Genomic DNA, 288,358 nt, shown 5'->3' on the forward strand with positions numbered 1-288,358 from the left:
CTCCCATTCTCTTATCACATGAGCTTGGCACCTGTTTTCTGTATCTTTAACTTGTCTGTACTTTCTCCAAAACTCTTTGCTTCATGATGGACGTTAAGTAATAATTGTAGGCATTTTGGCACCTTAGGCAAAACATTAAAATGTGATATGCTTTTCTCAATTTTCCGAAGCAGACAGGCCAGCAACTAAAAAAAACCCCTACTCAGCTTGCCATCCTGTTTCCTACAGTCTACCTTCTTGCCTTTGACTTCCCATCATCTCACTATAATGTTTCTTTTTTTATCCAACTAACAGATGTTTAACTTATCTGGAATTCAGTTGATCTGAGGATCTTGCTATATTACATGATGTTGTGCAGTGGGATAGTTAAGAATGGGTTTTTGGAATAAGCTGTGTCACATGCGTATTGATAATCAGCCCCACAAACTTTTATAACTTGCAGTCATGTATGCTATTGTAAAGGCTTGCTTGCTTGCTTGCTTGCTTGCTTATTTATTTATTTATTTATTTGACTTCTGTGACTGCCCATCTCATGTATCATAATCCTGGGCAGCTCACAAAACAATAATAGAAACATCAAAAAATCATTAAAAGCTGTAAAAACCCTTGCAAAAAGAGAATAATGCAGATGACATAAATACACCTACTTGGATATGAGTTTAATAGGAATTACTTGGTGGAGTATGGAGAAACGCATAAAATATGATTGCTATAATTAGACCTGCCTTTCATTTTCTGAGATTTACAAACTTAAGATTTATTTTAAAATCAGTTTCAAATGTAGGTGCTGGGAAAACCAGGGTATAACATTAGTCGGTTCATATGAAATATAACCTGAAAATATGTAAAGTTTGGTGCAAGTTTTCTGAGTAACTGCTATCACCGTCATGCAAGGGCTTGTACTAGCTTGGATTCAGCTCCATATCTCTGCAATCACATAATGTTGTCTGGTTTTGAGAGTTATTTTTAAAACTCTATTTTAGCTTATTTGAAACAGGAGCAAAGTTGGTCTTTTTTCATGATATTGCTTGTGGGGCTGTTCCTGGAGCTTTTTATAAACATTGTTTAGAATGTCTGTTCTGCTCTAGACATTGCAGAAGGAGCTAAAACAGAAGGAAAGACAACTTTGCAGCCAGAAACTTCCACTCATAGCAACTGCCCAGATTTTCTTTTCGGAAACAACTTCAAAATGCTTACAAAACAAACTAAAAATTGGGAGGGTGCAGTTTATTTTGTTACTCTTGTGACAAGTGAGGTAAGAGAATTATTTGTTGTTATGACCAAAGCTATAGATGCTGGCATAACAGAAAATCCCTCCCGCTGCATGCTAAAGAAATAAACTTCTTGCACCAACACATACATCCCATCCACATCGGTCATGTTATATGCATTTATGTGTTTGTATAGAAAAAAAAATTAAATTCAAAAATTCCAGCTGTTCTTAACAGAATATGTTGAAAAAGCATCAAGCCACCTTTTTCCTTTGAAAGGCCTAAAGCCCAGAAGTATGATGAGATGGTCTTTCTGCAAATGGAGGAATGGCCCCCTTCACAAACTTGACAGAGTCCCAGCTTTTCAAAGGAAAGACTAATTTTACTGTGTTTCAAATACAGCACACCTAAGTCGAAAATAAATTGATTCACCTCTCTCACCTCTGCAGTAGGGTCACAGAAATTGAATTGCTTTTGCACCGGTGCAGTCCTTCTGTGGAGGTACCTGTTTTGATCTCAGCAAATGCTTAGTATTTTGGGATCTGCAGAAGTGATGAACACAGGCTTTGAACAGTTTTGGAGGGACTGGGGAATGAAAATGCTAGTGCCAATATTCCTTATGTGCTGACAAATATTTTACTTCCTTTTACTTTTAGGTAGTATATTGCCTACATGTTTTGATTCAGAGGATTGATTTGGACCTTCAAAATATTGTCCACTTGATTAAAACTGAATCAGGGACTGCTCATTTTAGCTTGGAGCCTAATCTGAAGTAAGATTTGTGCTTCCCATTCACTAGCATGGAAAAACCACAAATGACTATAACTTTTTAATGCTTCAACCACATGAAATAACATTTACAGGAAAAGTAGATATTTATTTATTTACTTACAATCAACCAAGAAGCATACAACTCCCCAAGTCTATAATCTGGGTTTTAAAAATCATAATACAATTAAAACCAAAATCATAAATTAAAAAATACAAATATACACTGAAATCAAATACTTCAAAAATGCAATTTAAAATAATTGCTTAACTAGAGAGATAGTTATAGCAACTCTGCCCCTATTGGTGAAATAGCCAAGTCTTCACAGGCTTTCTGATTAGGAGGGAGGGGCTATTTGAATGTCTGAGGAGATACTATTCCAGAGGAGGAGGGGCAGGGATTTAAAAGACATGTTTTCATGGCCCCTATCGGTGGCAGTCTCTGATTGAGGGAATGTGCACTCTACTAGATAATACAGTTGGACAGATGTTATCAGGAGAAAGTAGTCTCTAGGCCCTGAACCATAAAGGTCTTTAAAATTGACAACCAGCATCTTGAATTGCACTTAAAAGCCAACTGGCAATTAATGCACCTTTCAGTAGTTATATGGGCTCCGTGAAATGCAGCCATAACTATTTCAGCCACTGCAGTCTGGATCAGCTGTAGCTTCCAAATATGCTTCAAGTACCCTGTAGAGTACTTTGCGGTGTTCCATTTCAGAGGAGATTAAAGCCCATTCCAGGATATGGTATAATTGGAGCTTTGCAAAGGTCCTCTTGGCTAGAACTGCTACCTGCTCCTTGAGCAGGAGCTTGAGGAGGAGCTGTGAGTCCAAGTGGACCCTCAAATTGCAATCATTTCTGTTTGGGAAAGTACAACCCCGCTCGGTACTAAAAATGGTATAACTTGAAGTGGCAGGCCTTCGAATCCAGAGCCACTCTGTCTTGCTGGCACTGAATCTCAGCCTGTTCCTCCCTATCCAAACACCTTCAGGCCCCTGGACAACACTTTGACAATGTCACTTTTTAAGCTGATTACCCTTGCTAATGGATAATCTCACCCAGTGGCTTCATGTAGATGTTGAATACGAATGGGAGAACATCGAGCCATGTGAGGCCTTGGGCTTAAACTTTCCCACCACATTTCAAGGAGGGGAACCACCACAAAATGGTGCCCCCCACTACCAACTCTTGGAGATGATGCAGAAGAAACCCAAGATTGATGATATCAAAAGCCACCAAGAGATAAATCAGGACCAGATGGATCACACTACCCATCCTAGTACTCCCAGAGATCATTCTCAAGCATAACCAATGCCATCTCCATGCTCTGCCCATGTCTGAAACTTGCCTAAAATAGGTCCAGATAATCTCATTTTCTCCAGAGTTTGCTGTAGCCCTGTCACTTCTTCAACAATCTTTTCCCAAAAAGGGAAGTTGAAGACAGATCAGTGGTTGTCCAAAATATCTATCTCAGACAATAGATTCTTGAAGAGTGGCATACCTTTGCCTCCTTCAGAGTGGATGGGAGGATCACCATTTTCAAGATGCATTCACCATTGTCCTGACCCAGATTCCCATTACTACCCTGGAGGCTTTCGCCAACCAGGAAGGGCAGAGGTCCAATCTACAAGTGACTGAACTGATGCTGCAAAAATCCTCATCCACTCCTCAGGAGTCACAGGATGAAACCCTCCCCAGATAACCTTGCAAGACAAAGCCTCAGCCATCTCCTCTTGGCAATCCCAGCTAGCATCTAACGTCAAACAGATCTGAGTAGTTTTATGCTTAAGATGCTTAGAAAATTCCATACAGTGACTCCTTAAATGTTCATCCTGCCTATCCTTTCTTAATAGGGTCACATCATTTTGAAAGGGGCTGGCAGGTGACAATCTGCACAAAAGCAGTAAGAGTCTGGAAATATTGGCATTTCTCTGCTCATTTCACCATGGTTTAGACCCAAATATATATGCTTTTACTCATGATCATTTGGATTTGCTTTTCATTTTATGCTAACAGCACTCTGGGTGTCTCTTGGTTTCCTTCATTCCCTGAAGTTGCTCAGTAAACCAAGGAGCTCTCTTGAACTGACCAACCAGGAGAGGCCATTCATGTGCAATTTTATTTAAGGTCCTGTTACCTCCCTATTCCAGCTGGTAACCAAGGTCTTAACTGTCCATCATCAACTTGGGAAATTCCCCAAGTGCCAAGTGTCCTCTGAAAACCAAGCAGTTTCATTGGACTCTGGGGTGGACCAATTGTAAAAGTCCATCCTTCCTATAAATGTATGTGGTACCAGTCTATTCAGTATAATGCAAGGGAAAATTGGACCATGGCAAGGGACAGATGTGAATGCCCCAAGTTTTAGATCACATCACAACTTCCTCAAGACAAAGATCAAATCTAACATGTGGCCCCCAACATGAGTTGGGAACCTCTATAATCTGGGGTAGGTCCATGGCTGTCAAAGTTGCCCTGAATGCTTGAAGTACCTCTGATCCCTCTTTCCAGCAAAGGCAGGTTGAGGTCCCCAAGAAAATCAGCCTAGGGAACTCCACCCCACTCTCATAGTGAGGTCCAGAAACCTCACTGATAGGATAAAGACTTGCCAGTTTCAGAGAAATACATGCTGGGTTTGGGGAGCTAGATTCCTTTAAATTCTTGGTTTGAAAAAAGACACTTGCAGATATTGTTGCCCTCCTGTGTTGTTAAACTCTGCCGAATTTCAGATTATAAATTTCAGGCAGGATGTTTATGAAATGAAAGACTTTAAAAAATTTGGTGAATTGGAAATTCATTGACAGTTTCCTTTATAGTAGTAAATGCTGTTGAACATTATGGAATGCCTTGCTGCATTTCCCAGTTACAAAACAGTAGATGAAAAGATTCTAAAAGAGCACTTCTTAAACAGGTACTGTGATTTGGGAATGGTTTTGAAAAAAATAATTCAAGTATTGGAGATGAGTCCTAAAAATGATTTCCAATGGCCATTTGGAAGGAACCAGTACATTCCATTTTACTGTGTCCCCCTAAAGCACTATAACTAAAAAGCTCCTGATGAACATTCCCTATGACTGAGAAGGTAGGAGGTAGTTATTTGACTCCATCTTTCTTCAGACTTTTTCCATCCTAGCATTTTAAACAAAATTGGAAAGTGTACAGTTTCTGCAGGGCTCCAAGCTACCAAGTACAGTATTTCATCCAGTCTCCCAGTTAAATTTGAGTCACACAGACAAGCCACTTCATTTTGTATAGTGAGGTTCTGTCTGCCCTTTTCTATTTAATGTTTGGCTGAATCCAATATATACTGTAGCCCTGTTTTTTGGAACAGAAGGCTTTCAAAGCAATATGTAAATTTTTATGAGAGACACTAAAACATACTATCTATATTATACATTTCTTTTTCTCATATGCCATTTTCCCAAGCTGGACAAATCTTGGATCCAACATATTGTATATTAGGAATTACTAATCCTAACCTTGAAATTCAGAAGCTTTTAGCTGGCATTTGGCAACTGCTTGTTTTTTGTTTGTGCCTTTGAGTCAGTGTTGACTCCTGGCGACTGCCTGGACAAGTCCCTGCAGTTTTCTTGACAAGATTTCAGAAGTTTGCCATTGCCTGCTTCTTAGGGCTGAGAGAGAGGGAGTGGCCCTAAGACAGAGAGAGTGACTGTGCCTAAGGCAGGACTAGAACTCTAGGTCTCCCAGTTTCTAACCTGGTGCTTAAGCACTACACTAAACTGGCTCTCAATTGGTTGTAATTTAATTTTACTGTAAATAAATGCTTATTTTGTTTTCCTACTTAGAATATTTGAAAATTAAGTTGCAGAGTCATTTAAAGTTAAGATATTAAAATAAGTCAATGCAAATTTGTATGGTTAAAGTATTAATGCCATATTTTAAAATCAAACTAACAAAAAAAAATCCAAATAAATTGGAGGTTCTTCAACAAAATTGCAGTGGGGAGAAAAAGCTTCTGTTCAGAATTCTAGCCACTCTTTCTTCTCCTGTTCGGTCTCTATCTCCATTTTAATAACTCTGCAAATCTTGGAATTACCAGAGCATGCCAGTACCTCTCTTTTGTGCATCAATGGTGTGATTTCAGTTAAAGTTGCATGGGCATGGAAAAGCTTGAATGGATATTGGCAGAAATATGGAATTATAGGACTGAGCTTTCATTTCACAAAATCAGAATTCTAGTAGAGTATAAGATTTAAGAGAAATCCCAAGGCCTCTTTTTGGAGTGGGGGATGGAGAGGGTCCAGAAGTAACTATGGTATATGATCTTCTGATGCCTGAAAAGTGCCTAAATATTTAATATGCCATAGATATTATAAGCCCAGCATCTTTAGGCCTCCATTGGGAGGATATTAATTTTGCATTTTTCTTTGAATAGTCATCAAGTCTGTAGTTGAAATATGATTAATTATTTCTCTTCTCTCATCATTGACATTTTTGCTTAAAGTTGTTTTCACCTTCTCATCTGACCTGTCTCTTTTCTTCCTTTTTCTCTGATCCTCAGCACTCTTCAGCCCAGATTATGATCTCACCATCATGCTGGCACTTAGATAAGAAGCTGGCTAGGTGTTGCCACTTTTCTTCCTTGCTTGATGATCTGTGTCACCTTTTAAACCGGTTTTCATTGTAACTTCCATAGTGGGGGTTTTACTTTCAGGTATCCTTGACTGTAGTCCAAACATGCATCCCCAATTGCTGGCTAGTTGGATCAAATCCTATGGTAATACCATATTAAAAATTAAGGGGGTGACCAACAATTAACATAGATAGTGAAATACTATTTTATCTAGTTGTCTGGAGATTATATTATACTAGGACTTGCTCTGATCAGTTGAAGACAATGGAAACATGGACAGCAATCAAAAAGAAAGGATGACTAATACAGTGAAAAAGAGATACCAAATTTATATTTTCAGCAACGCAGCTTCTGTGCCAAATGGGCTTGAGCTGCTACTGCAGTCACAGCTTGCTTGGAGGAGAGCCCACTAGAACTTTTTAATGCAAAAATAAGCACAGCAGGAGTGGTTTGCAGCAGAAATTGGTCTAGCAGTTGGCTTGTCTTTACATTTGCTATTGTCCTTTACATATAAGCAATTTGTTTTTAACCTAGTCTCATATCCAAATTTTGTGTTAAAAGAATGCTATTAATATATATAATCATTGAAATTGGGGGTTAGCAAATGCATTTTCAAAAATTAATGGCCTTTTCATTTGAAGACATTTGACAAGAGCTAATTTACACGTGGCATGAGCTTCCTTGGAAATGTTGCCCTTCAGAATACAGTTAGAGTATATTTTTGAATGTATATATCACTTTACAATGTATACATCACTACATAACCTTCATGCAGAAAATTAACAAGACAGAGAGAAGACTAGGCTATACCTCCTCCCATCCCTACCCCACACATACTAGCTTTACATCGTTTTTTTAAAATTTGGGCTATTATTCCATTATGAAACCCCCATGTACATTCCCAAGTAGAATAATTTCAGGAAAGCTATGCCAGCTGCTTTTCAGAACACAAATTTGTATGTATGTATGTATGTATGTATGTATGTATGTATGTATGAAATTTATATGCTGCCCATCTCCCCCAGAGCTCACAATTACAGAAAGCAATAGAATAAAGACTGGTGGCTGAGGTAAAGCACTAGAAGAACAAGGAACTTAGTACAAATTCTGATAAAGATTGGGAAAGTAAGATAAAATTACTACCAGTGAGCAAGATTTTTATAATATATCTCCAATGTTATAATGTGTGTATGTGCATGTGTGTGTGCGCGCACACGTCTTCAAGTCAATGTTAACTCCTGGGGACTGCCTGGACAAGTCCCTGCAGTTTTCTTGGCAAAATTTCAGAAGTGGTTTGCCATTGTCTCCTTCCTAGAGCTAAGAGAGAGTGACTGGCCCAAGATCACCCAACTGGCTTCATGCCTAAGGCAGGACTAGGTCTCCTGGTTTCTAGCCTGTTGTCTTTAACCATTAAACCAAACTGGCTCTTGTTATAATTATTAGCATCTTGAATCTAAATGTCAAAGTAAAAATAAAGTCATATTCAAGGCAAGCTTGACTCCTAGGGATTTCCATGGACATATCCATGAAGTTTTCTGGGCAGAGTATGGAAGTGGTTTGCTATTGCCTTCTTCCAGGATGACTTTCCAGTCCCAAATGGTTCTCCATCCAACTACTAACCCTGACCCTGTTTAGCTTTCTAGATAAGCCAAGGCAAAAGCATTGTACATATATTTAGAGATACAAGATCTAAAAGAGTTATTGTCAGAATTGGTTATTGTTCTCACAATATTGAAAGAAATCTATGGCCTTGGAGAAATGTAATTGTTCAAAAACCACTTCACTATCTTGAGACACACTTACCTGCTAGAATAAGAAACAAATGAATCTTGTAGTGACAAATTATAATAATGCCTTGGAAAATCAAAATGGTTTCTTCTTCTAATAAGTCTCTGAAATTACTTATGTTTAAAAACAGATCTGAAACTGGCTGATGTTGAAGTTAGTCAATACCATTCAATGAATTTAAATTTTCAGCTCAAGACATTCAAAATTCCAGATCATATGTGTTATGTCTTTTCTGGGATTCCATAGCAGCTCTAAGTTGTTAATAAATAACAATGAATACTAATTAATACACAAATAACCTTAATTGTAGTTTACATATTTATGATTCATTACTGACAAAGACTAATTTGAAAAGAGCATGCTATCCCAAATGCAGAACAGCCACATTTGTAGTTATTTGGAAAGAAGCTTGACGATTTATATATCCCTGATAGTATATTCTCTCCCCTGTTTATTGAGGCAATTGCAGCTTACATTAAATCAAATGTATGGACACACTGATAAAAGTGTATCAGTGTGTCCATTATTTTTCAATTACAACCAGCTTTCTATTCAATAAAATTGATTCATTTTCACTTAAATTAATTTGATTAAAATAATTAATAAACACATCAATTCCTTCTTTTCATGCCTTGGCATCAAAAGAATCAGTAATTCCATATATACATACTTACAGAGGAGAGGACTGACTTAAACATGTACCTGTATAGGATTCCACTGTTCATCAGTGAAGAAAACCACTGACCTTCTTCGTAGACTTAATATAACGTTTCAGTGAAAAACAATGTCACTTGATTAAAACAATGCATACAAATTTAAAACTTCATACAACATTACTAGAAAAGATACGTTAAGAATCTATTTTGCAATTAACTTACATTTTTCACTAAGCCAGTTCTTTCTAAACCTTTGAATAATCAGGGCAATAGGGATTGGAGAAACAAGCAGACTTGTTTCCCTACTGGTAGAAGCCTATTTTCAAGAGTCCCCCCTCTGTCACAAATGATTGCCAACAGTCAGTTTATATCTGCTGTCACATCTTTATCTGTCCCGCTGAGGAGTTCTAAGCTTTTCTGTTTAAGAGTCTTCCAATCTACACAACTCTAGGGGAAAAAAATGAAAAGAAAGGTCTTGGATGTTCTTGCCAAAACCCCAGTAACTTAGAAGTTAAGATAAAAAAACAGAACAAAACTCATCACCATTCTAAAAACATGAGGCAAGGTTTAACACAAAAAAATGTGGCAAATTCTCTTGTAAAGCAAAGCAAGCAAATATTCAAATATAAAACATTTATTTAGAAAAAGAAAAAATAGGAAGAAAAGGGCAAGCAACAATTATGCAGGCTAATTGTTACTTGCCTAAATAGGATTTTGGACTTCAGACCATTTGCAAAATACTTTGCACAGAGGATAACCTAAGAGAATATGATGGCCTTGGGTGAGTAGATGTTATAAAGAGGATCTCCAATAGAAAGTACATATCACATTTTTATGGGAATCTAAGATGGGTGAAAGCCATCCTCTTAGTGGAAATTGAGTACAGTATGTTGTATCTAATGAAACAGCCTCTGTTTCTGATGTGTAGGAAATAGAAAAACAGGAAACTCATAACTGATCCCAGTTTCTTAACAATACTATACAGTATGTCATTTATAAAAGGGCTAGCCAGCTCTTAACTGCATAAACTGTTGTGCAAAAGAACTTAAGTACTAAATTGTTAAGGTGAGGCTTAGCCTATTCAATTTTCTCGTCTTGGAGTCAATGTTCTAGGTGCTTTTTGATAGGGTTAGGTCATATAGTATCTACAGGTGCTATGCCTCTCACAACAATGCCAGATGGTGTCCACAGGATTCCATAAATCAAATATGATTTTGTTTGATTCCCACCATCATATAAAATCATATAACAATGTTTGGAAATCTTGCTGAGATCATTTTTAGGGAACACCCATTAAGCTACATCAGAATGTAAGAATTTCTTGCAAAAGGGAGAAGCCAACATTCAAATTTATACTTTAATATGAATTCAGTGTGGGATTATGTGCATAGGTAGGTACTGTTATCCAGTACTGTTTTGATTATTAATATATTGCGATAAGAGCCAACATTTGTGATAAGAACCAAAAGATTTTGCAGTTAACAATACTTTCCATACCTGTAATGACTATTTTGTTTCCCAATTCTGCCATTTTAGGGTTTTTCAAAGATAGGATTTGGGACTAATTTGCTAAGGAATTTAACTTCTTCCATCTCCCCCCCCCCCTAAGATATGCACACAAGAAATTTTGCTATGGGCTTATGTTAATCAAGATTGAGCATCAAACATCTACGCTAAAATTAAAAACTGATTGTGGGAGGATACCACCTATAAAAAAGACTGCTGCTTAAAAATCAAGTATCTCTCTGCAACATAAGGAAAATGGGCCAAATGATTCCTTGTTTAATCTCTTTCTGATACTATCTATGCTGAAAAGCATCAAGAAAGGCAACATGCATATCTTATCATTGGCTTGAAAAATATTTGATAGCCATCTTATTTATCAACTGCAAGAAAAAACACTCTTCATGGTTTCTTTCATTGATTTGCATGAAGGTCTCCCACAATGATAATAAGGGCACACATGTATCTACACTTCTGTTATTTACCCATCTGTCAGATGGATCTAGAATTAGATGACTTTAGGAGCAAAGTAAGTCAGAATCTGAAATACAGTTGTATACTGATGATGAACATGTAATTGCTAAAATGTACAAATTTTTGTTGAAATTTGAAACAGAGGAAGAACAGGTTAAAGAACATATGATAAAGTGGGCTAAGAATTTTGGTTATAATATACAGATGGATCAATGGGAAAATATGTGGTTAAAGGGGTTAAAATATACATTGTGTTATGATCTTAAAGAGAATTTTTATAAAATGATGTATCGTTGGTACATGACACCAGAGAAATTATTTAGAATGTATAAAGGCACTTCAAATGTATGTTGGAAATGTGAACAGCATGAAGGGACATTTTATCATGCTTGGTGGACATGTAAAAAAGCTAAAAAAAAATTGGATTCAAATACATACTTTGATACAGGGGATTTTCAAGTTCAATATTCAATTGAAGCTGGAACTTTTCCTTTTTAGGATAAAATTTTCCTTTTAGGATAAAGTTAGAAAAAAGCCATGGAAGATTATTTCAATTATGATTACTGCGGCAAGATTATATGCACAGAGATGGAAAGATGGAAGAATGGTTAGTGAAGTTGACAGATTTTGCTGAAATGGATAAATTAACTTCTTTAATTAGAGAAAAGGCACTATTTACATTTATTGGTGACTGGAAGCCTCTTACAGACTTTTTGCATAAAAATGAAAAAAATGAACTTGTGATGTATGGTTTTGACAATTAGACAGGATTGATTGTAGAAAGAGGAGTAATATGATGTAATGTTAGAGAGAGAGGTTAAAATATATTTGTACTTATAACTGCTGTGAAGAATATTGGAAGCCACCTCTTTATATCTTTTTTTTCTATTTTTCCTCAACTTTTTTTCTTTTCTTACACTTTTTGCTTTTTCTTTGATTTCTTTCTTTTTCTTTTTTCTTCCTTACTTCATATTAGTTTGGGTTAGTTTTTATCTTCTTGCTTTAATAAAAATTATATATAAATAGAATTAGACGACTTTATAGCAGACTGAAGTGATTTGCTCCTATATGTATCCTAAGCTGGGAATAAGCAAAAATCAAGCAGCTGAGTGGTGTTAAAAATGTTTCTCTTCACAGAAGTGGACATTATCTGGCCCTGGTTCAAGTAGTAAATAATTTAGGATTGGCATTTGCTGCACTTTATTTTCTTTAGAATAATTGTTTCCAATAGTAATGTGAAATCATTACAAAAAGTGCTATTAACAATATTAATACCATTCCCAATTGTATTGTGAAAGTTCCTTGTCCAGGGCTGTTTCAACATTAGCATTATATTTAGCAACTACCAGCATTCCAGTTTTCTCATAACGCAGTGCCACAAATGGCCAGTCAAGGTTTTTGTAGTACATTTCTAAGGCTCGTAATAGCTGCTTGGTGGCTTCATTTGGTTGCCTCTTCAATTTCCCATGGTGTCCTAGCATTAATGGTAAATGCCACTGTCCTAACCTGCAGTCTCTCCCTCACCCAGAGTTATGCTACATGTAGTCATAACTCTGTTAACAGCTAGCCATGTTAACAGTTTGGTATATAATACCCCCCCCCATCCTCATCTGGGGCATATAAAATTACAAATTGTACAATTTTGGATGCCTTTGTACAACCCCCCCAAATCTGCTATGCTATGCAGCAGCTACAATCTGCTTATTATTAAGGTATTTCTGTCCAGTAATTATTGGACTCCTTTTTGGCACAGGATTGTCATTGTTAAAAATCTAAGCACTTCTTTAAAGCATTGTATGACTTACCTCTTTGGGCTGATCTTTACGCTTACAGATATATAATAACATTTGTTGAAATAGTACTCTGCTTTGTTGGAGAACTGGGCATTTTCTTAATGCATCCCAAGCTTTTAGACAGAGTGATCTAAAAAGCTAAATAAATTAGCAAATAATCATTGGCTGTATCCTCCCTATACATCTTGTATACATGCAGTAAGAAATGTCCAAGTAGCATTATACTTCAGGATCTATACATGCATTTCTGTTAATATCTATCCATAAACATAAAGACATTTGACAATGTATGCAAGAGAATACAGGCCAAAACTAGATGATATGCGTAATTTCACTTAACAATCCCCCTGATGGGTTATTGTTGTTTATTAAATGAAAAGCAGCCTTGGGAAGTTATAATCAGAAATCAGTGAGTAGCAATGGGAAAACGTTCTTAATTCTCTTCTTTTCACCTCTAGCCACTCAAATGATCTATCCCAAGCTGATTTTGTTTCTAAGCAGAAAAGTGACAGTATTTTTTCCACTTGGGAAGAAAAGCAGTTGGTGGAAGGCAATTTCAAAGAGAAAAAAAATAAACAGCCAGTAGTGGAAACAGCTCCAGCACTACCTGTGCTCTGTTCCTCTTCCTACTGCAGTCTCTGGAAACTGCTGCTTTTTAATAAAATAAAACATTAGCAGAATGTTACAAATAACCTTCCAGATGATGAAAACACAAATGTTGATTTTCAGACACCAAAACTAGTGGAAACAACATGTAGAATCCTGTCTTCTATTTATTGATCTCAGCATATACTATCACAGCCATCATTTTGTTTTCAGTAGGATCATTTTATATGCAGGTAGAAGCTCAGTAATCTGTGTGACTTCTCTAGCAGTCATCTCCACAATCTCACAGAGAAAATACGTTTGCCAGATGAGTTCCTTCAAACCCATCTGTACAATTTACTTTGAAGATGTAAAAGCCAGGCCTAAACTCTCATAAGACCAGCTAGAATAAGATAAACATATAGTTTACTTAACCATGTAGACTTGCAGAAGACAGTGCCTAAAATACCAGACAACTGTCTGATACACTACATACAATCTGATAACCAGAAGTGTTCCTGATTCCAGTAGGGTAAAGACTCGCCTGATCATAGACCTCTGGATGCAAATATACTAACTAAATTAAGGAGCGTACATGCACATTTCTTTCTCCAAGTCACTCCATACCAGCATTTCCTAATAGCAGAATACAATCTGGAACTATGTCTTACTCCATTCTTTTCAAATATTCTAAATTTTTGTAAGATCATATCTACTAGAAGATTCAGTCATTATAGTTATGCACCTAAACCAATGCCAAATCTGGCAGCAAGAGCAGATTCCAGTGTCAGTGCAGAAGTATGACTTACAGGTTCAGGATCATGGTTTACCAAGGCAGAGGAGTAATGGAGAAATGTAGAATTATTCAGAATTCGGGCACAAAGAATCAAAGAGCACAAATGCAAGTTTGAGACAATGCTTCTAAAATCAAGAGACTAAAACAGATGAAAGCCAAAATCCCAGGGGTTCTGTCCAACCTTAGTTGAGACAATCAAGCCTAAAATACTACTTTGAAGCAGTCTTACTTCTTCTATACTTTTGAGTTTTCACGTGTAGATGCCTATACTCTTTACAGTATTGTGCAATTTCAGTCTTATCATCTGAAACTCTGTTCCATACCAGGAACTGATTGAACCTTAAAATCTCTGGAGTTTTCTACTGCAATGTTTCTCCCACCTGAATTAAGATTTGCCTGGGAGTACCTACTCTTTCAAAGAGCAGTTGTTTGACAAAGGCATGACAAGAGGCAACATACTACATGCTAAAGATAAATAAATGGGAATGACCGTCATGTTCCACTTGTGCCCTTCCAGAGATATCTGACAGATCAAAATGTTGGAATGGACAAATCTTGTTGTTGTTGTTCAGTCGTTAAGTCGTGCCCGACTCTTCGTGACCCCATGAACCATATCGCGCCAGGCCTTCCTGACCTTGGACAAATCTTAATCTGATCCAATAATGCATCCCCTGATTACACTGCAATCAAAACTTGCTGTGTGACCTCAAATGTGATCTATAACCAAGACTTGATAAAGTGCTCCCATTTAGGGTTCCAGCTTGCCAACTGTGCCCTTTTCCAGAATACTGAAACTATACAATTATATTCTTCCCTCTCAATAGACTTTTGGTGTTCTAGGTTCAGTTCTCATTGGGCACTTTTGAGTGTTTTTCTCATTTTTTAAAAATAATTTCATATTTAGTACTCCTGTTCTCGTGATTCCTCAAATACTTCAATTTTGTGCATGGATAGTGCTATTATAGTTACTTCAGATTTGGCACTTGAGAAATGAATTCACGATTGATCTATAGGACAAATCAATTTGATTCTTATAGAGTTAAAATATTGTGTCAATACAATTTGATTGATCTTTCACATTCATAGAACATGTTTTTAATAATCTGAACATCTTGTTCAATTCAATTCTTCACAACATCAGCATTTTTCATGCTGATTTTTGATGGTTACAAACATTTATGAAATAAGCATGAGGCAATCAGGCTAGAAAGGAATTGCACTGAAAAAATCAAGAATTAATATAGATGATAACTTGCATTAATAACACATTTGGTCATGTTCATTATGCTGCTAAAACTCAGAAACCACAAATTTGACTTAAAATTCAAACAATCTTCCCCCCGATATGATGGGTCATAGATTTTGAAAGCCAATGAAATGTATTTAGATCATATATGTGCCTGTACAAGTTTCAGGTCAAATCTTCAACTTGGTTTTAAAAATCCTTGTCTCATGCAAAGGGTTGTAGTTTCCTTCTTTTTATAACCAAGACATACATTTTGACTTTGCATTATTTAAAGAATAGACCGTGTAAGGCCTGCTGGATTCTGTAATTTGCACACAGTACCCAGCTTAGAGTCCATCAAGTTTGGGGCAGTTGAAATAAATACCAATCCTGCCCTCTTTGCATTTCCTTCCAATACTTAGCAGATGCATGGAACAGGATTAGAGCTGTGCTAATATTCTCTCTTTGCTGATATTGAGCTCCACATTTTATTCAACACTAATAACCTCCTCTATGATGCCCAGTATAAAAAGGAAAAAAATAAATAAATCAGCAGATCAGTGAATCTTTAATAACTTTTGGCTCAACTTGTAAAATTTTAGTTCTATGTTGCAGAGGACAATGTGAGTTATTCCTCCTGCTATGTAAATGACCTTACTTTCATCTTTACATACAAGATCAATCACACAGGAATAATTTATTGTGGTTTTGGATTTACATATTAAATTTATTTCTTCAGATAATTTTTATCTGTTTATACTCATTTTGTGAACAGAATACTGATTGTTTTTGTCCCATTCTGGTGCAATATTTTATTCAAATGGAATGTTCCTGTACAGACATGGAACCAATCTCCTAACCAATGAAGAGATTGTACATTGGGATCCACCAGTGAACTAAGGAAGCTACCTATGACTTGAGCACAGTTCCAGATTACACTGGCCTAAACTCTAAAGCAGAATCTGCTGTGCGATTTATAGTGAAGAAAATTTAATTTGTGTATTGACTCTTGCATTGTTTTATTTTGCTAGAGAGATTAATTTCATATATGTTTCATATATATATAATTTCATAATGTTCATATATCATAAGTTCATATGATTGAAAAATGCCATTTGGTTTGATTTCTGGCAAGTTCAAAGCCAGTAAAGACTAGCTCTCTTGCGTGGAAATTTGCTTCTTAGGTATGTTATGCTTATAGCAAAGATAAAAGGGCAAAAGGAGGGTGGGTTCACTTTGATATAAAAATGAGTAATGATATACTGATCTGTCTACTTGTTAAACTCTAGTGGTGCTTGGTTAACAAACAAAACAAAATATTCCCCATCTACTTACACTGTATACAGCTGCCCCTCCCTTCAGATGGTTTGTGTATGGAGGGGTGCTTAATTAATTCAGTATCCTCCACCATCGTTTTTCTCCTAATCATACCCTGCTAACCAAAGAAAATTGCTCACCCTTGTTTTAATTTATAGCAGCAGGTTTGTTACCTCCATTTTGTTTGTAATCCACTGAAGATTAGGAAATTTCCAAAGTAATCTGCCCCCCTAAGTTATATTAACTGTTATCATTACATGAATCCATACTATAAAGAGACAAAGGCTTTTATTGGGTGCCTGTAGGTGACTGAAGTCATGGGGTCAGCAGCGCCTAGCTATGATTGAACTCAAAAATCCAAGCAGGTTTGGGTCTGGTTAGTATAGGAAATTTTACTGTTTACCTTTTAAAATATGTACCCGTGAACCCATACATGTTTTGAAAAGGAAAAACAGATTTTTTAAAAAAATGTTACAATAGTAACCACCTATAGAGTAAGGTAGACTAATTATGAAAAGGTTGAAGAGGATCAGGCGCGCATTGCCAAAAAAATCATTTGGGTTTTGTTTCCAATGCTAACAGTTCTTAGCATCACTGTCAGTTCTGTTGACTGTGTTTCTCTGGAAGTGAATGTGTTGTATTTTGTGTCCCCTTCAGTCTTTTTACCCTCTGCCCCTTGTATCAGTGTTCTGCCATGCCTACGCGCTCCAATGATGGAGACCACAGTGAAGACAATTTGTGCTGCTGGCAAATAACGCATCCAATCCTGGCCGTGTGCCATATTTTCTCTAATGGTGCAGTAAACCTTCAATTACTGAACACCTTCCAACACCCACAACCCTATCACTTTCCCCTCCCAAATTTAAGTGGTTGTTATTTAATCCTTTGCCAGCCTGTAGAACATTGCCACAAAGTCTTTGTGCAACATGAAATGGGAGAATATCTAACTAGTTGGGGTCACTAATATTCTAGCCAGAAGGGAATTACTAGCTTTCTTGACTTGATTAAAAGGATCAGAATTTTATTAGTCCAACAAGCATTTCGGGATTTATTTTGATAGGCCTACTGATGTTAAGGGTCTTCCATTAATGATCCTGAACTGAAGAGAATTCCCTGACAAATATTGTTCTAACTTTCAGAGAATTAGCTAATTTTCATCCTCACCTCAAGGTTTGCATCACTTAATGACACAAGTAGAATCAGACTTGGCTCTCCTATTGTCCAACTGCTTTGCGAAGCCAAGGGGGCACTCAAACATATTGGAAATCATAACAATGAGAACACCACCAGAAGAAATTTACAAAATTGCACCACTTACTCATGCTATCCCTAAGCACTGGATTTTTTTCCCCAGCAACTCTGTTAACAGGTGCTTGGCAAACTTTTTTGCAATAGAAGAGAATATATGTAGCTCAGGGTTGAACTGTGAAGTCCTTGGTGCTCTCTGAGCTTGGTGATTTGCTTACAGATGTTTCATTATCTGACTGGGTAACATCATCAGTGCTAGTGAGTGTGGGGTTTGCTCCATTTTATATACAGTAGCTTGCCCTTCCAGTTTTGGTGGGGGTATAGTTTTCTCCCTAGCGGTTTTGGATTTAGCTTGGTCTAGGATGCTTCATGTTGAAACTGTGGTTGAGTCTGTCCATGTGTTGCAAGATTAATGCGTTTTCATCATGTCTTCTGACTGCTAGTTGGTGTTCATGGATACGCTCTGCTAGTCTTCTGCCTGTCTGTCCTACATGGGAACTGGAAAACTGTGAGCATCCTAGACCAAGCTAAATCCAAAACAGTACGCAATTCCTGAAAGCTAGGCATTCAGACAAATCAGCCATCAATAGACACATAGAGATAAACCACATTTGCACACCATTCAAGAGACAATAATAAAAGGCTAAGAAGGAAACAAAAAGACCAGAACACATCCTCTCCAGCAACTAACACCCAGTTAAGCAGGTATTAACACCAGGCAAACAATAAAACAGAAAACAATACCTTAATCAAGGAACTACCAAGGAGAAAACCACACCCCCAAGACTGACAGGACAAGCTGCTGTATAGAAACAGGGAGCAAACCCCACACTCGCTACTACTGATGATGTTATCTAGTCTGGTAATGAAATGTCTGCAAGCAAGAACAACCAAGCTCAGAAAGCACTGAGGACTCCACAAACTTTTTTGCCTACACCTTGTGTGTCTATGATACCTTTCCAATCTGCCCCTACATCTGCCTTACTGAGAGTGTGTTTTTGAGGGAATGCTTGGTATAAGTCACTGCCTGGTGCAGTGACTGGCTGGCAAACAAATTGGCCTGGAATCTTCTCTGCACTTCCACTCACTCTTGGCATAAGGGGAAATGCCAAGAGTGGATAAAAAAGGGGGCCGCGAAGTTTTAGTATGCGTTACAATTATCTTCCCTGTTAACATGCCCCGCTCCCCCAAGCCACATGTAAACAACTGATACAAAACCAGCATTCGGCTGAAGTCAGATCGCTCCTCCCCGTCGCCTTCGCCTCCCCCTTCCTTCCTCCCCGGCAGGCTTGCACCGGCAGGCACGGTTAAATTCCAGCACCTTCTTCACCTGACCCCTCCCCCAATTCCTGTGATTCTCTCTTCTCTCCATCTCCTCCGAAGGGGCAGAGACGCTCCAAACTCTTCCCTCTGATCCAAACATCCGAACGGCGAAAGAGAGAGAGAGAGAAACCGCTAGCAGCGCACGCACACACGGACGCATACAGCCACCGAGAACACGTCCGCACCGAGGGGGAAAAAACAAGCATACGCGCTCGCGCACTCAGACCACTGTCTCTCCACATTTTTGAGCAGCAGTAGCTCCGCCTTCTCCAGGCTGCAGCGTGAGTGACAGCGCGCTGTAGCGAATCCACCTTTCCGCTTCCTCTTCCGGGCGGGAGCTGAGACTCAGTTCGCCCAGTCAGAAGCTCCCCCTTCCAGTACGGAGCGTCGGAATGGGAGAAGGCGGCAGAGCAAGGGGGACGAGCCAAGAGGCGGGGCGGGAGTTTAGGAAGAGGAGGGAATGGCTGTCATCAATGAAGTCATATTCATAATCTAGTTCCTCTGGCTGGATCTGTACTCTGAGTGACTCATAGAAAGGGAGAGATCTAGCACGCCACTCTTCCCCAGCAAGGTAAAGATTGCTCACAACTCCTTCCTCCCTTTCCTAATCATCCATCGTTTGATTCACCTTCCCTGTAGTTGTTTGGAGGGTTTTGCGGGGCGGCGGGGGGGGGGGGGAGAGAAGGAATAATTTAGTTAGGCTTCGCCTGTGCATCCTCCGCTTTCCCTCCACAAAATACAATACCCAAACAGATACCCCTTCTCCAGTTCCTTCAGCTACAAATAAGTCTCCTTTGGAGCCCTCCCCCAGATATCCTTTCCGCCTTCTTTGCAGACCTAAAAAGCGAAAGAAGAAAGTTTTCGTCGTCATGCTTAATAATAATAATTTAAAAAGCGGCTGGATGAGGAACGTTTCATAAGGGGGGATCTAAGTGCTGACTTTGTGAGTCAGCTGAACCTGGGGAGAAGGTCGGGCGAGGGAGGGCTGGCTTGCACGTTGCAAGCGAGGGCTTTGCAAACGGCAGGCGGTGGAAGAAGCCAGACGACTGCGAGGAATCAGCTGCTCGCGGTGTTTTGCTCCTAAATGGGGAGGGGGGAAGAGAGGGAGAGAGAGAAGAGGCGACTCCGGGTAGCCAGACGAGAGAGAAAGAGCGAGAGCGAGCCAGAAACAGATCCCGTGAAGGCACGAGCAGGTCTGTCGCGATGGGGTCGGTAGGTTAGGTTCGCCTGCTCCTTAACCCGCCTCTTTGATGAACTGAGCTGTATTGGGGGACTAGGAATACGGCTTGCGGTGGGAAGTCTGCCCTTGCTCCCCTCCGTCTCTCCCCCTCCCCCCTCCGGAAATTGCAGGAAGGCTCTGCTTGGGGAAATCGAGGCATGTGGCTGGCTTGGAGTGCTGGAAGTTCGCGCGGCGTCCTGCCACGAGGAAGGGAAGGGCTGAGGCGCCTTGCCGAGGGGGAGGCTGGTTGCCTTGCTGCAGAGGGTTCCGGCCACCTTCCGCTGCCTTCTCCCAGTTCCACCGCAGAGTTTTCCACTGCGGTCGAGAAGGGGAGAAGGGTGGAAATGGGACTGGCTCGTGAAAGGAGCAGTGCAAGCGTCAAAGCCGGGGAGGCCCAGATCCGGACAATCTCCCCGCCTGACGGCCACCGAGAGTGCCCAGGCGAGCGGGGAGGGCGTTGGGAAAGGTGCTGTTGGAAGCCGAGAGAAGAGAAACGAGAGGTTGCCGCGCTTGTCGCCTTCCCGTTCGGGCCTCTTCAAAATATCCGGTGCTCTGTTGGTGTCTTAAAAGTGCACAGCCGCTCTTCCTTTCTTCGGTAGCTGCTGTCGCGGTGCGTGTCCCCCGGAGGTCTGGCTTTTCCTGTGTTTGTCTCCTTATTTCGCTTTCGCCAAAAGCGGTCTCTCCCCTTTGCTGTGCGAATGCACAACGCGGGCTTTTCCTTTCATTATCGTCCGCATCCATTATTTCCGCCAAGGGGAGGGAGAAACCATCGAGCATTTATTTATTTCGAAAGTTGTTGAGTGCAAACCTCAACATTTGGGGCTGGGTGGTGTCGTCCCCCCACCCCACGATCGGCGCGGGAAGTCTAACCACTGAGCATTAATTTGGTTGTGGTTCGGCCGGGGAAGAGGGAAAAAGTTTTTTTGTTTTTTTTTTTGGTTGATGATTAAGTGCTATGAGGAGAGGAGGAGGAGGATTCAGCCGGAATGGTGCCGCTTGCTACTGGTCGTTGAGCATGTGAGCAAGCCTGGAGAAGTAGGAGGACAGCTGGAGCCAGCCTCTCTTGCTGCTGGGAGAGAGGAAGAGGCGAGGTTTCGCGCTGGTTGGGGTGGATTTTTTTTCCTGTCTGTGCTCAGCAATGCAGAGAATCAGGAAGTCACAGCAGCCAAATAGGACTCTCACTCTCACACAGACATGTTTGATCATTGTGACATGATGACGGAGGAAAGATAGGCCCAGATTTGCCATGAAAGCTCTCGATCGGCGCATCTGGCATCTAACCCACGGCGTGCGTGCCTAGATCTTCTTCTGGTGTCACTCCAGAAAGGTAAAGGTCTCTGCAGCCGTTGCTGTGGGAACCGGGTGTGGGAGGGAGGGGGAGAGAAAGAGGCGGCGTGGGGGAGACTGTTTTCAAAATGGGCTCGGAATCACCCAGCGTTGAAGGTCGGAAACTTTCAAATATGGCTTTGCTAGATGGGCGCACTGCCGCTCGTGACTCTCCTTTCGGGCGTGTGCGGGTCGGGGCGGCAGGGCGTGTTGGCAAACGGAAACTTGAGGCCTATCGAGTCTATAAAACTCCGGCAAGAGTCTCTCTTTCGCGCTGGAGAAGCAGACGTCTGCTAGCGCGAGTAAATGTGTGCGTGGCATCACGGTCGAGCTTCGTATGTCAGCGTGGGGAATCGGGGACGAGAAGCTTCCCTGTTTAGATGTTTTAATTCTGAAGTTAGGGAACACATGGTGTGCTTTGCCTGCTCGCTTCCTTCCAGTACGTAGCGTGCCACCTAGAAGGCCCGAATCCTACATTTGTTTCAGGCGCAATTAAGAGCGTTCGGTTCCAGAGTGTTTCATCTACATGAGATTATCGGCAATTTACAGCAGACAAGAGTGGCTGATTAACTCCTCTGGGTAGTGTTTTAAACCAGCGAGAAATACAAGCTGATTTCCGTACTTGCATTTTAATGTGATTGGGACGATTGTATTTTCTTCTTTAAAAAAAAAGAGAGAAACTAATTTGGCGAAAGTTGGGAAGTTTTGCAGATTTTAAATGTGGGACATTTGCATAAATAACTGTAGCCGCCGAACTTTGTGAGCCATTTTCTTTGAGCGGCGCTCTGGATTGGTGTGTGTGTGTGAAGGTGGAGACGGCACGGGAGCTCTGCGGTTAACATGGCATTTGACATTTGCAGTATTGTTCCTGGCCTTCCTCCTTTTGTGTGTGCTTTAGTTCCTTCACTTCAGTCTCCTTTAGTTCCAGCCACTAACTCCTGAGGTCTGCTCAATGAATGGAAAGCCAGTCTTCCATTCCTTTAGTACTATAACAGCTACATGTTTGGAGGTGGGGCAGCTTTTGCTTTATGAGTCCACCTATTGTCATGCTAATTTAGGCACACTTTCTTTTGTGAACCTAATTGCCCTATTATTCCCATTTGCCTATCCCCCTTTTCCCCCTCCTCTAGAACCCCTTTGTTACTGCAGAGGAAAAAAAAATGATGTAACAGAAGGACAGAATTGGACACAGATTTTTATGTCCATCTGCAATTCATCAGAGTCTGAAACCTAATAATAATAATACTAATAACAATCCAGTCCTATCAGTTATGGGCATTTTAAAGCAAATTCAAAGTTAAGTGTATCAGTTAGCAGAGGTAAGCTTAACAAAGATGATGAAGATAATGGTTCATTAAATGTTTCTTCTGAGTTTTGCCCGAGCTTGAGGACAGGTTATTTTGTAGGTTTCATAGAAATCTTGTACCACCAGAGCCTTTTCAAAATGACCTCAGATCTTTTCTCCTGAAGTGGTTGGTGAGCATTCCTTGTCAGTGCTTTGACCAAAACTTGATGCTGGGGACTGAGAAGAAAAAATATCACAGTTAATGTTTTTGTATGGTTGGGCTGCAAATACATGTAATATTTTCTTTCCAAAAATCTAATGAAATTAATATCCCTCTTGACATAAAACAGACTCCTTTGGTTGGTGCTGAACTTTAGATAACACAACAAATAGGTGTGGGTGTAGGTGTTGTCTGCACTTTTAATTTTTCTCTTGAACTAAGTTTCTGAACATCACTGCTGTAATCTCAGTGATCCAGCAAGGACACTTGGAAGGCTGGAATTTTTTGTGTACACTGACATTTGGTAGAGCAGCTTTTCCCAGTTTGATGATGACTCCCAACTGGGTTGCAATTCCTCAAATTCCCAGCCTTCGCAAACACGCATAAGAGGAAGGAATCTAGACAGGAGAAGATTGGACTGGAGTATATTCATTGTATTCCTGTGGGGGTTTTTTATCTTGTGGTAGGCAAATTTCAGGGGTATATTGGAAACAAAAATTAATAGACTATAAATACTGGAAGTTCTTTTAACATCATGGGCCACATCTAATGTAATGTGAGCAGACTTTCTGTTTCCCCACTCCCTCTGTACCCTCCCCCTTACGCCTCCTAGGTGGCTCCTAGGGGGTTTTATGGGCCCTAGGGGAAAAAATGGGCCTGGGGATATAGGCAGCAGAAGAAAGCAGGAGAGCTTATGTGCTAATAACTGGTTAGTCTTTAAGGTGTAACAACGTCGTTGTTTTTGCTGCAGGACACTAACACAGCTCTCCTTCTGGAAACTGTAGATTGTAAATGTTGTCTATGTATTGTCTCATGCCTTTATGAATAAAAGCAGAAGGTAGCAAACCTTTAACTTAATTTCTTAATTTGGTATTGAGTATTATTCAGATGCACTCACCTTTTAAAGTTATTTTGCCTTTCTCCAGTCTTCTTACCAACTAAAAACCTTTATTGACCATATTTACCAGATACCTGTGTTGTTTTGTGCTGCTGCTTCTCCACCTATCCACAGTATACTTTGCACCTCTGGTTGTTTTTCCTTCCTGTTCTTACTGCTTAAGTAATGGGGCTTATAGTAGAGCAGGGAAGTATAACTCACCCTTTTTGGCAATTCCCAAGGTAGATTATAGCCCACATATTTTGGAAATCTGAATCTTGTCTACTGCCAATAACATCTGCAAAATTTTGTTCCTTGGTTGGTGGTGTCTCATGCTCCCTCTAGGGGCCTTGTCTCCAATTTGAAAAAAAATATATGGAATGCTCTCAAAAACAATGATTATTTTATTCCTTTTGTGACTTAACATTGGCAGTAATTAGTGTTCTCTCAGTGGATATTCAACCAGTTTTCTAATAATGTGGAGACAGAGATGCTAGGCTAGGCAAGCCTTTAAAATTAGAATTAAAGAAACATACAAACAGTTAATATGATAGCTCCCCATGTGTTTAATATTTTTATTGGTTTTTCACATAACATTAACGTTTCGGTGGCAAGCTCTGGGGGGCTTTGGGACTGCATGCACAGTTTTGCCTCAAGATGTTCTCCCCTAGTCTAGATACTGCTTTGTTTCCTAGGATTGCTTGTGCAATGGATCTTGCCAACTATTAACTTGGAAGGATTTATTCTTGGCCTCAAATGAATAGTTAACTTCAAAGCTGCCCTAATGTTCTTGTAGCATAAGTCCTCTCCTAGTGGCTGGTTTTTATGCAGCTGAGGAAATGAACAAACCTTGGAATCCAATCAGTGGATTTCTCTGGATTGCTTTGGAAGCACCTTCTCCCATGTTCTTCAGCCATATACTGTAACAACCCGCATATCCAACGTTGGTCTTCAAAGTCCTGTGTCAGACTACACAAAAGTATACGTATTGATTAGACTGTTTGATGTTGGTTCATTGAAAAATAAGAAGGCAAGGACCATAGGAAGCCTGGTATTCAGTTCAGATTGACTGCAAACAATCCAGGTCTTTTGAAGAATAATATTTCAAGTAAGAAAACAAACTCTTTTTGATGTCAAACCCCTGAATTTCAATGCATATTGGTATCAGGATGTAAACAAAGGGACAGTTGAAAGGGAAACACATGGAAAAACTTTGAATTATAGCTTCAAGTGATTCTTTTTAAAGCACAGTTTTTAAAAGTGAATTAAAATCTGAAATATTAGTGAGGAAAATCAAAGATGTAAGTTGCTATCACATCCTGATTGGCTGGAAGTGCTCTTTTACTTTTATTATCTCAAGATTGCAGGTCTCATATTTAAGGCTAATTCTTAACTATTTGGGATTTATTGCAAACCACCAACTTTTAAGGTTTGGCAGAGAAATAATATAATAATTGCAGTTTTAGTGACATAACATGATAATTGCAGTGGCTTTCTACATGGAATGGAATCTATATTATAGATTACCTACCTTGTTATGAACATCTATCTGCTGCAGCAGCATGCCTTAGATTTGTGTGTTGTCTTCTCTCTCAGTCCTTCAAACTAGCAGTAATTACAATGGCAATTCCCCGCCCCTAGTTCTACACTCCATTTTTTAATTACAACACAGTCCTTAATTAAGTTTTAAAGTTCTAAACCAGTGTTCCCAACTGTGACAACTCTCATATTATGTTGGGTTTTAACTCTCAGGCCATGCAGTTCACACATCTGAATGTGATAGAGGTTTCCCAAAGCTGGGAAATGCTGTCCTAGACTGTAATCACCTAGGCAAAGAGCCCGCTTCTCCATATATTGCTGAACTATAATTCAGTAGAATCTGGAGGGTCGTAGTATCCTGTCTCCTGCCTTAGAGCTAATTTATGTTGAATGCCTTGTTCTAGCATTCCTTTACAGTTTTACTTCTTATTTTGCCTTGATAGATGATGCTACCAGGGCTTTATTCTGGGAAATGGCAAAGGGATTTTGTAGGACAAGAAGGAAAAGTGAAATTGCATTTGGACTCTGTGGTTATATCCTAGCACTGAAACAGCTTCTCTTGACCAGATAATGTAACAAAGAGTTCTTTAAAGGAAGTGGGGGAAATCTTTGTGCCTTATTGCCCCACTTTGCCTGGATTGGAGGCTATTTTAGTTGCAGTTGCCACAAAAGTAAATGAATAGGATTGGGGGCAAGGGGAGAGAATGGGATTGAGTTTGCCAGTAAGAAAGGCTGATAAGTCATATAATATCCCTAGTTTACTAGATTAGTTTTTGCAAGAAGTTTTACACACACACATACATACATAATCTAGACACTATCAACTGCTATAGAAATTTTATCTGTATGGCATACTCTTCATTTTAAACAGTTTGTTATTTAAAAAATCATCAGGTTTGAAGTTGGTATTTGATTCTATATAAATAACTTATCTATCTTTGGAGATACTTAAGAATTTTATTTTAAATAAACATAAATGTGTGAAGAAATTTGCTTTTTACATTGATTTAAGAAAGAGTCTCTTCATGGCTTCTTGAGTTTTTAGAATAACACAATTTTAATCTTTTCTTCTGTGTATTTTTAAGTACTTGAAGAAAGTACTGTATTGAATGCTTGCTCACCATTTTTTTTTTTTTTTGAGAAAACATGTACTTTCAAGGAGTTGAAGTGTGAAACAGTCTTAAGGTTAATTTTTCTGTATTCCCTTGCAAATTATTTCTCAAAACTGCTGCTTATTTCTTATAATTTTTTAAAAGAGTCAAAGATACTATAATTGTTCTTTAGAAGAATTTGTCCAGTTAATAAATCTGATTATGTGATGACATCACTGTGACTAAATAAAGCTCATCTGGATTTTATTGTATTGCCCACATTTTCTGAGTTTATTTGGGGGGTTGGGAAACCTGGCTGCTTCCTGATTGAGTATATCAGGATACTATACGGTAATGCAAGCACTCTATATGATTCTAGTAATGTTAGTATTTCTCTGTGTGTTGCACTGTTATATCACCATGTTTTTTATACTGGAAAAATGTTTGCAGGAAGTTACCTTTTCCATACTTCAGCCTTGCATTCAGCAAAATCAAGTTCTTCATACAAAACAGAAAGCATTATTTATTCCAAACTCATATGTGTTTGTATGTGTATGTAGAACTAATACAGAGATAAAGTGTAATGTGATACAGGATTTGCAGTGTGGTGCTTGAGTTATTTCTTTCAAGGGAAGAAAAAGGTCTTTTAATGTTTTGTATATCTTAAATAAACAACAGTAGTTGTTAAGCATATGTTTGATTGCTTGGTCTTGGTCTAACTTGGTCTTAAGTTAAATAACAGAAGAACTGTTTAAAAAAGGCAAAGAAACAACCATTTTGATCACATCGCTATCTCCATTCTCATTACGTCTACATGTTACAGTATCTCTGTTTTTCAGAATCTGATGGATGAGATTTTTGGCACAGGCTTAAATATACAGAATATGAGTAGTAATGGAGAACAGTCATTCCACAGGATATTTTTCTGTTTTAAAAAGGCCAATCTAATACATGTTTTTCCATCCTCTCTTATGTGATACAACTTCTACATGCAATTAAAAAGTCAATCTGAAAGCTGTAAAAATGTGACAATGGTAAATGGCAATTTATGAATTTAGGACTCCATAAGTTACTATATATATCTAGGAACACAAGGTTGGTAGTTCTCAGTTAACAACAGCAATTGGGACTGGAATTTCCATTGCTAAGCGATGTGGTCATAAAATGTGATGTCATGTGACTGGGTTGCTTAGTGACAGCAGTTCCGGCACTTCCCAGTTGCCATTGTTAAGCGAATCCTGCCCTCTCATTAAGTGAGGATGTCATGTGGTTGCCTTTTGCAACCTCCTGGTGGCTTCCCCATTGACTTGGTTTGTAGGAAGCTGGCAAAGAAAGTCACAAATGGTGGCCACATGTCCATGGAGATGCTGCAATGGCCGGAACTTCGAGGACCGGTCATAAGTACCACTCATTCAGCACTGTCGCAAGTTTGAATGGTCACTGAATGATTTGTCATTAAATGAGGACCACCCTGCTATTAATGCTTAATAGCAACACTCTCTGGTTAGTATACTACAATGAGCATATGTCTATTTGTTTTAGGTGGTCCTTTGGTCTTTTATGGTTTGCTGTCAGGTGGTTTGTCTCTATTTATAACATTCTGGCAACATATCAGAAATACAAACTGCACTAAGATTTTGGCATTTATAGGCCTCCTCATGTGTACCAGAGCTTTCCCATGGATTGTTCCTGGCTTGAGACATTGTGTTTTGCAGGATCTGTATCAGTCAAAGGGAGACATGCCACTATGTGCTAAATTTGTGCAAGGAAAAAAAACCATAATTTCAAATGTGTTTAGATGAAAAGATGAAAATCAAAAAGTGATTCTGGCCATTACATTTGTCTCTTCATTTTCTGGCTTCTTTTTTTGTCATCTGCACTTGCAATAATAACTTCTCTGATGAAACTTGGGAGTTTTTCACAGGTGGGAGCAATTGTTACATTTGTATAGGTAGTTTTTACTAGTATGTCTGTATGAGGAGGGATTCTGGAATATAATGAAAGCCATCCACATCTAGCTATCCCTGAGAGATGGGCCAATTTCCCCAGAATAATCCAACAGATGTGGTTATAGCATGTGCTGGGAACACTAGAAAGAGCACATGGTGAGACGTAAATGCTGGGAGTAATGCCGGCTGGCGCTGCATAAAAGTGATGTCACTTATATTGCAGGCTTGGTTTGTGGGAAGAGATTGAAACTCAGAATCCAGTCACTCCATTAAGAGGATTATAACAATTCTGACTGACGTGATTCTGTTTTATCTAGATGCAGGCAGCTTTTGTACTTCATGATTCCAAATCAATATGTTTTTGGTGCCCATGTGTGGGATGGATGCAACTTTTCACAAGAAAATGCCTTTGCATGGGACTTAGACCTGTTCCCTAAGCATGACGCTGGATCAGCTGATCTGGTTTGGGAACAAAAAGAATGAACCTCTGTGTATGAAATACAAAGCAGGATTACGTCTCCAAGGTTTATAGTCCATGGCCACTGATATTTTTTATGGACAATCTTAACCATCTCCAGGATCAAAATGATGGAAGCAACATTGTGCTTTCGTGGTTCAAATGCCTTTCCTGCTGTACGTGTGTGCAATGTACAAATGGTAAGGAACTGGTGTTGTGACAGTATGACACTGTTTTTGTTATTTGCCCTCCCCCCCCATGAGACCCCCTTGCAGACGCCTCTAGAGTATGGAGTAGTTCTTCATATAAAGGAAGAGTACGTTGTGCACAACACAGAAGTAGTGTAATCCGATGAGGTTGAAGAAAAAGAATATTGAAACAATTATACAAGAAACTCTACTCAAGGGACTTATTTGATGGGAGGGATTGAAGAATTGCCCCCAGAAAACAATTATTGCACCGTTCCAGCAGTTGGAAAGATTTTTTTTTAGTAAATGTTATTAAAAGTTTTAAAGAGAACATAGAAACTAACACAAACTAATACAGAATAAAGAAAATAAGAGAGAAAGAAAAGAAAAAACAAAAGTGCAGAAAGAAAGAATAAAAAGAAATCAAAAGAAGAAGCTTCTGATTTCTTTTGAAGCAAATATAAATATGGTTACGAAGTTACCTGTTACTCTATGATTACAAAAAAAGCTCACTTTTTTCTGTTATCCATTTTTTTTCTAAACATCGAAACCACAAGTCATAAATGCATTTTTTTTTCCGTTTCATGCAAAAAGCCTATAAGGGGTTTCCAGTCAGCTATATATGTAGATATTGTCTTTTCTCTGGTCAAGGATGTTAATTTAGCCATCTAGCAGTTGGAAAGATGTTAAAACAATTTTAGCCACCTAATGTGATACATGTTTTTACATGTTATGTTGAAGCAGTTTTAAACTAAATTCTGCTGTGGTTAACGTTTACCAAAACAATAAAGCACATTTGCAGTAACATACTGTTTGTGGAGAATGGTGTTTTGGATCGGCAGCATTAGTTAAAACACAGCACGCTGCTTCTCAAGATAGTAGTGTGAAGATACTGTTTAAATTTAACCATCTACGTGATTGAAGTGCCATATTTTACTTTAATTTTTTTCCCAGGATGTGGACATTTCAGCATACAGAAATGGAGAACTGGTGGCCTTTCCGATGTTGCTGTATGGTAGCTCCCAGCATCCCCCCCCCCCCCCCCGCCTAGGCTGCATGGGATCGCTGGGAGTTGTTCTTCTCTGAGCCACAGTTGTTTTACAGTGCCCCCCCCCCATTTTCTTGTAGGTAGCGTGTAAATGACCTACTAGATACAGTTCTGTACTTATAAAGTAAATCCCTTTGTGGCAATGGTTAGTAATGTGTGAGACAAATTAGCCCCTGTGGTGTTCTGTAGCTTTGTTTAAAGTTTCAGAGGCATTTCCACATCTTGCCCTGCAAGGAATGAGCTCCCAAGGCAGTTGACTTCAAGTGAGTTTCACCGCTCTTTTCTTGGTCATTGCCTGTCTTAATCAGAAAATAGCATGATGTTATAGCCTAAGAATATGAAGTTCAAGAGCGATTTAGTAAAACAGTTGAATATTGTTGCATAGTGTTTCGATATTAATCCTGATTAAAAAGTCAGTTCCCGGAAGGTGAGGACCCCATAGCTTGGCAGGTGTATCTGAGCTAGCTGAGGCAACAGAGTTGAAGCTAGGTCAGAGGCAGCTCTGAAAGTAGCAGTGGGGTTGCTTGGTCTAACAAGGTGCCCGCTAAAAACCAGCCGTGCTATTGCTAGATTGGACTTTATTCACTAGCCTTCGGCCTGAAAGTCTGGGGCAAAAACAACTCTTGTGGGCTTAGCACTTGTAGGAAGTTCCAGCTAGTAATTATTTCCCTTCCCATAACTTGTATGACACCGTATACACTTGCCTGCCCTTCACTTCAGGGTTAGGGCAGAGTGGGCAATCCTTAGGCTGCATACAGCCCTCAGAATCCCATTTTCCATTTCCTCCCATAAAACCCTTGAAGTATCACCACCTTTCAGTTATGCCACCTACAGCTTTCAGGCTGGTCAAGGGAGCAAGTCCCAGCCCTGGGAACATTGTCCACTTCCCTTAGGATATATGGCAGCAAAGATGAGGTGATTTATAGAAATACCTGTGTCCCTCTTGATATGTTGGATTTCAACTCCCATCACCCCTTAACTTGCATGACTGTTGAAAGCCAGCACATCTGGAGGGCTCCAAAGTGGGGAATGCTAATTTAACAAGATTAAATTAGATTCTGCCAAGAAGCAGAATATTTGTAAGATGTAGTTATTCGGAGCATAAAGGTACCCCATTGAGAGAAGATGTGCTTACTTTTTATGAGAGTTTGCTCTCAATTGAAACTTGGTTTGGTAAAAGGTATAGAATTGCAGTCTTTGGAAACGTATAACACAAGTTGCATCAAATATTCATTAAATGAGTAGCATGTGAAGTAGTCTTCATTTTGCCTGACATAAAAAGGCAATGGCACCTGTTTTAACATTAATTATTTTTGTCTAGGCATACACTTTTTCTGACAGACACAAACATAGTCCCTGAATGTCTTTACTCACATGCAAGTAGATAAATTGCTACTTTCCACAGTAGGTTTTCTATTTAATGTTTTGTGGCTTGATTGCTGCCATCCAAATTTACCAATCCTTTTGACATTTTTATTTGTTTATCCTTGTATTTATTATCCTGTATAGTTAATTGTTAATGGGGAGGTGGGGAATTTGAGAATCATCGTATTCATAATAGTTGCCTTAAATAAAAAGGAATTTAGTGACTTTCTTTTGAAAACCTGATATTTCTTATTTTTTGGGGTATATATTTTATATAATCTATTTACAGACTGCCTTTCAGTGCAAGACTCCCAGGGTGATATTCAATTTAAAAAACAAACAAATCATGTATTATAATTTTATTCCAAAAGACTCAGTTTATTTTAGCCATGCTTCATGGTGGACTCCCATTACAAATGAGTAACTTCACTTGACATGTATTTTATTTTGATGTAGAACCACTTGAAGTTCTTATGTTTCGAGATGAATTTTGCATAAATTATTTCTTTTAGATATCATATATCTTTCTTTCCTAATGATGAACAACTTAAATTTAGATGTGTTGTTCTTTTTTTCCCTTCACTACAGCTCTACTATTGATTCTAAGAGAGACAGAGTAAATGTCTACCCCAACTGATCCTACTGCAATGCCTCATCCAGGCCCTTCTCCAGGGCCAGGGCCATCCCCAGGACCAATACTAGGTCCCAGCCCAGGGCCAGGGCCATCACCGAGCTCAGTACATAGCATGATGGGACCAAGTCCTGGACCTCCAAGTGTTCCACATCCAATGCCATCTATGGGACCAGGTGATTATCCACAGGAAGGCATGCACCAAATGCACAAAGTAAGTATTGCTTCCAGATGTTTCACATTTTATGCCCTAAGTACATGACAGTCAAGATGGAAAACTAAAAACTATCATTTTGTGATCCTAAATATTGCTGTCGGTTTTAGATTATCCAAGTAGTTCATTAAGAATGTGATCTTGCGATGTGAATTCCAGAGCATAAATTAAGACTTGCTTGTGGCAGGTGTGGTTAATGTTCCTCAGTGAGATAATTTAACATACTTTGGAGTACATTTGTTTAAATTCAGTAGAGCATTCTTCTGAGTGAATGTGTGTACGATTCACTATAAATTTTCTGTTGAAGAAGGCTAATATTTTAGAAGATAAAAACAGAATATTTCATTTTCAAGGCTTACTACATTCAAATAGGCGCTAACTTCTTAGCACCCTGTGGAATTTTATGGTAACTACATTTAAGATCCAGGAATTAGAACAGTATTCTGCTCATAATACAGGTTTATAAAGGTTGTAGTGCCTTAGGAAAGTAAAACCACATCCAATAATATAAAATGGAATCATAAGTAAATTGGAGATTTTCTTTCTTTTTCTTCTTTATTTCGTTTTCTCTCTTGGCGCAGTACAAACTTCTATTATAGTTATATAACATCAGCTGTTATAGTATAAATTTCAGGGTGCATGTGTTAAATTTTGTTCACTTTATTAATAAAATGAGCCTGTACATTTCTTCACATCCAATCCTATGATATGCAAGGCCAAAAATTTGTGGTGTTCATGAATACCTCCTTTGGCATATCAGGCTGCTAGCTCCTCTTGATTTTAATACTTTTGATTAATTTAATTTAAAAATAAATTGGATATTAGCATTCTTCAAAACAAAGCAGCAGCCTGTAATATCATCTTTATTTGTCAGAATTTCTTTGAGCCCCAAAAGATACCGTAGTACTTTTTTTAAAAATGGTGGGTGGGTGAGTAAGCTACCTACTCAGAAGTGCTATATAATACTATTCCAAATAAGTTTTGAATAAATCTATATATGTTGCCATCAGTTTAGAGGTATATTTAATGTTACTTGTATGTTCAGAAATTATTCATCTGATTTATGTATTTTTCAGTCTTTGAGCTCTGACAAAGTTTTGGGACAAACAGTAATATGTGAGATGTGATTTTTTGAAGGGGCAGCGTAGTACTGCATGGAAGACAGATAGCAATCACTTAATTTTGTACTAAAAATCAAACATGTTTAAATATTAAGCACTTAATGATTTATATCTGTCTCTAAGACTTGAAGTTAATTTTGAAGCTGAAGAAATGGAGATGAGGAATTGTTCTATAATCTATGCTTTTTCTCTAGCTCCAAGATGAGAAGATGGGTGTTGGTTACTTTGTCACATATTGTCTTTCATATTGGATTTCCATCTGTCCAGGTTTGAGGCACTTAGCCATTTGGAGTCAAGGTCTTCAGTTTGTCTCACCTATGAGTGGCCAAACTATCAAACACCAGCCTGGAAATTTGGTGGTGGGACTTTCTTGGTTGCTCACTTCCTTGGATATTTAGAATCGAGATACTTGATGTATTTTAGGGGCAGCCAAACCTCCAAGTATCCACCAATCTTTCTTGAAGGGAAGATCTAGTGAAGAACCTTGTCACCACAGCTTTTGATTTGGTTAGTAAAGCCAGGCAAAAATAATCACAGGTCCTCCTAACCCAATGCGTGTAGGGAAAGACAGGTCTTCAAAGCTTTAAGGAAGGCAGAATTGTGCTGTGCATCCTTTTAATTTATTGAGATAGGGAAATGCAGGGATTTAATTACAGAAAACAGTAGCTAGCTTTTTGTCAGCTAAAATAAAAGTTGATATTATGTATGCTCCGTAAGCAGATTTCCTGTAAACCTGGTGCTTTGTATTCCTTTTTTCTTGAGTGGTGGTGAAATTCATAGGAAACATTGTTCCATCTTAATTACTTCTAAATTGTAGTGCAAGCTGCCCTATACAATTAAAAGTCTGTCTGCAACTAGAACTTAACTGTTTTTATTTATTTTAAATACTTCTACCAGGCCTATCTGCCTTATCTGTAAAGCATCCAAATCAGCATTGGGATCATGACTATGATAATCCTTCTAGGTGTGTTAATACTCCTGGGATAGACTGAGTGATGTCCAGCATTGTACTGGCCAAGCAAGCTTCATGGGAATAGTTGGAAACTTGCATTTATTTAGTGATATTATACATTCCAATGGCTGGTTTCCTCCTGCCTATGGATGCATCCTCTGCGCAAAGTGCCATTCATAGGATGTTCCCACTTATGGTTGGGGTGAAGGTGACTTTCTGTAACATCCTTTTTATTTTGGTCTAAGGAAGTAACTAACAATGGATTAGTTATCCTATTTTTCCAGGAAAAGCAGGATTGTTTTATTTTTCCTCTTCCGATTTCATAAGCAATAATTCTCCTGGGTTGTGATTTGGGTTGATTTTTGTTTTTGTTTTTGTATTATTCCAGAAACTTTATCTTTTATATGTCAAAACAGATTTTTTACTGTTATTTAGCTTTTCTCTGGAGCATTTCCATTCATGTTTTCTCCTACTGCTTGTGATATTGGGCCAATTGACTTAACCCTAACTGATGTTCAGGTGGTCAAGATCAAACAAAACTAACTTTCTGTGATACTAATTGTCACTGTTCCATTTTCTGAGATATTCAGGATCCTTCATATACCAGGCTTAGCTCCCAATAGGTCAATTAAGAGTGTACATAGGATAGTATATCACATTTGAAAACTAGAATTTGCAAAGACCTATAGCCAGCATCAGAATCAAGAGGACAAAGACAATAAATATTGTATGTACAGTACAGTACTGTGCAGAAGTTTTAGGCAGGTGTGAAAAAATGCTGTAAAGTAAGAATGCTTTCAAAAATATATATTGTAATGGTTTATGTTTATCAATTTACAAAATGCAAAGTGAGTGAACAGAAGAAAAACCCAAATCAAATCAATATGTGGTATGATCACCCTTTGCCTTCAAAACAGCATCAATTCTTCTAGGTACACTTGCACACAGTTTTTGAAGGAATTCGGCAGGTAGGTTGTTCCAAACATCTTGGAGAACTAACCACAGATCTCCTGTGGATGTAGGCTGCCTCACATCCTTCTGTCTCTTCATATAATCCCAGACAGACTCGATGCTGTTGAGATCAGGGCTCTGTGGGGGGCAAATCATCACTTCCAGGACTCCTTGTTCTTCTTTATGCTGAAGATAGTTCTTAATGACATTGGCTGTATGTTTGGGGTGGTTGTCCTGCTGCAGAATAAATTTGGGGCCAATCACACGCCTCCCTGATGGTATGGCATGATGGATAAGTATCTGGCTGTATTTTTCAGCATTGAGGACACCATTGATCCTGACCAAATCTCCAACTCCATTTGCAGAAATGCAGCCTCAGACTTGCAAGGAACCTCCACCATGCGTCACTGTTGCCTGCGGACACTCATTCTTGTACCGCTCTCCAGCCCTTTGGCAAACAAACTGCCTCCTCCTACAGCCAAATCTTTCAAATTTTGACTCATCAGTCCATAGCACCTGCTGCCATTTTTCTGCACCCCAGTTCCTAGGTTTTTGTTCATAGTTGAGTCGCTTAGCCTTGTTTCCATGCGGGAGGTATGGCTTTTTGGCCACAATTCTTCCATGAAGACCACTTCTGGCCAGACCTCTCCGGACAGTAGATGGGTATACCTGGGTCCCACTGGTTTCCGCCAGTTCTGTGCTGATGGCACTGCTGGAATCTTCTGATGTCGAAGGGAAGTAAGCATGATGTATCTTCCATCTGCTGCATTAAGTTTCCTTGGCCGACCACTGTGTCTACGGTCCTCAACGTTGCCCGTTTCTTTGTGCTTCTTGAAAAGAGCTTGAACAGCACATCTTGAAACCCCAGCTTTGAAATTTTTGCCTGGGAGAGACCTTGCTGATGCAGTATCACTACTTTGTGTCTTGTTGCTGTGCTTGGTCTTGCCATGGTGTATGACCTGTGACATGAAACTGTCTTCCACAACCTCACCTTAGTAGCAGAGTTTGGTTGTTCCTCACCCAGTTTTAAGCCTCCTACATAGCTGTTTCTGTTTCAGTTAATGACTGTGTTTCAACCTACATATGAAATTGATGCTCATTAGCACCTGCTTGGTATAATTGGTTAATCATACACTGACTCTAATCCTACAAGATCCCTGACTTTGTGCAAATGTACAACGTGTGCAAGTGTAAGAATTGATGCTGGTTTGAAGCCAAAGGGTAGTCACACCAAATATTGATTTGATTTAGATTTCTCTTCTGTTTGCTCACTTTGCATTTTGTAAATTGATAAACATAATTACAATATATATTTTTGAAAGCATTCTTACTTTACAGCATTTTTTCACACCTGCCTAAAACTTTTGCACAGTACTGTACACAGTCTTGAAATCAGCCACCATCAAGGACAGTGAGACCATGATAGATATCATGGATCTTGATGAGGCTGTAAACTTTGACTTGGAGTTGAACTCAGGGAAGCTGTGTCTGGAGCAAAGTCTGGAGCAGAGAAGTGGCCTTGGCGGAGACTCCAATGGTGTTTCTTCCTCTAGTCTGATTTTATTTTCTCCACTACAGATAGGAACCCCTTCATAAATATCCACTTGTGACAAACAGAAGCCATCCTTCTTGAGGCATAATGTAATAAACAATGTAAATAACTTACAATTCTAGCACATGAGTGGGCAATTCTTGATTTTAGGAACTATATTTTTTTCTTTCTTACTTGCTAAGATGGTAAACAAGAGACATAGCTATTGGTGTGATGTCAATTAATGGCTATCTGAAATTTTCAGACCCACTGGTTAAAAGACAAGATGCTACCCTTCCAAAACAGGAGAAAAGTGGTTTGATATGGAGTAGAGTTGGTATTTTAAATGGCATTCATTTTGCTTCTCAAACTCCCCATCCCCAAATTTAAAATAAGGTCTACAAGTTTGGGCTGTCTACTTGGACAGCTCTGTGGACTGCAAAGAGAAAGTATGTGGAGAGCGTATATGCTCTGCATGGACCACCTGTCCCTGCTCAAGTGCATTCTCTTCCTCAAGAACCAGAGAGCATGTTTGCAAACTCATTAACAGGCATCTTTCACTATGGCTTCCTTTTCATCCCTCTTGCCTGAAGAACCAATTTCTGTTAAGAACCAAAAAGACATTAAATAGCAAACTCAGTGGCCCATTATGGCAGCAACAAAAGCAACAGAAAATACTAGACAACCTCATAAAAGGTATATTGGAGTCATGCTTAGATTCCTTCTCTTGTTCTGAGAAAAAAGACAGTAGAAATAAAAACAGTTTAAGCACAAGGTCTTACCAGTCACTTTCAGATCTGTCTTCTCCTATCCACACGCCCATACTTTTCTTGATACTGAGGCACATAACTGTAAGATACTATCCGGATAACAGGGGCATTGAATCAATTATTACTGTCTCAGCAACAGAAATACTCTGATGAAGGGCATAAGGAGTATTCAAGTCACCGGATGTGCTATTAACTTGGTTATGAGCAGGACACTCCTTGTTGTCCAAGCATTTCTTTTGCTGAGACAATAGCAATTGATCTCTTCAATTTTCCCACTTTCCTCATGAAGGCTTTGGCATTCTTAGGTCTGCAGTTCGCCATGCAGATGTCTACTTCATCAACACTCAGCAGCCTCAAGGGAAGTATCTATATTCAAGAACTGAACACATTGATCGATATGGAACCCTTTCCTCTTTCCTTTGATAAGTTTATAAAAATAAACAAGAAGCTCTCCTGAAAGACCAATAAAACATAAGTGTTGCTCAGAAGCTTTGTTTCTTGACACAGCAGGATATGGAAGTTTTAATAGCATACCTGCCTTGTAGATGCCCTACTTTGTAGATTCACTGTCCCAAATGAATGCCAGCACACTGGCATTGAAGTCTTTTATGCCTATTCAATTTTTGCCAACCCATTCCTCCTCTGGTTTGAGGGACTTAAACCTCCTTTGATGGCTCTCAGAGCCTCTTCTGGCCATGATTGCTGAACACTTGACAGCACAATTTCCTGCTGATTTGAGTGGGAAACACATAAAAACTCTAGTGTAAAAGCTAAATTCAACATTATGAAAATAGTAATTTTTAAAAAGGGAATCCCCTCCCCCAATCTCTATTCAAGTTGCAACTCTCTCTTACTTTTCCCAGAAATATTAAATATAGCTTGTAGTCACCAAATGACTTTATATCCCTGGGAAAGACTAAGAACAAAACTAATGTTTCAAAATTCTCATAATCACCAGGATTTGTAATCATCCCCCCCCAAAACGTAATTGTTTCAGGACTTAAGTATCTTAACTATCTTAAGAACACATGGACAGACTCAGTCATAGTTTCAACTGGAAAAGTGAGCATCCTAGACCGAGCTAAATCCCAAAACTCTAGGGAATTCCTGAAAGCTTGGCATTCGGACAAATATCGGCCATTAATAGACACATAGAGATAAGCCATATTTACACACCATTCAAAAGGGACAATAAAAAAAGCTAAGAAGGAAACAAAAAGACCAGAACACATTCTCTCCAGCAGCCTACACCCAGATAAGCAGGGATTAACACCAGACAAACTAGCAGAAAACAATACCTTAATCAAGGAACTACCAAGGAGAAAAGTGCACTCCCACCAACACTGGCAGGGCAAGCTGCTGTATTGAAATGGAGTAACCCCACACTCACTTGTACTGATGTTACTTAGTCTGGTAATGAAATGTCTGCAAGCAAACAGCCAAACTCAGCACAGAGGACTCCACAGTGCAACCCTGAGCTATATATATATTCTCTTCTATTAGAACTTTGGCACTGGCTGCCACCGTTATCATTTGCATTTAGTGGACAGTTTATCATTTCTAGAATTGTATTTGCTGTGTCTTAAACTGCTTTCATAAGCTGTGATTTGGTAATTTTTTCCCTCCATTAGAAGCTTTGTATGGATAAAATATGTCCTTGATTGGGGATAGAATTTTTCTTCCTTAATACTTCTTTTATCAGTGTAGACAATTAATATGTGTTTCGCAGACATTATCCAATCAGAATGAAGTGCTTCAGAAAAAAATCAATGAGATTTTAATTAAAAAACACCTCTTGTTGAAATCAATGGAACTTTAATTTGCTTAATTTTGGATGGATTATACCTAATACAATGTTGATGATCTTGTAAACTTTCGGAAGTACTATTTCTTTGATTTTTCTTTTTTCTTTTTTTTACATTAACTTTTTTGGGATGAAGTTTGAATTAAATTATCTTGGGAGTGACTGAGATTTCTCATGCAGAACAGGCATCCATTATGATTTACAAAACAATAGAGAATATGGATAGAAGGTAACTCCAATTATTGGTGACAGACTTTCTTTCCAGGTGCTGAAGTTGACTAAACCTAAAATCTAAATAAGTAGGAATTAAAGTTTTGTGCCTCTGTGTTGCGAAGTACCACATAACCAAATGTACTGTAGTTTTCATTTATTAATTTAGCACTGGGGTACTGGATTAAGTAACAGCCTGCTTCTCTCTTGCTTCTTTGATATATTAATCCTGTTTTCTAAAAACTGCTGAAGAGTATTAAGAGGGAACATGCATCAGTTTCTCTCCTGTAATTAATCTCTCAGGGCTTCTTCACCCCACCTTCTGCCTCCTTTTCAGTTCTTAACTGATCTACTTAACTGTCACGGAACTTTCTGAACCTTTTAAGAGCCCATGTTAAACCAGGGGATAAAACTTTTTCCTTGCATCAGAAAATAATATACAGTTGAGTGTTTAATGCCCTACAGATAATTCATTTTCTTTGTACCTCAGCTCAACTTTGAAACAGGAAATGGACATTTGGTGCTGTAACTTCAGAATAACTTGTCCCAGATTCACCTTTGATAGTTCTCCATTGTAACCAGCTAAAGGGACTTCCAGAAACGGTTCTTCTGTTATTTTCTTGATAACTCTGTGTGGTTTCTGAATTGCTAGCTCTGTAGCTTTAACTGTGTGTGCAGCTTTTTTTAAAGAGTACTCTGCCATCCTAAGTGGGGAAAAAAGGGTATTGAATAACCAACTGTTAGAAGAACAGATAAATTTAAAAACGCAGTTCTGTATAAAGCATGCCTTGTGGCAGAGCAAAAATGCATTGTTTGTTCTGAGTTGTACCCCTCCCCAGAAATCTGGAATCACTTTTTTGTTGGTTTTTCTCCTTAGTAAACTTCTAATTTTCCTTAGTTTTTCTCCCTTTAATTTCTCTCTTTCTCTTCCCCCCTTTCTTTTTCCACTCCCCAGTTCCTCCCGAGCAGTCAACGTGTATGTGTGTACGTGTGTGTGTGTCTATGTGTGTACACCCACACACATTTTGGGATCTAAAACCTGCTAATGATGTGGGTTTGGCTAAGAGTTCTTGTTATGGGAAACATGAGCCCTTCAGCTGTGCATGTGTGGAAGGGGGCAGTCTTTGGAGGGCTTTGCATATGTTTGTACAGACACTCTCAGAGCAACTAATAAATGTTCCTTCCCCTTAAATAGCGTTTCCCCTGTGCTCTACAATCACAAGTGAAGAAAATCTTTTATTTCACCCTGTGTTGTTGATTCCATTCAGAAATGTTCAGGTTTCATTTCTGCCTCCCTGCTCCTTTTTCTCTCTGAATGCAGTGTGGATTTCACCTTGTCCTCATATGGCAGCCTCTCCTGCATTGTGCTGCTGACCTTTCATTTTTTCGTCTGGTTGCTCAGATACTTCTTCCTCTCTCCCTTCACTGATAGAAAACTGATTCTTGAACACAACCCTTGCTTTCCTAGCAAATAATGGTTTTTGCTGGAGTTAAGTGACAGTTGAAAGTGCTCTGTGAGGTTAACTAACTTCTTTTTAGTCCCCTAACTACATGAGAAAGATTGACTCTTGTAACAAGAGAAAACATGAATGTTCCAGCATGATAGCTACTTTTTACAGATGAAAATTAAGCCTAAGGCAAAGGTGGGGACTTAGTTCCCAGAATTACCCGGACAACATAGCCATTGCTGAGAATTCTGGGAATTGGACCACTCACATGGGGGATAGCGAGATTGGGGAAGGCTGGGTAACAATTTTTTTATTCTGGTTAGTGATGCTTGCCTCTGGATTCTCTGCTTCAAAATATAGGTTATTGTTGATATTGCTGCCAAAATACAGATTACTGAAAGTGCCAACACATAGTAAGTGCTTGGGAGAAGAGGAAAAAAAGAATGTTAGGGCATGTATTTGTGGTATCAATAAGTCAGCCTTCCCAATTTGTTACTTTCAGAAGAGTTGGGACTATAAATCTCATAGATCCCAGCCAGCATAAAAAAGATAAAAATGATGTAATTTCAGAAAATATTGCTGCCATATCATATTACAGTCAGCTCCATTCTCCCTCTGATTTCACATTAATGCCAACTGGGTTTTTTTGTTTTCTTTGGCATTTTCATGCGCATCTTTGCTCTGCTTTTAATACTTCTTTGTGCTTGTTTTTTATTTGTGTCAGTGTGTTTTAAGTAATGTAAATTACTATAAATCTTCATGAGAGAGCAAGCCAAAACTGTGCATTGCTTAAGCATTATTAGAGGCAGGAGTGAGCTTGGAGGTGGGCAGGATATAAATCCAACAGATATAAGAATTGTTTTATTGTTTTGTTCTTATAGCCTCTCGATGGTTTGCATGAAAAAGGGATGGTTGAAGACCTACACAACAGTTCCATGAAGACTGCAAATATGCGACCACCTCATCCTGGCATGGCACCACCTCAGAGTCCAATGGATCAACACAGTCAAGGTTGATATCAGACATAGCTTTGTGCTATTTTAGATTATTCTTAAAACTGTAAAATTATATGCCTCATTTGACATGAGAGCTGATGGCTTTTAAGCACTGTTGAATTTGTGTTACAGATAAACCTTTAAAAATATAAATAAATTAATATCTGCTATAGGATGTTTGTTTGAAATGATAAGTTCAAAAAGAGATGCAGAAAATGGAAAATTAAGAATTTTGTTTTTCTTAGGCATTTAGCAGGATTCATCACCTTTGGGACTGACAATCAGATTTCAGGTCTAGAGAGGGCAATATGTGGTTCGTCATTGCTTTGAATGCAGAAAGCCACATGCTTATGTTGGGCTAGGAAAGAACTCTGAAATATGGAAAGTATTATTGATTAACATAGACTAGCTTTCCCCTGGCACTATTCTGATTGGGAATTATGGGGATTGCAAACCCAACATATCTGAAGGGCACCAGATCCAAGAGAGTAGATGAAAACAGTGTTCCTGAGTACTTTGAGACCATTGGTCAATCTACTGTAGTATATTCTGCTTTGACAATTACTATTCTAGCATTACGGGTGATCTGAGTTTCTTCAGTGATATCAGTGGACAAGAATTAGGTCCATATCTAACTGGCTGACCTTATTTGGGCTTGGATGTTAAGCAGAATCAGGATTGGTAAATATTTGGACAAGTGACCAGGAAACACCAGGGCTGTAGGCTTGACTGGAAAATTGAAACATATCTGAGAAGGCAATGGCTTCTTTTGCTAAAAAACCCACATGGTTGCAGTACTAGTTGAGCTTGACTTGAAGGAGATTTTACCTTTTAACCAAATATTATCTACGAGTACCTGTGTCATAATAAATAACAACAACAACTACAATAGCTGAAAATGTACATTTTCCAACTTATCAGAGGTGAATGTGATACCAAAAATATTAAAAGAAAAATGAATTATATACAATGAATTTTGAGAAAGGGAAATTCAAAAGACAGTTACATGTATAAGCCAAACTCAGTTGTTAAGATGGAAAAATAACAATGTACAGTTTCTTAATGGGAAAAAATATGAAATAAACTATTGGTAAAACAGCTATGAAATGTAAGAATTAGAAATATGATTTCAGTTATTACATGATCTAGGTCCACCAGTCCAACTTATTAAATGCAACTTTGTGCCTGTGCTTGCACAATCTGCTGACACAAAAAGTCTGTTTAGCATACTCTGCAAGCACAACCCATAAGCTTCTAACTACAGAGCAGTGTGTTCTGAAGTTTTAAAAAAGAAAATCTTACAGTTACCTAATCCACTGGCAAAGAACTGAGAGACGGTTCTTGTAGAATTGGATGAAAATTGGAGGAACTGGTAAAAAAAAATGAGTTAAGTAAAAAAAACTGAAAAATAGTGGAGTGGGGTCTGAATTTCATTATGTAAAATAAGAGTGAATATAAAACTGAGAAAAATGGAAGAGAATTCATTTCATTTCTAATTGTTCAGGTATGTAAGTATTTAGTCCCCAAATGCTAATATGGAGAGACAAAAACAAGGCTGATGTGAAAGCTGAAAAATGGTTTGTTCAAAATAAGTAAATTTCTCTTAAGCGAATAAAAGCAAGATATGGTGCATAAGGTAGACAAAGACTCAGATCCCAAAAGCAAGCAGCAGAAAATTTAAAAGAGAAAGAAAAATAGATGAAGTCCCAGTATTGAGGTACAGTTACGTTTTGGTCCTTGGATAAAGTTTTTTGCCTTTTGATTTCCTGATTTTCCTTATTCACTAAACAATTTGGATTTGAACTAATTAATAGCATGTCAAGAGGCAAAACCACACACAGATATTTTTCTATTGTTTTGGTGAACTGAGCTATTTTCAAGGACACAAAATAAAGGTTGCCTGGAATAAAGATGCACTTTATATATTCTTTTCCTCCATCCTCATCCACTGCCCTTCATCATAACTCTTTTTCGGCATCTCTCAGTCCCAACAGCAAAAGCTTTTTGCCTTTGAGATTCATCTTGCTTTTCAAGGAAATTTCACTTCCATTGCACGGTCCCTTTGTAAGCAAGCTGAACACAGACAGGCAGACACACACACGCACGCACAGACCCCTCTCCCCTGGGACTTAAGGAACAGGACAGAAGCCCTTCCCAGTCCTGGGATTCTCTCAAATTAGTTCTGAAAGGGACTGAAGCAAGGCCTGAGCGATAGCTCCCTGTGCTCACCTTCTCAACTTACCAAGGGTGATTTCATAGGCATTTTGGAGTCGTATTTATAGTTAATGATCTGAACTCTGCCAAAAGTGTATTATAAGACTGCCGTGGGCTTTTTCCAGTGTGGATTCAGTATAAATACTACATCATATCATCTGGGTAATCCTTGGAGGTGAAGCTTTGCAGACTGACTTTGCTGTGAGATTCAGCTGGCTGAGGACGCATGCAGAATATTTTTGGTGGAGGGTGGGAGATGAAACTTGACTAATTTAAAAATGTCAAAATGATCAGTAATATTGAAATGCTTTAAAAGCTGAATTCCAGACTAAAGGTTATTCCTCTCCCCCTGCCCCCTACCCAATTCTGGAGATTAAAAAAAGTAAAGAAGTTGCTTTGAAATTTTTCAGATTCTGGTATCAAGGAGAAAAATACAGAGGAGAAAAGTTTCCTTTTTTTCTCCTTGCTGACTTTTTTTAAACATAATAGTATTGCTGTTCTGGACCCTATCTAAAGTTCAGTATGTATTCATTACTCATGTGCCTTAGTTTTTAAGGAAGATAATTTTCTCCATCTATTTCCCACTTCTAGCATTTTCCTTCTATATTTTTTTATTTATTTAAATAAGTTATATGGCTGCCCATCTCACAACAGTGACTCTGGGTGGCGTACAAAGCTTAAAACCCAACAACTGAAACAATAACCTATGGCACTCCGAGTAAATAACACCTTCCGATCATAAAAATTCATCAACAACAGAATTCTAGTGCCTCACTAGGGATCATGTGTTTTAGTGATTCCAGTCATACAGATGGGCTTTGTACAGATCTGGGCCACAAAATGGTTATTTTTGTTAGCGTGGTAGAAGCTGGTTCTGATTTACTTCATAATCTGCATTCCTGTGAGTAGTGGGGGGGCATTTCTCTTATGTCAGTGAATAAATCACAAGCTTTGTGTATTGCTTCTTTGTTCTGTATCAAATGGTAGAATATAATACTAAAAATTCAGGGATTTTTAAACTGTGTTAGTGATTTGGAAATAAAATTAACACCAACATGAATAGATTTTAGCAGCTGACACACACAACTATTCTTAGATCCTTGAGGGATGTAGCTTAACATGACTCTGTGGAACATGACTCTGCAGTGTCGGGCAGAGGGTTGGTGAAGGCAGTAAACATCTCTGCTCAAATGAACAGGGAGAAGAGGTGCAGTTCCTAAGGAGAGCACTGTCTCCACAGCCAAATAATGATAGTGTAATTGAATACCATTGCTGTTATTTGGTCCTCAATGCAAATTGATCATTGTTATTTCTGGCAACATGTCAGTGACAATTATTAAACTTCTATTAAAGGAGATGACTGCAGGTGGTAGCATAACTTTATTGTGGAGTCCTTGGTGCTCTCTGAGCTTGGTTGTTTTCTTGCAGACATTTCATTACCTGACTAGGTAACATCATCAGTGCTAGTGAGTGTGGGGCTTGCTCCCTGTTTCTATACAGTAGCTTGCCCTGCCAGTGTTGGTGGGGGTGTGGTTTTCTCCTTGGTAGTTCCTTGATTAGGGTATTGTTTTCTGCTTGATTGTCTGGAGTTAATCCCTGCTTACTTGGGTGTAGGCTGCTGGAGAGAATGTGTTCTGGTCTTTTTGTTTCCTTCTTAGCTTTTTTATTGTCTCTTTTGAATGGTATGTAAATGTGGTTTATTTCTGTGTGTCTATTGATGGCTGATTTGTCTGAATGCCAAACTTCCAGGAATTCTCTAGTGTTTTTGGATTTATCTTGGTCTAGGAGGCTCACAGTTTCCCAGTCGAAACTATGGTTGAGTCTGTCCATGTGTTGTGAGATGAAGGAGTTTTCATTGTGTCCTCTGACTGCTACTGCTTGTCTGTCCTACATAGTGGCTGTTACACTGTATGTTGTAGATGTTGAGTATGAATATGTAGTAGATGTTGTACATGTCACACTCTACAACACAAATTGTAGTTACACTCACTAGCACTGATGATTTTACCAAGCCAGGTAATGAAATGTCTGCAAGCAGACAACCAAGCTCAGGGAGCACCAAGGACTCCACAGTTCAACCTTGTGCCACATATATTCTCTTCTATTGTAACTTTATTATGTTAGGGATGCTTTATTTTCCCAGCTCTGCTTCAGAAAGAGTTGTTTTTGCAGATTAAATACTTGATTGCAAATATTAACATTAGATATATGATCAATATGTGGCATTATAATTTGTCATTTATTCCAAATTAAGAAAATGTTTAGTAATTTAGTTATTGTTTACTGATGCTGTATTAACTGAAATACTTTTCATACTTGGGGATGTGCAAATTATAGTTCACCAAATCTAACATAATTCATGAGTTATTCAAATGTCCTGTTTTATGTTTGGCTCTTCAAAATCTCAAATGGGGATATATCAAGCATCTGGCAGTTTGAAATGCATGGTTAGTGGCTTTCCTTTCCCCTCCTCAATGCAGTGATACAGTGAAAGACAGGTGTTAGCATTATTTAAAGACTGTGTGGACTTGGTGGACTTAAACATACATTTTAAGGTAGATATGTTACCTTTTCAACAGTTCATTTCTTTGGGCCATATGTTAATATTGCTGCCTGCCTCTTCCAAACCTTAATGTCGCAATCCCCCAGCCAGTGTCTCTGCAGATATTTGTTTTCAGATGCTTATGGAAGACAAGGAAGGCTTCTGAAAGGTCAAATGTTCTTGTAGCGGCATATGCTGCATGGTTAAGCTTTCAGAACAGAAGGTTAGTATAAAATAATCTCTCGCAATTTTTAAAAACAAATGAGCACTTACAGAAGCACATCTTTCATGGCCCTTTCCCCAAGGAATTCATAGTTGAAACCATGCATTTGCAATACAGTTTGGATATTTATATAATATTCACAAATGTTCCATAATTTAAACAGCTGTCTAGCATTCCAGAAGCTCCACAGAACAGAGTGACAGACATTTATTTCAAAATATGACAATGTTGTTGGCCTCCATAAGGTGATTTCTATGACTTACTGTTTCGTATTGTCATCTTTCTTTCATTCTCTCTTTCAGCCAGTGTGATTATTTATCTGGCTTTGTTTTAATGCTCACTAATGCTTCCTTTTTGTTCTCTTCAGATAAAAAACAAATGGGAGTGATTTTCAGATGTGGTAGATTAGTTGCAGTCACATAGACAGTCACAGCAAACAAAAGTATGTTTTATGTAGCTAGAACATAAAACATAAATCCCATAACATTTGACATATAGTTACCCCAGATTGTGTACTGATCCTTTGCAATTGTACAAGCTGGAATAGTATTACGGGTCTAATAATTGTGGAGAGCAATTGGTTTGCACAAGCAGCACAAGAGTTTTTGGTCCAGAAGCAGAAAATCCAAATGACTCATTAATATGGGACACGATTCATCAGGAATTTCTCCTCTACAGAGCTCATTGTACTTAGTGATAAGCTATCTCGTTCTTCCCACACAAGTAAAGCTAACCCCCCATCTGAAAAAAGCTCAGCTTGTTTTCAGAGTGATTCAAATTTATTTTATTTTCACCTCTCTTGAAGGAGCTATTTTTGGTAGCGTGCTGGGTCTGTGAAAGATGGGGAAGAATAGACCAAATATGACCCACTTGCCAGCTGCACCAGCCCAGTAGTTCCAAAAGTGGAAAGGGTTTGGAGAATTAAAGCAGGTGATTGAAGAGGACTTTCTGGCTTGGATGAGTAGTCAGAAATTTAGAATTAAAGTACTTGCCTTATTGTTGAAATAGACATTATGACCCCGCCTCCCACATGTCCAAAAATATGAGCTGAGCAACATCACCAGTAGATATAAATGGGGTTTATGTGAGAGCCAAACTGCTTTTGCATTATTGAGACTCTTTATTTCAAGGGGCTGGGCAGCAGATCTTTCCAATAGATTGCAGAGCTGTCTTTCATTCTGCTGCCTTTAACGGCATCTAGAAGTAGACTCTAAGGCAGACTCTTTTGCCTTTTTAAAACAAAAGATAATTATACTACTTAGACAACTTTGACTCCATCAGTATGTACGAGTGCTTCTCGTAGTTATCGTGAAAACCTAGTCATATAGAAAGCTTTGTTGCCATCCGTTAAGATGTAGTAGAGCATTTTAAGTACAGAGAATATTGTGACGATTCTCTGAAGATGTGACATTATTAGAGTGAGTGTTGCAGGTTAGAGAGAACTCTTCTGAGATTTTTTTTTTTATCTGTTCTTTTTCAACCTCCCCCCCCTTCTCTTCTATCTGAATTAGCTCTATTTCTTCATTAAAAAGATTAAATACATAAAGTACATGTATATGCCTGATTAAACTGATGGTGTTTCTTGAGAAGGCTTGAATAGTTAAAAATATAAAATGAATGCAGTTAGATGTCTATTTTTTTTTACTAATTAACCATTGTTATTTTATATATTTAATTTTACTTTTGTACTGCTTTAGCAACAATGTTTTTCTTGCATTAAAACATTGCCAGTTTAGTATTAATTTCAGCTTGTGCTCAATGTATTGCTGCTTGGAAGCAATTAAGCTGTAGGGAATTTTGGCAACTTACTTTGCTTAGGAAGGAAAGGAGTCACAGAAGGATTTGAGTAACAGTCTTCGTTGGTTCTGAACGGAAATAAATGTGGCAGAGAGTTTATAAAAATGTCAGGTAATGTTGGTTTAATACCAGAACTTAAAATTCCAGAATAAAAATGAACATTTAAGATCAGCATTTCCCAATTTGATGCCCTCAACGTTAGCTAGGTATTTTCAGACCATTGCACATAGAGGGCACCAGTTAAATGAAAGCTAATGAAGATTATTGCAGTCGTAGAAGTAGAACTTGCATCTATTTCTAGGAGAGATATTTGAGTGCATTACTGTACTTTCTGGAACTCTAAAACAGAGCATTTAAAGTGATGGGGTTAAATCTCTGTGGATTAAATGTTAAAATATTGTATTTAGTTTTGATATCTATACTGTTATATAGCCCTTAGTTACTCTGCTGAGTAGAAAGAATTACATTTATACAGTATGTGCCTATTGTAGATAATTGTTTACATGGCTCAAGAACTAAAGACTTTGTCATAGTTGCCACAGTATTTGCAAATTGATAATTACTTTATGGCTCTGCATAACACTAGTGCATGTAGAAGTTCTGTTAATTTCAGTGCAACATATATGCCTAATTGAAGGATTGTGCTATGTATGGTCATAATTTCTGAGGTATAGAATGTCTCTGTCTTCACAAAAGCCAAGGAGAGAAACAAAGCAATTGTCTTTCAGCCTCTCATCTGCAAATCTGAAGTAAAATAGTCTAAGTGTAAACTTTCTTGAGGAGCATTATGGACTGGTTGATGGAGAGTTGCTATAGTATGGACAGGTTGAGGTAGAATGAGAGTTGGTGGAAACTGAGACAGATATGCGTGGAGGAAGTGAGGACCTTTGGCTACATTGTTCTGCTGCTGGAATGACACAGCTGAGTACAACCTGCCATTTCTCACAGTACACATTTTTTGCTCTTGCACCTGTCTGGCAAACATTTTGCATCTCATAGTAGTATTTCAAGCACTGACTGGGAAAAGTGAAACTGGATCCTAGCAGACTAAACAAATAGATTTGTGGATTTGTTCGGGTGAGCATGTATTGGATAATGCATGTTTTAGCTCACTTATAGTCACTCACTCTCCCTTTTGCCACCCATTGGGCAGAGATAATCAGTTCTCCTCACGGGCTGTGTTCCATGGCTTGTGAATGGCCAGGAACGGGTGTCCTGAGGTTGCTAGAGATGTAGCCCAGGTTAACAATCTGGAATTTTATGTGGGGACCACACTCACACACCATTCAATGAGATAATAACCTCTGAGGGATTGAGGTGAGTGAGCAAATGACAAGCCTGCACACACAGAATCCTAGCTGTATTGAGCACAGTGTAGCCAGGTTTTGCTTATGGACGTTCATACAGACACACTTTTCACTCTCATACCCACTGAATCCTCGCCAAACTGATCAAGGAGTCTAGTAGATAGATGTTGGGGTACATGTGTTGTTTCCCCCCAGCCAGTTTCCTGTGTGTCCCTGCTTTTTATAGCAGTGCATTTCCTTTCCAACTCAGCTGTGCCTCATTGGTTGCTGCTGTTGTTACTGGGCTACATAAGTCTTGCTTGATGTGCAGTTTTCACCTAATGGCCGGCTTCCAGACTGGTCTGGTTTCAAATTGGGTCATTCACTGGTCTTCACACGTCCAAGGCTCCATTTTTTAATTGCTTAGTTTTCTTGCTCTGTTGGGTTCCCCCCTTCTTCCCCTCAGGCCTTTGTCAGGTTACTGACTTCAGATAGAGTCCATAATATTTACAACATGCATTTTTCAGTTCCCATACCTAGAGCAGTTCTGACTATCACTCACTTTAAAGAATCCCCTTTTAATTTAAGATTTATGTTCTGGTTATTTCCCTTACTTTTTTTTTTTAGTTTTTGTTTTATTAGAAGTGAAATTCTCTAAATCACCTGCAGCTTCAATTTTTGTGTAATCAATCATTTCAGTACTCCATGCTTTGTGAATTTCCCTTTCTCCATTATGTTTGCACCATGTTTAAGCTCCCAGATCTTATGCTATAGCTATGTTATGGAAGACATTGCTATCTGCTCTTCTGAAATGGTCATAGGTGCACAATCTGTGTTTTGTGTGGCTCCAGCATCTGTTCTTCAGTGGTAAATTCTTAGTTTGTGTGAAAGAAAAGTGTTTTTATGTGTGTGTATATATGTACAGTATTTATTTTCAAATTTCAGATATGGGGATTTATAATTGGCAGGCTTCATAAGATATCACAACCTCTCCCTAACTGATTATGCATTTGATGAATAGCAGAAGAGTGATCGCTAAGTATGTACATATGCATATGTTAGAGAATGTTATGTTCCTTAGATGTGTAATAAGACCTTAACAAGCAATGTTATAAGTGTTTTTATTTGATTTGGTAGGTTTTTATATGGTTTTATTTAGTAATTCATCTTAAAAGGTCACTTATAAAAAGGCAAGATATAAATCCTGAAACAAAATCAAACTCAGTTGTGTCAGTATGGGTGACATTTCCAAGCTGAATCTCAATGGGAAGAAATAACGTGGCATGGATTAACTATTCATTCTCCTTTCTATTGTTTCTATCACTCTTTGGTTTAATAGGTTTTTTTTTTTTGTATAAAGAACCAAATTATTTGAGATAAGAACCCAAATTAACTGTGCCTAAAGGAAAGCCTAATAACTTCTTTTTTCCTTGGGAATTAGGAATGTCTTTTGAAATAATAGTAATGCATACAAAAATATGATTATTGCAGATATTGAAGTATTCAATTGTTAAGGCTTATTAGTTGGAAACCAAACAATCATGAAGTTTATTGTTCTTTTGTTTTTGGCTGCAGGCTATATGTCTCCTCATCCATCTCCCCTGGGAGCACCAGAGCATGTGTCTAGTCCAATGTCTGGAGGAGGTCCAACTCCACCCCAGATGCAACCAAGTCAGCCAGGACCCATGATGCCCGGAGATCCACAGGCGATGAGCCAACCCAATAGAGGCCCTTCTCCTTTCAGTCCTGTTCAGTTGCATCAGCTCCGAGCTCAGATTCTAGCATACAAAATGCTGGCTAGAGGACAACCGTTGCCTGAAAACCTTCAGCTTGCTGTACAAGGGAAAAGGACACTGCCTGGGATTCAGCAGCAACAGACTCTTTACAAATCATCCGGTAAAACGGCTGCCTTCTGTATTGTAATACCTACGCAAGACTGAGGATAAAATTATGGCCTTTTCTTGATTATGTATAAATTGTAATTCAAAAAGTGAATTGTGAGGGAAGAATCTCAGTGGAGTAAAAGGGAGTCTTGTTCTTTTTTCCTCTTGCTTTAATGCATAGATGCATGCAGAAGCAATAGCACAGACATCAGAGGCAGTATGGGATCCTGAGTAATTTGAACACCGTGAAAAGGAAATTCTGTATGGGGCTACGGAATATGCATTTCCTGTAATGTCCTGGTAGGAGATTTTCTATATGTTTACCCCAGAGCAGAGGAAGAAAGAAACAGACCTGTACTGAATTCTGTAGAGATCCCTGCAGTTAAACAAAGAGTCTGCCCTGAAATATAAATTGTGGTCTATTTCCTTGTGTGTTTTTAAATTTAGTATGAAATAGGTAAGTACAGCAAAAAAGCGAACATCACTATATTTCATTTTAAAAATGTCTACTGAAATGTAAAATTAAAATATTTAATTAGCGGCACACACACACACACAAACACACACACATATCACAGTTTAATGTTCGTGTGAAGGAATTCACTGAAAGTCACCACTGAGATTCAGAAGCTGTTTTGCATAAAAATTATTTTGGTACATTCTAATAAGGGATCATGTCCATTCTTCCTTGTAGGAGTTGTTCCCATACCTGGACATGGAGTTGCTGCAGGAATGCCAGGACATACAACTGCCATGGCTCCAAAAACTTGGCCAGAAGGTAAATCTGCAATAACCCCAAACTGTCAGCAGCTCTTGTGCAGTTAACCATGATAGTTGCAATCTGAGAAGAGGGGGAGGAAGAACCAAAGCAAGGCCTTTTCAAATCCTTTTTTTTCTATGTTATCTAAATGGCATATCCTCACAATAGCAGGTAGTGCATTCTGTTTCTCCCCAGATAAAAGAGACCAGAGGTGGCCATGATGTATTTTTAGTACTCTTTCCCACTTTTTCTCCCAAAGCTCCTTTTGTGGATTATCTCCAGCACACAAGAGTTTCTTCTTGTGAACACCTGTGCAACAATGGTTTGCTATGCCCACATTGGAAATGAGGTTGAATGGCAGATCTAGTGGAAGAGAACAAGCTTTCATTTCTAGGAGTCATCACAATATTCTGCTTCTGGAGATACTGATCTAAGATTTTGACAAGACTCTAAGGTGACAATCGTATCTGAAAAATGCTTTCTTTTTACATTTTTTCTTCCTAGCTTGATTTTAATAGCTTCCACATTACCTATTCTACTGTTGCCTTTCTATTTAGAATATGAAAGAGTCTTCACTGGTTTCCTGCTGAATAACATTTAGAAAATCACACTTGCTCAGCTTCTGGTATCCCAGGCAAAAATATTTGCAGTATATATCAGATGTGTAAATAGCAGATACAAAGTTTCAAAGCCTATCCACCTTTTCCTGATACATTTCCAGGATCTTGGCTGAAAAATAATTTAATTGTCAGCATTGAATAGAAGCTGCTCCTCCCACTTTTGTTGTTTTGTATCTGAAATCTCTTCAACATTATTCCTTTGACGCTTTTTTTTCTATAATGCAGTTTTTACAAACATCAATACATGGATAATTAAGAGACCAAAACGATAATTAAAGAATCAGAGGCAGATAGAAAATGATTAATGTGATCATAGAGTAGGGCAAATATGTTACTTTCATTTGGGATGTTTATTTCACACATAAAAACTTGTGTGGCATTGTGTTATGTCTTGGATCAAGCAATTGTTCATGCTTCCATTAGTGTGTACATGTGAATGTAAGTAGAAGTTTCAAAGTCAACATAATTTGATCTAAATGTTGAACAAAATAATTTCATATTAAGATACAGGTAGTCCCCAGTTTAAGAACGAGTTCCATTCCCAAGGTCTGTTCTTAAGTCGAATTTGTATGTAAGCTGGAACAGTATTATTGTATAATACTGTATAGGTACTAGTGTAATGAACTTGAACCATTATGTATTTAACTTGAATCATTGTGTATTTAACTCGAATTTTGCTACAATAGACTCCATTCTTACCGAATGTTCTTAACCCAGGGACTAACTATACTTAGATTACTTATTTTAACCAGTATTTCTACTATCTTACTTTTTACTTTCCAGGGCAAGGGGCAGATATGAATGTCTCAAGTACACCCCAAAAGCTAGCTGTTCCACCTCCAAGTGGAAGACCGTCACCTGCCCCTGCTGCTACCCAACCTACAGCTGTAATGCCAGGTCCTTCTGTACCACAGCCTGCAGCTGGTCAACCTTCGCCTATTGTTCAGCTGCAGCAAAAACAGAACCGTATCAGCCCCATCCAAAAGCCTCAGGGGCTGGATCCTGTTGAAATTCTTCAGGAACGAGAATATAGGTAATAGCCAAACAGGGGTGTTTCATATCTAACAGCTTGCTTTGTGAGTTATAACTATTATTGTCATTTCAAATTTTAAATTAAACTTCACTGCAATTACTATGTTTTCTGGAAGAGGACTGAAAATAAGCTCAGGCTGAAGACAGGGGGATCAAGTTGCATGGGAAGCCTGGATCATATTTCTAGTCCCTAACCTTTGGAATCCTATTGTGCACATTTCAGAACTTGAGAGATTTTTATGGGCATAACCACAAATGATTGCTACAGGAAATTTGCAGCTTCCAAACAATTGCTCAAGGAATTGAATCCAAGGTAGAAGTTGGGCCCCTAATATAAAATCAGACCATTGACTGGTCCTCATAAAACCTTAATTTCACAGAATACTAAACTATATATTTGCCCCATAAAACTCTAGAATCGGTATTTTATAGAATTGGGAGCATTCTTTAAATTGGGAGCATTACCTTTTAATTTTAGGAGTAGCTCCTAAGAACACATTCAGTTCCCACATGAAATATTGCCTTTATTACAGTTGGAAATTTAGTATAAGTTATCTGTAAAACTCTGATATTTTTGAAAAAGAAATGTTTTATTTATTACCTTTGTTTCTTACTCTGACCTTCCTTCAAAGTCTGCAGCAATGTGTATGGTTATCCAGCTCACTGTATCCTCACATCAATCCTGGAACAAAATAGGTATACTCAAAATGATTGGTCAAAAATTACCTATCAATCTGAGGTTGGAGTTTGGATTTAAACACAAATTTTCAAGATTCTGATGGTTTTTTAAAAATGAGCTTTTAAATCAGGTTTCAGTAGAATAAACTACTTTAAAATATTTATGCAGAAATCATAACATTGTGCTATATAGTACCTCTCCCATATTTTCTGTTTCAGTCAGTTGTATCCCCTGAAAAAAATCTATAAATTGGGTCTCTCCAGAATAATAGAATGAAGCATGATGTATTTATCTGTGTATTTGGAAGAATTAATTGGCAGTAAGTGGACCGCCTCTCTCTTACATGAGGATACTCATCTTCTACTTATACAAAGAGTTCTCTGACTCCTATCCATTCTGTACCCTAATATGGGAGATTCTTTATCCATTTTTCAAGACCAAAATTCGTTTGCCATCCAGTTTGTATAATTTATGATTTTCTTAAACGATACAGTCCATTAGTTGGACAGCTCTTTGCCTTTAGTTTTTTCTTCAGTCCGAGCCAGATTTTTTGGCCTAGTGGCTCAGAGGCTGTGCAGATTTGGTTTACATGCATATCATATAAATATTTACACGTTCTTCTGTGTTTTCATTTTATAAAGTTTCCTTAAATCTCTGAGTATGTGCACATTGTGTGTGTGTGTGTGTGTGTGTGATTGAGTAGAGGGCCTTTTTTATTTGTTAAGTTTTAGACAGAACAGTTTTACTCTAAAGCAAAAAACACTTATCAGGAACTTCATATTTAGTTTGCTGGGAGAGGGGGAACCCCATTTAATTGAGATTAAACTTGGAAAAATAAGTCCCAATAAGAAGTGACTGCAGTTAATACGTTTAATTTTGGTTGGGCAAACTTTGACGTTTTCAGAATGTCTTAAAATCATTGAACTATAGAGGTGGAAGGGGTCATTTAGTCTATTGAATCCAACTCCCTATTCAGTGCAGGAATCCAAACCAAAGTATCCCAGGTAGCTTCCACTTACAGATGTAATGAAGGTGAGGCCATTACTTCTCTGGTAATTGGTTCCACTGTCAAAGTACTCCTACTATCAGGAAGTTTTTTCTTCCTAACCGTCCATTAGAATCTGCCTTCCTGTAACTTAAATCCATTATTCGTGTCCTGCACTCTGAACAAGAGAGAACAGGTCCTGACCTCCTTCAGTGTGACATTCTTTCAGGTATTTGAAGTATGCTATCATATCACCCCACCCCCAGGTTTTTCCCAAGGCTAAATATACCCAACTCTTTCAGTCTCTTTTCACAGAACTTAGTTTCTAGTCCTCTGATCATCCTTGTAGCCATTCTCTAAATCTAAAATTATAATTCTATTCTAATTTCTCTTCATCCTTCTTAAATATAAGTCTGATGAAAACAGAATAATGTGAAAAAATAAATTCTCATGATCTAGAAGTTGCCCTGTGGTTGATGTAGCTTAATATTTCATTTGCTGTTTTTGCAGCCATGTCACACAGGTTGATACCAACTGCAGAATGATGTCTCTGTCAGATTCATTGTGCTTAATATATATACGTTTAAAATGAAACTATAGCCTCCTTAAGTGTTACCCCTTTATGGGAATAGCAACAAATATTGTGAAATAAATACCTATAAAACCTTTACATGTTTAATATGTTGACAACAACTCAACTTATTTGCTGTTTAAAGCTGCACCAGTGTGATAGATTTATGCACTAGTTCTTAAAAAGCTCTTTTAACACTTAAAAAAACCAAAGTACTATTCTCTAATCTTAATGAATTCTTCTGAAATGAATAATGTACAGTGTAATTTAATGTCATTCCACTATGAGCAAAGCTTCTTTTCTTCTTACTGCTCATAAAAAAATTGCACATGCTATTGTCCTGAAATTATGAGCAGAGTGGATTATATCAAATGGATCTCTTTTATTGTCTGACAAAAGTATCCCTGGAAGGCAGCTCTTCTCATTCCTTGGGCTATCAATCCTGCAGTGTGGCACCTACTCCAAAATCCAATAACATCTGTAGTTGTGCTCAGTTGGTTCAAGGGGATGATGCCCTTTTGCAAGAAGATCTTTATCTTCCCTTTAAGAATTCTCATTCTGCATGGATGAAGACAAATAACTACACTGTGGAGATTAATTAAACAAATTTTGGACAGAGGTAGTTTAAATCCCCAAAGCACTTTAAATGGCGGCTTCAGAAAACTGCTTTCCTCTTTGTCTCGATTTTAGGACTTAATGGCTTTTAATATTTCCCCCAGAAGATAAACATAGTCTTTCCCCCCATCTGTTTTAAAGATTAGGCAGTGAACATGATTTAAGTATTTGATACACACATTTTAGGAGAAAGTAGATTGCCATAAAGTATTTTAAGATGCCACATTAATTATAATCCCATGTATGATGCACTGCCATAGTAATTAAATAAAAGAAACTCTGAGCTGCCTCCTTTTAAATGTCATGATGAAGACCATTTCACTGCTATTTATTTTTATTTTGGAATTGCTAAATAAGAACTACGGATGTTAAAGTTTCTTTCAAATTAATGGCAATGCTGATAATTTGGTATTGTTGGCAGCCTCTTTAGATGCGCGTGCTTCAGTTCATTTAAAAACATGTTCTTTATATTGATAGCACTTATTAAGACAAATGAGCCATCATAGCTGTAACACCATTTTAGCCGCCTAGAAATTTCCCTGAAAGATGTGTACTTCCTCACTATAGCTATTTGTTAATTTTGCATCTTCTCTAACACAGTTAAAGAATCTTTTAGCACAGATCTTAACCACAGTTGAGGGTTAGTTGCTTCCTATTTAATTAGAATCTCAACCCACCATTTGAAATAGCTTTCAGATTGTGGTTTGAATGTTAAGTTTAGCCCAGTTTGATGGTGCTGAACTGCTTAACTGCTGTCAAGGATAGCTGGAAAAAAGGGCTCTGTGAAGAGGAAGAACTTTTTCTGGAGGTTGTATGCCTGATTGTGAATGCTAGATAACAGACAGCCATTATTTCATCTGCACCAGCTCAGTGTATTAGAAATGTGACCCTATATTCCAACTGTTCTAACATTTCTTAGCATAAGGTCTTTGTGAGATAGCAAAGCCCAGAAGACCCAGTTTTGAGTTTCTTCATGCTTTAGATCAAACTACGAGTTCTTGTATTTTCATCCTCTGTATAGATATTAGATGCTGCATGGTTCAGTAGCCTTACAGTAATCATTATGGTCAGCTCAAAGTTATTTTTCCATTTCGTGCAGACATTAAAAGGAGCTTTTGCAACTGCTCCATTCAACATTGATGTAGATATGATGTCCCTGTTCCCAGGAATTCTGGCCAGTTATAAGGGGCTTGGCTGCATGCCTTGGTACTAAAGGAAGAGAGAGAGGAGCAGGGGCATTAGGGTAGGGGCACAGGAAGGGTGTTTGAAAGAGACTCCACCTTAAGAGGCTTGTTATAAGTCTGCCTGGGAGCTTTTACAGTTTTCAAGGTTATGTTTTTACCCTGTCTAACATTAAAGATGCTTTTCTGAAATCTGAATGGTTTTCAGTTCTTGGGTTCGCCAGTTATGTGGGGCTTGACATAACAGCATTTGAATATTCCAGGTTCCTTTGCATCAAATGTATGTGCAGATGTACGCATGTGTATTCAACAGTAAAAAGAATATGGCCCTGTCCACCTTTTTTTTTCAGACATAGGCTCTGCTGAATTCAAAAGGATTTGCTGCCAATAATCCATGCGTAAGGTGACCTAGAGAGGCCAAGAGATTGTCAAATAGACTTGTAGCTGACAAATTCGTGTAATATCTTTTTAAATTCCCTGTCTTGTGTCCTTTCCTATGTAGGCTTCAGGCTCGAATTGCACACAGAATTCAGGAATTAGAAAATTTGCCTGGTTCTTTACCTCCAGATCTGAGGACTAAAGCCACAGTGGAGCTGAAGGCACTTAGGCTACTGAATTTCCAGCGCCAGGTAATGCATCATATGGGGGAAAAGGTATATTTATTTGTGATTAGATACTTAGGGCCTTTATATGCCATTCTATATTAAAGACTAAAGAGCAACTGGTGAACCAATGAATTTCCCATGTCAGGTCACCTATAGAAGAGAAGCATAGCAGCTGCAGTGCCCCTTTTGCCTAATTCAGTTTCCTGACTATCATGAAGATTGCAAGCCTATGGAAGCAAGTGAGTTTTTGGTCCCATAGAAGAAAAACAGAAATGCCCGGACACTGCTGATGATCTTGGGGTGGATCTTCCTTGTGACTTGTGTGGGACAGAATATGGGATGGCTCCTTTCCCTGTGAAAGAACTGTGAACAGAAAGCAGATGAAAGCTATAAAGAGTAATAAGTTCTTTGGTCAGGATCTGGACTCTTTGTTCCCTGGCCCTAAAGGTCTGAGGAAAGAAGGAGTGGCATCTCTTATGCCTCAGCACACACACCCCTGCCCCAAAGGGAGGAAGAATACACTCACTTTATCCCCCTGGGAATGTCAGTGGATCACTTGTTTCTGCTGTGGGCATCTGGGCTGTGATCCTTCAAAGCAAAAAAAAAAAAAAGCTTGCAAGAGTTTTGGATGACTATGCAAATGCCTGGGCAGCATGCCTGGATTAAGTTGATAGGGTGCTTACTTGTATGTTCCGATGAATTCCTTTCTGGTATGGAAAGTGTTGCTTCCTACATTTGGGAGGTGGGGAGATAGAATTGTTAGGACAGTCATATAAATACAGGTTACAGTATGTATGCATATGTAGGTTTAAGGCAGAGGTAGGAGACAGTTTTTGCAGTCATTCTTTGCATCCAGGGTTCCACCTGACCTTATTGGCTTCTTTGGAGCATTTTTACCTGGCACCTGATATGGTGGATAATAGTTGTTACTTTTAGGGGGTTGCATCCAGTGTTCCAAAGCAATTAGGCATTCTAGGCAGAGGAGTATCAGTAAAGTGGCATTCAGATTCCTATCAGTATTCTGGAGATTTTGTGCAGAGTGTCTCCTGTATCTATGCAGAGGGGCCTTTCTTCCTCCTTAGTTCCTACTACCAAAGTCCCTGCTTGTGGAACAGTGAGTACATGTTACCTGAGGCTGGGGGGCAGAGATGGGGTGATTTTGCAAATTTATAGTCTTCAGAGATGAGGCCACCCAAGCTGATATTTATATAGTGGTTGTACTGTGCTGTGACCCACACCATACTCTGTGCTGTATCTTGAGAATATGTGTGGCACAGTAGCTTTTTCTAGTTTTTTCTCTCCCCATGGGTATCAGTGGAAGGCAGTTATTTTACCAGTGGAAGGCAATTCTTTTATCTGCACTATCAGCAGGAAACTTAGCCATAGGTAAAGCAGGATAATGTAGCAGATTATGGGTACTATGGTATACTTTCCATATCATCACATCAGAATGGCCTCATTGGTACAGTTTCCAACAGCATATCTAAAGTCTTCTACTGGAAAATTTATCATGTTTATAGTAGATATCTAGAGGTTTTGCCAGATCCTAACATTTCACATGGGGTACAATTTCAGAATAGGATTGTCCATTGAGCATGTACTTATCAGGTCTGTGCAGCACTTTGGATTTGAAGGGGAAAAGGTTCTTGGAGCAGAGGGGATATTTGTAAAGCACCTGTTGGCAACTGCATGTTTTCCCAGGGGTGTATGGCTGCCTTTCACAGTTGCAGCATGATCCGGAAAGGATGCATTTGGTTGAAGGAGTTGCTGAGAGGGTCTGTGTGAGTGCCTTGAGTGTTCCAAAGCACCTTTTCCCCTTTGACTCAAAAGCACCGGTTATGTTCTCATTAAAATCACGTGTTTTCCAATGTAGCTTGGTTGCTGCCCATATGTTTTAGTGCAGTGTTGTCCAAACTTGGCCACTTTAAGATGAGTGGACTTCTTGGAGTTGAAGTCCACTCATCTTAAAGTGGCCAAGTTTGGACAACATTGTTTTAGTGACATGTTAGTACAGCTACTTGGGCTTTCCATTTCTTTGTTATCATAAAAAGCCTTGGCATTCATTGTGAAAGCAATATACTTTAGGGAAAAACAACAGATTTTCAGTACAAACTGCAATTAAAGAAGCAGCAGTCTTTATTATATCTTTTTGGGTATATATGTTTAAATAGAAAAATTATAAGAAGAAGACAAACATAAACTTTATCACACAACAGAATGCATAACAAATTACAATGATGTCAACGAGGCATATATGTGATGACATCACACAATATTGTACCGCAGTTATGTACCTGCATCGCAACATCTGATGCAAGTATGTAAGTTGCAGCTTTTCCATGATGATGTCATCCCACATCATCAGTGCTCCCCCTGACTTCCTGTGGAAGCCCATTCTTACATGGATTTCAAAAAATTGGTATTTTGAACACCTTGGGAAGTACATAGTTATGTGGCTTGTATTCCCTTTCCTTTTTGTCAGTCTGTGAAGTTAGCTTTACAGAACTGCTTCTGAAGATGCAGACTGGTATGAAAAAAGGCACATGTTCCCTGGTCCCATATTGCTGCAGCAATCCCTCATGCCCTTGAAACTATTACTAAGTCTCAGACTTAGGAAAGAGGAGAATTTTGTTCAGTTTTCATTTTGCTAAGAATTTACCATATTCTTCACAAATCAACATGTTAATTGGAATGCAGTTATTAATTAGTTTGCATTTCTCTAAACAAGTGATGTATACCAAAACTCACATATAAGGAAAGAGTGCGCATCAAGGTATGTTAGTGTACAGAAAGCATTATATAAAAGAGAATGGCAAAATGAATTTATTAGACAAAAATGCATATAAAATCATATTAAGAAAATGCACATTATAGTGTGTATTAATTTTTGTTAAATGTGTGTGTGTGTGTGTGTGTCTGTCAATGAAAACCTCTTATACTTTCTTAAAAGTTACAAACTGGTAATGAAACAAGAAGGAACAACTTGAGGATTGGAAACATATGAAATTAAAAACCAAAGTGACAGATTTATCATCCTCAGTTACAGGATCTCCCTGTGGCAGAAGCATTATTTTGTGTGTCTGTGCGTCCATGTGCATGCCGGTGTTAACCTCAGCAGCACTTCCTGTACCACTTGGCACAAATCATCTCATTTTACTGTCTAAAATCCTTCATAAAATAGGTTAGGTTTAAGGAGAGTTTTCTTCCCATGTTTATTATTTTTATTTTTTAAATTATTATTAAATATATTACATTTTAAAGACCTAGCATTCCACCTGCTATACAATATGGGCCTCATGCTAAGGATCATTTTATTGACTTTTCTTTTTTGCAAGGAATCTGATCACAACAACAGTGCAGCTAGAACTAAACAAAAAAAAAACACACCAGAAGAATAAATACAGACCTACATAATCTATGAAACTAAACTCAGGCAAGAAATTAATTTGATTCTGCAACTCCACTTTTGGTATAAATGCCAGGACTGAATTAATAACGTCTGCTTTCTTTTAAAACTAAGCACTGCCGGCGAGATTTCTTAAATTCAAATTAACTCAGTTTACTTGATCAACAAGCCTGTTTTAGAATCTGGAAGTCCAATAACATTTATATTAGACATCCAGAACAGAATGAAACAAAATGAAAAAAACACTTTGAAATACTTTTTTTTTCTTTATGTTTTTTATCAGTGCACTTTCTCTGCTGAGACATGATTTTCTTTTAAAATACTGTCTCTTCTGGTTCACAGCTACGACAAGAAGTAGTGGCTTGCATGCGTCGTGACACAACTTTGGAGACTGCTCTGAACTCTAAGGCATATAAACGCAGCAAGCGGCAGACCTTGAGGGAAGCCCGAATGACTGAGAAACTTGAGAAACAACAGAAAATAGAACAGGAGAGAAAACGTAGGCAGAAGCACCAGGTATCGTACTGTTCCGTGACTTCAGTTTTTGTTTTTTTCTCTACAAGTGAATGGAATAATCTGCTAAGGGCCCACTCACTGCTTTTATATCATGCTGGATACACTATCTTGGCTTTCATTTACTCTGCATTCTGTTTCTCAGTGAATAATATAACATTCATGCCCGTGTAGAGCTTGGGGGAAGATCCAGCTGCTTCTTTTGTCTCTAATGTATTAACATCATGAGAAGGAACCACAATGAAATGAGCAGCTCAGTTACATGAGTTGGAAAAACCTAGACGAGTTAGAATTTGCTGATACAGAGGTGTCCACAGGATCCAGTACTTTCATCAAAATGAAAGTGTTGGGCCATTGTGACACAAGCTCCATCCCATTCGTCCATGCATATGAGATCACGATGCACATACAAAAGGGGTGGAGCTTGCATAGCATTGGCACAACACAAATTTGTCATTTTGCCAGAGTCCCCCATAGATTCTGCTGTGCTGATACTGTTGAGAATCTGGCAGCCTTTTTGAGAAAGTTCGCATCAAACACTTCACTGACATAAATCATGTTAAAAAATACTCTTCTTTGGATCCAAATGGCAGAACATACTAAACTGTGTTTTTTAATTATTGATATGTAACAAACTGCTGGAGAAGCTCAGTGTTTCTGAACCTGGCAGGAAGAGAGCCTCCAAGATTTTAGTCTCTCCCAAATCTACCAGGTATTATCAGAGATTGGATTGGAAATTCTTTTCAGGCAAAGCAGGTGCTCTACTGCTGAGCTGAAGCTTTTCCTAAAATACATTTGAGGAAATGAAGCTGTTTTATACTTGTCCTGGTTCTTTTTTGTGGGCTCCAAGATTTGGTAGTCTTTGTAATGAGAAATTATGATGTAGAAACACATCTAATGAAATTAATAAATACTATTTCCATTGACTGGCATGTCATCAGGCATTATTTGCTGCATGATTCCTTAAAAAAATGGAGATACTGTATCAGGAATTGAACTTTGGATTTTCTACACAAGCTGTGTTCCCCTTCTGAAATAATCAACTTATAGTTGGTCTCATGAATGCTAAATAGTTTGTGTCCATTAGAGGAGTTCAACAGGGAGATTTCATTTTCTGTATTTTAGATATGTTATGTTTGAATTGAACTTTGAGACCATCATTAAGAATTAGAATTCCAGAAAGGATGACCAAAAAGTAGCTCTTATGTTTTTAGCTGGTTTAGAAACCACTTCCTTGGATGCAGGTTTAGATCTTTAGAGAATGTAGGTTCAGATACTCACCAGGGTGGATAAGCTCTGAGCCCAAACAGTTGCAGGGAGTGCTGGCTGGTAGGTCTGGGCCACATATGTAGATATATTCGCATCCACCAAAAGCCTCTTCCCTGCCCCACCAAAGAGAAGACCCCTCCTCACCATGGTTACAACCTATTAATTATGTGAAAGAGGTTCTTTCTGCACTCCCCAGGAACTATGGAATCCAACTGCAGAATATCACAGCTTCTAACTTTTGTACTGAAAAGGTTCAAAAGCTACTGGCCCTTAAAGAAAGAGACTAATTTTTTGAAAAGCCCTGTTCCTCCCCAGAAACAGTTACTGTAGAATCTGCTCAGAATAGAAGCCAGAGGGTCAGATACTTTAGCTTCTGCAGTAAGGAAAATCTATAGTGTCTCAGCTTTCAAGAAACTGGCAGCTGCTGGAATAACTATAAGTCAAAAGAAGCAGGAAAATAAGGAAGAAAGGTTGGGGTAAGGCTGACATATCTGGGCTACAAAAATCCCAGTGACCACTAAATGGCAGAAAAGAATTGGACTTTTCTGTATCTTTGCTGGCCTGTAATGGTTACCTGGATTTTTGCAAACTAAATATGGTAATTCTAAAAGACTGCATCAAAAAGCTAAAGATTGCTATGAGCTAGGTTTCGCCTCCCAATATGTATGTACACATATGCATATGTATGCATAGTTCTTCAAGTCAGTCTTGACTTCTGGAAACTGCCTGGATGAGTCCCTGCAGTTTTCATGGCAAGATTTTTGGAAGTGATTTGCCATTGCCTGCATCCTAGGGTTGAGAGAGAGGGACTGGCCCAAAAGTCACCCACCTGGCTTCATGCCTAAGGCAGGACTGTAATTCACAGTCTCTCAGTTTCTAGCCCACTGCCTTTAACCATTGAACCAAACTGGCTCTCTGCAGTGGATTGAATAGCAGGCTGTTGTCTTTGACAGTCCTGTTAAAATACAAACTACAGTGAGCTTTCAATAGGCAATTATAGGCAATTCAACAGTTATTCTAGATTTATTTAAACAGCAGTGCTGTACTCAGGGGACTTTCTTTTGAGTAGACATGTATATTTAGTCTTCATGTGTCTGAGTATCCATCCTAGCTTAATGTCTACCTAAATTTGCCAGTTTTTGGAGCATGCATCCTCAAGATTATATATGCAACCCCAAGCCTTCAAATCTCTTCCAAAATACGTTGCTAAAACTAAAAGGGTATTATTAAATACATGAGTTGTAATCATATTAATTGAGTTTAATACAATTAAGGTAAATTTAGTTTTAGTTCCCCCACCTTTTTGTTAGTCCTGTCTTCACTAATGTTTGGAGTACAATCAGCAGCATATTTCTGAGGGATCATATGTGGCCACTTGCCTTTAAATTTTCAAGATCAGAAACAGTATAGTACTCCAAATCCTATCAGACCTAATCAGTATGGCTGATATTAAGGACTGATGGGAATTTCAGTCCATGTAGAGTGCCACTTAGTACCTGCTACTGTTTTGCATTGAGTAAAAGAACATAGGTTTCAGGTGCTTGAGTTCAGTGATTTTGCTAAGTTTGTTGGTTCCCTACTCTCAGTTAACAGTTCTTACTATTGTTTTAATAGGAGTATCTCAATAGCATTTTACAGCATGCTAAAGATTTTAAAGAATACCATCGATCAGTGGCTGGAAAAATTCAGAAACTTTCCAAAGCTGTGGCTACTTGGCACGCCAACACAGAACGCGAACAGAAGAAAGAAACAGAGAGGATTGAGAAAGAGCGAATGAGAAGGCTGATGGTAAGGTGATGCTTAGTAAAACCAACCATGGAGACTGGCAAAATAGACCTATTTTGGTGATCAGAGGAGAAGCTTCAAGGAAAAGTGGAATTTGGAATTCCTTAAAATATTCAGTCAAATTACAGGAGTCAGGCAGGTGATATACCTGGATTTAGAGGCAGGTTAATTTTTGTGGAAGATAGCATACCTCAAAAGAATAAAATGAATGTAGGAGCAGAAGTTTATGACAATTCCAACATTGCTTGAAAAAGCCTGGCAATAAAAAAGTATTCTGGTGCCTTCAAGCTATCAAAGAAATCTTCAAGGGAATGCACCCCAGGAGCAACTTTGTTAGTGGGATCCTGTGTCCCCTCCCCCCACATTTCCATTTTTATCTTGGATTACATGAAGAAAGAAAACCATGAAATGTTTGTTATACAGTCATTTGAACCTAGTGCCCAAAGATACTGAGGTGGTAATCTGATATTTTATATAATCATTCATTTTTAGAGATTGACAATTGTGCAGTAGAAATCTTTTGCCATACCATAGCCTTTCTTTCAAATTCTTTATATCATTTTCCTTCCTTTCAGATATATTTGAATCATACTAAAGTTTAAATGTTTCCGTTATTTGCTATATAACTGGAATTTGCTATTCCAGGCATGATTTGAAATTGAGTAGAATATCTAAACAAGTCTTTTTATCACAGTAAACATTTAGAATGTCATTGATGTCAATGACATGTGTTTAATGTAATTTTCAGCTGAAATCAAGATTTTCCAAGAGCGTTTACTGTAAAATCCACACACGTGAGGGAAAGAAGTATATTGACAGTTTTACCCAGTATATTTATTCTCTCCAGATATTATTGAACTGCAAATCCCAGTGGGAGTTGAAGTTCATACAACATTTGGATGCCCTCGCATCACCCATTTCTGCTCTAAAGAGCAGTAGAAAATAAATGTCTCACTAGCTTTTCCACTGGTGCTTCCAGAATCATCACCATTTTGTATGCTTTAAATAACAATAAAGTGATTAATTGATATGTCACCCCTAGATTAGGAATTGCAGTCTGATTTGTAGAACTGATTGTAGCTGCATTTTCTACAACCAAAACATTTAAAGTGCTCGCTACCCTTTGAACTCTTCTGTGGAGGCCAGGCAGTGAGCAATGATATTACTTGAATTTTCATTTACTTGTAACACTAGGCTGAAGATGAAGAAGGCTACCGTAAACTTATTGATCAGAAAAAAGACAGACGTTTAGCCTATCTGCTGCAGCAAACTGATGAATATGTGGCCAACCTGACAAATCTGGTATGGGAACACAAGCAAGCACAAGCTGCCAAAGAAAAAAAGAAGAGGAGAAGAAGAAAGAAGGCAAGTAAACAGTTCAGTTGTCACTGAGAGACTTTTAAAGAATCTCCTGTTATGCACTTGCTTTCTTCCCAGGGCAAAGTAAGTAACATTTTTATAGAAGGTTTTCTCAGATCTTTTTTAAAAAGGATATTTGCCAGATAATAATTATAAAAAGCATTTGATTTGTAAAGCCAAATTCTTCTTTTTTAAAGATAACTTTATTAAATTTTAAAAAACAAAGATTAAAAACTTACAAGAACTAATAATCAAGAAAAAGAATAGAAGAAAGAAAAGAAAATACAGAGAAAGGAAGAAAGCAAAAGTGTGGGGAAAAAAGAAACAGAAATACAAAAAAAAGAAAGACTCCCAACTTCTTTTACAGCAGATATAAGTAAAATATGCATTAAACTCTTACTCTAAGATTACAATTTAACATTCATTTTTTCTATAATCTATTAATGTTACTAATCATCAAATCCATAAACCATAATTTCATTTTTTTGTTTCCCGCAAAAAGTTCAAAAGGGGCTTCTAGTTAACATTAAAATTAGACAATGTCTTTTCTCTAATCAAAGCTGTCAATTTTGCCATCTCAGCCAGCTCCATCAACTTTACCATCCATTCTTCCATTGTAGGTAATATCGAGTCTTTCCACCTTTGAGCATATAAAGGTCTCACTGCAATTATATATAAAAACAAGGTCCATGAGATTTTTCCAATTATTTATCCATCAATCCCAAGATTGATCTCTGGTTTCGATTGTATATTAATCTTCGAAATCTTCTGAGTTAATATATGTATTTGTGTCCAATTTTTTTTAGCTTTATTACATGTCTACTAAAGATTATAAAAGATTATACTAAAGTCCCTTCTTGTTGTTTACATTTCCAGCGTATATGTGAAGTCCCTTTGTACATTTTTGACAATCTTTCCGGTGACAAATGCCATCGATACATCATTTTATAAAAATTCGCTTTAAGATTATAACATAATGTAAATTTCAGCCCTTTCATCCACATACTTTCCCATTGTTCCATTTGTATATTATTCCAAAGTTTTTAGCCCATTTTATCATACAGTCTTTAACTTGTTCATCTTCTGTTTCAAGTCTCAACAAAAGTTTATACATTTTAGCAATACAATATTCATGATTAGTACATAACTCAGTTTCAAATACAATTTTATCACATTCAAAACCATACATCCTTTATCAACTTTAAATCTAATTGTATATGTGAAAAAGATTGACACATATATTCTTCTGATATCAAGTCCTCTCTTGATTTTATTTTAAATTCTCCGAGTCAAATTCCTTTTGAATATTTCTTTAACAATTGAAATTATTTGAAAGAAATATCTCCATTATGTATAATATAGCTTTAAGAGTCTCATTGTCACAGAGCTAACTGATCCACCCAACTTTTCTCTTTTCTAATTTTTTTTTTCTCTCCAGTTCGTTCCAATACATATGGGACTGTTACAAACAGTACCTAGGCAAAGAATTAGAAAAGTGGACCTGATTTTTTATCCCCACAAACCTTGCCACCTGGTGGAACAAGGTTGAGGACCGAGAGGATCCAAGTTAACTCTTTACACCCATTTAAATTCTGTTTAAAACCTGAAGAAGTCTGGCCCTGCATCTCTAGATTAGTTTATTTTAACTAATAAACTAACTTTATTTTGTTTATTTCTCAAGCAGGACATAAGAATTATCTTTAACAACTTTAAGTTGTCATCTCAAAAGTTTCTAAATTATAATCAGCACACTGAATTTTGCTCAGGCCAGAACAATATACTTTGCCTCCAATAATTCATGTACATAGCCCAGTGTTTCTCAACCTTAGCAAATTTGAGATGTGTGGACCTAGCATGCTGGCTGGAGAATTCTGGGAATTGAAGTCCATACATCTTAAAGTTGCTGAGAAACACTGACATAGAGAAATAAAAGAACACTCAAGGGAAGTATATACTCTGTACTTTCTAAACAGCCTTCTGAGAATAGTGGTAAATAAATGGCACTGAAATAGTCAAAACCCAAGGCTATAAAAGAATAAATGTTGTTGTTGGATCGAAATCAGAGGCTATTGCTTTTCACTTCCCAGTAGATAGATTTTTGGAATCTCCATGTTCTGAATGGTGTTTCTTGTAGCCTTGAATCTTGGGGAAGCAACCTTAATAAATCAGGTGATTCTAATGCTAGGAAAAAGAAATGGAAATGAAATGACCTACATTTCTGTTTACATTCTCATGTTTCATTGGAACCTGACTATGGCTCATTTCATAAATGCCATAGTTTTGAATGGACTCCTGAAAGAAGTATTTTACTATGTTTTCACTATGTAAAACAGATTAATATGCAAAAATGACTCCTTTTTTTAATAAGAGCCCATATCCTTTCATATCATAAGCATTGATTTTTCTTTAATGAAGAGAGATTTCTGTAAGATGTGCTTAAAGTTGTTTAAGTGCTAAACATTATTTAGGGTGACATGCAGTTGATTGAACTCAGGAAAATTAAACATTAACACTTATTATAATCTAGCTAATGAAATGCTTTTATCAGGACAAGAAGTCACTCTTGCTAATTAGAAATGTATTTATTTAGGAATATCTATGATAGGGAAATTGATAATATGAACTGATGTAATCAAGAGTCATTGATACGGATGTATAAGATGATGCCTAAAACGCAATGTAAGATAATGCCTATTATTATTTCATTTTTGTTGTTGGTTTTTTTTTCTTTAAATTATAGCACCTTTCACAGCTATACAGTGGTACCTCGGTTCACGAACTTAATTCGTTCCACGACTCTGGTCACAACCCGAATTGTTTGCGACCTGAATCAAATTTCCCCATAAGGTTCAATGTAAATACGGTTAATCCGTTCTGACCCCTCCGAATTTGGTCACAACCCGATTTTTGGTCGCATCCCAAATCAAATTTCCCCATAAGGTTCAATGTAATTACGGTTAATCCGTTCTGAACTATATGTTTGTTTTTTTTAAACCGCAAAAATATGAAACAAAATACAGTATGAAAAGAGAGAACGCTAACCTTGCTCGACGCGACTTCTGGCGTGGAGGACAGGAAGGCAGGTGGGGAGGCAGTTATTGCTTGGAGGGAGAGTCCCCCTCCCTACAGGAAGCCGTGACCATGTGTCACGGGAGGGAAAATGGCCGCGGATCCTGTTCGTCACCCGATCCGGCGTTCGCGAACGGAGGCAAAATTTTGCGAACGGAGCTGTTCGTGACCAAAATTGGTCATGAACAGAAGCGTTCGTGAACTGAGGTACCACTGTATTACCCACTAAATATTATTCACAAAGGTAAAAAAAAAAAATCATTCAGCAAATTAAAAGTGACAATAATTTTATAATAAGAACATTCTTAAAATTATTTTGTTAAAATGCAGTAATTAGTTAATTCTGACTTCTTTTATTGGCAGAATGGATCCTAGAGCTTTTCATTCTACTGGTTCCATTTTATTCCACAAGTACTAGTGGTAAACTATTTTTAATAATAAGGAAGTATTGTTCCTGCTTTGTTTACTTTAGGATTTTAATTATTTTTAATTTCCAGCAAATTCTGGTTGCTGATATTTTTAAAAAGATCTTTTTCAGTGGGAGGGGAAATACTCAGTAAGTCTGAGATTGGATCAATGGGCTTGATCCCATGGTATCATGGGAAATGGAGGGCTTGAATTTAATAGATATTTGTTTTTCACCCTTTTTTAAATTGTTTATTTCTGTGACCCACTTTTTGGCCTATAGAGCACTTGTGGTGGCTAATTATTTTAAACAAATAAAAGAATAGGTTCAGAGATTAATGTAAATGTAGATAAAATGTAAATTAAAATAATTACTCTCATGCTTAGTTTAAAATAAAAACATATAGTGGAATTCAGTTACTCTTTTCACCTTCCCTCAAAGTTAAACATTTCACTGGATCCAAAAGATTTTTCATAAGTAGTAGACTGTCTATAAATGAAAATGTTATTTTCATAACAAAGTTCCCAGGATCCCATCAGTTAAAAACTGGTATTTCTTTGATTTATATGTATAATGCAATTTACTGTTTGGAATACCAGACAATTTGAGCACACATCTTTACAGAAATTGTAAATTGTAAATGTATTATCTAGCTTTTCTGTTACATTTTCCAAATATTTCCTCATCTAATTTGCCTTTACTTTTTCTTTGCCATTTCTTCATCAAAGGTTTGGTTTTCAGTTGCGATTTTATATGCTTGGGCACTGTTCAAATGCAGCATAATATGTGATTGCTTTGTGCTTAACATCAGTACTCTTTGCATGTGAAGTCCTGTTTTAACTCTCAGTTCTGAGCAGCTCTTTAACACAGCTAATTAACAACAGGAGGTGTGACATTACCGTCTCTTTTAATGTATAGAAGGCCTTTTCTTAGTTGCTGAGACTGCTTACTGTTAAAATAAGCTTTTAGACAATTCAAGATCTGTCTTTCTGCACCGGCCTGCTGCCAGGGTTTGCCTGGCATTGGCTTTCTGCCAGGAGCTGTGTAAATAGTTTTCCGCATTTTGTACCAACACCAGGAAAAGAAGAAAACAAGGTAAATAAAAACCAGATCAGGGTACCAACAGAGCATTGAACTGGTTAGGTTAGGGATGCACACCTGCATCCTTTCAGGTGCATATAGTCCTCCAGGATCTTTGATGCAGCAAAGGTGCCCACAAATCTCCTTCCAATTTGCTCGTCTCTGCCTCACTCGCTGATACTGCAGCCATTGCTGCCATTACCAATTTCTTGATAGGACCTACTTCAGTGAGGTCCAGCAAGACATAGACTCCTCTCTCTGATAGAGAGTGCTTCTGAGCAGGTTCTCTCGTTACAGACTTTTGCAAGAAACAAAATGCTTGTTCAGGTACTTGTCCGAATGCAGGGAGAGCTCAGTGGAGGAAAACACACACACTTGTGTTTGCATCCTACTGAGTGTGTGCACTCAGTTGGATGCAGACACACTCACAGCTTGTTTCAAACCTCCATACATTTCAGGTATGCCTGAAATGGAGCTTCTACTCAAATTCACTAAGATAGTTCAAGAAATGGGCATCCTTCTGCAAAAAAACCTTGAGAGCCATAGTTTTGATAGGCAGCACTGCATTCCAAAAAGATGGGGGAGCCAGCTAAATATTTAATCTGGTATTGTTAATATGATTATCTGAGCATGCTTACAAACTTAAATTCTTGCCCCAATCCCTTTTGAAAATCAACTGCTTTTCATTCCATAGAAACACGCATAGAAATGATTTCTTCTCCATCCACAGTTAAAAGCAATTCATTTCCAGAGTATACATCAACATGTGCCTGCATCCCAATTCCAAACCCATCTTTCATATCAAATGATATCTTTTTCCAATCCAGCAGAAAAACTTACTGACGCTTATAGTTCTATTTTCTGCACATTTATTGGGATTTAAGTCCTGGGCACTGAAGGGTAGAACCAAGGAGCGTTAGTAACATTCTTCCTCCCATCCCGGCTACTTCCCTTCTCAACATGCTGTAACAGGCACTCATGGAAATGAAATTGAGAAGAAGGAAAGTGCATCCCAAGGTGCTGATGGCAGCAGACATTTCTGGGAAAGCTTTCATTGTTAGAAATTCAGGCTGATAAAGGTTGGATTACAGCAGTGCCCTCTACTTGGGGATGTCTTGGAAGCTTCCATTGGGACAGAATGTGGAAATCTGCTTGAAGATGGGTGAGAGCCACTTCAGTAATATGACATCTAGATTGTGGGTGCTGCATTGGCCAGTTTGTATTCAACTATAATTCAGAGCGCATTTATTACTTAGAAAGCTCTATGGCTTGGGTCCTTGTTGCATATGGAACTGTATTCTTCAAATGCAGTCTGCCTGTTTTGTGTGATTGGCCTGCAAGTGGATGCTGCAGTTTCCTTTCAGAGAGTAGCTTGAAAGCAGACCTTTTTGGTGTTGGCCCTGCCTCTCTGGAATTACCTAGCTCTAAGGTTTAGGTGGACCTGCTGTCATGGCATTCTGAAAGGGAGTGGTGCATCTGGAACTTAAAAGGTTTTTTTTAAGCCCCCCAACTGTTGTTAAATATATTGGTTTTATAATGTATTATGATTGTGTGTGACCTATCCAGGGTCTGTTGAAATAGGAGTGAGATATAAATAATGCAATAAATGATAAGCTGGATTCATCTCTGAACCTAGTTAAATTATGAACAAGTTCCACTTTCCAAGGTAGGATAAATAAGTTCCATGTAATTATAGCATTTTATGTGCTGCTTTAAATAAGGGGGCAGGTCTAGAGATATTATGCAGTTTGAGATGTATTATTTTGTTTATACTTGAATATGAAACCAGTGTGACTTGCCCTCATGCCTCTGAAAGGAATGATCTGAATGCACGAAATGCAGTAAGGCTACCTAAGAAAGTCACACTTTAGACACTTTTGAACAGAACTTCTGCTGAAATATTAACTATCCATGTATTTTTATTTCAGAAGGCAGAAGACAATACGGAAGGAATAGGATCTGGACTTGGTCCTGATGGAGAAGTAAGAACTCTAGTTTCTTTTGAGGAAGCACTTCAATGTATTAGCTTCAGTTAATGATGAACTAATGATGTCACAATTTGTATTTCAATATGTAAAATAGATCTGGGGGCAGTGGGACAACAAGGTTAGCAGAAAAGGGCTGTTTTCCTCAGCATGAATTACTCATAAATATTTTAGAAGGCTATAATCCCATTTGTAAATAATGTTGCAAATAATAAAACCTCTATGTGACATCTTTTGTCAATACCAGTAAAATAAATTATACAAAATAAGATCCTCAATTTTAAAGGCTCTTCGACAAAAGAACTTTAATCCATATGGTTCTCCCTTGGCCTTGTAATCACCTTCTCATCTAACACCTTCTGTATTGGCTTTGCAGAGGGAAGTGAGAATTGAGAGAATTAACTTTCCTTTAATTTCTCATCAGCAGAAGCATCTTGTGTGTGTAGTTCTGCTTACTGTGTCTAGGCTTATATTTTTACACTGTATTTAGTTTAAAATTGTATGTGTTTCTTGATCATGTTATTTTTTTTCCTCATCCTATTAAAGGAGACCTGTAAACCCAACATTAGAACATAGAACAAAGATAGATGTAAATTAACACTAGCTTGATTGCATAGATACTGCCTTCCATTGATTGCAAATGATAGATTGAAGTGTGAGGTTACCATTTCATGTACATGCAACATAAATAAGGAAAACTTAATAAAAGCCTTAGTGATCTTGATTTCTTAAAATATAATTAGGAGGTAGCCATTGTATAAGCTAGGAAATAATATATTTCATATTAACATCCACACAGTTGGCATTGTTTAAAAATTACATTTTGGAATCAGCCACACAATATTTTGGTTTTATAACATAAACAAATATAGTTTAGCTTTTCCCTTCATAAGTAAATTGGATTATTACAGTCTATCTAATCAAGCATATTTACATTAGTAGATTTACAGTTTGCTGTCTTTTGTCATATGCAATAAGATGTCTAGTAAATTGGTCTAATGCAAAACACTTTGTCCAACACATCTAATTGAAGTTTTTAATGAGTGCACTTGTACTTAATGAGCTATCTCACTTAATGAGCATACTAGAATGCACTATAATAACCAGAATGTTTCTATGTTGGTGTCTTATGCTAGAAATATGACACACATCATTATTTGAAATTTTGCTCCAAGAGTATTTAAAATGACTGAGATGTTTTTATAAGCCATTGAGATAATCCTGTGTACATTTATCTGAAAGTAATCCCACTGCAGTCAATTAAGCTTATTCCACAATACAATTCTTTGCATGTTTTCTCAGAAAGAAAGTCTCATTGAAATCAGTGGGACTGAAAGGTCAGTACATAAGCTCATAGCACTGAGTTGATTAAGTGCCATCAAGTTAGGGTTGACTCTTAGCGACCACATAAACTTTCTCCAAGATGATCTGTTCTCAACCTGCCCTTTTAGATCTCTCAATGTTGCATTCATAATGCTGCTGTAATTCAGTCCATCTACCTTGCTGCTGATCATCTTCTTTTTCCTTCCACTTTTCCTAGCATTACAGACTTCTTAAGGAAGCTTAGTCTTTGCATAATATTTCTGAAATATGACAGTTCGAGCCTAGTCATTTTTGCTTCAAGCAAGAACTTTAGATTGATTTGTTCTATGATCCATTTGTTTGTTTTCCTAATATTCTCAAGAGTCTTCTCCAACACCAACATTCAAAAGTGTCAATACTCTTTCTGTCTTACTTTTTCAAAATCCTACTTTCCCATCCACAGATTGTTAACAGGGAAAGCCCTACCAAGTGCTAGTCTGTGGTGTATTTCTTTAGTATTAATTCTGTTACTGTTGATAGTTGATCCTAAAAAGCAGAAGCAGTCCATTTGGTCACTGTCTTGTCAGTTCTCAGGATGGTTGCTGTACGGTTATCATTTTCCTGTGCTCCTTGATTTTCATTACTAGAGCTTGTAGATCATTTGCATTTTCAGGTATCAGAGTAGTGTCATCAGCGTAAGGCAGGTTTTTGATGTTTCTTCCTCCAGTCTTAAAACTATGCTCATTTTCTTCCAATACAATTTCCCTCATTATATATTCAGCATATAGGTTGAATAAGAAAAGGAGCTGTGTACCTTCTCACTGCCTTGCCAACCTGGAGCCAGCCTGTTTCACCATATTCTGTCTGGATTATGCGTCCCTGTCCTCTCTGTAGATTTCACATGAAGACAATAAGATATTCTGGTCAAGCTCATGTCATGGAAACTGGCTGGCTTTGTTCTTCTGCTTTAGCTTGACTTGGAACTTGCACATGAGCAGTTCATGATCTGTTCCACAATCTTGGACTACATCTTTGCTGTTATAACTGAGCTCTTCTACTTCCTTGTACCAATAATATTGTACCAATAATATAGTCAATTTGATTTCTGTGTGCTCCATCTGGTGATATCCATGTATATAATGTTGTTTTGGTTGTTTGAAGAGTTGTTAATAATGTAGAAATCATTAGATTGGCAAAAACTGATAATTCATTCTTCTGCTTCATTTCTATTCGCTAGGCTGAACAGTCTGACTATGTTTTCCTCCTTACTATTTCCAACTTTGGCATTCCGGTCTCCAACCACAAACAGCACATCTTGCTTGCATATTCTATCGATTTCAGATTGAATTTGACAATAAAACACATAATTTTTTTTGTCTGCATCAGTGTTTGTGGCTTAAACCTGAATAACTGTCATATTAAAGGGTTGTCTGTGAAATCCTATTGATGTTACTTGGTCATTGACTGTATTGTACCCAAGCACTATCTTTGTTATGTTCTTCCTGACTATGAAAGCAGCAATGCTCCTTCTTGTTTTCATGTCCTGAGTAGTAAACAGTATGATCTTCTGACTTAAAGTGCCAATTCCAGTCCATTTATTTATTAATCATATTTATATAGCTGCCCATCTCTCACAAATCAGATGCCCAAGATGTCAATGTGTAATTCATTCATTTCATTATTCACTGTGTTGAGCTTTGGCTTTTCTTTTCCTTCATGGTAATAGCAGCAACTAGACTTTGGAAAGGCTTTAATTTAGCCACATCATAAACATCTTTAGTACTCCAAAAGGCCCCGAGTGCCATTCAACCTCATCTGCCACTATATCAAAACCATTGTCTTCCTCCAAGCAGTCATTGATTTCTTGTCATTGTCGCTAAAGTGATCATCTATTTCCAGCATTTTCCTATAACACTGCTGCCTGATATAGATGCCTGCTTGCTTTATCTGGGCAGCTGGGATGACTTCACACTACTGGGAGTATAACTCTTGTTACACACTCCTAGTGTGCTTTGCTCATCCCTCCCAAGAACACTCCCTGCCACAATGAGGCGGCATAACAGGTCTTAGGGTCATAACCTTTAAACCTATCCTATTTAAACCTATCTCCTTTATTATTAAGTATAATTATCAAAGACATTTAAATTATGAAGGGATTTTCACCGAAATAAAACTGTTCATTCTTAAATTATCTGTGTTAGTGTGTGACCTGGCATACTTTCACCCTCATCAAGCTACATATCTTATGAAGATTTAGGGTTGCACATCTGTATCTGCAGCCAGGTTGCATCACATGGTGACATAAATTATATGGGGTTTGATTTGAAAGGAAATAAGTCCCAAGTCTTTTTGAGTAGGCACATCTCTGTCCTCTTAAATCCTTTCTAGTTATTTGGCTCTCAGCATGGGGCTTTGAATAAATAAATGGGATGATATTAAGAACTTTGGAATTACTAGAACCTGTTTTCACTGTTCTTCTCATAGAATCATGTTCTCTATTCAGATTCAAACGTGTGCTTTCCCTTAATATTTAGCCCATAGATGAGAGCAGTCAGATGAGTGATCTCCCAGTCAAGGTAACTCATACAGAAACAGGCAAAGTTCTTCTTGGACCAGAGGCTCCTAAAGCAAGTCAGTTGGATGCTTGGTTAGAAATGAACCCTGGGTGAGTAATCACTTTACCTTATAACCCACAACCTGATACTTTTGTATTGCATTTATACATCCTAAATATTGGCAGATTTTTATTTTAGTCTACAAATGTGTAGATTGTTCTAAACCCCATCCATATTAGTGTTGTAGGTTTTTTATGTATTCTGTTTGGTCAATGTTTGCTCAAAAATTTGGAGCTGTTATTCTCTACAACATATTTTAATATACAGAGTTTTACTACTATATGTTTATTAAAATGTAGTTACTTCTAAATACACAAACTTCTATGGAACTTATTGAGGGGTGCATTTTTCTGAGAAATTCAACTCTGTGCACATTCTTGAGCAGAACATAATGGATATAAGTAAACTCTGCCCATGGTGACTGTTTGCTTGGAGCAATAATTTTAGCACTTTGAGTCGATTTATTTCCTCTGAAATCCCATGGATTATTTCTCCCATACATAATTAATTTCTTTGATATCTTTAATTTTATTTCCATACTTTTTTGAAACACTTTTTTTGCTGGTTTTTATGAAAGTATTTTAAAAGGATTGCTATTTTGGAGGAGTTCCCTTATACTCTTTCACCTGCTTCTTCCCCACCAGCTATGAAGTTGCACCCAGATCAGACAGTGAAGATGAAAGCGGCTCAGAGTATGAAGAAGATGTAAGTGAACACCCTCTCTTGATGCATATCTTTATCTAGAAGAATATTTTTAGAGACCAGAGAGTAAGAATAAGCATACAAAAGGTAACTCTTGACTATTGTAGTTACAGTTACAATTCTGTAGTACTGCAAGATAAATACCTGAATAGACCACCACAGTGTATTCTGTGTGAAGCTACCTTTGCAAACTACTAAAAAACTACAATTGGTACAAAACTCAGCTGCCCAGATGCTGGTGGCTGAGAGCCCCTTCAGCCATGTTTCATCAATAGGGTGAGCTCTATTGGTTGCCAGTGGGTTTCAGGGTACAACTCAGAGCGCTGACCTTTAAAGCCCTACGTTGGCGTGACTCCTAGGTACCTTCGGGACAACCTTTTCTGGGTAGAACCATTCTATTGGGTGTATCCCGGCAGCTATGTTTTGTATCAGTTTTAGTTTCTGAATAATCCTCAAAGGTAGCCTCAGGCAGAGCACATTGTAGTAGTTTATCAGTTATCTATCCCCACATCAGAGAGGTATGGCCAGGGAGGCCCAAGGGTAGTATTCATTAGTTATGAACCGCACCTTATGTAATCTCCCCACCAAGGCTAAACCAGCACAAATGTAATCATTCTGCAGAGCAGTAAAGACTCAGCTGTTCCATAGGGCATTTAGTAGATAAAGTTACCCAAATTGATAGTGTTCATAGCTAGTATATTTAGGCATGATATCGTTTGGTGCTAAATTTTTTGGTTCTATGAATGACCACAGATTTATTTATTTATTATTGTACATGATGTATTATTTTAATTTACTGTTTTAAATTACCATGAAGTTGTATGATTTGGCCACATAGAAATTCCAATAAATAAAGAAACAAGGACCCTAATTAAAATAGAATCCAGCATGTATCATTCCACCCTCCCAGTTTCTTTGTACCATAACAATAACAAGCCATAATAATACTAATTTGTGTGACTTTTCTTGTCTAAATAAAATGTTTCAATTGGGTGGTAAATTACAATAATATAACCTAATTAACTAACTGGAAAAATAACTTAGTTGTTATAAATCTTTAAGCAATGAAGGATTACAGATTTCTTTTTGATTACTGATGGTTGTTAATCACCATAAGTAATGGGGCTTAGTTTTAAAGAAATTACAGTGCATCAAAATTGATATAGATTCTTAATATAATTAGTAGTAAGTCTTCTTGGATATTTTTTTCTTCATACAGCTTCTCTGAAAACTATTATATTTTAATCAGTCTCTCATTATATTACAGAATGGTTTAGAAGGGAAAGGTGGTGGGATTTTTGTTTTTGTTTTGTGGTCAGATTAGCAGCCAAGCATGGATTCAGTAATTTTTAAAACTGTGGTTAAAACTATTACCAGTAATAGCTAGGAAAATAGATACACATTGTTAGAAAGCAGCACTAGGGAACTGAAAGTGCTTTGAGTTTTTATTAAACCTGTAAGATTTATTTGCTGCATCCTTTTTTTTCCTCTTTTGCTTTGGGATCCAGAGGTCATGTAAGATGTCCCAGTCTGATTTTTGCTAATCCTTCCTTTCCATTACAGAGGTTTATGGTTCTGACCCAGCAGAATGATTTTTTAGGGCATGGGAATAAGGAGGTGAGGGCAATGGAAGAGCCTTGCCCCACCCACAAGGCTCTGAATTCTTCCCAATTATAGTTAAAAGTAGAAAATGTTTAAGTCTCCTGAGGTATATATGGTGGAGAAACAATAGTGTCAGAAATACCACACTTGGAATACATATTAAATATTCTTGTGTGGCAAAATATTCCCCAGGTACTCAGGAGTTGAGTAATATGAGAGGGCTTATTAATAAGAGTACTTTATTTCTTTTCATTGAACTATGACCACATAAGTAGTTTGGAATCCTAAAAATTCTGCTGGTGCCTTGCACAGTGACATGGGCCTATATGTTATGTTAATCCCACAAAACAGAGTCTTCACCTCCACTGGTTATTTTAAAAGCATCAGGAATTACATATTGCAAACCTATTTATTCTGTATTATAAAACCACAGTTTCCTATAATCAGGCTAAACTCTTTTTTTTTTTGGTAACAAATGCTAGTTCTGTATAAATCTCAGTTGGGCAGTTTCTTGTTTTACGAGGAGGAGGAGGGGGGAGGGAGGTAATCTAAACATAATGGAAAATTGTAGCCTGCCTTTAGAGTTCTTACTGATAAGTGTTTTTATGTAGGTTTGACTTGAAGGGTTTTTTTCCTGCAGGAAGATGAAGATGAATCAAGTAGACAAGAAATAGATGAAAAGATACATCTGGATCCCAACAGTGAAGACGTTTCAGAAAAAGATGCGAAACAAATAATTGAGTGAGTAATTTGGGAAAGCAGGGAGAGCAAACTATTTTGTACATTCCTCTTTCTGTATCAGATTTCTACATGTTCAAGAAATAAAATGGCAAAGTACTCATCAATGTGAAATTAAAAATGAATCTTTCCTTGCTTTATAGGACAGCCAAACAAGATGTGGATGATGAATACAGCATGCAGTACAGTGCCAGAGGATCTCAATCTTACTATACAGTGGCTCATGCAATTGCGGAGAGAGTGGAAAAGCAGTCCTCTCTTCTTATTAACGGCACACTGAAACATTATCAGGCAAGCATACTAGGTGGAAATTGCTCTTATGGGAATTATTTGCCAGGGATCCTTAAACTATACCATAATTACTCTCCTAAAAGAAAAATGGAATATTTCAGATTTGCCAGATCATTCTGTTTAAATGCATTTTTTAAATTCTTGGATACTATTCTCAAATGTTTTAAAGCATATAATGCATTAAAAAGCATACCTCCCTTTCTCCATTGTCTGGTCCATATTTTGAAGCATACCATATTCTGGTCCTTTCTCCACTGAATTGTGGATAAGTCTCAACTTTGTCTGATAGTAAGGCTTCCTTTATTCATCAAGGTTTTGCTAGGACAGTGTTTGAAAATGCATTGCCTTTGAGAGTTCCCTGGAAAGCAGGTAACAAATTCAGTGCCCATTTTGCTCATAATGATGGCTGTATGAAGTCATATTTCTGGACTGGTTGCATGCCAAAGGTCACTTTATACACTGAGTAGATATATCATGCAAATTTCAGGCCAAGTATTATGCAAAGTAATGTTGTGGACCAAGATCAGCCTTTTCACAGTGCCTCTTTCCTGGATATTCATAATCTTTGATTTGGTGCAAGCATAGAGATGGTTCCCTGTTAGCTCTTCGAGGTAGTCCAGAGAAGAAGCACAACCATAATTACTAACTCTGTCTTTATTGTAAGGTTACATTAACAGAATCTTGTAAGTCTTAAAGTAGTTCTCCCCTTCTTTCCTTTTACTCTCTGGAAAACTAGGGAGGTCCCTTCTGAAATGCTTCCATGCGGAGGCCTCCTCTCCTTCTGTGGGCTGAGAAATCTTTTACATACTTGTCGTCCAGTCTGCGGCTCTTCTTCCTATCTCCCAAGGCCATTCCTGCATACAATTACATTCCTTGAAAAAGGATTTTAATTAGAACTGTGCCTCTGAAAGAAATACCCTTTCCTTGCCTGAATGAATGCTCTTTCCCACCTCTTCTTCGTTTTGACAGCTGGCCCAAATAGTGTTGATGGGACAATCCTGCCATGGTAGAGTAAGACCATTACTGAAGTCACTGCACTGTTTTATCAGTAGGCTTCTGGGCTAATTCAAAAAGGTAGCAAAGATCTATAAAGTCCTATACGGCATGGCACTAAGTTTCATCAGGCACCTCCTTGCCCAGGTTGAATCTGCCCATAAAGAATATTGTGAGAAGGCCTGTTTAGAGTTCCCACTCTATGTAAGGTGTGCAGGACACAGACCAGGTAGCAGGTTTTCTCTGATGCAACCCCTATAGTATTGATTTCTTGCCTTCAGAGATTTGAGCAGCCTCTTCCCTCTTGGCAAAGAGCTGCTAAAACAAACACTCTTCTACAGTGTCTTTCTTTTTTTACTTTTCTTTTACTTAAACGCATGTCACCCAAAGTCTCTGGATTGTGTGGGTTTCAAAAATGAAATGTAAACTGACATTGTACATTGGCACCAGTGGTAGTCATTGTTCAATTAATCACATTCTTTTTACATTTGTTTTTACCTATTACTATTGAAGCGGTTGTTGATAAAGTCAGTGATTAGTATTGATGCAGATTGGCATTTGGGTTGCTTTATCTGCCATAACTGAAATATCAGAACATAGAAAACTGCTTTACCAAGTAAAGTCAGTGCTCCGTTTAGGCTGATATTGTCAAGACTGAGTACAGCTGCTATTGGGATTTCCACGGGCAACATGCTATACAATTGCGTGGTGGTATTCTCTTTATTCCCCACACTGGTGAATGTAATCTACCCCAATTGCTAAGTTGCCCCAACAATATTTTGCTGTGATTTCAGAGATATATGTTAAGGTTAGCACAAACCTTCGGATGCTGGCTTTGTGAACAGCGATCACTGAAAAGGCTGATCAGGAACACATAAGCAATGAGAATATGAAGGAACATGTTTGCATGTTTTCTAGTCCAAAAAAAGATTGTGATGTGCAGTATAATCTGAATTGAATCTAAACAATAGAACAGACTGACAGGATATGTGAAAGGTGTACAACCTGAATCCCCAGGCTCACCTTGACGGAGCCTTCAGAGCCCTTCCAAAAATGGCATTCTTTAATCGGATGGGTCAGAAAAATTATGAAATGGATGAGGTGTGATTACATGTACAGCATTTCAGTCCATTTTCATTAAATTTACAGTAAATGAATCAAATAGACAAGAAATCCTATCTAGTTTTTGCTGTCATCTCATTCTATTATTATTGTTATTTTCTGGGACTTACTTTTTGGAGTGCAGCTTCTAGCACGCTATTCAAATGCCAAGTGCAGCTCTTGGCTTGAGAATTGTTTGGCTCCCCTGGGATACATGAATGGAAAATCAAACTAGTGAAGGGAAGAGGAAGTGAGAGAGAGCATATGTCCCAAAGTCTGACTTTGTATTGGACTAATTGTTATTTTTTTAAACCACTTTATTTAGCTTCAGTGTTTCAGACCTCTTCCACCAGTTAAGAAATGTTAAATTAACTGAGTTTTTATGGTAATATAGCAATATTGAATCAATTCTGTCATTTCTAATTTATTTTCAAATAATATTCAGGACAGTTTCATTGTAATATGTGAGTTGGAGATTAGGAACTGTTCTGTACTGCTCTAAATGCTATCAAGTAGATCTATAGCACCTTGAAAATATAAATTCGAAGCATGTATTGACTATTAAAAGCTTGAACTATGTCACAATATGAGCAGTATTAATCTTTAGCACTCTGCCTAAAACACAAATTGGTTTTCAGAGCAAAGGAATACTAAAGCTTGGGATATATAGCAGCAGTTATTCTTGTATGGGGAATTTTTAATATTTTTTTTTCTCATTGTGCTGCTTGCAGTCAGCACCAAAGCACTCAACACCAAAGCAGAGATATTAAAATGAAAATATGACTGTATGGATAACTGAGACAATTTTACTGTATTTCAGATCCAGGGCCTGGAATGGATGGTTTCCTTGTATAATAACAATTTGAATGGAATTTTAGCTGACGAAATGGGACTAGGAAAGACCATACAGACGATTGCGCTCATCACTTACCTCATGGAGCACAAAAGGCTCAATGGCCCCTATCTCATCATTGTTCCCCTCTCGTAAGTAGATGAATTCTTCCTGATGATATTTTTCTGTACTATGAAGATTGGTTCATTAACAGCATGTACTTTTTTCCTTTACCCTTGATGACTAGATAAAGCACATATTGGGAATATGGTGACTGCATGTTATGGATTTAGTCTTTGATTGCCTTCCCTTCTTGTCATATGGATTTTGTGACACTGGAAACCAGATGGCTTACAGCAGTGTACAACTTACAGTAATTTATCACATGTTCTAGTCACCCTAGCTTGCCCCTATTGTGATTCAAAGACAGAAAATGTATTTCTTACCTGATATTGCCTACATAGTATTTCCTTTCAGATTCCAAAATATTCTTCTTGAGAATTCTCAGATTCTTCTTGAGAGCTGCTAAAATATTTTCGGTCCCACCAGCCACAATTTTTGGATGTGCTGGGACTATAACTCCACAAGTTCCCAGTTAGCTCATGCTCACTGAGAATTCTGGAATTGCAGTGCTACTAATGTGGTGATTGTAGTGATTTTTGTTTTTCTTTGTTAACTAAGCAGTCATCTTTGCAGCTAATCCTATGTTTAGTTAAAATTGGATTTTAAAGAAATAAACTCCATTTTGCCAGTGATTTTAATTAAAGTCAGCTATGCTACTTTAAAGTCAGATATCTGTTTATGCAGATGGGCTACATGTGCTACAATATGTCTGCAGGCTTTATTTTTATAGCCCTTCCCCCATCACAATCAAAAGTATTGGCCCAAATTCTGCATCAGAATAAATAACTGTGAGTGAATCATATTATGGTCTATTGTGGCTGCAGCAGTTATATTACTGAACAGTTAAGCATAAGTTTGGAGTATCCATTGGTGGAGAGAAAGCAGTAGAACAGCAGGATATCTGTCTTTGAAATAAAGAAATAGGAATGTCAGGTGGAAAGAGAACTATAGTTTTTTCTTCCCCAGGCCTGGCTCTATTTTTTTTTTTTTAACCTACACAGTGTGTCCTAATGCATTTCTAAATTTCTGCATTTGTCAGAATCCTCTTAGATCTTTGCACTAAATATGTGCTGATCTTAAGACACATCCATGCACATAGGATACTGCTGCTGGTGTTTGTATATGTGCTCATACCCCCAATTCATCCACTTTGCTTCACTTGTTTATTGGTAAAAGCCTACCTAGGACTAATGTACACATTTTTAGTATTTGCAAGTTGAAGTTTCTGCCTTTTTTTTTTTGCAATAATTTTATTAAATGTTACAATTAAAAAGATAAAAGCTAATACAAACTAAAAAAATGAAAGGAAAAAGAAAAAGTGCAGAAAAGAAAAAAGAAACAATAGAAAGAAAAATGGAAAAGAAAGAAAAAATAAGAATATAATAAAGAAAAAGAAAAATATATAAAGAAGTAACTTCCCCCTTCGTCACAAGTATAAACAATTTTAGTAACTTATCACCTTCTCCTAAAATTCAACAAATGATCTCTTCTTCCCATATCTCATCTCTTATCTATAAACAAAACTTGAAAGCCTCGTCATTCAGTCCTAATCGTCAAAAGTCCATTAAGGGTTACCAGCGATAGCAACATATCTATTTTAAGATATGTTAAACTTTATCTTAACTTTATATTCTTTTCCTTTACTTTTAACTCAACTTTATATTCTTTCCCTTTACTTTTAACTATCTTGGTCTTTAATCCCTTCAAATAATGTCCTAGAACTTGATTTCTTTTTCTTTTTTCTTTGTCTCTTCTCACAAAACCCTTCAAAACTTTAACAGGTCTCTTTTGTAAATCCAGTATAGGAAAGTTATCTGTGATGGAATGTATCTATGAAGAGAAGGGTGATGTGAGAGATCAAGGCTATCAGGAAGGAGGGGATGCATTCCAGGAGGGGAAAGGAGACAAAAGACAACACAGTCCGCAGGGGGAGTGTGGGAAGTGAAAGAGGTTCAGGACAGTCACTCCCTAGAATCTCCCATGGTATATCCACTAGATGCAGTAGTATAGATTACTCTGGCAAGATTCTGTCTATAAGGTATAAGCAAGTAAAGGAACTTTACTCAACTGGACTGTTCCACTGTTGTTCTTGGACTGAGCCTGACATTATCCAAGTCACTCTTCTGGTTTGTTATTTGTATGTCCCTTTTAATTATTAAGACATCAGATGCTTTCATTGGTATATCCAGTATATAATCTTTTTTCCAGATCATCCTTATAGTCTGTCATTTTTAAATCCATGTTCAAAAGAGTTTCAGTCTTATCTGGTAGAACATCGTTTACACATAGTCTATCTATAATGGCAGACATTCTTAAAATTAACTTCTGGGTCCATTGTTCACAAATATCCTTCAATATGTCCAATGTTAAAGTATTTTGCTCCATTCTATTAGCAAGTCAAATTTAAGTATACTTAGCCTTTAATTGTAATCTTCCTTCTGGTTCCCTCTAATGTCCAAACCTCAAAGTCTCATCCTGTCATTTTTTTTTTCAGAATTCAAAACAACAGCCATTTCCCGTGGGAAGGATTCTTATAATTAATTTCAAAATTAAAAAATAGCCACTTTGGGTAGTGGTTAAGGCACCAGGCTAGAAATAGGAGACTGTGAGTTCTAGTCCCACCTTAGGTATGAAAGGTCACCCAAGTACAAGTTTAAGGACTTAGAAAAAAATTCCGGGGGAGGAATAAACAACAAAAGGGTGATTAGAGTGTTGTTTTTAGAAAGTTATAAAGAGACTGAGGGTTCAGATGGATTTGAAATATTTTTTTAGATATTTTTTATGTTACCTTTATTATTTTTTTTATAAATAACTCAAGGAAGCAAACATACCTAAAACTTCTTCCTCCTGTTTTCCCCACAACAACTCTGTAAGGTGAGTTGGGCTGAGAGAGAGTGATTAGCCCCAAGTCACCCAGCCGGCTAATCACTCTCTCTCAGCCCAACTCACCTTACAGAGTTGTTGTGGGGAAAATAGGAGGAAGAAGTTTTAGGTATGTTTGCTTCCTTGAGTTATTTATAAAAAAAATAATAAAGGTAACATAAAAAATATCTAAAAAAATATTTCAAATCCATCTGAACCCTCAGTCTCTTTATAACTTTCTAAAAACAACACTCTAATCACCCTTTTGTTGTTTATTCCTCCCCCGGAATTTTTTTCTAAGTCCTTAAACTTGTACTTAACACTTCCTTTGCTAAGGATTGATGAAAACTCACCCAGTGAATGCCATAAAGCTTGCTGTTCCAAAGGTTCTTAATATTTGAAAAGCTGTAAAAAAAGTAATTCCAAAAGTGATTAAGAAATGAGGCTCAGCTGGTGGATTTCCAGTGAGGACATGGTGAGCTGAACATCCTCGAAGGAGCAAAGTCAGTGTTGCGGCAGAGATCAGCAACCAGAAGGTGAATTCTGGCCGCTTTTAATCTCTCCGGAAAAAGGAGAGATTGTGAGATTGCACTCTGGACAGCTGCTCATTGTAAGTAGACTACAGGAACCAAGGTTTATGCAGTTGGCTTGTGAGTGGAGTGGCTGGGAGTTCCACCAAGCTCGCAGCCATTAACATAGCTTATATGGACAAAAAGCTAATCTCTTAATCGCTTTTGGAATTGCTTTTTAGATGCTTTTCAACTATTAAGAACCTTCGGATTGGCAAGTTTTACAATATTCACTGGGTGAGTCTCCTTCAATCCTGGGAGAAGGAAATTTTAAGTGCAAGATTAAGGACTTAAAAAAAAAATGGGGGAGAGAATAAACAGCAAAAGGGTGATTAGAATCTTGATTTCAGAAAGTTATAAATGGATTAAGGGTCCAGAGGGATTTGAAATAATGTTGAAATTAATTATAAGAAATCTTCCCATGGGAAACTGCTGCTGTTTAGAAGAAAAAACACGATAAGATGGGATTTTGAAGGTTGGACACTAGAGGGAACCAGAAAGAACTAAAGATTGTATTTAAAGGAGAAGAACACTTAATTTCAACTTACTGATATAGAATGGAGCAAAATAACTTTGGATGAATTTAAGGATATTTGGGAATAATGGACTCAGAAGTTAATCTTAAGATTGTCTGCTATCATAGATAAACTGGAATTAAAAGAGGTTATAGAAGAGGAACACGTTTTACTGGACAAGACTGGGACTGAGGCTGACTCAAATGTGGATTTAAACATGATAAGTTATAAGAATGATATGAAAAAAAAGTTACACTGGATAGAGAAATGAAACCAGCTGATGTCTTAATGATTAAAAGGGCTATACAAATAACAAACCAGAAGAGTGACTTGGATAATTTTCTTATTTTGGATTTACAAAAGAGATTTTTTAAACTTTTGAATTATTTTGTGAGAAGAGACAAAGAGAAAATGATAAGAAATCAGCTTCTGGGACATTAATTAAAGGGATTAAAGATCAAGATCATTAAAATTAAAGGGAAGGAATATAAAGTTGGGTTATTTGATCAAGGTTTGTATGTATGTATGTATGTATATGTATATATTTGTTGTTGTTGTTGTTGTTTCTGGTTACCCTTAATGGGTTTTTGCTGACCAGGACCGAATGACAAGGCTTTAAAGATTAGGAAAAATAGTTTTTTGTTGTATTTTTAGAGAAAGTGATAAGTTACTGTGTTAAAGTAAAGGGAAATAATATAATATTTGATACTTAATACTCAATTAAGCTTAAAATATATGTGTTGTTTTCTGGTAACCTTAATGGACTTTTACTGACTAGGATTTATTTATAGATAAAAGATGAGATATGGGAAGAAGAAATCTTTTGTTTTTTGTTGTAGAAGGTGATGAGTTACTGAAATTGTTTGTACTTGTAACGAAGGGGGAAGTCATTTCTTTATATATTTCTTTTCTTTATTATATCCTTATTTTTTCCTTCTTCTATTTTTCTTTATATTTTCTTTTCTGCACTTTCTATCCCCCTTTTTTATTCTTTTATACTTTTTTAGTTTGTATTAGTCTTTCATCTTTGTAACTGTAAACTTTAATAAAATTATTATTAAAACAAAAACAAATGAGGTTTGGCCGAGCTTTATGTCCATATAGGCTGCATTATGACTGTGAAAGTAGTTGGAATCCCTCAACTCCCAGTTGCTCGACTCCCCAGCCAACCACAAAAGCCTCAGTTCCAGCAGTCTACTCCTGAGGAGTATCTATCTGGAGTACTTGTGGGTGGACTCACGATCTCTCCTTTCTCCAGAGAGATTTTGCTGGCTAGGATCCACCCTCCAGGAGCCAATCTTGCCTTCAGGGAAATCTAGCTCACCATGTCCTCACCAGAAGTCTCTGGGGGTTTCTGCTTTTTAAAGAGAGCTGAGAAACAAGGAACTAAGTGTAAAAATACATTACAGGTATATATGTTATGCCACTGTTTCTTTCAGTTTTGTGAACAGGCCCTTAAAAGTGAGGCTGAAATTAATAAAATCTACCTTTCTTTAGCAAAACACTAAAAAATAAGTTTGCTGGATTCAGACTAGACAAGTTTATGTACACATATAATAATTTTTCAGAAAGAAGATCAAGTTCTGATCTGAAACCCAGGCAACAATTTTGACATGATGGGAGAGGAATCACTGTTACAGTGATGAGGTGCAATATGGTTTACTGGTTTCATTTTGCTAAACATCGTGCATCTTGAAGATTAAAAATCAGATGGCAGAATTCTACATTTGATGCAGTTTTAATATACTTTGCATTCTTAATCCTTTATATAGGACTTTATCCAACTGGACATACGAATTTGACAAATGGGCCCCTTCTGTTGTGAAAATTTCTTACAAGGTTTGAATATTTTATATATAAATATAAAGATGGATACATACAACTCCACGTTCACTGAGCAGTTATATTCAGTTGTTAAGTGTTGCTGTGCTGTAGAAGTCTGCTGATTTGTAATATATCACAAGTACTTTCAGGTACTGAAATACATTAAAAAATTGCTAATACTCATATCCCAATATGCCCTGTTCCAAGTAATAGGGATCATAATTACAATACATTAGTATATTCCTGCCTAGTTTTTTTTTTAATGTAAATAATTTAGATACCAGATTATAGCATGGCAATTTACCATAGTGAATTAGTTCACACTGGAATACTGTAATTACAGTTGCTGTTATAAAACAGGCTGAAGAGACAGGCATGAGATTGACTGCTATCTGAGCGGTGCTTTTCCAGTTGCCATTTATCAAGGGGGTATCACTTGCTGATAGAACAACCTTTGATTCATTGGAAGGTTCTATCAGTGAAAGAAAGGAGGAAGTTAGTTTTGATAGTCTTTCTTCCTTGCACCAGACCTGTTGAATACATTTGTAAAGATCCAATCCACTATTGTTTCTTTTGGTCTTTGGCTTCCTCTCTGAATGGATTGGAAATATTAATAATATATTAGGCACATTCTTCTGCACTTTTCTATCCACCTCACAGATATCCTTCTTTTAGTGAATTATACCTAGATATAATTTTTTCTTTTCCTTTTTTAGGGTACACCTGCTATGCGCCGATCACTTGTACCTCAGCTACGTAGTGGGAAATTTAATGTACTTTTGACTACATATGAATACATAATAAAGGACAAACACATTCTTGCTAAGGTATTATTATATTTTGGACTCTTCTTGATGACAAGCTTTCTTTCCTTTGCTTCCTTCACTCCTAATTAGCAAGAATTGCACCAACCATGAAGGGTCCATAATTACTATTGTCTTTAAAAGTTAGTTCTCTGTTTTATTTTGGCTGAATTGTTTAGCCTTTCTTCCAACCCATTCATGGTCTCTGTTCCTGCTGAGTACTTTCAGGATTGCCAGTGAGGGAAAAGATTTTGCTACCCATGGATCTCATAAATTCCACACAGTTGCTCTCTGTCAAGCAGAATAGCCATCTCCACATCCTTCTGCTGAATCACATTTATCTTGGAACCCTGCTATTCCATTTTTCTCTACAGCTCTTCTCCAGTTCTTTGTTTCTGAGCTGAGATGAATACAGTGGGAGAAAAAAAAGAATCAGGTTTTGTTATCATTTTCCAGATGTGGAAAGATAATAGAGACCAGACTGAAATTTGTACTGTTCATTTTCATTTATGCATTAAGACACAGTAACTGAAAATCTCTTGAATAGATTCTAAAACATGAGAATCCTTTGGAAACCATTACTTTGGTAAAGTAAAGGTATTTAAATAACGGATTCCCCTGTGATTTATTATATACCTCTCCAATTCCATTTGCTACTTTTCAGAGCTTGAACATTTTTTAATGAGAGGTGCTTGCTATAGTAAGCTTCAAAAAATTTCAAACTATTTTTTTTTTCTTTCTGGGACCCAGTATTATAGCAAGCTAAGACTGGCACTTTGCAAAGTGGACTATATCAAAGCACCCCACAAAGTACTCTGCTCTTTGCACTTTCCCCTCTTCATTTGTTTGCATGGGAGGAAATTGAGAGGCTCCCCATCCTCTCAAATCTTTTTCAACAAGAAAGGTTTTCCCTCCCAGTTCAAGTCAATTGAATTTACTGTGGAGGAAGAAGTGGATGACAGCACAGTTGAGGGGAGGGAGTCTATTTTGCCCAGCACTATAGTAGATCCTTGTCCTGTCCACAGATTTTGTTAGAGTCAATAATTAAGGCACAAGTAAAAAAGCAGTTGCAAGCTTGAAGGATCACCAACCAATATTTCAGGAGCAGGTAAACAGTACTTGGCAGTGTCTGTCAATAAGATGTTCAGAAGATCAGGCACGCAGAGTTCCCAAACCAGGAGCTAGTCAACCAGAAATTATCAGTCATATGGCAAGATTAATGCACTGACACAAGTTACAGTGACTGTCTCCTTCCTCTGTTCCATTGCTTAAAGCTCCATGATGCAATCTCCCATTCACTCATGGCATCTGGCCCCAACCAAGTTGGTTCATATAACCACCACAATTTGCTTCCAGTTCCACTTTCCAAATATGATTGACAAAATATATGAGTTTTTAAATCTAAAGATACGAGGAAAGGGGTTTGCAATAGGGAAACCAATTCTTGAATGCATTTTAATGAAAAATATCTTCCCATTTTGTAGATGTTGATGCCCATATAGTAACCATTTCATTCCCATGACATCCATTTTTAACTGGCAACCCTGACACTTGAGAGTTCCAAATGTATCTGTGAGGCTTAAAAGGTTGCTTGAAATGAAATATGTATGTTACTGGACATATAAAGCTTCTGATATGATTTTGGAGATCCCTCAATAAAATACCAAGGGGTTTGGTTTCATCCACTCATTGATTCTATTTCTGACTACCTTAGATTATTTCTACTCCCCTGCCAAATGCAAAGTATAAATGGGCCAAGTTTCAGCAGGTGTTCTTTGTGGCTGTACTGGGAACTAAGGTTTACTGGGTTGATACTTATTATAAAGTTGAATCCATTAAATTGTATCAATTTACCAACTGGAATTTTCTTTGGGTCATGAACTTAGTCAGCATTTTGTGTTTATATAAAGATTGTTTCAGAAAGGATGTCAAGCCAGTGTGTTTGTTTACTTTAATTATCAGTTTCGTACACAGTATTGTCTATTGGTATAGTAATAGCTGGACTGGTCAGAATTGTGTTTCTAACCCTAGTTAGGTGTTCTAAACAGAAGACAGAATAATTTTGAGTGCTCTTTTCTCCCCTCTCTGCTCCAGATATTACCAGCTAATTAGACTAACCACCTGTCTCCCGTAGCATCCACTCATATTATGCACTCCAATAGAGTTGGCTTGCTTCAGGTCTCATTGATCAAGCCATGTCATCTAGTGGGATCCAAGATGTACACTTTCCCTGTTACCGCACCTGCCCTTTGGAACAACATCCCCACTGCCCCCTTGAGATTTGTATGGCCCCATATTGCAGTGTTCTTTAAAAAACCTGGTTTTTCCCTCAGGCCTTGAGTTAAGATGGGTGGATAGGCCCCTATGAGCTGTAAGGGATGCAAAAGGATTCTTTTGTTTCCTTGATTTGTCATTTTATGGATGTTGATCATTTTTATGGAATTATTGTTCTTTTAACTTTGTGAAGCCACCCAGAGTTGGAGTTGGACGGCCTAGAAATTTACAAATAAATAAATAAATTAAATTAAATCAGACTAATCAGTCAAATTTTATTGGCTATTAGCCATTATGTAGAATTATATTAATCCAATATGCCTTTTGAGAGTGAACATTATGAGGTATACATGACGCATTCCAATTTTAGTAGCTATTTTCTAATATACAAATGATATGCAAATTATTGCAGTGTTTTGAAATTAAGGATAAATTTGCAGGCTTTAGTTGTATTTAATCTTAATGATTTTCTTTTTTAAAAAACTAATTGTTTAGAACCTCAATATGAATAGTTTCCTACCAATTATTTTTGTATTTCCATAGATTCGGTGGAAATACATGATTGTAGATGAAGGTCACCGAATGAAGAACCATCATTGTAAGCTGACTCAGGTGCTAAATACTCATTATGTAGCACCAAGAAGGATTCTCTTGACTGGAACTCCGTTGCAGAACAAATTACCTGAACTTTGGGCTCTCCTTAATTTCCTCCTCCCAACAATTTTCAAGAGTTGCAGCACTTTTGAACAGTGGTTCAATGCTCCTTTTGCCATGACTGGAGAAAGGGTACTGGGCTATTTACTTAAAAATGCTATAATAACCCCAGTTACGTTAAATGGACAATCTGTTTTATAGCATCAGATATAGTATATTCATACAGTGAGTTTTCTAATTAATACAGTCTTAATCTACTAAATTGTATCAATATATAACAAGACTTAAAGAGTATAAATTTGTTAGCACTGAAAAATAATGTAATATTTAAGTGTTATTTTTAAAGTGTTTTTCTTTTCTTTTTCTCTTTTCATTCTTTTCATCTAGGTGGATTTAAATGAAGAGGAAACTATTCTGATTATTCGGCGTCTCCATAAAGTTCTACGACCTTTCTTGTTAAGAAGGTTGAAGAAAGAGGTTGAATCTCAGCTACCAGAAAAGGTTTGTAAAGAGGAAGTTTTGTTGAATAATTACCTATAGTAATAAAACCAGGTTCCATATGCTGCAAAATGTTTCTGTCAAGATTGATTCAACTTTGTCTGAAAATTTAGAAGGATTGAACTTGGTTCTAAATCTTGCTTTACCTAACCATTTTGTACTGAGAGGATATCAGTAATGTAGAATAAGGAAATAATTTAGATCCATCCATTTAAGAACAATACAGGTAGTCCTTGGTTAACAACCATTTGTTCAGCGATCATTCAAATTTACGACAGTGCTGAACGCAGAGACTTACAGCCAGTCCTTGAAGTTGTGGCCATTGCAGCATCCCCATGGTCACATGATCGCAATTTGGGCACTTGGCAACAGGCTCACAATTACAACAGTCACAGTGTGCCGCGGTCACATAATCACCATTTGCGACCTTCACTCCTGGCTTCTGACAAGTGAAGTCAATATGATGTGCCTAACAACCATGTGAGAATTGCTTTACAACTGTGTCACCTAATGATGGAGTTCCCAGTCCCAATTACCATTGTTAATCAAGGACTACCTGTAAATGTTATTGGGTTCTCTGATGGTTTAATTATCATGTCATAATTTTAAATTCTTTGTATATCTTTCCTTAAGAGTATCATTATACATTTTCCAGCAAGCTTTGTCCGCTATCCTTTTAGCTGAGATCCAGTATAGTGTAGTGTAATATGTGAATATAGCATAGTACTTCTGATTATAATATTCTCAAGGGTTAATAATTTTCCCAAATATTTACATATCATCAATAACCTTTCCATTGAATATACAGAAAGTAATATACCTTTTTAATGAGATATCAGTAATTAACCTTTTGGAATAGGTAAGAGTAAGTAAGACAATTGGGATAGGTCAGGCAATATGTCTGTGACCTAGCAAGAGAATTAACCTCTTCTGTATTATTTTTTCCTGAAGCAGGTGTTTAGAACCAGCATAATCTAGCTTTGCTAGCATTCTTATTTATAACTTTGATTAGGTTGCTTTGTAAATTGTTGCATTATAACACCCCATCACATGCTAGGCATTTCTGTTAGTGCAGACTAGTAAAATCAGTCGTACACTAACAAGGAAGCTAGCATGGAAAGTACCAGCAACAACCTGGGGAAAAGCCTCAAATTTCAGGAGGCAAGCCCCCGCAGCTTGTCACGTGCTCAATCGGAGCACATGATCCCTTGTGTTTCATGTATTATCATATATGGTTATGGGCTTGTATTAGGTAGTGTGACGTATATATGCTTAACCCAGCCCTCTGATGTACTCAATAAAAGAGGTTTCCAGACTCCGGTCTGGGCGCTCTCACCCCCCTCGAAGGAGAATCAGTTTGGTGTCTTCTTTCCCCTCACTCGTGGGAGGCCCGCAGTAACTGCGTGAATGTTACAGTAAATCCTTATAGATAAAGGTGTGATGGAATGGAATTATGAAGGCCAGGCTCAGGGAGATAAGCGTGTTCTTAGTTCACCGGAGGAGCGTGGGAAGTTCAAGAGGAGGAGGCTGGCACCTCCCTGAGGAATTCACCGTGTTGTGGCTGGCTGGCTTGGGAGCTGGGGTTCAGTCTGGGGAGATTTCTGTCTAGAGGTTGTAGCTAATAAACTCAGTAGAACTGAATTTGCATTGTCTCTCGGAGTTCTTTGGGCTAAACCTGACAAAAGATGATTTTTTAAAATATTAGACAACATGGACATCTTAATACGTTTTTCAATTTATTAAAATTTTTGGAAAAGCTGCATTATTTAGTATTTATTGTATGTTTTTGTACAAGGTTGAATATGTGATAAAGTGTGATATGTCAGCACTGCAGAAGATTCTGTATCGCCACATGCAAGCAAAGGGAATCCTTCTTACTGATGGCTCTGAGAAAGACAAGAAGGTGAGAAGATTTCTGACACTGAGAAAGACATCTCTTCTTTTCTAGAATAAAACTTCCCTATGCAAAAAGTAATTCTAACAAATAAATTATTTGAGCCTTCTGAAGTATAACTAGGGAAAAATCAAGGGTTACTAAAAAGGTAGAATTCATTATATTTGAGACCTAGATTGTTGCAAACAGATGGTGGATTAAAAAAGAAAAAGGAGGAAATCTGGAGTGCTTTAGAACCTTAAATGTAGGGCAGCCAGCACTGTAAATTAACACAAATAGAAGACAAATGGTACTTTAGAGTTTGGGGAGAAATATTAAACCTGAGTAAATCCTTTGAAAAATATGTTTTCCAATGTAATTTGTTTCTCATGTAGAAACAGCCAGGAGCTGCATCCAAAACAGCCATGGGACTCTGGAAAAAGACATGGCTGTTTTAAAGATTCACAGAAAGGTCCTTTGTACTGGCTACTGCTGTCACAGATAGGGATATGTAAAATTCATGAAATTGGGAATGTCAGGGAGTTTTGTACTTCTTAGTTACAAAGCACCTCTTTCAAAGGATTGCACAGCTCTAGAAAATATATTAGAGTAAGCATATATTATGCTTGTTCTGTGAATATGGTAATATGTGAAATATGCCATATATTAAGTGAACAGTGTCTTTTCAGATTTTATTAATTCATTACTACTGTTGTGTTACTTTCTCAGGGAAAAGGTGGAGCCAAAACTCTTATGAATACCATCATGCAGCTGAGGAAAATATGCAATCACCCATATATGTTCCAGCATATTGAGGTAAATTAGTCTTATAATTTCATTCTAGGTGGACTTACACAGCTGTTGTTCTCACTTAAAGCAAAATTGCCCTACTCTTTCAGTGAGATCTTCTCAGTGTCAGTGTTGCACAAAGGGATATAAGTGAACTAGAAATTGCAAGTGGGGTTGTGTTGTTTGAATTCAGATTTCTGGTTTCCTTCTTGCTTCCCTGAAAGCTAGGATGTTTAATTCAATATGCTGTGATTTATTCCCAGCTTTGAACCCTGACTTATTTGGGAATAAGAAACTGGAAATCAAGGTTCAAATATGATACAAAACTTGCCATTTAAGGTTTACTTTTCTTGCTAGCCAAAAAGAAGTGAACAAGCTGCATGTCCCCACATGTTCATTCGCAGCAATCAAAAATAGCTCAACAATTTTAGCTTAAAAGTTGTATTAGTGCAATAATTATTTGTGTACAAGGGGGCAGCCATAGGAATAGGAGTTATAAATAAATAATTATAAATAAACACATAAATAATTAGTCAAGAAAATACACTTCCATTTATGAGTCATTATTTTCTATGAAGCATACACTTATGGGTATGTTGTAAAATTGTTCATACATAATTGAGGAAATGATTAGTTACAAAACAAGCTTTTTATTGGCCCATTATTTATTTATTCCAGCACTTTAATAATTGCATGTAGCTTGTCAGTTAATTCATGTACCTTAAGTATGCATTTGTATTTTTAACAGAAGTATAACTTCTGAAATCCATTGTTTTAAATAACACTGGAACTATGAAGCTGAATTTATGCAATTTACATTATTAGTTTTAGTTATTAGGGCTATGCAAAGCATTCAAATGGTACTTCGCAGCGTGAGAAGTAAGCACAAAGTACTCTGTTGCACTCATTTCCAAAGCTGGGTCTTTTTGCAGGCTCATGTGGCTGCTTTGCAAGTTGATCTCCATTCTCCCTGTGTGTATCTGTACTTCGCTTTGGTTCACTGTCCATGTTTTTTCTCAGGAAAGCAAATTGGAGGCCTGGAAAAGGATGTGGCTGTTTCAGTTATTCAAGAGAGATGTTTTGTACATGCTCCTATGCATTGCAGAGCACTTCTGATGGATTTGCAGGCCCTGTTAGGCATCTTCTAATCTTGAACAGCTAAATAATTTACTGTTATCATTTTGCAGGAATCCTTTGCTGAACATTTGGGCTATTCAAATGGTGTCATCAATGGGTAATTTTTGTTTTCTTTGTACTTATTTATTGACAATTCATTAATAGGTGTGATTGTTTCAAATTAAAACAAACCATTCAGAAAATATTCTGGTATAAAAATTAGAATAAGACATGATCAAGGTAGGATAAAGCAGTTCTGGAGCACCAATATAATTAATATTATATTGAAAAAAATCAGTTTATTGTTAAAACTGCAAAGTAAATCCCAGGGTTATTGGCATTATTTATTGATTTTATAATCAGAGACCAAAATACTTGAACCAAAAGAAGCGTACGTATTAGAAACAGTGATATTACAAGACAAATAAATGTAAAATGCAGATCAGCTTAAGGGAAAACAAGTTATTAAAACTCTTAGTCAATTAAACATCTAGGTGCAATAGCAGGAGCAGCAAAGCATCTCTTCTGGAGATACTTGGTGATCTATTAGTTAAGTGGAGGCAAATCTCCAATTTTTCATGGCTTCAGGTTCAGACAGGCATTATAATCCCATAGTTTCCAGCAGAGGCGTATGCTTCAAACTTTTCCTTTAAAATAAGGGAGACTTTAATTTAAAGCATTGATTGACTTATATCCTAAGTTTCTGACTATAAACATTCAAAGCTGCTTACAGCAATTAACAATACAAATTATAAAAACATAAGAATAAAATAATACAATTTAAATCAAGAGAAATTTAAAATCAGTATCATTGTAATCAAAATACTATTCAACCCACATTCAAAGCTGGATGAAAGAGATGGATATTCACCTTTTTCCTAAATAGTAGGGGTGGGGGAGGCAAACGTACATCCTGGGGAATGCATTCCATAGTCTATGGGTCACATAGGAGAAGGCCCTCTCCCACATGCTAGATAGAGCTTCTAACTCTGAAGCATTTTCAGAAGGATTTCTCCTGCTGACCTATACACATTCATAGCAGGAGAGGTGGTCCTTCAGTTAATTATAGATATGTTTACTCAGAAACACATCCACTTCAGTAAATTGAAATGGACTGCAAAGTATAAACTTAAGTAATTTTGACAGGTCACAATCAAATTATACAAAGAAAATGGCCTTTTTTATATCTACAAATTTTAGAAAAATAATAAATAGCATATTGTTTGTAAAGTGTGAAAATAGAGGGTCAAATACGTCCTCAGAAAAGCCCAAACTACCAGAAAGGTAGCTTGTTAAAGAAGTTGGAGAAACAATCTTTTGAACATTTAGTAGGCCTGTGATCAGCATATGAAGTAGAAATTTCCATTCCCTCAATTTGTACTGAATACTGAAGTATTTCAGTACTAAAATACTGAAGTTCTCCTCTGTTAGAAGCCAGGGACTAACTAGGTGAAAAAGACCTTTCCAAACAAACAAACTTGTGATTTATAGATTGGAAGATTAGAAAGGGTAGCTTATGGAAAGAAGGAAATTATGATGTAATCTGAGAGAGAGAAAGTAAAATATAAATGTATTTATAACTGCTGTCAAGAAGATCAGAAGCAGCTTCTTTATTATCTTTCCTTCCTTTCCTTTCCTTTCCTTTCCTTTCCTTTCCTTTCCTTTCCTTTCCTTTCCTTTCCTTTCCTTTCCTTTCCTTTCCTTTCCTTCCCTTTCCTTTCCTTTCCTTCCCTTCCCTTCCCTTCCCTTCCCTTCCCTTCCCTTCCCTTCCCTTCCCTTCCCTTCCCTTCCCTTCCCTTCCCTTCCCTTCCCTTCCCTTCCCTCTTTTCTATTTCTATTTCTATTTCTATTTTCTCACTATTCACTATTTTTCTTCTCTTTATTTTCTCTTATGGCTTTTATTTTTTAAAATTTCTTTAATAAAAACTATATATTAAAAAAAAGATCTTTCCTTTTAGAACCAACCTTCCTTCCTTCCTTCCTTCCTTCCTTCCTTCCTTCCTTCCTTCCTTCCTTCCTTCCTTCCTTCCTTCCTTCCTTCCTTCCTTCCTTCCTTCCTTCCTTCCTTTCTTTCTTGAAAGTTTTAGGTTGCAGTGTTTAGTCTGCTTGGTTTGAGCTCTTTTCTTTTTCTGGATTTTTGATTTAATTTTGGAAAATAGTTTACTGAGTGTTAATAGAGACCTGCACAAATAATAGCTGTTCTTTAGTGCTTTTTTTTTTTTCTTTTTTTTTGCTTTCACAGAGCTGAGCTTTATCGGGCCTCAGGGAAGTTCGAGCTACTTGATCGAATTCTACCAAAGTTGCGAGCCACTAATCATCGTGTGCTTCTTTTCTGTCAAATGACATCACTTATGACCATTATGGAAGATTACTTTGCTTTTCGAAACTTTGCTTACTTGCGACTTGATGGTAATGCCCATGATGAAACCTAGAGTTCATTTAAGGATTACAAGAGGAATAAATCTCATAAATGAATGAATGAATGAATTTGCAGATAATAAACTGGGGTCTACTTTGTATTATTGTAACCAAGGCCCTAAATTTTGGCTGGGAAAGCTATCTCTGAAATACTAGACTCTCGCTACTTATTGCCATTGTCATTCAGTGATTGAGAACATGGGGTGCTGCATTTTTTATGTACTGATACTATTAGGGTAAGACAGACCATACTTTCACCTTCTGAAATACTGTTCCAGCTTGTTAGCTTCCTAGAAATGATACTGAGCTACTTCATAAGGATGCTATAATCAATATTGAGATTGCAAATGCTTCAAACATCATGTTCCTTTCATCCTTTCATTATTTTAAGGCTGTCTTTCAAAATGATAATAATCTGACAAAAATCTAGGACCCTGCTGAAGTTTTTATGTTTATTTATCCAGTTCTCTAAAAGACTGTTGCATTGTCAAGTTAAACTATGCTTGATACTTCTGGTCCAGTTCAGATTCTTCTTAGTCATTAACGTTGATTAACATTTACTTCCGTCCTAGGAGGTGATGTTCTTAACTAAACAAAGGGTTGGGAGGAGAGACTCATTAAAATGTTGGTTTAAAATTAATTGCACAAACTGCAGTATGACTCTAAATATCTTCCATGACAGAAGAGGGTTTTTTGGATTATGAATATGTATAAATATATAATACTGTTCAGTTAAATGCTCTCCCTCTACCTGGTCACTGACTGAAAGTGAAGTGTTTGCTTCATTTTCCTCCAAAGAAAAAATTAGATTTTTGAGAAGCATGTTTAGCAAAACGAAACTGTTAGAAAAATATAAATTAATTCTTCCCTAAAAGGGAGTTAGACAAACTGCCATTGACATCAGTAGTGGTAGCGGGGGCATCTGCATCTGTTGCCAATAGGAGGATTCCATCAGGTCAGCTGTCTGAGGAAAGAAGTGAACTGCAGAAGCAACCTTGTCCTCCTAGCCTGACATTATCTGACCCATCTGAGCCACTCCTGACTGTAGACACTTGTGGGGAAGGGAAACAGCTGCTCCTGCAGTGTGGTTACCCTTCAAGACAATCAGAACCTATGTAGACAATGAGATTTACTTGAAATCACTTGGATTCACTTCAGATAGATCTTCCACTTTCTTATGGGTGGAATATCTATATGAGAATCCTGCTTCTGCTCACTGTGCAAACAACCATGAAAATGTGTGAGCCAATTTTAATGTTGTTTCCCAAGCTGTAAGCATAGGTGACATACAAATGGTTGTAAGTAAATAAATAAATAAATAAATATGTAAGCCACTTTTGAGAACTTGTTCTTGGGAGGTGGTGTTTCAGTAATCAATACATAAATAATCAAAGGATCAACAGTATCAAATGCTTTTAATTTGATTCATATCCCATCTTCCATTCATGAGCTCCAGACAATATCCATAGTGCTCCCTCTTCTTCTAAACAACACTCTGTAAAGTAGGTTATGCTGAGAAAGTGATTGGCCCAGAGTCACCCAATAAGCTTTTAAGGCTGAAGGTAGACTGGAACCTGGCTCTCCTCACTCCTCGACCAACATTTTAACCACTGCCCCAAGTCTCAAATATGGTGGCTTAGAAATGAACTTCATTGATTTTACCTTCAGGTAATTGGTTAACAAAAGCAGTTGGGCCAGCTTTTTGAACCAGAACAATGGACTGTAATTCTTCAGTTAAAATACCAGCAAACTTTAAAAGTTGTTCCTGAAACTTTATCCAAGCAAAGCATAAGAAAATATTGGTTAGTACATTCAAGAAACATATTCTCTCACCTCCAAATTCATTCTGTATTGCAAGAGCAGTATAAATAATTCTGGGATCAATATTGCAGATGTTATTCTAAAGCTTAGAAAGTCTAGATAATGAGCAGACATCTGCAGGCTAGCAACTCCTGAATTCTTTTTTTATTTACACTGATTTTTTAGGAACCACAAAGTCAGAGGATCGAGCCGCTCTGTTGAAGAAATTCAATGAGCCCAATTCCCAATACTTCATTTTTCTGCTGAGCACAAGAGCAGGAGGTCTGGGTTTGAACCTTCAGGCAGCTGATACTGTTATAATTTTTGACAGTGACTGGAATCCTCACCAGGTAATTTACTGTTCATTGTTCTTCTGCGTTGTTTTAAATCTTTAGTAATAAAACAAAACTAGTCCATATATGTACTTTCTATGAATAATGAAATGTTAGAATACATCAAAGATGCTACACCATTTCCCACCAAAGCAAGTTTTTCTGGATTCATCCCCTTTAGTTCTTTTTTTTTTTTTTTCCCAACCACTATCAGTTTGGCTGTGGGTTGGGAAAGAAAGTTTGCTGTGGTTCTCTCCACTTAGGATATGCCATTTGTAGAGGCTCCATAAGTCTTCTCAATGATGGCTTTCATCCTCCAGAACAGCCTATTCCCAGATAGCTGGACCATACCCTCCCTATTACATTTTCAAAGAGCTGTGGAAACAGCTCTTCAGGAGGGGATTTGGGAAAGAATAAGAATATACTATCCCTGAATATTGGTTATTTAGACTACAGGTAGCCCTCAACTTAATGACCATTCGTTCAGCAACCATTCAGAGTTAACAATGGTGCTGAACAAATGGTGGTTACAACTGGTCCTCAGAGTTCCGGCCGTTCTGGCACACCCATGGTCACATGATCATGATATTGGCACTTGTCAGCCTTCCCAGGTAGACCTGACAGGAAATACGACCAGATGAGCTAATTCTACTTTATTGTAAGGCTGCATTAACAGAATCTTGCAAGTCTGAAAGTACAAATCTCCCCCCATCTCTTTTACAGCTTGATAAGTTAGGGAGGTTCCTTTCTGAATTTCTTTCTCTGCCTCTTATGCGGCTCTGGGCTATGCCCCCTCTTATCTGATTGTTCCCTAGGCACCATCTCTTCCCCCCTTCTCCTAAGGTCATTCCCAAATACCATTACAGCATTTGGCAACCGGCTTGCAGTTACAACCGGTTGCACTGCCCTGCAGTCACATGATCACCATTTGCAGCCTTCCCTGCCGGCTTCCCCAGAAAGTCAACTCTTGCCTCACTTCCCTCACACCTCGCCACACCTCTTGCACACCCTCCCCCACCCAGCAGCAGCCTCTTACCTGACTCCTGGGCTGCTCATGAGCTGCCTGGGACTTGTAACTTCCTGCCAGCTTTCCCATTGACTTGCTTGTGAGAAGTTGGCAGGAAGTTGCCTCGCCTGACAACCGTGGAATTCAGTTAATGACTGCAACCAGGACTGCAGGGATTGCCGTCGCTAAGCAATGCAGTCATGCTTTACTACTGCATCACTTAGAGACAGAAATTCAGATCCTGATCGCCATCATAAGTCGAGGACTACCTGTTACTGCAATTTGTGACAGGTGGATTTTATAAATATTAATCCTACTTCTATAAATATTAACTCAGGCTATTGTAAGCTGCTCAGAGACTTTGGAAATAGAATGGTATATAAATGAAAACAAATGCTTAAATATTACTACCAATAGATGTCTTGAGAACTGTGGACTTAATTAAATCATTCCGTATCATATAACAATTAGCCAAGAGCATTATGAAATAAACTTGAACCCAGTTTGCAGATGGAAATGGGTTCCTAAACAATCAATATGCTTTTTGTATAGTTTTAAGAGACATTGTAGCAATTCCCCCAGAACATATTGTGCTTCTACTGACAGATTTTTTCTCTTATATAAGCTTAATCTATATGTAAGAAAGTAGTTAATGGATTCTAGTGGGTGTCCTAGAGGATCCATATCACTAGCAGCCACGGTTTGATACATATAGTTGATATATAGCTAGTATACTGAGTAACCATTGAATGTTGAACATTGACTGGTAAAATACAATTGTACATTGTAATAATTGTGTTACTCTTGTGGCATTTACTAAGGGGAAAAATTATTGAGATTAAGTACCTGGAAAGTAACCAATAGAATGCTTCACTTCTCATATTTGGCTTTTCCTCAAAATCAGAGAAGAAAGTATTTATACAAAGGGAAAGAAACTTGATATTGCTATTGTTCTAAGAAGTCTGCCTATACCATCAAGGGTGTCATAGACTTTTGGTTTTAAAATGTTTATTTTAAAAAATAATATTTTAATTTTGCCTGAAAGTTTATTTATTTTATTTACTTAAAATAGTTATTTATTGAAATACTTTAAAGTGATATGGAAATTAAAACATTAATGTAAACTATGGTGTAATGCTTTACAAACAGTAATATGTAATGGGTCAAAATCAGTCAGAAAAAATGAGCTAAATTTTTACCTTTTTAATAAAGATATACTCATCATCAAAACTTCTCAAACTTTTTTGGGAAGGCAGAACATTCTGGGAAGATAGCAAGGAAATGGGAAATTGTGAAGAAGTTCCCCACGTTCAAGATCTGAGTAACTTGTGTTTAAATTCTTACAATGACCATGAATTTAGGAGGCTCCATAAGCACAGTATCTTGGCACCGGGTAGCATAAATGAATCTTTATTGTAGCAAGCCTAGAGAAAGATAGCTTGGTATATTTTTAAAAATACCATAAACAATGGCTTTTCTGAGGATGTATTTGACCCTCTATTTTCACACTTTACAAACAATATGCTATTTATTATTTTTCTAAAATTTGTAGATATAAATGTATATATATTATTTTGAGATGAATAATATGCATAAATAAACTCTAAAATATATTAGTCATCAATTTATAGTACATTAGTAATGGATTAATTCTAATTAAAATTAGAGGACAATTGGAAATCAGTTATGAGAGAAGAAAATTCAAGTAACTGTGCACCACAGTCTGATTGTGTGATATATGCTGGCAGTTGGGGGATGCTGGTATAATACGTTGCTCATCTTTTAAATTCATATTTTGCTTTAAATCATTTTTATGCAACCAGGAGTTCATTAATTTAAATTTAAAGAACATAATGTATAAGCAGGTCTGGATTTAGAACTATAGATTATAGTCTATAGTATTTTTCTGAATGTAAAATGTTGATGATGATATTTTGCTTTGCCCAACTACTCCAACATCAGAAGTTCAACATACTGTACCAAATGAATTTTTCACAGGACCTGCAGGCCCAAGACAGAGCTCATAGAATTGGGCAGCAGAATGAAGTTCGAGTCTTACGATTATGCACAGTGAACAGTGTAGAGGAGAAAATCTTGGCAGCTGCAAAGTATAAACTGAATGTGGATCAGAAAGTTATTCAGGCTGGCATGTTTGACCAAAAATCTTCAAGCCATGAACGAAGAGCTTTTCTCCAGGCCATATTGGAACATGAAGAAGAAAATGAGGTATTATACAAAGATACTTAACTGTTAAAAATAGGTGTACATTGCATTCTTACTGTTCCCAATTCCAGTATCCCTATGCTTATTGGCTTAGATCCTAATTCATGCTCCAGTTCATAAGAGAACGTTGAATCATGCCGAAGGACATCTCTGACTATTAATCCTAGCTAGAGTGGAAGGGGCACAGTTAGCCCCACCAGAAACAGAAGAAGGCCTTTCCCCCACAGAAGCGGAAAGGGTGGACTCTAAACTGGCAGAAGCCCCAGCCCCCTATAAACCCGGAAGTGGCTGTTGCTCTGGTAGCTACTATCAATGGTATGTGGGAGTCGGGGGAAATCCAAGTGATATAATTACCCTTGAGCAGTGCTACTAATCCAAGTGGCTGAGCCTGCTGTGAATTTTTCAGCCATTGTAAGAGCTAGAAGTTTGACTATAACTTGTGAAAAAGGGAACAGGCCATTCTGCAAGGTTCCTTTCACTCTCCTTAAAAGCTTATAGCAAGGTTTAATGGTCAAGAAATTGAATAATATAAGTCTTCTAATTAAGCAGAAGGCATTATCAAATTGAGTCTTCTAATTTTAAGTGTTTCTAATCAAAGGATTCAGGTGATTGAAATAAAATAAGCAGGGTATTCTGCAATATGTTCTGATACAAATCAGACTTTTTTTTTTTTTTTGTCTGCGCTCAGTCATTGCTGACCCTGCAGTGACTGCTTGGACGAGTCCTTGCAGTTTTCAAGGCAACTGTTTTCGGAAGTGGTTTGCCAGAGCCTCCTTCCTAGGGCAGAGCCCAGCTGGCGAGCGCAGGAGGTGGGGTTTCCGTTGCTTCGCGCCCTTTTTGGGCGCACGCGGTTTTTCGCGCTTACCGACAACTGCTCCCAACTCCTTTTTTGCAAGGTGCCACCAGCATTTTTCCTCCCACCGGAGTGAGAGTCCCCATTTATCTACTCACGTAAGTTTTCGAACTGTTGGGTTGACAGGAACTGGGGAGGAAACAGGAGCTCACCCTGTTTAACGCGAAGGCTGGACTCGAACCGCCGAAGCGTCAGCCATTTCTGGCCGGCAACTTTCAGCGTCATTCTATATCTCATCCTTCTATGTGCTCATGGTGTGGGATCTTGGTTTCCTTCTTGGAGAAGAAGTTGAGCTTCCCTAGGGAATACAAAATGATGATAAAAGAAAATTCAAACAACATCTTGTTGTTATGTTGCTGTTCAGAAAGGCCTATGATTTAAAGGAACAGATCAAGCATCCAAAACAAGTTCATTGATATATATTGTAATATTTTATACTAAACAGTTCAGAAGATGAATGTTTAGTACTTCACTAGAGCTACTATAACCATGCTGCAAGAATCTGCATGACCCCTAGAAGGCAGCAAAATATTAAAATTTTCCATCTTACTTTGCTGCCTTCTAGTGATCACATGGATTTTTGCAACCCAGATGTGATAGCTCTAGCTTTAACCATTCACAGACCCTGGGGAAAGAGATGTGTGAAACCCAATTTCTGAGTTGGGTTGTTTCAGGCAGGTAATTAGGCTGAGAAACATCCTCTCATGCATTGAGTGATGGAAACATATTTATGTTTGAAACCATAGATATCTCATTTCTCTATAGAATCTCTGGTTAAAATAAAATTTAGGTATGGATTGAGTCTTTGTTCTTATTACAACAGATGCTTCATAGCTGTAAAGAAAAATGTACCCAAAAGGCGTGACTAAATTGAATCTGCGTTAAACACTTAAAATATAGGCCATTTGTGATGTAAAACGAACATATAGGTAGTCTTTGCTTACTGATCACGCATTCAGCGACCATTTGAAGTTGTGATGGCATTGAACGAGTAGTATTTACGACTGGTCCTCAAAGTTCTGGCCGTTGCAGCACCCCCATGGTCAGTCACATGATCACAATTTGGGCGCTTGGCAACCAGCTCACACTTAGAACAGTTGCAGCATCCCGTGGTTACATGATTGCCATTTGCAACCTTCCCTTCCAGCTTCCCAAAAACAAAGTCAATGGGGAAGGTGGCAGGAAGTTTGCAAGTCGCTCTGATAAGTACCCCCCCTCACTGGCCTTCCTGCGCACTGCACCATGTCCTCCTTCCCTCAACCTCCCTGTGGTCGCACACACCTGCACCCTCCTTCTCTCGGCCTCCCTGCACTCGCACACACCCATGCCTCTTTTCCTCAGCCTTCCTGCCCTCACATCACACTGCAGAACCCCTCCCCCAACTTGCACGCAGCCTGTACTGGGTCTCCCAGGGCCTCCCACATCCACCCCTCCACTCCTTACCTGGGACTCCCACAGCTTCCCACTTAACAATCCATGTGTCTTGGAATTACGACAGCAATTGGAACTGCCTGAATTGCCATTGCTAAGCAATGCGGTCACGTGACATTGCGCTTTATGACTGTATCGCTTAATGGCGAGAATCCCAATTGCCATCATAACCTGAGGACTCCCTATATATGCACATGCATATATTTTCTAAACATTTTTGTTTCCATCTTTAGGAAGAAGATGAAGTTCCTGATGATGAGACTCTGAATCAGATGATTGCACGAAATGAAGAGGAATTTGATCATTTCATGGTAATGATTCTATGCAATCTTGTATCTAGTTGTTGCCTTTGATAACCTTCATAGCTCACTTTTTAGCCTAGTGATGGATTCACTAAGGCTAGAAAATTGTGAATTCCCTAAAATTGTGAATATATGACACAGAAAGATAGTCAATAACAAATAGCATACCTTGCATCTTTATGTCCTTTCTAAGATATCCACTTCCATAATCAGACTTCATAACTGCTGTTTTCTGTTGACCAGATGATGTGGATGCAATTTCTAGCATTTGAACGGAACACAGAATAGACTGAAACGTCCTTTGAACTAGCAAAATTATTATTCATCCATCTGTGAACTTTGAACCTATATGTTGACCAAATTGAAAAGAGACAAATGAATAGAACATGCTATTTTTCAAAATAGGTCAGCATAAATTAAATGAATTGTTTTTATGTCTTTCTATAAAACCTGAGTGAAATAAAGTACTAATCTGTTTATTGGGTTAAGAAGTCTTGAAATGCATTTCTCTATGTGTGCCACAAGAGGCTGCTATGATACCTGCTGCTAATCCAGCTGGTCCCTCTTCTTCACCTGTTCTGTTTGTTGTCTGCCTCTTGACCTCTCTCATAGTTCTTAGTGACAGATCTTGATCAGAGGAAATGAAAGCAAGAGGCAGCAATGTGGAGAAATAATGCAATTCATTTGAAGAATGTTTGTTATCTATTTACTTTTTTGTTTATAATATATACAGTACTATTAAGAAAAATGTGCAGACTAAAATAACAAACCAACATAATAGTTATGTAGTATGTAGATCATTGACAATAATAACAATACTTTTAAAAAATGAAGGCCCTATATAATTAGAGGCCTAATGTTTATGGATTGTATTATTAGTTATAAATAAAGATGTTAGAGAGAGCCAACGGTGTGGTTTGATGAAGAACAGAAACAAATGGAATATTGGTTAGAGTCATGAGTTAAAGAACTGGAAATATTTTAAGACTAATGGATTAGTCAGAAGACAAAAACACATTCAGTTTCTCTAAAGCCAATAAATTCTTTAGGGTTAATTGAAGATAGACTTGGGATATCTATAGGGGCCTAATAATGTCACAGCCTGTAGCCATACTGGAGTTTTTACATTAAGCAAGATCTTCCTTTTCCCCCAGAATGAATGAAGATACCCTTCTCTTTCATGCATTCCTACTGTGAAATCTTGTAATCATTCGAAAAACAATCACAAGAACCCCCTCTGTTTCCTTTTAAAGGGACAAAATTATAGTAGAAGGGACAAAATGAAGTGGATAAAATTTTAGGATAGTAATATAATCCCAGTGATTTAAGAGAGAGAGAGAGAGAGCAAGCGCATGCATACGCATGCACACATGGATTAAAATCTTAATAGATTCTCAGTATCCACAGGTATTTCACATGCTTTCTTATTCTTAATAGAAACAACGTAATATTTGTAATATGACCATAGAGTGTTTTGGGTAAATATTTTTCATTGAAATGAAAGAGTCTGTCACCTTCATTTTTAATGAAAACTTCAAGCTTTAATTGATCAATCTCTTGGGCTGAGTGATTGATATTACTCTCAAACGTTTCTTCAGGAATGGATGTAATTAAAAACATTTAAAGCTAAGCCCATCATCTGACATGTTGCTATAAAAATGTCAGTAAAAGAATAACATTCTGTAATTTACTCATGTGAACATCTTATAGTAATGACACTCATTAGTACTTTGTGTGCAGTGTGGTTTGTAATCTTTGTGTTAGTTATTTTGCTGTAAATTCTGCTGTAGGAAATATACAAGGACTTGAAAGTATAATTCCATTATCTGGGCTGAAATTCTATAATTTCAAATTATAGAGTGGAATATGTCCAGATGGCTTTTCATATCATGTTTGTGTAGTTAGTATATAACACTAAACCATAGTTTGTGCATAGGCAGAAATGAGTGCACACAAAACCCCTCTGCCTCACCCATAACTGGGAGAAGAACAGAATTTACTGTAGTTAAACTTTAGTTTAATTTGTTGTTACTATATATGGAAACAAAGTGGCAGGAAACAAATCAGATTAAATAATTATTGGTTTGAGATTTTTTGCTTAGTAAGTAGTGTTTTTTTTTAATGTTAATTCAATTTTTATTTATTGCCAAATTGGGCATCAGCTAAATTGATGAATCAGGAGAAGGAATGGGAAAGAGTACTACTGGTGTACTACTAAATTGTAGCTTAATGTTACTTGTACACCAGGTTATAGAACAGATTGCTAAAGAGCTCAGTGTTGTGACACATGTGATAGCAAAAGCTGTAGTTGCTCTTAGTTTTTGATATTACTTTAGAAGATTATTGGGGAAGAACTGATGCTTAAAACTACTAATATACAGGTAGTCCTTGCTTAATGACCATTTGTTTAGCAACTGTTCAAAGTTATGATGGCGCTGAAAAAAGCTACTTATGACCATTGCAGCACCCCCTACAGTCATGTGATCACAATCTGGGCGCTTCGCAACCAGCTCGCACTTACGATAGTTGCAACGTCCCAGGGTCATGTGATCACCATTTTTTACTTTCCCAGCTGGCTTCCAGCAAGCAAAATCAATGGGAACCACATGATTCACTTAACGACCGCTGCAAAAAAAGTCATAAAATTGGGTACAGTCATGTGATGCCTCGCTTAACGACCACCCCATTTAATGATGAATTTTCCAGTCCCTATTGTGGTCATTAAGCAACGACTACCTGTATACAAATAAGAGAAATCTGTTGCTGAAGGACCTTTTGTAGTTCTGCAAACCTTATTCCTCAGTCATCCTGATAACTCCCTCTTGTGTCTTGGTGATCCCATTTTGTCTAAAATAGAATAGCTGATGTATATAGCTTACTATATTTAAGACATGCTTTTCAGAGAGGCTGTTTAATTGCATTTCCTGTTCAGCAGATAATTCTAGTTCATGATGTTGCAGAATCCATGTTTTGTCATTTGCTAAGCTATTCATGGCAGATAATTTTATTGAGAAAATCTAAGCATTCATTTTGCTAGTAGCTTTCTTAACTATCATATTTATTACTTCTACAGCGAATGGACATGGATAGGCGCAGGGAGGATGCTCGAAATCCAAAACGCAAACCACGCTTGATGGAGGAAGATGAGTTGCCATCTTGGATAATCAAAGATGATGCTGAAGTTGAAAGGCTTACATGCGAAGAAGAAGAGGAAAAAATATTTGGGAGAGGGTCCCGTCAGCGTAGGGATGTGGACTACAGTGATGCTTTGACTGAAAAACAGTGGTTAAGGGTATGTAGAGTTTATTCTTTTCTATATTAATTATGAGATACAGGAATACAGATTGGAGAATAAAATGAAATTGTCCCTTGGGATGAACAAGTAATTAGGGAAATCTCCCCCCCCCCCGATAGTACTGAAATTGCTGAGCTCTGAGGTTTTGGATTTAATGAGCAGAAAGTTGCTTGTCTAGCTCTAAATTGAGTGGTGTTGGGAGGTGGGGAGGGCAGCAACCAATGCACAGGATGGTTGAGAAGGGGGCATTTGAGCTAGTGGAGTAGGAGTTTTCCTTTACTTCAAGATACTTATTCTGTTAGGGACTTTGCCCCTTCAGTAATTTAAAGAGTTGATAAAGGAGTGATGAATTAGGATTGGAGGAATATTTTCCCATTTCTTTCTTTCTCCACTAAAATGTTGAGCTTCAAAGGGACCAGAGGACTTAAATGTTCATCACATCTTCTTTAGGCAGGGAGAGTCAAGGATACATGTTTCAGAGTACATATCTTTTCATGTTAATTCCCTGCCTGTATATGAGTTTGTGTGGTGTGTGTATATGTATGTGTGTGTGTGTGTGTATATCTATATCTACCTATATCTGTATCTGGATGCAGATATGAAAAAACCTTACTCTTGCCTTTGGATGGGCTATTTTGTTGTTGTGCTTATGGTAAGAAATTCCTGTTAGATGGAATAATTGGTTATGAGTATGCTGACAAATAATAACTTGGTCTAGCAAGAAGTCTCCCTACTGCAATTAAGTTCAGTAGTTTTCAACTGACTCACATAGTTGTTCAAAGGTGAACAAAGAAGGTATTATATTTGTAATGTCTGTTTGCTTGCTTGTTTATTTATTTATTTAGCAAATTTATATAGCCACCCATCTCACCGAAGCAACTCTGGGCGGCGAACAACAATCGGAAATGTCTCTGCTTGGATCTTGTACTATATCACACATAATAAGTTACATCTCTTAATTGGATGCAATTTCTTGTGATATAAAGAACCATTATTACAATAAGACTTACTGAGGAAATGAGTAAATATATCTTTAGAAGTTTGAAAAGGCATTCTCTCTGTGTTTCCATTATCTTATCCCTGCTAAATAATCCTGAGATCCAAAAATATGCCTGGAAATGAACATTTGCAATGAGCCATGAAGATTTATATCCTTGTCTTACCAGATGTTTTAATTCTTCAGAGAATCTTTGTCATTTGGAATATACCCAAATGCTCTTGCCTGTCAATTGTGTGCATGTGATGGAACATCTGGGGTTTGCTTGCTTGGGGTAGACTGGGTGCTTGATATAGATTGCCTGATTGATATGGGGAGAATTTCAACAAAATTATAACCCTAAGAAAAATTAACTCTTCTCAGAGGTTGAATAAAAGACAAGAAATGCTAGCTATTAAAATATTTAGAAGTTATCAAGGATATATGTGCCAAACTAAAAAGCAGCGTTTTCACTTGGCACATAGATAGAATTGACCTACATGGCAGGATTCCAGAAATGGTGGGCTGGATCCAAAATGATTTGAAAAATAGCTGCTTGCAAGCTCAGCTAATACTTGCTCACCTATACGGTGGTAATTCTTGTCATCCCTTAGGCACATAGGAAGCTGCCTTTTAAAAAATGTAATTGTGGTCTGTCTACTTCAGGGTTATCCCTCCCTTCATTGCTGGACTATATATCACTATCTACTAAGATCTCTTACAGTTTATTCTGAAGAATTTAGTCTTTCTCACCCTTACTCTGGAGAAACCAGAGATTTTACTTGGGAGATTTATATGAAAAATGTGTGCCTAGCCTCAGAACAACAAAGTCTTGCACCTAATCTGTTTTGTTTTGGTTTTTTTTAGTTTCCCAGTGTTAACACCAGTTAGATATTGCCATTCTATATGCATAATATATATATTTATGAAAAACCTGAAAAGAATGGAAATAAAATTTCTCCCTGATCTTAGAAAATGTAGATGGCTGTATAATTAATGGGAATGCATGCTTCCTGCTGAAAACTGCTATATATGATAAAGTTTTCGTAGTGGTGATCTTTATGGGCTAACAACATGGATTGCTGTTTGTCTGATCACTGTGCAGGAAAGCAGGCTTAAACTTAATATTAGTTTCAGCTTCCAAAAGCTGTTGTATTTATTCATTTGTAATTAAGGTTTATCTCAGAAAGAATGTTAATAACAAACAGACTTCTAGAAAAATTGATAGAAAGTAGTTACATTGTTGTGAATTATTTTTAATGTTGTACTCCACCCAGAGTTATTATGGAATTGGGCTGCCTTAGAAATTTGATATACAAATAAATAATAGATGCAAAATTTCTTCATTTCATGATACCCATATATGATTGTAGAATCAAAACAACCTGTGGATGTCTTATGGCACATTAACTATAAATGGCACATTAACTGCTGCTGCTGCTACTAATACTACTACTACTACTACTAATAATAATAATAATAATAATCTCAATCATATATACTTTCAGGAAAATATTTTGCAGATTTACTGGAGTATCTATTGATTAATTTTTATACCCACCTTTCTTTCCAAACAGGAGTACCACAATACAATAAATATTTTTAAAAGATAGCAAAATAATTAAAATGCATACCCTATGTATGTATGTAAAATACGTGTAGGCTAAAATAATACTTAACACTGAAAAACCAGATTAAAATGCATAGATATAAAAACAGACTGGGGACTATATTCAGATTACAAAGGAATATGTTCCATATTTGGGGAGCAGTCGTTTGCATATTTAACATAAATAAGTTGTGGTATGGGAAGTGATTTAATCACTTGAAACCAGGGTTCTGTAGAGGAATACAGAGATAATCTTGAAGAAGCAAAGCAAGAACAGTTACATAAACATCAGCTTAGTCCTGAAAGAGTATAGAAGGTGAGAGAGAAAAACTCAAGATTGCCCTACCCTGATTTTCTTTGCTATGAGAGTGGAGGAGAGAGAAACTTTATCAGACTTCCAAGATTCTCTTATTATACACTGCAGCAATAAAGTAGAATTCCAGTAGTCCTTGTGGAATCTATTTCCTGACCTGGCCTACCTGAAAGGTCTGACAGGTTCCTAGCCACCCATAGATGAGAAGGATTCTGGATGATTCACTTTTGATTACTTTGTTTTAAAAGAATTGAGTTAATCTAATTATACTAAAAACCAGTGTAGCAGAATAGTGGATTTGGGCCAAGGAGACTCAGGTTCAAGTTTCCACTTAACATAGCACTATGTGATTTGGGGTCCCTTACTTTCTCTTAACCAACCTGCTTCATGGGGTTGCTGTTGTGGGAATAAACTTAGGTAAGTGGGAAATGAATTTAGTAATAAACAAACATGTTTGTGCTATAAAGCCCCCAAGGCGTCTTTTTTTCCTACCCCATTTTAACAAAAATGCTGCTAATGTAAAATATGCTTAGGTGATAAGTAAGTAGTTAGCAGTTTCAGTTGATAAGAAATAATTGTTTTCTACACTTGGACACAATTGTTATCTGACTGGTGTGAATTTTAGAAGTAGCTGTCTCTGTGGATAACAGCATTTTAGGTAAGGGTTGGGTTAGTATTTGTAACCAACTGCTTTCTACAACTACAGACAGTTTTTAGCTTAAGTAAAAAAACAACCGCCACCAAATGGCAGCTTCCATCTCTTTCCAATCAAAAATATATAAATAAGTGACAGTTTGCTGCTTTTCACCATTTAATGTGAGATACATCTTCTCAGCCTGGTTTACAACACAGATTTGTTTGTGTTGCTTTGAAACAGTAGAAGTGGGGGGTATGCTGCAACTCTGTTTTATTGATGCCAATTACATGTCATTGTATCAGATATATAAGTAGTTCTAGGACTAGTTTCATTAATATTAGTGAAATCCAGCAATGTCAGTCCCCATGTACCACTCCAGTCTGTTTTGGAGAAAAATATTATATGATCTGGGAAAGATTTTGAGGGTGCAGGGAGAAGAAAAGAAAGTTTTACTGCAGAAATAGACATTTAGTCACAGTATGCTGGATGGAAACCTAGTGTTATTAAAAATTTGTAATCATGCACTATGGCATCTATTTCAGAAAAATAATGTAGATTCTTATGAGGCACATTAATAAAATACAGGGTTTGTAGACTATAGAATACGTGAAATGGTGTCACATTAAGAAGACTACATATGTTCATTTACATTTTGTCAGTTTTAAAAAGTTTAAATTGACTGTCCAAGTAATTAATACAACATCAACAAATCACAAATTAAAATTGGGTGTCACCTCATCTGAATAAAGTTATACACTTGGTACATCAGGACTTTAATTTGATGAAAATAATATAGGAATGTTCATGAATCATTCACAAACTGCAGGGAATCTATTTTTTCACCTAATATTTTTCATTCAAATTATTGCAGTTTTTTAAAAAATCATTTTTCATAAATAATTTAGCAGCATTTATCTGCTATTCACAAAATTATAAAACACACAAAAATCTATAATAGGCATATTTATGAAAATCAGTAATCTCAATTGTAATATTTTTCCTGGATTAAAAAAAAATACTAATAGATTACCAGCAAATTCAAGCAGATATAGCATATGGAAATATTAGACCAGCAGTATGCTTATATCTGTGAGCAGGGAGAATACAAAAAATAGATCATTTCATTTCTTTAATTAGAAAAAATCATTTCCAAAAGCATGTTAATCTAGGAAGGTTAAAAAAAGGAAGGGGGGGAATGGTATTTAAAACAATCCCAGTAAATTAAAATTGCCAGAAAATAATGAACAGCCTTGTGTGCAATACAGCTTTAAAATACACACTTCATTGTTTTGCTTTTTTAAAAAGTATATATTCATATATGTGGGGTTTTAAAATATTGATACTATAATTAAAATGCTTCCAGGAATCAATAATTACTCTGCCAAAAATATTTTTTTATTTGAGTTCCTGGAATAATAATGGGAAAATATGATAACTAGTTGTCAATATTAAAGAGGCTGAAGGAAGAAGGCTTTGGGCCTTGTGGTAGGTTGTAGAATGAAACAGCAGATTTGAGTATCTACATTCCTTTCAGTATTGCATTTTCAGTAAAATAAAATTACTTGTATATGAAAACATAGCCTTTCCCCAGCTCTCTTTTTTTTCCTGATCAGCTGATGAAGAGACTAGCAGCTCGCTGCTTTGCTGGCTTGTTAATTTTATCCCCACTAACTGTGATTTCCGATAGCCGGCCTGCTGATAGTGGTAAGGTAAATATCCTTTTTCATTGCCGTCTTGAAGATTCAGTAGAACTACATCACAGGCATGTGTAGGTGTGTAACACATCAAAAGCTGATGTTCTCTGTGTTTTTCTGTGTACAAATGAGTGCTTAAGGAGAAGCGATAACATTAACTGTTGACAGCCTTGCATGCTGTATTTATTATTAGAATTTCTAGCTTCCAAGATTTGCAGAACAGTTTCTTTTGCATAATCTTCAGTAGCTGCTGTCGTGTGTAGTGGGTGTCCTGCTTTAGCCAAATGAATATTAATGAATTTGTGTGTGTGTGTGTGTGTGTGTGTATATATATATATATATATATATATATATATATTCATTCTTTCTTTCTTTCTTTCTTTCTTTCTTTCTTTCTTTCTTTCTTTCTTTCTTTCTTTCTTTCTTTCTTTCTTTTCTCCCACTTAACTCATCAGATCTTAAGCTGCTTCATAGTGGTTAGGTGAACGCTGTGGAAGCATGATGGAAATTGTCTTTTGATTATTAAGGCCTGGGTTACAGTCTCTCCCTCAGGATTCTATGTTCATGTTTGTTCGTTGGATTTGCACATCGAAGGATGAATAAGAAACAGATAGTGAAATCTCACTGGCATTTTTAACATGCCAGCCTGTTTTGTTTGGTGCACCAGGTTTATGCACAAAACGTTTTGCAAGGAACATACCCAAGTGAAAGAAATTGTGTCTGGGATGTAATCACTCTTTGTATATTGATTGTTACACTCACATGATCATAAATATTAGCCATGTTTGGTGCTGTGGAAAAATGAAGGTAATTGCCTTATGATTAGAGCTCTTTCAGTTCAGAAAAAGGATTTATTAGCATTTTTATGTATCTTTGGTAATACAGGGAAGCAAAAGGACAGTGTCAACATTTATGTTTTGAGAAAGCATCATAAAGGCTGATGTGATTTATTTAAAAAAAAATCAGGGTAGTGTGTTTTTTCTTTTCTCCAACACCTTGTTAATTTTAAGCTGTTTATGAAACAGAACTACCCACATCTCTGGCTTTTTTCCTCTGGTTTTTTTTTTCTTTTAAAAAAGTTCAGATTCCCTGATTGTCATATATATTCCTGAGAGTGTGAACAATTTCTTTTAAATCAGATCTGGTTTTGTAGCAATTTTCACTCTGTCACTGTATAATGTTGTTGGCTGTGATTTAAGGTTCATGTTTGCAGGTAAATTTTAAACTAGTATATGTTGCCTGGATGTGTTTGAATTGTGTTGTTTCTTCCTTACCCCATAATGCTATTATTCTTTATATATCAATGCATTGTCTGCTACTTCTGCATTGTGAGTAGGCATTATATTAGGTAAAAATGTGGTAGTGTTTTAGATGTATAATACTGAGACATTTAGAGGTTCTGTTTGAAAACTCCTTTGCAAAAGGGGGAATGTGTGTGAATGTATTTTGAAGGAATTTTTGTTTTGCTTTGTTGAAATTGCCCTGTGTATAAACATACATTAAAAATGATATATGAATGTAATTGTTTTAAAGAATTAAATGGATCATGACTTTATTGAGTGTGTACTGTTGTAGCAACAAAGACCTTTTGGGGTTGACCTTCCTCTCTGCTGGGTATAATCAGATTACTTGGGGACAGTGGTATTACTGTGTTCTTAAAGACAGTCCTATTGATTGTACCTAAAATTCTTTTGTTTAACTTGCACTTATAAACTGTTCAGCTCATAAACACTGCAAGGTTGGTTGTACCATTTAGACTTCATTTAGTATATATTTATTCTGTGCATCTTTACATGTTTATGTATATTTTTTCTGTTTTCCTAATTAATAGGCAATTGAAGACGGCAACTTGGAAGAAATGGAAGAGGAAGTTCGGCTTAAAAAACGTAAAAGGAGAAGAAATGTGGACAAGGACTCAGGCAAAGAAGATGGTGAGAAGGCAAAAAAGAGGAGAGGAAGACCTCCAGCTGAAAAATTGTCACCCAATCCACCTAAACTGACAAAGCAAATGAATGCCATAATTGATACTGTGATCAATTATAAAGATAGGTAAGATAGTGTTTTTCTTAATCAGCACTTTATTTTCTTTGGAACAAATTGTATTTTCCAAATTTTCATCATCAGTTTGACATTCAGGTGCTCTTGCATAGAATCCTAGAAATTTGCTTCATATAAAACCCTCGTTAAATTGGAAGATTTAATGTAAGATTTGTAATGTAAAAGAATTCATACACACACACACACACGCATACATGCATATATAAACATGCATGTGTACACACACACACACACAAACATATTTGGAAAGACATACATTTGGGTAAATTCTCATACCACTGCTTGTGAATTCAAGATAAGTATTTGTGGCATTGTCCTAAAATGGGAATATAAATGTGTGCACATGTATGCATGTATGTTTGTGGATGGATAGGTAGAGAAGGAAGTAAGTTTGTTTCAGTCAAAATAAGCAGGTTGCCATCCATATAAAGTTATAGAGAAAAGTTGTACTACTTAAATAATAGTTTCATAATTCATCCATATAAAAGTTTTTCTCAAAAGAATAAGGTTTTTTTTCTCTCTCACACAGTAATGGTTCAGAAAGTGAATGTTGAAGCTTCTCCTGGGAACTTCATAAAGAAAGACTTGGAACTTTTGCATAGCTAGCAATAGATTTAGTAGGATCCTTGAAACACCAGTGGCATTATTATTATGTATTGGGAACTCTGCAAGTGTAAGCAGTGTTCAAATAAATAAAATAATGAAATAATGAAAATAAAATGCAACAAAAAACAGGGATAAAAGAATAATTGCCCTTTTGGTTATATTATTGTATTTTGAGCACAATAGTCAGGCATTCTCATTTTATTTATGCCAGCAAGATATCAGGACTTGCAATGGAGGCAGTCAGGGCACCCATTTCACCCTTAATTCCTCCATCATAGACCTTGGCCTAGCCACTTTTTGGGTGTAGCCTTCAATGTATCACACTAAGCTTGAGCCAACAGGATGTGTATTCTTGGTCTAAATAGTGAATTCTAAAAATTATTTATCTCCCTTTAAAGAAAAATAGACTAGTCTGACACATTTTTAAGTAGACTTAGTTCTGGAAGACAGAATTCTTGGGAGCACTCAACAAAGTTTGTTTATTTGTTTTTACTTTTAAAAACAAATTCTCTTGGAATTATTAGGAGACATATTTTTAGTCTTTTAATTGTGAGGTCAGATTAGAAGCTTCTGAAGCATTGTACCTTTGCTGGGAAAACAGTTGGCCCTTCTCCCATTCCCCAAGAGCTGGTAGGGTACATTTTCAGTAATCATTGCATATCTGCAAACAGGTTCTCAGTACTGGAGAATGATATCTTGCATAGCATTGCATTATTTTCCTCTGAGCATTGATTTAGGACTTCTCTCATAACTGTGAAGAAGGTGCTGTGACACTTTAGTCAACTTTGTATCTTGGAGTAGCATGGCTCAGGCACTAAGGAGATGTGAGGGACTGCCCATCTCCCACAGCTGTTTCGCATGCATACAATATGATACAAGGAAAATAGCAGGGCAAAATCAAGGCAGAATGTAAAGGAATCAAAAGCAAGTTTCCACCCCATATATTTGGCTATGTAGCTACAAGAGGATGATTCTTAGGAGGCAAGCCAATAAAGCTGCCCCTTTTAAATTCAGCTCTAGGAGCAGTAATGTTTGGAACAGTAGCTAAATTTTAACTCAGAAGAGGTCCTTTCTGCTCTTTCTTCTTTAGATATTCCTCAAAGTGTACTGTGCAAAAACTAGAGATAGGTCTGATGTAGTTCCTTTCAGCAGATCTCTATGAATTGGGTGTGTGAAGAAGGGGAGCTTTTAGAGGAAACCTCTGTGACCTGAGCAAGGCTCCCTTCTAAATATTTCACATGACTTTCCCAGATCAAGCACAATATTTTGTGCTCTGTGCACCATTCAAGCAGCCTTGTACAGAACATGAAGTGCATGGTTCTTTAAGACTACAATCTCAGTATCTCCCTTTCCAGATTTTGATCAAGTTTACTTAAGTAAGAATTCTTTTTAACTAACACAGAAATAATGGAATGGTTTAGGGTTTTCAGTGACACCTCTGAAACATTGAGATCTGCTTTGCTACTTGACTCTGCCTAGGATAAGTTTCTGCAGTGGATTTTTGAACCTTTCACATTAACTTTTCCAAAAACATTTACATGTCCACTGTGGCACCAAAGCATGTTGCAGAAGTTTCTGGGTCCTATTCAAGGTTGTATAAACTACACGGACCACTGTGCAGATCTGTTGGCCATCACAACCTAATTTAAACCCAAGGAAACTTTTTGCACATACAATACTTTTTTGAGGCTGTGTGTGTGTGTGTATGTACACGTATGCACATATAAATAGATAAATAAACTGGGAAAATTTACTAATAATGGGCTTGCTGCCATTGAGGGAATTTTGTTTTCCATTACTAGCTTCACTGTTAATGCAGTTTTCTGACCATAGATATCACAGAGCATAGAAATCGTAAAAATTATTTTATGCAAAGCACTATCTGCTATGCATTTAGAACATTCTTATTAATAGTGATTTGCCAGAGTGAGCTAGCTGGGTTTATTTAAGTTGGCTTTTATTTGAGATTCTCCAAAATCCATCTTTGGGATAGTGTTACAAAAGTTATTTATATGTATTTAAGGAATTGATATTCTTGTTTTTTGCCTCTTTTCTATAGAAACTTTTTTTAAAAAATGGTACCACAATGAGCTATGTGGGTGAAAATAACCTGTGGGTGAAATAACTCATTCTGTTGTGCTGGTTGATCAGTAACAAGCAAGCTCTTACCAGGGGATTTTTGCTGGTTTTCATGAGAACAGAATTTTACCAATTGGGTTAACTCTTGCAAATCTGTTGTAGAACAGAGTGAAGTCTCCAAATGAGAGCTTTTGGCAAAACTGTTCAATAATTCTGGATGGTAAATGAGTCTAGTGAAATGACTTCAATAAATTTTAAAAAGTGTTTGATATTGTAATCAACATTTTCTATAACATAAAATAATACATCAGTACACTGAACTCTAGTTTTCACAAGTTGCAGGATGACTCAGTGTGAAATCATTAAACTGATTTCAGCTGTAATCCTAAACAGGATCAACAGGGATGGACAAATCAGCATATTTTTGGCATGTGACCATTTCATATTTATTTAGTCATAAGTTTACTTTATCTGATTTCCTTCTGCACCACTCTGTAAGTGGCATTAAAATAACAAAAATATATTTATTTTATACCCATTTTATGTAAAGTTTTCTTAATTTCATAATTTGTATAAATTACCCAAATATATATTTTTGCTGGAACTGTAACACAAGTTGTTTGCCTAAGAACTGCATTGCAGAATTCAGAACATGCAGTCTATGAATGATGTTCCATTCTTCAAATTGTGCAAGTTAGGTTTCTTTGCTTAAAAGCATGCTTGGGTAAAAGTGAGCTTTGGTTGTGCTTGTGACATAGTGATCACGGAAACGCTGCAAATAACCATGGCTTGGCTGGTAACTTAGTCTATATTTTCTTGATATTAATAGCATTATATGAACTTCACTTAACCAAAACCATGATAGGTAGTGATCAGTATCTGTTGCCCCATCTGGTTTTGATTACAACAAAGATTGTGACTTTGAATGTAGGAGGAATATATTGTAATAAGCATAAATAATGAATTGAAAAGAAAGAATATATTGCATGTCTGGGAAACTTAAAGGAAAAGAATATAATAGATATGAATAAAAGTGATCTGATCTCATGGAGAGGAATTAATGAATTCATCCAGGGAAGTGTAGCTGGAGATTTAATTATGAATAGAATGCCTAAAATACAAATCAAAAAGGATGAATTGGTACAATGTAGGTTGTTGTGGGTACAGTATGTACAAAAGTAGGAATTCATAGGTTAGTTGCATGTTATGCTCCAGTGGAAAAATCGAATATGAATTTAGGGGAAATTGCACAATATTCTGAACAAATGTAATCCAAGGGAAAAAAATTCTCTGGATAATTTACATAAATGGATGGGTAGGAACAAGATAAGATATTACAGAAAAAAATTATTGGCCATTCAGAGATCCAAGTATGAATGAGAATAGTTAGTGAATATCTGCTTAGGAAAAGATCTTGTTTAAAATACATGATTTAAGCATAATTTAAAATAATGAAAATAAATATGAAAGCATGATGGATTTGATTATTTATGATGAAAGATTAAGAGAATTAGTGAAGTCTGTAAGTATTATGAGAAGTTTTAAATGTGAGACATACCAGATTTTAGTCTATCAAGAGTCAATATTGTAGAAAAAGACACGGAAGAGAAGGAGAGCTGTCAGAGAAACTAGAGTGAAAGAATAACTGCAGGAAGATAAAATGTGAGTCTTGTATGAAGAAATATTGGAGGATAGATTAAATTCCTAATAGAGTGAATGGAAAGTGGAACTAAGAAAATTGGACTTGAAATTTGCTTGGAACACAGTGAAAAGAATTATATTACAGAAAGTCACAGAATAGTCTACTAATGGAAGATATGAAAGACATGTTTTCTGCTGAAGAGGAATAAAAATAAGCTGTAGATGAGAAAAAAATACACAAAAGAGAGAGATTACTGTAAAAAATGAGGATGTAAGAATATAGTCGAAAGGTTAAATGAAAAAGAGAAGATGCCATGAGATTTTGATGGAGATAAAATATTGTCTGGGAGTGGGTGAAGAGGGTTAAACAAGGAGCTTTCAGAAGAGTGAATGAAATTAAAAATAAAAGTCATGAAACAACAACTGGGGGAATGCTAGATAGAGTATTTTAGAGGTTTATAATGAGAATGATAGTGATGTCAAGAATGGAATTGAAGCAAATATTTTAAATATTAGTGTTCAAGAAAAAATGATGAAAAGGTAATAAATGCTGTGAGATTGTCAAAAATGGTAAGACTGCAGGTGCAGATAGTCTAACTGAAGAAACATTAAATATGGAAATGGTTTGCTTATGGAATGACTTACAACTTGTTAAGGTGTGCACCAAGATCTAATCCATACCTGATGATTGGAATAATGCTGTTGTTCCTCTGTGCAAAGGGAAAGTCAGTAAGAGTAAATGCAAAGACTATAGGGAAGTTAGGAAGGCACTTGGCAGAATTTTAATTAAAAGGGTATAAGAGATGAGAATAAACTGTGGGAAGAGCAGTATAGCAGGGTAAGATTAGATTTTTGCACTTCAATCGTTTATTGAGAAGGTTTATCTCACATAAGTTGATTTAGAAAAATCATACGATAAAAGAATGGTTTTGAATTATGCAAAATTTTGCATAAATATGGAGTTGGTTGGCTGCTGGATGTGATAAGTAATCAATCGTAGAAATAAAGTATGCATTAAAAAATAGATGAAATGCCTAGCAAACGGGATCAGGGAGTAAGACAAGGATCTGTGATGTCCACCTGGTTGTTTAATGTATTTATGGATAAATTTATAAGGAACAGCTGTCTTAAAAGTGTGTTGGTTGGGAATGGAGAAAAACATGTACGTTATATATAGATGATGTTGTATTGTTGGCTGAGAACCCAAATGATCTGCAGCAAATGTTAGGTAGATTGTACGATGCAATGAGAATCATGTATCTTGCATGAAAGACCAAGGTAATACTGTTTGATAAGAGAAAATAAAGTGAACAATTGCAAGTTATACATAAATGGCAAAAAAGAGCAAGTAGATGATTGTGTGTCCCTTCGTTGAACTTTTATTAAAGATGGGAGAATTAATGGATAAATGCTAAGAAGTACAAACACTGATAGAAATATAATGTATGTGTGATCTCCTGTGAGGAATGACTGTTACAAGAAGAGAAAATAGCTGTGCATGACAGCCTGCTTCTGCTCACTTGCACATTATGTGAGCGTGTTTCTAGAAGTGAAAGTTGGGTGTGTGATGAGAAATAGAAATATTAATACAGTTGTAATAGAGTACTTAAAAAGGCTAGGTGGTAAAATGAGAAGAAATAGGATAAAGAATGAATGGGTGCTGAATGAATATGGATTGAATACAAAACTGAATGACCAGTACAAAAGAAGTTTGCTGAAGTGATTTGATAATATACCGAGAGTGAATGACATTGCAAAACAAATATATGAAGAGTGAATGGGTCAAGAGAAAGAAAAAAACTGAGAAGGAGATGGGTGGGTGGAGTTTTATGAGATCCTCAAAAAGAAAGAGTTGAGAAGCTGAAACAGGAAAAGGCAATGTACGAATCACTTTACTGATGTGGTGCAAACAAGAATGGTTGGCAAGAATAGAATGGTATGAAGAGGTATAGTGAATGATGTTACAGGTAGTCCTTGACTTACAACCCCCATCTCTGCCCTTTTGGTCACCCTGTACCCTGCCTTGCAGGGCAGGAAGCAGCCCCAGAACAGGGGCTGCAAGAAGCCCCTGAACTGCAGTGCAGCACAAAGCCGCAGCCACTCCTGGAAGCCTCAGCTGCCCCAGCCCACCCCTGCAAGCTGCAGCACCCAGGAAGCCCCAGCAAACATTTATTTGCCCAGCTGCCTTCTCTCCCAGCTCCCCACAGCGACCTTTCGCCTTTTGTGCCTAGCTGCAGACATTGTAGCCTTTGGAAAGCTGCACTGTCTTTCTGTAGACTCTCTTAAGATAGCACATTTTTCCAAAGACAGTGCAGTCTTCTCAGGGAGCCAAGTGTAGGAAAGGTTTGCTGGAGAAGCTGGGTCCGAAAAGGAGGCAGCAAAGGCAGTGAGGCACTTCTGCTTCGGCCATGGCGGCTGGGTGTAAAAGGCAAAAGGAGAACTCCAGGGAATTGGAGAGAAGGTAGCTGGGTGAACAAATGCTTGCTGGGCTCTGCGGCTTGCAAGGGCAGGCTGGGGCAGCTGAGGCTTCCAGGGGTGACTCTGTTTCCCATCCCAAAAGGCAGAGTGCAGGGCAGCCAAAGGGCAAAGGGGGAGATAGACAGGTGGGGGGAGTTGAAGCACTCCCACAGTTGTAAATGTGGGTGCGCTGCCAAGCCCCCAAATTTTGATCATGTGACTATGGGAGCACTGCAGCAGCCGTAACTTCGGGCACGGGTCGTAAGTCCCTTTGTTCAGTGCCTTCATAACTTCGAATAGTCGCTGAACAAATGGTTGTAAGTCAAGTTAAACTATATTAAACACACAGAGATTTTCAGGCAATACAACCACATAAACCGCTGCAGTGTTTAATGCTTCTAGTTACACTAATTTTCTTCTTAAGCACATACATACATACAGTGCTTTTGTCAATTTCCATCTGAATTTACAATAGGATCTCCATTATCTACCACTTAGCCTTAACCAACTTAATAGGCTTCTTACCTATGTAGAGAGGAATATGTGCTATTAGTCCAATTCTCAAAGGAAATAATCGTACTGTGTTATAGGAAATTTGCAAGATTGCCTACCTGATCAAATCTAGAATGTATTCAAATACATGTTAAGCAGTATTATATTGGGACAGCTCAGTTATCATAGTGCCAAGTAATCTTCAGGTATAATGGACCCAAAATTTAAGCATAAAGGTTGAGGTCCCACAGGAAAATCAATTCAGCCATCCAGAGGACCAAGTCCCATAAATTGTCACTTTCAAGGAATTGCTCAGACATAGTGGATATCCATCTGTTTTGAAGACTATTGCTATTTCCATTTTATTCCCACAGCAGTAACCTATGAGTCAGGCTGAGTGGAAGCAGAGTGACTAGACCGGAATTATCCAGTGAATGTTAATGTCTGAGAGTTGTATGATACTTGTACACACAAATAAATTTTCACACGTGCTTTGAAAGAAATTTTCCCTAATGAAAGAGGAAACATTTCACAATGTTTGAACAAAAATAGTGCCTTCGTAGTTAATGCTCTCTAACCTTTGAACAGTGTAAACTAAACTCCAGGCTAAAACAACTTCTTCAAGATAGGGATCGACCCTTTCCCCATTTCTTTTTCCTCATGCACCTGCCTCTTAGCACAGTGAGTAGGTCACATTTCATACATCAAAGCATTCCTTTTTATTATGGAATGTCCGTTGGCATTAATGGTGCCTTATTGCACCTCACACTTCACTGCATTTAATGCTTTGTTAAGCATGCATTTCCTAGGAATAAGGCTCAGGTATTAAAAGATCCTGTTCTATTACCCATCGACTGTAAAATTCAGGTGCCTATCTGACTTTGCCTTTCAAACTGAGATTAGATGAATATGAATACAGAGTCTGAAACAAAAACTGTCAAATGTATAAAGTTCTAAATATAGAATTTGATTTTTTACGGTTGTTCATTTATGAGTATAGAATGCTAGACCATTCACATGAGGAAAATAACTTTGAAATACCATAATTACATTAATTAAGACAGATCATATAGTAGGTTGTTACTTGGTAAAATAATACTTGGTCTTAATAGCTTAGATCCATGTGGGTTTGTTCATAACAGTAAAAAGTCTTTCAATGTTTTTCTCTCTACTTTTTCTAGAAATTGCAGAATCAGGCAGTTCCTCTAAGTGTGTGTGTGTGTTTATATTTAAGGATTACTCTCTGTGTAGCTGTTCTCTAGGTATCCCATGCTGACAGTTACTCTCCATAATTTTTGACATATGTTGATAGATTTTGATGCTTTTGCTTAGGAATTCACTTAATTCCAGACTGAGGATGTCTTTGTGGACAGTTATTCCACATCTCAGCGTACATTAAGAAAATGGAGAAAGATGCAATTTGCACTTTGGGGAATCCCCAAGTCTCAGGCAGAACTGCTATTTGTTAAAGCCTTTCCTTTGTTGAACTTAGGGAAAAATGAATGTTCATCTTTAGATTCACACTTTGCTTCAAGACTTTGCTTCTACACCTGTTTATTGCCAGTTCAGTATTGTGCAAACATAGAAAGTTAATGATATATTCAATACCAGTGTAGTATAACCTGAAAATCAGTCTTTGTCTAGACAGTGCTGTGGGACTAATCCCTACAAAAAACATAAAAGCTTCATGTTTATTTGTATATGTTTTCTTTTAAATTTTGAATTGATATTGAATTATTAATAATAGAATGCTACCAGATCTTTCAGTAAAAGAAAACTGATAGGACCTTTGGGTGCACAGTGCCCAAAAAACTCAAGTTGTGATAGCCACATACAATTTACTTCAAATGTATTCCTGTTTATCCCATAGGGTGCTTTTGAAATAAGAGTTGCCTTCAGAACAGCAAGACATTTGTATAGTATATAAATACACATAAATATATATGTTACAGTCTGTATTTGTTTGCTTATCTGTGTGGGAAAATAGTGGGACCTACTGCAATTATAACACTGAAATGCCACTCATATTTCTGTACATTCCATTAATTTATGCAGGTCCTATTGCTCTTCAGCATATAATCTGGTAGTTGCTAGGCAACCAAAAGAGAAATAGTGAACATGATTTTTATGTTTGGTAGATCTCTCTCCCTCTTTCATGTATGCATATGTGTGTCTAAAAATGGTATTTAAAACAGGAATAGCCTATATATTAATCATAATTCAGCATATCCTTGATTGCAACCATTAATTTTTTCTTCTTAGAAGGATGCCTTAAAGAATTATTTTTAACCTACCTTTATATTCACTTACACACAAAGAAACAAAATCTTTTTGTGAAGCACAGAAATCAGCGGATGTTTGTTTGTTTGTTTTCCCCTTAGGGGTATTATTCAATATTCTGATAGCATGAGTAAGACTCTACTGTGCAATTTGGATATCTTTGGCAAAGTACCTTCATTCAGGGCTTTTGAAAACATTAAACAAAGCCAGCCTACAGCAAGCCCAGGTTCCTCCTTGTGAAAAAAATTGCATTGATAATATATTTCTTGAACATAAAACACAAGAACCATCTTTTTTTTCCCCCTTGTCTTTTAAAGCAAACTGGTTACTAGGATTCCTTTTTTAGTAAACATAAAGCGCTCGCAAAGTAGCACCACAGTAGAAAGCACCTTTCTGATGCTCTCTGTACAAACACTCAGATGATTCTGTCTCCTCTACATCAGACTCCTGGCTATTGTAGTAGTTCATCCACAATATTCTTATTGAAGCTCAGAACTTGACTGAATGAGGACTGTCCCAAATTGACCTCATTAGGAGTAGTCAGACTATGATTGTCTCATGCACGGATCTGTGTTTCTGGCAAAGTATGTTATGTAAATAAGCAATGGAATTGCAGATAAAATATCCCAGATTGGCACTGTAGTCTGCAGTTGTGTGCTGTTGCCAAAATAGTAAAAATGTACAGTTGTGTTACACTTGGACTGAAGTTCATAAAAACATGCAGCTTCTGGACAGTTTGAATGTGGCTTCAGATATTAAAAATAATTATTTGTTTCCACTGAGGTACAAATCCATGATGTCTGTTGTGAATATTATGGCAGAAAAGCAACCATGCTTTTGAAATACCAAACAGCAGGATCTTTTCTTAATGGTAATAGCACTGGAAATGTTTTAGTAGTTTTCAAAAGAGATATTTTGCATATTAAATGCCAAGCCTGGCAATTTCCCAGGGAAAATTAGTTTTGAATGGGGCCCTAGTAATTGCTAGTTTAAATTCCCAGTATTTGCCTTGGCTCTCATCCCTATCAGGACAAGGTCTAAAAATACCCAGGGAGAATGGAATCAGTGCATCGCTTCTCATCTGTAATAATGCTTTGCTTCCTTCCTTTCTACAGTTCAGGACGACAGTTAAGTGAAGTCTTCATTCAGCTGCCTTCCCGAAAAGAATACCCAGAATATTATGAGTTAATTAGAAAACCAGTAGACTTCAAAAAAATTAAGGTGAGTATAGTTTGGATTGCATTTGAATGTGTTTCCAGCATCAGTTAAAATTATTATTTAAATGTTACATTTTTGCACACATTGAAGATAAAAATATTGCTTGCTGTGAATCTCCATATGTAATATTAAATTGTGACTAGGTTATTTAAAACAAATTCTTGAGAATATAACCTAGTTTAACAAGTTGTTCAGAGCATCTGCACAAACTCTGGAAGTTTGATTTTTAAAACTTCCCAGGTTATTAATAAAAATCCATTTTTTTAATTGAAAACCTTTATTAAGATACATGATGGCGCATAAAAGCAGAGCCAACTTCATCTACCTTAAACATGGTGTCCAATGCATGTCTTCCAGGGAAGCAGGTGGTCCATCACTCTTTCTGAGGCTTCTACTCCATCAGGAGAATTACACTGGCAGAAGAGTGGTGTTGTCTTTATGGGTTTCTCACATTCCCACAATCACTGAGAGCCCCCTGAAATTTATTCTGTAATTGAAGAAACCTTCTAGAATAGAAAGGAAAGTAGTACTTGCACTGCTGAAGTGTGTGAGATGGAACATAATCAACAAAGCTCATATACTGATCTTATTGATGGAATAAAAATTGTATTTAACCAATGGAAATTCATCATAGCTACATTTAGCTTCAATGAATTTGAACTGTTACACATTCTCTCATAGTGGTACATGTGTAAAGAATAACAACAGTAACTATTGCTCTTTATAAGATTATTAAAATCCCTGTAGTTTATAGCAGCTTTAGATACATCAATGGAGTGTGCACCACTAAACCCTCTAGTATTTTTATTTTTCTGGCATGTGTAAATTATTCCTGAATTAGACACATAGCTTCTTGAAGTATCATTTTTCATTCTTCTAGTATACTTGGAATAGAGAAATCGATCTCACATTTCATTCCTCTGATCCAGTCATTCAATATTGTTCTTTATTCTTCATCCAGTATGTGGAGAGTTTTTCATCTTTTGGCTTTTTCTGAATGTTGTTGCTATGTTTCTGCTAATTAATTGACAATGAAAGGGTAATAGTGCTCATGTTATTTATAACATAACTGTATCTGTTGTATTCTGAGTTATATCGTAAACTAATTAATTTTATATGTGAATTCTCCCTTTCAATCTTTCTCCTTTCTTTTAAAAATATACTCTTTTTAGGAAAGAATTCGTAATCATAAATATCGGAGTCTCAGTGACTTGGAGAAGGACGTCATGTTGTTGTGTCACAATGCTCAGACTTTCAACTTAGAAGGATCACAGGTCTTATTCAAACTATTTCTGATTCCAAGGCTATTGATGTATGCGTTTGCATTAAATACTGTGTACAACTTGGGCCCTTCAATTTAGAATTTCAAGTCCAACGCTTAATGGGAATTGAAATGAGTACATTTGGAGGGCACTGGGTTGTCATGTTCTGCTGTTCAGTGGGCATGTGAGTAGGAAATGCTGGCACTGAAAATGTTGTTTTAGGTCTTTATTGTGCATAATAATTTTATATAAAACAACTTTTAAATCTATTTTTTCTGCTTCAGCTTACAGGTAGTCCTCACTTAACGACCATTTGTTCAGCAACGGTTCAAAGTTACAGCTGTGCTTGAATGCATGGTACTTGTGCCCAGTCCCAAAGTTATGGCCATTGTAGTGCCTCATGGTCACGTGATCAAAAGTGCCCACCTGCATTTATCAACTACATCCACCTATCTCCTCCCCATCTCTGCCCTTTTGAGTGCCCTGCACAGTGCCACTCTTCAGCAGTGGCGATTGCTGGGGCTGAAGTAGAGGCCTGGGGCCTTCAGCAGTCTCAGCCAGCCACCACTGCCCCCCCTATGGCCAGCCACCCCAGTGCAAAGCCCCCACCACCCCGCACTCCAGCTGCAACACCCAGCTGACCTTTGCGGCCTTCCTCCCTCTACTGACAAGGCACGACCAGCCTGGCCCTATGCAAGGCAGCTGCTGGCCATGCCAGGCCTTCTTCCCAAGGCCACTTGCACTATTCTCCAAATAGCACATGCCATTCTTGCGATGCTTTGGAAGGCTTCTGAGACCTTCTGAAACCTTGTGAGAAGGCTATAGCCACCTTTCTCCAAATTGCACATGCCACTCTCGTAATGCTTCGGAAGGCCTCAGAAGCTTTCCAAAGCCTTTCTGAAGCATTGCAAGAACAGCATGTGTGATTTGGAGAACAGTGGGTGTGGCCTTCTCACAAGGTTTTAGAAGGCCTCAGAAGTCTTCTGAAGCATAGCAAGAATGGCATGTGCTATTTGGAGAATGGCATGAGCAGCCTTGGGAAGAAGGCCTGGCGCGGCCATCAGCTGCCTTGCATAGGGCCAGGCCAGGTGCACCTCATCAGCAGCGGCACTCCTTGATGACAGCAAAGGTCAGCTTGGATCGAGTAGCTTGGATTGGGATGGGTCCTCCCCTAACAACTGGTAGGATTCTGTTAATGACGGCAACAGGGACTTTTGGGATTGCTGTCACCAAGTGATAGTCACATGATGTCACACTTTACGACCGCATCGTTTAGTGACAAATTCCAGTCCCAATTACCGTTGTAACTGAAGGACTACCTGTACTTTTAAATCTTCAGAATTTTCAGTTCCTCTGTAGCTTCTGTATGCTGGAAAATACCTTAATTGGAGGAATTAACTTTTGCACATTTTTGAGCTAGGTAGTTCTAAGGTATTCTAGAGGTGCTTTTAATATTCTCTTCTGGAGAACTGGATGTTTTCTTGAAAGGCTACGACAGGTAGTCCTTGCTTAATGACCACAATTGGGACCAGAATTTAGGTTGCTAAGCAATGCAGTCATTAAGCAAATCATCATGTGACTGGACCCGATTTAACAACCATTAAGCAAATAACCAAGGTGATTAAGTGAATCATGCGGTTCTCTCTTGATTTTGCTTGCTGGAAGCCAGCTGGGAAGGTCACACATGGCAATCACAGGACTTTGTAACTGTCGTAAGTGCAAGCTGGTTGCCAAGTGCCCAGATCATGATCACAGGACCACAGAGGCACTGTGATAGTCATAACTTCGGGCACAGTTATAAGTCACTTTTTTAGCACCATCGTAACTTCGAACAGTCACTAAAAGAATGGTTGTTAAGCAAGGAATACCTATAATACATTTATATGTTATTAATTAGATAATATTATGTATTAGAATTGATTACGAATGGATAGCTTATACTTAACTACTGCTGATGAAATAGCATCACTATGATTTCAGCCCATTTTTGCAGATGGTGCCTCTCTCTGTTTGAAAAGTTCTTTCCCTCTATAAGATTGCCTACTCAGATTTCATCTATTGAGAAGAGAGATAATCTTTTTCAGACAAAAAGGCCACATTGATGACTGGGGAATCCTTCAGGGATTGCATTAGTGGTGGAGCCATACAGACACCTTTCAGGTGACACAAGAGAGAAATTTCACTCTGTCACACAATTTTAATATATGCAGTATAGGAAATAAAATACACATTAATAAGAATAAATAACAGCACCAGATTAAAACATTATTTTAGCAACAAGGCAGCATGTTGTCTGCAGTCCGCTATCAAAGTACAACTGCTAGAGGATCCTCTAGGAAATGCTTTAGCAGCCCTATTCAGAACAGCCAGCCATAGAGCAAAGCTGGATGGTGTTAAAAATGGAATGATGGATAGAAAGAAACAGAAACAAAAACTAATACCCAAATCATTGACCTTCTACTCTGCTATTAGTTCCAGTGGAAAACGTAATGCTGGGAAATTACTTTTACATTGAGCTTCTTCACAAGATTGGATTATCTATTTAGGGAAACTTACCATTTCCTGTAATAACAAAAAACATATTACCATGTCAAGCGTGGACATCTGCAGGAGGGGAAGTGACAGCAGACTTATCATGAAGCTGTTACAAAACTTAAGCAAATTATTTGCTGCATATCATTTGCATCACAACACCACTGTCAAAAGTTGCATTGCAGATCATCAGTATGGTTCCTGTTGGGCACTTATGATGCCAGGAAATAGGCTTTGGGGGAAAGAGGACACAGCCTAAAGGATAAAGTAGGTTAAGGCAGAATCTAAAATTGGAAAGGCTGAGAACTGCACACATGCATGCTGCTTTCATTTTGCAGTTGAACTCTGGCAGCTTTAGAGAAGAATGTCCAGCACTGTGCAAAAGTTTTAGGCAGGTGTGAAAAAATGCTTTAAGGTAAGAATGCTTTCAAAAATATATATTGTAATTGTTTATGTTTATCAATTTACAAAATGCAAAGTGAGCAAACAGAAGAGAAATCTAAATCAAATCAATATTTGGTGTGGCTACCCTTTGGCTTCAACCAGCATCAATTCTTACACTTGCACACTTTGTACACTTGCACAAAGTTAGGGATCTTGCAGGATTAGAGTCAGGAGTGTGATTAACAAATTATACAAAGCAGGTGCTAATGATCATCAATTTCATATGTAGGCTGAAACACAGTCATTAACTGAAACAGAAACAGCTGTGTAGGAGGCTTAAAACTGGATGAGGAACAGCCAAACTCTGCTACTAAGGTGAGGTTGTGGAAGACAGTTTTATGTCACAGGTCATACACCATGGCAAGACTGAGCACAGCAACAAGACACAAGGTAGTTAGACTGCATTGACAAGGTCTCCCAGGCAAAAATTTCAAAGCAGACTGGGGTTCAAGATGTGCTGTTCAAGAAGCACAAAGAAATGGGCAACATTGAGGACCATAGACACAATGGTTGGCCAAGGAAACTTGGCCAAGGAAGCAGATAGAAGATACATCATGCTTACTTCCCTTTGATGTCGGAAGATGTCCAGCAGTGTCATAAGCACAGAACTGGCAGAAACCAGTGGGACCCAGGTAGACCCATCTACTGTCCAGAGAAGTCTGTCCAGAAGTGGTCTTCATGGAAGAATTGCGGCCAAAAAGCCATACCTCCCACGTGGAAACAAGGCTAAGTGACTCAACTATGCACAAAAACATAGGAACTGGGGTGCAGAAAAATGGCAGCAGGTGCTCTGGACTGGTGAGTCAAAATTTGAAATATTTGGCTGTAGCAGAAGTCAGTTTGTTTGCCAAAGGGCTGGAGAGCGGTACAATAATGAGTGTCTGCAGGCAACAGTGAAGCATGGTGGAGGTTCCTTGCAAGTCTGGGGCTGCATTTCTGCAAATGGAGATTTGGTCAGGATCAATGGTGTCCTCAATGTTGAGAAATACAGGCAGATACTTATCCATCATGCCATACCATCAGGGAGGCATGTGATTGGCCCCAAATTTATTCTGCAGCAGGACAACGACCCCAGACATACAGCCAATGTCATTAAGAACTATCTTCAGTGTAAAGAAGAACAAGGAGTCCTGGAAGTGATGGTTCGGCCCCCACAGAGCCCTGATCTCAACAGCATTGAGTCTGTCTGGGATTACATGAAGAGACAGAAGGATTTGAGGCAGCCTACATCCACAGGAGATCTGTGGTTAGTTCTCCAAGAAGTGGAACAACCTACCTGCCGAGTTCCCTCAAAAACTGTGTGCAAGTGTATCTAGAAGAATTGATGCTGTTTTGAAGCATCACACCAAATATTGATTTGATTTGGGTTTCTCTTCTGTTTGCTCACTTTGCATTTTGTAAATTGATAAACATAAACAGTTACAATATATATTTTTGAAAGCATTCTTACCTTAAAGCATTTTTTCACACCTGCCTAAAATTTTTGCACAGTACTGTAGATGAAAGCCCACAGTTTCCCAAAATTCAAGCATCTATTTCTTGCTTCCATTTAGCTGAAAATCAGTGTGGAAGGAAATTATTTGTTCCCCTAATTCTTTAAACTGCAGTGGTCAGTTTGGTAATCTTTTTTGGCCTAAGGCTGCAACTCAACTTCTTGAGTGATTGGAGCAGTGTTGTCCAAACTTGGCCACTTTAAGATGAGTGGACTTCAACTCCCAGAATTCCCCAGCCAGCAGCGGGGACAACGCTGGATTGGAGAGTTACAAGAGCTCTTCAAACACCTGGAACACAATGAACAGTTCTGGAAGATTTGTTTTCAGAAAACAGTAAATTACCTCAGGAGTGACCAGATTGGGAATCCCTGGAACGCTGTTTTATATGCAACTACCCACCATGCACTGCAAAAGGGAGATTCAGAAATAGTTAGTTCTGAACCCGTCATTGCTTTTCTTTGGGAATAATGCTGAATTCCAAAGAGAAATCTTATAAATCTTACAATTTCCAAAAAGACTATTGCCCAGTGCTGTTGACAGCGGTGACACTATAGCACTCCTACATGAATAGTCTATAGTCTTAGCACTTTACAGCATGAATGTTTGTGGCACTAGGAAGCCTAAAAGTATTAAGAAGCCTAAACTAGTTTTAGGAGCAATAACACATCCTACAAAATGCTAGTTTTCAACTATTATTTGTTATAATCTGAAATGCAAGTTAAATGTCTTCATATCTGTGAAATGGATTTGAGTTATTGTAGTCTTATTAATCATCTGTTGCAATAGTATGAGTTCATTTGAGAAGGAAGATCCTTCAGTTTCAGACCTTTTGTAAATACAATTGTATGGAAAAGTAATCTAATGCACCTACTTATATCAAAACTCAGGGTTTTTTTTCCAAAGTTGCTCAAGTCATATAGTGATATGAGCTGATAAAGTAAAATAAAATAAAAAATTCCTTGGAAAATTTTGAGAGATCAGGAACTGACTGTAAGATTGAGTGCTTGTTCCTTCTAACTCCAAAAGTCTTGTGCATAAATAATTTTTCCCCTTGTGTCATGGTCTTGATTTTCATTAAGGTTATTTTTATTAATACTAATTAATACATTAATACTAAATGGCAGAACATATATCATACTTAAACAAAGTTGTCAAGAAAAGTACTAATTAACATTAACCATGTTGAAATCATTAGAGAGATATAAATCCTAACAGTGGTTCAGGCTCTTGATGGATAAGCAGAAAGAATTTGCAGGTGAGCAGAATTGGGATTAGGATACTACTTTGTAATCTCTTATAGTAACTATGGCTGAACACTTTAGATACTTACAGTTTATATCATAAAGATTCTTTTACTAGCAAATGTGAGCCATTTTATTTTTCTACCATAATTAGCACCCAAGGAGTGCATTTATTTCATTTTGAATATACAGTTAGACTATAATCTAAATCTTAATTAGAGCTTTCCATTGAAGGCTTTAATAGCATTAGTACTGCAAGGTTAAATAATTTAGGCATAAAAATAGGTTTGGAAATGTGAAAAGTAATATAATATGGAAGCTCACTTCATTTAGTGCATAAAAAATTAACATTGCTGTTCCCTGTAAAATTCATGTAACAAGACTTGTGTCTTGTAAAGAGGGAGAAAAAGCCATGCTCTCTGTGGGTTTGAATAGAAAATAACCTTCCATGCTGTGAATTTTTGATGAAGCACGGCTTGCATTTCTGACACAGATTTGCTTTCATGCTCCAGATCTATGAGGATTCCATTGTTCTCCAGTCAGTCTTCAAAAGCGCACGGCAGAAGCTTGCCAAAGAAGATGAAAGCGAGGAAGAGAGCAATGAGGAAGAAGAAGATGAAGACGATGAGTCAGAATCAGAATGTAAGTCTCTCATTCAGAAGCAAGGACAAGCAATACGTCTTTTGGGAACTTGATCACTTTTTGGCAAACTGACAGTCTTTGCCATTCAAGAAGTATATAGAGAAAGTTCCATTTGGGCCAATAAAATAACAGTAAAAAGGGAATTGTTACCATTCAGATTATTTCAAACTAAGTAGTATAGTTTTATGGCTTAGATGTGGTTTTTGTAAACATATGGGTCAGAAAAAGGAATGTAGAGGAAATCCCTTATAGAGTGGGATGTATACGTTTGCTTTGTGGGATATCAACCTTAATTTTGGCATTAGATTTTCATCAATTTTTCTGCTTTCCCAGCAAAATCTGTGAAAGTGAAAATTAAGCTAAACAAAAAGGATGACAAAAACCGGGATAAAGGGAAAGGCAAGAAACGCCAGGCTCGGGTCAAAGCCAAACCAGTTGTGAGTGATGATGATACTGATGAGGATCAAGATGAAAATGTAAGTATTGCCTATTGGATCATTGATTTTTCCATATTTTTTTTCTGCTGTACCATTCACTGCAATCTTTCTTACATTTACCAGACTTTGCATGATAATTTTCTGGGGTTTGGGGAAGACCCAGAAATTTTAAAAGAAATCAGTTGTGAAGTTTACAGCCTGCTTTCCATGCATTTATGGAATATTTGGACAAAATATCTGAGATCAAAAGTGATGTGCAGCTTGTCCTGAACATCAAAATAGATAGTATTTCTCAAGCTGATAACAAATCACCCAGGGGATTATATCTTAAAGTATTTTTTTAAAAATCCTATGGAGTATAACCAAGCCTTGGATGTGCATAAAGTAGATCTCTAATCTGAGTCAGTTCAAAACTAAGTATTAAGAATTCACTGGTGCAAGAAGTAGAGGTGGGTGGGGAGGTTATATTTTTACTACACTTTTCTAGATTACAGTTTACTAGTGTAAGTCACTCAGAATTGTTCTGGAGTCATACAGCTTCTAAATCTAATTAATTAATTCCAAGGTGCACCAACTTGTATATATAATGTTTTAGAATTAAGAAATGAGGTTAACCCCTAAATACACGCTCAAGCCAGGAATTTATGTTCAGTTCTAGAACTGAGCACACATCCAGTCACAGAAGAATCTACTCCTAGCTTTTCCTCCAAAATTGATTCTGTGTTAGCATTCAGTTTTATAAGGGGAAGGGAAGCTGACTTCTTGTTGTTGTTAATGAAGGGAGCCATAAATACCTGGTGATCTACCGAGAGGTCCCATTTTATGTTCAGCCCACTCCTGCATTATGAGACAGGCTGTTTGAAGGATGGAGATGGAATAACAGCACCTGCTCTGAATCAGGCAGTTGTAGTGGTTCTGAATCCTCCCTTCCAAAATCACTAACAGAAACAAGATTCCTTCTTGCAGATCAGCTACATCAATTACCCAAAAGTGAACTATCTTGAGAGAAGAAATCCAGTAACTTTGTAATTCATGACACTGCCAGGTATAATCTTCTTCACATCCCCGTGTGAAAGCCTGAGCATAAGTTTGTGTTTGGTTTAACCAAAGGCATAGTGGCATGTACATAACCTTCAGCTGCTCCTGTAGCTCTCTGGCTTGAGACAGTTCTAAGGACATAACTAAATCCTTGTGAAGTAATCAGGAGTTAAACACATTTAGTTCAGTAGAACCTGCATGTCCAGTTATTTCTAGATTGCACCTTGTTTCTTTATTGCCATTCTTTATTCATTTTTATTTTGAGAATATTCTAACTTTTCCCCCCGTACTCTTACATTTAGGACCAGTCAGAAGCAAGTGGAAGTGATGACGAGTGATCCATAAAGTTAAATATTCTTAAAGACAAAATTTCTTCTCTCAATTTACACCCAGTGAATTCACTTGGTCAGATAGGCATTGGGGTGCTTCTGTATTCATATCATCTATAAATTAACTTTAGGGTAGTACCAGACAAACATATTTCATGGTGTAAAAAAAAATGTAACATACTGTGACCAAAAAGGCCTCAAAGGAAAAACAAAACAAAAAAAACCTTTTGATGGAAAAAACATGGGTGGATAGTATATTTCTATGGGTTGGATTTAGCTAACTAATGATTTGACAATTCCTGGGTTCAATATTTGATTAGATGCTCTCAACTGGCATCAGGAACATTTAAAAGAAGTCTTTTGTAGCATTGCTAACCAGGAGCCATTAAAAGCAACTGGTGATTTTATTTTTCATCAGGCAATTTTCCAAGTTTTATTAGTTCTGTATCTGTTTTACATTGTGCTACATATATACAGTTTTGTTTAATAGCTTCTAAATGTACAGTAGCTAGCCTCTACCCTGCTCTATACCATTTGTTGCTTCAGTTTATGCTCCATGATCTCTTGAAAAAGAAATGCTTTTTGAACTGTATACATGGAATTTATGTCCACTGTAAACTTTACTTTTTCTCCCCTCCCCTCTTTTTTCCCCTTGATTATAAAAAGTTGGATTTAAAATGCTGTTAAATATTGCAATTATATAGTACAATGAATGGCTTTTTTCATCAGATTCTTTTGTGTTATCATTTATGGTTTGCCACTTTTCCTCAAAGTGTACTTAATCTTTGCTTTCTTTGCACAATGTCTTTGGTTGCAAGTCATAAGCCTGAGGCAAATAAAATTCCAGTAATTTTGAAGCAAGTGTCATTACTTTTCTTTGCCAGGGCAGGGGTGGAAGGCAAGATACAGGAGCCCCGGGCTTGATCTCCACCTCCTTCTGCAAGTACTGAGAGATTACCACCGATACACTGAGTTTGGGTTAGCCTCATAGACATTTCATTATTGCTGCTGTTCTGTTCCAGAGGGTAGTTCCCTATAGATTACACTTACAGCACTTTACATACTCTTCAACATTACAAATTAGTTTTGGGATATTCTGAGGGTTTTTCACAAATACCTTGTCAGTGGTAAATGAATTAAAAGAAAAATATATTTTAACAGCAACAAACACATCAAAGGGATGATCGTTCGGGACATATTGTTTCTAATAGTGATAGGTGAGCCTTTAAAAAAAAAAAATCCAGTGTCAAGAGCAACGAACAGCTCAGTGAGAATTCATCATTCCTCCAACTAGGCAATGTTGAGTTCCATCAACAAAAGAAAATGTGAGTGACACCATTATGTTATTTCTGGACTAGTTAAGCACACCATGTTTAAGCAGAACTATCTATATCAGAGTTGGAGAACTTCCTTTTGCTTATGGGACACTGTGCTGTGCTGGGAGGGTGATGGAACTCAGCTGGTGAGGTCAAGATGACATTAAAACTGAAATACGTTGGCCTGCTTTTTTGTATGGGAGAGGTAAAGAAGTAAAATATATGTCTTAAGCCTTGTGAGAGCTCCCCCCCCATGGGAAAAACTGGCTTGATTGTGGAGGGTGTCACAGTTTGTAAGATTTAAGGTATCTATGTTGTTTTCTAACGCTGCCTAAAATGCCAAAAACCCATCATGCTTATCCCGCAACCTAACCTATGCCAAAGAATTTGAATGAGGATTACAAAGGAGTTTTATCTCTATTCATATTAGTTTCTACAATTTTGATTTTAAAAAATTGTTTAAAGCAGGCCCTCTTTTAAATGGAAGTCCCTCTGAGTCTTATTAAATATTCATCTGCTGAAATGTGTGTGTGTATATGTATGTATTATTTTATCTAAATGTGTGTGTGTGTATACACACATATATATATATACACACACACACACACATACATACAGGATAAAAGTATAATAATAACAACTAGCACCTTGAATTGCACCAGAAATCTATTGGCAACTTGCAAGCTGCAACACACTGCAGCTTGTGGAGCAGTGGTAACACACAGATATACCAGGTGTCTATGTCCATAACTCTTCATGCTACTGCATTACTGTGGTTTCCAAATGGTCTTCAAGGGCAGCCCCATGTAGGATGCATTATAGTAGTCCACTTGTAAGGTGACTAGGGCGTGAATGAATGGAGGGCCTCCCAATCAAGGAACAGGTGCGACCAGTGCACCAGAAGGATCTGTGCAAAGGTCTTGGCCAGAGCTGTTATGTGCTCTTTGAACAGGAGCTTTGAATCTAGCCCTTTGTGCACAAATATAAGGAATAAAATAATAACTGGATTTGACTAAAGTAGAATTTGAATCCAGATCTCTCCTCTTGACAAGCCTAGTCTCTAGTCTGCATTGATATAGACATCAATTTTGTCTTCAGATGACAGTGTATCTAGGAATCACAATGAACTGCAGCTCAAATAAATAGGAAGCATAAGATGTGTAAGTCATTCTTCACAACTGTAGGGAATTGGGAATATGATCTCATTAAACACACACACTGCAATCTAACAGTGTAACAGTCCCAGTTTTACATTCCTAGTAAGTTGACCACCTATCAAGCTCTTACCAGAGTTAGTAATATTTATCTTTTAGACCAGGGTTGGCCAGTGGCCACACTTAATTTGGGGAACAGTTCCAGTGGGGATGGAATCTTATATATGACAGGATTTTGTGTTTTGCCTCAGGTTTGAGTGGAGTACAGGGAGATTCTTTGGTGTGTGTGTGTGGATGGATGGACGGACAGACAGACAGCCTATCTAACAAATGGGAAACACTGCCACCAATTTCAGCATCACAGTAGGGGGGAATTACGGAAATGGCAAAAAGGCCAAGGTTTCTGTCCCTAAAACTATACAATACAATAACAAAATTAAAGTAGCCTGGGTTTGGTCTGTGCTTAGGTGGAAGACTGCCTGTGAATCCTATACATGCCACCAGATTGTGTTAGGCTGTATGTATAAAGTTAATGCACTGTGCAATCAGAATGTTAGATAGAAGTTACACACATGAGCACCCTTTGTTCTATCCCAGATCTATTTCCATTCTCATATTGGATTGGTGCACTGGTCCATAGGATTGATCAAGGCTCCAGGAATAATTAACAGCAAACAGAAGAACAGGGGAGAAAGCAGAACCAGGGAATGAAGGAACTGCAGATACCATGATTGCTGCATCTCTTTTCTTATATTAGGAGATTTTAAAGTTTTAGCACATTCTTGGCTTTGAATGTGGTGACTCTGTCCTGCCAACTGGCTTTATTACAGCACAAATCAACTTGTGCAATCTGTAATTCTAAATCCTGAGCCTCATACACCCACAGAAGGAACTCTGAGGAAGAAATCAAACAACAGTCATCAAATCCTAGGAAACAAGTCTTTGATACATACTTAAACAGCATTGCTTATACCACAATTCCTCTTAACCAACTTTTGCTCAGACTGACTTCTCTACAGAACATTTACAGCATTGCCTGGATGATATACTCTACTATTACCTTGTGGTTTAATTTGAAAAGAAGTTCTAGAGAACATTATTTTTAATTGATTTTAAAAAAATACAATTGCCACAGATTTTATACAAAGAAAATCCTTAATTCACCGTAAGGACTTGAAATGTATGAGAGATTCATGTGATTTTCTAATAGTAAACTCTGCAGTACTTTGGATTTGAAGGCAACAAGGTGTTTTGGAGTTCATGGGAGGCGTGCATGCAGCCCCTTTCTGCAGCTCCATAAAGCAAGATTGTAAAGGTGCTGTCCTCAGTTGCTACACAATCCTAAGAAAAGGTTTGGTTTACGAAACTGCAGACAGGCGCTACACTCATGACTTTCAACCTCCAAAGCACTTGTTCATCTTTGAATCTGAAGTGCTGAACACTGTACAGCAAAAATCAAACACTATGTTAATAATTAGTATAATAAAGCAGTTTTGTACTAAGCCACTGCTGCATAATATATGCTCAATCTATATTACAAGGCACAGTGGAACTGTTTGGATTTGATTGATTTCTGAAAGACAGTCTACATTATTAATGAGAATTCACAAACTTCATGACAGCTTTTGCCACCTTCTTTCCATTAGGTGGAGTTATAACACTTTCTGGTCTCATGTTGGGATCATGGAAGATCATATTGATAAAATTCAGTTTCTCTTTCATCTTCCTTTCTCCTGCATTATCTTTTTTCTTTTGTTTAAATATGTTTCCTTTTTTATTACCTAACCTAAGTGAGAAAAACCAGATGGGGGGGGAGAGATTTGGATATCTTTTTTTGAGGAATAAGCTCTGAAATTGACCCTTAGGTATGTGTAAAACTGATAACTGAGATAATATTCTTGGCTCCTGGATAGCTTTTGTTAGGAACCATAGGATTGTAACTTTCATTAATTGCCCAAAATCAAAGAAACAATAGTTTATTGGTATTGACCATTTGCTACATCTAATAAAAGTTTAGAGATAGTTTTAGTGAAATGCTATTTGGGAAATAATTTCTCTTGTCACAATTTCATTCATGCTGGGGAAAAGCAATTGCAGCTTCTCTGTTAAGTATTCAGTGAGATTTCCCTGATCCTTTTATACTAAGAATAAATAACTCCTATATTTAAAACTGCTTTTAATAGCATTTAGTTTTGCATTCAAAGGCGAAAATCCTGTGTACTCCTACACTGTAGCTAGAAGAAGGACTGTTCTTTTTAATGCTACTTCTGTTTTGTTCTGTTTGCAAACAGCATTTTTGTCCTTATGTTATAAAAGTTAATTACCTCAACTCTACACAGAGCTAATCCACCAATCTTTGGGATTATGCTGAATGTGGGTTGTTTTGTTTTTTTAAAAAATAAGAACATAAGGGAGCAATGATTGCTCAGCTAAATCAAAAATCAATAAACCATGAATGAATAGAAGCTATAAAAATGGATGGAATAGTTCATCAGTTTCTGTGACTGATTACGCTTGTTGGAATCTATACTGCAATTTTTCTCCATATCCTCCGTAGATGCCATTTCAAATAAATAAAAAGTAATCATTTTTAATCCATAACAGATTGAAGGGCATTTTTATCACATTTTATACTCTTTTTTCCCCCTTTTTTTGGGTCCATCATTCTAACAAGGAGGAAAAAGTCTATTTCCCACAAGGTTAAATGTGACTTGTAAGAACATACAAGACCAATAGTATATAAGGAGCTCTTGCTAGTTAAAATATACACAGTTGCTAGAAATCAGTGATGCGGTTTCCTGTCATTTTGAGGAAGGAAGCACAAGGCATAGGAGCAAAGTAAAGGCACAGTAAAGAGGCACAGAGCCACAATTTTTGCCTTGCCTATGATAACTTGATCCCATCTCTGTAATCAACATTAATGTGTAGACATCTAAGATATGGAAGCTATGCTGAAGAGAAAACTCCAGACTCCTTATGAGTAAGCCACAGCAGCAGGGAATGAGTGTTTGCAGACTCAGTGCCTGTTGAGCATAAAGGCTACTCAGAGGAAGGAGCTGGAAAAGAAGGTAGAGGAGGATGACCGAGGTTAACAAAGAGGAATCTAGATACAGGGCACCTGTTGGATAACCCTTATCAGGCCTGTATAAGCAAAACTGCCCTACCCTTCTGTGTTGCCTAGCTTTGACACAATCATTGCCCAGGCAGAAGACAGCTGCTTCCTTAAGCTGGAAAGTCTTCCTCAAGTGGGAAGAAAGGAAGCCAAAGACTAGGCAAGTAAGGAACTGCATATAACCTACAGCTGAGGTTGGAAGGCCTTTTGAGACTGCTCATGAGAGAGGTGGAGAACAAGCTTCAAACTGTTCCTATCAGAACAGTTCACCTCCTTGCTTAGGCATTTTATTCTGAAGATTACTTTGAGTTCTTAGTTTGAACTGCTGAGGCTCCAAAGAGTCTGTTTTTGTTTTCAAACCCTGTCCCTGGCTGTTCAAGGAGCTGGGGAAAATAAACTTCATTACTTTCTCCATGCCTTTGAACAGCCAGGGTTTGCTTTTTGTGACATGCTAGTCAGTTCCCCACTTCCCTGTCTACAAGGATCTCTGCTACAGAAGCTTTTGTATGTAAACCTCTGTGTGATATCCTTCCATGATTTCTACAGCCTTGCACTTTCTTGCCAGCATCTTTCCTTCAAAATCAGATCTCGGGTAATTAGTGCTGCCGTATTTGGAATCACAGAGTCAAAAAACTAAAATTGGAAGGAACCACAAGAATAATCTAGTCCAATTCTCTGCAGTGTGAAGGAAAACCATTTAAATCATCCATGAGACATGGCTCTCCAGCCTCTTCTTAAAAGCCTCCAGAAATGAAACCAGGAATAGGAACACTCTTTTTAGTAAGGATGATGTAACATAACATTTTGTAACAGGTCCCACTTATATTGTATAACATCCAAATTCATTCAGTGTGGTGCTACAGAACTGGCTTTACGTGGTTCAGAAGAGGCTGCATTCCACTTCTCATGCTAGTTACAATGGTATGAATTATCGCCCATGCATCTCAAACTTAACGTGACCTGATACAATAAGATTTCTGAATCTGTGATAAAGTTAGGGCTTTGTGGACTTTGACAGTGTGTTCACTTGGGGAAAAAAATCTCAAAACTTAGTTACTTGCTCTCTATAAGTAATTCAACTTGGAATTTCTAATTCAGTTTGAAATATCCATCTCTAATCTTCCTAGGACACAGAATAATTTTTTTCGAATAAATATTTTTTTCAGTGAACTAGAAATGACTTTTTTATGTAGTTGTCCTGTGATTTTCTGAATGTATCTTTGCTGCTATCCCCTTTCTCTGCTAATATTAGAATGTTAGAGAAACTGTTTTTTCATTTCCTGGAAACTTTTTGTTCCGTTGGCTTTTTTATTATTATATTATTTCCATTATTTCCAATTAATACTTATTGATTTGTATCTGGCAGAAAGGGATGTTGCAAAAATGCTGTTGAGTGTTTTATTCTGTTATATTTTTATTACGTGTTATGCTGACTTTGGCATCCTTGTGGCACAAATGCAGTTTATAAATCTTGTTTGGAAGGAAAGATGAAGCAACTTTCCTTCCAGAAGAAAAGTTCCTAAATAAGCATAAGGGATGCCTACATAAGACCTTGAACAATGCTCCAGTTTTAAACCTTTTTTTTTAACCTGGCAATCAGAAAATAATTAGTAGCACTGGAATTCTAGAGAGGAGGATCCAAGCAGATAGAATTGGGAGAAGGGGGGGGGGAGGAGAAGCAAGATATCAACTTCTCAGAGGAATCTGTACTACTAAATCCTGTAATCTTAGTGTCAAAGAATGAATACTGTAACACAATAAACCACAACTTCCTTAGCAAAATGGAGAACCTAAACAAAACCTATTATAGTGTGTACAGAATAATCCCAGAAGAAACTCAACAGATACAGCACTCCACAGAATGTATTAATTCATTAAAAATCAGTAAACTATCTCCAAAAAATAAAGGCAACATTTTACTATAATTTTAAAAGGGTAAGGATTCCCTCAAATAGAGCTGTATTTTGGTAACTACATAGCCATGTGCACGTAGTTTTTTTTGCAACAACACAGGAGGTGTTAACCATTACCTTTTTCTGAGATGTTTTTTCAACTATCCACTATAGAAAATAGTCCTGGATTTTCCTTGTAGGCTCCTATCCAACTCCTGCCATCTGCTGCAAATAAAAATCAAGCATAAACACTGATGTTGAATTATGTCTGCAAGAATCAGCCTGTACCAGTATCCACACATGGACAACTGTAGGTAGAAATGTTCAAAGCCAGAATGCTGAAAAAGTTAGTATACAAATTTACCAAGCAACCATGGAACATTTACAGGAAAAGGAACTATATATATTTCAAAAAGAGTTGTCCAAGATAATGACACATTATTTGGGAAATTTAAGGAATGACTAAGAAAACAAACTCAGAGATGTCTTAAGAAATTAGTTTACTTAATTTATAAATTCAAGAGCACATTAATAAAACCATCCCCAAATATATCCCAGAGTCCTATGGTCAAAATCTTTAACCTCCCAAGCTTTCATTTCATCTTTCTGTTATTCTATGATGCTGTATTCTGTCCAGAAGTGGTACACCATCATTGTTATAGTTCACATTTTTATTAATAGAGCTGGGCCACCTATAAATTAAACAGATAGACAAACTGACCCAGGCAATGACACAAGTAGAAAAACAGGACCTAATTACACTGGGAAAATGTTTTTGTTCATTTTTTTTTTTATCCACAATCGTGACCGATTCTGCGGCAACTGCCTGGACGAGTCCCTGCAGTTTTCAAGGCAAGGTGTTTTGGAAGTGGTTTGCCAGTGCCTCCTTCCTAGAGCAGAGCCCAGCTGGCGAGCGCAGGAGGCAGGGTTTCCGTTGCTTTGTGCCTTTTTCGGGCATGCACGGCTTCCATGTTACCGGCAACTGCTCCCGTCTCCTTTGCAAGGCACCACCAGCATTTTTCCTCCCACCGGGGTGAGAGTCCCCATTTATCTACTCACGTAAGTTTTTGAGCTGCTGGGTTGACAGGAGCTCGGGAGGAAGCAGGAGCTCGCTCTGCTGCGCAGAGCTGGGCTCGAACTGCTGAAGTGTCAACCATTTCTGGCCAGCAACTTTCAGCGTCATTAAGCCGCTGCACCACCGCGTCCCTTTGTTCATGTACATAGGCTTTAATCCACATTTTAGTATTTGTTTAGTGAGAGTTGGTTCTGATGCACAAATAGAGCTCTCCCTTCTGCTTATAGTTTTTGTCCCCCTCTTTCTCTCTCATAGGCATACAGTATACAGACTCTACAACTGTATACTGTCACGACACTAAGCAGAAGAATACTTCGTAATATCTCCCAAATATTTGACATCCCTAAGACCTTCTTGTGGCTGGAGTTAGTGTGTATTTATGATAGATACACTGCTATGCTTTCAGATGGCATGAAGAATGTCGGGTATGGTAGCTATGTGCCAATAAGAATACTGCTAAATACTGCCACACACACACCCCCCTTTGAAATGGCAGGTGATATTCATATGTTAATATAGCAAATGTCTGTATTAACGTGGCCAGTAACAACAGCATGAAGGAATTCTGCACAAACTTCCCATTAGTTTGGATTATTTGGTCATATATTTGGCTTTCTGGTATCATTCAGAGCAAAAGTTTTTACATTAGATTTTTCAGTGAATCCCTAAATAAATGGAAGAATTACCCTAATTATTTTTTTTTCAAATTAAAGACTGCAATTTGGAATCTTTGTCTCAAGAAATAATTGGCTACCTCAGGGTAAAGTCTCTTGAGCTTGATTCCTGGTGACTTCATGGCTATGTCATTTTCCTGGAAACAATACAGAAGTGACTTGCCATTACCTTCTTCTGGTTGTTTGCTTTTTGGACTTCCCAGTCTAGCTGAAAAGATGTCCCCATCCAAGTACTAACAAGGACTGATTTTGTTTAGTCTTCTAATCAGCTGAGCTAGATGCTTGATGCTGCTGTCGATCAAGACATTGTCCATATCACCTTTTGCCAAATTTTTGTTTTCAAGTAGGACAGAGGTATTTTGCTATTACCAGGTCCTGCATATTCTGCAGGTATTATTATGAACAAATTAGATTGCTTCTTGGCTTTCAGCTAAAAAAAAGTGAACAGCCACTTCATTTCCCAAGGACCGTTCATACCTCATACTGACTGGTGTTTTGTGTATTCTAGCACTTCAAGGTAGTGTCCCACAATGAAGCCATCAGAACTGACAATCAGGATCTGCATTGTGTGTGATAAAGACACTGCCCTAGTGTGCTTTCCCATCCATCTTAGTATGTATACTGTACAGGGTACACTTGATTTTACCTACTGCAAAATCAATTTTACCTAACCCTCAGTAGCTCAGAGTAGTAGCAGGATGGTGCTCCAGTACTCATGTCTCACTGACGAGCTTCTCAAAAGCACCTGTTTGGCCACAATGGCAATAAGACTGCTAGACCAGATAGGCCTTTGGTAATGATTTAGCGTAGTCCTTATGCTAAAATTGTGTTGCTTCTCTCACTAAATGATAACAAACTGAATTTGCATCTCAAAATCCCCTTGCATTCACCAAAAAATATACACAGCTATTGCCTCTTAATGGCACAGACACATTTTTATTTTCTTGCGGTACTTAAAGTGATACAGCTGGGTTAATCCTGTTAATGAAGGAAGTTCAAACCTCCTGAATTCTCAGATTGGGCAACAATAGGTGAAATTCAAAATGTGGCTTTGAATCACAAACTACTGTATAAATTTAAAATGGGCTGTTTATCTGAAGAAGACAGGACCCAAAACGCAAGGTGAAGGTAGATCATTGCTGTCTGTTGCTTTCTACCAGGTTCACCAAGCCGCTCACAAGATTACTGAAAACACACTTCTTGCCATTAATTGGTTCCTAATTAAAACAATAACCAGTCATCTGTGTAAGGGGTATTTCACCAACTCCATCCCAAGGGTTTTCCTTTCCCTTTGAGACTGAGTTGGAAGAGGCTGAACTGGGCATACGGCTTCTCCAGTTGAGTTGGAAGCAAGCAACACAAATCATATAAATTCTAACAGAGGGAGGGGGGGAGAATCTACTGCAGAGTTGCAAGAAAATGTCTCAGATGTATAATAGCTAACCCTGAAACCAGAAATTATTTTACAGGCACCAGTGCTGTTGCCATGGTTTCCAAGGCAATAACTCCAAGGTCATTTCCTGAAAATCCTTCACTACTAATATCAGCACAGTGTTATCCTCACTCTTCCCAAACCTCAACGGTGCTGGCCGTATCAAGGTTCAACTGCAGCTGCCTTAATAAAAGGCCCCAGGAGAAATAACTGAAGTATTTTCAGATAGCAATCAGACAAATCACATCATGAGGCAGGAATTTGAAGACATCGGGCTTCTACTGACTTCTAAGCCCCTTTCAGAAAAGCCATACAAAATTGGATTTTCTTGGTGCCCCATCCGTGGCCACAATAAGCAGCAGGCCATTGTACATGACAAACTACAAACGAAATGGGCATTGTCTGGAGTAATTTTGGGAAAGAGCTTCTCTTGACAAGGCTGTTGCACCTGCTGGATTCCTGGGAGCCAGGAATCAAGATCCAGAAAGGAGTAGCCAAGAAGCAGCTGATACGTCACAAACAGGCCACATGTAATCAGGTGGGGAGCTCAGATTACACAAAACAGCCAAGATACCGTAAATCAGTGTTTGTCAACCTTGACCACTTTAAGATGGGTGGACTTCAACTCCCAGAATTCCCCAGCCAGCCTGGCTGGGGAATTCTGGGAGTTGAAGTCCACCCATCTTAAAGTGGCCAAGGTTGAGAAACACTGCTCTAGATAGTAAAATAAAGGGAGCCCCACAAACCTGTCCAGTTGCTACGTTCTGAGGCAAGGGTGTGTCTTTCCTCCTCTCCTTTCTGCAGATTGATAGAGTAACCCAAATGACACCAAAAAAGGTGCAAGCTTTAAAGTTCCCCAGCACACCTTCCTCATGCTTTTTGTGGCATCTTCCCCGGTGAAGAGCTCTGGAGTCCTCAAAAGCTTGCACCCACGTTTAAGCCATTTGGGTAGGCCTTCCTAAAGGCAGCATCTAAGTATGGATTTTGGATTTTTGCTACGAACCACCGCTACTATGATTGCTTTCTATTCAATTTGATAGGGACTCGATCACAAACATCCCCTGAGAAATGTCCCCAGGAGAATAAAACAAAATTTGCAAAGCAGTGCAGCATTAATTCATGCAATTAAAGCATCCATTACTACAACCCACTGGGAAAATAAAAATTTAAAAATCCACTGAAGAAGGTGCAGCTGCAGGGAGCTTGCTTTGTTCCACCCCTAGCAGTGTAGTTTTTGAGGTAATGTTCCCTTAAGATTAGGCCTCAGCCCTGCTGGAGGTGAGGAACTACAACTTGGGGCTTTTTAGGTTGTAATTCAATATTTTTCTTTAGTGATTCATAGGACTCAGACCTGGATGCTTCATATAAAGAGCCAAGAGCTGTTTCAGGTAAGCTGTCAATGCCCTAAAGTTATTTAAACTGTGGGTTCTAAGCTCTGTAATGAGGGGTGTTCAAAGGGGGCAAAAAAGTCACAATGGCGGCCACAACCATGTGATCAAAGCTCTACCCCTTTTGCCCATGCGTTGTGATGCACGTAAAAAGGGTGGGGCTTCATTCGCACAATTGCAGCCACCATCTGAACTTTTTTTGTTGTACTCCCCCCTCATGGACACCTCTGTGTGTAATTAAGCACTCTTGGAGTTCGTAAGTAAACATCCTACTGTAATTTCATTCAGACCTCATCTCATTTTGAATTTGTATCATCTCATCCTCTTTGAGGACTTTGCAATGATGTACAAATATCAAGAACATGAAAAAATGTAAGGATTATTTTGGTAGGAAGCTGTCAGCCCTTTGAGGTAGGCCTGGTCAGGAAAAGGCACAGCAGGAATACCAGGAGTTGTCTTTATTACAGTAAAATAGAAAAGCAGAATTTTGAAAGCCTGTCCAATTTCCTCATCGGCTGAATAAAATAAATTTTGTTTCTATCTCATGCTTCCTTCCATCTCAGAACTGTTTAATCTCTGTTCCAAGGCCCTCTTAATGACTTGCTCCTTCCTGCCTGCCTTAATGGGTCTCTCATATCTTTCCAAATTCAGCTCTGTTTCTGTACAGAAGCAAAATTGTTTTTTTCAAGAACAAGTCAAGAAGTACATTGTCTTATTTAGGAAAACAGATAATTTGTATTGTTGATGCAGATTATAAATCTGGATTCAGATCTGGTCACTTTCGTTTTATCACTGTATCGCTTTATTCATCCGCATCGTACTGATATCTGAAACAAGGACTTCAACAGATCCTTATATTCATTCAATCTTTGGGACCAAGATCTTTTTGTACTCTGTCTTTCCATCTTGGAGGAGGTTGTCCAAATGGGTATCAGACATTACCCAGACATGGTTATGGATGGAAATGGCATTAGTTAATCACTTTCAATATTCTGCAAGGTAAAACAAAACAAGGATACAAGTTAACAGCCTAGAACAATGTATCTAAATATTCAATCATAGTTTATAGGTATTAAACTATACTCTATGTAAATGTACAATTTACACTAAATTGATTAAAAGAGTATTTCTATTGGAGGATCCATTGTCTAGTCAGATCTTCTAATGGGAAGGCAATAATGTGTCCCAAATGTGCTCACTGATAATATTTAAAAAATGAACTCCCCATTCTCCTTGTTTCTGAGGTCTATATAGGATATTTCTATTAATTCTTAGTTTTTTAGTGTTGAAACCACAAAATACAATTTTTCTTTGCCCTAGTGTTAATATTTTATCTGGCACTACTGCTGGAAGAGCTTGAAATAAAAAAATAATTTTGAAAGAGCCATCATTTTAACTGCTGCAATTCAACCCAGAATTTTAAAATATTTCTTACCCCAGATTTTCATTTCTTTTTTATTTTCTTTCATGTTGGGACAAAATCATTATTAAACGGTTTGTTAAAGCTTTTGGTGACATGAATTCCTAGATATTTGAAGAATTTGCCTTCCACCAGTATATTTGAAATTCTAGCTCTCTCTCTTTGTATGTTAGGAGATCTATGGAAGAACATTAGTTGCAACTTTTGAAAATATACTGACAAACCTGATACTTCTGCAAATTCTTCCAATTCTATCCTAGTGTAATTACAGTAGCTATATTACCAGAATTTGGAAAAGTTAATATATCATGCACAAATTAATTTAATAGATAATTTATAACTCCCATTTTTATCCCTGTAATTTCCGTATTGCTAGGAAGAGTTACCACTAATGTTTCTATAATAAGGTTAACTAATAAAGGATATAATGGACAGCCTTTCTTGGCACCTTTTGAGACTGGGAAAAGTTCAGAGTCATAATTATTCATTCTTATCAGGACACTGGCAACAGACAAATTTGATTCATTGTGTTGAAAAAGTTTCTGAGTTCAGCAGTATACAAATACAGAAAATAAAATCAGTATATTGAATCAAATGATTCCTCTCTAGGAAATGAGGAAGTATAGAACTACAAAATCTGGACTGCAGAAATACAGACAACCACTAGATGGCAACAGAGTTTTTTTAAAAAAACATAGCACTTTCCTGTCATCTAGAGCAGTGGTTCTTAAACTGAGGGTAATTTACCCCCAAGGTAATTTGGGCATATTCTGGGGTAATGGAGCAATTTGTAATTGCTTGTTTGTGAGTTGAGGATCCAGTTTGGGACAGCTTCTAACAGAGACTGGGTTTTTTGGGGGGGGGGGTAATGACATTATTTGAGAGTGGGAAAAGGGGAATTTGGTGAAACAGCCTAAGATCTAGAGTGTGGTCTGGATTTTTGCAGCATGAACCTGGTAGCTGTAAGGATACATGAGTTACATCTCTTCCTTTTCTTATATTGTGTGCTCATGCTATGGTGATGGACGGTATTTGGCCCATGTGGCTTCAAATGTCTTTGTCTATAGTATGTTCAGATCAGTCACCGATGGCATAAAATCAATGGTCACCAAAGTCTCGTTAATTTCAGGTGTCACTATGGGAGATTTATGAAAGATTGAACGTGACCTAATAAACGCTGGTGTTAAAGCAACAGAAGAAACTGCAATGGGTCACTGGTTGACATTCAATGCATGTTCCCAAACATACTTTTAAAGTCTAAGAGCATATCATTTAGGGTTTAGTGATTTATGTAGTGTCTTGTACACAGAGAAAGCTTTCTGAGTGTGTGAATGTGTATTTAAATATTGATGGGAACCTTAATCCTTACTAGACAACCCTGTGACCTGTTGGATCATCCTTTGAGAGAAAGGTAATGCAGTCTGATGTGACCAGAATGAACACTGAATTTTAGGCTGACCATATTTTTTTACCCCAGTGCTGGACAACAGGAATAATAAATAGAAAAATAATTGTAGTGGCAAACGAACTTCAATAATAAGCTAAACATATAAACAGAATGACCACAGGCAGGCAAAAAAACAGTGGGAGCAGGGGCAACTTTTGACTTCCTGCTGGCTTCCCTGTTGACTTTGCTTGTGGGAAGCTGGCAAGCAGTGTTGGAAATCACGATCACATGTCTGCAGGGATGCTGCAACAGTGGCAACTTTGCAAATAAACTGGTGTGAACATCATGGAAATTTCAATTCCACAGGAGTAATGGGTCCCATATTTTCTACACATTCTTCAAGTTAGCAGATTTTATTACCTTGATTCAAAAATTGTTGTGCTATAATGCACCATTTGGGCTAACTTCAAACAGACAGACATAAACACACTGAGAGTTTTAGTAGTATATAGATAGATAAAGAACAGCAGTCTCCAGTGTAGCAATGTGAAGAAATAAATATGAATTTAACCTTGTATCCAGCAAGGTTGCTGGATACAATTCTTGTATTTATAATAAATTGTGGTATGTATTTATATACATTATGTGTAATAAATCATTGTGTGTATTTATAATAAATCCTTATATTTATTAAACTGAACTAAAAATGAAACTCAAGGAAGACAAAAATAATGTACAGTACTGTGCAAAAGTTTTAGGCAGGTGTGAAAAAATGCTGTAAAGTAAGAATGCTTTCAAAATATATATTGTAATTGTTTATGTTTATCAATTTACAAAATGCAAAGTAAGAGAACAGAAGAAAAATCTAAATCAAATCAATATTTGGTGTGACTACCCTTTGGCTTCAAACCAGCATCAATTCTTACACTTGCACATTTTGTACACTTGCACAAAGTCAGGGATCTTGTAGGATTAGAGTCAGGTGTATGATTAACCAATTATACCAAGCAGATGCTAATGATCATCAATTTCATATGTAGGTTGAAACACAGTCATTAACTGAAACAAAAACAGCTGTGTAGGAGGCTTAAAACTGGGTGAGGAACAGCCAAACTCTGCTACTAAGGTGAGGTTGTGGAAGACAGTTTCATGTCACAGGTCATACACCATGCAAGACTGAGCACAGCAACAAGACACAAGGTAATTAGATTGCATCAGCAAGGTCTCTCCCAGGCAAAAATTTCAAAGCAGACTGGGGTTTCAAGATGTGGTGTTCAAGCTCTTTTGAAGAAACACAAAGAAACAGGCAACGTTGAGGACCGTAGACACAACGGTCAGCCAAGGAAACTTAATGCAGCAGTTGAAAGACACATCATGCTTACTTCCCCTCGACATGGGAAGATGTCCAGCAGTGCCACCAGCACAGAACTGATAGAAACCAGTGGGACCCAGGTACACCAGTGGGACCCAGGTACACCAGTGGGAGAGGTCTGGCCAGAAGTGGTCTTCATGGAAAAATTGCGGCCAAAAAGCCATACCTCCCACATGGAAACAAGGCTAAGTGACTAAACTATGCACGAAAACATAGGAATTGGGGTGCAGAAAAATGGCAGCAGGTGCTCTGGACTGATGAGTCAAAATTTGAAAGATTTGGCTGTGGCAGGAGGCAGTTTGTTTGCCAAAGGGAGAGCGGTACAATAATGAGTGTCTGCAGGCAACAGTGAAGCATGGTGGAGGTTCCTTGCAAGTCTGGGGCCGTATTTCTGCAAATGGAGTTGGAGATTTGGTCAGGATCAGTGGTGTCCTCAGTGCTGAGAAATACAGGCAGATACTTATCCATCATGCCATACCATCAGGGAGGTGTATGATTGGCGCCAAATTTATTCTGCAGCAGGACAACGACCCCAAACATACAGCCAATGTCATTAAGAACTATCTTCAGCTTAAAGAAGAACAAGGAGTCCTGGAAGAGATGGTTTGGCCCCCACAGAGCCCTGATCTCAACAGCATCGAATCTGTCTGGGATTACGTGAAGAGACAGAAGGATTTGAGGCAGCCTACATCCACAGGAGATCTGTGGTTAGTTCTCCAAGAAGTGGAACAACCTACCTGCCGAGTTCCTTCAAAACCTGTGTGCAAGTGTACCTAGAAGAATTGATGCTGTTTTGAAGGCAAAGGGTGGTCACACCAAATATTGATTTGATTTGGGTTTCTCTTCTGTTCGCTCACTTTGCATGTTGTAAATTGATAAACATAAATAATTACAATATATATTTTTGAAAGCATTCTTACTTTACAGCATTTTTTCACACCTGCCTCAAACTTTTGCACAGTACTGTAGCTGGTCTCAAAATAATAATCCTAGCAGGTTCTTGATTAAATTAAAAGCAGTCAATTTCTTAGAGTCTAGTCCAAATTTTTGAGGGCTTCAGACTACCTTGAAAATATTTATCTCTGATCTTTGGGTAAGTAGATTATCAGATAGATAATTTGAGAGAGCTTCCAAGTGGTTAAATTTACAATAGCAAAAAAAAAAAAAGGCATTTTTTATATCTCCCCTGACAGCAGATGGCATCAGCTGAAATCTAGCCACTGTACACTTTTTATAAACTAAATTATAAAATTTAGATAGTGGTTAGAAATTTATCTATTTAAAGATTTGTATGGCCACCCATATTATATAAAATAATGCTGGGTGGCTAACAACAAATAGACCGATAATAGAACACAAAAAATTAAAAAACCCTGTCATACCACCAAGCGTCATAACAGTCCCATCACAAAACCACAGATGCCAGACTCATCTCCCCTCCTGACCCAGCGCCTGAAGGAAAAGCCAATTCTTCGTGGCCTTGCAGAAGGGAAGGAGGGCAGGGGCTCTCTACATTGCACAGGGGACGCTGTTCCACAAAGTAGGCAGAGCTATGGAAAAGGGTCCTAGGTCCCACTACATGACTTTCTAGGTCCCACTACATGACAACATTTAAGAGAGGGGACCTGTAGTGGGATAAGTAGATGTCTTCAGGGAGAAATGGTCCTGCAGATAATCTGGCCTTGTACCATATAGGGCATTAAAGGTGATAACCACACCTTGAATTACACCCAGGATTAAACTTGGAGCCAGTGCAGATCGTGCAGCAGTGGTGCAACATGGGGAAACCTTGGGGCACCAAGAACTGCATGAACCACTATGTTCTGTTGAAGTTTCCAGGTGGTCTACAAGGGCAGCCTCATGCAGAGCATGTCGCAGTAGTCCAAATGGGTAGTGACCATGGAATGAGTGACCATGAGCAGGACCTCCTGGTCCAGAAATGGTATAGTTTATGTGCAAGATGAACCTGAGCAAAGGTCTCCTTGACCATGGCTGCCATCTGCTGCTTGAGCAGGAGCTGCAAGTCCAGGAGAAACTCCAAACTAGACACCAATTCTAACTGGGGGAGTGCTACCCTGTCAAGAGTTAAGCATGATATCTCCAGATCCAGGGGACCCAAAAACCCAGAGCCACTCCATCTTGTAGGAGTTGAATCATAGCCAGTTCTTCCCCACCCAAATCTTCACAGGCACTAGGTAAGCACCTGAATGGCATCACTTGTCTGGCTTGGGACAGAGATGTACAACTGAATGCCACCAAATGACCTCACCCAGGGGCTTCATGTAGATGTTAAATAGAAGGGGAGAAAGAACTGAACCCTGAGGCACCCTATATAAGAGCTTGAGCTCTACTCCTACAAACACCAACTGGATCCAGCGATGGAGGAAGGAGGAGAACCACCATAAAACAGTGGCTTCCATTCCCAACTCCCTAAGCTGGTCCAGAAATACACCACGGTTGATGGTATCAAAAGCCACCAAGAGATACAAGAGGGCTGGGATTGGTGCACCCCTCCCCCAATTCTGAGTCCTCCAGAGGTCATCCACAAGCATGACTGATATGTCTTATACTATAAGCCATCCTGAACCCCAAATGAAAAAGGTCCAGATAATCTGCTTCTTCCAGTGCCCTTTGAAGCTGAGTGCTCACCACCCTCTCAACAACCTTCCCTAAAAAGGGAAAGTTGGAGACTGGATCAAAGTTGTCCAAGACAGTCACTTGATGGCCTCTTAAGGGGACAAACCACCATCTCCTTCAAGTCAAGTAGAATCACCCTCTCCCACAAAGAGGCATTAACCACTGCTTGGACCCAACTACACACCACCTCCTGGGAGGCCTTAACTAACCAAAAGGGGCATGGGACCAGGACAAAGGTGTCCAAGCTCATAGAAACAAGGCCCCTATCCTCTTCCTCAGAACCTGGCTGAATCTTCACTCAGATAACCAACCAAAAACATGCCTCGGTCACTTTAACATATGTTGATATGTTACTTTGAATTAATATGTTCTAGTTTCCATCCTCCAGTAAATTGGTGGAGTATATCTGAGGACAGCTATTACAGTTTTCAAGATGCTGTTTTGAAAACTATTTAGCTGATCAAGAATATGTAAACTCCATATTTCAGCCTCATATCTGAGGGTGTAATTTGGTCTTTAATACCTAGAGATTAGGGGACACTAGTCTATCACCAGCTTTGGAAATTAAGATTACTGCCAGTTAGTTTGGCCTTTAATTTTAGCACTTTTATATGAGAATCCCAAGAACCTGAAGCAAATTCCAAGATAGGGATGGGAGGAAACTTGTTCATATGCCATTTCTGTATTTTCTGCTCACAATCACTTTAGATGCAATCACTTTAGATTTATCATAATTAATAGTCAAACTTTATTTTCCAATAAACATCTACCTGGTTCATAAGTTTCCTAAAGTCTATCTGGACATTAGAAAATAAAACTGATCGTTATAACAAAGGAGAACTGGAGCATTTTTTCCCCAACTACAGAGAGAGAAAAAAATGCAGATCACTTGGTTTCTGAATTAGATAACTAATAAACTGATTAAAAAAGAAAACTGATCAATAGACAGTCTTGCTCCACTCTTCTGTTTGTTTGTATTGGTTTAGAAAGGGTTTCATGAGGAATAAATCTCAGCTGAATTTATGTGTTAGAATATAATGTATAGATAAGATACAGAATACAGGGATCAATGTTTGTACAAACAAAATTCCTCCAAAGAAGTCAACTATCAGTTTTATTGATAGTTTCCTAAGATCAATAAAGGAAGCAAAAACCTTCCGAATCTGTGTATATGTAGGAATTCAATGACTGAAAATGAGTTAAAACAATTATCAATAGTAGCTATTCTTAAATCTTGCCTCGTTGTCTAATTGTATATATATCTTAGTCACTATGTCTGTCAAACTAATTGGGCTTTAATGAATGGGCAATAGTATCATTTAAAAAAAAAATGCTTAAATTCCATCCAATGGAGTTTATATAATCAAAGTTTTACATAAAACTGGCACCCACCAGTCCAGGTTTATCTGATACACCTTGCCATATAATCCATTACTTTCTGTGCTGTTAAACTGAGTTGTCATATGTGCATTAACTATTGTGCAAAACTGATCTTGATTTTTAAATTAATTTGCCAAAACTAACTCTCTCTATAACTTACTCTGAAATATCCTCTTTTTATCTTTTATTAATATTTTATACTTCTTAGATATTATAAGTAATTCTAAAGTTCTTTCTATGAAGTTCTACTTAATTTTCCCAACTAGCTGACCAACTTGTCTCTTTTTTTCATAACATATTTTATTAAACTATGAATTCTCAGATTGTATAGAATCATTCTGTTATCAGGGATCACTAAATATAGTCTAATATTCTCTACCACTGATCTAAAAGCTTCCAATAAAAGGTTTATTAGAATCAGCATTAGGTAGCTATACTGCTAAAACACTATGGACCTCAGATGTTAAAAGGGTGATCCTTTAACATTAGCTACTGTTTTAGCTAATTGATCATTCCTGGGATGTTAACTTTCCTCCACGAAACATACTGCTGAAATGCAGTAATTTAGATTTTGAAATGATTGAACTAAGTGACTCCTTAATAATAATGAAATAGGTTGATGAGTGCTGTTTCCATCAGGAAGGATTAAAAAATCCATCACAGCGTTCAACCATAAATTTGAGAGGCAGCAGTAATCCATTTATTAGCCTCATATATTGAATAACAGGTAAATCTGCATGAATATCTTCTAGGTATCTACCCTTGACAATCTTGAAACAAAACATACACAGAAGTTTAGTCAGTGGTTTTTAAACTTTTTCAGGCTACAGAACCTGATAGTTAAAAGAAAAAAAATCCTGGAATTCATGATCAAGAAGCAAAGTTTCTGAATGTCAGCTGACAAGCCCTGCCCTGCCCTTTCTGCTTCATCTTAGAACATTGTTATGGATACCCCTGGCCTGTGTTTGAGTGAACTTTTTGTTTTGCCTTCAGTCTCCCATGGAACTCCATCAAGTTCTGGTGGAACCCTAGAGTTCTGTGGAAGATAGTTTGAAAAGCCCTGCTTTAGCAAATACAATGCCATTATTATTGTTCTTGGTACCTCCAGATCTTAAAGGAAGGGGAGAATAACTAATATCCACATCCACCCCCATGGTTAGTAGCAGCTTCTCTACTACTGTTTAGAATTGCTGTTCTAAATCACCAATTAAAATAATAGCAGCATAATGTTATTATTTCCAAATTTTCAGCTAAACCATAAAAGATATTCTGATCAGAATATTTAAAATTATGTGGAAGAATTCACATATTCATAGACTGCTTGTTGCAATAGCCTAATAGACAAGGACTGTCAAAATATTCATGGTGAAGGCCATGGTGAAGGCCTGTCAGGTTCATCCCAAGAACCACCTTGAGGCTTTCCAGTGCAGTACAGTTCCTTTATTGACTATTACCTAATAGATAGAATCTCGCCAGACTAAACTTATCTACAGCTACTAGAAAATATACTCTGTAAGGCTCTAGGGAGGAGCCAGCCTGATCCTCTTCATTTTCCCACAGTCTTGTTGCGGGCTGAGAAGGTGCTTGCCCTGAAATGTTTCTCGCCCCGCCTGACAACCTTGAAGCTCCATTCCAGAATCTTCCCCGCTCAGGCTATCCATCACAAGGCCCCATTTCAAGAAGCAAACATAACAAGGCCATCTGTAGGTCTGCTGTTAATATTAGCATGTATAGCTAGAAAACTGAAGATGTTAGGAATAAAATGAAATTTAGCTCACCTAAATGATTACTGTCCATCCATATCTTTCTCAGATATATCAAATTGTATTTTGTTAAGATGTCCATAAATTGGTTTTTTCCCTTTATGAGTGAACTATCCTGCTATATTCCAGGATGGAACTGTAAAGTTTGACCATTCAGATGATGAAGATCATCAGTACTGTGAATTTTGCAATCCAGATTTCTGCAGAATCAGTAAACTAAAACTCTGATGAAAGCCTGAAAAGTATCTATTGTAATTATCCAAAATAGTTTTCACCAGAAAAGTGCAGAAAAGGGGCATTGGAGGGGCATGGCACATATGCTGAACCTATTAGCACCACCTTAAAGAAGCTGCATCTTTTTCTGGGCTTGTACAATGGTCATGGAAACCTCAAAAAAATACATATTTGAGGTAAGAAGGCACCAATAGGGTGCCCTCACTCCCTTTGTAGCACCTTTTTTGTTTCAGATCCAGAGGGACGCACATCCTTATTTTGAACATTGTATATCAGAGATATTATTTACCAAAGTTCCATAAAAATATTTTATTATTTTTATTTTATTTATAATTGATAACTTATAAATCCATTAAATTAAAACCAAAGTGTGAATAGATGATAGATAGATATAGACATATAAAGATATAGATATAGGTATAGATATATATAGGTGGTTATGTGCTTGAATAACCCATGCAAAGAATAGCCACTGCAAAACAGAGTCTTAGGAAAATATGTCAACACTTGGGTGGACAGAACACGTAACATCCAGCTTGCTGTTGGTTTTTTTTTAAAAAAAATGACACTCCATTGGAAACTAAACAGAAGCATGACAACCAACATTACACCATTCTCCAAAGGTATGGACTACCGAGAGCTTCAGTTATTGAATAGGAGTGAAACAACTCATGGCCCACAGCTGCATTTGTTCTCAGTCTCCTGTCTATGGCTCCGAATGAAATTTGGCAGCATTTTCTGTTTTGCTTTTGTTCAGTGAAATAACAACAAACATGGGTATGTTAAGCTTCCACTAGGCTAAGCACTTTGATTTTAAGTAGAAAAAGTTTCAAACTTTAAAATGTATTGGTAACTTTGACTGTGTCCCCTCCAGTAATGTCACTGCATCACTGTCATGTCCGCTGTGGGTCTTAAGGTCCATAAATAATGTATTGCCTGAAAAAGGTGCCATTTGTAAATAATGGATATTCGCAGGTTCATTTTTATTTAAAATAATACCAAAATAATTCATTGCTTATATCACACAAGGCATGATTAATTATACGAATCCACCCAAGCTATTACAAGTACTGTAAATCTTCATTGCTTCTTACCTTGATCTTTAATTTTGCTTGGTTTTTTTTTTTTTAATAGTTGGTTAAAATGCCAAACAACTTGCACTTTAAAAGTTTCATGCAGCTTCTAGAACCCTAACCAGGAGTGGATTATTTTTATTTCTTTCTGTATTTTGTTCTTCATAGCCTGCTAATAAATACATATTTATTGATTTATTTATGTGAGAGATTTATGTGAGTAACATTCCGAGAGAAGCAAACAAGATTTAAAAATGCAATCCTATGAACTGTTCTTCAAAACCTGAAGTACAGAAATACAATAGCGACGGAAGGAACCTTGTAAGTAGAATACCTACGGTGCACAAAACATGCAGAAAACAACTTCCAAGCCATTAAGGAAGCAGCTGCATGTGAAGGCAAAAATGTACAAATCACTGGGGAATGGCAAAAATTGAAGGTCAGGCTTAGCATTGTTATGTATTGTTATGTATTGTTCTTGACACAAAACCACAGAAAAGGATGCCAAATTATGGTTGGTCTCAGAGGACAGCCATGCCCCTGATTCTTTAATTGTCACAAACAAGGCAGAAGCTTTGCAATTAAGCGATTGCATGCTAAAGTCCAAGCACAAAGAGGACCCCACTGCATTTGTGGAACAGAACAATTCTAGTTGGGGCAAGATTCTGTTAAGCATCAGTAAGTTATGAATGGGCATTATACAATGTGTGCATACAGGACTTTCATGAGGTGCTGCTAACTGTCTGGGATGAGAGAGGAGTCCTTGTCAGTTAGACTTACAACACCCACTCCCAATAGCTAGACAGTATAGGAATCTTTTTCAGGTGGAATCAGCCTAAATAGCAGCAGCCTACAATAATTCTTTATGGGGGCGGGGGGTGGCATCCCCTGCACAAAAAGGATTTCATAAAAGAAAAGTCCGTCCTACACACACATTCTGTCATAGGAATGGAATCATCCCAGCAGGATAATTCCTAGCCAAAAAATAAAATTGTGTCAACCTTCCTCTACTTGATCAACAAATAAAAATGGGGCTAGATTGTCCTTAGGATGGGGGAAATCCAGATAGAAGCAAAGAAAAAAAAAGCCAATTATCATAGGTTTATAAACCTGAGAAATAATAGCTTTTGTATTGATTGCAAGATATGATTTGTAATGCTCTCTATGTATGCTTTACTACAGAAAGGGTATTTAAAATGGGAAAAGCTGACCAGCCAATCAAGAGATGTACAGTGAAATTTCATTTGATTTGATCAAGCTGAACAGGGTGTTTACAGCTTCTGGAAGTGCTGTGCTGTCTGAACAGAGGATGGCAATTTTTCCCTTTATTTTATTTTTTTTCAGAAATCTTTATTAGGAAAAGAAAGCTCGTGTGTGTTTGCATTCTGACTTCCTCTGTGAAAAGTATGCTACCCTGAGTAATCTTTTCAGGCAGAATGGAGGGAAATCAAATGCCCTAGGAAAATATTTGAAAGTGATGGTGGAACGTATTCTCTTGGCAACACCTGAATATTATTGTTTATTAGACTATCTGAAACAATTTAGTTGAGGGGGGAAACCAGATTGGCTGCCTCTAACTCTGATTATCTAATAGAACTAGTTACCCAAGATACTGCATGCTTTCCTACTCAGTTGTTAGTACTTAACACATCCTGCACAAAGTATTATATTTCTGATACAAGGCAATGAAAAAGGCAGAGAAATGACTAGAATGCAGGGAGATAAAAGTAGAATCACATTGTCTTTTTATCTGAAAATTCACATTAACTAACTTCCCAATGAACTCATTTCTTTCTACTTTACACAGCCCAGCGTGAAAAGAAGCTTCAACTTATTAAAAGATATCTAGGAATTCTGCTTGCATTGTCTTCAGTGAAGTTGGTTTTCAGTCTGTCGTTTCATACCTGAATGAAGGATATGCTTCATAACATACTTTAGTTTTTATGAGCAGACAAATCTGCATCAAAAGTCATTTTAATATATATTTTATTTTCTAATCTATGCAACATCAATACACTCTTTCTTGATTTGATACTTCCAAATGTTTCGGGATAAAACTCTACTCCCTTTTAATCAGCACAGTCCTTTGAATTAAAGATAAATCTTCCTTCTGTCTTGTAAGTATGGGCAATACTGGTAGTGTGATAACAATTTTTACCATAGTCATTCAGTTTGATGGAAAATAATTTATTTTTTATTAATTTTAGTGAACATTCTCCTGGGTGGGATTTGGGGTTCATGAACTTAACTTTAGTTACCAGGTAGACGAGGGCTAAGTGTTAGGGGACACGACTTTCAGTGTACAAGCATCTCTCTGGGTTCATAACTTTTCCCACTTCAATTAAATCTCAAGGGAAGAAGGCATTTTGAAGGAATTCTTCCCATGGGAATTCCATATATAGTATGGTCACAGCTAAGTTCATAGCATTCTTCCTGTAAAAAGAAATTTATGCTATTAATATATATTATGATCTCCAAGTCTTGAATGACTCTGAGCAGGAAGGCAGGGCCCAGATTGAATTCTTTTTAATACTAATACTACTAATAACAATAAGAAGAAATATGTATGTACAAAATATTTTTGTGTACAGAGTATCCATTGCATTTTGTTTGTTGATTTTAATACTCAGGATGACTCTTCTTGCTCCACTGGCTTAAGTTTTGTTACAGCCCTTGAAGCCCAAAGGAAGCAAACATGAAAACATATTTCCTCTGCTTATTCATTACCTTAAATACATCTTAATTCAGAATCATTAATCTAGAACTATCAGAAGAGTTGGCAAACAACTATTCTAAAATACACAAATGAAAACTGTATGAGTAAAGTAAAACTATTGTAATTTCTGGTGGAGAAAAAACATCTTCTACATGATATGACTGAAGAAACAAAATAAGAAAGTAAAATCCACTGGGCAATAAATCTGTTCCATATGCACAGGCCAATGCTTGGAAGAGAAATGGCTGTGTGTTTATCAGTTTCCCTCTAAATATCAGATCTGTTTAATTTAATGCCTTCCTGTGACCTAACTTTTTCAAGAAGACAGCGTTTGGTTGTGCTAGTCATGAAATAATAATGCTGTGGTCATAGGAGACAGCATAGTGGAGCCGCAGTGAGTACAAGGGAAGGAAGGAGGAGGTAGTACAAAAAGAGGGTGATCTCTTCCTAGGGACAAAGGGAGAATTTAAGAAGGGTTGAAAGGTAACGTCTCCTTCAAATCAAGCTTGACCCAGCTATGGTGATTTCATGGAAAATGTTGTATAGTTTTCTTAGGAACAAAAGAAGTAGCTCACTGCTATTTTCCTCTGCATGGTGGGTTTCTGGTTTTGTTTTGTTTTTCTTTTATTTTCCAGTCTAGCCTCTGGGTATTCCAGATAGCCCTCCATCCATATAATAATCAAGTATCAAGTATCCGACACAGCTTAGTTTAAGTCAGCTAGGTATGGTGTGGCGACTAACATTTTAAAGATCTTTAACAATTTAGAAGTGGGTAGTAAAATAGTAGGTAAAATAATACCTCAGGTTTAAGATGTCATAACAGAAAGGTAGATTGGCCTGACAGGGTCCACGCCAGTCTTGAATTACAGATCCCTTCATTGACACACACCATGGCCTACAGTTTTTTCACTATTTTTCCATTTGTTCCCTAATTTGTTCATACCGCACATCAAGATGTGGGGTAGAAATTAAGTATTACTGCTTTAGATTTAATAGGATTCTATGATACCCTCCAGACAATTAATGTATGTTAAATGTTCATTCTTGATTTTTATATGGTCATTTATAATGTATGGCTTTAGTATGAAAAATTCAACTATTTGTCCCAAATTATGGATTTTGGAAGTTGTACACTACTCAGAGTTGGTTGACTGGAGCAGTCTTTAAGCTCTGTAAGTAAGCAAGTCAATAAGTAAATAATAATTTGGTCCTCACCTACCAATGTATTTTATTTTAGTTTGCAAGTAAATTGTTTGTTTCTCTACAAAGCAAAGTGAGGCTGAGATTGGGGAAACCTAGTCTCGGGTGCCTATTAGATCATTGAGCTTACTGGTTATGTTGAGCCAGTTAATGTTCTCAACCCAAAGAGTTGTTGTGGGATAAAAGAAGAAACCCCCAAGAATTCCATCTTGAACTTCCAGAGGAAAGATAAGATATAAATGCAGCAAATAATTAACTAGAAATGGGAATCCTATGGAGAGGTTTATCCTGTCTTAATGACTGCAATTGCTATAATTCAGTAGGAAGTTATGTCACTGGTTTAATGTTGAGCAAGAGACTGGAAAAGCAGGGCTGTTTATTCAATGCCTAATCCACGATGTTTAGCTAGGCTTTATTCTAGAATCAAGTTGAAGGAGCAGTTTAGAAGAGATGTATGGATCCTGGCAAACGTTTCCTGCAAGTCTTGATTCTGATGAGATACCCATCAGAGGAGGTCTTTGAGGTGAGCAAGACAAACTCCCCATTTGAATTGGCATTTTAAATAAACTTCAATCAAGGCGATTACTTCTTTTACCGCTACTATAGCTTTCCCTGACCTATTACTCTCCAGATGTGTTGGAACTTACTCTCACAATTGCTGTTCTGTACGTCCAAGGGCTGAAGGATGATAGGAATTGAAGGCCAACTCCAGCGCCAAGTTGGAGAAAGCTGTACCATAGTAAATCTGGGACAATTGTGGTCCTTTTCCCATGGACGTTTTCAAGTGCTATTCAAGTACTATGAGCCCTAGCTAAAAAGCAAATACCACAGGAATAATATGGTCATACATGCCACTGGTTCAAGGACTGCACATTGTGAATATGCAGCCGCGGTTGGACAGAGGTCAGCTAACGCTATCCTCAAACTCTTATGTTTAAAAGGAGGACATTATGCCCCCGTCGCAATTAAACTTTTCCAGGCGAAATCGCTTGCCCAGATATTGTATGGGACACACCTTGGACCTTCATCCTCCTCCTTCTTACCCCTGGAGAGTCCAGTCCAAATTTTTAAGAGCAATCCTACAATTGCCTCGCTGTGTGTCAAATGCCTGCTTGTGCCTGGAGACTGGCCTTTTAAAGGTTGAATCAAGAATCTGTCTGTCATCTTTAAATCTATGGCTAAAACTTAACCTTTTCCCTCAAGGCCTTGCTCCATTAATTCTCCAAGATAAATTTGTTTCTTCATGGACCAAGGCTGTCGAGTGTAATCTTGCAAGGCTAGGCGTCGCCCCGGCTTCGTTACTTCAGCTGGGCTTTGACAAGGCAAAACTGAACCTGAGACAAAGGGTGGAAGACATGGAGAGGCAAGCTGATCTAGAAAAAGTTCCATCGTTTATGGCCCCAGAATCCGCTAGATATACTGTAGCTGCCGCCAGATATCTCAGGCAGCTAGAGGTAGTGAACTACCGGAGGGCCTTTTCACTTGCCCGATGTCAGCTGTGCTGGACGGTAAATATAAGGGAGTCCCATTGGTTAAAAGGCTGTGTCCATGTGGTTCTGGGGAAGTGGAAACCACTGGGCATGTCCTCTTACGGTGTCCATTTTATAGAGAATTACGAACAAAATTTATTTCTCCAACGATCAGCAGATATCCTGGCCGACCAGACGCCGAATATTTTCAAATTCTCCTCAGAGATGAGTGGAGCAATGTTACAGTGCAGGTGGCAAGATTTTGTGCAGCAGCTCTTAAGAGCCGATGTATTATTGTGAACAATTGATATAAGCATTCTGTGTTTCTATATTATGTACTCAAAAACCGATATTAACTCTTAATTTTAATGATTTATAATGTGTAATTTTAGGACGATTGAAGCCATGATGCATAAATTATTGTAAATTATTTTTTAATTATAACTGACAAGTACCTTGACTAGTATACTTTTGGATATATAATCCCTTATTTGGATTGGACATATTTCATGTCTTTCCCTTTCTTTTAATATTGTACTGGTCTAATTGACTGTAATAAAGTTAATACAATACATAGGAATAATATAATTGAAATTAATATATAGATGTGTAAAACATGTTTACCAGGCCTTTCTTTCAAGGAGCTCAGGTCAACAAACATAAGAGGTTTTGGTTTTTTTCATGTTCCAAGCATGGTGTTTTTCAGGTATGCTGGACTACAATTTACAAATTTTGGAAGTCTTAGTCTGTTACATCTGGAGAACTCTAATTCCAAATGCAGTGATAAGCAGGATAATCAGACATTTGAAATCTCATTGCTGCATTAAATTATGCCATGATGGCTTGCAAATGGTAAATCATCTTGGTCAGATTCATTAACATGAAATGCATTTAAATTATGTAAGGAATTGCTACAAATTGTACATATTAAATTATTATGACATAAGTTAATGCACACCTCAAAATCAAACAGATATAATGTTGAGCTGACATTCATTCCCTTCTCTCTCTCCTATTGGTTTTTGCTGGATCACGTTGGATCATGTTTTTCATCTATAATGCCAAATGCCTCCAAGAATCCGTGCCAAAAGAGGAATAAAAGAGTTCTCTCTTCTTTTTTATCAGAATACTTTTTGACACAGTTGCTTTAAACCTTCATTGTATAAATATTGTTTCACACTCATCATAACCAGAAACAGGCCACAAGCTATTGTCATTCCATCAGAAGCTAAATTATGTTTTCAATAATTTATTCAGCAGTTGGAAGCATAGTTCTCAAAAATGCCTTGTCAGTTTGCTCTGCCCTATGCTATTCTATATATGCAAAGGCAGATCTTTTTGTTTCTGACTCAGATTATTTTTCTGTGTGTTATTGTCTAAGTCCATTTCCACATTTTTGATTATTCCCTTTTTCTGAGAACTCACATTGGTACATGTGAGGGCTCATTCCTCATTTAACAACCCCTCGGGTTGGTGACTACAAAGTTATTCAGGGAACTCTATAATCTCAGTATATAACTACCATGCTGGTTTACATTTGGACATAACTAACATTTGAGTAATTTAGTCTGGATATTATTATTATGGATATTTATTTCTTCTCAAAATATTTGGAATATGTATCTTAAGTTTTATATAGTTTTAAGTCCCAAACTATATTAAAACAGAAGCTATAATCCACACAATATGTTTAGTGGAAATTCAGTCAATTCTTAGTAATATTCAAAAAGGACACATTCTTTAAGCACTGTAAAATCTATCTGGACAACAAGCAGAACCCAAAGCACAATCAGAATCACTGGATATGCTTGAAAATGCAATTGTGTGTAGAGATTGTTGCTTCTGACGAAATAAAAGGGTTAATTTTTCAAAGACCAATATGAAAGACCAGTGTGCCAGTCTTACTTTTAGGGGAAGATTTTGGAGAATTTGGTGGAGCTTCAGCTACAGAGGATCCTAGAGGAAATAGATTATTCTGACTCTTTTTAGGTGATATCCAAGCCTAGGTATACAACAGAAACTGCATTGGTTATTCTGGTGAATTACCTTTATTGATAGTTGAATAGAAGAACTATAACCCCCCTGATCCTACTGGTGTTTGAAACATGTTACATTGTTCTTCAATGGTTATCAGCAATTAAGCCATATACGGCTTGGCACCCAATAGGACCATCCCTCACATCTAAATTTAGTCCAATCTGTGATGCTTCTCAAGAGGATCTGCTAAAGGTTTCAACTCTTTTAAGGTAAAAAGAGTGAGAGTCTGGAGGCATGCCTTCCCAGTTATGGATGGAGGGAGCACTGTTTTCCTTCCCTAAGGCTTTAAAAAGTGTATTGTTCTGATGGGCTTTTGGAGCAGATGATGAATCTGGGTTGCCTCAGTAGGTGTATTTTCTGTGAATTTGATAGCATTTTTTTTTTAATCTATGTCTTCCTTGTTTGTTAACCAGCCTGAGCTCATGGAAGTAGGTGAAGACAAGTGAATAAATACATAAATAAATGAGAAAAGAAGACATGAGCAACTACAGGCTAGTCATCAGTTCCAAACAAAACTCTGTAACAGATTCTTAAGCAATCAAGTTGTGAACATCTAAAAGAAATGGACTGCTTGGGAGGAAGCAACATAGATTTTTCAAGTCAGTTATACAAACCAACTTGCTCCCCTTTTTTGATAGAATGACCAGTTTAGTTAATCTCAGGAATGTAATGCACATATTTTGTTGACATTAGCAAGGCATTCAACAAAATTTCCCATGAAATTTTAGTAGAGAAAGTGATATATGTGGGCTTGACTATGCTACCATTAGATGAATACAGACCTGGCTGAATAATTGTATCCCATTAGTGTATATCAGTGGTTCTATATCAAATTGGACTGAATGTATATCAGTGGTTCTATATCAAATTGGACTGAAGCATCAAGTGGCATATTTATAAATAACTTGGTTGAGGGGTTAAAAATATAATGATCAAATTTCCAGATGACGTAAAGGGAAGATAGCAAACACCTTAAAGGACAATATCAGGATTTAGGAGGCTTTTAACAAGCTGGAACAATGAGTAGAAACCAGTAAGATGAAGAGGGACATCACTTCCCATTTGGTTGTTAAGCGAGTCACTACAGGTCGTTAAGCCAGGCATTGCGTGACCATGACTTGTGATTTTACTACCAGCTTCTCCATTGACTCTGCTTGTCAGAAGCTGGTTGTGAAGTACACAAATGGTGATCACATGACTGCAGGACACTGCAATGGTTGCAAATACTCGCTGGTTGTGAAGCACCCAAATGGCAATCATGGGACGTGGGGACATTGCAACAGTCACAACAGGATTGGTCATAAAGTTACTTTTTCAGCACCATTATAACTTTGATCACTAAATAGGGAACTCATTAAGTGAAGTCTATCTGTATAGGATGGGGAAGAAGAATCATACTTATATAATCCTAGGTTACATCAACAGAAGTACAATGTCAATATCAAGAGAAGTAATCATTCCCATTCGGTGATGATCAAACCACACATAGAATATTGTGTTGAATTCTAGGCCTTTTAGGAAGGGCAATGACAAATGAGCAAGTCCACAGGCCAGCAACCAAGATGAAAAAGGGCCTGGAAGGAATCTTATGAGAAATCGCTGGATGTGTTGGAGGTATTTCGCTAAGAGAAAAGAAGATTGCAGGGAGACATGATAGCTGTTTTCAAGTATTTGAAGGGGTGGCATGTAGAAGACAGAGCAGAATTGTTCAGAATTCTTCCAGAAGATGGGACATGAAACAATGAGTTTAAATTACAACAAAATAGATTTTGGTGGGACATCAGGAAAACAGCTGTTCAAGAATGGAACCGATGACCTCGAGACATAGTGGACTTTTTTTCACTGGAGGTATTTAAACAGAAGCTGCAGGAGTTGGACCAGATTATCTTCAGCGTTCATCTAACATTTACATTCTATGATCCTAAAGCTCCTTAAGAAGCTAAAGACTTACAACAGAAAATAGACAAGAGGAGCTACTTTTATAATTTAAAACAGGTACCAGAACAGACTCCTTATATTATTTTTGGTTACTGCAACCAATCCACAGAACTGATATTTTCATTTCCTGTTACACTGTACGCTTGAAGAGGGCATTGTGCTCTGTCATTTACAGTCTTGGATATATTCAGCACACTGAGCTGCATTTTGAAGTGTAAATGTCAAGTCTTTTTTTTTTTTAATAATGTGATCTAGTATATTTTGAAAAAAGTAATACAGTCCTCTCCACCTGGCTGACAGATGTTTCAAGATACGATATGAAATATGTGGGCTGAACCCATATTTGTACAAAACTGCAAGCTTCCTTCTTCGTTCTTTAGAATTTCCTTAGTACAGTTCCTTATAAAAACATTAATTTCCAGTTTCCAGTATCTTCCTTTAATTAAAGTATATTATTTTTCTTTCATTTAAGTAGACATCTGAGATCCTGCAAAAATAGGTTATAGGTGATATTGCTCTGGATTCTATGGCAGCCTGCAGATGAGCTGATTCTTGCCCTTTGGTGGAGGGTTGGACTGCAGGGAGGAAGGACACATCTTCATTTGGACTTTTAAGACTAAGCCCACAAGATTTTGTATTTGGCAGGTCTTAATTGGAGAAATTCAGAAACTAACAGCCACAAGTCAAGTTTATACCCACTAGCATTCGGACTTCACAGTACAGTAGCTGCTTATGCATCGTCGGAGAAAGAGGAAATCCATCACTGAACAAGAAGACAAAACTAGACATCGTTTGCCATAAAATGTACATGAGCAAATGTGTAGGTACAGATGGAACTTTAAAAATAATGACTGCAACTTAAATAAACATGTGTAACAAATCGTAGAGAACATTGACAGGAGAGTCCACAAGGGAATAAAAAAAATCAAGATGGTAGCCACACTGGGGGGCTGAAGCCGTCCCCTCTTAATTGCAAAAAAAGGCAAGGCTTTGATCACCCGGTCATGATTGTCATCTTCGCTTTTTTGATGTCCCCTGCAGATGCCCCAAAGATTGTGCGTGCTTGCTTGGACTGCTGTCTAGGTTTTTATCTGCTTCAAGAGAGCTTCTTTCTAGTTCTTGATCTTTAATCCAGAATTCAGACAGCCCTTGAAACAAGGATATCCCTGTAAATATAGGACATGTATCCACCCTACTCTAGAGAGTTCTTATAGCTGAAATAACAGAAGTCGGGGACAAACTGCCACCCATCCAAATGAAATAGCAAAATTGTGAGAAGGGATAGATATGAGACTAAAATCTGACATGAACCCTGATCTGGTACAATTACAGATTGATTGAAATGTGCTTGACTGTATCTGGTAACAAGCAAGATAAGATGGCTACATGAATGGTCCTGAAAAAAAAAAGTATGCTTCAATTATTCGCTGTTGCTATGTGCTCAGGTGGAAATCAGTGGAAATTCCATATAAGCTGGTTTCAGTTTTTCACATTAATTCAGGAATGCTAAAAATGTGGTGTACAGAGTCCCTTCAGCCCTCCCTCCATATGTTCTCCAATTCTCTTCCCCTGCCCCCACCCTCTACTGTATCTCTCATCACTGTCCATTGGTTTTTCATCACTGCGACTGCTCCCTGTCCTCCTGCCCAGAATCCCCCTTTCTGTGTTCTCAGCTGATCTGCCTTTGGTGCCTCTCAGCATAACTCCCCCCCCCCAATCTTTCTGTTTGGCTTTCCTACTTTTGCCATCCCCAAATGGTACCTTTCTCTAGTCTCCACCCCATCCTTGCTTGCGACACTCCTGAGCTTCTCCTTGCTTCTTCTCCTAACCCCAGCCCTATCCTTCTCTTAGGGCCCCTGAGTTACCTGCTCCAACTCTTGCCTGTTTCTGCAGTCCCTTGCTGAAAGGCTGTAGTTTCTCAGTTTCTTCTAAAGAGAGAATGCTGAGTAGAAGGTTAATGTGCTCAGGGTGTGACTCTGAGACTCTGTTTCATGTTCTTCTAGTGTAATGGGAAAAAAAACCTTGCAACTCTTTTTCTAGAACAGATAGAAGGGGGGGGGGAATCATCAGTAGACTATGAGAAAGTCTTAAAGTAACATTGTAGTCTGCTAAGAAAAGAACTGTAGCTTCTTGTTGTTGTTTTTTTACTTTTGAATGTTTTTTTAAACCTCCCTCCCAAAACAATATCAAAGTAAGATAAAATACAGTATATAAAAACTCAAGATCCTACTCATAGTTGGAATGCAATTTGGTCTTTTACATGCTACAAAAGCACAGTGCAGCCCTTCTGCCAGTGAATGTTCTACTACAGTTTGGTATTTAGGCCTGGTGTTCTTTTCAGCTTTCCTTGCTTACCGCTATCCTAATATCAGAATTGAATCATTGGCTATTCTGGGCCATCAGCTGTGCTTGATGAATATGGAACTGAAGATGACAGTATCTTCAAATTCTAATACAACACATTATTTCTATGCAAAAGCCTCCAATATCTTATTATCCCATTAAAAAAGGAGCCAAGTAGAAAAGATGAGGAAGAAGAATGTGGGGATTAGAGAACAAACTGTCTGATTCCAATTTAATATTTTTCATGAATTCAAGCTTTCCCATTCATCACTCAATGTCTCTGACTCTCATTGGAAAATCTATGGCCTTCCAAATCCCTGCATACTACTGACTATGCTGGGTGAAATTGCTGAAGTTGTACTTCCCCAAGCTCTGAAGAACCCCAGGTTTGAACCCCTTTTCTATATTGCCTTGGGTTCATTGAAAGAAAAATACACATAAATACAATAAATATCTAGCTTCATTTTCATGGAAATAAAATATTTTCTCTGCCAATACAACTACAGTAACGCCCTCTGAAAAGCTCTGACATGTCCTTTCCCTGACTTGTGCACCTGTAAATCAGGCAATTAAAAAGTAAGAATAGACTCCCTTTTTCTTCAACCCTAGCTCAGAATTAATAATTATAGAGAGACCTGTTCCTCCTCTCCCTGAATTTGCAGAATTTGCATTTTTGGTGGCAAATTCTACAAGTGAAATATGCACACTTTTTGTTTCCTTGCTGTTTCCAGACAATTTAAATTTGTTTATTTATATTCATTGGATTTTTTAATAACTTTATCAGGTGACTTAACTTGTTTAATTATATGAGTTGTATTTTTTAATAATCTCCAATTAGGAAGCACTTACGTTACTGAAAATTTTTCTAAGTTTGTTCAGAATTATGGTTCTGAAATACTAAGAACGTCCAAAGTGAATGCTAGAACATTCATACCACAGATATGAGAAAGTTTCTTGTTTGTTCAATCCTATCCAGTGTCCAATCTCTGTAGACTTAAATGGGGGGAACATATATGATATACTTCGGGAGTAGGAGCCTGATATCATTTGTGAAGCTCTTTCCTATTGTACATAAATAAAATTCCATATTTTATGACAATTTTTTTACTTGACAGATCTTTAACAGATAATGTGATAAGCAGAACCTCAGCAGGGGAGGTTTTTCCTAGGCTTGAGATTTTAGCCACTAAAAGTTTTATTTTAAATTTTAAGATTTTAGAGATTTAACACAGGTATCTTTAGAGAAAAGAAACTGCCAGAATTATAAAATAAAAAGAACATGCCTTCAGACCACTGGCTTGGCCAAGAAAACTGCATGGATGTGTCCATGTAGTCACCAAGAGTCAAGCTCAACTTGAAGGACACTATCTCATTAAAGCAACCATATTGGCCAATAAAAAGTATTCAGTAATACTCTGAATTTAGTATATTAATCTCCAAGAACCCATCATTCCTATTCTTTTCATGGAGAAGTCATTAAAACACCTTCCACGTTCTCCAGATTTTTGTGGAATGCATTTTGGAAACCTTTGCCCTGCATCAATGATTTTTAGTGATGCATGCAACTAGTGCTCCTCTTTTATTTTTATTAGTACATGAGATTCCTGCAATGGTTCATGGTGAAATGTAGTAAATCTTTATTATGGTCCTTGACCAAACAAACAAGATTCAAATGCAGCTAAGCAAATAACCAGCATGTCCAATACATAAACAGTGACGTACTTCATAGTATACAATCATGTAAAATCAAGCTAGCAGGATGGAAATATCGAATAGCTTGCACTTTGGATCAAAAACCTCATTTACTTAAAGAATGTGAGTGAACAATAATAAGAACCAGCGGTCAACATTTGCCTAACTCTTCAGGCAGCCAGATGACGTTTTATAACAATGAGAGTAACTGATGAGTCAAGGTTGGGTGAAATTAAGTGTGTATAACATTAATGAGATCTAGCTGGCCTATTCACTAAAAGGAACAGTGAGAACAGAGAGGATGTCACAAAAGAATGAACAATGCAAGAAGACACGTCTCTTTCAGTTTCCCCTACAGTATTTCATATGGGTAAAGTCATTCTGAAAGGGAAATGTCATGCTAAATGTCATAAGCAACAGTGAGGGGAGAGCACTGAAATTAGCCATTGTGAATACTCTGCATGGCTTCAAGGTCACAAGGTTACTCACAGGCATTTTTAGCTTTCTCAATGCATCCTTAGTTTTCTCTCTTAATAAAGCTTTATTTTGTCTCTTCTGGATCAGTATGGTACACAGAGAAACTTGCCTGTGTAGTACTTGTACTGTAAAACTTGTAAGTGGCCATTAATACTTTTTTTTTTTTTAACTATGCATTCTTTGATCAAACCAGCACTTTAAGTCAGAAACAGAAGCACAGGCAAAGCTTCAGTGTAGATAGATATTAGGAAAGGACTTCTGCAATTCTTGCATTAGCTCCAAATCTTTTCCAGGAGTCGAGATGAGTAAATTAATAGGCAGCATTGCAATATGAAGTTGAATAACATTCTATGAAACCAGGAGATTTGAGAGCTGCTTCCTAATTTTAGGGGCCTCTTTGCTGTTGAGAAAATTGATTGAAAGGTAGCCTCCATCTGTAAATTTCTGACCAAAAGTTTCAATGATAACACTGTTGGCATGTGGCCATTGTTAAATAGGTTACTACTATTAACCAATCAGTAGGCTTTGAAAGATAGTAATACGATGCAGAGCAGACTCTCCATTAAGCTTAATTCCTACTGTCCCATGTGGACAAAAATACCTAATATAATCATCAACAAAATTTAATAAGATCCCAAATTGTTATCTATAACGTTTTTAGATCAGTATGGCTGTTAATGGGTCTGGGTGAGCTATATCAAATTGACAGTAGAAGGTTGCAAATAAGACATACATTTACCTGGTTATCTGTCTGTTTCTGTTACTCAGAATGTCCTCACTTGCCAAATATCTCTAAGGTCAGAGTCTTGAACTTGTACAAAAGCAGTCAACCTGGGCATTTTTGCATAAAAACTTCAATATAATTTTTTTTTAGCAATTCAGGCTTTTTATCTACTGAAGCTAAAAGCATTAAGAGGTATTGCATGGATATGTTGGTAAATTCACTTTCTGTAACAACACATCCTGTCTGTCAGTTAGGGGGAGCATGCTCTCCAAGAGATTCTTCTGATTGAGATTCAGCCATCTGCAAGACTGGAGAAGCAGAAGGCAACTTACTCTGATTGCTAATTTTGTCCAGCAGAGACAAAAGATGTGACAGAGAAGAAGATGTGACCTCTAACAGGACATTGCTTATCCAATTCAAGTTGTACTAATTCCAATTTCAGTCCATCTCATTATCTTTTCAGGATTGCAAAATAATTTTTCTTGTTTGTTGTTGTTGTTTTCTTATCAGCTGCTTTGCTTGGAAAGAGAACTTCAAATTTTACATTCTTTGCTGGCTTTGTAGAAATCAAACACATGGATTCATTCAATGGCATTTCTTTTTTTTTTTCCTTTCCGTTCTCCATAATATCAATCTCTGTGTGTATGAATATTAAAATAAATTAATCACAAAACAGACCAAGAAACCAATAAAATAGGAACTAATGTGCATAGCAATAAAGCTGTAACTATGAAAAATGAAAAAAAAATAGCGAAAAAGGCTAATAAAGGAGGAGAGACCACATTATTGCAACAGCTTCAACTACCAGAAACCCTCCAACTGTCAATATGTAGTTCTGAACGATCATATTTTTATGATGACCAGCTGGGAAGGAAAGCAGTTCTTCATCTTTCAGATGCAGCATCTTTCCTCCTTTTCCTTCTGCCCCAGCCTGTTCTGTCAGCCCCTGCCAGAAGGCTGCAATTTAAATGTAGTTCTCATTGAACTAGCTGAAGATGAGATCCATTTAGTTTACAGGGAAACGGAGAGGATACATGTGACCTAAAGATTAAATCCTACATTTCCTGCTGAGGGATTCTCAGTATGGATCGGGCCAGAACACTATTGCCACAAAGCATCTACAGCAACTTTCTTCAATGTGGGTAGCCTCCAAATGTGTGGACTTCAACTTCTAAGTCCAAAATGCAGTTACAATTTTATTTTCATCACTAAATTGTAGAAACTGAAATTTATACTTCTGGATAGGGTCCAGCTTGGGGAAGGCTGCTGTTCAGCAACCTTTCCCAACCTGATTCTCTCCCCTAATTCCCATCGATGGCAGTTGTGGTCTAATACACACACACACATTCATTTATTCAACTTACAGTCATAGACCAAAATACAGAAAGCAAAACAAAAGGAAAAAAGAAAAAAACATAGGTTTTTTTGTTATTGTTTAAAAGCCAACTAAAAGAAAAGGGAACAACAGGAAACAATTAGGACACTAACACATAGATATAGAAGACTCCAGATCAAAGAAGGCAAATTTGAAATGCATGGCTGTAGCTTAAAACAGTGTTTCTCAACCTTGGGAACTTTAAGATGTGTGGATTTCACTCCCAGAATACCCTAGCCAGCATGCTGGCTGGGGAATTCTGGGAGTTGAAGTCCACACATCTTAAAGTTCCCAAGGTTGAGAAACACTGTCTTAAAACACCTGAGAAGTATACAAGTTCCTCCAGTTTAAAGGTTGCACAAGTGGGGTAGACGTTGGTATATACCCTCTGTAAATAAAATACACATGTGAAAAGGCAAGAAAGTATGCCCTTTTACCCACTTTTAAGGAATATAACAATAAATAAACTAATGGTGGCAAAGTTGAGTCAATAACCTGTGTATACTACAGCAGATTTAAAAATCTGAAATTCACATGAGTTTCTTCTTTATAAAATTGTAACTGCATTTTCTGAAGGCAAACAACATGCATGCCAATCAGAATACAATGCTGGATACCTTCCCCATGTATATGGTGCACCATCTATATACAATAAACCTTCAGTTTAGCGGACTCTGGTTCAACTGCAAAAATTTTTGCTTGGATCCTACCTCAATTTAAATCAGTGTTGTCCAAACTTGGCCGCTTTAAGATGAGTGGACTTCAACTCCCAGAATTCCCCAGCCAGCATGCTGGCTAGGGTATTCTGGGAGTGAAATGGCTGGCTGGGGAATTCTGGGAGTTGAAGTCCACTCATCTTAAAGCGGCCAAGTTTGGACAACACTGATTTAAATAGAGGCTTTGTTGGACTAATGGGGAGTTTGTTAGTTAAACTGAGGTTTTACTACAAATAATGTCATTTATGACGGTTATATAATTATACAAATGACATAAATTGATGTAAATTGGGATTTAACAGATATTTAGGTTTAACATACACCCTTCTTCCCTTACCACTGCACCTGGGAACTTAATAATTCTGAAGCATCCTCCACCGCTCAGTGAAAATGTATGAATTGGTTGTTAGAGACATAAACGTAATAATTTATTATGGTTTTGGTTGCAGAAATTAGTTAATAGCGGTAAGGAGATTTTGTTCTGTGTTTCCTGTTTCCCCCTCCCCTCTAATATATTCATAGTAGAATAGATTTAGGAATATCCGGAAGAAATGCTCACATGGCTTGAGAAATTACCCTTTATTAGTCAGCGGCCTCTATGCAAATGAATGAATACTAGTCTTGTATTAAAAGCTGCATAATGAAAGCAGATTCTGGAACTCAGCTCTACTGAGCTTTGGTTTAGATGTTTAAGTGAGATGAAATACATTTTGCAATTATTTATTATAACAACTCCCCATTTAAAAGGAAATTTCTAAGTGGCAATCAAAATGGGCTGGATAAAAAGTCATGCTTGAAAAATAACGATACAGTTGAGGGAAATATATTGTCTAGTCATCAATGACAAATTATCTAAACAGATTCCTTAAAGAGGCAAAGGGGGGTGGGAGGGGAGTCTATATGATTAGGCAGTTGCTCTTTCTGTTAATGAAATAAACAGCAGATGGGATGAAATGAGCAGCCTCAGAGGTATTTCTGCCTCAACTGCCATATTTATTTTCCTTTGGGAAACTGTACAATAATTGTTGGATGCTAGTCAAAGACGAATCAGCAGAGCAACAATGTGCCTTTGTGCTACTGCAGAGACAAATGAGCTGTGGGTAAAGTATATTTGTATGTTATTGCCCTAAATGTTGCTGATGCCAAATATCAGCCAGTTACTAGCATGAGCTTTTCAGACTTGTTCAGGGCATATGTTAGGACAGGTTAACGTAGTTCTTTCACCCTGGGTGCCTACTGGCCCTTTTCACACAATCACACCTACATATGCTGTGTATTCATAGATGTAGAAGTCTGCACTATCCATTTAATATTTTTGATTGGCCAGTGTTTCTGATTGCCTGCAAGTCCCTTAGCACTTGTTCAGCAATGTGTGTATAAGAAGCTTTCTTGTTGAAACAGTCAATGGGGAGGGGTTTGTGGCCTCTAAGTGCATCAGAGTGGGAGGGAACCGGCACATCCTATCATGAATTCAAGGATTTTCAACTAACACTCATGAAATGAGAGAATATCTCTTTAAAAGACAAATGCCAAGAATGATTGAATGGGCAGGATAGCTTGTGTTTTTCATGCCAAGATCAGCTTTCCTTCTCTAGCATGGCTTTTGTGCTGCACTGACTTAATTGGCTCAGGTATCCAGGAACTTCACGAGGGCTTTTTCCCCCTCGCCTTACAGATTAATACTTTTGAGCTCTCATCCTGATTCATCCTGAGTACAGCATTAGTTGCATAGCCATTTCATTTTTTGTGTTTGGATCTATAGAACTACCCTTGAGCATTGGCACCAGATGTCTTCTTATTCTGTCTAGGCACCCAGCATGTTTGTGAGTTTTAGCTCAACTGTATGACTAACTTGGGTTTTGCTTGGTCTCCAAATAGCAGTTTGTGCTTCTTTCCTGGCACTACTTTACTGTCTAGCCAGTGGCTAGGCCAATGTTTCTCCACCTTGGCAACCTTAAGATATGTGAACTTCAACTCCAAGAATTCCCCAGCTACTCCTTGTTGTTCTTTTCCATGTCTATATTCCATGTTAAAATAGGAGGTGAACCAGCAGATGGTTTCTCAAGATAGGTACTATTTTCTTGGGCAGTTGGGGTGACCAGCTCCATTATTGCTAATAATTCCCTCAGATCATCTAGCCTTTTTATAATACCCACTTGTTTAGTATCTAGCAAGGTACTGAAAGAGTTAATCAAGTTTGTCTCTAAGGGTTCTTCAGAAGACTGACTTGCTGTGGGAGGCTGTCTCTTCTCAAGGACAGTGGTGATAGAAAGTCCTTGGAGTTACCTACTTTTATGTTGCTACAATTAAACTTCAAAGTAAAAGCACTCTTATTGCCAAGATGAGTTATTAATGAGCTAACTCCTTCTGTGTGAAATACAAGTAGTGGGAAGATCTCAAACTTGCTCAAAAAAGGTTTCATTTTGAACAACATGCCGGCGATAGTAGGATGTTTAAATGTTAGAAATATTCATTTAGAGCCTCTCCTGGATGGAAGCCAGTCAACCTTCACTCAGCTGCCTTTCACAGTGTAGAAGCTGACTGAGGGAGAGAATGGCTGCACTTCTGAATTTTCCTCTATTTATTCTGTTATTTTGGATTTGTAGAGTGATCTGATTTGGCTGTAAGTAACAGTTAGGATGTAATTGCCTTTCATCCAATACTTCCTGAGAGAGCGGTACTTGCCTCGCACACTCTGCTGGATGTAAGCTTAGGTCTCTTAATTTATTCCTCACTCTTGTTTTAGGTCCCCAAATGGGTTCCACCTTTCCACCACTATTGTCTGCTTTTGAGACACAGTTGTCTCTGCATCAGTTTGTTTTGACTGACTCAGCAGTAGTGTTTGGATGACTGTGTTTAAGCTTAATAAGAGACTCTTTTAGAGTGTCCACTTTGTTGTTAACTGTGATTAGAAGCTCAAAAATTAACAATACTGTTTGTGCCGTCAGTAGACATTGTCTGGTTATAAAATCAGTAACATTTTTGTTTTTTAAGTTCTCATCCCCTTGTTGTATCAGCCACGCAGCAGCTGGACAGATGGCTGCAATCTGTGAGGGGGAAACTTCCTCAGGGATAGAAGCAGAAAGATCTAAAAGTTGGGAGCCCTCACTCCCTGCTGTAGATCCCATTCCAGGGGTCATGTCAAGAGACCTAAACTTACATCCAGCGGAGTGTGCGAGGCAAGTACCGCTCTCTCAGGAAGTATTGGATGAAAGGCAATTATATCATAACTGTTACTTACAGCCAAATTAGAGAGGCTATCAGGGAAAGTAGAGGGTGTTTGGTTACTGACAGCAAGTAGCTGTTTGCTTTTGAAAGAACTGTCAACTTTGAGCTATTTGCTGGGCATGAGTGAAGTCTGAGAAGCCGAATGTGAATGCTGCCTCATCTTCCTTTTCCCCATGGCAGAAATGGAAAGAATATAGGTCTCCAGCAAAAATAGTAAAAATGCAGGCCTCCAGCAGAACAAGAATAAAAAGAATAAAAAGAAAATGAAATAAAAATAAGATAAAATTAAATGGAATTAAAGCAAAAGACCTAGTGAAAATTTTTTAAAGTGGCTTTAGAGGGAGCTCTTAACAACTGATCCTACCTCGATGCCATCTTTCTGGGCTCTCCCACAACCCTAACAGAAGCAAAACCATGTTTCTTTTTCTTTGTCCTCATAGCAATACAGGTCTGGAAACTGATCCTGGAGAGTTGAAAGAGGGAAGTTTGCCTCCCCCGCCCACCCTTAGAATGAAGGAGGAATATTTGCTTTTTGGTTACCATTCTTTAACTACTGTGGATGGTGTTTTTCTAGAGTAGGAGGGGACACAGAGGCTTTCCTGCACATGCAGAGCGTTTCATGGTAAATAGCCCTAAAAAGTACATGGGGGATGAAGCCACAAACCTATCGTTAGAACTCCTTATTTGCATTAGAAGATCTACACCTCAGCCCCCAACGCATCCAGCTTTATGAGAAAACAGTTGTGACTGAGCCCCTGCTGGGCCTCTTCCAGTCAAAATGGAAGGAGGAAAAAAGCTTAGCTTGGCACAGAAGAACAGCTGCCATTGAACGATTGTGCCATAACATCTTCAGAGTGATACTTTCTGCCCTCTTCTACTATAAATGTATGAATGAAGCACATAGCAAGGGTTAAAGGATTAAGGAAAAAGGCAACAGTCGTGCAGTGGTGTCATGGGAACGCCATTACATTTTGTGGGAATAGACTCTTGTTTGATTAGTATTTGACCATACTGAAGGTCTTGATGGACTAAAAGGCAAAACCACGTGTAAAGATAAATTTAAAACATTTTTATAGGATGCTATTCCACAGAACTCAAACTGATTCATATTTTCTGTGATACAGTGCTCCCAGTGTCAAAAGTCAGTTTTTACACATTTTTCTCAGATTAGATTGCACGGGATGCTTCCAGATGGAGGGTTATGTGAATGTTATGGATTCTCCTATAAAATTAATGAACTATAATTCCTCACTGCCTTAACCAATATGCCCAATGAGGAGAGATACTGGGTCGTTGAACACCTATTTTTTGCATGTTTCCAGCTGCTGTCTTGCTATCTTTTTCAAACTGATTTTTTGAGACAATGCATACCACAGTATTGGTAGCTAATGGAACAATTGTTTTAAATTCCTCTTATCAGTGATTGGGAAAAAATATATCTAACTCAGTAGTGAATAGAGGTATAGTGGTGAAGGCACCAGGCTAGAAACCGGGAGACTGGGAGTTCTAGTCCCACCTTAGGCACAAAGCCAGCTGGGTGACCTTGGGCCAGTCACCCTCTCTCAGCCCCAGGAAGCCGGCAAGGGCAAGCCACCTCTGAAATCTTGCCGAGAAAACTGCAAGAATGTGTCCAGGCAGTCACCAAGAGTTAACCCTGACTCAAAGGCACCAAAAACAAACATCCTATTATACTAATAGTATAATAGTAATAGTATAATAATGTATATACATTCATACCCATTACATTGTTCCCTTTCCTGGCACTTAACATTATAGAACGTGGGGGGGGGGGGAAGGTAAGCAGTACTAAGCAACAGAAATAAAAGGCAAAGATAAAAGAAAAATGGTCAAGCAATTGTTACAATTTGCTAGGATATGGTCAGGATTTGTGACCAGGATATTATACAGAATATTACAGCTTTACGCGTTGTTCAGTATTACTGTGCTGTCATGGGTGAGTATTCACTATCCTTTGCTCTCTAAAGAATATAAATCTCTCCATTCTCTTTTATTAATTGTTACTGCCTCAGTAAAATATACCATTTTATCTTTTCCTCTGTCTGTCATTTTCTGAAACCAATATGTCATCAGCACTTTCTAACATTCTCATCTAAGTCTTTGAGAAGGAAATCTCTTGTTATTATATGCCAAATTTTTTCATCTTTTTACTAAAATTTATATATTAATATATCAGAATTTTAGGGTATATGTGTATGTACTCAATTAGAAAAAAAACAGGAAAAGTTCTGACAAACCTACTTTTTTATCACCTTGCAAACAACAGGAATAAGATATATTTAGCATCACATAACACTTACACACACAATTTTGTTCTTCAGGAATGTTTATTATCATGTTAGAGTGGAGGTCATATTCATTATGTCATCTTTCCCCAACTTATTCACTTCTAGATATTTATGGCTCTGTTGTTGGCTCTATCATTGCAGCCAACACTGGATAGTCTATTAGACTTGTTTGCTGTATATGTTATAAACGTTTAAAAGGTATTCTGCCAATACCTTAATAATCAGAACACTGGGAATGAGGGCATATATAAAGATTGTAAAACAGATTCAAAGGGAAGGAAGGAAGGAAGGAAGGAAGGAAGGAAGGAAGGAAGGAAGGAAGGAAGGGAGGGAGGGAGGGAGGGAGGGAGGGAGGGAGGGAGAATTGTGGAAATGTTTTTACAGCTTTGGATTAGCTTTGAATAGAGTTACCAAATGTGTTATTAGTGAGCTAAATCTCAGATCTGTGCCAAAACTGTTTTCCTATAACACTTGGGGAATTGGATGAGAATTTTTAAATGCTTTGCTTCTCATAAAGGATACCTGCATATGTTTCACAGTCTGCCTTGCACACAGCTGTGAAATTTCTGTCCCAAACATGCTGCAACCCACTTGGGAGTACTCTTTTGACTTTGGAAGTGATTCAAAATCATTCCGCTAAAATTAATTTTGAAATAAGGGCAAATAGCTACATCCTATGCCACAAAAAGTTCTGCTTGTGAGGTGGGATTTCTCTTTCTTGTCCTCAATGGCCCCCATCTGTTCCCCAACCCTCTGGACCAGATTTAGGAATGTGAATTGGGAAGATGATTCTGTTATGATGGCAGAATCTGTTTCAGCAGCAGCACAGAACACAAGCCCAATGAAAATCGTCCTTTATTTATAAATGGATTGTTTCTATGAATCTTCTATGGAATATTTATAAAATTTGCTCTATTTTCTCTTCACCCTGTTGGATCTCTTACTTATCATAAAAATTGCAAATTTTACTGATTCTAGATTCATATTTCTGTCTCTTTTGCTATTTTTCCCATTCTTGCTTTTTCTCCTTTATTGACCATATTCTCCTTTGGCTGACAGTTTCTTATTTTCACTTGAGAGCTCTCTTGTCCTCTCAATTTTTTCATACCATCTCCCATCTCTTGAAGATATTCCTAAACCCTTTTTTATAAATAGGAACTTCCGATAGCTATTTGGAGAGGTAGCAAACATTTCTTTGGTCTTGCGAAGGCTTTCACGGCCGGCATACGATGGCTGGTGTGGGTCTTCCGGGCTGTGTGGCCGTGGTCTTGAAGTCTTGTTTCCTAACGTTTCGCCAGCACCTGTGACCGGCATCTTCAGAGTGCAGGAGCACAGACAGGAGCAGGGCACAGAGAGAACTGCTCCTGTCTGTGCTCCTGCACTCTGAAGATGCCGGTCACAGGTGCTGGCGAAACGTTAGGAAACAAGACTTCAAGACCGCAGCCACACAGCCCGAAAGACCCACCCCAGCCATTTCTTTGGTCATTCAAAAAAATTGTGCATTTTGCTGCTCACTTGATTTCATTTTTATTCTACTTCAAGCTTAGACATTTTCCAGATTGGCAAGAATCTTTGTAGGAAAAAATAACGAGTATATCCAATTTTTTTACCACACAGATAATGTCATGTGTATCTGAACAGATAGTCATGCAGATAGCTAGTTTGGTTTCATTTCATACATTTTACATATTGGCCTATATTTGGAATAAGCACAGTATACATCAAATTTTCCCTCCTTGCCTATGATTTCTTCCCACCCACCACCATCAAGTTCACCCCACAATTGGGCTATTTAGAAAGTTTCCATGTGGCAACCAGTGGAACCCTTTATAAAACAAATCCTATTCTCCTTTCCTTGCACCTGGGTCCCTGTCATGAAAAGATTATTGTTATGCAGGAAAGCACCTGAACCCAGCCAAAATTACAAAGGAAATGGCATTATAAAAGCTAAGTGGCCTGAAATTTGCAAACCGGAAGATTTCAAGGCAGAAGGTGTTTCTGTATGTTTTCTTGTAGTCAGTTGTTCCTAATGAATCCACAAATAGTCCAAAAGAGCTTATAATGAGATGCTGCAGAATATCTGGAATTTATCTATTTCAGTATGTTTTAAAGATGAAGACATTATTTACAAAACTGTTTGTTGAGCTGTCATATAATTTTGAATCTGCAGCTGCTGGAAGGAATTGCTTTCAAATCAGCAGCAACCTCATAACATGGGAACAGAATATTCAAATGGGAATACTGAAAATTCACATTCATTTTGACAGTAACTTTTAAAAACTGTCTTTCCTTTTGGTCACATGAGAGGCAGTTTAAAAGAATGATATATATGTGAATGGGTACAAAATATAACTTTTTTAGTACTGTAACTCATCTCCTTTGAAAAATACTCTGTACTAAGAACTGATTGACTCAACTGCCTAAACCACACCACACACACACACACACACACACACACACAAAGAAAGAGACTTCTCCATTTCTATTTCAGATAGTTGGATCCCAGTAATATTAGCAAGAGCTTAATTGGCTTTTGTCCATACACTTTGGATAAAACATATATATGCTCTTGCAGAATTAAACAATAAATCTGTATTCAGCTCATCAATAGATGACCTTACTATTCTTCAGTCCACAAATCTTACTTGAGAATAAATATGTGTTGGATCTCTAATTCATTGCTGACTATTCTCCTTGATTTAGAGGTAGCTCCATCAACACAGACTGATCATAATTGAATAATTATAAGATTGAGTAGAGAAATCCCCAGATCAAACAGGTGGAGACTGTTATTATTACAAGTGAGATTAAACTGAAATGTCCACAGGAATTGAATAATTTCTTCCAGACTAACTGGACATGAGCAACAAGCCAGGACACAGCCCTGTCATTGGAGGGCTTCCTATAAAATTGGGGGATTCATTTCTTGGATGTTTGTATTCTCATATATTGCTACTGAAATCACTGATCAGTAGGCACATCTATTTCTGTTAACGTATTATAGTTTCATTTGTGTTTTTATCACAGCATTGGTTCATATTGTAATAGGACAGATTTGCAGGATCTGTTTCCATGAAGGACAGATACAAATGTTATTTTGTATTGTTACTGCTATGATTGTTATGATTCACTTACATTTTTCTCTAATCAGACCTTCAAAGTAGCTTACAGATGACATAAAACAATCCCAAACTCAAAGCAACCCATTCACTCATGTTACAAAAATTAGCAGGATATGCAGACCAGGCAAAAGACAATAGCACTTTATTTTTAAATTCTGGAATTGGGAGAAGCGTTACACAGGCATCGCGCTCTCTATCTTGTTACCTTTACCTTTCAGTTTCTGTTTCCTGAGCCTTGAATGCTAGCTGCTGTGCAGGGTCTACCTTTTTCTTTTTACTCACATGTGCGTGTCACAAATGAGCTACTTTGTCTATGTCCAGTGGTCCCGTTCTTGGTAATTGTAAGCCTAGATTACAGGAGTCCCATGAGACTTTATTCCATATATATATATATATATATATATATATATATATATATATATGCAAGCAGACAACCTCTGTGCATGCACATGAAATTTGTTGGCCTTCCTTTCTTTGAGGTGCCTTGTTTCTCATTTTAAAATCTTGGCATGTGCACCCCTATAAAAAGTTGGGAACATAGCAATTGATAGGAAAAAATTGCAGAAAAATTATCTTATCCATCACATCAATATAGAGTTTTTATAATACTTTAAAAGCCAAGCAATTCATAAACACAGCAAGCCATTAAAAGATAGAAAATGTTGAAATCAGAACTTTTTAATTTATCTAAAAGTAGTATTTCACAGGGCAGGATTCAAACAGGAGCATTGTTGGCACCAAAAGTGCAAAACCCTTTTTTCCACTGTTCACTAATGTACAAATATATAGAATAATGAAATATATATATAATAACCTATATATGTGTGTATATGTATATGTATATATATTTTTGATGTATTTTAAGATTTTTGATATATTTTAAGATTTTTGATATATTTTTGATATATTTCAAAATAACCAAAAATATAGAATAACTAAAAGTGCAAAACCCTTTTTTCCATTGTTCACTAATATACAAATAGATAGAATAATGAGATAACAAGCAAGCAGATATAAGGGAGGTTCAGATAACTAAATTTGCAGGTGGAAAGTTTAGAGGACCCAGTAAGTTAATTATATATTGACATTATCCACATATCTTTCTTGTCTCCACTTTGTTTAAAGATACAATTATGTAAATCGGCACTGCTGAAACATATTAGGCCAACCGTGCACGCGGGTTTGTAAGTTATTCAGCCAGAACAAGTAATGGCTGTAGGAGAATTTTCAGGAGTTTGTACAGAACTGGAAATCAGCACACAATTCCACTGAAGCACAAATTTGTCTATTACGGTACCATAGGTGAAAGAACAAGCCTGAAAGGAGTGGAGATGCAACCCCTCTATATAAACATATTCAAATTACAATATACATTTAATTGATTGGATTATAGCCAGTGTGTTCATGAGGTTAGAAGGGTGAGGTAATTGGGGCCGAATACAATAGCTTTCTTGGGCTGAACAGAGGAGTCTAAGAATGTTTCTGTTAAGATATTATTTTTTCAAGGTGTTATCTGGTGTTCTTGTTTCCCAGCGCTTTTACTATCCCCTTGTGTCTGAATCAGTATTCCTTTGTGTCTAAGTGTTTTAAGGCTAAACTAACAGTTTATTTTCCTGGGAAAGTGTATTTGAAGAGGGAATAATTTGCCTAACCTGATGCTATTTTTTTCCTTCTTCATGGTCCAGAAGTAATGCTGCTGTTAGTTTTATAAAATGACTTTGAAAGAATCTGCCAGATGAACTTGAGTTTTCAAATACTACTTGCGCACTTGACTACCATGGACTATGAAGAAGATGGAAGATTCTGTTGAGAGTTCAGCCTTAATAGAATCTAATTATTTCCTTTTAATATAACATCATAGTTTGAATCTGGCATATCTTAAATATATTTCATTGAATACCACCCTCTTGTTTCCTGATGCTATATAGAGTAATGCTCAAATTGAATTTTCCTACTTAAGAAATGCTCTATGGAAGAATTGTGATGTAGCAAAAAACCTAATTAGCATGGTGATGTATGCCCATATAATATATATGTTTGTAAATCATGGTTAATCACAAATCAGGACTGTCCCAGAGTCTTACGGGCAGGGATATTCTTTTCTCAAGCTCAGACTAAGTAGAAAGACTCAGGAACTTTGTGAGCATCAGTCATTTGTGCTCGCATGCTTGACTTTTTTTGAAGCTTTTGTTTCTCAGGTGTTTTCTACTTTTTGAGGTAAGTTGTCACTGACATTACACAAGATAAATTAAATTTAACAAAATGTCACAAAGTGGAAACAAATAGATGACTTTTTTTTTTGGTGGCAACTGTGTTCTCACTCTAGCAATGTTCCCCCTGGTACCAAGTGACCTACTTCAAAGCAACAAGGTTAGTCAGGCAGAAGCAAATTCACTTTCTGTAGCAAGGAGATCTTCTGCAATAGAAAAAGTGATGGTCCTCTGAGGATTGATTTCCTGGATCACTTGCAGTGCAACATTTAATTTAAGCCTCGCACTGTAGATTGCACTTAGTTTGGAAAATACCCAGCATTCCTAGCTTTCCTTCAGGGAAGTACAACCTATCCTAACTTTCTCATGCTTATAACTGCTAAGGTACAATAAATCTCTGCATTCTCAACAGTGACAGAAAAACTGTGCCACCTAAAATTGAAAAGCTAACAGCACAGCTAGATCAAAGCACAGGAGCAAGATAATTGCATTAATTTAAACAAACTAGGACAGTTTCTCCCATCTCTCTGAATAAATAGTCTGATATATGAGATTTTTGAAAAAACCTTCCCAGGGCAGACCAGTTCTCTTGCTCTGATATTAAATACCATTTGTTTGAAGAAGAGCTTACTGGAATGAAAATGAAAGGAAATTGGGCCAGTGAAAGGTATCATCTTATGCAATTTTAGCTTTGCTAGGATTTCCCAGTGTGAAGCTTTTAGTAATAATAAGAAAGCTGGATATTTTTACATTTTATGTAACAATTTAATAGAAATTTGGCTTAGAAATATTTTCAAATGAGTGAAGTGGTTTAAAATAACAGTTTTAAAACCACACATACTCTGTGAAACTATAACAGGAAAAACAATCAGAAGAAAGGAGGTGAGTTTAAAATAGCAATAGTTTGGCTAGCCAAATATCTGCTGAAATGCTTTACAATCCTTAAGAAGGCTTTCAGGGAAGAGACAAGCCCAGGCTCCACTGTCAAGGAGCTCCATGGTTCAGATGTGACTAAGGATTCAAAACAGGTATGAACAGGATCCAGAACTGTGATTGATTGATTGATTGATTGATTGATTGATTGATTGATTGATTACATGCCATCAAGTCACTGTCAACTCTTAGCAACCACACAGATAGATTTTCTCCATGGTGATCTGTCCCTAACCTGGTCTTTCAGGTCTTCCAAAGGTGCACCCATCGCCACTGCAACTGAGTCCATCCATCATGCTGTTGGTCATTTTCTTCTTCTCTGTCCTTCCACCTTTCCCAGTACTGTAAACTTCTCCAGAGAGCTGGGTCTTCACATAATGTGCCTCAAGTAGGATAATTTGAGCCTAGTCATTTGTGCCTTGAGTGAGAACGCTGGGTTGATTTGTTCAAAGATCCTTGCTCCCCCCCTCCCCCCACCAGCTGTCCATGGTACTGTTTCCAGTGTTATCTATTAAGCTGTTTCTGCTTAACTGTGTTTTGTCAGGATGCAACTTCTATTTTCCTGGAAAGTTTGTAGATTCTATGTGCAAACCTCCAGCAGAAAACTATTTTAATAGTGATACTTTATAGAAAAGAGCCTGCTGTCTAGGAATGATGACACATTGTCAGGGCTTTCATAAATGCGAGCAAGCCATTTCATTTTCAATCAGGTTATATCAAAAGCAAACCCACAAGCTCTTTTGGGCAGCAACTAACCAGTGCACTGATTACGGGAAGTTCCCTGCCTCTCCTGGCAGTTGGACAGAAAAAGACTGGCACAACAGAGCAGTCATTAAGTCTCTAACACTTGCTGCAGAACACAAAGCAAACAATGCAGCAGGAGAACAAAATAGCTTAATAGCAGACTGCCTGCTAAAAATATTTATATAGTTAACAAGTCCTTGCCATTTGTTGCCAAGTGGACAAAAATGTTATTTCTGGAATACTTAAAACAGTGGCTTTTTTATTACTCTCATAGAAAAGGCTGTTGCGGGCTGCTAGTAGTGTAGTTTTGAGATCTGCACTCCTCCCCCCTCATTTTTTCCTTCCACAGGAGAGCTGGAATTCACTCAGGGTCTATCTTGTTTAGCAGGCTACAGTGCCTGAACATTCATGGGAAAATTAGATGGCTGGCTTTTTGTGCCTGTTTCAAACAAAATAGTTACTGAAAAAAGAAAGAACAATGCTTGAAGAATATTGATATTGTTCTTTCTTATAAGATAATGTTGAAGGAGGGCTGTTCTCTTTGGTAATCAACTGCTATACTATTCAGGAGCAGGTTAAGTATAGCAGAGCAGACCAACATGTTTAAAATTTGGAAAGAAAGAATGGGAAAGTTTTTTAAATCATTGAATGTGCACAGAATTGGTAAAAGTGCACGACACCATCTGTTTTGCTTTCTATACTATTTGCTATTTTTTCTAGCATGTTTGTTTTCCTCATTTTCACATCAGCTTGTGTTGTGTTGAAAAGTCAAAGGCATTTTTATGTGCACAAAATTCATATGCATTTTCATGCAGTTTTTTTCTCTAATAGTTATATACATGCAAAAGTTTTTCCCTGAACAAGTTTGTCACTGAACAAATGGTTGTAAATCAAGGACTACTTGTAGTCAGGCTCACATACTATAAGAACTCAGCATTCCAGCAGTTGATGGAGCCAGTATAGTAGTCTTCTCTGGGACCTGTCCAAGGTCCGGAACAAAATAAGAGCTACCTTGAGCTACCTCAGATCCCACTCCTAGAGAAGGCAGATTGAAGGCCCCCAGAGCCATAAACCTGGGGAACTCCACTGCCAAGTTCAACTCAAAAGAGATTTAACTTGTATCTTGGATGGTCAGCTATACAGTATATCTGAATTTCAGATTTTTTGCTTCTATATGCATCTCTTTTGCATTTCCTTTCATTGAAGTGATTGTTGATCTGAAAGCTCAATTATCCAATTCAAAGATATGCTTTTGGAGCTCTTTGCAACAACTCCTTCTCCTTCTCCTTCTCCTTCTCCTTCTCCTTCTCCTTCTCCTTCTCCTTCTCCTTCTCCTTCTCCTTCTCCTTCTCCTTCTCCTTCTCCTTCTCCTTCTCCCTCTCCCTCTTCCTCTCCCTCCTCCTCCTCCTCTCTGTTTCGATGAGTCATAAAGTACTAATACCAATACAAATTATTCACATCTGTACATCAGTTCTGAATAATAATATGTCAAACAAAAAATTATCAGAACATTAAAAAATAAAGTGAACTACATTGAAAAACATGAGAACTTTTGCTCAGGCATAAGCCAACTGTCTGTTTTGCATACAAATTGCTGCAAAATTATTCAAGAATGGAGGTTTTCAATTCTGCAGTATCAATAGCAAGTAAACTGATCTCCATATTTGCACATCTTAATTGCATGAAGGGAAATCCCTTTAATTCTTTTTCTGAATAAATTACTAAGCAAGTAAATTATATAATTGTTTTATTGAGGCAGTATCTTCATTTGGTAAAGAGTTATGAGCTCATCTGTCGCCACAGGGCGAGGTATCATCAGTATGCTGATGATACCCAACTATACACCTCTGCCCCTGGTGAATTAAACAATGGTGTGAACTCCTTAACCTGGTGCTTGGAGGCTGTGGGCATCTGGATGGGGAACAACAGGCTTCAACTGAACCCTGGCAAGACTGAGTGGTTTTGGGTTTGGGGGCCTGTTGGTTCTAGGACTATACCATCTTTGGTGCTGGATGGGGTGGCACTGCCCCAGACAGACCTGGTGTGCAATTTGGTGGTCCTCCTAGACTTGTGACTCCTGCTCAAAGAGCAGGTAGCAGTCATGGCTCAGAGACCCTTTGCACAGCTTCATGTTGAGAGCCAGTTGTGACCCTTCCTGGATCTGGAGGCTCTGCTCACAGTCATTAATGTCCTAGTCACCTCCAGATTGGACTACTATAATGCACTGTACATGGGGCTGCCCTTGAAGAGTATCCAGAAGCTTCAACTGGTGCAGAATGCGGTGGCATGGGCAGTTATGTATGCTCCTAGAAGAACATATATGTCTGCTTTGCAAGCTGCATTGGCTGCCAGTATATTTCCAGGTCCAATTCAAGGCACTGATTTTGACCTTTAAAGCTCTTCATGGAATGGGACCTGGTTATTTGAGGGACCACCCCTCCCCGATTACATTAGCCCGTCCCATTGTTCTGGCAGGGAAGATATACAACAGGTTCCATCGGCCAGGGACTTGCATTTGGTGGGTTCAAGGAGGTGGGTCTTCTCTGCTATGGCTTCCTCCTTGTGGAACATTCTCCCCCCTGAAGTGAGGCTCGCCCATTCCCTGCTGTCTTTTAGGAAATCCCTCAAGACCTGGTTGTGTCATCAGGCCTGGGGGTCTTTGGGAGCCAGAGACATTCTTAGACGGCTCTACTGTAATTGATATTCTGCTCTCTCCATGGGGTTTGTATATTTTAAACATTTTGATAATATTTCCATTTTAGTAATTACTTTTTATCTTTTTATAAAGATTGGTTTTTATTTATTTGCTATTTTCTTAATTGTTATATGCCACCCAGAGTTGCTTTGTGTGAGATGGGCAGCTATATAAATGTGACAAATAAATAAATAAAATAAAATCTTTTACTTTCCAAGAGCCATTTCCTCAGATAATATGGTTAAGTTGGAAATAAAAAGGGGGTGGGGGGAGGAAGGAAGGAAGGAAGGAAGGAAGGAAGGAAGGAAGGAAGGAAGGAAGGAAGGAAGGAAGGAAGGAAGGAAGGAAGGAAGGAAGGAAGGAAGGACATGGCTGATGTTTGAACCGTATCAGCAGCAGGTTACATTTTTTGATGGAATGCTTCACACTTTTCAACATGCAAACTAAGTCTTATCAGATATAAAAGTAGTGTTAGGTGGCACCAGGGCCATTCCTGCAGACTATTAGGTAGGAAAAAAAACGCAAATAATGTTGGCTCTCATTTTTGAAAATATAAAATGTAGTTGTTAAATTCAAAACTATTTTCACTCTTTGTGAGGTATACAGATGTTATTGTAGGTAGAAAACAGAAAAGCGGTCTCCACTGACAATGATATATGATAGTTGCTGAAGGATTTGGAGTTCAAGTGAAAGATAAAGAATTAGAAAATGTTTTCTAAATTTTCAGCAAAAGTATAGTCCTGTCTATTCGGTACATCCCATTGGCTGGAACAGGCAAATGAACAATTACTTCTGTGAAAAATAATAAAAAAGAAAAACAATAATTTTCAAAATAAGACAGATAGCTACACTGAAATAAGTCAAGTTATATTATTTTGAATATACATGTTAAGCTATCAGTTGTGTTACCCTCCAAATATGAAGCTTTACTTTTGCTTGGAACTGCCAGTGGAAAGAAACATTCTGCTTTAGCAGAAAAGTTACTTTGTATTGCAAATTAGGCTTTGAAACTTCAAAGGGTTCCAGAAAAATTATTCAGTAGCAGTTAACCAGAACTGATTAATTTTACAATCTAATTAAAGCATATCTAAGGCAACAGTTTTATCCCTCTCGGCTCTGGCTTACAATCCTCACAATGGTTCTACTGTACACAGATTGTGTTTGAAAGAAGCACAGGTATTAACAATGTCATGACAAAAAGAGCCCCCAAACAGTCATTTTACAAAAGGAGGGGAGCTATTAAACATAGAAAATTTCCAGAAGTTAATTCCTGGATTAAAGAGATTTCACATTTCCTATCTCACCTTTTTTTTTAATTCAGTCCCCCTTGCATATCTACAATGAAAATATTAAGACTTCAGTTTGACAACAGCTTCTTTTACCATTGGTCAGCATAGAACTAGACTTAAGGAGAATTTTGCTGAGTCAGATCAAAGGCCTTCTAGTCATTAGGCACCTACTTAAGAAGGCAAGAAAGTGCTGGATCAGGCACAGGCCCATTCTAGTCTACCATTTTGTTTTTCACAGTGGATCATCCAGATGCCCCTGGGGTGTTCACAAACAGAAGATGGAGACGTACCCTTTTCCTGCCATTGCTCCCTTGCATATGGTATCATACCTCCAACCTGGAGATAATATTGAATCTTCAAAGTTCTTGGTAGACGTGTCCTCCATGAATTTATCCAATCTTTTTTTAAAGGCAATCAAATTCATCTTGTGCTAATGAATTCACAGGTTAACTATATGCTGCTTCATCTGCCATCTTGACCATACCCTGTAGACACCCCAAAACCTTTTGTGGGAAGACTAAAGAAGAGGCACCAGAAGTAGGCACTTTGATTTTATTTTGAAAGGAAGAAGGAAGGTAGAAGGGAAGAAAAATACACTGCTGTACATATTTGACCATTTAGTTTTAATAAAATTAACCAAAGCAAATATTTTTGAACATTAGAAAAAGGGTTAGAATTGATGTGAAAAGGCAGAGAAAGTATCTGGAAAGGAAAGGCCATTATTAATAGGTGATGAACTGCAGAGAACACTGTGTTGTTCTTCCAGACTGACCCTTGGTGCCTCTAGGATATTTTCTTCAATTTCATTTCGGCACTAACTACCAAGCATTTCTATTCATTAGAGCAGGCTAAAAATAAAATGAGGTCAACTGGTTTCTGAAAGGCAGCCTTCCCCCAAAGTGCTTGTCAAGGGAAAAGCTATCAGACCTCCAAACAGAAATGTTTTCATCACCGTCATGCATGGAGGCCTCTTCCCAACCCACCTTCTTTTGCAATTTTGCCAGGCAGCCCATTTGCAAATTTTATAAAAGTGAATAATTGCTCCTATCACACATTCTGATTTGCTGTTAAGATTTAGAGACAGGGACCACTAAAGTTGCCCTGAAGCTGGGTAATAGGAAAGCCTTCACTAAACACATGGGAAACACAGCAAAGTCTCCTTGCAACAAAAATAATTTTAAAAATATTAAAGTAAGTAGGTAAGTTTGCATTTTTAGTAAGAGTCCACATAATTATTTTTGTGTATTTAATATAATAGCTGTAGCCTTGACCTGGAAATTATTGGAAAGCAGACATGTTGCATTCACATGACCAAGTTTCTTTCTTTGGTTTTCCCATGGCAGAAATAAGTTGTACTTGCAGCTTACCTAAAAATGCTAGCATGTAGGTATTTATGGGTATGAATAGAGCTCACTAGGCCCCAAGGTAGACCTCTCAGATGGGCCATCCATTAATGAGAAGACTCAGCCCCAGGCCGTGACAGTTGAGGGCAGGCAGGAGAACTGGAGAAAGAAGTCCACCCAATTACCCCAGAGCAGTGTTTCTCAACCTTGGCAACTTTAAGATATGTGGACTTCAACTCCCAGAATTCCCCAGCATGGGGAAGTCCACATATCTTAAAGTTGCCAAGGTTGAGAAACACTCCCCAAGAGGCTTGCACAGTAATCAAAGATTAAGTGTCTGTTTCTCTGGGTGTGAAACTGGAAAAAACCATGTGCTTTCTGCATTAAAGTGAGTAACTTCCATGGACCTGCTGATTCATGCAAATACCTACCTAATTGCCAGGTCATCACCGAGCCAGCTACCCAAGAGGGAATCTGTAAACTGTCCAGTCCAAACCCTTGTAGAAAAAATGCCCTAGTCCTGAGATGTTCCTTCTTTCAAGACAGAAAGTCCCAGTTTGAGAACCCTCATGATATTCATATCTAGTGATTCCATGAAGCATGACTTTTCTATTAGTCTGTCAGTCAGCTCTATCTCAGTTCAATAATCAAAAACCTCCCAGAGATGCTCTTTCATTTCTCAGGATGAAACATATCTACAAAGAGATAAAGAAAGTTCTATTTAGAACTCCTATTTAGGAGTTAAGGTTGTGCAGCACTTCAGATTCAAAAATCTATTTTGGAGAATGCATACCTCTGCAGATTCTTAAAATGGCTATATATTTTTCCAAAACTGTGCAGGAAAAGATGCCTTTGGTTTAAGGAGCTGCAAACAAATGCAACATGGTGCCCTGTATGTTTGAAAGCCCTGCATAGCTGTAGGTCTAAAAATTGAGCCAAAACAGAAGAACTTTTACTTACGAAGTTTTATATATATATATATATATATATATATATATATATATATATATATCTTTTTTTTTTAGTAATATCTGCCATGTAACATGTAATGAAACATTCACATAAAATGTATTCTTTATTGCATACCTTGATGGGGAAATGTCACTGTTTGTTCATTCATTCATTCATTCATTCATTCATTCATTCATTCATTCATTCATTCATTCATTTCAATGTAGGTACCACTCAACTCCCAAAAGACTCTGGGCATCTTTCTTTTCTTTTCTCACACCTTTTTCTTTTCTTTTCTTGCTTTTCTTTTTTCTTCACATTTGTCTTTTATTTCATGTAAAGTTCTTAATAAATATATATTTTTAAAAAAGAGTTATGTATAAAAAAGGTGGGATAAAATATTATTATTAATACAATACAAAATGAATGAATAAGATGGAAATCCAGCCACTCAACAGAAAAGCATCTACAAAACACATCCCACAAGGGCACCATCCACCCTAACCCAAAGTCTAGGAGTAATTATCGGCACAATTAATTGGTAATTCACATTTTGTGAAGGATGTTGTATTTAGACAATGGGAAGCTGAAATTTTAGGAAAAATCAACAATATGAAAAACCAATATAAGCTTTTGTTATTTTGCCCTACTAATATACACTAATTAAAATGGTCCTCTATGAATTGCATTTTTTTTACTTTCCCTTTCTACTTACTATTTGCTTTGAACAAGAATGATGAGTTGAGCTGATAAAGTGAGCATTTGTTTTCAAGCATATGGACTGTAGCTGCCAGAGGTCAGTGAGCAGATGTCGAGCTTGGAAAATTCAGAGAGCTGTTGACACAGGCTGTTTTTAACCCTTAGCGAGTAAAGGCTGAGTAAATCATCTCTAATCACTTCAGTCAGTGAATATTAATGAGCAGAACATGTTGATTCATGCTTCTGTCTGGTTTGTTTGCCAGAGGCAGCACCGTGTCAAGAATTTACTATGCTGAATATCTGTGAAATTTGGCATGGGTCTCTCCCCTACTCCCTCTGTCTCTCTCTCTCTCTCTCTGAAACATTCTTTCCTGAGAATGTGGATTTTGGATACTCCATGTGAAAAAAAGAATGAAAATTCTACATCCAGGTAATTTGGATTAAATGCTAGAAAAAGCTGAATTCTGTAATCTGCTGTAAGATATGTATGATGTACATATTGTACTATGCAAAAATTATTCTCCTTTCTATTTTGTGTTGTTTTTGCTGGTTTTGTTTATCATATAGGGCATACAATAGGGCATTGAATCTGGCCTTTGTTCACTTGCTCAAAGGATTCAGAGATTTCAGAAAATATATAACTATCAATGACTAGAATCTTGCTTTAAAAGGCAAAGTAGAAATTTTCCTGTATTTCAGTTATACATCTAACATGCTTTGGTGGCTGTTCATGAAGCTTTAGCATATGTACAATCCTACCATTATTATATACCTAAAAAATCTCATGCCTTGTAAGTCATTCCCCTTGCTATGGCCTCTGAGTGGCTAGTGTCAGAACTTTGTGGGCTGTTGGTTTGATCCAAGAAAGACACACTGGAATATAAGAATATAAGAATATAAGAATATAAGAATATAAGAATATAAGAATATAAGAATATAAGAATATAAGAATATAAGAATATAAGAATATAAGAGTAAGCTGTACAGAGTTCAGCAAGGCTTTCTTCCAGAGGATGGGATTGTAATTTAAAATAGATTCATAAATATTACCTTAAATGGGAATTGCCAGTTCTAGTAATTCCAGACAAGGCCTCTTAAGATCCACATACACTCCGTCCCCAACTTTACTACCATTCATTTCAAAAAATTCCTCTTGCTGCTACAATTGTGTTAATTGACATTGCATGCCTAATAATTCTTCAGCGTTTTAGAAAACTTTCTCTAAACCATTCCAATAACAGGTTCTAAAAGTACAACATGATAAAATTGGGCCCAAGATTTTCCAGCCTAATAAATGTATAGATTGTCTTTTTCTCTCTCCTGTGAAACCCAGTCTTCTACATTTATCAGATAAAGACCACTTAAGAGATTCCTCATGCACACTCACATCTGCTGTGTACTTCTCTGTCCACTTCCATTCCACTTTGCAAACAGTTTCGCTGAGAATTTGGACTGTATTTGCATGAACAAACAGACATAATAACTGAACTAATGAGCAGTGAATGCATTGTAGAAGGACATTCTCATGATTTGCTAATGCATTTTCAGTATTCTGCTTTCTGAAAGAAACATTCACTATACAGGCACACATACAAATTGTTTGGATACAAGTTCCCGGTGTAAATAAAGCCCACCAAGGATTCCTGCTGTGCGGTTTGTGTAATTATAGAGACTCCATGTAAAGCCTCTCAGAATGAATGGTGGCTCTTACAAATGTGACATCTATTGGATTTCACCCTAAATGGTTAGATGTCATTGAGATCAGCTTCAAAATGCATGTATGTGTTTCAATTTTTGATAGATTATTGCGACACTTAAAGGCTTATAAATTTATTGCAACATACAGTATTTTTCAGTTTTTATGGTACCACAATATACTGTTATTTTGCTGGAGTAGACCAACATCATTGTGCCTCTGAAAACACAAGAGATTAATAAAATTAGTTTGTGATTTATCAGTTGTGTGTGCCAGCTTTCAAGTAGTGGCATATTATGACTGATTTCTATCTTTATTATTTCCTCTTGCTCACAAAATGGGATGAAATAACAATGCCAAGATCCCAGGCTTTTTCTTTCCTGGATTATATATGCTGATATTTGCAGGATTGCTTCACTGAACTGTTTGCCAACTAATTTTGTTTCCTTACAAATGTGTCCAAGGTAGAATGACAACTGAAAGAATGTTTTCCTTCTGCTTCAGTAAGATAAAATTAGGATTCAGGTGTATCTCAGTTTTAGATGAAAGGGTGTCAGGGCTCATAGATGGCACTATGTGTATTATGTGGTCAGTGATGGCCAGATAATGATGCTCATAAAGTGTGGTGTGTATTCTGTGCTCAGTAATTGTATCAAAAAATCTAAACTCTGCAACCTGCATATGATGCTTTCATTTTTGTAGTTGTTTGTTGAGCTTTATCAGTGCAGTTTTAGGAGGTTCTGCTGGTCTCAAAAAAGAGTTTTGGGGCCACATATAGGGTATGCACTCTACCATTCAAAGTCCTGCTTGTTCTCATGATGGGGTCTAAGATTTTGCCAAGTATTAATTTATTTTGTAGGCTACTAGTACAAAAACATGTTCAGTGCCCATACTTTAGGCATAATATTTTTGTACATGAAACCTATCTACAGTATGTAAATTTACATGGATTCTGCAGCTTTGAAATGTAGAGTTTGGACTCCTACAGAAGTCAAGATACATATGTTTCAGCCATACATGTACAGACTTTATTTACTTATCTAGATTTGTTAAGGCTGCCCAACTCTAGAAAGTTTACAATATGTGTAATACATAAGTTAAGAACGCAACTAAAATAACATGACTACCCAGACTAAAACAGCATTCCCAACATTTTAAAAAAGACTCAACGGGTGCTCCACAACCACCCCAACCCCAGGCCTGGGAACAGAGGCAGGCCTTAAGGGACTTCCAGAATGCTTGGAGAGTGGGAGTGATGTGTATATCTGGGGAGATGCTGTTCCAGAGGTCCTGGGCCATGACAAAAGTCAAGCTTCCTCAGCTTCACAAAGTAACAGATATTTAATTGAGGGGACCTAGAGCATATCCACTCTGCCTGAATGCACCAGACAGCAGTAACAACTGGAGACAGGCAGTCCCTCAAATAACCAGCACCTATGCCATGAAGGGCTTTATAGGTGATGACCAGTACCTTGAATTGCACCCAGAAGCCAACTGGTAACCAGCACAGCTCACGCAGCTGCCCGTCCTGCCTGACTGGAATGGACAGGTAGAAACAGCCAAAGTCTGTTCCTCCCCGGACAGATGACCTCACCCATCTGTTTCATGTAGAAGAGGACAGGTGAGAGTGTCACCTTATTCCTACTGAAAATCAGAAGCACACAGCACTGAAGCTGCACTTTGCAGCTTATAAATAAGCATTCGTTATTTTTCAATGAGGCAAAAATAAGCTTGGGGATGGGGTGGAGATTATTCTTTTGGCTGGCTATATTTCAATTTCATATACTACATCCCATCCTCAGTAATTTCCACCCCCACCCCCAAATGAACAGCAATAAAAAATCCTATTACAGACTTGGGTCATTTTTACTATGCTGGCTCTAAGTGAAAATAAAAATAATACAGATTCTGCCTATTAATTAATCTTTAGGCTATGCATCAAGACATAGAATGGAAAGCACCTACAGCACACCTAGACAATCTTCTACCATTCACGTGACAGTGGAATATTAAGAAGTTTATTTGTCAGATAGCCTTTAAGGAAGGAGATTATCTCTGAATTGTTGGGATTGCACACTAAAATAGCACTTCAAAATCACATCACTTTTGGCTGTTCATATTGATCACATCTCCACCTTTGTCAACCTGGTGCCCTCCAAAGATACTGAGATAACATCTCCCAGATTTCCTAATCAGCATTGCTAATATTTTTTATTTTTTTAAAACAAAAACCAAATAATGATCCACTGAAGACTATCTCCTGATAATGGCTTTCCCTGTTTATTATACAATATTTTCTCTTTGCTATTGTGCTTCTGTCTTCCAAATCTGCTGAAGTTCACCCTTAGACACTTTTTTCCTTTGCAGAATTTTCAGTGCAGAGATCAACAAATAAATGGCTCGTTTTTCTTTCATTGTGCTTATAAATCTGTTTATTCCTCTCAGTGTCTCATTTCAGCTTGACCTGTCAGGTGTGATAAATTTGTTCTCTTGATGAATCAGCCACTATCCCAGCTAATTAACAACCTCATCATGGCCCTGCTGACTCTGAGATGGACTTTCAGCAACCATCACAAATTTGACTTCCAGTTTGATAATTTTACATTTAAACTGACAACACTTCTCCACATCATCCCTCAGTAATTAATGCAAATTAATTTGGACATTATCTCTTCCAAAAGATTTACAAGCTGGCTGAAGAACCATAAAACTTAGTAGTGATAACAAGACTTTTCTGGGAGGACCAATCCACTCCAATTTAGTAGGAATTATGTTAGATCTGTTTACCATGATTAACATATTTAATAACAGAATATGGAGGACTGGAAACATTTGGGAGTGAGAAAGAGATTCTAATTCTCTCTTGAACACCAGTAAATATAGAGAAATAAACTAATGGCATCAGGGCATGTTGAAAGAGCAGATAAAGTGATAGTGAAGGATTGTAAAAAGACACATGTAATCAGTAACAACGCTCCTGTGTTCAATATTGTGTCTGTGGAAAAAAGAAACCAATAACATAACTTTGAGTGATATATCTTCATGGGGAAGAATGAGAGGTAAAACAAGAGTGAGATCTCAGTGGTGACACACAGCTCCCTCTAAGCTAAAATGTAGTAAGCTCCCTTATTATGATTTTTTGTTTGAAATCTAAAAAAAACACATACATACATACATACATACTATAGGCAATCTTACTGAATGAATGTTGGATTATAATATGTGAAATGCCTCTATAGAGGGGTTTTTTTCTATTTTTGTGCCAGCTTTACAAAAGATGGAAAGTTGCTAACAAGGTGACAGTGAATTACAGAAGAAGGAACAGTACTCTCTAAACCTCACATAATTGTGCATAATAGAGGAGCTCAAGACAACCTGTGGATGGGAACTGCACCTGAACGTGGATATCATGTATCGGTGCTGCTTTGCTTTCAGTGGAGAAATTAAGCATGTATGATAGGTTACTAATACTGTATCAAGATGAGAGGCTTCCCATGGATCATTTGTAGGGAAAATTCGTGTCTGCACAGCATGATAAAATGGGAAGGAACCTGAGTCCTTTGAGCAAGTGAACGAAGGCCAGATTCAGTGCCCTATTGAACCTCCTGTATGATAAGCAAAACCAGCAAAAACAATACAAAAGAAAGGGGGAATAATTTTTGCACAGCACAATATGTACAACATGCATCTCATATGGCAAGCTACAGAATTCAGCTTTTTTATCATTTAATCCAAATTACCTGGATGCAGAATTTTCATTCTTTTTTCACACGGAGTATCCAAAATGTGCATTTCTCTCCCCAAACATAATTCAGAGACTGTATAATAGGTGAATATGACCAGATAGCCAGATCTGGTTAAAGATTTGACCTTAGGAAATCAAAATGTGATCCATGATTGGCTACAATTTTTTAATGAAGAAGCTTTTTTTTATCATGAAGCGGCACAACATTGAGTTAAAAATAGCTAAAAAGTGTAAAGATAATGGAAAGTTGAATTTTTAATGGATTGCTTTTTGTTTGCAGTTACTTTTTTACAGCCTAGCCTATCAGGATAGTTGGAAGGAAAAACTAGCCAATTCTTTGAACTCCTTCCAGTTTGGTGAATCACAAATACTAGAAATGAATAGGGACACACTCTGTGCTTACAGTCACTGCTGAATTTCTCCACATTTCAGAAAGAATCTCTTCATACTGCCATTAGCTCTTCTTCCATGACAACAGAAATTTGTCTATAGCAGTGTTTTTTGACCTTGGCAACTTTAAGATGTGTGGACTACAACTCTCAGAATTTCCCAGTCAGCATGCTGGCTGGGGAATTCTGGAAGTTGAAGTCCACACATCTTAAAGTTGTCAAGGTTAAAAAACACTGCTCTAGAGAGTTGAAGAGGCTGCTCAAGGACTGCTTTAGTGGATAAAGCAAATATTTACAATGCACATTAACACACTTAATGAGCTCATCTGGTTAATTAAACTAATTTCCAAAGCATTGAATGAAAACCTCAAATCTAACTATATATTTCTATTAATTATTTATCTGTCATTTCATTTATATTATGAATAATCACATCAATGTAAAATGATATAATAATATTCAGTATTCATATTTTCAGTAGAGTCAACATATTCCTCACCACCACCTTGGGTAACTGATCTTCTCATCATGACAAAAAATGAAAAGGGAGAGGAGAGGAGAGGAGAGAATGAGAGAGCGATCCAACTAGTCAAAAATTAGTTGTGGAAAAAAATGAGGGAGTTCAATGAAGCGCAATATTTTTCATCTATTTTTATGCAAGGCACAGGGGCAGGGAAGAAGGTGAACATAATTACTATATTCAGCTGCCTTTCTTAGCCATCTATGGTAATGCAATCTCCAGCAATAGTTCTTTAACAATGCACACTAATTAAAGATATTTAAATGAGTAAACAGTCTTTTTTTATCAAATAAAGCAGTGTTGGAAGCGAAATCCAGAAAAGATTAAAGTGCCTATGGGATTAATGAATGCCTGTGCCCTGCGTTGTTATTGGCTCTGCAGTCAAACTTCCCAGCATGAAGGAAAATGCTAGTGGGTGAGTTATAATTACTGCTTAATTGCACATAGAGAGCACCCCAGAAAAAATTAACTTGCATGTAAAAATATCTTAAGGTAATACCTGGAGCACTAAGGATGGGCAGATACCCTAAGCTCCTTTGGGATGGTTGAGGTGGAGACAGTAAACCATGTCCTCCTCTTCTACTCAAGATGGTTGATTGTCATGATTCACTCCCTTTGGAGGTGCTTTCCAGGCAGATAATTCCATTTTTATTTTTTTATCACCTTTCAAACCAAAGATTAGGCATCTCCAGCAAGGTAGCAGAGTTTTGCACTGTCACTTGCCTCACACACTGCCTTCTGGATAGCAAGATTTAGCTTGCCCAACTTTTGGTAAAGGGTTGTGCCTCCTTTTACATTTAGGTATTGCAGTTCCAGAGGCCTTTGTGGACTGCTAAAAGGAGACTTGGGGCCTCACGTTGCCTGCGGACTATAGGGAGAAGGAAGGAAGGAAGGAAGGAAGGAAGGAAGGAAGGAAGGAAGGAAGGAAGGAAGGAAGGAAGGAAGGAAGGAAGGATATTCTGACTGATTTCTGAGTATGATCCCAGAAACTAGATCTGATGCCTAGGAAATGAGAGCATTTTTAACAGTTATTTTGGAAATGAGATACACGGTATGAGGGAACCCGGTTTGAAAGGTACATAAACACAACAGAAAGCATTTCCTTTTGGATGTGCGGTGTGTTGTGCATTGTGTGCCATGTTCAGATGCATCTGAATATATCTGTCATAAGCCCCATGTCACCCAATCAATACCATGTGCCATGATTAATGTGGAGGAAGCTATGGTTTCTTGATCCCACCCTTTTTATACCCATGATCCCTGAGAGCACAATTTTCTCCCTTGGATTTCTGTTTCACACATACTTGTTTTGCCTGCAGTCCCTGAACTCTGAAAGGCCAGCCACCTCTAAATGCTTAGCTGCTAGAGAGAAATTATTTGGCCATTTCTTTTCACACATTTTCTACTCACAAAATAACAGATAAACATCTAGGGCACCTCCCTATTTGTTACTTATGATATATAATACTAGCAAATTTGAGTCTTGGCACTACTTATAGATAAACAAGAGGTGCCAAGAGGTTCTGCAGTGCTCTCGTGGAACACAGATGACTAATTTTTGCTGACTTACAAGAATGCATTACGTGAAGCAGTTGCATTGAAGGCAAAGCCTCATGTCTCCTCAACAAACAATAAAGTACAACAAAGTACAGGAATTGCTGGAATCAATAAGCTATGCTGAAATCAGCAAATGTCTTTAATATATTCAGCTGACTGACTACTTACTGCTGAAGGCATGAGTAAATGCCAGTTTCCCATTAAGTAAGAAAGATAGTCAGCTTTACTAAGTCATATTGATTGCATATTTTGTGTTTTATTAAATATTTCAGAAAGTTTATGCATTTCATTAACAGACTCCTTGTGTACCATGGCTTTTCTTTTTTTTCTGATGAAAGAAAAAGCATTTCTTAAACAATTCAATTTTACTAAAGAAACAAATTGTTCATTTTGCTGTCTTTATATATATTGTTTGTTTTCTGATGCTAACAATCAATTCCTGTTTGCCTATAAGCCAGACAAAGTCTCTGACAATCCATTCACTATCACCTGGAAACATTTGTGCCACTTACTCTTAGTACTGGATTTGCTACAGGGATGAAAACAAAGTGTAATCGAACAGCATGTAACTGAGAGTAGCTCTCATCATTTGGAATTTGTGTATATAATCAATGCAGAAAATATGAAATGGAGACCAACTGTAGCACATGACAGTACCAGAAGGCACAACAAAATAAACACAAAACATTAATAATTTAAAGAATATTCTGGAGTCTATTAAAATCTCAGCATTTTAAGTCCTTTTTCTCAAGCTGAAGAACATTTTTTTTTCTATCTAATATAATGAGCATAAGTGAAATGATAACATGGTATGATCTCATTTTTACATGTAGGCTGTCCCTAAGCCCCCTGGAACCCCAAATAGTCCTGCCAATAAACAGTAGTGCTGTTTATTTGCCAAAGATATCAGTCCAAGAGTCTAGACTATGTTCATGATGATGATAGAACAGTTTAGGTCAGTTCTGCTCACAATGGCAAAGTATATTTGTAGGAGCAGAAGCAATGGGTCAGTTGCCTCAGCTCCACACATGCAATGGTGCCTCCAATTCCCAACCTTTGCAGATAGTCTAGAAGGATAATGTGGTCATCAGCACTGAAGGCTGCTGCGAGATCAAGGAGGACAAGGGTGATTGTTCTCCTTCCATCCCAGTCCTGCCAGAAGTTATCCATGAGAGTGACCAATGCAGCTTCTGTTCCACATCCAGGCCTGAACCCAGACTACCACAGGTCCAGATAATTAGCATCCTCCATAACCCTCTGAAAGACCCTTCCACAGTCTGCCCCAAGAATGAGAGGTTGAGGATAGGATGGAAGTTGTTCATTTCCACTGAATCCAGACCAGGCTTCTTGAGGAATGGGTGGACTGACTCCCCTTCCCTCAGAAGCATTGACTTGGTCTGGATCAAGTCCTAGTCCCCTCCTGGGTCACTGGGGCAAGGTCCAATGCACAAGTGGCAGAGCAAAGGTCAGACAGAATTTTGTCTACTTTCTTGTCTACCATTATATCAGTTTGCCCATCAGAAATTGTAATGGTATGTGGGAATGACGTTGGGAGACAGGCGGAAGAAGATGTTGCCTAGGGAATGATCACATAAGAGAGGGCATAGCTTGCAGCTGCATAACAGGCAGAGAAAGATTTGTACTATCAGACTTGCAAGATTGATGTCAACCTTCCCACGTAGACCAAACAGGAAACATGACCAGATGAGCGAATTCTATTTTATTGTAAGGCTAAATTAACAAAATCTTGCAAGTCTGTTAGTACAAATCTCCCATGTCTCTTTTACCACCTGAGAAATTAGGGAGGTTCCTTTCTGAGACTGTTTCTCTGCCTGTTATGCAGCTGCAGGCTATGGCCTCTCAATGATCATTATCTCTGGGCAGTATCTCTTCCCCCATCTCCCAAGATCATTCCCACGTACCATTTCAGGAATAACCATTATGCCTGGCTCATCATCAGGTTTATTATTCTTAGGAACATTTTTCTCCATTTTACATTTTATTTCTTAAGACTATTGAGGGCCATGTTGGAATTAAGTGTAGGGCAGCCATGGGCCTTTTAAAAAACATCCTACTATAGAACGTTTCACAGATACATTCTGGAAATGTGTATAACTGAGATTACAAAATGGGTAGAAAGCTTGTACACCCAGAGATCTGGGATCATAACATTTCTTTTGTAGCTAGAGTATACCTCCTATATAGCCTTTTGAGTCACTGAAGCTCTGAAGTCTTAGAGTGGGACTATATGTGTTCAGTGCTCCTTCACTGATCCATTTAAAGGAACTTATGGAAACAAGGCATCATTAGGTCTTTTGCTGATGGCTCATGAATTTCAAGTACTTTGCGCTGATTGAGTTATTAATCAAAGGATTATTTTATTAGAGATTTTCTTCCTGTGAAATCAATAGGGCTAATAGTAGCAAGTCTACAGATACTTTAATGGGTAAATTACATAGATGAATGCACTTATTTCTCAGTGCATCAGATTTGTTGGAAAGCTAACTTAGGCAAAGTTTTTGTGCCCATTCTGAATTTAACAATACTGTGTAATTTATTATTCAAGTCTATCTGGTTGTGTTTCTCAAAATAAGAACTCTGCTGAATTTGAAATCAACCTGTGTTTTAAAAGGAAAATTTAAAAGGAAGATATTTCAAATCCTGACATTATTCAAAATTAAATAATCCAGCTAATTCTTTTGGTAAAGTCTATCGAAAGCAATGGGACTTGAATCAAAACTAGAATTTTCTACTTTACCTCATGCTAGTTTCCCACTTTTTTTTTTTTTTGGCCTGCATTTGCATTTAGGCAAGACAATTCAAGATAATCAACAAAAAACTCCTATGTTGGTCATCAGTCAAAATAACCAAGGTTATTTTGGACATGCATATGTCTGAAGCCAGAAATGAATCTAAATAATACATTTCTTCCAAGCACAGTACTATTGCAGCTGGTCAACCTCTGTCCTCCTTTTTACTCTTCCTAAGAAAAATATATGTTTAGGGCTACTGAATCTGGGCAGCATAAATGACTACTAGATGACAGCAAAGAGATACAGAAAACTATTTGCTCTATTTGCTGTCATCTAGTGATCATTCCTCTCCAGTAGCCCAAATGGATGATACATATCCAGAAGCTCAATGGACCTTTTAAGAAGAACTTGCAACAAAGGTGATGAACCTAAGTCCTTCCTGGAATGGACCATTAATTATTCCCTGTGCTCATCGAATCTGTCCCCCCACCATTAGATCTTATCAGACATAACAGGCAAGAAAAAGGCAGGTACTTAGCCTAACTCAAAAGTCTTGTCCCTTTCATCAAGTCACAGTAACTGAAACTATATTTCCAAACATGACCAGATAGTATCTCATTATCTTTACAAGTCCTGCATCAATACTGGCATTAAATTTGATATGCTTATGAGTGACTTAGTCCTCAAAAGGCATCATAAATCTTTTTTAGTACACACTGTTGAATAGCTACTGAGCTAAGACTAGGTTTAAGCAGTCTTTTCAACATCCAAGAAAGCTGGGAAGGGAAGTGATGGTGGAGAGAAAAGAGATCATTTATCATTATCACATAACACACATGATTATGCAATCAAACATATAATGAGAAACATGACACCTACACTTTAACTATCTTTTGACCTAATATTGCCTGAAGAAAATCAAGGAGTCTGGGTTTATCTGAGTCTTTCTCCTCTCACCATTCCACAGGTAACTAAGCCATTGACAGAAATGCCACCCATTTCCAAGAGTCATCTTAGAAATCTCTGAAATGCCACAGATTTCTGGCCTGGGCCATCTTCAGTATGATGTGATAAAAACCACGAATATCACATATATCAGCCTGAGAATTCTGGGAGTGAAAGTCCACACATGTATAGGCATACAGTGATTGATTTAAAAGTTCGTCTTTATTTCTTAAGGTTATCTATATGGGTTGAGCAAGAGAATACATGAGAGGAAAAGAATATTACCTAATGTGCAAAGCTAAATTAATGTCCTATATTTATATGGATAAAAAGGTATTTTGTAAGTAAAGAAACGTTTACGCAACCCACTCCAATGGAAGTTTACTCAGAAGTATGTCACTATGTATTAAATTGGTGTATGTTATTGTTCCTTTTATATGTATGATTTTGTTTTTATATCTTAAACACCCAGAGTTGTTTGATGAAGATGGGCAGCCATATAAGTTTGCATAAATAAATAAATGGAATTACCCCTATGTACTTGCGCATAGGATTGCAGTGTTAATTGTCCACTACCCTTTGAGTGTCAGAATTAATAAATAACCAAATTGCTAAATGCAGAGCCATTTATTACAATGAGAACAAGCTTCTATTGACTCCAGTTTTTAATGTAACATTCAAATTATTGTGGGAAACTAATTAGAAATAGTAAGAGTTTTAATTGCAATATATATGACCCTCAGAGCATTTCCAATTTCCAGTAACATCCCAGGTGAGATTGTTATAGAAAGGCATAACTGAAAAGAAATAGAGACTAATTGGAACAATTAACTGAAACAACACATAATTAATTTGAAAGATGACAGCCTTGACTGTCTGGCTGTGACAACAGATTTAGATATGGAGGCTTCTTTGCAACAAAACATTTAATTGCATATAATTGTGCTTCATCAAGTATCCATTCTTTTCCAGTATATCTATCCTCAAGGTGAAATTGTATATGTGCTCCTTGATACCTCAGACAACAAAAACAACAAAACCCTGTATAATGAGGAATCTATATGAGTGTGAGTCAAACAAACAACCTCTGTGCAAGATTGATCCTAACAGATGATGATCTCTTGCATGGTGATTGCTGATCAGGGGCATACGGAACATGGGCCTGACATCTGTTTCTGATTGTTCAAAATCTATTGTGAAAACCTCTGGATAAGGATTGTATGATTCATCTGATCTCATGCTAATCCTTCTCTTTTGCTGGTGCTCCAATGGGCAGAGCTACAAGCAGTGGACGCCTGGCAAATATATGGGAGGGAGGCAAAAACTAAGGGTGTGGAGTAGGCCTGCTTCATCCTTGAGTGGTGAGATTGCTGGGCAACACTGTTTGGGAAGGCTGGTTTTGAGAAGAGCGCAAGCAGCATGATATGTGGCTAAACTGAAAGGTAAGCAGGAAAAGAATGGGCTGAAGAGGAACAGAAATACTACTCCACTATATCAAATCAAGTGGCTACTAATTACAAACAGCCTTACAAAATGGGGGCTTCAAAACCATATTAAAGAAATATTTCTTACTGTAAGATGTGGAATGTCAGGACCTTCCTTTACCCCTACCGCAGTGTTTTCAGCCTCGGCAACTTTAAGGTGTGTGGACTTCCACTCCCAGAATTCCCTAGCCAGCCCTACCTTGAATGTGTAAGTTCATCACTTATTGATTAGTTTTTGTAATAAGGCGCTAATCGTACTGTAATTCCTTTGGAAGGAAATGGATTGAGTTTATGGAATTCCTTCCATGAACCGCTATGGCTGCTCTCCGAAAATTGGACCAGCTGTCTGTATAATAGACCTGGATATTCAGCTATGTACAGCTGAGTATATGAGGTTACTCTGCAAAAAGCAGTTGAATGAAGAGGATCCCATTCATACATAGATAATTGTATATTTATCTCACTGTGCTATGAATGGTTCTATTCATAGTTGTCCCCCTAATATAAACACATTTTTATACTTTAATCTCTCATTAAAACAGAAGATTTGTTCAGTGCTGGAAACAGATCGTTGAGAAATTTTTACAACAAAAGCTCAGGAAAAGCACATATGTGCTTTTTTGTTTCTAACTTTATAATTAATGTGCATGAATGTAGTTCTACATTTCTGCAATGTTTTCTAGCCCGAACGTGCTTTTTTAAAAAATAGATGACCTAAATTTGGTTGAGCTGCAGGAGCCCCATTCAGAACTGCTTTTGATTAGTGTGTATTGCATATCAGCAATTAAAATCCATTGCAGAATCAGCTTCTCATCAACTCATGAAAAAAAAAATCAATTAAAAAAAATGAAGACAACTATTTCCACACTTTGTTTTGGGAAATGACTGGCTATACTGATGGTGGGAGCAGGAATTTAATGAAGTTCATTTGGGGAGAGAAATGTGCTGCTTTTCAAGTTTAAACAAGCGCATCAGAAATTATTACAATTATATTGGTTATCTGGGTCATCTTAAGCACCACTTTCAGTATTAGTAGAGTACTGTGTGGTCATGAATGGAGCATTGTTCATTCATTCAGGTCCGTTTGGTCAGTACATTTCCCCCCCAAAAAGTATACACGTTGAAAAATACATTGTTAGCTGTTGCTGTGTATACCTTGTTTTTCTTTCCAGAGAACTAAAATGGTGATACTGATTCTCCAAAGTCTGCTGGAACCTTCAAAATGGGCAGTGTGGAGCCATTATACAATTAGCACATAATTAACTTTGTTCAGATTAAGGCGCAAGCAAGCTGGTCTTGATTTGTGAGCACTGTCGCTCATGCATTTAAAAAAAAAAAAATCCCCTCTCACCCCTATGGGTGGTACGTGTCTTCCTCAATCTCGGGTCCTCTACCAGAGGCCTGGGAGTTTGAGGGTTCTGCACAGTATCTTAGCTGTTCCTAGCACTGCATCCTTCTGGACAGAGAGCTCTGATATTGCTCCTGGGATCTGTTGGAGCCACTCTCCCAGCTTAGAGTCACAGCCCCAAGTGCTCCTACCACCACTGGGACCACTTTGGCCTTTACTTTCCACATCCTCTCTAGTTCCTCCTTCAGGGCCTGGTACTTCTCCAGCTTCTCATACTCCTTCTTCCTGATGTTGCTGTCACTTGGCATTGATACATCTATCACCACTGCTATCTTCTGGTCCTTGTCTACTACCACGATGTCTGGTTGATTGGACAGTACCTGTCTGTCCATCTGGATTTGGAAGTCCCACAGGATCTTAGCCCTGTCATTCTCCATGACCTTCTGTGGAATCTCCCATCGGGACTTGGGAGGGTCTAGCCCATACACTGTGCAGATCTTCCTGTACACAATGCCAGCTGCTTGGTTATGTGGTTCAGTGTATTCAGATGTTCCTGCCTGCATCTTACACCTTGCCACTATGTGTTGGATTGTCTCTGAGGCCTCCCTGCACAGTCTGTACCTTGGGTCCTGTCTAGTGTGGTAGACCCCTGCTTCTATGGATCTGGTGCTTAGTGCCTGTTCTTGTGCTGCTATGATCAGTGCCTCAGTGCTGTCTTTTAGTGCAGCCCTTTCCAGCCAATGGTAGGATTTCCCAAGGTCAGCCACCTCAGCTATCTATTGATGGTACAGCCCATGCAGGGGCTTGTCTTGCCATGGTACTTCCTCTACTACTTCTTCCCATGTCTGCTGCTGCCTCAGGCATTCTCTCAGCAGCTCATCTTTGGATGCCATCTTATTGATGTACTCCTGAATGCTATAGGTTTCATCCAAGACAGTGGCTTTGACACTCACCAGACCCCACCCACCCTCTTTCTGACTGGTTTACAGTCTCTGGGTGTTGGATTTGGGGTGGAAACCTCCATACATGGTGAGGAGCTTCTGGGTCTTTACATTGGCAGCTTCCATGTCCTCCTTTGGCCACCTCACTATATTGGCAGGATATCTGATGACATACGTGTTGATGGCGTGGATCTTGTTCTTCCCATTGAGCTGGCTTTTCAGGACCTACCTTATCCTTTGGTGGTACTTGGATGTTGCTGTCTTCCTTGCCTCCTTCTCATGTTTCCATGTGACTGTGGGATACCAAGGTACTTGTAGCTGATCTGTATGTCTGCTATGTGGCCCACTGGTAGTTCCACCTCATCAGTCTTAACTACCTTCCCTCTGTTTACTACCATCCGGCCACACTTCTCCAGTCCCAATGACATCCCAATATCCTCGCTGTAGATCCATGTCAGGTAGATCAGCGAGTCAATGTCTTGTTTACTTTTAGCATACAGCTTGATGTCATCCATGCAGAGGAGATGGCTGATGGTAGTTTCACTCTTGAACTTGTATCCATATCCAGTCCCTGTGATTATTTGGCTGAGGGGGTTCAAGCCTATGCAGAACAGCAGCAGGAACAGTGCATCACACTTGATGGCCACTTGTGCGAGCTGTCTTGAGTTGACTTCCAGTGTTGTCCTCCACAGTCCCATTGAGTTTTTGAGAAGGTCTTTAGTATCCTGTTGGCTTTGTATAGCGCCAGGCATTCACAGATCCATGTGTGTGGCATTGAGTCATAGGTTTTCCTATAGTTAATCCAGCTGTGCTCAGATTGGTCTGTCTAGACCTTGAGTTTCAGGTGACTGCTCTGTCTATGAGCAACTGGTGTTTTGAGACTCTGGCGTTGTTTCCAATGCCCTTCTGAGCTGTGCTCATATACTGGCCCATGTGGTCCTGTAGCTGGGCAGCTATGATGCCTAATAGGACTTTCCATGTTGTGGGGAGGCAGGTTATTGGCCAGTAGTTGGATGGTGTTGTTCCCTTGTGGGAGTCTTTCATGATCAGCACTGTTCTTCCTTGTGTTAGCCAGTCTGGGTGGGAGCCTGCTGCTAGCAGCTGGTTCATCTGCGCTGCTAGGCGTTCATGCAATGCTGTTAGTTTCTTTAGCCAGTAGTTGTAATGGAAAGCATGTGCGAGGAGGTTACTGGCATGGAGGATCAAGATTATTGTGAGGGAGGGGGGACATTCCAGAGCAAGTGCTTTCTCAGCCCGCAACAGGACCATGGGAAGGTGAAGAGAATGAGACTAGCCCCTCCCTAGAGTCTCATGGGGTACATCCAGAAGTTGCTTTAGCATAGGTTTAGTCTGGCAAGATTCTGTCTATTAGGTGCAAGCTAATAAAGGAACTATACTGGACTGGATTGCTTTGTTGCTGTTCTTGGGCTGAACCTGACATCAATCTTGAGACTCTAGGGAGGGGCTAGTCTCATCCTCTTCATCTTCCCACAGTCCTGTTGCAGGCTGAGAAAGCACTTGCTCTGGAATGTCCCCCCTCCCTCACGATAACCTTGATCCACCATGCCAGTAACCTCCTCGCACATGCCTTCCATTACCTCAGGTGTGGATCATGTCTGGGCCAGGTGCTGTCCAGCTGTTCATGTTCTTGACCAGCTGTTGGATGTCTGTTACTGTGATGGTGACTGGTTCCTGTTCTGGGAGATTGCTGTGGTCTGCTCTCAGGTCCTGCAGCCACTTTGCACTGGTGTTATGTGTCTTTTCTTTCTCCCATATGTTCTTCCAGTACTGTTCAGTTCTGCTGTTGGTGGCTCTGCCGTTACTGTGTTGTTGCACTGCAGTTGGGAGTACACGTTGGATGGTTCTTTGGAGAACAGGGCATTTATCTTCTTGGCCTCTGCTTCTCTAGTGTATCTCCTTAGCCTGGTAGCCAGTGCTGTGAGCCTTTGTTTATCAGTCTATCAGTCTCTAGGGCTTCAGATGGAGTCAGGCCCTTATATTTTTTCAGTAGCTAATTTATCCATGATCTTTTACCTCATATCAGCTGCTATGCTCTGAAACGGAGTGGGTGGCAATGATGTTCCAGCTTCAGGTGTTGGCTGCACATCAGTTGTTCTTCTGGGTCTTCTTGGTCCGGGATGTAATGTGTAGTTGGTCTATCTCAAGTTGTGAGAACAGCTTCCTCTTCACTATGTTGAAGCATTGGGTAACTAGCTGTTTCTCAGTTAGTGTGGACATAGATCTTCTGTCCATCCATAGTTCCCTCATACGTTTCATATATCCCCTCTCATTAGGTCTACTGTTCCAGGTTCTCTTGTCTTGTCCAAGTATGGTTTATTCCAGTAGCTCGCTTATTGTCCTGGTCCCCCAACTTCTGGTGCAGACCTTGTTCATCTGGGCAACGTCTGAGCCGGCATGACTCTCTTAGTTTGTGTCACTCTCATGCCCAAGGTAGGCAGGTGAAGCATTAGGGGGTCTTTGACCAAGGACCCCTATTGATAAGGTAGGTGCCAGCTGGGATTTGAACCCTGGTCTCCTGCGTCAAAGGGTGGTGTTCTAACCACTATACTATCCAGCTGCTCTGTATGTATGTATGTATATGTGTGTGTGTGTGTGCACACACAAACACACAATCACTTTGTGTGTGTATATATATACATACACATACATTCATACACTCGCACATAACCAATTGGTGAAGCCATTAATTCTAGTCCTCAGAAGCATCAATGATGAAAGGAGCATTGTGTGTGCAACATTGCAACTCACGTAGAAACAAGGTGAGGTTTGCCCTGTGATGCTGCTTTTGTCAGTCGGATTCCTGCAGACCCCCCTACTAATATGATTTGCTTTAAGATGGGTTTGGGAGCCTTTCTCAGCTTGGCTGCCTTTACTGGTCTGGGGGATAAATTAAACATCCAAAAGATTCTCCTGTAGGCATGTCTAAAATGCCTTTACCTTACCAATGAGTCAGGTATGAAAAGCTTCCCCTATATGGTAGCCTGCCCTTGGACGTTACCAGATAATTAGCTTCTAAGACAGAAAGTAGTTCAGTCAGACTTGGGCCCCAGGAAGATTTATTTTAGCCTTGGATTTCTGCTTGCATGAATTTTTTACAGTAGAAATGCAAATGTAAATGCAGACGAAGGTATCACCCATCACTTCATTCTAGGCACTGTTGAATTGGACATGAAATGTAGGGCACTGCATCTAACCCTAGCAGGCATATTTTGTTTTGTTCTTTATAAATTAAAGTTAATGCACAGACCCTTGTGATCTATTTTGTTCCCGCTGAAGGAAATGGAAATGTTAATAGCTTTTCTATGTCATCTTCTATGTTAATAGATGTGCTATTTATAGAAGACCCTATCACTGACAAGTGTTTAAAGTCTGTTTTTTTTCTGACTCTTCTACACATTGCAGTCCCAGAAAAAGACACGTTTAGTTTAAGAAGGTGCCAACAGGTACTATTTGGGTGCCCCATGCACTCCAAATCACTTTTTCCCCTTTAACTCTATTATTGAACATGAATGAAATAAAAATTCATTTATAAAATGTTTACAAGAAAAAGTACTCATGACCAGAACAGTAGGAACTGGAAAAAGATTTACTCCTACAGACTCTGGAATATTATACTGATTGGGTGATTTTTCTTATGTTTCTTTATGAAAAAGACTCTAGGGGATTGCTTTAAAATCGGAAAAGTGTGTATTTAGAGAAGGAACCTGCCATAGCCTGAGTGGCTTGGCTCAATGGGGCATATAAGGGGCATAGGAGACTCACCAAACACAACAGGGTTGGCTTACCCTACTTTGAAGGAAATACAATAAGGATACCATCGAAAGAGCCCCAGCTCTGTATAATATTCCAGAGTTTTGATTTAGCGTGACATTGGGATAAATGTTCTTCCACCAAAAGCTAGGCTTTTCGTGTACCGGGATTAATGGTGCATTCACAGCCAGATAGGGATTCAGGAGGCAGTTCTGAAAACAAGAGCTACCTGCAAATTCCTCAGTTATTTGGGAAGAGAGCAGCCAGCTGGCTGGTTTACAGAAAATTCTCAGGCTTAACAGATGGAAAGAGAAATTGAGTTCAAAAATGAAAATAACCCAGCAGCTGAAATTTCTGTAACCTTATCTTCTTCCCTTTCAGTAAATCTTGGAAGAAGACTTTATGAAGATTTTATTTATTTATTTATTTATTTATTTATTTATTTATTTATTTATTTGAAATTTTTGATTACAAAAAAAAGAAAAAAATTCATAAAAGTGCTTTAACAAAAAAGTGAAAAAAATACAACAGAGGGGAAAATGTTAATATATCATTTTAACAATAAACAATTACAATTCGATATATGCTTATCTAATACAAATATTATTGCATAAATGAGTCCCATATTTCATTATACCTGTCCATACAAAGTCTACGTCTATAGGCAATCCGCTCATAAGTGGCAAGCACAATCAGGTCTTCAATCCATTGAATAAATGGGGCCGTACATTTATCTTTCCAATGCTGCAATATCAGTCCTTTGGCCATAATAAGGGCATGGAGAATCCATTTATGTTGTCCAGATGTCAAATTCCATGTACTAGGTATATAGTTCAAAAAAATATTATCCTCTGAAAAGTTTAGGTTTTGTGCACAATTATATTTATATAGTCCACTACTTTCTCCCAAAACTGAATAAGTATAGAACATTGTAAAAACATATGATTTAAAGAGGCATTGTCCTTATTACATCTCCAACAAAATGCTGTTTTTGACAATCTTTTTCTATACAGATATAGCGGAGTCCAATAAATTCTAAATATTTATTGTTGTATTTTTGTTGTATAAGTCTTAAAGTCCATTGACACTCTTGCTATAGAAGTTAAGACAGTCTCCCATTGTCTAGGCAATATAGAAACCTCTAATTCTTTATTCCACTCATCCCTTAACATCTGCATATCAGATTGATTTATTGTTAACAAATATCTATACAGTAGATTTTTTAGTTTTAAAGGATTTTAAAGAATTTAACAAGTTGTTCTAATGTCTCAGGTAAAAATGCTGCTGGTCCAAACAATGTTGTTGACAAATGTTGTAGCTGTAAATATTGCCATTGGGTTACAGCTGATAAATGATATTTATCTTTTAAGACAGAGTATGTTAAAAATTCATCTTCATCATCTATCAGTTGGTCCAAAGTCAGTATCCCCACTTCTATCCAATTTTTCCATATTACCATTTTTTCCCCAATTTTTAAAGTTGGATTTCCCCATAAAGTCAATTTGGGATGGGAAAAAGGGTCAGATCCTTTTTTATTAGACATTATGTTCCATAGCTTTCTAACTGATGAAATTGTTTCCGGAGATATTAAAGTTTTGTATATTTAGATCCTAATAGTGTCCATCTAACCAAAGGTGTTACATATGTATATTCCAAAGTTGCCCAAACTGAAAAATTAACACCACTTGTTGGCTTCCAGTATTTATCCCACGGAGGGATATTCCCGTGGACCTGCTGCACGGTCCAGCGGAGGCCCTGGCTGCTGCCTGGAATAGAGAAGCGGCCGGGGCCTTGGACAGGATCGCGCCTATGCGGCCTTTCTTGCCATATCGGCCCCGACACTCCCCATGGTTTACGAAGGAGTTGAGGGTGCTGAAGAGGGTTAAGAGACGTCTAGAGCGCCGCTGGAGGAAGACACGGACCGAATCCGACAGAACACATGCTAGAGCCGCTATTAAGGCCTACATTGTGGCAATAAGAGCGGCGAGGCGCCAATACTTCTCCGCCCTTATTGCGTCTGCAGAGTGCCACCCGGCGGTCCTGTTTGGGATCACCAGGTCCCTCCTCGGTAAGGGGGATGTGGCAGTTCATTTGCAGGGCTGCACGGAGGAATTTGCAGAGCACCTGCAGGATAAAATTGCTCGGATTTGTTCCAAGTTGGACTCCGAGCGTGGTGCAGGGTCTGGGGAGATACCAGGGGACTGCTCTTGCCTAGTTATCTGGGAACGGTTTGATCCTGTGGTTCCTGAGGAAGTGGACAGGATCCTCCGGACTGTGAGGGCCACCACTTGTCATCTGGACCCATGCCCCTCCTGGCTGGTGAAAGTAGCTCGGGAGGTGACATGTGGTTGGATCCAGGCGATGGTTAATACATCCTTGCAGGAGGGAGTGTTTCCAGTGCCCTTTAAAGAGGCGTTGGTGCACCCCCTCCTCAAGAAGCCCTCCCTGGATCCTACTGTACTGGACAACTTTCATCCAGTCTTCCACCTCCCCTTCTTGGGGAAGGTGGTTGAGAAAGTGGTGGCTTCGCAGCTCCAAAGGGTCCTGGAGGAAACGGATTATCTGGACCCTTATCAGTCAGGTTTCAGGCCTGGCTATGGAACGGAAACGGCATTGATTACACTTATGGATGATCTCTGGCGGGAGCAGGATGGTAGAAGTGCGACCATCCTTGCTCTCCTTGATCTCTCAGCGGCGTTCGATACCGTCGACCACGGTATCCTATTGGGACAGCTCAGGGATATGGGGTGGGCGGCACAGTTTTGTGCTGGTTCACCTCCTTTCTCCAGGGCTGATCCCAATCGGTGGTGATAGGGAGCCAGAGGTCCCATCCTCGGCCCCTCCTTTGTGGGGTGCCACAGGGTTCGGTTCTCTCTCCGCTCCTTTTCAACATCTATATGAAACCGCTGGGTGAGATCATCCATCATCATGGAATGAGGTATCATCAGTATGCTGATGATACTCAACTATATATCTCCATCCCTGGTGAGGTAAGTGATGCCGTGACCACCCTCTCGCGGTGCCTAGAGGCTGTGAGGGTCTGGATGGGGAACAACAGGCTCCAGCTGAACCCTGGCAAGACGGAGTGGCTGTGGGTTAATGGCTCCTCTGCATCCAGGACATTGCCATCGTTGGAGCTGGATGGGGTAGCACTGCCCCAGACAGACCCAGTGCGTAATCTGGGGGTCCTCCTGGACTCACGGCTCCTGCTCAAAGAGCAGGTGGCAGCCGTGGCCAGGAGGGCTTTTGCACAGCTTCGGGTTGTGCACCAGTTACGCCCTTTCCTGGATCGGGATGCCCTGCGAACGGTCACTCATGCCCTCGTTATCTCCCAGATAGACTACTGCAATGTGCTCTACATGGGCCTACCCTTGAAGAGTATCCGGAGGCTTCAGCTGGTCCAGAATGCAGCTGCGCGAGCAATTTTTGGGGCCTAAAGAAGGACCCATATAACACCTCTGCTCCGTGAGCTGCATTGGGTACCAGTTTGCTTCCGGGTCCAATTCAAGGTGTTGGTTATCACCTTTAAAGCCCTACATGGCATGGGGCCAGGTTACCTGAAGGACCGCCTCGCCCCCAAGATTTCAACCCGTCCCACTGATCTCACAAAGAGGGCATGCTCCGGACCCCCTCAGTAAAAGAACTCCGATTAGCGGGGTCCAGGAGGTGGCCTTCTCTGCTGTAGCCCCCACTCTTTGGAACATCTTGTCCCCGGAGGTGAGGCAGGCCCCCTCACTCCAGGCCTTTTGGAGGGATTTGAAGACTTGGCTCTGCCATCTGGCCTGGGGAGGGGAGGGAGGGTGTCAGAAATGCGGTTGGCTAGCCCCTTAGCGGCCTGGTGCGGCCTCTATTGGCCTCTTGGATCTTTTAATCTCTTTTTTATTTCTGTAAGTGTGGTTCTTTTTATAACTTTTAATCATGTATTTATGATTTTAATTTTGATGTAAGCCGCCCAGAGTCCCCCATTGTGGGGAGATGGGCAGGGACAAGTCCAATAAATAAATAAAATAAATAAATTTAATACCTGACAATAGATAAGCTGATGATATAGCTCCAGGTTCAGAAGACCAAATCCTTCCTCATTACTTGATAATTGCATTTTCTGATTAGGTGATTTAGTGAAAAATGGACAGTGGAAGACAGCAAACTTCCCAGTGTAACACAATTCACCTCGAAGGCTCTTGAGACACATTTTTATTGGCATCACCATGGCACTGTGGCTGCAGAACTCTTTTTGTGTCACAAAAAGCAGCAGAATTGGAATCCCTGCAGGTTTTAACAAGCAGAAACACCCAGTATAATTGTCTATTACTTATTTTCTCCATCGATTAAAGCATCCCCCCCCAACAACCACCATAGAACTACATATTCATTAAAAAAAAATGATGATAATTAAGTCATCACTCTGCCAGCTAACCTAGGGGATATCTGTAAATTGGCCATTCCATTCCTTGATGGGAAACACCATTACATTCTGAAGCATTCCCACCATAAGACAGCTCTCTTTCAGTGCCATCTGAGCATCCCTCATGATGCCTTTTGTTTTGCACACCAGCCTGTTTGCAGGCTTCTCCAATGGTAGCATCCCTTCTAGTCACAAGTATAAAACCACACTGAATGTGAATCAGGCTTTTCCACATGAATCTCTTGGCCAGCGATTCAACTGTCTGCTGAAGAATCTGTAGGGTGATTCCTATCACTTCGGTTCCTGACCGGTTCTCAGTCATTTACTTAGGGCTCTAACTTACATTCTCACTTCCTTTTTCTTCTCTTTATTGCCTGTCATTCTATCCTGCTAGAGTCAGACAAAGAGAGCATTTCTTCAGCTGCTGTCAGCATTTCTTTGTTGTATTTTAGCTTCCTCAACAGACCTCTACCAGCACGCTATCCTTTTGTGCCATGCATCTTTTCTTGCTAAATAGATACGTTTTACTTCCTTTTTTGTTTTGTTTCGTTTTGTTTATCCAGAGGTTCATTCCAGTAGAGCAGAGGCACGTACTGACCCTCTGCTGTCATTGAATATACTGCCCAGATCCTCTCTATTTGGGCTTTCGCTGATTAAGGATGCCAAATGATCCCCTCATTGAGAGAGGGCAGCTGACCAGGTTATTTCTTACCCAGGATACTTTTTATGCACCCAGCAACTTCTGCAATGGTAGAATCATGATCCAGATGATATATTCAGCAATGAGGCATTTAAAAACCAGCCGCAGTCACACAGCACACATATTGATTGGCTATCTAATTTAAGATAGATCATTTCAAACAAAAGAGAAACTAAACTTCCTAAAGCCCATGTTGCTACTGAACTTTTACTGCCATTTGTTTCTACTAATAATGTGTCTTTAAAGCGCTAGGAACATTCAAATGTATTTAAGGATGTAAACAGAAACAATGAAATTAGGAGCTGAAAATCAATTTAAGGAAGCATTTACAACTAATGAGTGATTGTGTTTTGCCTGCAGTATTCAAGATAGTTTAGTTACCTACTATTCAGCAGAGGAAGTGAAATAATCAATACTTTTCTAATCAATTTTTACTAAGAGTGGATATTACATTAGAACCAACAGTTGACATATTGCTCAAATTTGGTTGCTTAAGATAGTAGTTTTCTAACATGATCAGTTGTTTGGAATAGTACCTGGGAGATTCTTCACAGGGGAGACAGTGATGTCAACTACATCTGCTTGCTACTGTAAATCCAGAGTGGGCCATTTTTTAATGGCTGGGAACTGCACAATGTTTTTTGCAGGGAGGCTGAGAGCCACACTGGGTGGAACTGTGGAACTGGGGCTGAATCAAACACATGGGTGAGACTAGGATTTTCAGGTGTGGAGGAATGGTTGAAAGTCTCCTCCCGCTCCAAAATTATATTGAGCTTATTTTACCACATACATTAGAGTATTTTGTTTCATTCCCTCTTCAAAATAGAGGAAAACCATATTAGCAATTTGAGGCAGTGTTGTTGGAAGAAGGATCCGAAATAGAACTTAAGAAGCTGTTAATCACTGAAGGAGACATGAAGAAGCAGCTGGGTCTGGAACTGTGGGCCAGGAAGAGGAAAATAAAACCATGGAAAGATAGAATTGTGGACCTGGAAGGGACCACCAGAATCATATAATCCAACCCTCTGCATTGTACAGGAAAACCAATTAAACTCTCTTGAGATGTGGCTGTCTAGCCTCTTCTTAAAAACCACCACTGAGGGAGAACCCACAATCTCTATAGACAGACTGTTCCATTGTTTTATAGACATTTCTGTCAGGAACTTTTTCCTTATGTATAAATGAAACCTAGGTAATTGTAACTTATACCCATTATTTCTAGTCCCAGTTTCTATGGCAGTGGAAAATAGTTCCTGATTATCTTCCATATGGCACCCCTTTTTGTCCCTAATTGCTGGCAGTCATGTTCCCCTCAGTCGTCTTTTCTTCAGACTGAAAATCCCAAGTTCCTTCAGCCAGCCCTCATAAGGCGTGTCCTCAAGTCCCTGTATCAACTCTGTCAACCTCCTCTGAACCTGTTTGGAAAGGATGAAACTTTCTTAAGCCTCCTAGGCTGCAATTGGCCCTATGGCTAATCTACAGTGTATAATACAAACAGAACTATGGAGAAAAATGTGGTGAGAGAATCTAAGGTTACATGGGGGAAGGAGGTAAACAGAATAGAAGAGTCAAAATCAAAACACAATCAGAATAATAGAATGTATTATGTATGTTTTAGAACAATATAACTAAAACACACACACACACAACTAGTTGTTGGCATTATTTCATAGGTCTATGCAGTGATTAGGTTCAGAGGGGAAAAGATGATGTGGAGAGCTTGGGGGCTATAGCTGTCAGCAGCTCCTTTAGAAAGCCATGTCTTTAGTGTCTATCTTCTTAGAAGGAAAGAATGAATGTATTGTTAAATAAGAAAACAAAAGAGAATCTGAGTTTCCATGAAAATGGCATAGGCTCCTTTACATATATGAACGCAAGTTTACAAATCATTCCTATAAACAGAAATGCGGTATATTTCATTTGGTGGGCCCTAGGCAGTGGGCCTTTTCTGCTGTGGTGCCCACATTGTGGAACCTTCTCCCCCCAGAGATGAGATCGGCCTCATCGCTCCTGACTTTCCGAAGGTCCCTCAAGACCTGGTTATGTCAGCAGGCCTGGGGACAGGTGAACTAGTGAGGTGGCTCTATTATTAACATCCCTTTGCCTATTATTCTCTTCTTCTGTTTTAATATTTTAATAATTATTATATAATGGTTTAATGTAACAATTGTTTATATATTTATTGTTTTACTGGATTGTTGCACGCCACCCAGAGTCACTTTCTGGGCAATGGGCAGCCATATAAAATTGATTTAAAAAATAATAAATAAATAAATAATGCCCATTTCTAGATGCCCAATTAAAACCAAATTATGCCAAGGATTTATTGAAGGTAATTCTTTAAAATTTAAAAATTTAAGTCTTTGAACCAGAGTCACTGCCTAAATGTTAGCATCCACATTTAATAAAGAAATCATGTAATAATTTACATGTTTTGCAGCATCTTTACCCACCTTCACCATATTTAAATATCTTTAAAGGGAGAGGGAAAATCTTTGTGGAAAAAGGCATCATTTTAAATCTCCAGCATAGGAGTGAGAAAGTCAGCTGTACCATATAGTCAGAACACTTTGCAGTTAAATGAATTCTGTCAGCTACAGAATGAAATGTTTTGTGGCAGAAAAATTAAGTATATTCATTGCAAAATAAACTCTTAATTGTATAGTATTGTCATAAGGAGGCCGTTCACTGATAAAAGGTTTACTCATGCAGCTTAAATCCAAATTGGTTTTTATTCTTTCTGCTGAAAAGCTTAGGATATATGTTGCAATTGCTAGCATTACAAAATCTAGTTTAGTTTGGTAAACTGTGTTAGAATGACACTAAATTTCTATTGCTGACTTAATCAGGTAGAACAAAAAAAAGTTGCCAAATCCTTGTGTATACTTTGTAACTTCTCTCCTGGAAGGCCAGAAGCTGGAGTCAAAGCCAGGTTGGTTGGTTGTTTTGCAGACAAACATGCTGTGCTATTGAAATATTTAAATGTAAGATATATAAGGTTTGTTGGTGTGATGTCTGGAAGTGGGGCAAGGATCAGGGAAAAGGATGAGGGTCTCTTAAGAGTTACAAAGACTCCAGTGTGCATTTTTGTTGGTTTGTGTTCACTTTGTAACTACGTCCAGAAAGTCACCTGAACTTTCCTCAACTTGAGTCCTTCCAATTCCGAATATAATTGGACAGCAGTGCTCATTATCATCAATCCTGGCCATGCAACTGGGCTCATTGGATTGTAATTTGAAACACTTGGCAGGCCTATTAAATGCGGATGGCACAACTGCTGAAGCTTTTCTAATTCTTTCTCCATCCAATCCTTCTAGTTTCTAGTCTGATTTTAAATCCCCCAGCTACCAGTTTTGAATGTTATGTCAGTCATAATCCTATCTGGAAAATATATCCTGTATTGCATTGCACTTGGGATGTGCAGGATGGACTACTGTAACCAGAGCATTTCCAAGCCCAATAGAACAGTGCTTCTCAACCTTAGCAACTTTAAGATATGTGGACTTCAACTCCCAGAATTCCCTAGCCAGCATGCTGGCTGGGGAATTCTGGGAGTTGAAGTCCACATATCTTAAAATTACTAAGGTTGAGAAGCATTGCAATAGAGTGTCCATTTTGAACTTCAAAGTCTTAAATGAATGGAGACCAAAGTACTTGAAAAATCATCTCCACCCATATCAGCTTGCTGAAATTTTAAGATCAGCACTGAAAGGCCTTTACTTACTTGTTCACTGCCAACGGGAGGGCAGATGGACAGATATAAAAGAGATGGCCTATTCCACACCGGCCCCATACTGCTGGCATGGGCTGTTGTCTGGGGTCAGATAGATTCCATTGATATAGGCTTTAGGTAACCATTGCAAGATCTCTTTTTGGGGGTCTTTTCTTGGAGTATTCTTGGCTTTTAGCTGCAGTTATGGGTTTACATTTTAGTACTGTCTGCAGTGGATCCTTCTTACTGTTCCTCCTTTTTATTTTTTAAAAAGTATTTTGTTATGTCAGCTTTTTTGTATAAAGTGACCTAGAAATACTTAAAGGAATCAAGTCAAAATTAAATAAAAGGATTTTTGTTAGGCTGTTAAGTAAACCTTTATGCGTTTCAAGAGTTTTAGAAAGTTTTGCATTTTTATACCTCCATGCTGCAACCTTCATATTATTTGAGGGGGGGGCAGCCTTTTTTTTGTTTGGCTTCCCTTCAGTACAGCTCTCCTGAAGCTGCTGCACTCAATGCTGACAAAACTGTAGCTTCATTCTTAATGCTGGTTAGCAATCAATGACATCCCTGGTGCTAAGCAATGAATCTGTTCCACAAATCCTTGGCAATAAAAAGGGATAAAGACTCCAGTACGCATTGGGAATCCTGAAAGATATCAAGACTGGAACAATTGCTGTTATTAAGTCATTTCTCATTAGTATTCTGCTAATTAATTTTCTGAGAATAGAAAAAGTTTGGTAGAAGAAAATCATTCTCCAGACATCATAATGACCGAGAATTCTCCACTTGGGAACAAGATAGGTCCATTAAAAGTTTCAGACATTCAGTATTTGATTGTAGCTAAGAAGATTTATCTATTTCACATTGTAAGGTTCTACTGAGCAATATTATTTTCCCTTTGCCAATCCAACACATATTATTTAAAGTCATGTAACATATTTTATTAATTCATTAATTGAATACAATAAAAAACAAAAAGAAACAATGCACAAAGTTACAAAGAAAAATAAAAATAGATAAAAACAGAAACCACAGGGTATATATTCAGATACATCTTAATATATAAAAAATTTATAATTTCAATAAAGCGTATCCATATTTCATTATAATCATCCATAATTAATCTTTGTCAAAAAGTAATTTGTTCATATGTTAACACAACCTACTCTGTAAACCGCTGAGTATAAAATATATTTATCCTTCCAATGTTAAATAAGTTTTTAGCTATAAGTGAGGTAGATAATATTTCTTTGCCAGATGTCAATTGCCATGCAATAGGGATATAGTAAGCGGAATACAAGCAGTTTAGAATATTAAAACTCCATCTCATCTCACAATTAATATATGTAATAACTTTCTCCCCAAAAAGAAAAATTATAGGGCACTGTACAAACATGTGTTTACAGTATCGATCTCATTGCATCTCCAATAGCAGGATGATTTACTCAGACACTGAGCAATAAGTCTGAAATATTATTTTGTTGCATAAGTTTATTGAAGTTTTTGGTATTGATATTAATACCTTTTTCTATTGCCAAAGGCCTTTTCAGGGTTCCAGGGATATAACTGCTACTTCATCCTCCATATTCTTATTCAAATCAATCAAATCTACCATAAATTTAATATTGTCTGATCCATGTCTGTTTTTAAAAAAGCCAACTTAATCATTCCTAACCAGCAAAGATAAAACTTTTTGCAATCTATTTGCTAAAATAGATTCGGATTTTAATATTTACATTAATCAAGAGATAGGGTGATAATTGGAAGTTAAAGTATGAGGTTGGTTGGTTTGGTATAAATGTAATATAAGCTTCATTAAATGATAACACTAAAATAGCTTCTTCCAAAATATTATATAAATTATAAAATTTAGGAACGAATTTAGGAATGAACCAGAAAATATTTTATACTATTCCATTTGAAATCCATCAAGTATTGGTACTTAACCAGTGCTCAAAGTTAAGATCCCTTTTTTTATTTTATCAATAGTCAAAGAGACTACTAGTACTTGTTACTGTAAAGCATCTAATTGTGGATGATCAATTTTGGCCAAAAAGGCCTCCATATCCTCATGAGATAGTTTCTCAGGTTGACTATACAGATTTTAGAAGAATTTATGTCTCTGGATGAACTACATAACTTATTTTATTCCTTACTAACTCTAATAATTTAATAGCTGTAATAATTATTTCATATTTTTCTTCTTTAAGCAATTTGCCAAGATCTGGCCAGGTCCTCTGTTATTTTCCCAATACATTTAGCATAAACTTTAAAACAAATCCAGATCTTTGTGATAAGGTATTATTTCACTTTAATTTAGTATTCTGCATCTCTCTATTTAAACTATTAATAGGACTTCTAGCCATCTGTGCTCAGAGTTTTACCTTATTTTTCAAATTGTAGGCTCCTCCTGAGCAATACTATTTTCTCTTTGCTAATCTAATCCACTTGACAAACGTGTATAGCATGACCTGCAGTAATACATCTACATGTGGGGAAGATATTTAAGACAAAGTTAGCTGAGAGAATATATTCTGTCCACTTCCTGAAACAAAATACAGTTTTATAAGTTTGCTGGGGATAAGTCCCATCAGTCTAAATGGCACTGTTATAAGGAGACAACATGCCATTTTGCTGCATGCACATTTAATTGATTATGTGCCATCAAGTCGGTATCAACTCTTAGTGACCACATAGATAGATTTTGTCCAATGCAATCTGTCCCTATCCTGGTCTTTCTACCTGGCTGCTGGTTCTCCTCTTCTTCTCTTTCCTTCCACCTTTCCCAGCATTAGCGCTTTCTCAAAAAAGCTGGACCTTTGCATAATGGATCCAAAGCAGGATAATTTGAGCCTGGTCATTTGTGCCTCGAGTGAGAATACTGGGTTGATTTGTTTGATGATCCATTTGTTTGTTTTCTTGGCTGTTCATGGTATTCCGAGGAAACTTTTCCAATACCAAAAGGATGATCCCTTTAGTGACAATGGCAAAAGTCTCAGTTTATACTGTGTGGGAGAGAGCAATGGTAAACTACTCCTGTATTTTTACCAAGAAAAGCACACACCTTTATTTAACACATTTTCTCCACAGAAGTAAAAATATCATGCACTGTCTTCCTGCCATGTTGGTTTTAACATATTTTAAATGTGTTCCTGCAAACCAAAAATGGCAGTCATCTAAATCCACATGACCCGATTAGCCATTGATAACATTCCAAATCTGGTTAAAAGCCACACACTGTGGAGGTAGGAAGAAAAGAAAGAAAGAAAACAAAACGTGCAGCCCCAAACCAAGCTTTTCAGTATAGTGTATCATATAAAGAAACATCAAAATGGTCCAAATAATCAAGCAAGTTTTGTGACTGGGTGGCAATCCGAACCTGGTCTTCGTGGTCTTCCCACGCTCCCAACATAGGCTTTTAATGAGAGGAGCCTGCAAATGAGAAAAAGTCATCAATGCTGTGGTTACAACAGATTTTGTATTTATATACATTTTCTCTTTGTAGAGATGTTGCACAAGGCAGTGAGTTATTTGTAATTAAATTTAATCAGTAAAATTTAGCAAAAGCAGGCCCTGGAGTTGTATGCCACAAACCTATTAATAAATCACATTTGCACTATGTTGTTATACTATGTTCACAATTGCTATTCCAGTAATTTTATTATCTCTAGTGCTACTCATAGGAACAACTGAGAACACTTTATATCAGTGTTTCTCAACCTTAGCAACTTTAAGAGGTGCGGACTTCAACTCCCAGAATTCCCCATTTGCTGGCTGGGGAATTCTGGGACTTCAAGTCGACACCTCTTAAAGTTGCTAAGGTTGCGGTACACTGCTTTATACAGAGCTCGCCATTAGACTATCTAACCCAGTATTTCTATATGGTTTCCAGTAGAAATCGAAGCATTTAACTTCAGAATAGGCAACTTGTGGCCGTCGACCTACGCGCGACCTTTGCAATAATTTCACGCAGCTCTCGGCCCATCGTGAAACCGCCCTCCAGGCAAAAAAAAATTGGGGTAGGCGGCTGAGATTGGAGGCGGTCGGAGCCAACCAGCGGCCACTTGGTCTCGGGTGAACCGCAGGAGGCGGCGCGCGAGAAGACCCGAGTGCGGAGAATCGTATAAAAGCGGTAAGGAAGTCGTGGGGCTGCCCGCCTCCTCCTGCGTGGTTTTGGGGTTCTCCTCACCTGCACAACGGCCGGGGCCATAGCGTCGGGTGGGCGTGTCGCGCGGCTCACCGCTGCACGGCGCCGCCTGCATTTCTTTCCTCGCCGTCGCTTTTGCCATCTGCCTTGCCTGCCTTCTCCCCGCCTTGCCTGGAGCCCGCAAGCTGCGGTTTTCCAGGCTTGTCGGTGAACAAAATTATTACTGTACTATTTTTTTAAGGAAGACGTGAACGACCCCGCCCGATTTCACATTTTCCTTCCTGAATGCTGCGATTGCGAACTTGTGCGAGGCGCCGCGGGCGTTGCACGACGGACACGTCCGGGCGGCGGGGGCTTTGGCTCCTGCTGGCGCAGGAAGAGGAGGGGGGTTCCGTTACCTCGCGCAGGCGGTTGAGGGTGCAAGAGGCGGATGCGCGGTTGCCTTACCTCCGTCAGGGCGTAGGAATTGTGGACTCCCTCGTCCCTCTAAAAATCCCTGTAGGAGCAGCAGTTCTCCTCTTCCAAAGAACGGCTGCATATTATTGCGTCTTTAACCAAGGTCCATCTTTCTTGCCGTCCGCCTTGCCGAGATAGAAAGGCGGGGGTGCTCTTTTCCAGTTGGTGTTGGGCGGCAGTCAAGGGAAGCCTCGGTGCTGCTGAAGATCCGCGCGTGGAGAGAAGAGTAACCCGGCCTCCTGCAGAGGGTGTCCCGGCCTCTCTTTGTTCTGACAGCTGTTGTGGGCTGCGCCGTTGCCTTGACCCTAAAGTTGAGGCGTTTGCTCAGAGGGAAGCTCTTCAAGCGCTCCCCCCTCCCCCGTTGTTTGTATGGTACATCTGATGGACTGCTCCATGGCCCTCGACCGCAGCCAAGTTGATTGTAGAATTTTTCATTTCTCTTCTGTTAAGAGAGAAATGGGCAGCTTTTGAGGAGTTGTATACAGACAGAACTGGGCTGTCTGCTGCTGCTGGTGATGGGGTGTGGGTGGGAAATGGGGCATAAGGATTCACAGGCTCTGTCCACATTGCTGGATCTGTGAACTTTAACTGTGACTTATTTATGACTACAATACATTATATGTTCCACTTATGGTGGCTTGGATCAGCTTACAATATTAAGATTCAGAACAAAAATTAATACAATTATATTCAATCAATCTGATCCACCATTTGGGGTAAAATGTTGTCCTCAAATGCCTTTCTGAAGAGTCCTATTTCTATAGTTTTGGTTCTCTGAAAATGTAACAAGGGGCTGCTCTGGATATCTGGGGGAATAAACTGCTCCAAAGGACAGCCATTACCAACAAGCCTTGAGTGCTGGTTCCTTGACAGTGAATTTCCTCAGCAAACCCTCTCTCCCAATTTCACTGGGTGGGCAGATTCAACTTGGAGAAGGTAGTGGGGAAGTATCTGGGCCCTGTGCCCTACAGGGCTTTAAAGATGACAGCCAGCACCTGCAGTAGGAGTGTTAATGGGTGAACCTTGATACATCCATAACCACTTGGGCTGGTGCATGTTATAGCAGCTAAAGCTTCCAGGTGGTCTTCAAGAGCATCCTCATGCAGAGTGTGTTGCAATAATATAAAAATGTGACAAAGTCATGACTGACTGAGTAAAGCCTCTTGATCCTGGGAAAGTAGCAACTGGTGTACAAGATGCAATTGTGCAAAAGATCACCTGACTACAGCCTCAATTTACTGAAAGCAGGAACTGTGAGTCCAAAAGGACTCCATAGATGTGAGCCAACTCCATCTGGAGGAGGATTCCCCAACCAGAGTTAAAGCTAACTATAGCCAGCCAGCTTCCAAATCAACATCATCTATGACTTGTAGGATTCAGTGTAAGCCTGTTTTTCCCTCTCCAGATCCTAACAGCTTTCAGGCACTGTATCAGAACCCCCATACAACTCCTACCTAGCCTGAGGTGGAGATAATCAACTTAGCAGCACCAGCACATTAGTGTTACCTCACCCTACGCGTTCATGTAGATGCTGAACAGTAAGGGGGAAGACAAAGCCCTGAAGCGTATACCTGTGGCAGAGAGCAATGGTTCTAAGCGAGCAGTATAGAAGGAACTATAGAGAAGGTAACTGCTATATTAACCAAAGCTGAGAGTTCAATCCCAAAAGAGATGGAAGACCTACCCACAATGAAAAATGACAAGACCACTGGGACACAACTAATTTTGAAGGCCATCAATGTTTTTAATTCTTGGGATGGAAGGATTTGAGTTGTTTAATCATGGAGCAGGTATTCCCTTAAAAATAACTCTCTACCATTTTTCCAAGTTTGCCTCACTTGAACTGTATAGCTGAAGAGAAAAACTAGGAAAAACCATACACTTAAATAAGAACTTCCAACCCTTCATGTTTCTACTAGTTCCTAATAAGTCTACATGGTTTGCTTCTGGGTGTGATTTGAGGTGCTGGTTGTTACCTAGAAGTCCTACATGGCATAGGGTCTAGTTACTCAAGGGACTGCCTGTCTTCCATAGTATCTGCTGACTGATTCAATCTTGCAGGGTTGGTGCGCTCCAGGTTGCTTTGATCAAACAATGTCATATACCGGGACCCTGGAAGTGCACCTTCTCTGTAGTAGGCACCTGCCCTCTCAAATGAAGTTCTCTCTGAGATCCGTATGGCCCCCACTCTGTTGTTGTTTAGAAGAACCACCCAGACCTTTGGCAAGGGAGAGTGAGGCCCCTCACTTCATTCCATTCAATCTGTCATTCTTGTCATCTTTTATCTTTGATTGTTGTGAGTCACCCAGAGTGTTGGGAGTCAGGCGATGTACAAGTTTAATAAATTACTATTATGTAAAACAACTGTCACTAATATTCAATTGCGTTTGCAATTAGGATGATGACATCCATTTGACCCAAATTCTAGCCTGTCTTAATAAGAACTGTAATTGGATTGCTTTGTTTACTAGAACAAATTCCTGGAAATTTATGGCATGATTACTGCAGACAGAGTGGCCCTACTTGCCCAAATCAGTTATTTGCTTCTATTCCACAAGTCTGATTTGCATCCTAAGTATATGTCAGTACACTGCATATACCTCCTGGTGACTGGGATGCGCACCAGTGAGGTGGCCTGCAAGGCAGTCATTTCATTAGAGATCACAGTTTGCACAGAATGTGAGCATGCTTGTGGTCTAGTGGTTAAGGCACCAGGCTAGAAACCAGGAGACTCTGAGTTCTAGTCCTGCCTTAGGCATGAAAGCTGGCTGGGTAACTTTGGGCCAGCCCAACTCACCTCACAGGGTTGTTGTTGTGGGGAAGATAGGAGGAAGAAGCAGTATTAGATACATTTGCTGCCTTGAGTTATTTATAAAAATAATAAAGGCGGGATAAAAAATCTAAAAAAAACCAAAACCCAAGCTTTGTTTGCACTTGTGGCATACAGAGCAAAATTGGATACTAGCCAAAACTGACTGGTACTGTCTTAATTGTCATCAAGGAATTTTATATATGGCATGGACATGATTAAGCCTGGTAACCTAGTTTAGGCCTCCTCTGCCTTACTAAGAAGCAAGACATGAAAGTCTTGATTGAGCAAAGCCATATTGGGCAGCAGAGGTCAATATTTATGGGCCTCCCTGGGGATGACATATGAAAATTGCACCTTGGACTGTGAATAAATTATAAAGAGCATGAATAGATGAAATAAAAGAAAGGAATGTACATGTGCATTTGTGAAACTAGGATATAATAGATCTGAATGGCAGTTTCAAAGCTGCTTTTTATTTTCTGGTTCAGAACTCAGTTACAGCATCATCCATTTTGGAGGCGGACACCACAATCTAGCCTGGACCTGCCACTTTTGGTCATCCTTTCTTTCCCACTGGAAAGAAATTCAACTTCTCCCAACCTATCCAGTGTGAGAAAAAATCTACTGTATTGCATTCATTTGCTGTTGTGCCCAACGATTTTGAACACGTTCCAAGGACTGTAGTAATCCAAGAACTAAAAGAACAAAAGCTCAAAGCGCATTTTGTGCACTCCAGCGCCGAAGGGGATTAGTATTGAAATGACCTTGTCCAGTTGAATGTCAGTGTTTATGTGAAAACAGTGGAATGTCATTTTTCTATGATTTCTATATACATTGTTGACAGTGCTGTGTTTTATATAGGACAGCATACATATGTTGTGGTTTATAATAGAAGACATCTATTTGCATTGTTAGTTAAGATGATGAAGGCAGCGTGCAGTGCTTCTCTTCCTCTGAGAGACTGAAGGATCTTTTTGCTCCTTTGAACTGCAGAATGCATCCAACTACTAAGCAAGTCTGCATGCCACAATCTGTTAACCTTAAATTGCCATAGAATTCTCGGCTATGCTGCAAGATAGTAATCCAGCTATTGTACTGGAAATCCTCACTGACAGTGGAATACAACAGGCTTCCCAGTGTTACAGTACAGAGGAGTGCAGCCTGGCGTTTGCATCTAGTATTTTTATTGACCTCACCATGGCACTGTGGCTGAAGAAGCCTTTGTGTGTTACACAACTAGGTGTGTAACAAGGTAACAAAACTAGAATCTTGGCAAATTTATTGGTTTAGATTTATATAATGGACCAACTTTTGAAACTATGACTCTGGGCAACATCTATCAGGTAAAAAAAAAAAGAAGACTGTAATTGCAAGTAAAAGATCATACAAATAAAAAAAAAAACCCAAATCCATAAGCAACATATAAAATGGAGTCAACCAAACATACATTCCACTTTCAAAAATGGGCTCATCTATCATCCTGGCCTAATGCTTGGGGGAAATAATTAGGTTTTTAAAGCTTTCAGGAAGGCTAATAGCTGACACCATCCAAGTAATGGGGATGTGTGGGGAGGAGACTGTTTTAAAGGGCAGGAGCTACCGCAGAAAAGGCATGCTTTCAGGTGACATTGTGTCAAAGTGGAGATCTGGAGCATGTCCATCCTGTGGGGTGGGCAGAAATAGAGATGTGCAGTCCTGCAAATAACCTGTCCCTGTGCCATGTAGGGCTTTGTAGATGACAAACAGCATATTGAATTGCAGTCAAAAGCCTTTTAGAAGTTCACATAGTAGTAGTGTTACATGGTCATAACCTAGTGCACCCAGACTACATTCTGGACCAACTGCAGCTGAAGCCTCTTCTTTCCCATCCAGGCCCTCGCAGTCTCCAGACACTGGAAAAGGGCCTTGATAGCATCACTTGGTTGTCAAGGGGCAAAGATGTACAACCAAGTATCAACCAATATTTCAACTCATGCAGATGAATGACCTCACCAGTGACTTCATGCAGATGTTAAACAAAAAGTGGGAAAAGACTAGAGCCCTGAGGCATACCAAAAAACATGGGTCCAGGCTAGACCTTTCTGCCAACACCAACTGGAATCAATTCCAGAGGGAAACACTATGCATTCCAAACCCAAGTTGGTCCAGAAGGATACCATGACTGTTAGTATCAAAGGTCGCTGAGATCAAGGAAGACCAGGATGGATATACTCCCCCATCTCAAGCCCACCATAGGCCATCAACAAGTGAGACCAATGCTATTCTCAGTACTGTATTCTGGTCTGAACCCAGACTGAAAGGAGTCCAGATAATCCATTTCCTCCAGGATGCAGTAAACACTCAATTCCATTGTCGGTTAATTATTTTCTCCATTGATCTAAATGTTTTCCTCCACAGAACTATATATTCATAAAAAAAAAAGTCATCATTGCCAGCTAACCTAGGGGATATCTGTAAATTGGCCATTCCATTCCTTGATGGGAAACACCATTACATTCTGAAGCATTCCCACCATAAGACAGCTCTCTTTCAGTGCCATCTGAGCATCCCTCATGATGCCTTTTGTTTTGCACACCAGCCTGTTTGCAGGCTTCTCCAGTGGTAGCATCCCTTCTAGTCACGAGTATAAAACCACACTGAATGTGAATCAGGCTTTTCCACATGAATCTCTTGGCCAGCGATTCAACTGTCTGCTGAAGAATCTGTAGGGTGATTCCTATCACTTCGGTTCCTGACCTGTTCTCAGTCATTTACTTAGGGCTCTTACATTCTCACTTCCTTTTTCTTCTCTTTATTGCCTGTCATTCTATCCTGCTAGAGTCAGACAGAATATTTCTTCAGCTGCTGTATTTTAGCTTCTCCAATGGCCAGATGCACCACTACCACATTATCTTTTTGAGCGATGTATCTGTTCTTGCTACATAAATAAGTTTCACTTCCCTTTTTTTGCTTCTTTGTTTATCCAGTAGTTCATTCCAGTATAGCAGAGGCATTTACTGGCCTTCTGCTATATTGCCCAGGATTCCTCCATTTGGGTATTTGCTGATTAAGGATGCCAAATGATGACTTCTCATCTGATGCCTAGAATTTTGCTGTACCATACAGGCAATATTTTGGCATCAGATAAGTATGTTTCTAAAAAGACTTTTTGCTTCAGGAATATGTACCAGTAAACATATGTAATGGCTCCTCCGGAAGCTGAGATCTGTCAGCTAAGATCACAATAAATGGGCAACCACAGGATCGTGGACTTGGAAGGGGATATAAGTTTGATCTCCTTTCCTAGCATTAACTGCTAATTCTACTCTGAATAATGTTCATAATTCTTTTTTTCCTAGCCTTATATTCTCACTCAAGGTTCTAGGCAAATTTTTTTCTGTCCCTCCCCTTGATCCATTTATAACATTTCTGTGTATAACACCACTTTGAGATGCAGCAAGTGATATATAAATTGAATAAATGAATGCAATTTTTTTTTAATTCTAAAGAGCAAGCATGAGTCATACAAACTGTTCTCAAAGATGACCAAACAATAAATGAATGAACTTGGATGGGCAATCTTTGGCCCACGGAGCTTTCTTGTGGAGCCATTTTGAAGCAAGAAAATACAAAACCTAGAGTGCTCTCCCTAAAACTGCCTTAAGTAGTTTACAAATTATAACTCTCCAAAACCAGGAAAAATAGACTGAAAATCCTGTCTCTCCTGATATGCTCTGCTCATTTGTCATCATTACCTTGTTCTCTGCAGGCCTAGCCTTTCTCAGAAATATTAGATGCCACCACCTCAAGTTTTTCCATTCTAATGGAACTGGTTGTCATCTGCTGTAATTTGGTTAAGGTGAGACAAGATTACTGAAGTTGTCCTCATAGCGGCATCTTCTGTTGCAGGAGTAGTGAATTCCTGGTGGATGAAGCAAGTTGATATGGAAGGTAGCTTCAGAAGTATTATTAATAGTGATTGTAATAACACAGTTCTGCATATGGTAGAATGGACATAGAATACAAATATACTGTATTTTTCCGACTATGAGACGATATTTTTTTCTAAAATCCTTACCCTAAAAACTGAAGGGCGTCTTATTCAAGGAAGTCAGCCAAGAATCGCGCGGTTCCAAACTGCCCATACTTTGTTTCTGCAGAGAGGCTTCCTCCTATTGCTAGCCTCCAATCACGAGTGAAATAGCTTGTCTCCCAAACAGACTTCCTCCAATCACGAGCCTGATGTAACTGACATCAGCTGATGCTGAACAAACCAACTAGAGGAAGGCTGATTGCAGAGACAAGCTATCTGCAGTTTCACTGGTGCTTGAATGTAATCAGTTAAGCAAAAGAGCCTGGAAATAGAGCTGCAGAGAGACCGTTTGGACCTCCTCCCACTGAGTGTATCAGGTCAATGTTAACTAATTACTAAATAAAAATGTGTTCTGCATTATCTTTAAAATATTTTTTAATTTTGGGTTGGAAAAGTGGGGGGCGCCTTGGACATGGGAGCGTCTTATTGTCGGAAAAATACGGTAACTATACAGAAATATACATATTAAAAATGGCATTTTTCAACTTTGGCTAAACAATTACTACACATTAACAATATGGTTGCTTTTACTATATGAGGAAGGGTTGGGGTTCAAAAGAGACTTGTATATTTCATGGATAATGTAGGATAATTCTGGATGAATTAGAAGAGCATTGCTGCACAGTGTGGGTCTCCATTACCAGTGAGATTGGGCAGATTCTTGAGCAGAAAGTTCACCTTGTTGCTGGAAGAAAGTAAGGGAGGGGAGGAGTGCCTTTTCTGTCTACCTGCTTCCTTCTCAAAAGCTGGCAAGAAATATGCTCCTTGGAAAGCCCCAATTAATATTTCCTAAGTCATCTTTGGGAGCCAGGATGTCTGATATCTGCTTATCTGAGTATGGCTTTCATCTGGCGCACACACATAGAAAAAGCAAACACATTAGCAATTCCGTGTGGGAAGAGGGTGTGCCATATCACTTTTGTAAGCAAAAGGTAACCATTCATCAGGATTCTCAATGGACCAATTGCTCTGCGTCACTCTCCAACACTCTTATTTGATACTAGCTTGGAGAAAACTTTTTCAGTCATCTTGGCCAGATCCTTCTGGCTGATGTGCCAAAAGTTGGTATACTAGTTTCAACTGTTGTTAGGAGGAAAGAGAAGTTTCTTCCCTCAACACACCCTGAGACTTCCAGTGGCACAATCAGAGGCTCTTCATACTCCCTCAGTTCATCCCAGTTTCTAGACTGGTTTTAAATCTCCCAGCTACCACTTTAAACAGGCATGGCAGCCAGAGTCCAATCCAGACAATACACCTTGCCTTGATTATTTCATCCTTGCACTGGTGAGGTCCAGGCTGGATGACTGTAATGTGCTCCGTGTGGGACTGCCTTTAATGACACTTCAGAAAATCCACTGGTTCAGAATGAGTGTTGGGAGGAAGGCATTCAGTTTATAGGACACCAATATTTTAAGAGCCGCCTTTCTTACCAAGTGTTTTCAGGCCCAAAGCACTGACTTCAAATTTCAAAGCTTTAAACAGATTGGAACCTAGTTACTTGATGGAATACCTTCGCCTGCCCAAATTTTAAGATCAGCCTCTTTTAATTTGTTCACTGCTGAGGACAGGGCAAACGGGCAAATATACTGGAGATGACTTATTGCACACTGGCCCCACGTTGCTTGCACGGGCTGTTGTCTGGAGTTAGATACACTCCATTGCTAAAGGCTTTAGGTAACCATCTCAAGATCTCTTTTGTTGGGTCTTTTCTTAGAGTGTTCTTGGCTTTTAACTGCAATTATGTGTTTACATTTTAGTACTGTCTGCAGTGGATCTTTCTTACTATTTTTTTTAAAGTGTTTTGTTATGTCAGCTTTTTTTCTATAAAGCTGAGCTAGAAATACTTAAAATGAATCAAACCAATTTTTTTTTTAGATTGTTGAGTGAACTTTTATAAGTTTCAATAGTTGTTGGGAAGTTTTGTATCTTTACACCTCCATGCTGCAACTTTTTATATTAATTTCTGCATTCCCATTATTTGAGGGTGGTGGTGGAAGAATAGCCTTTTCTTTTTTGTTAGGCTTCCCTTCAGGACATCTCTTCTGAAGCTGCTGAACTCAGTGCTGGCAAAACTGTAGCTTCATTCTAATGCTGGTTAGCAATCAGTGACATCCCTGGTGCTAAGCAATGAATCTGTTCCACAAATCCTTGCCAATAAAAAGGGATAAAGACTCCAGTACGCATTGGGAGTACTGGAGATGTCAAGGCTGAACAGCTGCTATTATTAAGTCATTTCTCATTAGTAATCTGCTAATTAACCTTCTGAAAATAGAAACATTTTTGCTTAGTGGGAAATAATTTTCCAGTCATTGTAATGACTGAGAATTCCCCACTTGGGAACAAGGCTGACATCATTACAAATTTCAGTCATTCAGTGTTTAATTGTAGCAGAGTATAGGCTTCTCTTGAGCAGTATTATTTTCCTTTCGCCAATTCAACCCATTTGACAAATGTGCATAGTGTGACATCCATAAACTGAACTATACATTGGAAGCCATTCATGGCAAAGTTAACTGAGAGAAATATATTCTTTCCTCTTAGTGTAAAACTACAACTACAGTTCTATATACTTTGCTGGGAATAAGGCTCTTCAGCCTGAAAGGCACTTATTTAAAAGGAGGTAAACATAATTTATTATATGCCTATTTAATTGTTTAATTTATTAATGGCTTATCTTTTCTCCAAGCAGGTCAAAATACTATTGTTCTTCCTGCAATGTTGTTTTAACACTGTTTTAAATTTAAATTTTAGTTCTTGCAAATCACAAATGGCAATCACTTTGGGTTCATGTGATCTGATTAGCCACTGGTAACATTCCAAAAAAATTGAATGGTGAAAAAATCATGGACAACCAAGGTGAGAGTAAGATGGCAAAGATGCAGCCTATTAACCAGTGTTTTTAGTAGAGTGCATTGTGTAAACAATATATTATTGGTGCAAATAATCAGATGAGTTTTGTGACTGGGTATTGATTTGAATCTGGTCTCCCTAGTCTTCCAACACAGGCTCTTAATGAAAAGGTGTTACAAAAGAGAAAAAAACATCATTACAGTGGCTGCAAGCTACAGATTTTGAACATATAATTATACATCTCCTCTTTGTAGAATTCCGGCATTCAGCTTCAACACATACTAATTTGTTAGCTGTAATCCAACTTAAAACCTAAAAGATTGTTGAAGTTCAGCCAGAGTGGAATAAGTAGTAGAACTGTATTTGGCAAAGATTGTTTATAAATTAAATGCATTCTTATGTTGTATTCCTATCTGATATTTTAGTTATTTCATAAATTCTAGTGCTACTCATACAGACGACTGAAGATGGAACTAGGCCATTGGTCTATGTAATTCAGTATCTTCTACTGTGACTGGAAGCAGCTCTATATGCTTTCCAGTAGGGACAACTTCCATCATCTACATCTCAACATTTAACTCCAGAAGTGGTAACCTCTAGACCCTTGGTTGCACTAATTTCAGGTAGTCCTAACATGAAACACATATATACACCATGCAAGAGCTCAATTTAAGGACTGTTTATTTCATACCTCTTGCTGTTTGGGTAAGAAAGGGTAAGACATATGAGAGAAAGGGTTTTGCATTAGGCTATTGTCATCTATTAAGCCATGACAAAATCAAAACGATGTCCTATGTCTTGATATCATATTATATAGTTTGTCTTATGAAGTCTGGCACAAATACATGCAGTATTTGCATGATATTACAAGAGACATATCATTTACTCCCCTTTGGACACCCATGCATCAGCTCCATCTATTACATAGCCCTCCAGTAATTACTCTGTGCAGCCATTGATGGAAAGAAGTTTCCCCTTTAACTAGGATTGCAAAAACTGAACTTAGGATCTTCTGCATGTAAAAATGTGCTATCAGAGCTGGGCTCAACCCATCATAGGCACTGTTAATGTCTTGGGGTTGCTCCTTCCCATGCTATTTTTTACAAGGCATGGGAAGGGCGCAGTGTATGTATTTCTGATGTCAGTCCAATAAAGTCCAATGACCCAAAGCATGTGAGAGGAGATGGGAGTTTCTGATGTTACAAGAGCATATAGGATGGACATATGCTGAACAATTTCCATGCCACTGAATTAATCTGGTCCAGGGGAAATGAAGTCATTGTTTTAAGACTGGATGTTGAAGTGTGACACATGAAGACTGAATGGTGGGAAAGCTAGATCACCTTTGTGCGTACAAAGAAATGTGTGTCCAAGATTAGCTCCCCTCTATTAAATAACTGCATTACACCTTAGCAATTCTATATCAGGGTCTGGGTTGTTTTAATGTTTTAGATTCATGATATGAATCTCAAAAGTGAAAAAGACAAAACATTCAGTTTCTTGATCAACGTTTCTAGAAGTTGTACCCAGGAGTCTAAGCTGAACTTCTGGCCCTATTGCTTTCCTTTGTTTCCATTTATGGTAACCACTTTGGACCATCTCTCTAGACAGAACAATTTATGAACTGCCCTTTAAATTCCTTTTCCTCCTGATTATTCACACAATCTAGAATTATCTCTGTGCTCTTGAAAAACAGGATAGCTTTAGTAAGTCATAGCAAGAATGAAAGATGGCCTATGATCCTTTAAAACTTCCTCCTGAGAGATATATGGCTGGCCACATCTGTGACTGCTTTAAAGGAGGTTTTAAAAACTCATCTGTTCTCTCTGGGTTTTAATTGAAAAAATTTATGGTATTTGCTGATGACAGGCATTCCAAGGTTGTGTTTTATTGCAATAGGCTGCACTTGAAATTGTTTACAATTAATATAATTGAACTAGTTTTATGGTCATACCTGTCCTGGAAAGATGGTGAACTTGAATATAAATTAAAGACATAGCATAAAATAAAAATGCACCCAACAGGGAGATTTGGGGTCAGATTGCTTCTTTTGAATCAACACATAAGGATGATGTCGAACTTTCTGTAAGCCATAAGAACTGCTCACTACTGAATATGTAAAACAAGGATTTGTGCATCACTCTGGCAATAAGAGACAAGTCTCCTGCAACTCAAATGTAGAGGGAGATGTCCAGATCCCTGCTTTTCTCATGATGCAGAAAACAAACAGATCAAATACTTATGGCTGCTTGCCCATATATTCTTTAATATGAGACACAACTTTGATCAAACTAATAAATGATTAAGCATGCAGCAGCATCTGAAAGATCTTGCCACTTTCATCAGAACAATGAAAGGAGCATTGGACTGCAAGCTCTGGCTCTTTGGAACATGTGTACAATGTTACTACTCATATAGAAAGGGGGAGGAGCTCACATTGCAGCATTGTTTTAATCAGTATGACTCCCCCTTGCATCCCCCTCAATGGTGATCCCGAGATATATTTTTAACAAGTCTCTCTTCATCCCAAATCCAAAGTCTGATCTAAAATGCCTACAAATCTTGGCTTCTGAGTGAGGTCTAATGGCAAGCTAGATGTCCCTGAAGAAGCGAGGACGGCATTGCGGCAAAGATCAGCAGCCAGATGGTGAATTCTAGTCAGCAGAGTCTCTCTGGACAAGGAGAGGCTGTGGGATTGCCCACCTGCACTCCAGACAGCTGCTTCTCATGAGGAGACCACAGGAATTATGGTGTTTGTGGTCGACTTATGAGTCAAGTGGTTAGGAGTCAAGGGATTTCAATCGTGCTCATAATGCAATGCAGCCTATAATGGACATAAGGTTCACAAAAGCCTCACTTTCTTAATCACTATGGGATATAATCAGTTAAAAGTTTGAGAGATCTTTCAATCGGCAGGATAAGGGAAAACCACTTGGTGACTCAACTTTCTGGATCAAAGAAAGTGAAAGAAATCATGTTTTAAAGGATTTTAAACTACCAGAAAAAAGCTTAACAAAGATTTGATGTAAGAAAGTATATAAACGGATAAAGGGAACAGTAATTTTGAAAGATTAATTTTTGGCAAAAGTGCTTTTGAAAATATTAGAACTAAATAAATGGACTCAACTTTCGTGGCAATTTTGTTTAATATTAAAAAACGTACAGAATTGGATTTTACAAAATAAGAAAATAAAGGTAATATGAGACAGACTGTATGGAGTCAACTATGGAGTGTCAAATGAGACTAAAGTATTAAAGACATAGAAAAGCAAAACAGAAAAAAAGGGGGTAAGCCTGCTTTTTTTTTTTCCCTTGTAATTGAGACATTTTCACTTTTGGATTATAACATTAGAATGGCAACCACCAAAAAAGCTGCAAAAGTGGGAAAGAGAGGAGAGGATCGTTAGAGCAAGCTACAGAAAGGGGGATTACCCTAGCGATGTTGCAGAAAATGTTTGAGGAATTGGGCAAGAAGATATCTGAATCAGTTAATGCTAATTTGGTAGCTTTTGAAGAGAGAATGGAAGAAAGACTTGTGAAAATGAAAGAGGAAATGAAAAGAAGATAGAAGAATCTGTAGGACAATTGACTGGAAATGTAAAACAAATTAATGATACAGTGGAAATTTTGGAAAGCAAGACAGAAGTTATAAGCAGAGAGATGGAAAAAGATTTAGATAATTTGGCACTATTAGAATTGAGAGGGGAATAATTCTGCTTGAGATTCAGAGGGGTTCCAGAGGATTTTGGTGAAGATATCAAAGAAAAAGTTGTTAAAGGCTTATCAAACTTTTTGGAATGGGATGAAGATGATACAGAGGCAGAAATTGACAACTTTTATAGGATAAATGCGAGATTTGTGAAACTAAGAAATGTTCCAAGGAATATTCTTGTGCACTTTGTCAGGAAGAAGACTAGAGACCAAGTTCTGCAGCAGCATTTTAATACTAGACTGAAGATTGATAAAACAGATGTAATTGTGCTTAAAGAAATTCCAGTTAGAATACTGCACAAGAGTACTTCTTTCTGACTGACAGACCTAATCAGAAAAAGATTCCATTTCGATGGGACAAATTAGAAGGAATGATTTTTAGCAGAGGTTTTGATTGAATTCTGTGCAGAAAGCAAGAAAATTCTTGGAAAAATTCAAAGAAGAAATGGAGCAAATACAAATGGACATGACAATGACAGATAAGATTACACAAAAGTCTCAACAGGTGCAACAGGAAATTGAAAAGGATGATACTGCATTAGGTGCTACAGGTATTGACTTTTCTAAATTTGGGGCCTAATTATGGATTACAAATGCTTAACGCAGAATATAAATGGAGCAAATGCTCCTCAAAAGAGGAAAAAATCATTATTTGAAAAAAAATAGATATAATTTGCCTACAAAAAACACATATTAGAAAAAAGGATACAAAATATTTGATTTACAAAAATTTGGGTGAAGATTTCAGCAGGAAAAAAAGAAAGAAAGAAAGAAAGAAAGAAAGAAAGAAAGAAAGAAAGAAAGAAAGAAAGAAAGAAAGAAAGAAAGAAAGAAAGAAAGAAAGAAAGAAAGAAAGAAAGAAAGAAAGAAAGAAAGAAAGTTGTTTTGTATATAAACTCTCAGCTGTAACCAGAACTTATAATGACTGATGAACATGATAGATAATTTGCATAGGATTAAGACTCAGATACTGGGAATTTATGCCCCAAACAAGGACAAGGTAACATTTTATAAAGGACTTATGAATAGACTAATGGACCTTTCCTATGAACATTGGTGTCTAATGGGGGATTGGAATGGAGTGGCTTCCCCACAAGAAGACAAAACTTCTGAGGGAAAAAAAAAGAGCCAGTTTGGTGTAGTCCTTAAAGCACCAGGCTAGAAATCAGGAGACTGTGAGTTCTAGTCCTGCCTTAGGCATGAAAGCCGGCTGGGTGACTTTGGGCCAGTCCCTTTCTCTCAGCCCAACTCATCTCACAGGGTTGTCGTTGTGGGGAATATAGGAGGAGGAAGGAGTATTAGGTATGTTCGCCGCCTTGAGTTATTTATAAAAAATAAGACGGGATAAAAAATCTTTTTAGAAAATTAAAATTATACAAGGTAAATTACCAAAAGTTTTTTTTATTTGATGGATAATTTAGAGCTTGTTGACATATGGAGACATAAAAATGGCAATTCAAAAGAATATACTTATTTCTCTGAAAGACACAGATTTTTTTCAAGAATAGATAAGATTTAGATTTTGAAGAATTTGGCTACTAATGTTCATAAAGTAGAGTACCATAACCCAGCGAGTTTAGTTTTTAAAAAGAAAATTAGTTCTTTCAGATGAAGGTTAAATGAAATGCTGTTACAAAAAGAAATAATAGTAGAGGACTGTAAAAAGAAATTAAAAGAATTCTTTGAAAATTATCCTAATACAGTGGTACTTCAGGATACGAACGCCTCTACTAACAAACATTTCAGGTTACGACCAGCTTCGGCAGGAAATTTTTACCTCAGGTTACGAACTTGCCTCTACTTACAAACCAAATCCACGGCCATTTTCCCTGCTGCCACGCAGTCGCGGCTTCCTGTAGGCGAGGTCGCGGTAGCAAGGAGACGTTCGGTGAGGCTTGTGGTGTGTTTTGCAGTGTTTTGCGAAGGTTTATGGTATGCGTGTTAGCATGGCTCCAAAGAAAATGCAGAGCAGGCTTGGCGGAAGTCAGGCTCTGAAGAGAAAATTGCCTCGGGTTGCGACCAAATTCGGGCGGAGGGCGGAACGGATTAACTGGATTTACATTGAACCCTATGGGGAAATTCGCCTCGGGTTGCGACCAAATTTGGAGGGCAGAACGGATTAACCAGATTTACATTGAACCCTATGGGAAACTTTACCTCGACTTGAGACCAACTCGAGTTGCAACCAGAGTCACGGAACGGATTAAGTTCGTAACTAGAGGTACCACTGTATAGGCACAGATGTAAGGAAGCTTTGGAATGCAAGTAAAGTTTTCATGAAAGGATATTTTTTATACAACATAATAGTGAACTTAAAAAGAAGAGACAAGATAGAGATAAAAAGAAAAGAATTAAAGAAGCTTCCAGAAAAGGTAAGTATTAACAAATTAATGTTCTACAATGACAATTGTCTATGTTAACAGTAAGAGAAATGGAAATAAAAATGACTTATGCAAAACAAAACAAAAATGAGTTTGCAAACAAACCAGGAAAATAGCTGGCATGCAAATTACGAAAAGAAAAAGATATTAAAATTACAAGAGGGAAATACTGTTATAACAGATAACGTGAACATGCAAAAAATATTTTATTAATATTGTTATAATTTACAGTGGGGCAAAAAAGTATTTAGTCAGCCACCAATTGTGCAAGTTCTCCCACTTAAAAAGATGAGAGAGGCCTGTAATTTTCATCATAGGTATACCTCAACTATGAGAGACAAAATGGGGGAAAAAATCCAGAAAATCACATTGTCTGATTTTTAAAGAATTTATTTGCAAATCATGGTGGAAAATAAGTATTTGGTCAATATCAAAAGTTCATCTCAATACTTTGTTATATATCCTTTGTTGGCAATGACAGAGGTCAAACGTTTTCTGTAAGTCTTCACAAGGTTTTCACACACTGTTGCTGGTATTTTGACCCATTCCTCCATGCAGATCTCCTCTAGAGCAGTGATGTTTTGGGGCTGTCGCTGGGCAACACAGACTTTCAACTCCCTCCAAAGGTTTTCCATGTGGTTGAGATCTGGAGACTGGCTAGGCCACTCCAGGACCTTGAAATGCTTCTTACGAAGCCACTCCTTTGTTGCCCGGGCGGTGTGTTTGGGATCATTGTCATGCTGAAAGACCCAGCCACGTTTCATCTTCAATGCCCTTGCTGATGGAAGGAGGTGTTCACTCAAAATCTCATGATACATGGCCCCATTCATTCTTTCCTTTACATGGATCAGTCGTCCTGGTCCCTTTGCAGAAAAACAGCCCCAAAGCATGATCTTTCCACCCCCATGCTTCACAGTAGGTATGGTGTTCTTTGGATGCAACTCAGCATTCTCTCTCCTCCAAACACAACGAGTTGAGTTTAGACCAAAACGTTCTACTTTGGTTTCATCTGACCATATGACATTCTCCCAATCCTCTTCTGGATCATCCAAATGCTCTCTAGCAAACTTCAGACGGGCCCGGACATGTACTGGCTTAAGCAGGGGGACACGTCTGGCACTGCAGGATTTGAGTCCCTGGCGGCGTAGTGTGTTACTGATGGTAGCCTTTGTTACTTTGGTCCCAGCTCTCTGCAGGTCATTCACTAGGTCCCCCCATGTGGTTCTGGGATTTTTGCTCACCGTTCTTGTGATCATTTTGACCCCACGGGGTGAGATCTTGCATGGAACCCCAGATCCAGGGAGATTATCAGTGGTCTTATATGTCTTCCATTTTCTAATTATTGCTCCCACAGTTGATTTCTTCACACCAAGCTGCTTGCCTATTGCAGATTCAGTCTTCCCAGCCTGGTGCAGGTCTACAATTTTGTTTCTGGTGTCCTTCGACAGCTCTTTGGTCTTGGCCATAGAGGAGTTTGGAGTGTGACTGTTTGAGGTTGTGGACAGGTGTCTTTTATACTGATAACAAGGTCAAACAGGTGCCATTACTACAGGTAATGGGTAGAGGACAGAGGAGCCTCTTAAAGAAGTAGTTACAGGTCTGTGAGAGCCAGACATCTTGTTTGTTTGTAGGTGACCAAATACTTATTTTCCACCATGATTTAAAAATCAGACAATGTGATTTTCTGGATTTTTTTCCCCATTTTGTCTCTCATAGTTGAGGTATACCTATGATGAAAATTACAAGCCTCTCTCATCTTTTTATGTGGGAGAACTTGCACAATTGGTGGCTGACTAAATACTTTTTTGCCCCACTGTATATGAAGGACAAGAAATTTCTCTGGAAAAAATGGATGAATATTGAAAGAAACAAAATTTACTGAAGATTATAGAGAAACGGAAACAGATTATGAATGGACCTATAACAATAAGGGAGGTTTATGAAGCTATAAAAAAGACTAAAACAGAAAAGGTACGTGGACCAGATGGTTTACCAACTTATTACAAATGTTTTGAGGATGAACTCTTACAATCTTTACAAAATACGATGAATTCTATTTTACAGAAGGGAAAGATGCTGGTCAGCTGGAAAGAAGCTAATATAGCATTAATACCTAAAGAGGGCCAAGATTTGACTTCAATAAGAAATTATCAGCCATTATTGAATAATTATAAGTTGTTTACAGCAATTTTGGCTGAGAGGTTGAAAATAATTTTGCAAGAATTTATTCATGAAGATTAATGTGGTTTTTTACCTAAAAACAGTTAAGGGATATTAGAAATGTGTTGGATATTTTGGAATATTTACAGCAACTGTAAATATTATATTATCTGCCACACCTGCATTGATTTTCTTAGACGCAGAGAAGGCCTTTGACAATTTGAACTGGGCTTTTCTGTTTAAAGTTTTCGAAGATACGAACTTTGGAGAGAATCTTATTAAATAGGTAAGATCAATTACACCTCAAAGAAAGCACAAATAACTGTAAATGGAGAACTAACAAAATCCTGTGAGATACAAAAAGGGACAAGACAAGGATTCCCATTGTCTCCACTCCTGTTTATTTTAGTTCTTGAAGTAAACACACAACAGCACTCAATGACATTTCCATGCATTTCAGAAAACAGATTTTTCCAAAAGTGCCAGCACAAGTCACGTTAAGGAGTCAGTCTGCTGCAATTTACTTTGGAGAAAGTTCAAGAACAGGAGGCCTAGCCTGCTGCTCTTGGCCACCTGAGATGGCTGTGGGCACACTGTGTTTTAAGCTTGGAGAAGCAGCTCTGTGGGAAAGGGTGAGAAAACCCACTTCCCCTGCTTCTCCACGGGTAGCAGGAGAAAGAGCAGATAATGGCTCCTTTGGTGCTAGTTCTCAGATTTCGCCACAGGACTTCTGCTGCTAGTAACTGACATCAAATGAGGTGTTCCTCATTCCAATCCAGTCATCTCTTGGGGTTTCGGTGCAGGTAGGACCCGTATTTTGCTTTGTTGCCTAAAGCGGTCAGCACTTCTTTGAGCTGGCATATCTTTGTGCCTGTTCCTACACTTTAGTACTGCCACACAGAAGAACCCAAAGAACTGAAAGTTTTCTTTGCACATTGCATTACTCTTTTGCCACATCTAGATGTTCATCAGTTAGCCTCAGTACTTTTGGAAGAGTTGAAAACATCAGAATTGAATAAGCCAAGGGAAACTGGATTTTTGGACTACAGATTCCATAATCTCCAGCAATTAATCACACTGTGGGAATTGAAGAAAAAAGTCTCTTTCCAAAGACATCTGTACTTATCCATGATGTTACCAAAATGACAAGTGTCATGACATCATAGTGCAAGTTTTGCTCATTTATTTAATATATAGGCTGCCCCAATTTGTTACAACTCTGGGCAGCTCACAAAATGTCGCAAGGTTGCATGCAAGTACATGAAGCAGAGTTTGTATCATGTTGTCACTGCCCCTGAACCCTCCTTCCCCAATGTTCCCTTCCTTGCTCTTTTAGAATTTGGCCAAAATTTTTCCTGTTTTTATCCAAATTACTTTCACATATAGTACAGAAATAAGCAGGTTAATGAAGCAAGGTAGAATGGAAAACAAATATGTGCTAATCCTGACATCAAGATGCCTATGAATTCTCAAGTCATTTTTAAAAATCATAAATTCTAAAAGTATGCTATGCATAGAACATTGTTTTATTAGTTGTGTTTATTCTACCACCAGATGCCATTTAGGGGAAATTCAATTAAAAGGAATTTCGCACTTTAGATTAGATCCCATCTAATTATTGGCTATAAACAAGTAGTATAAAGGTATCTATAAACATGCAGTTAAGACACAGCAGGGGAGGTGACTGGTTATTCTTGAATCTTAAAAGTTTTTTTAGCTCTTTCATATATTACATGTTTATTGAACTACACTGGCACTGTAGCTCTAGCATAAATTGTAAATGTGTGCAAGTTCAGTGTGCCTCTAATTCAGAGAGTATAGTGGGATTTAATTCCACCTAATGTGCAAAGGCCAGAATTGTTCAATATAACTTAGCAAAATCACTTCCAACTTTATTACTGTTCTTTTCTCTGTGCCTTAATAAAACCCAGTGATTCTCCTATTTTATGCCTTGGGAGTAGGACTCTAATAATTCAGTAGTAAGGAACATACTTTGTATACTTTACACAACCATTCAACAAGTTCAGAATCTGCCAAGACAGAATACAATTACTGTGTTTAAATGATATTCTAATCTATAGTTTGCTTAGCCATGGTTTATTGCATAAGCCACAATGAAGTACACTAAAACAATCTGGTTTTCAGACAATGGCTGATTGACAAGCAAACCACAATTTGGCATAGTGTACTGTGTAAACCAGTGTTTCTCAACCTTGGCAACTTTGAGATGTGTAGACTTCAACTCCCAGAATTCCCCAGCCAACTTTGCTGGCTGGGGAATTCTGGGAGTTGAAGTCCACACAGCTTCAATTTGCCAAGGTTGAGAAACACTGGTGTAAACTCAGCTAGTGGGATACAGTACAGAGCTATACTATTCTCTGTCTGCAAGGAAACAGGCAGCTGTAAGACATCGACCAGAAGGGGGGGGGGAATTCTGCAATTTTCCATCATAGCATTTATTCCTGAATTTATGGGCCATACTTAATCTATAAGGACCTGAATTGCTGCAGTCAATGGCTTACCAAGCTCCAGAATCTTACTCCAGAGATGTGAATGTCATAACTTTTCTAGAATACTGTAGTGTAGAGCACTCCTACGAACTTTTATTCAGATTTAAGCTGAGTTCAAGAGGTTTACTACCAGGGGTTACTAGCAGAGGCTGCCGTCTAATTTTACGGCTGCCGTCTAATCACAAACGAAATGAGACTTTAGAGTAGACCACTTCTAAGTAAGCCTCCATTAAACGACAGAAAATAAATACCTAAGATTCGCAGTAAGGTCGCAACCATACTGTTGGGGGGGATTACGCCCCACTGCACTCGCCAAGATTTTCATCAGAGAAAATGTCCGCGGCATCGCGCTATTGCGTAGCAGCAATCCTGTACAATACTTACCAGGAAGTAAAACAAGATGGATTAGAAATCGCTTCCCTGTAAACACGTTTTGGACCCTCCAGAATTGGCATGCGTGCGAAAATTAATACCAGCGGCATATACAGTAGGATCATGCCTTGAGCATCATCATGCCCAAACGGGCTCTTTGGGGGGAAAATCACGCACACGCGCGCGCGCCCATATGGGCAGTCGCGAGCTGCTAACAGCGGGTAGGCGGCGGCGGCGGCAGGTCAAAGAGGAGATTCACCTGCGCGCCTCATCAGCAGCAGCTGGTCCAGAGGGACGGCGGCGGCGGCGCTGCTCGTTTGGCCCAACGAGCGAAGGAAGGCAATCACGCAGCGTCTGGTTGCCGTTTGAAAAGCTCACAGCTGCGGCGGCAGGTTGCGCGGATCAGGAAATTAGGGCAGTCGTCTGGGATTGGAGGCGCTCGAGAGCCAACCAGAGGACGCCCAGGCGCCCGTGAGTCACCGGCAGCGGCGCGCAAGGAGACAGGAGCGGGGTGGTTCGTATAAGAGCGTCGTGGAGCTGCCCTCCCCTTTGTGTATGTTCTTCAGCTCTTCCTCACCGGCACAACCGGTGTGTGCGTGCGCGGGTGCACGCGCGCCGCCCTGACCGGGACGGCGCCTCCTGGATTTCTACCCCCCGCCCCCCCGCGCGCTTTTGCCTCCGACTGGAATTGCCGCCTGCATTGTCTGCCCTCTCTCCACCCTACCTGGCGCCCGCAAGCTGCGGTTTGCATTCTTGACCGTGAACAATATTTACCTTTCTAAAAAGGGGGGGGAGTAAGGGAAGGACTCCCCCCGTCTTCACGCTTTCCTTCTCCCTGAATGCTGCGAACTTGTGCGAGGCGCCGCGGGCGCTGCACGATGGACACGTTCTGGCGGCCGCCGCGGCTCTGGCTGTGGCTGTGGCTGTGGCTCCTGCTCGCGCTGGCTTGCCTGCGAGGAGCGCGTGGTGAGTAAGAGGAAGGGGGTTCCGTTAGCTCGGCGGCTGTCGCGGCTCCAAGCCTTCCCCGGGGGCGCCTGGCAACCGTGTAGGCGGTGAGGGTGAGGAAGGCAGGACGCGGGCGAGCGCGGTTGCTTTGCCTGCGGCTCCGCAGCGGGTCGAGGGGGGAGCTGTGGACTCCCTCCTTTCTCCAGAAATCCCCCAAAGGAGCAGTAATTCTTTTTTTTTTTTTCTTCCAACGAACGGCTACGTGCTGTTGCGTCTGTAATCAAGATCCTTTTTTTTTTCTTGCCGTCCGCCTTGCCGAGATGCAGGAGAGAAAGGCGGGGGTGCTGCTTTCCAGTTGGTGTTGGGCGGCAGTCAAGGGAAGCCTCGGTGCTGCCGAAGATCCGCGCGTGGAGAGAAGACTAACCTGGCCTCCTGCAGAGGGTGTCCCGGCCTTTCTTTGTTCTGACAGCTGTTGTGGGCTGCGCCGTTGCCTTGACCCTAAAGTTGAGGCGTTTGCTCAGAGGGAAGCTCTTCAAGCGCTCCCCCGCTCTTCCCTCCCCCCCGCCGCCCACCCCCTCCCCCTCCCCCTCCCCCGGTTGCTTGGTACATCTGAAGGGGTACTCCCTAGCGTTGATTACAGAACTTTCCTTCTGTCTGCTAGGGGAGGGGGTGGCCCTTGAAGAGATGTATATAGCTGCAGCACCATGTTGGTGGTGGTGATCTCAAGACAAATAACACTATCGTGTAAATGTTTATGGGATCCCTCGGTTTTACTGTATTCACCAACTGTAACTCTGGCTTAATAGCATGCATACACCTGTGGCAGAGAGCAGTGGCTCCAAGTGAATGAGCTCAGTGGGGAAGGAGCTACAGAGAAGATAACTGCTGTATGAGCAGATGCTGAGAGTTTGGTCCCTAAAAAGAGATAAGGGAGCTACTCCAAATGGAAAATGGGGACATGATTTGGGCAATGTTGCATGGCCTGCAGGGACCAGACACACAGTGCATTGTTCTCAGCAGTATTTTAGTTGGCATATGGATCTGATTTTGAAGGCCAGCAATGTATTTAATTAATGCTTTGAGATACAATTGTTTGAGTTATTTAATCATGAAACAGCTACTCCCTTAAATAATAATCCTGGACTGTTTTTCTAAGCTTGCCTCACTTATCTGAACTGTGCAGCCGAAGATAAAAACTAGGAGAAATTCAACAGTTCGCCATACAATTAAGTAAGAACTTCCAATCCTTCATGTTTCTGCTAGTTCCTAGTAAGTCTACACAAGGCAACTTATCACGAATAGCAGGATTGCATTGCAAGTAGGATGGTGACTTGCAATATTTGGTGGCAAATATTAACTTTCTCTTTATGGCTGAGTAGGCCATTTAAAACAAAGCTAAAAATCTAGTGTCTTAATAAGACATATAGATGCAATTGTTTTGTTTATGAGAACAAATTCTTTGAAGTCAAATACATTATAGCATTATTGCAGGTGGATTTGCTATATTTAGCCATATCAGTTGTTTGCTTTTTTCTTTAAGTCTTACTTGTGTGGCCTTTTAACTTTCGCACTTGAGAAGCAAAATGCCAGGCTACCAAAACAGTAACTCTTCTTCACTGCCAAATATTCCGTTGTAAACATGCTGTGTTAAAACTTTCTTGGCTGTGGTGTAACCTTTCCTAGACTATAGTCTACCTTCATCAGATATAGAAAGGACTGGAATCTTACATTGTATTTTCTTGGTTTTTAATGCACGCTTCACTGGAAATCATTATTTAAGGCCTGAAAGATTTCAAATATGGATTGTTACGTTTTCTTGCATTGTGTTGCTTTTTAAATAACTTTTGTTAAGTGCAGATTCCCACTGAAGCAAGCTCTCCTGCTTATGTCACTTAAGAACTTTCTTCTTTTCCAAGCATCAGTACTGTAATTTGCCCAAGAAACTAAGTTGCAAGGCCAAGTAGTCCCAATACCAAATTACATGTTTATCTTCCAAAGGCATTAGAGTAGGTGTCCATATGTGCTGCACTGCCACCGGTGTCATGCTGGGGAAGAAATGTAGAGCATCTATCTTTCAATGTAGTTCTAGCCCAAAAATGGAGAATCCATAGGATTCCAGTCAGTGTGGATAGTGATCAGAAGATCATAGGAATTATAGTTCTTCACCTTTGTTTTTAGCTGCTAGTGTATTTGTTAATGTGAAAGAAAACATTGGATGTGAAAGAATCCTGGTTAGGGATGTGCAAAACTCTGTTCAAAATGGGTTGTTACCAGAACTGTTGTGAGGGTATTTCAACCATACTGGAGGTATTCATGTCCTTGAAAGGAGTGTTTTGAACTTGGAATATTTATGGTAGAATCAAAATAGCTTTGGCACTCTTCTGGTAAATTCAGCACAGCTATCTCAACAAGACACATCACCAGTCACAGTAAACTAATGAACTGAGATACAGCAAATAGGTAAAAGTATATTTAAAAAGTAACTCTCCTGCTTGTAGATGAAATTTGAAATATAAGAGTTGGTTGCCCTTTGTAGCATTAAATATAATGAGCTAAAGTCTCAATTTAGTTCAGGCATTAAATTTGTTATAAATCTTTGCATTGGGAATCAGCCATCTTCATTTTTGTGCTATCCAAAAACATGTGAGCTGTAGAAACTTTTCACACGTGCTACATATCCATCATGTTAGTTCCTTACAAAGTAAATGATATTATGTAAAGTTCAGAGAGAGTAAATAGTAAGAAAAAGAAACTAAAGGTAGAAGAAAAAAATCTTAAGTTTATACTAATTTCATTCTGTTTACCTTGCCATTGTCCATATACCAATTCATTGCTTTCTGTTCTTTAAACTTCTCTTTTTTTGAGGATTATCAACTTTATCCAGTCATGACTTTCTTGGTCTTCCCTTTCCTTGTGAGCCATTTCTCTTTCTTCATATATTTGTTATGCAATTCAATCCTCATACATTGGCTCTATATGACCAAATTACTTCAGTGTATTTATTATATACTAGTCATTCATTTTTGTATTTGGTTCACATTCCTTCAGTGTTTATTCATTCTTGACCCTATCTCTGCTTGTTTTATACTTTTTATGTAACTGAACTTGACTTTTATGTTTGTCTTAATTTTGCCAACTCTCACTTTCATATAACAAAGTGGACACAAACATGCTCTTATATATGGTTACATATTTTCAGTTCTTTCAAGTTTAATTCATTCCTCTCAACAAACCACATACTACTAGTGCCTTTTTACCAGACATTTCATGTTTAAGAACAGTGTTTTTCAACCTTGGCAACTTCAAGATGTGTGGACTTGAATTCCCAGAATTCTCCAGCCAGAATTCCCCAGCATGCTGGCTGGGGAATTCTGGGACTTGAACTCCACATATCTTAAAGTTGCTAAGGTTGAAAAACACTGCTTTAGAATCTCTCCCTCCTTAAAGGTATACAAATTCATCCATTTCCCTTGCTTTTTTACCACTGAATTGAACTTCAAAGGTTCACTCAATTTTTCTTGTCAAACACAAACTGGTTTGACAGGAGCTTTTCAGAGGGAGAAATTAAAGCTACCAGATAGTTCTCATCTCATCTTGCAAGGTGTATTCATAGCACTGTACTCTGAAACAAAGTTAATATGAAGATTGTACAGTTAGCAAAACTCTGCCTCTAATTGTTGGGATGATTCAAATTAATTACACATTCAGAACTTTCCTCCTCAGGAGAAGGAAGATCAAGAATAGGTCTTTATATGTGCTACTCAGCATATGTAAACACCTGTTGACTTTCTCTCTTCTAGCAGTTTTTGTAATTTAAATTTGGTGTTGACAAGCACATTCCACAAGATTGGCATTTGAGGAAAGCTATTGAAATTGCAGAGATTAATGAATTCATTGGTTCTCTTTTCAGGGAGAAGAGTTGTAGCTCACAGTTTTAATCAATTCTGAGACAAACTTATATATTATGACAAAAGATGCCTATGCGTGTGTGAATGTCTTAACTTGAAATATTAACCACGTCCACCTAATGCTTTCCACAATAGAGAAGTTGCCTAAAATTGTCCTAACCTTTGGGGCCTCTTGAGGTGGGATTTTGTCCATTGTAAGCTTTCCCAGATCTCCATCCCCCAGTATCAAGAAATGCTACTGTGTAGTGCTAACTTCTGGCCAAGACCTTTTCTTAAGTACTTGGTGTGTACAAAAAGTAGAATCTTAAGCTGGACCTTGGCAGAAATCAACTTAGAGCACTTGCTGTTTTAGTGAGGGCTAAAAATAAATACACTGTATTAACCTTGAGGTGACAAAAGTAAACATCTAAATGATGCAACAAATTAGGAAAGGCTTGCATCATGCTGAACTTCCTTGACCTTTAAAATATTGAATTTCAGAGTGTTCTAGACAGGTAAGCCTGACTGCATGTGCTGAGAAGCATATCTTATTGTACTTCATTCAGATCAACTTAATAGGAGATGAGGTATGGTACAGTGATGCTTAATTATGCCCTGTGTGTAGAAAGTTCAAACACAAATCCACCCTAAGTTTCATTGTATTAAAAACTATTATTATGGTTGGTCACACAGCCAGATGTTTTGATTGGATTTGCCATTTTTGTCCACCTATCGAGTCCTTCCAAAGGACCTAGGATAGGCAGATGTTGTTTGATGGTGTTAAAGTTATCGTCACAGGATATAAGCTGTTCTAAGTAAAGCTGCCTTTTGCAATTAACTGATGTTGATTTTATCAATGCCAATGGTCTTCAAGTAGTGCTCCAGATGTTTTGGGATCGCACCTAAGGCGCCTATTGGTACTATCTTTGTTTTCTTTTGCAATAGTCATTCTACTTCTATTTGCAGGTCTTTATATTTTGTGATTTTCTCCAGTTCTTTCTCTTCTATTCTGCTGTCTCCAGGTATCGCAATGTCCATTATCCAGACTATTTTGTCTTATCAACAATTGTTAAGTCTGGGGTGTTGTGTGGCAGGTGCTTGTCTGTTTGAATTCTAAAGTCCCAGAGTACTTTAGCTTCTTCATTTTCTATTACTTTGTCTGTTTTGTGGTCCCACCAGTTCTTGCTTGCAGGCAAATGGTATTTCTTACAGATATTCCAATGCACCATTGTTGCTACTTTGTCATGCCATTGTTTGTAATCAGTCTGTGCAATCTTCTTGCAGCAGCTAACTTGGTGGTCCAGTGTTTCTTCAGCTTCTTTGCGGAGGTGGCATTTGCTGTCTGTTGCTGTCTTCTCAGTTCTGGCTTTGTATGCATTTGTTCTTAAGGCTTGGTTCTGTGCAGCCAGAATGAGCCCCTCTGTCTCTTTCTTCAACTTTCCTGCTCTTAGCCATTGCCAGGTCTTGTTATCCGCTTTGCCTGATAGTTTTTTTGTGTACTGGCCATGTAATACTTTGCCTTGCCATGTCTCTTTTCTATTCTTCATTTGGTCTTTCTTATAGGCCAGTTTGGTCTCTTCGGTCTTCAGTAAGCCTTCATGGTATACTAGCTTCGGTGCATCTTCTTCACTGTCCTTCAGATATTCTTCCAATGTCCTTTTTTCTTCTTCAGCTGTCTGGTGTACTTGTAACTTTCCATGCCCGCCTATGCTCCTTGGTAAGTAGAGTCTGTCAATGTCGCTGTGTGGATGAAGGGCATGATTCATTGTAATTTTTCTGGTCTTCCTATCCGGGGCTTTTAGTTCAGCTTGAGTCCAGTCCACTATTGCAGCTGTATATCTAATGACTAGAATTGCCCAGGTGTTAATCACCTTGATGGTATTTTCACCATTGGGTTTGAACTTTTAAGATCTTCACTCTTCTGATGTATTCACTACTAACCTTCTTCTTGACTTAAGTGTGCTTGATGTTGTGAGCCTGAAGGATGCCCAGCTATTTATAGTGATCTTCTTCATCAGATTCGTGATATTATTTCCAAAGGGCATCTTGATTCCTTCAGTTTTCACTATTTTTTCCCTGTTGATGGTAAGGGTGGCACATTTGTCCAGTCCAAACTCCATTGCAATATCTTGGCTGTATATTTGGACAGTATTGAGCAGTGATTTATTATTTGTTTATTTATTTATTTATTTTCATTTTGTATGGATTACACACTAGGTGGCTCTTTCTCTGCTAGGTAAGATCTGAGGAACAAGTAGCTCTTCCACTGCAAGGAAATGAAACTCACTGATATTTTGCTGTATTGGAAGGACCATTCCTCAGTGGCGGTATACATGCTTTAGCTTTATGTGCGAGAGTCCCATGTTTAATCTCTGGTATCTTCATATGGAACTGGGAATTATTCTCATAGGAGATTCTGTAAATCTGCTGCTAATTTACTTTGAGTTCACTGAGTTACAAGAATTTAGGATCATATGTGGCATAAGGCAATTTTCTCTATTCCTGTGTATGATGAAAGAGACAAACTGGCAGATATGTGGCAGATATCAAGTTGTGGCAGATACCAAGTTTCCATGTGATATGGAGTTGCGTCCTTGATAAATTTACTTTATCAGCCTTAGTTGTTCTGTCACATAAATCATAGCAGTTGGTTCTTTTTCCTTTAACAATAATATTCCATGCTTATTCTTATGGCCCTCTTCCATACCTTTCTATAGCATAGACCATGTTTTCCTAGAAAGTGGTGAAGTAGAAAGGACAATATCCATTTTAGCCAATATCTTACATGTGTATCTGATTTAATTCAGTTTTGTTGAAAAAATGAGGTTGGTTTTTGTTCAAATTACCCAAGAGTTTGTATCCAAGGGTGTTTTTTTTGGGGGGGGGGCGAGAGCTAATAGTTCTTAAAGTAGAGCAACGTTTCCTGATCAATTTGTATAATAACCAGTATGTCATGTAAGTTATATCAGCCCCTAAAACATAATGCCAAAATATGCAAGTTGCTGATGCCCCTCATAAATGTATTCTAGACCTGTATGGAGGATGCATCTGCTTCCTTTGAATTTTCGTGAGCTTTTAGGTCTAAGATATAGATGGGCTATATTTCCTGTAGTAAGTCTGAAAAAGGAAAAAAAGCACTGCCTGCAAGACCAAACAAGGGAACAGTTCTTACAGTGTACCAAGACAATGTATTTCATGTCAAATTTATATTTGCACCACAGTGTTACAGCTGTATTTCTTCCCTGGGGGCAGTTTGCTTTCAGCATCAGAAGATAAGTTCTTAAACACCTTTCTATTCCACTTAGCCTTTTGAAATGACCTCTTGGTTTTCAATACTTCCAGTTGAATAGAGTATACCTGTGCTAAATTTTTTGAAGCACAATTTTGTTAAACATTTTCTCCATTTTTCTCCATCATTGACAAAATGTGTTATTGGATTCCAGACTTGGCTCAATTTTCTTCCCCATTGTTGAAGAAAGAAAAAAACAATAGTTTTCTTATCCATCTATAATTTCTTCTCTGTCATTCCAGGACGAATGGGGTGCTTTATAGAATATAAATCTTCTTACAACCCAGAAGATATATTTAGATTTGCTATTTGCCCTTTGGATAATGCTTCTGTATATGCTAAGAAATAGCTTTTTCTCAACTGATGTGGAAATCTGAATGATTGAATTTGAACATCTGAATCAGATTGATTTTCTGAATGAGATCGATTCTCCAAATTGAATAGATTATTTGAATCAGATTTTGCTTGATTCACAGAATCCTAATGGTTCATTAATTGACTCCAATCACTTTCTTCTACTCTTACCTGCATGTCTTTTCCAGTATTGTTTTCAAATATTCTGTGCATTTTCTACAAATAATCTAATAATGTTTATTCGATCAGTGACCAGCAAAAACACAAATAGGTTTTGCAGAGTTTCTGCAGGGTAATTATAACCATGCCCCTTAATTGTCACTGCCACTGTCTCAGCTCTAGGTGCTGTATCAAGTTTTTAGTTGGTCATAGACTGGTTGCTAAGCATTCCTTGTACTGTATATATAAGTTTACAATTTAGAAAGGAAGTTGTATTTGTTTTTGGTGATTTGGCAAAAACTTAGTCTTCTGGCCTCTCCAAATATCCCATAGAATTTTTCCCCAGTGTTGCATCCAAGGTTCCTTAATAGACTGATGCCTCACCTAACTTATTTTTTTTAAGCATTCAGATATCTTCTACTAGTCTCTTGGGAATGGAGTGATCTAGAATTGCTGTATAGGCAAATAAATGAAATAGAAGTATGTACATATACCTCCATCCACATGTGGTGCAGTGTTTTATAAAACTGCTTAAAAAAGATATAGTCTCAATGAAGTAAGGTGGTACAAATTCCTTTATATTACCTCATGTGCATTACTTGCCCAACATACTTTTAGAAATAACCATGTCAGTCTCAGTCTAAATCAAATCTAATGAATAAAGGTTTATTAATTGAGACGTATGAAGAATTGCATTTTAGGAGCAATGATTGCATCATCACTTTATAATCGCCTGAAAAAACATTCTATGTCTACTTTAGTTCCTAGAGGACTGGAATTATCATTCCTAAAGTCTGTATTTGATATGTTCTGCTGCTTCAAAGTCTATTGGATCTAACTGTAATTTATTTCTCAATTCAAGGTACAAGAGTAACATGTGATGAATCACAATTTCAGTGTCACAATGGCCGTTGCATAACTCTGGTGTGGCGGTGTGATGGGGATGAAGACTGCTCTGATGGCAGTGATGAACTAGCATGCGGTAAGGCTTAATATGACCACTGATCCAGTCTCTTAGTAGTTGGGGTTTTTTTTTTTTGGTGTCTTCGAGTCAGTCTTGACTCCTGGTGACTGGACAAGTCCCTGCAGTTTTCTTGGCAAGATTTCCGAAGTGGCTTGCTATTGCCTGTTTCCTAGGGTTGAGCAAGAATGACTGGCCCAAGGTCACCCAGCCAGCTTTGTGCCTAAGGCGGGACTAGAATTCACAATCTCCCAGTTTCCAGCCTGATGCCTTATCCACTATGCTAAACTAGCTCTATCCTAATAGTAAGATAGTCTTCAGCATGGCTCTGACAGCCAGCCAGGAAGAATAATAATTACAATAATAGTTCCAGCTTTAAGAAGGGTTATCAAAGCATCTAAAGCGACTATGGGAATAGTAGCCATAATCTGAATACCTTAGGATAGGACTGCTAGTTCTGCCAAGAGTTTCACATTGACCTTGGTATTGAAGCCCATAAGCAGAACTGGGCTTCTTGCAATGCCATTTGTTTGACCTGAGCTAGACAGACAGAGCAGATATCTTTACAAATCTTCTCACAATTACTACAAAAACTTCAGGGTCTTTGCTTCTCAGATGTCAGACACAACAAAAGAGTGTTCTGTGTGGTAAGTTGAGGCTACCTTAGCTCTGCCCTTACCATTCCCCAGGATGTGGCTGGAAGTCCAGGATATTGAAGGTATATGATTTCCTTCTCATTGTAGGTAGAGAGGGAAGAATTGAGCATGAATCCCCTTTTAAAAAAAAGCTCATAGAAGTATCTATCCTGTGGCATTTGCTTTCCTATGATGTGGTTGAAGTCATACTAGTATATGCTTTTTCCTTTCTTGTTTTAATATGACCTGATGTTTAGCATACATAACTACTTTGTTATCTAGGCATCGTAGGAGGAGAATTGTGTTAGTCTATAGCCAAAAATTAGAAAGAGTCTGATAATGCCTTTTCCAACTAACAAATATTATTAAAAGGTAGAACCTTTCATGAGCTGTTTTGTGTGGTTAAAAAATAGTTTAACTGCAATATTGCATGAGAGATTGCTGAACTCAGATGCATCAAAAGGTTTCGGGCTATTGCTAAAGGTCTCAACAAACACAATGGGTTTTGAATACAATTGTTAATTGAATAGGCAATTGCAATCTGTCTCACATGTAACCTGCATCTGCTTAACCAATCTCTGTTCCCTTTCCTCCCCCGTACCTCATCCCAATTTAAACCGTACATCAGTTTAGCCATTGTGTGCATCTGATGAAGTAAGATATAGCTCATAAAAGCTTATGCCTTTTAATAATATTTGTTAGTAAAAAAAAAAAAAAAAAGTGCTACCAGACTCCTTTGTACTAACTAGGATAAAGTTGGCTATGGTGACTTTCTGAGAAATGGAAACTGTCTCAGCAATTAATGCAAAAAATATGAGTTTTACTTTTTTTCAGACTCCTGGGTCTGCTGTTATCAAATAGGTATGAGTACCTTAGTAGTTCTGGGAGGAAACTTTTGAAATAACTTGAAACTGTGCAGCAAAGTTCTTCCTGTATTGTGGGCAAATTTAACAAAATATTACTCTTATGCAGTGAAGAAGACATGTTCTGCAACAGATTTTGTTTGCCGGAATGGACAGTGTATACCAAACAGGTGGCAGTGTGATGGAGATGCTGATTGTGAAGATGGCTCTGATGAAGGTTCTGAGTTATGCTGTGAGTAGGCTGACATTTATGCTGCAGGTCAACTGTACCATCTTCCCTTTTAAAAACTAAAATAAAATGCCTATGCTTCAATACATACTTCATCTTTATATTACAGACTGTATCTACTGTCAGTAAACATTTATTGTCAGATTTATGTCCCTCCTTTCCCTCAGAAATTCAAGCACTCCCTCTAAATTTTCTCCACCTCTATAATCTAATTCTTTAGATTGGGCTGGCCCAAAGGCAGAAGATAGGTGGGTGGGAATAAATTCAGTTTCAGGCTTTGATGGCATTATTCAATGCCTTCTTTCAATTGAAAGTCCACCTTCGCCATTCTAGCGCTCTTCAGATTAGTTGGTTACGCGAATTGGAAGATACCAGGCCGAGAAAAGCATTTGAGAACTTGCGGGATGGATGGATGGATGGATGGATGGATGGATGGATGGGCAACCCCTAAATATGATTATGTACATGCCTTAATAACCCAACAAACTACTGACAGATCCAGAAAACAATCTCTACTTGGTATTATTATTTCTAATAGCTTATTGTTTTAAGTGCCTGTATAGCATCACAAATTTCAAATAGATCCATAGAATATTAAATGAAGAGATAATGTTCTCACCACAGAGATTATCCCAAACTATCCTGAAATAGCTAATACATGGTTTATTTGCCTCTGGATGGGTACAGAGGCAAATAAATATACATTCCTACAGTTGTATAGCAGATAATCTTTGTTTTCATGCTTAGAGCTGAAAAGACGTCATAAAAACACAAACTCCATCATCTAAATGAAGGAGTGGAAACCTTTTGGTGATTGAAGATCACATTTAATATTTTGGAGACAGAATAATAGGACACATTGTGTGGGGCTGGAATATGCAGAGTTTGGGGTAAGTTTGGGGACTTTAGAATACAGTTTTTACATGCTTGGCCCCAGAATTCCAAGGCACTACTACAGCTTTTAAACAGTTGTGGCAGATGGGGTACTAGAGAGTTGGAGGAAACGGCTTGTGGGCCTGCATATAGGTCACTCTTGATTTGAACAACTGTCCTGAGTCCTCAGACCTTATAGTCTTCAAAAAGTGCCTAAGCAAACTCTTAATTGCTTCTCAATAGATAGAAGAAGGTGTACGATAGGTGAAGTCAGCTGTGGTCCTCTGTCAAGTCAGTGCATCCCTGTATCCTGGAAATGTGATGGAGAAAATGACTGTGGTGATGGTACAGATGAAGAAGGCTGTGGTAAGCCAAAGTTAGTGGGGATGAAGGGGCTGGCTTAGCTAGCTAAGTTGTGCCATAACTTCCCCATGAAAATCTTTAGTTTTGGTTACACTAATACATACTGGGCATGACTAGCAAAACTTTAGTAGATACTGCCCCCTTTCTTAGTCCCTATAACTCCTAAGAGTAAGTGTTGTTTGGGGGCCCTTGAGTCATTGTTGACTCCTGATGACTGCCGGGACTAGTCCCTGCAGTTTCCTTGGCAAGATTTCAGAAGTGGTTTGCCATTGCCTCCTTCCTAGGGCTGAGAGAGAGGATCTGGCCCAAGGTCACCCAGCTGGCTTCGTGCCTAAGGCAGGACTAGAACTCACAGCCTCTCATTTTCTAGCCTGATGCCTTTAACCACTGCACCAAACTGCTAAGAGTAAATGGGAATTGCCAAATTCCCATTAAATGTTTCAGGGAACTGTGGCATCTTAAGGAGATATGCCATTAATTATATGTCAGTGCCTAATACAATATGGATGTTAGCTTAAATAGTAAGTAAAAAATGGGCCTTCAATAAGGGACCTAGACCACTTGAAAGAAAAATAAAAAACAATGCTATATATATTAGAAGCAGTTCTTCTTTCAAAATGCTATTTTATACTAGGTTAAGTTGTCTTAAAAACAGGCATTTTCACTGTATGGAATAGATAGAACTTAAATCAGGCAGCTTCATCAGTCTTGCAGTTTCTGTCTTGCATTATGTACAGTTCTTCCAGTACCTTTTTAGCTTGCTAGGTACTGATTGCTGAAATTTCAGAATTCTGTCTCTAATTGCTAGATTAAATGGCAGTTTTGGTACAGGTGTAGAAATTAATCTGATCAGAATAGCAATACTCTGTTCGCACTTCTCACTGGCTTCCCAAGAAGCAGTGCTGTTTGGTAAATCAGTTTATTTCACATTTTCCTTAGCCAACATAACGTGTAGCCCTGAAGAATTCACATGTGCTAATGGTCAGTGCATCTCAAAAGATTTTGCCTGTAACGGGCAGGAGGACTGCGGTGATGATAGTGATGAAGAGGGCTGCACTGCTCCTACCTGTGGAGCAGGTGACTTCCAGTGCACGAGTGAAAGCGACATCTGCATCCCAATTAACTGGGTATGCGACGGGGAGGCTGACTGTACCGACCGGTCAGATGAATCTCCAGAACAGTGTGGCCATCAACCTGCCCATACTGTGAAGTGTGGAGAGAGTGAAATGCTTTGTGATTCAGGAGATGAATGTTTTCACAAGAAATGGCGCTGCGATGGGGATACGGACTGTAAGGATGGAAGCGATGAGATCAATTGCCGTAAGTAAGGAGCTGTTATTTGGCAGCAGAGGTTTTATTGGAAACCAAAATGATTTTTTATTTATTTGCTAGACTTGCATCCCACTTTTTGTCCAGGAGCTTAAGGCAGGGTACCTAGCCTCTGTTTTTCCCCACTACAATCTTGTGAGGTAAGTTGGGCTGACACAGTAACTCGTCTGAAGTTTCCTTCCAAATTTCCATGGAGGAGGACTTGAACCTGGGTCTCTCCAGCTAGATCCACACCTTAGCCACTACACACCGTTTAATTATGACAAAAACATAAGCCCCTGAAGAAAAGTGTTATTGTTTGTATACATTGATCTTTAGAAGTGGAAACATTTAAAACATCTGTATTCACTGTTTTGGTCCAGAATCGATTTCTATGGATGAAAATAGGAAAAAATTATCAATGTAGCTAATAGTTATATTTTAAATAAATTTATTTATTGTAATTTTGTAGAAATCTTTGTAAATATCACTATTTTAATTTTCCAGAGTTTTGTGATAAGGAATTGAATCAGTTCTTACATAGAATCAATTTATATTCTTTAGGAAGTACAGTTTATAAGCAGCATGAATCATTATACTTTATTGGTAGTTGATTTTCCCAATGAAACATAAATAAAAAGAACTGGCTGATTTGGCATTATCACTAAAGATGGCAAAATATGGCATTTTGCTTGCCATTTGCTTAATGCTATCTGGAAATATTACAATTTAGGTGTGCAATTTCAGGGGGCAGAGTGTTACCTATGAATAATCTCCATAATCAGTACTGATGATCAGAAGGCATTTCAAATGAATTCTGTGCCATAGAATTCCAATGAGATTCATCACATTCAAATCCTAAATCATCTTCCAAGAGTTTTTAAAATTTTCAAGTACTATATAAAAGTATTCTATAATGGTGATAAGATTCCTTTGTTTTAATGTATATAAGTAGATTTATGGGAAATATTTTAAACGTTAAAAATGCTAATGTGACATTGAATTATATACCAAAGTTTTGGAATTTGATTGTTTCAGTCAAACAAATATGGTTGTGTTGTGCGGGGGCGGGTGGGGGATAGATAAAAGAATAATATATGTGTATCTTTGTATTTGGTTATATTTTGTATTTCCCTAAAATAAAGATTAATATTAAGAAAGGTTCCTTTCCTGGTAAATGAAGTAGAGATGTACCATTCTTCAAATTTTCTTAATGATCTGAACTGATGAGACATAGATACTTTACAAAGGAATGACTGAACTTGACTTACTTTGAACTCGGTATTGATAATCATTCTTTTTGCAAAATATATTTAGTAATAACAGGGTTTTCATCTATTGTTTAGTCTCTAATTCTACAAAATTCAGTATCTTCCCATTATGTGTAGTGAATGTATTTATCCTCGTACTCAAAAATCAAGGCCATAGAAAAGGAGATAAAGAGCCAGAAATTGTTGTTTACACCATTTCCAAGGTTCTAAAGAATGTTAGAACACTTTTAAATTTGTACTTGAAATAATAGATATGAATTTCTTAATTGTCAGACATAAATGCCTCCCTAATCCTAAGGGACCACATCAGCACAGATGGTACCCATAAGACATCATTTAAGTTTCTAATGAATGAATTGTCTCAGTTAAAAATATTGACATCAAATGGTGATCATCAATACTTATTTGTTATAAATGTGGTCCTTAAACAGTATCTCCTCCACTCAGCTTCTCGGACATGCAGACCTGACCAATTCAGATGTGAGGATGGCAACTGTATTCATGGGACCAGACAGTGTAATGGTGTAAGAGATTGCATAGATGGAACTGATGAAGTGAACTGTCATGCTGGTAAGTAATTAGGACTTTAAGGTTATGCAGATGTGAGCATGTGACCTGAATATAGAGAAGTCCCATTCCTTGTGTTGTGATTGGAGGTTTCTTGAATTGTTGATATTTGCTTCCTGGAACATGCCCTTTGGGGCTTTGCTGCTCAGAGTGACAACGTTCCTGATTTTTCATAAATTAGTATTGATTCCCTGAAACTGATAAGTAGCTGAGTTGCACACCAAGGAGACATTAAACTGGGCATAGAGCCATTTATTTAATTGTGGCTTTCTCTTTCCATCCTCTAGTTAATCAGTGCACTGGACCTGGAAAATTCTTGTGTGGTAGTGGTGAGTGCATAGATTTCAGCAAAGTGTGCAACCAGAAACAGGACTGCCGGGACTGGAGTGATGAGCCCCTGGAAGAATGCAGTAAGTTGTACTTTAAGAAAGCCAACTAAGTAACAATGTTTTCAACTGGCTGTCACTAGTGAAACAATTTCTCATCCCAAGAAATTATGCAGCACTTACTGTAATAGGTCACATTCTAACCCAGAAGCTGTTTAGTTCTTCCATTGCAAACAGCTGTACAGTTTCCCCTTCTTGAAAAACTTGCATCACTGATGCTTCCAAATAACAAATCTAAGACTTGAATGGCATTACTAGTTCTTCTTTCCAGATATAAATGAATGTTTGGTGAACAACGGAGGCTGCTCTCACATCTGCAGAGATCTGGTTTTAAGTTATGAATGTGATTGTCCAGCTGGCTTCGAGTTGATAGACAGAAAAACATGTGGAGGTAAAGATCCTGCAGAAGACAACATTTCTGAAGTTACCATTTGTTCATATTAGGACGCAGCTGTGAGTGTCTTTTTTTCCCTAGACATTGATGAATGCCAGAATCCAGGTATCTGCAGTCAGATTTGCATCAATACCAAACTGGGCTATAAATGTGAATGTAGCCGTGGCTACCGAATGGATCCACAAACAGGAGTATGCAAAGCAATTGGTAAGTAACTTGGAGCAAATATTCCACTCAAATTCTGTCATAGGGTGTTAGAATGCTATGGCCAACACCTCTCAGACTGATAAATGTTGTCGCAACCTTGCCCAAACAGGGGTGGCTCCAGATGTATTGGAATTACAACTCCAGAATTCCCAGCTAGCATGGTCAGATGTGAGAGTCCTGCCCAGACTAATAATGTTGATCTTGCATTCCTGACTGTCTCTGAAGCTTTTATCAGCTATCAGTTGGACTCTTGAAATATGCAGTTCCAGGGAGGGTAGCTGAATATGTGGATGGCTAAGCCAACCCCAGAATAAGGTGCTCAACTTTCTTCCAAGAGCTGTGGGAAGAGCTATTTCTTCAGCAACTGGCTTTAAGTTTTTATACTTAGCTATTTGTTGAAAGCTGTATACAAATCTTCTCTTGCAGGAGGAGAACCAAGTCTGCTTTTTACTAATCGTTGGAACATCAGGCAGTTTGCCCTTGAAAGGCAGGACTATACACAGCTAATAGGAGACCTAAGAAATGTTGTTGCTCTGGATGCCGACATGGCTGAGCATACAATCTTTTGGGCTGACGTTGGGCCAAATGCAATCCTCAGGTAAACTGACTATGTAAGCTGTTTCTGTGTGAGGGTAAAAGCTTAACCTATCTACCATATCTTAAAAAGCAATCAGTGGGTGTCAGCCCCTTAAGATAAAAGTGCTTCTGATGCGTGGCTAACACACAACCTATGTGCTCCCCTTGGGTAACCCTTGACCTCCCCAAGATCATGCCACTGAAATTTAGCAACAAGTTTTCAGTCTTTGCAGCACAGTTGTTCCTTTTTAAAGGGAATAACATACACAAAACTAAGCACATTAAACTTCCAATAGCTTAACGCACCTATTTTGAGTAGAGGGAGAAAGCCAAAGCCCCCCCTCCCAATTAAAAAAAATGACCCTTCCCTCTTCACCCTCACTGCTGCACCTTCTTTGTCTTGGAATACCTTTCTTAGTCCAGTCCCCAAATGAAAATGGCTTCCTGCCCCTGCTTAAAGGTACAAGGCTTTGCTGGGAGACACCGTGCAGCATCTGATCTACACCTAGATCCAGTCAGTAGTTTGAAGTGGGCTGTGTAGCTCATTTATAGCTCTGGTTTTTATAGTTCCAAGCAGAGGGTGTAACACTTTCCATTTCTTCTTGGCAGTAGGGTGAAGGCAGCTGCTACTACAAGGCATGATCTAAATAGCTCCGTGGAAAATGACATGCTTGGCTCTTAGCTGCTAGCAGTCTGGGCTGATCTAAATACAGATAGCCACAATATTCTCATTGCATTGTTCTGGAATCTTGCTTTGTTCCCAGCTTCAAAATGGCTGTCGATTTAACCAGCCGTCACTAAATAAAAATTAACAAAATGTAACACCGCCTTGTTTCAACTGCTACTCTGTTTGAAGAGCTTTTTACGCTGATCTAGGAGAACTGCTCTAATAATTGTCTAGGTGTACTTCGAAAGGGCCTTAGGAGCTCAGTGCCAGCTGTATTCCTGACAGAAATTATCCTAAAAAGCCTTGTTGAACACAGCTACCTGAATTTCGTAGGTAGCAGTCTTGGTGGTAAAACATAAAAGAAAGGTAGGATAAAATTGAACAGTAGCTGAAGCTAAACTTCTAGGCAAGTCAGATCCGGGATTAACTTAGAACCAGACATGACCTGTTTTTTGTGCCTTTGTCATATGCTTAAATATAGGATGCTGCATTCCCTGGGGACTGCATTTAATGAAATGTTTCTCCCTAGTGCCTCAATTACATCTAGTAACAAACCAGTACGCCATCGCCGGATTGTAGACAATGTACCAAGTCCTGCAGGAATTGCTGTTGACTGGATTTACAAGAACATTTATTGGACTGATTCCTCCCTGAAGTGCATTTCGGTGGCTAGCCTTGATGGCACTAAAAGGAAAGTCTTATTTAACACTGACTTAAGGGAGCCGGCATGTGTGGCTGTGGATCCACTTTCTGGGTAAGCTCATATTTACACACTTGATATGGAAGTATCTGAGTATTAATTCTGAGTATCTTCAAGCCTTTCTAGTAAGACTGTCCTGCACAGAGATGCACCCTCCTGAAATTAAATCACCTCTTGGATTCCTGTGAGCCTTAAATCAAATAATTTGAGGGGTGATAATTGAGGGTCTTTCAGGAAGCGTCCATGCAGCTCGAAAGAAATCATAAACTGATTGTAATTTCACTTCAGAATCGCTTTCACAGCTGTGCTAACACCAGCAGCAATGTTGACAAAGGCATAGCAGGAGGTGGCATAGCAAGAATTGCTAGTTTGTAATATTAGATATTTGCCAGTGATGTCTATGCATCTTACTTGAGTGTCTCTAATTAATAGGTGGGCTACTTAGAAAGCACTGTATTTCTTCAGAACATAAAACAATGCACTGACGCAATAGAAAGCCTTAAGAGAAGTGAGCTTTGTCAATCAGATTGTATAAGTGGTACTTGATGTCCCAAGGACAAATAATCTATTGGAGGGGGAGGTCCAATATTCTGGCAAGGTTGTCCAAATTTAAGGTCGAACATCCAACTGAAGAAGAAATATGTTTAAAAGGAGATGGTAGAAGTAAAATTACTGACTCACAAGAGTAGATTTATGACAGCTCTTACCTGGTTTCTCTTACAGCTTCATGTATTGGTCTGATTGGGGTGAACCAGCCAAAATTGAGAAAGCAGGGATGAATGGACTTGACAGGCAGCAACTTGTGACAACAGATATTGAGAGGCCCAATGGGATTGCACTAGGTATATTAATGTTATTCGTACCACACTGGAATTCCTTTCTTAAGGAATTCTTGGAGTTACTGGTTAAATTAGACTATTACATTAAGGGTTGATAGCAAGTGACCTTCTGTATTGAAATACCATGTTAAAACACCAGACTTTTCTCTTTCCTCCCCACCTAAAATCAAGCCAATACCTAGTTTGATGGTATTGACATATCTGTATCTTGGTTTCTGAATGGCCATGTCCATCAGCTTTTGGCAGTGATAAGAGTTCTTCAATCACTGCTTGCATTGGCCTTTATTTACCCGTTGTGTGGTCAAGGATGCTAGTTCAAAGCTTTCCTAGACACCCAGGTTTAAAGAGAGTTAAGTAGGAAAGTTCTTGTTAAAGCATGGTTCTGGCCTAAGTACTGAAGTGTGTTTTTGTTTAGATCGTGTAAAGAATCGTGTTTACTGGGTTGACTCCAAACTACATAAGCTTTCCAGTGTGGATATGAATGGGCAAGACCGCAGGATTGTGTTTGCATCCAATGAATTTCTTGCTCATCCTCTTAGTTTGACGATATTTGAGGTAAGAATCAAAAGTTGAAGATGTGTATTTTAAGAGGTTGAAGGGTAATATGGCAGAGGTGAGCTACCTGTCAGCTGCCACTAGTTCTTTAGGGGGGATGAGGAGATTGCACTGCTAAAATGTAATAGAAACGTGCAAAATTCTGGCGTCGTAATTTTTTTTTTTTTCATAAGTTGGAGAAGCTACGCTTAGTATAGCTATTTTCCTTTCATAGTTTTTTTTTTTTTTAAGATAACCTTCTGTCCTGTCTCCTCTTATGATGTTACTGCCAAATCTCCTGCAACCCTGGATTCGGGGAGGCTGGGTGGGGGAGACAAAAATATGCCCCTGATCACAAAAAAGTTGCAAATGTATAAGCTGGAGGAGGAAGAAAAATAAGCTTATCTGGAAGAGGTTCCTTTTGAACCTATAAGTGATGAGATGCGTGCTCCTTAGTGTACATTCCAGTATTCATATATGAGGAAGTTAAGAAATAATCCTGCAGTTTGAAATAATCGCTGTTTTCTTCCCAGGACACTGTTTACTGGACAGACTGGGAAAATGAAGCCGTGTACAGCGCCAATAAATTTACAGGATCTGAGCTGCAAACAGTAGTAAACAATCTGTATGATGCTCGAGACATCATTGTATATCATGAACTTGTTCAACAGTCAGGTAATAGCAGTGGTGTAGGTAGTAAGACTCCAAGCGAAAACTCTTGAGTTCTCAAGGTGCAGGTGGGAGGAGAGTACAGTATTGCTCAGGCTCTCTCTGAGGAGCAAAATTCATGGACAGTTTCAATCTGTCAAGTATTTCTGACTTTCTATTGTTTCTTCAAAGTGCCTTGCAATTCTGTCTAGCATTGAAAAGAGAAATAGTGCCTTTATAACAGAGATGGGGCAGCTCTCATCTTGAGCATTGGATGTCCTGGAAGGGGCGGGGGGTACTCCATTCTTTCTACTGCCTTCAGTACTGGATTTAAAGTGGAAAGCCAAGTAAGATGTTGTAATTGTTTCAAAGAGTAAATAGGCCACAGCTTTCACTGCTTTATTAGAAATTCTAGTTTTCAGTTCTAGGTGACTCATGCTTGAAAATTTCTACCCACAGGGAAAAACTGGTGTGAAGAAGAGAATATGACAAATGGAGGGTGTGAATATCTTTGCCTGCCTGCTCCCCAGATAAACAGTCGTTCCCCAAAGTACACTTGCACGTGTCCTGATGGAGATGCACTGCAAGACAATGGCTTGAAATGCAGAGGTATAGCCTTGGACTCTCTTCGTAGGTGTGCTGGAAGCGCTAACGCCCTGCCATCTCATGCGTACAGCTCTTGCTAATGTATTAAGTTTGGCCATTAAACAGCATCCTGACTGCCTGGCTTCTGCGTTCTCATGGATACTGCATGCTGTGTAAAACGTTAAATCTGAACATCAACCTGATTTAATTATCAGCAATGATGTACATGAATGCAAACCATAGAAAGCTGCTTCTCTGCCATGAGTTCACAAGCAACCTGCCTCAAACTCCTATTGGCAACAATACAGTTCTAATCTAGAAAGAGGCAAGATGCTTTGAATAATCAAATTCTACATAAACACTAATCCAGAGTCTTGGATTGCATAATTCTGGATGGTATTCTGATCTGAATATAAAAGCACAATAATATACAAGCAGCTATGGCACGCTAAGTGGCACTTGGTTTTGTGTGCTGGTGGTGATAGACTTGCAGCTTGATCCAAACAAACCTGTTGTAACCTTTGATTGAGTGGACCTTCCCATTCTGTTGAAAAACCGCAATCCTTGCTTTGTTTTCTGTGATACACATGACGACTCTGCATACCGAACTAGCTAAGAAGTGACTCCTAGCATTATGATAGCTGACATAATGATATCCTTGCCTGTTGGCTACACCTTCATAGCACAATAAATCTAACATCTTTCAGGGTTGGATTAACTAGGCGTGCATGACCATACTCATCTGCTATGGGTATTCCACTTCCACAAAAAGAGAAAAAAGAGAAAAAAGAGCCAGTGCGGAGCTTCAGAGTTACCGATCTGTAATTTCAGGTACAGGAACTGCTGTGGCTTTCACTGAGACAAAAGAGAGCAGCAGAACGGACAAACCACCTGGACCACTTTCTGGAGGTATTGGTCCTGATCCAAGGCAGCTCAAATGTGTTGGTGGTGAAGCAAGATAAATTAAGCCAAAGCTATGACCATTGAAGCAGGAATCAGCAACTGTCTGTCTTGCTGGGATTATTTCAAGGAATGTGGAGCTAGACTGACTTGACTTGTTATGGCAAAGCACTTGAGTTCTTAAAGAATGCATAGCCAAACATTTGGTAAAGTTGTACCTTGTGCCTTGTTTTCAAAGAAACCATTTTAGCAATGAGAAAGGAACAAAAAGCAGCAGAAAAAATTAAGTATCAGACTCCTGCAGAAAGAAGCCCTAACTGTGAGTCAGAGTGAGCAGTCTTATAACTAAAGCAGACTGGCCTGAGCATGAAGTTCGAATACCTTGGCATCAAAGTCACATCTAACTAGATTTCCTGCAGCAACGGGACATGGAGCTGTGCTTGGCTAGATCTTTGTAAATTGTTGGGCAGCTTTATGGTCCTAAGTATTTGATCCTTTAGATTTAAAAGTCAAAAACCAACTTAAGTCTTGAAACAAATGAGCAATGAAGCTGCTGAATTATCTGCACTCAGTTCAGGTAGAGCTGTTAGGATGCCTCAAGGATTCAGCAAGTCATCTAATAGCTACATGGGCACTCCAAGTTCTGACAATCCAAAAATAAGGCTGGGTCCAGAAATACTCCAAGGGTGCAAATGTAAACCTTATGACGATCCTACAGCCTTGTTAGAGGCTCATTATTTACTGCTGTGACTAGAATCTCTGATTTCATCTTGCCTGGGTTTTCACTTCTAGTATTTGTTGATGCTTGTTGGGTGGACCTTAGATATCCTGCAGTGTTAATCCATCTCTGTTGGTCTATTGGTCCAGTCTGTTCCAGTTATAGCAAGCAAGGTAGTCATGCCAGAAGAGTGATGAAATATTTTAGAACAGATAATGGAATGATTGTGAACTGAGCAGAAACTGTTGATAATCAGCTGATATAAAGCCAGGCCACTTCCTGAATTATGCAGATTCTTGACTGGGCAATGTTGTGTTCTAGATAGCAAGCTTGCTCAGGCTATCCGTGAGGATAAATATGTTGTAAATAGTAATTGTTCTCTCTCCTTAGGTCAAAATCAGAGCAGTCCAGTATCCGAAGAGCTGGCTTCCTCCAGAAGTTCTTCAGCAGCATGGGCTATTCTTCCTATATGTAAGTATATGGTAGTGCCCTGAAATCAGGATAAAGCATTTTCAGCATGGTCTTCTTTCACACCTGCACCATTTTTTCCTTTGGGATATAAAATTGTTTTGGAAAAAAGTAATAACTAGAGGCAGCAGGAAAGGCATAGTGGCCAGAGAACCTGAATAGCATTGGAAGAAAACCAATTTAGATCCTGACTTGGTAGTAAGTGGATAGTCTCCCCCTCACCTTCCTTTCTCAGCCTAATTTGCCTCACACGATTATTGCAAACAAAATGGAAGGAGAGATCATCATGAGATCATGGAGGAAAAGGTATAATCCAAGTAATGAACTCTTAGTGCACAAGACTGCATAAGATGGATTAGGGCATTCTAACTGAATTTTTAAAAATCTCACATTTTTTTGTAGTACTATTAGTAACAGCAGCAGCAGGAGGCTACTTCATGTGGCGCAACTGGCAACAGAAGAACATGAAAAGCATGAACTTTGACAACCCGGTGTACCTGAAAACAACAGAGGAAGATCTCTCTATAGATATTGGAAGACACAGCAGTACAGTTGGGCATACGTATCCAGCAGTAAGTGAACTCCTATTGGCTTCTACTATTTTTCAAAAGTCACTGATGGAAGTAAAGCAGGTGATTCTACTTGATACCCCAAATTTAAAGAATAGTTTTTAGAAAATCATGAAAGGTTGTACAACCTTTTCACACTTCCTGTGGCACCTGATTGGAATCCTAACAACTGGTGTAGTCTGTCTTTATTCGAGGATATGGATCTTAAACATTAGCCACCTGGTTAAATTTCAAAGAAGACCTTGAAGGACCAGGTTAGGGACAGATTGTCATGGAGAAAATCTATCTGTGTGATCACTAGGAGTCAATACTGACTTGATAGCACATAATAAGTCTCAAAATCCTGACTAGCTTCTGCACAGAATTACAATGTATTCGGAAAGTATTCAGACCCTTCACTTTTTTCAATTTTGTTATGTTGCAGTCTGATACTACAATCGTTCAAATTCATTTTTTTTCTCATTAATCTACACTCAGTACCCCATAATGACAAAGTGAAAACAAAAGTTTAGAAATGTCTGTAAATTTATTAAAAAGAAAAAACTGAAATATCACATTGGCATAAGTATTCAGACCCTTTGCAACAACTCTTGAAATTTAGCTCAGGTGCCTCCCATTTCTCTTGATCATTGCTGAGCTGTTTCTACACCCTGATTGGAGTCCACCTGTGGTAAATTAAATTGATTGGACGTGATTTGGAAAGGCACACACCTCTCTGTAGAAGGCCTCACAGCTGACAATGCATACTGTATCAGAGCAAAAGTCATGAAGTCAAAGGAACTGCCTGCAGAGTTCAGAGACAGGATTATTGCAAGGCACAGATCTGGGGAAGGCTACAAAACAATTTCTGCTGCACTGAGGGTTCCCAAGAGCACAGTGGTCTCCATAATTCTCAAATGGAAGAAGTTTGGCACAACCAGGACTCTTCCAAGAGCTGGTTGGTCACCCAAACTGAGCAATTGGGGGAGAAGAGCCTTAGTAAGAGAGGTGAGCAAGAACCCGATGGTCACTCTGACTGAGCTCCAGAGATCCTGTGTGGAGATGGGACAAAGTTCCAGAAGGACAACTATCACTGCAGCCCTCCACCGATTTGGACTTTCTGGCTGAGTGGCTAGATGGAAGCCTCTCCTCAGTGCAAAACACATGAAAGCCTGCTTGGAGTTTGCAAAAAAGCACCTGAAGGACTCTCAGACTGTGAGGAACAAGGTTCTCTGGTTTGATGAAACCAAGATTGAATTGTTTGGCCTCAGTTCTAAACGTTATGTCTGGAGGCAACCAGGCACCGCTCATCACCGGCCCAATACCATCCCAACAGTGAAGCATGGTGGTGGCAGCATGATGCTGTGGGGCTGTTTTTCAGCAGTAGGGACTGGGAGACTGGTCAGGGTTGAGGGAAAGCTGAATGGAGCAAAGGACAGAAATATCTTCAATGAATATGCGCTCAGGACCTCAGATTGGGCCGAAGGTTCACCTTCCAACATGACAACGATCCTAAGCGCACAGCCAAGACAACACAGGAATGGCTTAGGGACAACTCTGTGAATGTCCTAGAGTGGCCCAGCCAGAACCCTGACTTGAACCCTATTGAACATCTCTGGAGAGACCTGACAATGGCTGCCACTGACGGTCCCCATCCAACCTGATTGAGCTTGAGAGGATTTGCAAAGAAGAATGGCAGAAAATCCCCCAATCCAGGTGTGCAAAGCTTGTCACATCATACCGAAAAAGACTCGAGGCTGTAATTGCTGCCAAAAGTGCTTCAACAAAGTACTGAGTAAAGGGTCTAAATACTTATGCCAATGTGATATTTCAGTTTTCCCTTTTTAATAAATTTATAGATATTTCTGAACTTCTGTTTTCACTTTGTCATTATGGAGTACTGAGTGTAGATTAATGAGAAAAAAAATAAATTTGAATGATTGTGGTATCAGGCTGCAACATAACAAAATTGAAAAAAGTGAAGGGGGTCTGAATACTTTCCGAATGCACTGTATTCTTCAACTGAAGGCTTTAGGGCATATAACCAATATGTTTGATTTACATGTTTGCAGCTTAAAAATGGCAGCTTGATGTAAAACTGTATCAGACTTCAAGCTTGAGCAGCTATTTGTTCAGCTCCACTCCTTGGCTGAGAAAGTAAAAGGATATTTGTGGTGTATCAGTGAAAACTGATGGCACAGACAAGCTTGTGTTTATATACTGAAGATGGGGGGGGAGAGAAACTCCTGGTGGCATAGGCCACATTTTACATTTGGAAGAAAGTGAGCAGAATGTGCTGTTCTAGGTAGGGAATTTTTTCTCTGTGGATATGTTGTGGCACTGAATAGTATGCTCACTTTAAAAAACTGTTAAGCTACAATTGGGTTTAGAGTGCAATTTTTATGTGCTTTTTGTCTTAAAATAGAGGGATGGTGCATTACTGAAATAGCAGTAAGCTTAGAGGGAGGTCTCAGGATTGCAGGTTACCCTTGCCAACAAACAGCTGATCGCTAAAGGTAGAACTTCCCTGCCTGAAATACAGGTGGATTAATCTGGGATATAATAAACTTTTTTTTCTCCACACAGATATCAGTTGTCAGCACAGAGGATGATTTATCATGAATCTTGCCAATTGCCCTCTAGTCTACGCTTGCATTCTACACTTTTGCATGTTAGCCAGACAGTGGCTGAAGAGATCCTTGAAGAATGAAGGCACAGGTGGAACAAGTTCACAAAACCACACTTTCATACAAAGTTGTAAAGATCTGTGTTCACTATCAGCTTTTGATAGCTATTAGTTACCTGTAACCCTTGAATAAAATAAGTATTCCCACCACTGGCTATGTATAAAGCACTTTTCAAGAAGCCATATTATACTAAGTGCTTCAGAAGTACTAGCTGTAAATAATTGTACAGGCCCAATTGTAAATCATCCGGGGGGGATAGTTTATTAAGCACTTTGGAATAACATTTCAATGTAAATTATTGTATAATTTTTTTCAATGGTTGGAAAATGGCAATAGGAGAAAACGGGTTACTCAGATTAATTGCCAAAAATTTGTAAACTAACTTTTGTATGAATTGTGAATTTGTCCTCCCTGAACCACCTACAGGGGTGCGCAGAGGACAACTGCTCTGTATCAGAAATCACTGTAAATTTTGACACTGAAATGAAAGAAGCAAATCTCTGTACATGACTTGGCTCATTATTCTTTTAAGACCACTTGGCACATGGATGAAACTTCTCTTTTGAACTAATCTAAACAAGAAAGCAGAATTAAACTCCATTCCCATAGAGAGCTCAGATACGATACCTAAAAGTCATGGAGTAGATATATCTAACTTCTTAGACAAAAAAATGGTCTAAAATTCACTATAATCCAGTGAACCACTCACGAAACCTTCTTTATAATAACAGGCATTTGAAATCTTGAACTCAACTTCAGTAATCTCACTGGTTTTAAGGTGCTCATAAGGGGCTGCCTACTGTTGCCCTTGACTTCAAATGCCAAGATGTTCTGCTACTTAGAGGATGCAAAGACTTTTAATGTATGGGTTATCTGCCTACTAACCTTTTTGGCAGGTTAATTCACTTACAGGATTTTGTCTTGTGAAAACCTTAGCAGGAAACTTAGTGCTTCCAGAGGGCAGGCAAACAAATGAATAAACTGAACATTGAGTGCTTGAGCCCAGTTAATATTTTTTATACATGGTTATAAAGCATAACTGAGAGCAAACAGCTCCTGTAATAAAATACGGCAATATAAACAGGTTTATCTTGCTCAGAACAGGTGGAAAGATAAGGTACCCGTTCTACTTGATAGTAGAAAAGAGGTAGAAATCGCTTTATTTTCCCTGCTGTGGTGTAAGTATTTTATAGCCAAATTAGTTTGGGGTTAATCCTGGGAAATTGTGCAAAATTATACAGACGCTTATATAAATTGTTTTAATTATGGCCGGGGGAGAGAAAGCTGTTGACAAGTGTTCAAATTAGTATGTTTCTCAAACCCAGTGTTTTCCAGATCTTCAACCATTCTGACTAATGGTCCCATGCTGACAACTAATGGAAACTGCATCTTGTGGACATCAGAATGGGTGACTGGCTCAATGGATGCTGCTGAAGGACAGTTACCAGCAGACCCATCCACGTGGCCAATAGACAATTGAAGAGCGCTGTATGCTTTGCTTTCTGGCCTCAGTTGCTGGTACCCATATTCTTTAAGCCAGGTCTGCATGTCCTTTCCAGGGCTTTTTCCTTCATCTTTGATGGTATCCTGTGGAGCAACATTCCAAAATCTAACCCTCACCCAGGACAATTAATTTTGATTTCCTTTCATTTATGTTTAACTAAAATTTAAAATAGGCAGTCTATTTTGATCATACATTTAATGTTCTTCAGCTGCATTAAATCTATAATTTGATAAAAACTTTTTCAGGATTTCTACCTGGGGGTTTTCCCAAGGCTCTTCATACTATATGTGGTTTGGGATTCAGGTTGCAAGCCTCTGCTCTGGGCTCATAGCTTCTTACCAACTTTTTTTTACTGAGAATTTTCATTTATAAAACTTACAGTGGAAAAATACTATCTCTGGAATTTCTTGAGTATGTTGAACCTATTTCCTCAAGTAGCTGGGTGACTTTTGATCCAATTAATAGATAATTAACCTATTAAGAGTGGATAATGTGGATTCCCAATTCACAAAAATATTGAGTAGTTATTCTCAAATAATGCACAAATATAAAATGCCTAGATAGCCATTCCACAGTGAAGTCTGCCTTGGTGAACTGCAGTGTTTCAATTCACATGACATCTGTGGGTTTTGTTTTACATCTGTAATTGAGACAAGCACATGTTTATTCAATCAGGGTTTAGCCTAAAAAAAAACAATCAGAAAAGTGTTTTGAGAGGGCAAAACGTTCCAGTATTGTGAATCAGATGATATCTGTCTGACCTTCCCTGTACCTTGAATTCTCTTCCTGAATGCTGCGTGGCTTTAACACGAATGTGTGACAGAAGTTAGGCCATCCTCCCCCAGTATGTAACCACAGGAGCAACTAGCTTGGAGATAGATGTGCCAGCTCAGGAGGCTAATTTTAAGAACATGAGACAGGTGAGAGGGTGCAGATGACTCCTCACTGCCTTTTTCACTGGTATTCTCCTGGGCTGAGTTCAGATATTAAGTGGCTATGGATGAATGAAAAAAGGAGTGCTCGGAACATAAGCAGTTCTCAAGGATTCGTTGGTCCTGAGCCATGATTTCCTTTTTTGCTTTGAAAAAGTAGGCACCCCTGCTAATTCCTTCGTGAATGGGGCATTTAAAAGCTAAACCTACAAGCAGTTCTACCTGGCTATAAAGGTAACATTTGGAGCCTACAAAACCTCCCTTTACAAAGGGATTTTGAAACTTTCTGTATAGACACACAAAAGGAATGATCTGTGTTATGGAAGTATACTTTCATGATGGTTGGTAAGCACGTTACTCTTAACCTTCAAAGCCCTCTCTTGCCATCTATTCATAGCCCAGGATTATCTTATTTCTCTGTCAGGAAATAAGAATACTATGGTGCTAGCTTTCCTTCACCTTGTATTGGTGTTTGATCTGCTGAAAGCGTAACCAGTAATGATGAGAAATATAGAAGTAAAGACTCTCTCAAATCCACTTCAACTCCTTTGACTGCACAGACTCATCCAGTTTTCTTTGGCAACAGTGGAAGTTTGCTGCTTTTAAAAAAAAATTCAACCTCCCAGTCTAACCTACAACTCTCCCATCCAGGTATTCACGAGGTCCAACCCTGCATCATTTGGCCAACATAAAAATTGCTGGAAGTATTCTAAATTGCAGCATTATACTGAAATTCTCTGTGCCTTACAAGGACATATTACTTGTATTAAGCCTGAGTTGTTTGTACTGTAGTCTTTATCAACAGATTCCTTTTAATATATCCCTAGAAAGAAGTTGAGACAACCCAAAATGCTGCAGGAAGGGACAGGTCTCCAAAGTCCATGGGATGTGACTGATAGGTGCTTTGTGCCTTCAAATACAGTAATTAGACTTAACACCTGTCTGAGCTTCCTAATAAGCAAGGATTCAAAACATTTTGGGACAGAAAGCTGCATTGGACTTTTGAGCAACATGATGGGCTTCTTGCTAGTCCAGGCACAATAATTTACATTTAATTCATGTAAAATTCAAATCCCATATATTTAAGCAGTCATCCTTATGTTCAAATCACACCTAACCATTGTTGGAAGAGTCCAGGGGCTTTCTGGGCCAGGTTGACCATTCTTGAAAATCAGGAATCTTCCTCTAACTGCTTTAGTTAGATATCTGGAATGGGAGGGTGGGAAGCAAATAGATGGCATCAGAAGCTGGATGAAAAATGTGTAATGTCCTGGAGAAGCCCATGAAATGGCAGCTCTTAATTCTGCGTTCTCTTCATGCAGAAGTGGACAACATTCGGGGAGGGGTATGAATCCCATGGTTTCTCTGATCTGGAGGAGTGGTAGATGGAGTCATCACACACACACATTCACAATCGTCTTCTCCAGTCCTGCTTTAAAATTGCTGGCATGGAGAAAATCTTTAATCTCGTCCCTTCCAGCTTTCCTGGTCAATATGCTTGTTCCTCTGTTGCTAAGAGCAGTGCAGAAGCAGCTACCTGTTCCCAGCACTCAGCTGGGATCACACAAATAGATGAGGCACCCCGCAAAGCAGCCAAGGACCATGAGTTGTGTATGTTGGGAGTGGGGGGATATATTTGCTAGCTTTACAAATACAGTTATGGAATCTGCTCCCTCTGGAATTGTGCTCAGCTTCCACTCTCTCCTTTTCAGGAGCAGAGTCCAGATCTTCTTTGTTAACTGGCTTTTTAGTTTAAATCAATGATTGTGTTAACTGGGTTTAATCAGATCTTAACTGTGTGTGCTTTATTGCTTATTATTAGCCGCCTTGAGTGTAAGTTGCATAAATACTAACAGTGAGCAAGATACCTAGTAAAGGGTACCATTTAGATCATTCTCCCTGGGTGAATATATGCCTGCAGCAAATTCATTTGACATCACAGAACTGTCCGGATGGAGTTTTATAGATGGATGGTTTCATCCATTTCTTTCCTTCCAAAGGAAAATGAGCTTGAGGGTTACAGAGCTAACACTGGAGATTCAACAAATGTTTGTTCAACCCTGTGCCCTCTTAAGTTTCTCAGAACACAGCCACAGGCAGGGGTACATAGAATAAAGCAAAAGGTGCTATAGAGAGTGAATGCATCTGCCTGGATTTAAGATTATTTTGGATTTAACATGGGAGGAAATCATGAGATTAAAAAGCTGGGAGCCAGATCATTGCCTTAACATTAACCTACAGCCACAATGTTTCTGCATGGTGTAGCAGGATAAATGGATTTTCATCTTTCTCACCATCTGTTTATTATTGTTATTAGTACTATAAGTCAGCAGGGTGTCCTGGAATATCTACGGTATCTTATTTGTTAGCTTGTGGCTAATACCATTTTAACAAAATAGTGATGCAACAGAAAGACCACTATGATGTCAATGCATTTTTGCTTGTCTATGAATTCCAGTAAAATGATATTGGGATTGTTGCTCTAGGGATGGTTGAGTACCACGCATTATTTTCACCATAGTTTTTACAGGTCACATGCTGAGAATTCCACTTTGTACCAGTATATTGCAGAATCTAACATTCTTCCTTTCCAATATAAAACTACAAGTGTGCTCTAAAACAGAGCATTTTAAAATATGCAAGTGTTTGAGGAAAAGCATTCTAGTGAATGGAGTTGATTTCCTCTGCATAACCTCCCACTCCCCAACAGAAGTAAAGTCTCTTTACTTCTATCCACTCACACTCAATTTCTACAACCCCACAGTTTATAAGGAGCTAAATGCAGAAATAGCAACTCCCTTTGCTTGTGGGTAATACTGATAAGAAAAATGTTTTTTCATTGCCGCATCTTACTATTTTTTTAGTTCTATGGTTTATAAATTCAGATTTTGGTATTATCTGCTCCTATAATGTCTCTTCAGTTTATTCTCAGCCTCCGAGTCAAGTAAAATGGTTAGGGATGGTCTTTTAAGTATTTTGAGAGAATGCCACATTGGATATTTGCATTTTTTATCTGTGGACATTTCAACTGTGTTTTGAACCTAGGGCTATCAGAGCTAGGCTGCACAAATCTAAACCACCATTAGAAGACAGCAAAGAGTTCTAGATTTCTGCAACCCATAACCCATAACTATTAACTATAGAACCCACATGGGTGGGTTTATTTTTTTATAGTTGCAATTCTAGACATACGTGTATGAGAAAAAGTATGCTTCTGTATTGGAATCCCCATCATTATTCATGGGGAATGTTGAATAATTTGGATATTTATTGTGTTACAGGTTTATTTAAAGTCCTCCTTTGATACTGTTTCAGACCCAGTTTATGTGTATTTTCCCTACAAAAAAATGAATTTCAGCATCAGTATTTGTTGGTGTTTTTAAAGGCCAATTAAAGGAGTATTTTCATTTAATTAGTTAAAAGCTTCCTTTTGCCATATTCACTGCTTTTTCATCAGTATAGTTCCTTCACTGATTTTTCATTGCCCCTTTCTCAGAATCTATTCTCCCTGAGAAAGAAAATCAGTGATGAAAGTATTGAATGCATTAGTTACTGCTTTCTTTATATTCTCTTTACAGCAAAAAGACACTATTTTGTTATAACAGAAAGAGGAGGAACATAAAAAGTAATTAACCCCTTTATGGCAATAAAAACTGCTTAAGGATGACTTATCATTAATGACCCAGTTGTGTTTAACAGGAAACAATAAAGAGGCAGATTCTGTAAGCAGGAAGCTACTAATTAGAAATACAAGGGACCTTTGATAAATGGCATTTGTAAATAACTATTATAAAGAAATCTTGGCTTGGAAATGCATTACAAGATAATACTGCATTATGTTAAGTGTTGTTTGAAGTCAGTTTTAATAGTGAACAGACATGCTCTTGACAGTGTAATTAGAGTGCAATTTATCATTCACTCAGTTTGGAATATAACATGATATTAGGCATAGCAATGTATAGCTATAGATTACATCATAATTGCAGTAGTATATTTAAGGCTAAATTGAGATCTGACTTCAGCAGGAGTATGTTCTGCAAATCAAGATAATGCACTGACCACCACTATTATTTTAATTAAATTATGTCACATTTTTAGTATAAAACAGTTCAGTGTATTCCTAGATGGTATATTACGTACTTAGAGCCTTAGCAAGGGTGGGATATTCAGTTGACTGGCACAGCTGAAATATTAAAGGTTCCTTGTCTGGAGCCTAATGCAGGAAATTACATCCAGCAATTGAATAGTGTGGGTGAGGGAACAGCATTTCCAGTTAAAAGGACCCAAGGCTAGATGGACTAAAAGTTTAACCCTAGGGTGCAACACTAGTTTAGGCTCCTTCTGTATTTGTAGCACATCTGCATTCTCAGATTTATCTAGGGCGTGATCAATGAGCAACCCTGTAATATGATGTGAATCTGCTCAATATTTTATCAGGTTCCTGAAGCTCTGCTTATTTTTCCATTAATATCCCCTAGTCAAGGAAAACAAACTTTCAAGTATTTCAAGCAAGTGGATATATTCTACCATTAACTTAGGGTGACTCACCTATTTCTCTAAGACACCGTATGTTTTGCTTGGTTTTGCCTTATCATAATGTGTGAACCCAGTCATTGTAGTTTATTCAATAAACTATGATTAAACAAACTATGGCTAAGCATATGGTACAAACCTCATTTAAACAAGAACGGCACAAGCCAACCAAGCTTGACTTTAAGAATTCCCCAAATCAGTGGGAGAGTTACAACCACCTGGACTCCTTTCCCAGAGCCACAATAGTAGGACCTGAGTTTGTCACTCATTCAGGCACTGAGCAAGCTGGATCTGTTGAATGCAAATTAATTGCATTCTATGCTTTGGCCGCACTCTCAGAGTGTTTAAATTGTTCCTAGATTGATTCAAGAGAATCAATGGGAGAGGAGAGGAGAGGAGAGGAGAGGAGAGGAGAGGAGAGGAGAGGAGAGGAGAGGAGAGGAGAGGAGAGGATCCTCCCATTGGAACAAGACTTTCCCCATCACCCATAGACAGCCGTGCCATGAACGCTTCTCCTTGAAGCCTGATGTCCCAATACGTGGGGTGTAGTAAATGGTCTTGTGTTTATAGGGGAAAAGGATTTCCCAGGAGGCAGATAATAGAATTAACTCTTCTGATTTTGTTTTGTTTTGTTTTGTTTCATTGGTTGCTTATTTGGTTAGGTTTTGTGGTGTTTGAGGGTCTGAAAATTTAAAGAGGGCAAGACAAATGAGTAGGATTAAAGCAGTTATAATTCCATGAGAATATAAAAGTGAATTTAATTGAATGTCACTGAATGGGGAGAAAAGAAGAATGGCTTGGTACCAAGAATAATTCTTCTGGTATGAAGGGTATTGTAGGTTGAACTTTATTTTAAAGGCTGTAGTTTACATATAATTTTTTATTTGTATGCCAGAAGATAAGATTGTTCAGAGACAGTGGAACAGAAGGCACAATCTTTGCTAGCAATCTGTTACCATAGTTCAGAATCTGAAAAGACATGGCAATCATGGCATTAAAGATGATTGGGAAAGGGACTGGAAATAAAGGGGCTGCTATTGCATTGACTTTTATTAGAAGTTTCACTAAATGTTAAGGATGCTTCTCAAACCAGCCATGTTCTGTGATTCTGCTGGTCTTCAGGAAATATCTGGTTGATATTCTGGGTTTCATACGAGTTGAATAGAGTCCCTAGCAATCTTTATGATTCTATGTTCTTCTTGAAATCTGTTTTGGAGAGCTGGAAGATTGAAGGAGATCCTACTGCATCTATAGAATGGTCAAATTACATCATTGCCTTTTTGCTGACCACCTGGAGCCTAAAATGCTCTCTCATTGGACAGCTGTTAAACACACACACTCACACACACTCACATACACACACACACACACACACATATATATAATAAATGATTTATAGTTGTGCTTTAATATAATTTTATGAATCATAAAATTGGAGTCCCTAGATGGGGGTAGGATAATACAGTTACAAATAAAGAGAGATGATAGTCAGATAAGAAGGAGCTGCTAAAACGGCCAGTATGGGAGGCAAGCATATGTGGATCCTGAGATACGCTTGAATTCCACCTCCATGACCGCAAGGCAGCATGGCCATTGGTTAGACTAAACAGCACTTGGAACCAGCAACATCTGGAATGGCACGAGTTGCTCAGCTTTATCTGTAGGCTTTGGGTTTCACAATGTATTTACTAGGAGGAGGCGTGCTATGTAATATTAAAAGCTGTTACTTTAATCTTCCTGCATATTTCCCTTCTCGCCTGGATGCTTTGCTCATGTTCATTTCTTGTTTTAGATTTTGATGTTGATATCCTTGATGGAGGACACTCTCTTGTGTTTCTGGAGATGAGCCACTATTTTGATCTCTTGCAAGCCTGCCCAGTTAACATCATGGCTATTAGCATGTCATTCATCTATTTGCTGCTCTCATAGACATACATTGCATATCTATGCTGTGTATGTATCTCTTGCTTTTTTTCAACAATGTTGGTTGTGATCTCCAGAATTCTGACATTTAAACAACTCAGCTCCAATCATTCTTGCCAAGTTCCTTTCTGTAACTGTGCTTTCTGGAATAATGGTGTCCCACATGGCCTAAAACCTTGTGAGTATAGAAAGGCTATGTAATACTTTAATTTCTACAAGAGAGATATTATGCAAATGAGATCCTCATGGTCTATAGAATGACAGCACATCCCCTTTTATTATAAAGTCAGTTGTTAAAATGTCAGTTCAATTTTACAACACAAGCTTTTTGTCTTGTTTAATTATCAAGAATTCTTCATCTTGCATGGGACACAGTGCAACCCTGGACGATGAGCAAT

At 38.3% G+C, this 288,358-nt stretch overlaps 2 protein-coding genes and 1 long non-coding RNA gene across 10 annotated transcripts; 2 read left to right on the forward strand and 1 right to left on the reverse strand.

The window, feature by feature from the left end:
* The first annotated feature begins 19,703 nt into the window (after nucleotides 1–19,703).
* Nucleotides 19,704–140,279, forward strand: SMARCA2 (SWI/SNF related BAF chromatin remodeling complex subunit ATPase 2). 6 transcript variants are annotated; one of them, XM_088130389.1, is made up of 35 exons: nucleotides 19,704–19,852; nucleotides 32,434–32,690; nucleotides 42,359–42,488; nucleotides 52,110–52,430; nucleotides 53,112–53,195; nucleotides 54,581–54,830; nucleotides 59,363–59,489; nucleotides 63,214–63,387; nucleotides 66,268–66,441; nucleotides 67,633–67,803; nucleotides 74,281–74,334; nucleotides 78,174–78,304; nucleotides 78,899–78,959; nucleotides 81,199–81,299; nucleotides 81,440–81,587; nucleotides 84,502–84,665; nucleotides 90,355–90,421; nucleotides 91,123–91,233; nucleotides 94,027–94,269; nucleotides 94,525–94,638; nucleotides 96,431–96,538; nucleotides 97,238–97,324; nucleotides 98,485–98,531; nucleotides 100,656–100,822; nucleotides 102,818–102,981; nucleotides 105,968–106,195; nucleotides 108,710–108,787; nucleotides 111,852–112,070; nucleotides 119,134–119,351; nucleotides 130,031–130,136; nucleotides 131,306–131,407; nucleotides 137,618–137,747; nucleotides 138,081–138,223; nucleotides 139,151–139,229; nucleotides 139,525–140,279. In XM_088130389.1, the coding sequence occupies exons 2-34, from the start codon at nucleotides 32,466–32,468 to the stop codon at nucleotides 139,211–139,213; spliced, it is 4,710 nt and encodes a 1,569-aa protein (XP_087986515.1). In that variant the 5' UTR covers nucleotides 19,704–19,852; nucleotides 32,434–32,465; the 3' UTR covers nucleotides 139,214–139,229; nucleotides 139,525–140,279. The 6 variants fall into 6 exon arrangements, with proteins under 6 accessions (XP_087986515.1, XP_087986516.1, XP_087986518.1 ...); XM_088130390.1 differs by lacking the exon at nucleotides 19,704–19,852 and adding an exon at nucleotides 20,399–20,493; XM_088130392.1 differs by lacking the exon at nucleotides 19,704–19,852 and adding an exon at nucleotides 20,453–20,474.
* An 87,691-nt stretch (nucleotides 140,280–227,970) lies between these two features.
* On the reverse strand, nucleotides 227,971–252,907 carry LOC148213822 (uncharacterized). 2 transcript variants are annotated; one of them, XR_015793884.1, is made up of 4 exons: nucleotides 252,520–252,907; nucleotides 238,186–238,352; nucleotides 231,631–232,081; nucleotides 227,971–230,468 (listed from the first exon to the last, which is right to left on the reverse strand). It is a non-coding gene; the product is annotated as an uncharacterized LOC148213822 (long non-coding RNA). The 2 variants fall into 2 exon arrangements; XR_015793883.1 differs by lacking the exon at nucleotides 238,186–238,352.
* Nucleotides 252,908–253,093: 186 nt separating this feature from the next.
* Nucleotides 253,094–280,906, forward strand: VLDLR (very low density lipoprotein receptor). 2 transcript variants are annotated; one of them, XM_007423382.3, is made up of 19 exons: nucleotides 253,096–253,473; nucleotides 262,004–262,123; nucleotides 263,710–263,832; nucleotides 264,946–265,068; nucleotides 266,005–266,385; nucleotides 268,092–268,214; nucleotides 268,499–268,621; nucleotides 268,869–268,988; nucleotides 269,073–269,198; nucleotides 269,625–269,796; nucleotides 270,971–271,195; nucleotides 271,865–271,983; nucleotides 272,396–272,535; nucleotides 273,048–273,189; nucleotides 273,622–273,771; nucleotides 274,579–274,656; nucleotides 275,756–275,836; nucleotides 276,236–276,405; nucleotides 278,968–280,905. In XM_007423382.3, exons 1-19 carry the CDS (start codon nucleotides 253,347–253,349, stop codon nucleotides 279,001–279,003), a joined length of 2,679 nt encoding a protein of 892 aa, XP_007423444.2. In that variant the 5' UTR covers nucleotides 253,096–253,346; the 3' UTR covers nucleotides 279,004–280,905. The 2 variants fall into 2 exon arrangements, with proteins under 2 accessions (XP_007423445.2, XP_007423444.2); XM_007423383.3 differs by lacking the exon at nucleotides 274,579–274,656 and having other exon boundaries at nucleotides 253,094–253,473; nucleotides 278,968–280,906.
* Nucleotides 280,907–288,358: the final 7,452 nt, after the last annotated feature.

The sequence above is a fragment of the Python bivittatus genome, unplaced genomic scaffold (assembly GCF_059951505.1).
Source record: "Python bivittatus isolate LINGU-HERP-01145 unplaced genomic scaffold, Pbiv_v1 ctg000850_np1212, whole genome shotgun sequence".
In the NCBI taxonomy this organism is placed as follows: Eukaryota; Metazoa; Chordata; class Lepidosauria; order Squamata; family Pythonidae; genus Python; species Python bivittatus.

Bases quoted from the DNA above. Each gene is read 5' to 3' on its own strand.
- SMARCA2 (XM_088130389.1), top strand. From the start codon at position 32,466: ATGTCTACCCCAACTGATCCTACTGCAATGCCTCATCCAGGCCCTTCT. The intron at 96,539-97,237 runs GTGAGAAGATTT...TTACTTTCTCAG, and splicing joins GCTCTGAGAAAGACAAGAAG to GGAAAAGGTGGAGCCAAAAC. The intron at 138,224-139,150 runs GTAAGTATTGCC...TCCTTCTTGCAG, and splicing joins ATGAGGATCAAGATGAAAAT to ATCAGCTACATCAATTACCC.
- VLDLR (XM_007423382.3), top strand. From the start codon at position 253,347: ATGCTGCGAACTTGTGCGAGGCGCCGCGGGCGCTGCACGATGGACACG. The intron at 273,190-273,621 runs GTAATAGCAGTG...TTCTACCCACAG, and splicing joins TGAACTTGTTCAACAGTCAG to GGAAAAACTGGTGTGAAGAA. The intron at 273,772-274,578 runs GTATAGCCTTGG...CTGTAATTTCAG, and splicing joins CAATGGCTTGAAATGCAGAG to GTACAGGAACTGCTGTGGCT.